The 269,896-nt window shown below is 41.6% G+C and overlaps 30 protein-coding genes, 2 non-coding genes and 1 pseudogene across 42 annotated transcripts; 20 read left to right on the top strand and 13 right to left on the bottom strand.

Annotated features, from left to right (window-relative positions):
* Window positions 1–15,713: 15,713 nt before the first annotated feature.
* Window positions 15,714–59,589, top strand: LOC108086694. Its single transcript, XM_017183692.1, has 6 exons — window positions 15,714–16,477; window positions 45,100–45,512; window positions 46,034–46,255; window positions 50,591–50,820; window positions 58,135–58,605; window positions 58,896–59,589. Exons 1-6 carry the CDS (start codon window positions 16,015–16,017, stop codon window positions 58,912–58,914), a joined length of 1,818 nt encoding a protein of 605 aa, XP_017039181.1. The 5' UTR covers window positions 15,714–16,014; the 3' UTR covers window positions 58,915–59,589.
* On the top strand, window positions 51,296–55,818 carry LOC108086691 (titin). 2 transcript variants are annotated; one of them, XM_017183686.2, is made up of 3 exons: window positions 51,296–52,561; window positions 52,629–55,653; window positions 55,720–55,818. In XM_017183686.2, exon 2 carries the CDS (start codon window positions 52,835–52,837, stop codon window positions 55,625–55,627), a length of 2,793 nt encoding a protein of 930 aa, XP_017039175.1. In that variant the 5' UTR covers window positions 51,296–52,561; window positions 52,629–52,834; the 3' UTR covers window positions 55,628–55,653; window positions 55,720–55,818. The 2 variants fall into 2 exon arrangements, with proteins under 2 accessions (XP_017039175.1, XP_017039176.1); XM_017183687.2 differs by lacking the exon at window positions 51,296–52,561 and having other exon boundaries at window positions 52,588–55,653.
* Window positions 55,895–56,561, top strand: LOC108086695 (formin-2). Its single transcript, XM_017183693.1, has one exon. The coding sequence runs from the start codon at window positions 55,909–55,911 to the stop codon at window positions 56,194–56,196; it is 288 nt and encodes a 95-aa protein (XP_017039182.1). The 5' UTR covers window positions 55,895–55,908; the 3' UTR covers window positions 56,197–56,561.
* On the bottom strand, window positions 58,895–63,099 carry LOC108086692. Its single transcript, XM_017183689.2, is given in 8 exon segments — window positions 58,895–60,253; window positions 60,323–60,545; window positions 60,547–60,807; window positions 60,866–61,473; window positions 61,523–61,859; window positions 61,922–62,169; window positions 62,289–62,944; window positions 63,011–63,099. Coding segments are annotated over 8 exon segments (2,613 nt in total). The 5' UTR covers window positions 63,034–63,099; the 3' UTR covers window positions 58,895–59,996.
* A 1,510-nt stretch (window positions 63,100–64,609) lies between these two features.
* LOC108086639 lies at window positions 64,610–65,681 on the top strand. Its single transcript, XM_017183616.2, has one exon. It carries the CDS (start codon window positions 64,695–64,697, stop codon window positions 65,529–65,531), a length of 837 nt encoding a protein of 278 aa, XP_017039105.1. The 5' UTR covers window positions 64,610–64,694; the 3' UTR covers window positions 65,532–65,681.
* A 328-nt stretch (window positions 65,682–66,009) lies between these two features.
* LOC108086776 lies at window positions 66,010–67,146 on the top strand. Its single transcript, XM_017183821.2, has one exon. The coding sequence runs from the start codon at window positions 66,129–66,131 to the stop codon at window positions 66,852–66,854; it is 726 nt and encodes a 241-aa protein (XP_017039310.1). The 5' UTR covers window positions 66,010–66,128; the 3' UTR covers window positions 66,855–67,146.
* Window positions 67,147–73,783: 6,637 nt separating this feature from the next.
* On the top strand, window positions 73,784–75,719 carry LOC108086773 (adenosine deaminase 2). The gene is made up of 2 exons (XM_017183819.2): window positions 73,784–74,902; window positions 74,990–75,719. The coding sequence occupies exons 1-2, from the start codon at window positions 73,916–73,918 to the stop codon at window positions 75,602–75,604; spliced, it is 1,602 nt and encodes a 533-aa protein (XP_017039308.1). The 5' UTR covers window positions 73,784–73,915; the 3' UTR covers window positions 75,605–75,719.
* A 14,991-nt stretch (window positions 75,720–90,710) lies between these two features.
* LOC108086636 lies at window positions 90,711–91,657 on the bottom strand. Its single transcript, XM_017183612.2, has 2 exons — window positions 91,361–91,657; window positions 90,711–91,296 (listed from the first exon to the last, which is right to left on the bottom strand). The coding sequence occupies exons 1-2, from the start codon at window positions 91,559–91,561 to the stop codon at window positions 90,832–90,834; spliced, it is 666 nt and encodes a 221-aa protein (XP_017039101.1). The 5' UTR covers window positions 91,562–91,657; the 3' UTR covers window positions 90,711–90,831.
* A 4,846-nt stretch (window positions 91,658–96,503) lies between these two features.
* Window positions 96,504–98,236, top strand: LOC108086635 (kelch-like protein 17). Its single transcript, XM_017183611.2, has 2 exons — window positions 96,504–97,420; window positions 97,666–98,236. Exons 1-2 carry the CDS (start codon window positions 96,801–96,803, stop codon window positions 97,904–97,906), a joined length of 861 nt encoding a protein of 286 aa, XP_017039100.2. The 5' UTR covers window positions 96,504–96,800; the 3' UTR covers window positions 97,907–98,236.
* Window positions 98,237–99,410: 1,174 nt separating this feature from the next.
* LOC108086662 lies at window positions 99,411–99,629 on the bottom strand. Its single transcript, XM_017183645.1, has one exon. The coding sequence runs from the start codon at window positions 99,627–99,629 to the stop codon at window positions 99,477–99,479; it is 153 nt and encodes a 50-aa protein (XP_017039134.1). The 3' UTR covers window positions 99,411–99,476.
* A 7,850-nt stretch (window positions 99,630–107,479) lies between these two features.
* LOC108086632 (lambda-crystallin) lies at window positions 107,480–108,549 on the bottom strand. The gene is made up of 2 exons (XM_017183607.1): window positions 108,138–108,549; window positions 107,480–108,077 (listed from the first exon to the last, which is right to left on the bottom strand). Exons 1-2 carry the CDS (start codon window positions 108,546–108,548, stop codon window positions 107,541–107,543), a joined length of 948 nt encoding a protein of 315 aa, XP_017039096.1. The 5' UTR covers window position 108,549; the 3' UTR covers window positions 107,480–107,540.
* Window positions 108,550–116,024: 7,475 nt separating this feature from the next.
* On the bottom strand, window positions 116,025–116,103 carry LOC122320205. Its single transcript, XR_006245552.1, has one exon. It is a non-coding gene; the product is annotated as a small nucleolar RNA Me28S-Cm3227 (small nucleolar RNA).
* A 166-nt stretch (window positions 116,104–116,269) lies between these two features.
* Window positions 116,270–116,350, bottom strand: LOC122320204. Its single transcript, XR_006245551.1, has one exon. It is a non-coding gene; the product is annotated as a small nucleolar RNA Me28S-Cm3227 (small nucleolar RNA).
* An 829-nt stretch (window positions 116,351–117,179) lies between these two features.
* LOC108086633 (rRNA N6-adenosine-methyltransferase ZCCHC4) lies at window positions 117,180–118,767 on the top strand. The gene is made up of 3 exons (XM_017183608.2): window positions 117,180–117,659; window positions 117,710–117,898; window positions 117,958–118,767. The coding sequence occupies exons 1-3, from the start codon at window positions 117,265–117,267 to the stop codon at window positions 118,682–118,684; spliced, it is 1,311 nt and encodes a 436-aa protein (XP_017039097.1). The 5' UTR covers window positions 117,180–117,264; the 3' UTR covers window positions 118,685–118,767.
* A 351-nt stretch (window positions 118,768–119,118) lies between these two features.
* On the bottom strand, window positions 119,119–119,855 carry LOC108086631 (protein transport protein Sec61 subunit beta). The gene is made up of 3 exons (XM_017183606.1): window positions 119,721–119,855; window positions 119,452–119,663; window positions 119,119–119,391 (listed from the first exon to the last, which is right to left on the bottom strand). The coding sequence occupies exons 1-3, from the start codon at window positions 119,721–119,723 to the stop codon at window positions 119,304–119,306; spliced, it is 303 nt and encodes a 100-aa protein (XP_017039095.1). The 5' UTR covers window positions 119,724–119,855; the 3' UTR covers window positions 119,119–119,303.
* Window positions 119,856–120,538: 683 nt separating this feature from the next.
* On the top strand, window positions 120,539–131,843 carry LOC108086728 (flocculation protein FLO11). 3 transcript variants are annotated; one of them, XM_017183753.2, is made up of 9 exons: window positions 120,539–120,806; window positions 120,878–121,198; window positions 121,258–121,605; window positions 121,667–121,813; window positions 121,895–122,155; window positions 122,271–127,196; window positions 127,297–127,368; window positions 127,465–131,162; window positions 131,228–131,843. In XM_017183753.2, the coding sequence occupies exons 1-9, from the start codon at window positions 120,758–120,760 to the stop codon at window positions 131,654–131,656; spliced, it is 10,251 nt and encodes a 3,416-aa protein (XP_017039242.1). In that variant the 5' UTR covers window positions 120,539–120,757; the 3' UTR covers window positions 131,657–131,843. The 3 variants fall into 3 exon arrangements, with proteins under 3 accessions (XP_017039242.1, XP_017039243.1, XP_017039244.1); XM_017183754.1 differs by lacking the exon at window positions 131,228–131,843 and having other exon boundaries at window positions 127,465–129,383; window positions 129,439–129,609; XM_017183755.2 differs by lacking the exons at window positions 121,895–122,155; window positions 122,271–127,196.
* Window positions 131,844–132,158: 315 nt separating this feature from the next.
* On the top strand, window positions 132,159–132,910 carry LOC108086644. Its single transcript, XM_017183622.1, has 2 exons — window positions 132,159–132,279; window positions 132,339–132,910. Exons 1-2 carry the CDS (start codon window positions 132,168–132,170, stop codon window positions 132,827–132,829), a joined length of 603 nt encoding a protein of 200 aa, XP_017039111.1. The 5' UTR covers window positions 132,159–132,167; the 3' UTR covers window positions 132,830–132,910.
* A 10-nt stretch (window positions 132,911–132,920) lies between these two features.
* Window positions 132,921–133,550, top strand: LOC108086645. Its single transcript, XM_017183623.1, has 2 exons — window positions 132,921–132,961; window positions 133,019–133,550. Exons 1-2 carry the CDS (start codon window positions 132,958–132,960, stop codon window positions 133,516–133,518), a joined length of 504 nt encoding a protein of 167 aa, XP_017039112.1. The 5' UTR covers window positions 132,921–132,957; the 3' UTR covers window positions 133,519–133,550.
* Window positions 133,551–133,609: 59 nt separating this feature from the next.
* Window positions 133,610–134,430, top strand: LOC108086744. The gene is made up of 2 exons (XM_017183784.2): window positions 133,610–133,776; window positions 133,847–134,430. Exons 1-2 carry the CDS (start codon window positions 133,743–133,745, stop codon window positions 134,314–134,316), a joined length of 504 nt encoding a protein of 167 aa, XP_017039273.1. The 5' UTR covers window positions 133,610–133,742; the 3' UTR covers window positions 134,317–134,430.
* Window positions 134,431–134,540: 110 nt separating this feature from the next.
* LOC108086743 (transformer-2 sex-determining protein) lies at window positions 134,541–136,811 on the top strand. Of its 3 annotated transcripts, none has more exons than XM_017183780.2 (7): window positions 134,541–134,686; window positions 134,753–134,802; window positions 134,862–134,933; window positions 135,374–135,521; window positions 135,585–135,713; window positions 135,999–136,368; window positions 136,432–136,811. In XM_017183780.2, the coding sequence occupies exons 1-7, from the start codon at window positions 134,684–134,686 to the stop codon at window positions 136,452–136,454; spliced, it is 795 nt and encodes a 264-aa protein (XP_017039269.1). In that variant the 5' UTR covers window positions 134,541–134,683; the 3' UTR covers window positions 136,455–136,811. The 3 variants fall into 3 exon arrangements, with proteins under 3 accessions (XP_017039269.1, XP_017039268.1, XP_017039270.1); XM_017183779.2 differs by having other exon boundaries at window positions 134,542–134,686; window positions 134,859–134,933; XM_017183781.2 differs by lacking the exons at window positions 134,541–134,686; window positions 134,753–134,802; window positions 134,862–134,933 and adding an exon at window positions 135,030–135,165.
* A 106-nt stretch (window positions 136,812–136,917) lies between these two features.
* Window positions 136,918–137,616, bottom strand: LOC108086745 (biogenesis of lysosome-related organelles complex 1 subunit 1). Its single transcript, XM_017183785.2, has 2 exons — window positions 137,491–137,616; window positions 136,918–137,435 (listed from the first exon to the last, which is right to left on the bottom strand). The coding sequence occupies exons 1-2, from the start codon at window positions 137,549–137,551 to the stop codon at window positions 137,059–137,061; spliced, it is 438 nt and encodes a 145-aa protein (XP_017039274.1). The 5' UTR covers window positions 137,552–137,616; the 3' UTR covers window positions 136,918–137,058.
* Window positions 137,617–137,680: 64 nt separating this feature from the next.
* LOC108086739 (DNA-directed RNA polymerase I subunit RPA1) lies at window positions 137,681–143,305 on the top strand. Its single transcript, XM_017183771.2, has 10 exons — window positions 137,681–138,118; window positions 138,174–138,537; window positions 138,602–139,967; window positions 140,029–140,522; window positions 140,580–140,865; window positions 140,931–141,858; window positions 141,916–142,120; window positions 142,183–142,300; window positions 142,357–142,456; window positions 142,514–143,305. The coding sequence occupies exons 1-10, from the start codon at window positions 137,776–137,778 to the stop codon at window positions 143,236–143,238; spliced, it is 4,929 nt and encodes a 1,642-aa protein (XP_017039260.1). The 5' UTR covers window positions 137,681–137,775; the 3' UTR covers window positions 143,239–143,305.
* Window positions 143,306–143,330: 25 nt separating this feature from the next.
* Window positions 143,331–147,165, bottom strand: LOC108086634 (cocaine esterase). Its single transcript, XM_017183609.2, is given in 4 exon segments — window positions 143,331–145,395; window positions 145,398–145,725; window positions 146,310–146,402; window positions 146,473–147,165. Coding segments are annotated over 4 exon segments (2,049 nt in total). The 5' UTR covers window positions 146,593–147,165; the 3' UTR covers window positions 143,331–143,887.
* Window positions 147,166–155,090: 7,925 nt separating this feature from the next.
* Window positions 155,091–220,885, bottom strand: LOC108086682 (exostosin-1). Its single transcript, XM_017183675.1, has 10 exons — window positions 219,351–220,885; window positions 189,381–189,533; window positions 179,379–179,453; window positions 179,067–179,193; window positions 177,214–177,333; window positions 158,160–158,263; window positions 157,930–158,080; window positions 157,394–157,720; window positions 157,019–157,335; window positions 155,091–156,787 (listed from the first exon to the last, which is right to left on the bottom strand). Exons 1-10 carry the CDS (start codon window positions 220,151–220,153, stop codon window positions 156,679–156,681), a joined length of 2,286 nt encoding a protein of 761 aa, XP_017039164.1. The 5' UTR covers window positions 220,154–220,885; the 3' UTR covers window positions 155,091–156,678.
* Window positions 165,831–170,935, top strand: LOC108086683 (lamin-C). Of its 2 annotated transcripts, none has more exons than XM_017183676.2 (4): window positions 165,831–166,401; window positions 168,799–169,393; window positions 169,458–170,263; window positions 170,330–170,935. In XM_017183676.2, the coding sequence occupies exons 1-4, from the start codon at window positions 166,001–166,003 to the stop codon at window positions 170,448–170,450; spliced, it is 1,923 nt and encodes a 640-aa protein (XP_017039165.1). In that variant the 5' UTR covers window positions 165,831–166,000; the 3' UTR covers window positions 170,451–170,935. The 2 variants fall into 2 exon arrangements, with proteins under 2 accessions (XP_017039165.1, XP_017039166.1); XM_017183677.2 differs by having other exon boundaries at window positions 165,832–166,401; window positions 169,458–170,180.
* LOC108086686 lies at window positions 188,081–188,822 on the top strand. Of its 2 annotated transcripts, XM_017183680.1 has the most exons (3): window positions 188,081–188,426; window positions 188,483–188,623; window positions 188,683–188,822. In XM_017183680.1, the coding sequence occupies exons 1-3, from the start codon at window positions 188,153–188,155 to the stop codon at window positions 188,706–188,708; spliced, it is 441 nt and encodes a 146-aa protein (XP_017039169.1). In that variant the 5' UTR covers window positions 188,081–188,152; the 3' UTR covers window positions 188,709–188,822. The 2 variants fall into 2 exon arrangements, with proteins under 2 accessions (XP_017039169.1, XP_017039168.1); XM_017183679.2 differs by having other exon boundaries at window positions 188,483–188,822.
* Window positions 197,670–200,111, top strand: LOC108086684. The gene is made up of 3 exons (XM_043208323.1): window positions 197,670–197,883; window positions 197,999–198,072; window positions 198,382–200,111. Exons 1-3 carry the CDS (start codon window positions 197,869–197,871, stop codon window positions 199,730–199,732), a joined length of 1,440 nt encoding a protein of 479 aa, XP_043064258.1. The 5' UTR covers window positions 197,670–197,868; the 3' UTR covers window positions 199,733–200,111.
* LOC108086687 lies at window positions 209,248–211,455 on the top strand (annotated as a pseudogene).
* Window positions 220,886–232,258: 11,373 nt separating the features above from the next.
* LOC108086725 lies at window positions 232,259–234,967 on the top strand. The gene is made up of 2 exons (XM_017183751.2): window positions 232,259–232,394; window positions 234,451–234,967. The coding sequence occupies exons 1-2, from the start codon at window positions 232,338–232,340 to the stop codon at window positions 234,823–234,825; spliced, it is 432 nt and encodes a 143-aa protein (XP_017039240.1). The 5' UTR covers window positions 232,259–232,337; the 3' UTR covers window positions 234,826–234,967.
* On the bottom strand, window positions 232,460–233,475 carry LOC108086726. The gene is made up of 4 exons (XM_017183752.2): window positions 233,374–233,475; window positions 233,223–233,285; window positions 232,991–233,164; window positions 232,460–232,651 (listed from the first exon to the last, which is right to left on the bottom strand). The coding sequence occupies exons 1-4, from the start codon at window positions 233,375–233,377 to the stop codon at window positions 232,551–232,553; spliced, it is 342 nt and encodes a 113-aa protein (XP_017039241.1). The 5' UTR covers window positions 233,378–233,475; the 3' UTR covers window positions 232,460–232,550.
* A 959-nt stretch (window positions 234,968–235,926) lies between the features above and the next one.
* Window positions 235,927–243,385, bottom strand: LOC108086724 (polycomb protein Asx). 4 transcript variants are annotated; one of them, XM_017183747.2, is made up of 11 exons: window positions 243,301–243,385; window positions 241,978–242,280; window positions 240,990–241,917; window positions 240,330–240,933; window positions 240,192–240,269; window positions 240,063–240,128; window positions 239,201–239,994; window positions 237,727–239,142; window positions 237,347–237,664; window positions 237,036–237,285; window positions 235,927–236,551 (listed from the first exon to the last, which is right to left on the bottom strand). In XM_017183747.2, the coding sequence occupies exons 2-11, from the start codon at window positions 242,199–242,201 to the stop codon at window positions 236,217–236,219; spliced, it is 5,013 nt and encodes a 1,670-aa protein (XP_017039236.1). In that variant the 5' UTR covers window positions 242,202–242,280; window positions 243,301–243,385; the 3' UTR covers window positions 235,927–236,216. The 4 variants fall into 4 exon arrangements, with proteins under 4 accessions (XP_017039236.1, XP_017039237.1, XP_017039238.1 ...); XM_017183749.1 differs by having other exon boundaries at window positions 236,474–236,551; window positions 237,005–237,285; XM_017183748.2 differs by lacking the exon at window positions 240,063–240,128.
* Window positions 243,386–243,872: 487 nt separating this feature from the next.
* On the top strand, window positions 243,873–248,706 carry LOC108086689 (cleavage and polyadenylation specificity factor subunit 1). The gene is made up of 4 exons (XM_017183684.1): window positions 243,873–244,853; window positions 244,924–245,487; window positions 245,546–246,031; window positions 246,092–248,706. The coding sequence occupies exons 1-4, from the start codon at window positions 244,020–244,022 to the stop codon at window positions 248,573–248,575; spliced, it is 4,368 nt and encodes a 1,455-aa protein (XP_017039173.1). The 5' UTR covers window positions 243,873–244,019; the 3' UTR covers window positions 248,576–248,706.
* Window positions 248,707–248,926: 220 nt separating this feature from the next.
* LOC108086690 lies at window positions 248,927–264,902 on the bottom strand. The gene is made up of 4 exons (XM_017183685.2): window positions 264,359–264,902; window positions 249,853–251,029; window positions 249,627–249,796; window positions 248,927–249,564 (listed from the first exon to the last, which is right to left on the bottom strand). The coding sequence occupies exons 1-4, from the start codon at window positions 264,572–264,574 to the stop codon at window positions 249,448–249,450; spliced, it is 1,680 nt and encodes a 559-aa protein (XP_017039174.1). The 5' UTR covers window positions 264,575–264,902; the 3' UTR covers window positions 248,927–249,447.
* Between the last annotated feature and the right edge of the window lie 4,994 nt (window positions 264,903–269,896).

The raw sequence follows: 269,896 nt of genomic DNA on the forward strand, positions 1-269,896 counted from the left end.
ACGGAAATTTGACGAGGATTCTGGATTTGAAACGAAGGAAAAGTGATGCTTAAATCTTTAAAAAGAGTTATAAAGAAATAGGAAACAACTTTATTTGTTGATTTTAATAAATTTGTAATGACATTTCCCCATCAATCTTGACACTCGAAACCAAAGGACTTCAACTATTGTTGGCCAAAAAAACCCCTTTAAAACCATTAATCACGGTGGCCACTCGACCGGAGAGCCACTCTCACCTTTCACCTGCCAAGGACTCTCACCTTATTAGTTCGAAAGTGAGCGGGAAAGACCAGTTAATTAATAGGATTAACTACCAAAAAAGCAAACACAATTGCTGCCGGCTGACGTTCACCAAGGCAAACAATAACACAAAGGACTTTGCCCGAAGGAGGTGGAAATCGGGGTGGTCCTTTGCTCTGCGGGTGGCAAACATCATTATGCACTTAACAAAAGGAAGTAATAAAAATCGATTTACTATATATCACCTTGTAAAAAAGCGAAACTGAAAAGCCAATAAAGTTCGAAATGGTTTTTTATGTAGGAATTTTAAGAACAATATTTGTTTCTGTGCGGACTCTTTATTAAGGTATTAAGTCAACTAATTAGTTGTATATTTAAATCAATATTATTCTAGATATTCTCAGCACATCCTTATATTTTTCAATGTGTATCCCCGTTCAAACAAACTTTCCCAAGAGTATATGTGAGGCCCAGATGTCGGCAGCTAACGCGCTTTAATGCAGGTGATTAATTGCTTTTGAGGTTCCGTCGGCTGCGTGTTGGAAAATTTTGAAAATTTCATTAACTCTTGTGTGGAAAGTTTTGCGAGCTTTGAGCTCCGGCCGAAGAGTTTTCCAAAGGTGCAGGGGTGAATCCCTGCCGCTGAGTGACTTTTGTAGGCGAGCATTTCTATTTGGCTTAGACGTTGGCTAATTAAGTTAAAGTCTCCCGTCTGACAGCTGCCCCGCCCACTTAGCCACCCCAGTCTACTCTACCGCCCACTCCGATTGAAGCTCCTGCTAATGATGCCGGCTGACGGGCTTTAAATTGTTTTTGATTTACTTATTTCCGCTCTGATAAATTACATTTGCCGACGACAAAGTTCACTCGACAGTTTGGCTAATGCGCAAACTTTTCGCGGCAACTGTTCTCCGTTGTGCGTTGTGTGTTGTGTGTTGTGCGTGTGTAGTAAAAAGCTTGTCGGGAATTTGAATAATTTATTCATATGTTACGTGGTTGTCGCTGCCGCTTCTTGTCGTCAACGGATTCGCGCCCAAACGCGCAGCTCTAATGCAAATTTAATTAGCCCCCGAGTCCATCAAATTGTCATTCGTCTGCCGCTGAACTTTCTTAATGCCAAATGTGCTTCGCTTTCCTTTCTTCTTTTTCTGCTTTTCCTCTGTGTATACTTTTTCCTTTGAGCGGAGCAAACAAATCTAAGCTCAAATTTATTTGCCCGAGCAAGAGGAGCTGATCAAATTGAGCACTTCTGTTGGTGGAGCAGCTGCAAAAAGGCAAACAATTTTTATAATTTATTTGCTCCGCTTGCAACTGTGCAGAAAATGTCATAAAATATTGTTGATTGTATGGCGAAGGGTTCTTGGGATTCTCTAGGATGATAACAATTTTTAGAGCGCGGAGAGAAATGGGAATTGCATCCTTTGGCCAGCGACTCACTCGCTGGACTTTGGCCAATAAAATCTGTTATCTAATCCCTGGAAATAGTTAGTACTTTACCACTTTTTTGTAAGCTTTTGCTTGGTTGGTAGTAAAAAACGAGGAGCTGCGTAAAATGCAAGCAGTCGGAAGTTGTTGCATTAAAAATTTATTCGCTTTACAAACTAGTGAATGATTAGTAATGAAATTTTCTTAGTAAAATGCTTTGCTTTAATGGGATAAATCTGAGAAATAAATAAATAAATCACACTTTTACTAATATAATCTCCCAATAAATTTATTTAATTTTGCAAACATCAAAGTATTACAGCGATTATATGCAACAATAAATCGAACATGTTTTGGCAATTGTGTAGTCTTCAAAAGTTTTTTATCAAAGGTTACCTGTGCTGCCAAGCAATAACATTGTAATATTCGAGGCATTAATAAATGTTCCCTCCACACGAGGAAATTCAAAGCTTTTTGCAGGCAAAGCGCATTTCGATTTTGGGTACCCCAAAGATTAGGGAGCGGGTCCTTGGCAACAGGACTCTTCGGGGACCTTCCTTTCAGTTCCTTTTGGCAGTTTGCCTCACGCACTCGAACAAACACACGTCCTCCGTTGAGAGGGAAAACTTGAGGCTGTCAGGACATAATTGGCGTAATTCAAGAGGCTGGCAAATGAAAAATGAGCCCAGTTTTCCTCGCTTTTTTTTTGTGTGCTTGAGTGTGCAAATAAATAAATAAATAACTCAGAGGGATGTGTCAAGTGTCAAGTGGGGGGCAGTTCGCAAGGACTCCGAGACCGAGACCATAAATAACAAATTTGATTTTGATGGGCCATTTGTTCGGTAGCTAATTCGAGCCGAGGTTTGCGGGCCCAAAATCAGAGCCAATTAAAAAGGCCGTAAGAAGTGCAAATTATGACAGGGCCGCAGATGCATTTGCCAAATGTTAGTTTTCGGCTTAATTAGCTGGCCAAGGACGTGGGCAGGCCAATGGGAAACCGCCAGCGCTTTGGCAATTTAAAACTGTCAACGACAGGACCTTCTCTACTCCCAATTCTGCCGCATTTTCCGCCCGTTTCTGGCGGCACATGTCCACAGCATGCTGTAATTTATTAGCAACAGTCAACCGCACAGGATCTCCACTTTCCACCACACCCCCTCCTCCATCGCCCCCTCTTCATCCCTCTACACACGCACCATGATAAATGGCATTTATATTGGGTTACACTCTCGGCCAAAACTGGAGAAACACTTCTGCATGCCATAATTATCAAGGACCTCGTCCCGCAGTCCTGTCGCCTCCTCCTGTTCGTCGGTTGCCTTTTCGGCTTTAATTGGCCTTTTTGTGTGACCGGTTAACGGGAGGGAAGGGGAAGGGAGGGTGTTGGGGGTTGGGGGTTGGGTATATCCCCACTAAGCTGACAAGTGTAATTATTCACTGTAATATGACATTATTTATGCTCTTTTAATGGTAAATTTCTTTGTTGCGCTCCACAAGTGATGTGGAAAAGGGTAACGAGTATTTAAGGTTATTAACTCATGCTTTAATTTTTCATTTAGTGAAAGGCTGTTTCCTTTTGGCATTAAAAATTCCTTCATTATTTTTATGTTGTTCTTAAAATATTTTTGTTATTTTCTGAGCTCGTTTCGAAAGTGAGTTCAGTTGTATTGACAACTTTGGCAATTCTTTTTTTAATTTCCACCCCGAAAAACGTGAAATTTGAAACTTTCTGGACCAGTTGTCACACACATTGGGTCAAGTTGTCAACGCCACAGTTGCCACGTTTCTCTTTCCGTTATTTTTCCTGGAACTTTACTGTTTTACTGTTTTAAGCCACCCCAACCAGTGGAGGGGAAGGAGCCACCCAGGCGGCAACTTGTCGCCACGTTATTAACTGTCAATCTGGGAATGGTCTTTTTTTAACAGCTGAATCCGCTTTTACCTAAAAAAAATGTGTGCACTGCAAGATGCCCAGAAGTTGGTCATTAAAATGGTTATAAATAAAAGAAATTAAAATTCCATTAATATCTTTCTTCTTTGAAGTTTTTATTCGCTGTTTCCTGTCATCAAATACTTTATTTTAAAAATAAACCAAAATTCTTCGAAAACGGGGAAATATTAATAATCAATCATTTAAATTGAGCGCATTTCCCAATTTGTTTTCTTTAAAATTATTTTGTCTATTAAAAGAATATAAGAAAGAAATACCCATTAGCTAAAATCTTATCTTGTTTTACTTTATAAATTGGTAGCAAGTTTAAGGCTCAGATTTACTTGTGCCCGGAATTTGACAAGATACTGGCACCTACTTCCTTATATGTAGGAAACTCCTGCTGAGAGTTGGAGAAATTTCTTCATCCCACTTTCTCTCTGCGAGCGACTTACTCTGTCACTTTCTCGGTTGCGCCTGACAAAACATGAAATTTAATATTTGTTGTCATGTTAAGGAAAAAACATGGAAAATTTGAACATGATAAATGTTTTTTGGAGGGGACGGAGATCTGAGCGAGGCCTGGGCAACGCACATGCTGGGGAAAACTTCCTGGGCCCTGGCCACCGATTTTCCCGCCACGTGGGTGTCATTTTGCCTGCTGAGACAAGACACGGGGATTTGTTGAACAGAACAACAACAAAATAACAACAAAATAATAAAAACACGCGGCAGCAACAAAGGCAGAAGATGAACAGAGTGTTTGTGCCATTAACCCAGTTGTTGAATTTTGTTATACTTGCAACATCAAAGCGACAGTGCCACAATGCCGATGCTGGCCAGATAGGAAAGCCCAGCAACCCAACAACCGAACAACCCAACAAGCTGGGGCATTTCCCCCTCGACATTGAAGTGCATGGCACAATTGCGGGCACAGTGGCATAAAAATATAAATAAAATCCTCGAGTGCAACAGAGAGAGTGGCGTACAAAAAGTATTTACAATATATCCGCTGCCTTCTGAAGTGGGTGTCGTGGGCGGCACTTTTCGGCGGGGGGCGTGGCAGCATAAGAACCTTGACATGCAATGCAGCAAAACGAGAATCCATATCAGTTTTTTGTTGTTTCTCGGCTGCTGCCACAAAACGATGTCGGTGAAGTGAAAGCCATTTGCTTTTCCGATCGACACTTCGATTGTTTGATTTATTAGGTGGGAAATATTCGTGTCAGCCTAGAATTGATTAAGCTGTTAACACGTCACTCAAATAAGAGGCAATTCAATCAAAGATAGTACACTATAAATGGTAGCAATATCTAAATGGATTTCACAAATGCCACACTATTTTTGTAACAGTGCCCTAAATCAAAATAAATAAATCAATTTAAATGTGTTGTAATAATCAAAAAGGGAATCCATTTAAGAATTACTATTAAATAACTTCTTTAGGACATTCTAATATTTTTCTTTAGATATATTGCTCATTTAGCACTTTCTTGGCAATGTCTTTTCTTTTTCTAGGCACTCATCCTCCGCCTTTGAACTCATTATATATGACTGACACTCGACATGACAGATACAATTCCCTAACTACTCACTTCCCCTATATATAACACTGTGCGACAAAATTTAACGAAATGTTTGTTTGAGTTACTTTTTTGATTGTTTTCGGTTAAGGGGCATAAGTTATGCACAAAAATATTTATGCCACCTTCTAAGTGATAGGATTTCTTTTTTATGATAAATTTTATGAAATTATTATTATGAAAATATTTAACACAAAATATTATTTTTTTTTTTACTTCCAATAAACTATTATTTTTTTTGAAAGTGAAATTTTTTTCTGATTTTTTTTGGCTTTTTCAGAGGTATCCTCGCGTAATAAGTTCCATACGAAGTCGCCCAGAGTATAGAGCTGGGAGAAAAAAATTTTAAAGCATTGTTATAAAAGCCTAACGGTATATTTGCTTAATATATTTTAATTAATAGATATTGAACTTGCATAAAACGCTTATAACGGTGAAAAAATATTTTCCCAATATGGTATTATAAGGCTGTGAAATATGCAAAAACACGCGTTTTTGGGACCTTTGAGTGTGCGTAGAAGCTGATTGGCTATTGATATTAACAAATCCAAAAACTTGTATTCTTATTTTGACTAGTAGAAGTGAAAAATAAGAAAAAATCAACTCAAACATTTTTTTGTCGCACAGTGTAATATATAGTATATGCCATTCAAACGCACCTTTGCCATTCGCCGCTGTGGAAATGTTCTTTAAAAAAAGCAAGATGTCTGATTTTCAGTGGCTCTTCCCCCCATTTTTTCGACCATAAAAAAAAACTAGCGTGTCTAATGAGCAATTCAGAAAGTTTTCATTTTCATTTTCTGCGCTCTTTGCTTTTTCCGCGCATTTTGCCTTTGGCTTTGCCGTGCCATCTTCACCACACAGAACCGCACTTAGACCTTCTTAAGTGACAACTTGAGAGTCAGCAGGCGGGGCGGAAAAATATTTCCACTGTACCCCCCGCCTTTGCCACTCCGCCCTTTTCCCCCACTCGCCCACCCATTTCCCGAGTCTTAGCTAATAGGCCTTGGTCTTGGTGCTGCATTTTCCTCCGCTGTCCGGGGCGAAAATAGTTTTCCCCGCTTCGCTTCGTTGTTGTCTCGAGTATTTGAGTGAGTGATTCACGTCAACTGAGGCATGATTCTATAGAACTAAATGAGTTGTCGCTCTTATTCTGCTTATTTTCAGTTTTTTCACTTTTTATTTTGTCTTTTTTCGAGGGGGTGAATGAGGCTACGAGGCTGCCTAAGAAGGTGAAACAGTGTTTGCTCGATTTGAAGGAAAAACAGCTAATTCTTTTTAGAAGATTTTCTGTAATGTTTGTCCTTAATAAAATTTGACAATCTTTCTTTTTTTTTGTTAATAAAACAACACTTAAAGTTTCATAACGAATATTTTTTAAAATATTTTAAAAGTGTTATTAAGTAAGATTTCGTCTGCCAGCAAAAATTCATTCCCCAAAAGTCAGAACAATTTTAATAATATTCTTTTCGCCTTGCTAAGCATCAAAATATTTGCGTATAATTTGTAGCTGCAGGTTTTATTAAATATTTGCCATACTTTCCATCCGACCCCCCTTTTTCCCTCCCAAAGAACCGTTTGAATTACAAGCAGCGACAACTGCAGGAAAAGCGTCTTGAAATATGCCATGGCAAAATCACGGCAATCGCGTAATTAGCAATTTTCCAAGCACACTTTGTTGCCGTTGTTGTTTCTGTTGCTGGTTCTGTGCAATTTCGAAGATATTTTTGTATATGCACTTTATATTTAGCTCGGTTCGGGTTCCCCGATTCCCCATTTCTGCGTTCCTTTCAGTTCGCCGTGGATTATACGAAATTTCTTGGAATTATGTGGGGCGACAAGTAAATTGAGCGCACAGGCGGCATCCCTTCCCTTCCTTTTCCCTTCCCTCTTCCTTTCCCTTTCTTTTCCTCCATCTCTGTCTTTTTTTGCTGTGCTGTCTCGCTCTTTCTTCTTTGGCCTTCTTTTCACCTGGCACACGTTACCGATGAACAGTGACATGAAATATATATAATAATGAAACGAATTGATATAAAATGTATGTCATAACTAACTCATAAATGAAATAACAATTAAAATAATGAAAAAGGGTATTTTTATCTAAAAAAGATTATACCATTAAAACAAATATTATTGTCTATATAAAACAAGAATAATAGAAATATCATATATTTAATAGGGCTAGATTGTAAAACTCAGGCAGGCTCCGGTTTTCACTTTTTTTTTTCGTTTTCGTTTTTGGGCGAAAACGTACGTTTTCGTTTTAGGTGCTCCGGTTTTCACAAACTTTTTGTCATCGTTTCGTTATCGGAATGGTTCAAACAGCTGACTTTTTTTGGTCAAAAGTAAACAACGCGAAAAAATGCCTTTTATATTTTCAATAGCCTGTTTTGAAGACAAAAGAAGGCAGAAATTGATTGATTTAAGAAAATCGAGACATCTTAGATGCAGCACATGTGTTTTTAATATGTCTGACGATCGGTAAATTAAGTTGTCTTACTTACATTTTTAAAAGTTCAAATAAGCCTCCATCAGAAATCAGCTGTTTCCCACAATAAAGGGCTGCCACCCTTTTTGCAGCTTTCATTCCACTATTCTCAACCACTTTTTTACTGCACTTTTGCCATTTAAGAAACTAAATTAATCATATTTATTTATAAAAAGCTTATTTAACTTTTCTTTACAAATATTTTTTTCTTTGTTTTCATTTTATAAGTATTTTTAAGTGGTTGTTTTGTTCCACTACAAGTACGGCAGCATTGACGATAACTTTTGGCAGTAGATTTATCGGCCCCTGAGCAAAACGAAATTTGTTGTTGCCGACGGCAAATATTTTATGTATGAAATCAAGGTGGGGTCAGAAAATAATTATTTAAAAAATAAATACGAATTAGATTGATCTACTGATGGTGGGAAATGAACATCAATAGACCAAGGAATCAACTATTTTTTTCCTTTTGCAATTAAGAACCGATTTGATGTAGAAAAAGGCATTTACTTTTCATTTCGACAAAAAAAAATTGACCGTTTTTGAAAACGAAAAATTCTTGTGAAAGTGAAAACCGGAGCACCAATTTTCGTTTTTGAAAACGAAAACGAGAGAATCTTGTGAAAGTGAAAACCGGAGCCTGCCTGACTATTTTACTTTGACCAAAAATTGTTTGTGCTTTAAATTAACTTAGATATCCTCTTTTAACTTGACACTTAAAACAATTGTTTGTTATTCAAGTAGTGCTACTTAATAGGTATTTTAACCACTATGCCAGTCCTTGGAATTCGCTTACTTTGCGTTGCCAGGCTTTCCTTCCTCCTTTGGCTTCCTTTTCGGCCTGTGTCAACGGCAATTTTTGCATTTTAATTGCCTGACAGGCTAATTGCTGCCGTAGTTGTGGTAGTTGCTGTTGTTTCTGCCGACTCGATTGTTGTTTCAGCACTTTGGCCGGTTCTCAAGCAGCCTAGGGCTAAGCTCACCAATATGCCGACCCGGTCCATTCATTTGCCCAAGGATTGCGGAGACGTGTGAGCTTTGCCGAACGGCGAAAAAACAATGCGGAGGAGGGCAAACACACACACACACACACACACACACGGCTCTAATAATAAATGTTGTTTTGCCAACCAATCGCCCCCTGTCAGTGGCAAATGCGATGGAATGCGTGCCACCAAAGGAACTGCAAAGCGCCCGAATATCCGAATATCCTTTCCATTGTCCCTGACTTTCGACGGAAGTCACGTGCGAGGCATCAGCGGCAGGCGGTGCCCCAGAAAGCTGCAGAATGATTTGGAACTATTTATTGAAAATTATCGTGTGAGTGCGTTCATTCCGCCGAATTACTTGTGCGGCAAAAATCTGAAAAATGTGTGCGCACTCGGGAATTGTTTGTGAAAATGTCACACGAATATAATAACTGCAAAGGAATCGGTTTTCTATTTCTTTTCTGTTTTTACAATCGAAAGGAATCGATTAGAGGAGTGGTTGAGACTTAAAATAGGATGTGAAGAGTTCTTTAATATTAAGTGAAAAAAGAGAGATGATTTTTGAAGAACTTATTTCTCTAAAGAAGGTTTAGTATAAACTGAATCAAAAAATCATTTGGTATGAAAACCCCGCGTTTATCCAAACAATTACCACAAAATCAAGTCAATGTAATTCATGACGGAAGAATGCAGAAATGCATAAAAAGTAAAGTTTGCGGATGGGTGGCAACACTGAGTTCTTCGGCCGTAATGAAGAGCCTGAAGAATCGTTTTAATAACGGTAAATTTAATATCCTTGCACTGGCTGAAAGGTGCAGTGCATTAAAAACGCTGCGCTAAAAGGCAGCGGATGCCGTCTCTGTTGCTCCGGCAGGAGGTGAATTTTAATGAAATGACGACTGATTTAAAGGGGCGGCCGACGCCGCAGGACGACGATGGGTGATGGGTGATGGGCGATGGGCGTGGCAACAGGTTTGGGTTACATTTTCATAGCATACTTTTTAGCTGCGCAAAAATGCGTTATGCATGAGCACTTGGCGAGTGCAGGAAAGCAGAAAGAAAGCCAGAAGCTGACACAGTTAGGCATAAAATTATGACAGGCAGCCGGTTAAAGAGGCGCTAGCGAAACGCAGTGGAAAGCGGAAAAGTGGGCGGAGGGAAAGCCAGTGGGGAAATTCGAGAGCGAGCAGTCAAGGGTGCGTGGCTGTGACTACATTTTAATGACTTTTCCTCGGCTCTTTAAGCTTACCCCACCCCACGCTTTTCAACCGTCGACCCTCTTTAGAATTTATGCAATTAATGTTGCGCAAATGTTTGGAAATGCAATTCTCCATTTGGCATGCACTTTGACACAGTAGTCCGCAGCAAAAACGCCAACGACTGGAACCGAATGACAGGCGACTGCAGGGAGGAGCACCCAAATTAGCTTTTCCCTTTTTTTCTTCTCCAGTTTTTCCTCTAGCTGTTCCTTCCCTTTTTTGGCGTTCGCACAAAGTAGTCAAATGCCATCGGGCATGAGCCAAGGAATTGCCAAAGTGACAGGGGCAGTAACAACAACTTGGCCAGGAGTGCGGGCCCGGATTGGATTAGACAGTGGCTACGTGACCCTGCGTTTTAATTAAGCCCAGCCGGAAAGTCGCCTCAAGTGGCAGTTGGCTAAGTGGGTGGTTCAAGCCATAAAAGTCGAAAGAGGGTCGCAAAAAAGCAGGCTTTGTTTGTGGAACAACCGACTGTTTCAGTGCTACAAAAACGATTCAGTTACAATGTAAAGAATTTAAAAAAACATGAATAAATTCAATAAAATTATGTAATGATACCCAAAACCGATTAAAAGAAAAACCTAACCAATTCCACCGCAGATAATCCCATAAATACAGAGCCTTGCTAAACATCAAACCAATTTCCACTTCATTAAGAATCAATTATAGGAATCCCGGCTATACAATCAATAGCCAAGGGGGATTTTTAGTTTCCTTTGTTCACCTCATTATGCCGCGTACAAAATTAATTGAATCAAAGCGATGACAAAGCCGACCGCTCGTTCAAATCGGCCCAAATGCAATCGCCGCATAATTACCGCCAAATATGAATTGCGTTTTCAGAGTCACAACTACAAGGGCAGTGGTAGTCCCCGAAACCTAATTGAAATTATATAATTCGTGGTCAGACAATTGTGCATAGGGTAAAATCAAAAAAAAAGCGAACAACAGCCCGTTGCTCTTTTACACAAATATGTATTTTTAATTGATTTTCAATGGATTTTTGCACTGGCGGCTAATGAAATCTAGCCACAGACAGACTGACCGAAAATAAATGTTATTCCATTTAATTTGCATTAAACTATATCAATTGGTTTCACTTTGCTGGAAGTTAGTGTTGCGTCATCAGCATACAAAAATCAAATTCCAATTTTTTGGCATCATAATAATTTAAGCGGATATGTTTGACCAGCAAAGCAAACCGAACGAATTTGTAAATTTATTTATTTATATCATAACTATGTGTATTTGCTTATGGCTGACCGACGCCGTAGAACATAAATTATGCGCTAAGCCTTTGGAAACTGACAAATTTTTGGCGTTGCACTGGATTACGTCGACTTAAGGGAGAATGATTTGTGGAATTAGAACGGGTGCCAAAGCATTTTTAATGAACCCGGCCATTTCCTCTTTGGACTTAATACTTCCCCCTCTTACCACATTATTTTCTCCCCCGAGAGGATGACCACATTTTTGATAAATTACCTACACGATAGAAATATTTTAACACACGGGACATATATCTCCATTTTTTCTCGGAATTTTAAGTATGTTTCAGTGTGATAAATATTAAATTTGCGCCAGAGAAATATCATTGGAAGGAAATTAAATGTGAGATGATATATGTAAAATGATGCCAAAACTATCTCATTTACCTTGGGAAAACAGAGTAGCTTGCAATTAGGTATTTGGAATTAAGCTTACAGATTGTCAACTGAATTTTAAGTGAAGAATCAATCCGGTAAATTGTGGCCCAAAATTAGATGCCAGAAACTGCAAATTCATTGTGGGCCAAACACAAAAGCAACATGCAAATTTGTTGCTCATTGTGATTTGTGTGACAGTGAAACATTTCGAGTATTCTGACTTTCTGATGATATTCTATGGTGCCTTCAATACACTTTTTGGCTTATTTTTAGTGGATTTATTTATTGCAAAAAAATAAGCAAAGAAAAAGAAATATATGTGGGATGTTGTGTGGCAAGCAGATGCATAGTTTTTATGCAAATATGCCGGCAAAGCATCCGCGGGTTTCCAGGAGGAAATGCATCCGACATGTGGCAGGTGCATCAACAGTCGCTGGGTGGCATTTCGGTGGCTTTGTGTTCGTGCGGCTTTCAATAAGAGCAACAGCGAACAGGTAAAGATGGGCAAATATTCGGGGAGGTGTGCTACTTGTGTGTGTGTGTGTGTGTGTGAGGGGGGGAATACGGATCCTGTTTGTCTGCACGTCTGCGTGTCTGTTTGGCAAATGCCAACTTTATTAGGAATTTTTGCCGTTTGCTGGCTCGCCTCATGAGCCATCGAATATTTTAGGGGGCCACCGTCTGCATTTTCCCCCAAATCTGTCCACCGTCTCTTTTCCCAATGTCTCTTCAGGTTCATGTATTTGGGATTTTACTTTGGCTGAATGGATTATAACCGTATTTCGCCGACAATCAAACACAAATGTCTTGTCTGCTCAGGTGGGAGTAAATGAGAGCGAGACTAGAATGAGAGCAAAAGTTAGAGAGAGAGAGCGGGGAAAGTGAGCGAGAGAGAACTCATGCGCTGTCCAAAGGATGAAATGGAGAAAATTTCCCATTGTTTTATTAACAACTTATTTGAATGAATGAATTCCAAAAATGTTGTAAATATTGCAAAATAAATAATGATTTGATTATGTGAAAATAAAGTTTCATATTCGAACCTTAATAATAATAAAACTGGCTGTAAATGTTTTTTTCTAAATTTCTAAATCACAATCATTAAAACGAACAACAATGATTAGTATGAAAACCACCAGCAGTTATCGACAAACAAATTGTATCTCTCTTCCTTTGGTTAATCAACATTACCCCAAACGGACATTAACACCTCATTTGAATAAATTCCGCTAAGACCTGTATATTTGTGTATGACGCACTTAACTAATGGCCCGACGTTTAAAGCCCCATAAAAAGGCCCAAAGGGCAGATAGGCAACCCGGCATTGACCACGTCTTAGACAAATGGCGGACTGTCCGCTTATAATTGACCACAGGCGGTTGGAAACACGGCAAATTGGGTGGGGAAACACATTATCGTTGTGGTCGTCGTTCAAGTAGAATGGACAATTATTATTAACTGCAATAAATTTCACGCACGCACAATTTAAATACACTTGGAAAAGAATAACCGCTAAGAATGTCGTTTTTAGATTATTTATTAAAAGCGAATAAAATAAAACAAAATATGTGTGTTTATAATCCTTATTTATTTATTTTCATTGATATCCTTTGAAGCTAAAACAGCAGTGGTGTGTTTAATGGCTTACTACTTACATTGATTATTTAACAACATTATTTTTCGAGTGCATTGAAGTACTCAAGCGTATCGGCAACACGATCTATAAAGGACACAGGACACGAACAGTCGGTCAGGACACGTACAACTCATTTAAGTGCAACATAATTGTGTGTGTCCAAGTTTCGGGAAGCTCCCACCTGAAGAATCCTACTTCTCGGAATGGCCGATGGATGCGGGGGCGGAAAGGAGGGGAAAGGGGGCGGGGTAATTGCCACCGGGGGCACATGTCAATGGCAATTACCGTCAGTGGGTTCAAGTGAAGTTCTGAAAGAATGATAGACCGCTGACCGCCGAGCAACCCCCACTCAATAAATCGATAGTTTCTGTTGCCGTTCTGTTGCCATTAGCGTGTTGTTTAATTGAATTGTAGCAATTAAAGAGCTTCAATTGGTTTTAATCGGAAATTGTTCTCATTGTTCGAGCACAATAGTAATAGTCGAGCTGTCGCACACACACTTTCGCAGATTGCGATAGATAGATGTGTGTGCGTGTGTGTGTGTGAATAGTCTGAACACACATACCCAGCGGGAAAAAAGATGTGGAAAATATGCTATTTTTCAGTGGTTTCTTCATACAAGCGGAAGGGCAAAAACCTCCTTCACTCCTTACATTTTTGCCGTCTCTCCTTTCAAAATACACGGGGGTGACACACAAAAGGAAGGGGTAAAGGAGGTTTGCAGGCCAAAAACCTGTGGATGCTCTGGCTGCTGAAAGCAGAACAAAAACCAGTGGACCCACGGCTGCTGAATGCAGGGCAAAATCCAGTGGACCTACGGCTGCTGAATACAGGCCAAAATCCACTGGGTTTTGGCCTTCCCGCTTTACAGAATTTCCACATGTAAAAAACAATACTTTTTAATTTGGTATATGCATTTATTAATCTATATACAGTCCAAGGACCTTTGTCATAAGTATTTTTGTATATTATATTTTTTGCCCCAGTGAACGATGAACGCAGATCATCTTGATATTGGCGAAGACTGTAATTGTCGTTTCTGAGTGACTCTGAAAATAAAAACCACAATATATTAATATATAACATATTAATACAAATCAAAAAATATATAAAAAGTATTGGGAAAAATAGAGAAATTTAGAAAAACAAGCATACTTACCATACAGTACGTTGGAGAAATTATTATATGAATTTAAAAAAAATGTAATTACATAGTAACAAGCAAGGCTATTGAAATTTATTAAAAATGTAGTGAGTACTTACAAATGCTCCTGGATTGGCTTCGGCATCGGAGTCCAAATGGCCGAGTTCTTGAAATGATGAAATCGGAAATGCCCGCTTGCGCACGTTCAGATTTGCCATTAATATTGATATATGGGCCAGAATATTTGATGTCGAATCTATTACAAATTTTATGAAAAGAAACATTTGTTTGTTCTTGTGAAATTGAAAATAAATGTAAATAAAAAACTTACTTACTTACTTGACAACCGCCTCTGGCGGCTAATATTTAGTTTTCGTAAAAATGCTTATGTTCACCATATCCGTAACGCTGAAATAAGGATATACAAACAAAAACATTTATGTTATAACTTACCTTTATTTTGTTTTTTAGAATAAACTTAACTTTTTTCACTTTTGACACATTTTGCACGACATTTTATACTGATGTGACCGTGCATATTCTGAAGAAAGACAATAATTAGTCACAACTTCGTTGTAACTTAAGGTCATATTCAGAAACCCACCCCATTTAGCGGTCCGAAATTTTCTACTCCTACCGCTACGCCTGCTAAAAGAAGCAGGTTTTCAAGTACTCTAAAAACCTCCTTCCCACTTTCCCGCTGGGTAAGCCCGCCTCATTAACGCTGACATTCAGAAATGGCAGAAAGGAAATGTGCAATAAATGCGACTAAGCCTCTGGCAATCATCGGATACAACAACAACAACAACAGCGGAGTGGAACGGAAAAGCACAACACAACCCACAATAATCACAGGGGGTTAATCGCAGTCGTGGGTTAAGCCAACAATGCGAGTTCATTTGGGGAATAGTCAAGTGCTTTGCGGGTAAGTTAATTACATATCTTAGTCTTGAAGATAATGTTCGAAGGACTGACATTCATAATGATAGCACATTTCATTATTATTAAATGTTATTCTAATGTTTTTGAAAAGTATATTTAAATTTTAAAAGAGATGAAACTTTCACTCTAAACCATGTTTAATCACGAGTTCAATAAGGTAAGACATTCCATTTAATAAAAAACCTACGTTTAAAAAACCAATATTTATCAGGAAGCTCAACAGGCTGTTCCTTTTTTTTTGCTCTACCCCAACAACAGTTGGATAAGAGAATTTCCCCAACACGGCACTTTCGCTCTCTCCCTTTCTTTTTCTCTCTCAATGGCAAAGGATGGTTCATTTACTCCCGCTTTGGCGCTCTCTTCCCCAGCAGTGCTCTCCCGCTGTCCCTTGTTTTCATTGCCTGCCGCAACATTCGCTCAGTCCGCGACGAACTCTCAACGCGGGCGGTTGTCGAACGTCCGTGCCATATCATCCCTATCGAGATTGTGGAGCTTGCTGCGCGCCAAAAGTCCAAAAAGTGAAGAAAACGCAGAGCATACAAAGTTGAAGAAACCAAAAATAAATATGTGAGTGCCGCGAGTGTGTGTGCATTTATTTTTAAGCGACGGCCCGAAGGCAAATGTGAAGTGTAAGAGCGAGAAATATAAATTATATCAAAACGAAAATAGCTCCGCACCGGCGAAGGAAAAAGCGAGAGAGGGCGAGCGAATTAGCACGCAACATTTGACGAAATGGGAGCGACACCGAAAACAGACTTTCTGGCCCACTGGCTGCTGTTGATCCTTTTCGGTCTGGGCTCCTCCATCGTTTTGGGAGCGAGTGCCGCCAGTTCTTATGGGGCCTCCTTCATCTCGAACCCCTCGATTTACGCCTACAGTGTGGAAAGTCAGCCGGAAAAGCTGCAGAGCAGAGACAACATCAAGTTTGCCGACGAGAATGGCAATCTGAATTCCAATTCCAATCTGAATCGTAATTACTACTACACCGATGATCCCAGTCCCAATTCGAATTTGAATGCTAATCCAACGGCCTCCCTGGCCACGCCCCCTGCCACCCAGCCCGCCCCCCAAACGGGCTGCACCTTGGATCGCCTGGCAGTCTACAAGGTTGTCTTGCACACCTATTGGACCCGCGAACTCTTCCCCAAACATTATCCCGACTGGCGACCCACCGCCCAGTGGACCAAGACGTTAGGTGAGTCCGACTATAATACCATTTATAGAATAGAATCGATTAAAAGCGAAAAAAGTGGTTTGTTTTTATTAAAAACACACACGTTGTATCTAAAAGTTTTTTATGTGAAACATATTTTTTTACCTTTAAAACAACTTTGAAACCACAACCTCCTGTGCTAATAACTATTGTTCGAACCAGTAAAGTTCATCAGTATTTCAACGTTTTAATAAAACCATGGAATATTTCCCCATAACTCTTATTTAATTGAAATTCCACCCGCTATGCTGTGCCAGGAGAATCTGCCAACTATTTTCCACAATTTTAGTTTTTATTCCGGCAAACAAGCAAATCAAACCAATTTGGCCCAGTTCCCAGGCCGAAATGGGGCAAACACACCCATCTGCATCTCGCTCCCTTTGCAAACATTGTGTCTCCCACTCGGGTTATTACTCAATCGTAGAGATGACGATAAGGATCTCATAATTTGTGCCAACACAGCAGCCAACAACAAATGCCCACAGACTAATTTGTCACAATGCCTTACCTCTCTCCCAATTTGTCAGACAGACATGCATACGATATATATATACGTATACTGCTACAAATATATATAGAGAAATAAATCGAAAAGCAATTTCGCAGCAAGTTGGCTAAACATTTTCGGTTCGTTTTGGTATTTTGGGTTAAATCACGAGGGGGTGTTTGCAAAATGCCTTTGGCCGCATTGGCATGTCGCTTGTCTTATCAATGTTTTTGCAGATTTAGCTGTCGATTTATAGCACACACCCGTACACACACATCGTAGGCAGGCAGGCAGGATATATTCAGACGACCCAGTGAGACAAGTAAATCTGACAGCTAAACAACCAAAGCCTGGCCCACATGCAGGGGCAAATAAAAAAGGATAAGAAGCAGGAAGCGGAAGGCAGAAAGGCGGCAGGAAGGCGGAAGGAGCCTAAGAAATGCGATTTGTACGTGCTTATGCCCGATGTGCTGGTCTCAGCGCAAAACGAGAAATTGGATAAAGTTGTTCAATATGAAGACGAGGGAAGACGGACTTGCCGCACAGCATACAGCTCATTCTTATCCGCCGGATTCGCAACCGGAATCCCACTTTTGATGTTTTGATTTTAAAGTTTATCGGGGAATTATGCTTTCCTCGTAGGGCTAATTAAAGCGCCATCAAGGATTATAAATATATATATTTCGGTGGAGTTTATAGCCAAGGACTATCCATTCTTTTGTTGTTTATAGTGTCGTCTGGTTTATTTATAGTTTTTCCTCTTGCGGCAGACAGTGTGCCACAGTGCGTATGCGTGATTTATGTGAGCTCTGCACTTGTGTTTATGCTTGCATAAAATATAGCAAATGGAGTAGTAGTCGTTCTTTATCGTACCTCCACTCCAGCTTTACTATCTAGTCGAAAAGTGTTTTTGCTGCTCAACACTTAAAATGCAGTAGAGTACGTTTATCTTGAGGAAAAGACGAGATTTTCTTACTCAAGAATGCTTGGAGTGGACTGCAAAATGATTTTAGCAAGGTAATCTAGATGGGATAAAAAGACAAGGTTATTATCTGTATAAAATAAGAGTTTTCATTTAAATCGTTTACAACTCTTACAGTTTCCTTTGTATTTTAGATTATTTCTTAAGTTTTAATAGGAAGTAGTGCTATCCATTCTTCTTTAATAGCTCACCTTTCAACCATTTGAAACGATTGCACAGAAATAAATACAATCCACATTAAAAATATAAAAATAAGGTTCCCGGTCCGCATATCTATGTCAGTGTTCCGGTGCTTCTGCTACTCCTGTCACTTGCTCCTTGGCTTGTTTCCCCTGATAGCCGTTTAGTCCTGGCCAGCGGCACATCCGAAGCTGGTCTTCCTCTGGTATTCCTCCTGTCGGAGACCTGGCTTTGGTCCTGGCTCAATCCGGAATGCCATTTGGCATTAAAATTCAAGCAGCAGAAGGGGCCAAATGGAAGCAGCAGCAGCAGCAGCAAAAAAAGTGAGGAAAAAGCTTAGCAATGCACTTCGACTTGGGGCGGTGGGAAATCGCTGGAAATGCGGGAAGTTAGGGGGCGTGGCAGGGGAGGGAGGGGGGCAACGGCTTCCTGCCTGTCATATCCTGTTTATATATAATTTTCAGTGCGCAACTCTAACATCCGTTACATTTCAACTGGTTGGAGGCGGCAGCAAAAGGAAAAAGGAATAGTGGCAGTAGCAATAGCAGCAAAAAAAGGATATATATTCAGGCTCCTTTTGTTTTTGCTGTCGAAGGAGGTTCGCAGCGCAAAATTTATTATGAATGTTCAAAAACAAGCAGCGACAGCAATTGCAACGGGGGAAGTGCATTGCTCGCTCGCCTTTTGTGCCAAGTCGCCCCCGATGTCCTGGCCTTATCCTTCCCAACCCCTGCCCACCCGCCTCCGCCTCCTCAATCTCCAATCCCCAACGATCCAGGCCCCCAATTCCCATTCTCATTGCATTTCCCATTCGAGTCGAGTTTGCTCCTCGGCGAGTTGTTAAATTTCATTTGCCGCTGCCCTGGCGACTGTTGTCGCTGTTTTTATCGCAAATTGAAACTGAAATAAAGTTTGCCTCCTGCTGAATATTTGTTTTAGTCCTGCCATTTTTTTTTTTGCCAGCCAGCCAGCGCTCTTTGTGCCTTGTCACAGTTTTTGTTTGGCCCGAAACGAAACACACTCGCCAAAAGAAGCATTCTCGCAACAGTTTTATGCCTTTTTTTGGTTGTAGTTTGGGCTTGGGTTTTGGTTTGGTTTGGTTTCGGTTCAGTTCGTCTCTGTTTTTGCCATTTTTATTGCTTGTCGAGGTTTTTGTCGAGTCAATTCTCGAGCGTTTTGCAAGCCAAAATGAAATGTTGCACTCTGGCAAGTTGCATTTGAAATAACTGCCACGAAAGCGGCCTCGAGGCACTGAAATAAATTAAAAAGCAGTATTGGATTTGGATCTAAAACACTGAACTGATTCTCTTAGCTAAACTTTTAGATACTTTGCTATCCTCTCAACCACAAATCCCATTAAAATCATTTCAAGCTTTATGTGAATTTATCTTTGAACTGATTTTCGAAGTGAATGTTTTGGATTTGTATCGTTGATAGCAAGACTCTTCTCTCAGTGTCTTTATCTAGGGCTTATCTTCCCGGGTTCACTTGTTTGGGTTGATGGCTTTTACGGGTTAGATTGCCAAAATTAATTGGCCTGCAAATAAACAGGAAAGTTGATTGAATTTTGGAGCAGGAGGCGGAAGCGAAGGTACTATAAGTCCTCCGCAACATTGATCCGTTGTCAATGCCACTTTACGACCCACCACCACCACCACCACCACCACCAGCACCACCAGCAGCACCACCATTACCTATAGATATTCCATCCCCAGAGGTTTTTGCAATTTGTGCTGCATAACTTGCGGCTCATTGTCCATCGGCCAAAGTCGAAAGTCCTTTTGGTCTCCATGCGGCTCACGGCCCGTTAATTGCCACGTCCATTGGGGCAATTATCCTGGCTGCTGCTTTCGCCGCTGCTTTCGCTGCTGCTTTCTCTGCTGCTTTCTCCGCTGCTTTCTCTGCTGCCCATTTGTTTTTGACTGCGACGGCAAGACGTGCGTGCTTTTGTTGTTGGTGTTAAATACTTTCGCCTGCGGCACTTTCACGCCTCGCATTTTATTGTTACCGAGCTCGCTGCCTAATTTTTGACTTCCTTTTTGCTCCTCTGACCAAATAAATTATCGAGGAACAAGCGGCACATAAATGTATGCCGCATACGTTGAACACGAGGCAAGTACGTTTGTCTGACGCATATTTTATGCATCCCCCACAGACAAACACACGGAAATTCCCAGACAAACATCGAAAGGCCCTTGTGTCGGCGCCTTTTTATTTTATTTTCAAACAAACTTTAAGTGTTTGTAATTTTTTCAACCTCATAGAGGGGAGCGAAAAGCAAAAGGCGCATGTTCAGCTGGAAAATATCGTACAATAAAAATGGCAACTACAGGCGGAGGAATATGTCCCTGGAGGATTCATTCGAGGGGCTTATATCTGTTTAGCTAATGGGGAAGTCATGTAAGGAGAAATGCTTCTTATTAAAATTGATAATGCTTTAAGGTTTGATAACAATCTTAGCTTTGGATTTTATATAATTAGAAAAAAAGTAACATCCAAAAATAAAGCTAATAAATAAAAAACCTTAATTATCTCTAAGTAACTGATACCCTAAAACCCATTAAGTAAACCTTTTGTTACCTCAGATTAAAGCTTAAAGCATTTTGGATTTGTTTATTAAAATCTTATCAGGATTTTTTCCTTTTATAAGTATGAACTCCGACATTAAGGATTCATAACACAAAACAGGGAAAACTCCTGGCTCAGCCGTACATCTTCAAGCTTTTACTGACAACGCAATTTCCTCGTGTCTGCTGCTGTTTCTTAGCTAGAGAACAAGTACATTAATAATAAATGTAAATACCATTTCTTATTTTACCTGCTTTTCCGAGGGGAGTGAATTTTTTTGCCAGGGGCTAAAAGCTAAAGACTTTCCGGCCACTTGCAGCTACTTAGTGCCGTCGAAAGCTTAAAGTGTTGTAATTAAAAGCAGGCAATGCACCCCAGATTCTTTTTTTTTGTACTGTGGAAAATGAGATTTCCCACTGGATGTAAAATGAGAAGCAGTGGCTTCCTTACATGGCTAAAATCACGGCAAACAAAATTTCCGCTGGCTCACTTCCCCGGCAGAAAAGGCGTTTTCCATTTTTCCCGCATTTACTTGCATGAATAAATTTCGTCTGCATGTCCTTTATGTTCGTCCTGCTTTCGCCGCGTTCTGTTCTGTTTTTCCTTTGTACACTTTGTGCCTTGTCAAATTCATATCATTATTCATTCATACATGATTAGACAACGCAACAGAACACGAGGAAAGACAAGAAAAGCGAGCCCAGGTTTTGTATTACACAGAGAGCGAAAGTTTTCCGGCGGCGGGGAGTGTTGCCAAGGAAAAGAAAATGGTAAATGGTAAAATGGTAAAGTCCTCGGGGCGGGGAAAAGCCCCGCAGAACCCACAGAGTCAGACAGGCGTGGCATTGGCGAATGGAAATTAATGAATGAAATTTGATATAATGTCAGTTTCTCCCTTCGCTTCTCGAGTTTCCAGCGCTTTTTTCGGATATTTACTTTAACAACGCTTTACACAATATTAAATCATAAAGAGCAAATTGCACTTAAACCAATTTTAATTGTTTATTCACCAGGCATTAAAATTGCATTATTTCCATATATATATAGATTAATTGATCAACGTATGCTTGTGGGTTAAAAGCACAAAAAAATCAGACAAATAAGGGCATATTTTACCTGAGCTAATTACCCACAAATTGCACAACTTTTTTCTTGCTTTTATAGCCTCCATTAAGTTGAAATTGGATCACAAATGTTGTAAGGAAATCCGAAAAATATTAAATGAATTTAAATTAGCCACAGAAACACACAAATAATTTGAATTAGCAAAATCCTAATTGGACAACATTTGTGCTACATCGATGGGATGTGTAATATAATATTTATTTATTTAATTGATTTGAACTAGTTAGACTCCAGCCATTTGAATTGCCTTTTTTCAACTAAATATACGGCGTAAAAATCATGTTAAGAGATTAAATTATTAAATTGTAAAAGCGGTGGAAAAAACGCAAATAGGTTTTGTTGGTTTTATCAAAGGTGAAAATTAAATGTCAAATAATAAAAACGTTTATAAATAAATAACGTTTATACTCTTACAAAAAAAAGGTTATATTTGTTAGTCATTGTATACGGTTAATCCAAAGAAAATTGTAAATTTTTTATTACCATACGTTCATTGTGCTTTTAATTAAAACAGTTCTTAATAAGCTAAAAAGATTAGTGTTTAAGTATATTTAAGCCATCGATATCAATACTTTTTCTGTACAAATCGGAAGGTAATAAAAAAAGGCAATTGAAAATTGCGAAATTCCGGTTAAACGCATTCGCTGACCATTTTACTCATTTACATATAGTTTGCTCTGGCAAACACAATATTTATGCCGTTTATTTGTATTATTGTGGCTGGCATTTTTTGCATTTGTCAGCTTAAATGACTGCAATTTGATTTATGTTTGCGCTTGCCACTGTGGACAAAATCAATACCAAATAAATTTAAAAAATGCGTAAATAAAACCGAACCGAGCGGGAAAGTAGGCAACAGGAATTGGGGCAGCAAATCGAGATCCTAATTAACTGCGGCCCATAAATCAGAGGAGGCCCGAAAGGAATCCGTTCATTAATAATGCATTTGCATGGAAATGTGAAAGCGATATGATCACAGGACCCTTCAACACAAATTTATGGTCTGCGCAAAAACAGTGAGTTTTGAAAAAGCTTACACACCTTGTGGTTAATTTTTCGGGTCACATCGAGAGTTATGTCTGTGGGCCAGCCAACTGCTAATGGCAGCCTAATTATGCCACCAAGAGTGGGTGGAGCGAGGGCTAAAGGGACTTCCTCTGTTGTAAAAGGGTTTCCCGTCTGGCTCGTAAATTTTCCCCATTTTACCTGCAGCTTTAAGACGCACACACACACAAATACACACCTTTTTGGTCGACATAAATCTTTGCCAGGTGGCTGAACCCTCCGCAGTTTTTCCAAACAGAGTTGTCTCTTTCCAGACAAGCGGCAGACAACATGCGTGCTCCCTCGCTCGTCCCCCACGAAATTTTCCCTTTTCCCATTTTCCTTTTCCCCCACACCGGAAAAAAGCAACGAAATCGGAAACGCGTCGCACAAAACTTTGTTTGTCTGTATTTATGTCTGCGTAATGTGCTCGAAATCGTGGCTGCGCCTTTTCATAGGTGGGCGGCATTTTTGTTTGCGGTGGGCTCGTGAGTGCTTCACTTTTCTTGTTATTTCGTCTGGGCTTTTCTTTCGGGGTTTCCCCCGCCGACTCAAAAGTCTGGCGTCGCCGTGAAGAATGCCTACAAATTACGGGCACAGTCTGTGATTTATATCACTGGAAAGTAGGTATTTCAATTCTGAATCTGAACCTGGAAATCATTTAAAACGGAATGCGATGAAAAACGAGAATGCTAGGCGTAAAATTGAATTTAAATTAAGGCCTTGCTTGTTTGATCATGGAGTAATAATTATTACGCAATAAAATAACTAAAATACCAGCTAATGTTATCGAGACTTTAAATAAATTCTGTACGAATAAATTATCCTAATAAGAAATTGGATAATGCTTGGAATATTAAGTTTATTAAGCACAAATTTATATAAACAGCTAACCTGTTTTTCCTTATTTCTTTGTTTAACACATTTCCTTAACGCCGAATGTTTTCCCCTTTCTGGGAAACGTGTGACATTTATCTATTTTGTTCAGCAGGACAACATGTGTGTATTGTTATCCTTTTGATGGGATCTTTTCCCCCACGGCGAGTGGCAACAAACCCAAGGCCTTAATTAAGGACACCGACAAAACGAACCGAACCCGGAAAACGGGAAAAGAAAAGGAAACAAATATTAAGATAGGGGAAAATTATGATTGAGACAAATTGTCGGCTACGTGACAAGTCCGCATAAATTTTCTCGCTTTCCGTTTGAGCGACTGTCAATAGGACATAAAACTCATTTAATTAAGCAATTTTATCAAAAGCAGACGAAGGCGAAGCCATCAAAACCGTCGGAGAAGGAAATTTCGTGGATAGTGGAAGCAATTTATAGGGATTGCACCCTGGGGAGTGGCCATATTTTTGTTTTGCGGCAAGTTAATGGCAGCAAAATAAAGTTTGAGGCAAGTGAGCTCGGGGCGAAAGATCAAAGCTGTGGCGCTGCTTGCACAAGTTTTTATTTTTATGGATGATCCAATTTTTATGGTCAATCAGGCGAATAATGAGATAAACTCAATGAGATTTTCTTAAGGCGTAAGCTATGACCGATAACCGATAGCCCATGGCTAAATTAACCGCCGATGCATTCGAAATGAGCCAGCAAGGAGGAAAATAAAGGCAAGCCAGCAAGAAAGCAGGAAAATTCCACCCGGGAGGGTGTCAGTCCGCGGAAAATGGTAAACAACATTCAAGAGGGTCAACTTTCCTCGGGGGGGCAGAAATCTGGTGGCAATCTTACGCGACAAACACCTTCAAGTGTTAATAAATGCGGCGGCACATCAACAAACAACCCGAAAACCGAACTTCAAAGCCCCGAAACCAAATTAAATGAAATACAATTTTTTGCTGGAAAATTAAATATGAACCGTGAGCTTCTTGAAATAAAAATAAGCTTCTGAGAAAGATTACAGCCTCGTCTACTGTTCCACCTTAACCTAATTAGAGTTTCGATGAGGGTGGGATTTTCCTTTCAGGAGTTTGAGTGGCAGATTTGGGGTGGCTCAAATAGGGGGATTGTTTTTTAATAGAGGTATTATGGTTGAATAAGGAAACAATCTTGAGGGTAACAACTTCAGTGATACAATTCTATACCTAAGATTTTTCCCTTTACGTTTACCACTAACTCGATAAAAAGTAATGGAAATAAAAACAAGAAAGGAAGCTAGCTTCTGCGAGCCGAAGCTTATATACCTTTGCAGTTATCAAATTTGTCGAACGAAATATATAAAGGCTAAACAACATCGAAGCTATGAGAATTTTTCTGTTAAAAATCCGGAAAATGGCCTAAAACCAGCACTTGAAAGCCCCTAACTTTTCTAAATGATATCCGATTTCGGATTGGTATACCTCAAAATGCTTGTGACAAAGCCCTCTAAGAAACTGCATCATTAGTTAGGTTTCGATTTTTCGTTCGATCACCTGCAAGAGTATAAAAACTTTAACCTGAACAAAAGAAAAGTCTTTTTTTCTTTGTTAATTTCCATTAACACAATTTTTTCTCCAAAAAGTTATACCTTCTTTTCTTTCTTCCCAGAAACATTTTCATTAATTAGTCCAAAACAAAAACACTTGAGAATTCCATTTCCCAGAAGCTGAGAATGTGTATACAACCTGGGAACACCTGATTTTTGTCTACTAACATTTTTTGGCCATCTAGGGGATCAAATGCTCACTTTTGCATATTTAAAAAACGCGAGACAAAAGTTTGGGGCCAATAAAACAAAGAAAAATACACGGAAAGCAACTTTGCAGAGGCAGAAAATTTGCTAAAGCGTTAAAAAATGTACTTTTGCCCCCTCGACTCACTTTGGCGGCCAAGAAGTGTAGAATAAGTAACAAATGAAAAACAAAAAAACAAGAAGAAAAAAAAAAAAAAACTTGGCTAAGCGTAAATAAACCAAATATAAACTTTGGCTGCTGTTGGCTGGATGGTATTGCCAGGCAGACAAACTTGCTTTCAACTTGGCTTTCCCTTGCTTTTCCGAGTTTGCTTAGTAGCCGAAGACAACAACACGAGGAAAATCCTACCATCCCACGGGGGGCACTTTCTCTAGTCTCTATTCTCAGTTTTCCACAGCGATTGTTGTTGTCGTTTCGGTGTGAATAATGTTGCTGTTATTTATGCCTCAATGCGCCACGCCTTAGAAAAAATAAACCCAGAAGAAATTGCAATTTCCACGCCCAAGTTTCGGGCACTTTCACTTGGCGATGTTCCCTTTTTCCCCCATCCCCTTCTCGAAAGGACCCCGAGCAACCCCAAAATGTTGCTGCTTTTTATTAAAAGTTTCTTCCACTTCCCCCAAACCTAAGAACAATGGGCACATTTTTTAAAGTGTTTTTTATTGTCGCGTTAACCGACCGCAACGACTTATTGGTAGAATGGGTAGAGAGTTTCCCCAACTTTTGCGTAAGTGTAAATTATTGTTAAGGTCAGAAAGTTGCGCGAAAAGTTCTACCCAGTTGGGTTAGTTGCCGTTGCCGGTAGACTGTAACTTCGGCTTAATACCTTTAACTAAGTCCTCGAGCTGCATAATTTTTGAGAACATTTAACTTAATTAACAGCCCGACCCAGACGGTCCGAAAGTGTTAATAAAAACGCCGCACTAACTTTCAATTTGCGTCGAGGAATACTCGTATACACACACTTTGTATTTGTCTATGTAAGCCTCAACCGACTTAACCGGAGGTTAACCCCAGTGAATGTGTAATAAACTTTGCTTATTGTTGTTGTTCTTTAAATAAAAATTTATGTGGCACTTCTGCGCTGCAGAAAAGCGAGCGGAAAAAGAACACTTTCACTTAAGCTGCCGCATCGTCCTGCAAAGGATATGTCCTTTGGCCCCAACTCTCTTGACATTTGAAATATGCTCGAGCTGTTTATGAAACTCGGAATGGGAAAGGACCGTTTCGGTTTGCTTCTGGACAGCAATTAAGTGAGCAGTCTGACCCCGAGAAAAAAAAATGGAAAGGAAGCTGAAATAATATTTCTGTTAAAGAGAACTTGGGGCATTGCGAGAAAAACCAATTAAATTGCAAAAAATATGTCAGAATAAAAACTCAAGTTACTGTTCACATTGTATGCTGACTTAAGCTTTCTTTCGTGGTATTAAATTAATTCTTTACTTATACCATAAATGTATTTCAAGAGAAGAATATTTTAAGACGTTCGTAAGTCCTTTTTCATTCAATTGCATTCTTGGAGCGTCTGAGTTTTATGGTTGAATTGACTTTGAGGGGTCGTCGACCCACTTGATTTGTTGCCGACAATTGAATGCCTTGAAAATCCTTGCATACACAAAATACGAATGAAAAGTCAACTAATACCGGAGGGTAAAATTTCCTTTGGGAACGGCACACAGTCATCAAATTTTAATGCCACTCATAATTTTTTCCGGCAACCGATGCGCAAGGTTTTTCGCTGCCACTAACCGAGCCAGCAGAATAAATGTCAAATCAGCAAATATGAAAGTACAGTTATGCCAAAGGGAATTGAGGATTGAAAAGTGTTTTCCGGTGGGCCTTTAAAGCAGAAAAACTCATCAGAGATGTGATGATTTTAGGGAAAGAGGCTTTAAGATATTAAGATAGGTGCATAAAGCATCTAATAATTTTAATTTAAATATTAATATATGTTGAATAGATTCCAATGAATTTATTGTATTATGTTTTTTTACTTTGAAAACTTTAAGCTCGATTTATCGAATCAGTGACACATTCACAGGTTGCAGGATGGCATCTCTGATATGAGAACCACTTACATCACACACAATCCTCGAGCATCATATGCCATTTCGCTTCTGCAACCTTTTTCGCCGGGTTCTTTTATTTGTGGCCAACTTTTGAGTGCGGAAGTTCCTCGAGGGTTAGACACACAAAACAACAATACGAAAAAAAAGGGCCTAAAAGGGTTGCTCTTATTGTTATCGATGGCATGCGAGTGGGTGGAAGCTGGATCCATTGAATTATGTGCACGACATGAAAACAAACAAACAAACAAATAAAATAAGGAGCTGACTTGATTGTTGCACTGCATACTCCGCCTTTCTCCGCAATTGAAGGGGATCATAAATATTTATGGGACCCTCTTTCGTGGAACTGTGATAGGTATATAAATATCAGCAGCACCTTCTTTGTAGCGCAGTGTAGTTGAGCGTGAAACGCAGAATTTATTATGTTATCGCTTCACCGATTTACTTTATCGATTTCACAATCAGATGGAATGGGAATGGAGGTCCCAGGACCTTTACGCAACTTTGATGCTCCCCAGATAATTTGCAGTCCCCGTTTTCGTTTTCGGGTTTGTTTGTACTGGCAATTTGCGAGCCGCCTCCAGGCCATGTGGCAAATATTGTTATTTGTTTTAAAAATTTAAAGCCAACGCGCTGTTGACTTTGATTCAAGCTTAGGGCACCTTACTTATCTGACTTGTGCATTTTTAATGAGCCTGCTTAATGGATAATGCCTTACTTTGATGTAGGTCTTGCAAAGAGTTATGCGGAGCGATATTGATAAGCGTCGCTGTGCGGACTTCCGAAAGTTATAATCAGCTTATTTTACATTTATTGTACAGATAAAGAAATTTTTACTGGAAAATAAAAAGAGTAAAAGTTATTAGTTTCAAGGAAAAGGTTTAAGATCATGGTGGGATGCAGATTTCTAGAATTTTTAAAGTAAAACTCACAAGCCCCTTGAATTTAATCTTATTTTGACTAACCTTATATATTGAATGTGATGTGTATATTTTATTATTATATTTTTCCCCTCTGTAACTCATTCTATAATTCATTTTTGTTTGTTCCCATTCCAGGTAAGAACCCTCAGCAGAGTCCTTTGGCTGACCAGCCTTCGAGATGGGGGCTTCGATCCCCTTTATTTATAACGCCATTAGGGTTGCATTCGATTACGGGGGCGTGTTGACAACCCTGGTCCCGTCACTGAATTGATAATAATTGGATTAGCGCATCTTTTGCGAGGGGAAGCGCGGAGGTAAGTGAACCGTGGACGGAGAACCCGGAGCTCCAGCGGTTGGTTAATAGTGCCCAAAAGGCTTACGCCACGTTGGCCACGCATCGAAGCATCACTGTGATATATGGGTTGCCGTGTTCGAGGAGCTGTGTGTGTGTGTGTGTGTGTGTGTGTGTTTATGTGGGTGTGCGCCTGCAAAATATTTTGCAAAATTTTCAGCGCTTGCCATATTTTTCAATATTTCCGCCGAGAGTTGGGGGCTGTTGGTTGGGGTGATGTGTGGATGCGTTGCGCTCCAGCAATTTTACATTTTATATGGCCGGGCATAGCGACCTAAATCGACTTAGCTCCCCCTTTTATATACGTATATATATGTATATCGCCCTCTCTGTCTGGCATTCGCACTTTGTGGCAGCAAGTTTATGCTTCCTAAAGTATTCATCACTTAATTTCCACGTGCCGCTGCCATTTTCAAAATTTATGACTTCGCTCCGCAGCTATCTATGCTTTCCTATATTTTCCCGACCACGATTTTCCATGTTGACAAGTTTCACAGTGGGAGATTTGGCCAGAGGGAAAACCCCTTTTTCGGGTTACATTTTGCCGTTTGCCATCTGTCAGCGTCCCCAAATAGAATTATGTCAGCTAATTGAATTTGACGTCGACTTGACATGGATTTATGCACTAATGCAGTTGCCCCGGAACCAACCCAAAATAATCAAATTTTCGACGGAATATAGTTTCTATTTTTTGGGAGTTTCCGCTGGGGTAAGCTTTTGCTGGAAAATCATACTTAAGTTGGTTTCCTAAAAACAACATTGATTGGGGACTAACTGAGTTATACATATTTGATTTTTGGGTATATATAGCTAACAACCAGTTTAAAATAAGCAAAAAGAAAACCAAGGCCTGGTATAATAAATCAACTTATTGATATCAAACTTTTGAACACAAGTTATCAATCTGCATTCTTCAATCTTTTCAAGCCATATTCAATCACAGCTTCAGCTTTTGTGAGCGCAATTGATGGTGAATACTTTTCAAGCTCAATTTAAAATTAATCAATTGTTTTTCTCGCTTTTGATTGAAAACCCGATCACAGCTGTGCGGTCTGGTGGATTTTTAAAATGTCGTTTATCTTGCGGCTGTCTGCGCTGTTCCATAATGATCTTTCATTCACTTTTTGATTGATTTTGTGGTCAGAGTACCACAATTCCTGTCTATAATGCGATGTCTCTCCTCCAGGGGCAGTGGGTATATACTGTCTGGTGTCACTTTGTGCAAGTTTTGGCAACCGCACGCATATTTGTGGCCAAAATAATGAAGATTTTATGGTTTACGGTTTGTCGAATTCAATACCCGGCGGGCGGGGTTGTTCAGTAAATCCGCAGAAATAAAAACCAAACTGGTTGCAATTGAATTCCTACCCCCGAATCGAATGCAGTACAAATTGTACACAATTATATTTCGGCTGCTATCTGAAACGAGCATGAAAATCTATCGGAACGTAACGAATTGTATCGAACGTGCCTAACTGTTAATGCGGTTATAATACGCCATCGGATTATCATTGATTATGTGTGTGGGCGGGTGGGTGTGTGTGTTTGGGTTTTGTCTTTGAGGCGGCGGCAATAGGGGGGTGTGTGCGAGTGTGCGTGTGTGTGTGTGAACACGCCCTCTGGGAGCAGAAATAACTGTTTGTGCGCGTCGAGCCAGACAGAAACAAAACGCATATAATCGGACATAAACTACGTTTATGCGGGGAATTACGTGAATTGATAAGCTGTAATCATCAAACTGCAAAAACTAACTTAGCATTTAGTAATGTGAAATGGTCACACTGGAAAAGCAATATAATTTTTTTTTTATTGATAATAATATTTTTTTAGCTTTTATAACAAAAATTTGTGAAAGCATCTTCGTATAAACATATTGAAAATTAACTCTTATTATTAGAAAATAATGAAATGTTGCTTTTAACCTTTAGTCCGAATTCGGCTTCGCATAAACACAACAGGAATTTAATTCACAATCCCCCGCTTAACTTCTCCCTATCTGTCTCGTTGCTGCCGTAAAACTTTGTCGAGTGTATAGACATAATTTCAATTTTCATTTGGTATTAATGTCTCTCCTATAACTGCTTATATCTGTGTTATAGCTGTGTTTGCGCACAAATTGCCGCAGCGTTGTCTGGGAAATGGATCAGAAGGTGGGTGGTGGGTGGAATGGTGATGGCGAAGGAGTTTAAGAACTCGGACGGGACCCTCGTTATATATGGCTGGAAAATGCGGTATTGGCAAAATCCCAGGAGCGCGCTTTAGTTGATAGCACTGGCAAAATAGAAGCGGGAAAAACTAGTGACCACTCAGTTTAGGGTCGAATGGGTAAAAACGGGGAAATAAACGAGGATTGGAGTGGTGGTAAAAATCCCATTTAGTTTCTACAAGCATCGAAAATGTTTAATAAACGAAGTATGCCAGAGAGCAAATTTGAAGGGTCTCAAAATGATGAAATTTCATTCTATCGCAAAAATCTGTAGAGCACTAGGAAAGCAATATCCGTTCATAAAACTATAAAGAATTTGTAGTTGAATTGGAAGTTATTTAGTTTTCAATTTGCATGTTCTTTGATATATTTTTGCTGATTCACGAAACCAATAGTAAAAACGTTGTTGATGAATGTAAATTGTATTATGAAACTTTTCTGCAAAAAGTGGAAGCCAATTAATTAATTCGTCTGCCAAATAAAACCAAAACTTTGCCGTAAACGAAAACGTAATTGGCCGCAACTCAAATAATTTGGAAGCAATTCGCTTTTAATTAAAAATAAATATTAAAATGTCGCCAAAAACCCCAACTGCCTTCTTCAACAGTGGGATTAGAGTCTTAGACCTGTGAAGTAACCGCACAATTTAAAATTCAAATCAAAGGCCCATGAACAAAAAAAAAATATTTGTATATATAGAATAGGCGGACAAAATCTCAACAGCAGGCCGTTAAGTAAACCAATCAAAGTGGAAGACGGCCAGGCCGCAAAAAGAATTTAATAATAACGCAGGAGGGTTCCGTGGATGAGTAGGCCATAAAATGCCAGAAAATGCAAAACACAAACAGATTGAACTGGCCAGCCACATCCGGCTGGCTCGGCGGGGTTTCCCTCTGGTTTTCCCCCTAGCTTTTCCCTCCCCCTAGCTTTTCCTTTTTCCCCTCCACCCCCGGGAACAAAACCCCGGCTAGTTGTGCTCTTCGTTGCGTGCTTAATTAAATGATCATCATTTGCGCGCAATCAACGCACAAATAAATTTTCAGCCGCCATCTCTGGGTTTTCGCAGTTTCCCCGCTTGCCAGTTTTCCAGTTTCCCAGCTACCCAGTTTTCCGGCTTCCTGGTCCTGACCCAAGGCGTTGGTTAGTTGTGTTTGTTTGGCGGGTTTCCGCTTGAAATTATACCCGGAATACTGGGTGTACAGCCTTTGCCTGGCTGTTGTCTTAATTAATTCCTAATTTTCCTCTTCGGCTTTGACTCCTTTCTGCGTATTTAATTGAAAATTTCTTCAAAGAAATTCATGACCGTTTCCATTGTTGGCTGGCTGGCTGGCTGGCTTGGTGTGTGTTCGTTTATGGGGGAAAAGCTGGCTGCCAGCTGTTGGCCATTTGACAGACGACGACGCGTTTTATTCATTTGCATATTGCTTTGGCACTTTCTTGCCTTTTGTTATGGCTTTGTTTATGGGACCGCCTTACGTTCCCGTTTTTATTGGCGCCCTGCCAATTGCCGGCCATAAATTTGATTACTTTTCGGGCCAAGATTACGACGGCTTTCGCAGGCCCTTCGGCTCTCAATTAGCTGGGCCAAAACGCTAATTAAATTTCCACTGCACCCGCGCAACCGCAACAATTCCATATGCTGCATACATATAACGCATTCGTTATGGAATCTGATTTAAATTCGCCGCGATGCATAATTGATTTTCCGACTGCCAACCGGTTAACCAATCGATCAGCTATAAGTATATAATGTTAATCAGCTCTCGAGCGATTCTCTTACAGATTGCTTGGCAATGTCATTATAATTCAATTGAAAAAATACTTAACCGGCCGCTGCATAATTGAATTTCCAGTGGGCAGAAAGCACATTGCACATTGCATTCGCACATATGAGTATTCGTGTCACTTGCGAATCGACGGGGCTTATTAAGTGCGCTAGTAGCCGCTCATGCAATTAACCCAATTCGCCAAATGAGTTTTACATGTTCGACTGTGGCCAGTGTGTGCCGCACTTCCCACCAGTTTGCAGTTGGCCAACGGCCGTTGCCACTTCTGTGCGAATTTCCCCAGCCGTTGATAATTTGATGGACATGCGTTTAATTCGAGAGCGGAAATTAAATTGCATGGGGCTTAAGGTGAATAATTTACTAATAAATATAGTTATGGTTTTCTTGTTATGCAAACTTATTTATGGTTTAGTAAACAATCATAAAACTATATACTATTAAGTGCAAAACAAACATTTTGTTTGCTAAATTTAATCTTAGTTGAAAAGAACAGTCCACTTCAACTTTCAAAGTTTGTTTAGCTATCAGCAGCATTGAGGTCGCCATAAAAGCAAATTGACACCCACAAAGTCCTTTGTTCGAAAGTTGAAAACCTACTTTTTTCGAGGCACAAATGTGGGGCCATAAAAATTAAACAAAAACAGGCCAAAATCAGACTGAAACCAAACTTGGCGAGGACAGAACCCCAAAAACATTTCCCCAGCTAATTTGCAGTGTGTCTTTTGTTTTTATCCCTATTTTTGGTAAGGCCTAACACGCTTTATTTAACACTCGCGGCTTGGAGCGCCAAGCGAAATACCAAAAATATATATACATAAGCTAGAATCGGCAAAAAACACTGAGTTGGGGAAACGCAGAGCGGCAAGCAAAACAAGTCATAAAGATAAAGGAAATTTATGGAGGCGGCAAGAGCTTTGAGGGAAAACAACAACTTTGGGGAGAAGTTTCGGGGAGTTGGGTGGTTTGGGGGTTTGGGGGGGGGAACAGGACAAAAGGATCCAGAAGCTGGGATGTAGGAAAATTAGGTTAACGATTTTTCACTCTGGCCTGCAGAAACGCAGCAAAAACAAAGAATATGTTTTTCATAGCCAAACGGAATGGAGACTATCTGTTGTTTTTGCGAGTGAGTTTGGCACAATTTACAGTTGGCCCGTTACAGTTTAAAGTTATGGCCCCGCCCTTTTGTCCAAAATGTCGCCTTTATCGCTAAACGATGCCTAAGTGAGGCTTCAATTCGCTACAACACCCACTCACCCACACACAACCCAACCACCCACCATCCCACCATCCACATCCAACAGCCCGTTTTTCAGGACACATTAGCCGGAAACGACATCGATATCCCAGCCTTGGCATGTTCCCTTTTTTTTTTGGGTTAATGGCCTCCCTTTTTGCGCTTTCCATTTCACTTTAAAGGCTCCCTAAGTCCACAGTTTGCGGTTACTTAAGAAGTCCTTTCGCCTTCGGCAGCCACAGCAGAATTAACAATCCTCGCAATAAATTCCTGGGACACAAGCAAGACGGCCAGAAATCGATGGAAAGATTTTTTTTTTGGGGAAAAGCATAATATTAATTAAAATTAATTGCCGCAACATATTTGCTTTTGGTTTGCTTTCGGCCTTTTAAAACTTGTACAGCTTGTTTGGGGGAATTTCTGGCGTTGTTGTTTGCCTTTTGGCTTGGATTCTGTTCCTGCTTGTTGCAAAAATATTTCAACAAGCTGCGCACACAAAATAAAACCCAAAATCGCACACACAACAATGGCGGAGAGGTGAGTTCCTGGGCGGATGGACGGGTAATGTGACCTACTTGGAGGTGTGTGGCATATGCTGTGGGCCAGCTCTTTGTGTTCAAGCCAAGATGTGGCTGAAGGCTTAGATAAGCTTCCTGCCAGCCTGCCAGCCAGTCAGCCAGTCAGTCTTTTGCTTTCAGCCCGATGAAGTGGGGCTTCTCTCCGGCCCGCTCTGTTTGCTGAATTGTGTTCCTGCCTGGGAGCCAGAAGTGAATGAGCTAGAGAGATTGGCTAAGTAATATTTATAGAAAAGGAGGCAATTCTGTGAATTGTAAGCCTCAGATTGGCTCAGAATTATATATTGAGTCGGGGGCAATTTGAGAAACAGATTAGAAAGCGGTCTGCTGAACACGATGATTTTTATTTTGCAGTTTAAGCATGATAATGATTACACTCTGATTAAAAACAATCCCTGCGTACGATCCTTTTAGAAGAACAATTCTAATAAAATAAATTGTTTGGTTTTAGTTCCATAAAAGTTATTTGCTAAATCCTATGAACTTTACCAGTAATATGTTTAGCAACTCAATTTAAGCATTATCGTTTGTATAGTGTATTAAACTAACGACCAACTCGGGGGAAATAACTTTAGTAGCGAACTTCCCCCCTTTTCCATTTCCCCTCGCCCGCTTGTGGTTTTTGCCTACCATATTGTTGATGTTATTCCTCTTTCATTTTTTCGTTATTGGAAATTGAATTCTGCTGCTGTTCACCATATATTTTTTGGTGGTCTATGCAGCTTGTGGCTTTCTCAGCCAGCGCTCTGTTTTTATTTGTTGTTGCCGCCGTTGCTTTTTTGTTGTTTTGTATTTATATTTATTTCTTGTTTTGCCGCTTTTGGCCCACTATTGGCGCAACTTTTGTGCGGCTCGAACCTCAACTCTGCTCTGCTCTGTGAGGATATCTGGTCAAGCATTTGCCTTATAAAATAGTTTATAAAGTATGGCAAGTATTTCCATTTGCCAGTTTAACACAGTTGTAAATGTTTCACCCCAAAAAAAAGTGGAAAAATGTTTGAAGGTTGGGGAGCAGAAAAGGTAACTGCTTGTGTCGACCTCTTTCGTCCTTTGGCATGTCTAGCATTCTGTTTGCATTGCCAATGGCTGTTCGGTCTAGTAAACAACAACAAAGTCAGAAATTGCAGCTGCCTGCTTTGTTGTTGCTGTTGTTATTGTTGTTTTTGTTGTCTGCCAGTGCATAAATATGCTAAAAATGTAAATATTGCAAGGAAAATATTGCCCAAGTAAGTCACGATTCGAATATGTGTATTTGCCAGGCTACAAGTCCGTATTCCCGCTTGCGATGCCACCTCTTTTTTCATTTCACCGGCGTACGGAGCGTATGCGTAATATTTCACTCGCACCGATGCATTGATAAATATGCAAATCGAGAGCAATTTCTTCGCCATTTAATCGAAGCTTTAATTAAAAGACAATCAAGCCATTGAGAAATATGAAATATCCACAAGCCATCGAAGAGAATTGTGAAAAAGCGAAATTTCCATAGGTAACCTTGGCAAAATTCTGTTGTTTAATATTTATTTATGGGAAAAATGTATTATTCAACTTAAAAATGTAAGACAAATACAAAAGGCATACTCGGTGCTTAAGGGAATTTTTCGTAGGTTAACTTGGCTTCGGTGTTATGCTTTTCGTAATATTTTACTTTTTTGTTTTTTGTGCGTGTCTCGAGGGCGCAACGTGTAAACAAAAGTTTAGACTTTAGTGCGATAAGCGCTCCTGTGTGTTTGTGTATGTGTGTGTGTATGGGTGTGTGTTCCGTTGGGTGTATGTGTGCAGACGCTGACAGTTTACATGGCAGCAAAGTTTCAAGAGTTTAGCCAACAAAACTGCCAAAGGAATTACATAAACATTGCGGGAGGAGAAAGGTGAAATTGGGGGAAAGGCAGAGAGCAAAAGACATGCCAAGCGGGCGCCTGATTACGAGTGGAAAGCAAAAACAACACGGCGGAGAAAAAAATGTTGATACGCCCCCACTTCAGGTTGAATGTCTGTCTTCAACTTTAGTAACTTTGATTAAAAATTCCACTAATAAACAAACAAACCAAGAGTATTCTTTTCCCGCTGCTGTCTTAGTCCTTGAGAGCGCCATCTAGCGTTGACATGGCGCAAATACACAGGGGCAAAGGATCTCTGAAATATACTCCAAATTGGCTAAAAAACTAGACCATAGTTTTACCCTAGTTTTACTGTAAAGTTGACTTCCTTTTAAAACAACATTTTTATTTCTAATGAGTTCGTGAATTCTTAAAGTTTAATAACCTAAAGCTTATGTAAATCTAAACATATTTCTTTACTTTACTTATAGTTTTTAATAAATTAAATTACCTTTTTTAGGTTTCCTATAGTTTCAAGGTACAAAGGAATCAATTTTTAATCATCATAGATTGTGCAACCTAGCTACTACCCCAACAGCAATCCGATTCCCTTTGTATCTCTATTTATATCCCTAACAAAAACGATTTTTAGAAAACACACAATTTCCATTCCCATCCGTTTCACCTCAAGATGACAGGGGGATCGAGGGGAATGGGGGAGGGACCTTTGGGAAACTTTGTGAGCTCAATAAACATTGCGTTTACCGAAAAAAACTTTGTTACTTTCTATATATATATATTTTTTAGTTGCTGTTTGCACTGCACTCCTGTGTGGGTGCGTGCGCCTGTATGGGTGCCGCCATTTTGTTGTGTAAACTTGTTGGCGCGTCCAAAAGTTTTCAGCCCACCCGCCCACTCACCCACACCCACAGGCTCACACACACACACACACATACGTAAGCCCCTGCCTTTGCAGCCATTTTGTAAATTTCATGTGCATTATATTTGCAAATTTGCGTTGTTTATTTATGCGCGGCAATGCGCAGAGCACAGCGAACACACAACATACAACCCATACAACACATGCAACATACACACACACACACCCATACAGTACACATACAGCAAACAAGGTAACGCACACACTCAACAGCGATATTTGCTCGTTTGTGGTTGTGCATAATGCACGAGTATTTTGTTGAACTTTGCTCTTTAATTGCAATTGCATTTTAAGCTGGCACAATACTCGAATTGTTTCATACGGCCGAGAGTTGGTGTGGTGTGGTGTGTATGTAATTTGGGCCAAAATAAATTTATTAATTAAATAAAGTTGCTAATTAAAGTTGGCCTCAGCACGTATACGCCATGATATCCCGACTGCGATCCCACTTTCCTAATTGCATATTTAATGGGCGCAGCTTAGCGTTTGACTTATTGATTGGCTTTCGCTTGTTCGTTGTTCATCGTTGTTGCTTGTTTTTGGATTTGTCCAAGGGTTCAACTGCTAATTAATTTTCACTTTGTCGCTATGCGAGTTGTGGAAAAGTGTAAAAGGTAAATTGCATTCGAGGTCGGATCAAAAGGGATCAAGTCCGTTTGCATTGGATTGCAAGCCAGCATTTCTGCGGTTGAAATGTGCATTGATAAGAGTCCTTCGGGGCTTATTAATCAACTATTTTATTCACACACATAAAGTAGAGTGCTTTTGAGGGTGAAAACCATATGCTTTTTGTTCTAGTTTTATCAATTTCCTTAAAACATCAATCAGTAAAGATAAATTCTTGGCAACCAATGCCAATGGAAATATTTAAAGGTAAAATACATTTAAATTTAATGAGAAGCATGACAAGGTAATAATTGAATCAATCAAGTGTTAATCCAATAATTATTTTAATAAAATCATATTGCCTGTCAATTAATAAGTTTGAAGGAAGCGGAAAATTTATTATTAATTGATCAACTTAATTTGCATTTTTTCTTCTTTGTTGTTTGTTCTTTAATTGTATTTCCCTTAAATAAATTTCAGGCTTATTTTATTAAGCCAAATTAAATTGGCAGCAATAGCTTCCGAATTTGACTTCTGAAAATTTATTTGGTTGTTTTTCTTGGCAATTTGATGATTGCTGCTTGGTATTTGTTTTACAATTTTGTTCAATTATTTTAATGCAACAAATGTGTTGACGACAACAGAAACTCCCAGTTAAACGTGTGCGTCTTCAAGTGCCTGTGCATGTGCGTTCAATTTCAGTTTGTTTTTATGACTTTGGCTTATATTTCTTAGCCGCTTTACGAGCCCAAGCGGCGGGAATTGTGTCAGTGAAAAGCGGTGAGTGGGTGGGAAAATGGGTGAGAGAGGAGTGGGTGGGTGGTTGGACTCGAGTGACTTGTGAAATGTCGCTGACTTGCCGCAAGAAATCAATCAAAAACTGTGGCAAGTATAAAAGAAAAGGAAGCGAAAAAATAACAAAAGGCTCGGCACACGCGATGCTCATCAATTTGTGTGTCGTTCGAAGAGTGTCCTTGTATGCTCCTGTATTTGTGGGTATATCTGTGTGTGTATGTGTGTGAAGGATGAGCTTCTGTCAATGTATATGTGCTAGCGTGGGTAATGTCTGGCTTTTGTGTTTGCTTAGTGCAGTGCAAACAAAGGACAATGCATTCAGTCCACAATCATTGGGTTCCTTCTCCTCCTTCTCCCTTCCGATTTTTCTACCATTTTCCTCGGTCTGCTTCTTTCCCCTTTTTTCCATTGCAATGTAACATGACTGACACACTTTTCATGCTACAATAAGCCATTATAATGAATGTAGCCAGAAAGTAAGCCAAAAACCCAACACACATTCCGTTTCAGTCGGCCGGAGGAGCAGAAAGCAGGCAACAGGAAAAAAACATTTCGAAAATTGTTAAGAGGGGAGAATGGAGTGGGAGGGCTATACCCTCAGGTGTTGAATTCAGGGAATTGTACGGTCTATGTGCCATCTAACAAGTTGTCTAAATAGGCATTAGGAATATCAGCCGAATCAATACTTGCCTTGTTCATTTGGGAATGATTTTCAGTTATTACAAGTGCACAGATTTGTACGCTACATTTTTAAGTTCGAAACTTTTGTATTTCATAAACAAATTAATACTATTCAGCCCACTAATCCCAAGAACCGAACAAAAATACCTTGCAAATAGAGCAATGTCGTCGGAATTAAGCTGGGAAAACGGCAAATAATTGGCGCTGCAATTTGCCACAGTGAGGCATGTGTCATGAAGACCATGTGGCTCCGGACAAATGACAGATGGAGCGCACTGATAAATAGGAGACCTCAGTAGGAGGACAGCTGACAGGACAACTAAGTAAGCTAAGCAACCCTCATTTGTCACATGATTTTATAAACTGTTTTTGCTCTCCTCGGCTTTTGTGATACGGGGCTCTTTACGCAGGAAAACAGGCAGGCAGGCAAACAGGCATCTTGTTAGCTTGTTATGTTTTTGGTCAATTTCGTTTGTAATCCCCTTTTGAGCCTCGCACAAACATTTCCCGGCTCATTGTTAGAGGGCGTCAATAGAGGAGGAAAAGGAGAAGAAGGAGTCTTGGGGAAATGGGGCCAAGTGACAAGTCTAATGCCGGCCTGCTTGTTTGCCGACATAATTGGCCGGCTGATGGCTGAGGCTGTTGGCTGTTGCCTGATGGCTGATGGCTTCTGGCCCCGGCAGATCTTGGCCTAATCCCGACATGTAGCTGCACGCATTAATTAACACAGATAAAGCGGAGAGGCAGCCGCAAGCTGCAACTAAAAATCCTTCAACCCTGCAGCCATTAAACTTAAAAGAGCAACCCAGAAGGCCACCTAGCTGACAATGAAACTGAACACTGAGAGAAAAGATAAAAAAGTTCCAAAATCTAAGATGTGAGTGGAAGAAATAGTAAGAAATGCTTACTCACAAAATTGAATGGTTTTCTATCTATGTTTACCAAAGAATCTATTCACTTTAAAAGCCTTCTCAATAGCATCATTAAATAAAAACCTTTGGCCGTGCTTGTATTTTCCCTTATTTTCTTACAAATTCTTATCATTAAATCTTTCCCTCAGTATTTAAATAACACATAATGTTTCCTCCACCCAGAACTTGTCAGATTTTCCATTCTCTGCGTGTCTGTGGTTTGCAAAGGAACAAGAGTGGGTGGTGCGGCTGAAAGGCAGACCCTGGAAATCTCCCACGTAGTCAGTGTTGATGCCAGTGCCTTAACGAAATCTAGGTTACCACATCACAGGCAACATCAAGTTGACATTTTATCGGGAGTCGTGACTGCAAGTTCCACTGGCAAATATGACAGAAATTACTATTAACAGAGGCAGAGTCGCAGTTGCAGTAGAATTCGCATTCGCATTCGCTCATTCCGCTTCCTTGGGTTTATTGAGCGCATGAGAAGTTCAGCATTCTGCAGCCAGCATATGCGGCGTATGCGTAATGTCACTGTGGGCGGCGTGTCCTCATCCCAGGATGTGTCTTAAGGCAGCTGCAGCGCCTGACATGTGACAATGTCAGAGATTTGGGGCTGTCGCCCCAGCTTTTGTGGTGCCTTAAATTTCGGATGCTGCACGCCACATGAGCCGTCTAAAATTAGGTAAAATGCAAATATTTATTTAGCGTAAAATGATATTCGCATGTGGATGAGGCACACACACACACACACACAGACACATTACGTATACGCCAGGTGGGCGCTTATATTATATTTCCCTGTGGCTCACTTTTTCTGTTTTGTTCTTGTGTAATGTATTTATAGCGTGTCTGTCGACGTTTCGGGTTTGCTATTTGCCTGGACTGACAAGCCAATTAAATTTGACATACATAATTAAGTGTGTGCTGCGTGAGTAGAAAGGCAAATAACAGATAACCGCTGGGAGTGGGAAAAATGAATTTTTAATTAGCGTCAAACTCGATAGATGCATACGGGATTTTTGGAGTGGGAACCCGGCTATAACATATTGCTAATTTAAGAGCAAACGAGCGGTTGGAGTTGATATCAATCAGGCGCCAGGCCTGGTTTCCCATTAAAGTTATTCATCAATCCTTACGGAAATATTAGAGTAAATTATTTGTGTTTCATTCGAGATTGATTGCATCACTCTGGACAGATATTCCTACTCGTATACGCATACGTGCAATGTTTGAACAGAGCGTTGTTAATTTTCCCCCAGGAAAATTAAGCATTGATGGGTTTCTGACTTCCTCGGGGCTCAACATTTAAGCATCGGATATAACCGTAGCCACACTCACACATACTATATAGCATTCCATCAAACAGCACACGTGCTGACACACCCATTTCACTGGCTTTTCCCCCCATTTTCCTGCCCCTTTTCCCCTTTCTCCGCACTTGTCGTGTTCAGCTGCTGCATTAATCCTTCTTCTCTTGGCTTATTTATGTGTACGTTCCTTCTCTTATTTGGGTTTTTTGAGCTATTTTCCTCTGTTTTTCGATGCGAGAGAGACAATGCCTCGGCTGGCGGCGACTTAATGCCTCGACTATTAAATTCAAATTTATTGCCTATAATTAAATTTTTTCGTGGCGGAAATCGCAGGAAATTGAGCATCCAGCCAAACGAAAACAAGCGACGAAAAACAAAAAAATCCGTCGACTCGTAATTCATTTTTCGCACAGAAAAACCTGACAAAAGTCAACGTGTGTGAGTGTATATATTATATGTGTGTGTGTGTTTGTGTTTGTGTGTGCGGGAGATAGTGTGTGGGAAAAAGTGTGTCAGCTGTGCGTCATAAATTGAATGAAATGTGTGTCATATTGGTTGGATTTATACATTTATTAATACCACTCCCCCGGAGCATATTTTTCTGCCAATTAAAAAGCCATACGCTGGCTGAGGGAAAAGTTCGCCATGAGTCACAGCAGTTGTTTTTCATTTTTGGCCAGCTGCCAGATTGCACTTTTTAGATAATGTGTATCAATGTTGTTATGGTCGGGCAAGGTTGGCGATTTTCAATTATGATATGACCAGACACACACACACCTACACACACACACATACTACATAGATAGAAGAAACCCGTACTTGAAAAGAGCCCATGGGGCGTATGCGCAATGTCTTTTCATTCGAATGCTAACTGAAATTTATGGGGCATACGTGGCATGCATTTATATTACGTGAGTCGTGAGTCCTGCTTGGCAGTAATTTCCGCCAGCTTGGTGGCTGTTTTTGGCTTTTAATGTGCATAATTAAGCATTAATTACGCCCCCGCCATTCATCGCAGTGCCAGTAGCCCCGAAATGGCCTTTTTTACATCGCCCATTTATCTGACCGCTCCGCCCCGCCGAATTCCGTTCGGAGATGGACGATATGCGGTCGTTTAAGCGGCAACCAGACCGCCAAAGTCGACTGAAACCAACCGTCGACCGCGCGTCACCATATCGGGAAACCATTTGCACAATTTAAGCATTTAATTGCAAATTTATTATGCTTATTCTGTGGCCATTCTGTAATTGATTGAGCGCTGCGTTCGGTTTATATACGTACTATATGGAATGTGCTTGCGTTTTGTGGATTTGTCTGCGAAAGCGAAAGCAGCTGAAGGTGAACAGCTGTGCTCTGCTGACCTTTATTTTAACGAATTTCTCGGCATTTCGCAGGTTGCAGGGGAAAGTCAAAAAGATAAATTTAGTTTGCTGACATCTGAAGAACTTTGCAACTGTCTTAGTCAAATTATCAAAAGTTGTGAAACGAGGTTAAAAGGTTAAATGTGCATTTTCTATTACAATGAAGCAATGTATTGCAACAATAAGAGCAGTTAAGTTATCTGATCTATGTTGTTTTTTTTTTTTAGTAAACAAAATGCAACCTAAATAAGTTTTAGCAGAAAAATTCCCATTGCTTTCGAATGTGTTATTGATAAGAATGCAATGTGTGCAAATTGTACATGCTGAAGGACAACATGAAAACTCGTCTGGCATATTTGACACAGTTTCGCAGAGTCAATTTATTAGCCCGATTCCTCAGCTCCCTGCCATGCAGGTAAATCTGCTGAAATCCCCGTAAACTTTTCAGAAATTCCCCTGCAACCCCGCAACCCCACCACCCCCCTCCCTCGCACCCTTTTCGGCAACTTTGGGCCAATCCATTGGACAGCAGTGACCCGAGAGTCGGCAACAGAACTTGTCAATTACCCAGAGTGCCTGGCAGGTGGGGCAAAGTATGCCACCGAATAAATAATATTTCATTTGACATAGTTCCCAGGGAGAAAGAAAAAATGGAATGAAAACCCAGTGCTGAAAGCCAGCGGCAAAGTTGAAAAGGCAAAAATATGCTTTGTAGTTTAGTCTTTCATTAGCCGCCGTTGCCATTGCCATCGCCATCGCCATCATCGTCACGGCTTTTGTCAAAGAAGTTCGCCGTCTTACACTCGCCGGAAAACTTGTAAATTAAAAATGCGCCCACAGAGAGAGCGGGCAAAAACTAATAAATAAGCCGGCAGCAGCAAAGCGGAAAGGGAGCGAAATGAAAAGCGCAAAGGAAATATCTCCGAATGAAATGGCAGAAACAGAAAGAAGACAAAGGCGAAAAAGTGGCACAAGTGGCATGTTGCAATGTTAATTGAAGACAAATAAGACTCGGCTGAGGGCCTCTGGTGTTTGGGTAACTCGAAGAGGCCGACATCCCGAGACCTCCAAAGAGGAGCGTGCAAACTAAAAGCCGCAGCCACAACATCAAAGGCCGCTGCATCTGAGGAGAGCCTCGATGGTGGATTCGGTGGGGTTTCAGTCGGCGGTTTCTTTTTTTTTCGGTCATGTGACAGTCTGCCAGGACCCCAATGACTTTGAGGCCCAGACTGAACTGGAACGCTGCAGTTTTAAATTACTTGCGGTCTGGGATAAAAAAAAAGAAAAAGAGAAACACAAATGGTGCGAAAAAGTATCTAGGTGAAAGCCGAAGGTTAAACTTTATCCAGATAAAGTTCAGGCATCGTAGATTAGCAGAACAGAAACCCTGTTACAAATAGCTCAAAAATAAAATTAAATAAATTAAATTTAAGAATATTTTTCAAAAGAAACTTTTTTCTACAGTAACCGTAAGCCCTTCAAATTTATTTTTTGTTTCTGCAGCCACATAAACTTTCTTTTAAAATATTTTAATTTTCACCCCAGACGCATTTCACGTTGCCCTCTTAACACAACTCCCCCTTTCATTATTGCCACTCCATTCCATACGTTCAAGTGTTTTCCCAATTTCCCACACCCATTTCCCTGGCAACCATTTAACGTGCACAGCTCTTTGGCTGAAAAAGTGTCGCTTTAACTCGACGCCCGCCATTGCGTATACGTAATCTGCCACTTAAGCTGACACCATTTCAGACCGTTGAAAATCCCCCAAAATATCTTCAAACGTAGGGGGATAATGGATGGGGGAGGGGGAGGGTGTATGGCGCAAAGCGACAACGAGCTGCTAAATTGCAAATATTTGCAAATTTTCAGCATTTCTTTCTGTTTGGTTTTGAGAGCTCATTAAATTCGAATGGCCCCCGACTGATGAGCTGGTTTCTCGGTTTCCCCTCTCTCATTCTCGCCCGCAGGTCGCACCCACAACGCCAACTATGCACTGTACCACATCGGACAGCCGGCGACGGCGGCTGTCAAACAGTTTGCGGAATCCGGGCGAACGGATCTCCTGGACAGCAGCGCCGGCGAGCAGCAGCAGCAGCAGATGCAGCTACAGATGCTGACGGGAATATCCCCGCCAGGTGCAACCAGCAGCAGCAGCACCACTACTTTTAACACCACATCTACCAGCGGTGGTGGCACCACCAGCAGTACCACCAACAACAATGAACGCAGCGTGTTCGACGAGTTCAGCATGCCGGCGATTCCATTGGGCGCCGGACGCAGCGAGGCGAAAGTGTTTGTCGACAGCAATCACAGTCTGGTCTCGCTAATGACACGCATTGTTCCCTCGCCGGATTGGTTCATCGGCGTGGACTCGTTCGAGGTGAGAGCATAAGCCCCGAAAGCGCTAAAATCATAGTTTTGAATGGCATCGGTGCCGCAGATTCAATAGGCACTGGCATCAGCTCAAAAGGCCCACAGATGATGATACTGCCAAAAAGTGGTAGAACAACAAGAGAAAGGATAGAAAGAGTTTCAAACGATAAATCAAAATGTTTATAGATCTTTAAGTGGATTAATGTCCATTGCAACTGAACACCAATTTTTAAATTTGTATGGTTGAATATTTCTGTTAATATAGAGGTTTTTTTTTGGCTTAAATGCAGCGTTGCATGTTATTGTTAATAATTATATGTTGACAGTAAATTCTCTTTATTATTATTATTTTTTTCACACTTTTGTATTCAATTGTTAACGATTGATTTATTTGCTTTGCGATAAAATAAAAAGGCATAACCTGAGTTAATGCATTTGTTAAACTATTTAAAGTGTTCACTTAATTTTAGTTAAATTTACACTTCTTAAAATCACAGCATCCTTAACACGCTCCTTTATAACCTGCAGCTCTGCGTGGGTGGCTCCTGGATCGATACGGTGACCGTTGAGCTGGATCCTTTGGATGCGGGCACGGATAATGGGTTCACCTTCACGGCGCCCAATTGGCCAACGGCTCCTCAGGGCGTCATCTACCGGATCACCTCGCGTTATCCTGCCCATCCTGCGGGCAGCTTTTACTACCCGAAGAGCAAGCGATTGCCGCCCATCGCCACGTTTCAGTTTATCAAGGTGAGTGAACGGGAAACGATCCTTTGTACCCTCCAAAAAAAAAAGGTTAAACAAGTTAATTAACAGCAAATTAGCAGTCAAAATGCCTTTTCCCACCACCCACTTCACTTCGCTTCTCTCGGGGAAACCCTAATGACTTTTTCCAAAAACAAAAAAATACAGTGCGAAAAAATCAAAGTGCTAATGAGCCATTAGCATTACAATGCACTATGTTGAATTTGACCCGTTTTTGTGGCCAAAATTAAAATTTTTGAAATTAACAAGATTTTTGAATGCAGGTTTCTTGTATAATGAATGTTATTACTATAGGAACGTATTTTAGAAAAGTGGGCGTGTCAACGCCCCTTCCTCCGCCCACAGAAATGGAAAAAAAACGAATATCTAAAGCAATTTTTAAGTTAGAGACCCCAATTTTGAAACACATTATAAATGTCCTATTTCAAATGCGTCCTGCAAATTTGGTCCAAATCGGATAATAAATATGGAAGTTATTCAAGACAAAAAAAATGTTTTTTTTTGTATTATTCTATGTATTCTTCCTAATATATGCTCCCTAATAATTCAAATTACGCAGAAAACCGCAAAAAACGCATAATGAGCTTATATTTTTTGAATTCAGAATTGAAAGATCTACAACATGTATATGGACACTCACTGATACAATTTGAACCTTTTTTTTAAAACCTTTTGGAAAGTTCAACTGTTTTTTCAAAAGTGACAAGGAGACAACACTTGCTAAATATACAAATTGTTAGAAAAATACGAACAAAACACGCAACATATTAGTATCAACACATAGTACTAACCTGAAGAAATAATATTCATTTTGAATTTTATTATTTAATGACTTTTTGTGAGAGATATGCCAATTTGAAATTGCACCACAAATTTAACATTTAAAACAGCACGTGGTTTGCGCTTGCAACAGCTGACTTTAGCAGCTGTTATTTTAACACTAAACTGTCAAATTAACATTTGAGGTATACAATATAGCAATTTGATCATTTCTCAACCTAGTAAAATTAAAAAAACGGAAATTTGCATACTCGCGAAAAATGAGTTTTGGCCACAAAAACGGGTCAAATTCAACATAGTGCAATGGCGTCAACAGCATCTACCACACTCTCACACACACGCACACATAAACAAACCAGCCACTTTTCTCGCCATGCAAACATGTGTAATGGCTGTGCGTGTCTCTCTGTGTGTGTGTGTGTGTGGTAGTGAGAGGGTGTGCGTGCAAAGGGCGAATTCCCTTGGCTGCGTGTTAATGCGCTTTATAAATCAGTTGAGTTCGCAGCTCGGATCGAGGAGAAAAAAGAGCGCACGGAATACGAAATGGGCAGCGAAAAAAATTACCGGAAATAATGCTAATTACCTTATAATTATTTGGGCCAGAATTCCATGGGCATGCGAAAATGTGTTAAGAGGAAATGTAAACAAATTAAAACAGTTTGACAGTCACGGGAATAAAAATTCATATTTAAAGAATTTTGTAGCATACATTTGGGGGCATTCAGCATGTAAAACTAACGCAAAATGTTATTGAATTATAATTTATGGAATTTAAAAAGACATTTATTGACATTTATTTTATTATCTTCAAATTAATGCCATTAATATTTCTTTTAAAATCGGTTGTTAGTTTAGTATTTATTGTGTTCGATGTTAATGGTAATTGTTTGCTTTTTAATTGCGTTTATAAATGCATTTCATAATTGACTTTAATTGGACTTTTGATCAAATAGGAAGTCATTGAATTAGAAATTACCAGTATGTAAATTATCTTTGGATGAATAATGTTATTAGCTGAATTTGATTAGACTAATTTATGGGATATGCGCTGTATATCGATTATATTCTGAATAAATTAGTGTAAATATTAAGCTAGGGAGCTGAAATTCATTTGGTTTAGGTTTTAATTTAAATATTTCAGTTTCGAAATGGTAAATGAATATTTGTTTGCAACACAAATATCAATAATCTATCGTATTAAAATATTTACCACTTCTAAGAGAAACGATTTCCAATTGAACTTATTCTATTATAACTAGAACCGTAAAGGAAATCATTTCACCTTCCGCACCGAAACATGTCCTGCATTATCCTTATGGCGGCACAGCCGTTTTTGCCATTGTTTTCAAGCGCTGCAATAAACATTATTCTGCACTCCTTAATAAATGCCAATCCATTAGGCCTGCCAGACACAAAGGACCCAGGCAGGACCTTCTCCGCCGCCACTGAGCAGTGCAACAAAGAACCCTCGACGGCAGTAAAAACGCCCCAATTGTGGGGAGGGAAAGGGAGGGGAAGAGGGAAAGAGAGGGGAAGGATATACACAGGGAAAGGGAGGTTGGAATTCGAGCATTGTAATTATATTGCTGGACATCCAAGAGATCCAGAAAGTGGCGCACTTACGGCTCCAATGCCTTGGGTCGCTCATCAAAATTGCTTTTATGTGTGGCCGAAGGAAGCGCACATAAAATTTATGCCCCGGGCACTGCCATTCCATTTTCCCCAACTCCCCCTCCCCCCGCCATTTTCCTACCCCCTCTCGCCTTCAGCCAGATGTTTCGACTACGTTTGCATAGTTTATTTCATAGGGGCAGTTTATACATATACATCGTATAGAACGGGGAATTGCTACGTGGACATGGGCGAGTGGGCGTGGCTGCCCACAGTACGTGCGGTCATTATTCTTTATTTGTTGGTGGAGCTCTGTGCGTTGTGGCTGCAGCTCGTATGATTGTAACGCCTTTTTGACACTACTAATTTTAGTTTTATTTTCTAGGCTTTTCGGAGTGGGCGTGTGATAGCATCCACTTCCCTTGGAGGCGTTTTCGGTAGGGTACTTTAGCTAGAAGGGTATACTTAGCTTTGGTGTGAATTAATAACAACCTTAAAGTAATTTTTAGTATTTAGATTTGTTTGTCCAATCAACGAATCGCCCTGCAAATAATATAAAATTCAATTAGCTTCAATTGATTGGTAATAAAAGATTAAATATTCATTCTTGACTGGCCAACGCCAAGTGTTTGGCACTTATAAAACTTTCTGCCAACAGCTTCCCCAGGGCAATCAAAGTTCGCAATTGTTAAACTAAAAGTCTGCCATTTCGGGTCTGCCGCCTTTTGTTTATGGCCAACAGAATCTAACAGAATGGAAAGTTATTTACTTATATGCGTTATTTTATGGCCAGCACATGTCTCAGGTCCTAGTGTAATTATGTGTTGATTTGCTTCCCCGAAAACACAGCAGGGGGTAGTTTGGCATTAAATTCTTAAATTCTGGGGGGCCGAGCACTGAATCGCCGGCATATTTTTGTGTCATTTAGTGAATGGCGAATGGCGAATGGCGAAAGGCACGTAATCTCGGCAGCCAGGAATGCTGAGGGTTTCACTCGCCCGTCTGGGTAATCCACAAGGAATTTCACAGTTTTTCCAGCCCCAACCGCGTGCCAGCTTTTCGTGTGCGCTGGATTATTGTGTATTTTAATGCCACAAAAGCAACACGCGTCTCCTCAGCACTGTTTTTGTTTTGCCTGGATTTGTTGTTTGTGTTCTATTTTTTTTTTTTTTTTTTTGCTGCTGCCTTAGATTTTTTCCGCCTGTAGTTGTTGGCGCCGCTGTCGACGCGTTTGCTGAATGTAGGTAGCAAAAGGTAGACCACGATAAGCCAGCCAAAACGTGGAGGGGACAACAATAACAATGCGTATTGTGTATAGAAAATGACAGCGGCCCAAACAAATAAATTAAAATGCGCGACAGCGCACCAAACAAAGTTTTTGATACCCTCGAAGTGTCTGTGGAATGTGGGGTATAATAAATAGGATGACCAGTTTGAAGAACATTGGACAGACTCCTAAACCTATTCAAGAAATTTCTGGAAATTTCTTCTATCTTTTAACTTAATTTCAAGTCATCATTAAGTTCTTCTGCAGAATAAACTTTCTTTAGAGAACATATTACTTAAGTTTATCCTAAGATTTTCCAAGGAGGTTTGTGCTGTCTAAACCCCATAGAAATCCACATTTGGTACCCTCTAATTCCATTGAAGCTCGTGGCCATTCCATACGGCTGCTGCACCCCGGTGGCTGTGTCAATATTTGCCACAAATTGAAATTAGCAGCGCGTTAAGAGCACCTGTACCCGTGGTCCTTGGGTGGCGTGTCCCTTGGCTCGGCATTCCGCATCCACATCCACATCCACATCCCGTGCACCGAGTTGCTGATGCCGGGCACATAATCCCCGTAAATTAATATGCTGCACATGTGTCTGCAAACGGGGACTAACACTCCATCCTCACGCTCCCCCCTCTGCTCCTCTGTATTTCCAGCTGAAGGAGTACGAGCTGAGCGAGGTGTTCAACATCGCCGAGGACGATCGCAAGTACGAGACGGTCCAGACCCAGACCCACCTGGACGCGGAGCACAATCACGTCGAGATGAACAACGAGCTCTCCGCCAGCATCGAGCGGGAGCGCCAGACGGAGCAGCAGCAGCTGCAGCAGTTCGACGACGAGCGACAGCGCATCCGTTCCCAGCTGCTGGCCAAGATGAATCCCAAGTAAGTCCCAAAGAAATTTACATAACACGCATTTTAACGACAAAATTGTGTTGAAAAGTAGTTCAGCAGAGGAAATAGTTTAATAGCACAATGAGCATAAAAAATAGTACATATTAAATCCATTAAATGAGATTTAATTGCAAATAGCTTTAGGTAGAATTAGAGCAGACACAAAATTCCACAATCAAAATAAACTTACTATTTGTATAGTTTACAATTTAAAAAATATTTAATAATTTTATAAATGATATAATAATATCCATAGATAAGATATTAATTACTCATTGCTATAATTATAATAATTGTCCGAATGACTATTATTTCTAATAATCATAGGGAATTACCTGACTGATAAATCACTGCTGCATTTAATAATTTCATAAAGTTATCTCTTTAAATACCAATTGGCATAACCAATTTTTTAACAATAATTTGAATCTTACTTATTGAATGAACAAATTATCAGTTCAAGGTTTGAAAACTCTAGGTCGCCTTATAAGCCCTTAAGGAGGTTTCAAAAATGACTGTAAACAAAAAGTAAAGTATGTTATCAAATAATTATCAATTGACAAAAACAAATGATAAATCAATAGATACGGGTGGCTCCCCTCTCCAGTAACCTTTGGTATAACTGTAAAAAATATATTAAAGGGGTAGCAACCATTTTAGGTGAAGACATAGCCAAGGTTTCAGCCAAGAGTAAGCTTTAAGAGCCACATTTCGTATACGTAATCTGTTTTGGAGTGCAGAAAGCGCTTCAATTGGCCCTATTTAACATATGCGTAAAGTGCTTTCCCCTAACTCAAGACCAACTACTTTCAACACCCTTTGCCCGTGTGTGTGTGTGTGTGTGTTCACATGCATTCACATACTATCCGTATACCATATTTAAAGCGACGTGCCGAGCCCCAAGCTGTTGGGAAAACAAGCGAGTGGGTGGAAGGAAAACAGCTTTCTGGCACACTTCAAGGCACATTACACCACTTTCGAGGCGTTGGGTGGTTGGAGATGAAGAACTAGAGAAGTTTTAGAATGGGAGGACCAAAGAAGCAAAGAACCAAAGAACCAAAGAACTAAAGAGCCAAAAGGAGAGTGGCCCGAGTGGCACGTACCTGGGTAATGCTGCATCTTTAAAAAGCCGCCCTGGCGTATCTGGGATCCCCGAAAAACTCCTCCGGATGGGGCAAACTACAACTAATCCCTGCTAACAGTTCCCAGACTCATCCACATCCCCCACATCCACATCCACATCCTTCCTGCCTTTCCCCGTTGACTATTTTCCCGTGCCACTTTTGGCCGAAAGCCGGTGGAGTGGATTTTGGCACCATTGGCACTGGTAACCTGCATATTTAATGACAATCCCCGACAACCGGGGACGTGTTCGAGTGCCAAGAGAGCCGGCGAGTGGGCGTGGCCCCGCCCACTTGGCACTCTGACAACCTGGGAGACAAAGGCCGGGGACCCCGGATATATATACACCAGAGATATATACGAGATACTGGGTAGGTCTGCCAAATGTGCGGAGCAGCTTCGAAGTAATTACTATCTTATCGAACGGCGCGTCGCGGGTGGCCTATAAAAAGTAGAGGAATGGCCGGCAATCGGCAATCGGGCAAAGAGCTAAGTGCCAGCAACATGTCCGGAATTCCGCCAGCCACCTTCACGGTAATCGCCGGTTCAGCGGCCAACAATCAGCGACGCAAGAACCAGAATCAGCAGGCGAAGAATTCGAATTCGAGCAGTAAGCAATAGGGAAATATCCGTGTTCCAAACATTCGATCAAACACGAGTCCATTAACCATTTGCAGAGGGCCAAACACAGACGACGGGGTCGAAGACAAATGCTTGCCGCATTGCTTAGATACAGTAACTATCTTATCTGTCCAAGGATTTAGCGCATGAAAATACATTTCCCATGACATAAACACCGAGTATAAATGGGCCGAGCGAAGCGTTTTGGGTTTCAGTTAATGGGCACAGGCAAAACGAGACGGGAAAATAAACGATCGACAAAATGAAAACGACCATTGTTGAGGAGCGAAGTGTTAACGAAACGATAGAAACGATTGCCACGAGTAGTGGCTCCATCCAGGAGACCATCGAGATAGTGGATATCGAAGGATCCGGAGAACCAAAGCACCGACATCATCATCACCACAGGCACCATCATCACCATCAGGAAAGACAGGAGAATGTCGAAGTTGTGGAGGAAGTGATTCTCGTGGAGAACCAAGAACCGAAGCCTAGGAAGCACCACCACCACCACCACCGCCAGCAGAAGTCTTCACCACCACCGCCGCTGCCGCAGACTTTACCACCTTTTCTCACACCCACCGAGGAAGTGGGTTTCAATGTGGTTTGGGAACCTCAGGCAGTCTGGAACCAGACATCTTCAAATCCCTCCATAGATTTGGATCTCTCAGCGGAGAAGGATGTCGTGGATACAGAGGAGATTCTGGGCACAACCTCCGCTTCGGATGAATTCACCACTGTGGTTTGGCAAACGGAGACAAAGGAAACCATCAGGGAGAGCAAAAAGCACACTCGAGTTGTGGAGGAGGAAATAGTGATTGAGCAACTGGATCCTCCGCCTTATGCTCCTCCTCAACTCCAAGTGCAAACAGGATTCTTTCCAGCGGCTCAGCAGCCACCACTTTCTCCCATCGCAGAAGTGGTGCAAACAGATATTTTTGTGGAACCAGTGGCGAGTTCTCTTCCCCCCACTGGTTACATTCCCAGAGTGAATATTAACCCACCGGAAACTATTGTGAAAAGTGTAGAAGTTGAGGTTGTTCCTGCTCAAATCCAACAGGAACCGGAATTTATTCCACAGCCAGGATTTGTGGCGAGAATTGTGGAGAACATTGAAGTTGCTGCAGCTTCTTCTCAGGCTCCAGCTCCAAAAAGTTACTATCCTCGATCAGGTTTGGTGGAAACGATCACTGAGAATATTGAAGTTGTAAATGAAGCTCCTCCTTCTGGAGATGTGGTTGTGGAAACAGTAGAAAATATAGAAGCTGAATCCCCTTTTCTCCTTCCTGCAAATGGTTTTGATTCTGAGGAGACAATTGTGGCGAAGGTTGATGTCACGACAGATGATTCTCCATTTCTGCTACCAACAAATGGTTTCGATTCAGGTCCAGTTTCTGTGGAATCAGTTGTTGAGAACATTGAAGTCATACCACCTCAACCTGTATTACAAGTTCCTGTACAAAGCAGTGTTCCTAGTGGGTTTGTGGAATCTGTTGTGGAAAATATAGAAGTCATTAAAGAAGAGAATCCTCCCTTTCTTCTTCCCGTTCAAAATGATTTTCCTCCCCAAACAGGCAATGTGGAAACGATTGTAGAAAACATAGAAATAACTACAGAAGTATATCCTACATTAAGACCCCAAGTACAAAATCAAAATCTTCCTCGATCTGGATTTGTAGAATCTATTGTGGAAAGTATACAAGTCACTAAAGAAGTGGAACCTATACAACCTGCAGTTCCGATTAGTATAACTCCCCAAACAGGATTGGTTGAATCGATTGTGGAAAATATTGAAGTCACAGAAGAAGTAGATTCCCCAGTAGAGACACCTCTTCAAATAGATTTCCCACCTCAATCTGGTTTTGTGGAGTCAGTAGTGGAAAATATAGAAGTCACGGAAGAAGTTGAACCTCCACCAAGGCCACCACTTCCTATTTCCTTTCCACCTCGATCAGGTTTTGTAGAATCATTTGTGGAGGATATAGAAGTTACAGAGGTCAATCCTTCCTATCAACAAGTTTATCAGGAAACTGACATTATTCCTCAGACTGGCTTTGTTGAAAGTGTTGTTGAGGATATTGAAGTCACAGAACCAGAACAATCCATTTTAAGAAATGGTTATGCACCACAGGGTGGAGTTGTGGAAACAATTGTAGAGGAAATAGAAGTCGTGCCAAATCCTCCACTTCAATCAATAGTGACAACTGATTACATGCCACGTGCAAGTTTGGTGCAAGAACTGGTGGTAGAATCCCTGGAAGTGACACCATCATCATCGCCGCCACCGGAAAGGTTTCCCTTTATTTCCCGGGAAAGTCTAATTGAACCTGATGACTATGTGGTGGTTGAGGAACTCACTCCTTACAGCACCGCTCAACAAAGTCCAGCGGTGGAGGTGGAAAGTTTAAGTGAAGCCGAGGCTTATGTGGAGATTATCGAAGTAACACCAGTTAATTCGCCACCCGGCAGTCCAACTAGTCAACGGCCAATTGAAGGGGGTTTCCTGCCCAGGCCGAGTTTAGCGGAAACGGCTGTGATTGTGGAATCCCTGGAGGTGACCCCCACCCCCTCACCGCCTCCCAGTCCACCACTGAAACTGAAAATACCTCCGTTGAATCAAGGGAAATCCGAAGTGATTGTTGAGTCTGTGGATGTTACGCCAGTTGCCTTGCCACCCGCCAAACCCAATCAAAAGCCACTCAACAACTTCATCCTAACAGATCTGGTGATAGATGATCCTCCCTACATAGAAGTGGTGCAAAGGGAGGTAATTGTAGAGTCTGCCAACAATGGAAATGTTACCGAGGTGATAGAAGTTACCGAAGAAGTAATTCAACCGGCCACACCCATTGGAACCGTTTTAGTGGGTGAGGTTTCCGCGATACAAAACGACAAGTCCGGCAAGAGGTATTCCGTGAGTGCAGCTTTGGCTGAGGGACTGCAGCAGGAGCAGGGAATCCAGGAATCAAATCAGCCACCGCCGATGCAAAAACGAGATTTACCCACCGAACCACCGAAACGAAAGTGTTGCCCTTGCAAGTGCACCATATCCTAGTTCAGAAGTCAGGGGCTTTCCCCGAGGCAAGTGAATCAGAAATAGCATTCAGTATCCAAATCTTATCAGTAACCAAGTGTTTCTCTTATCAGCCTGGGAACTTAAGCTCCGCCTATCGCATATCTAATCAGCGGAAACAGAAGCCCCCGAAAAAATCACAGTAATCGATAGTTAATTACCGGCGGACACTCGAGGCAAAAGAAGCCAACCCAGATAAGAACCCAAATGATTCGGCGGAGGTGCTGGTCAGTCGGTCAGTCAGTTGCTAGCCATCGGTCGAGATGCCACCACCAGGACGTGGATACGGAGGACCGCCTCCTGGAATCGCCTACGGACCGCCGCCGCCTCGAGTGAATGTCGGCATAAATATCGGCGGACCACCGCCTCCGCCAATGGGCGTGGGCATTGGGTTTGCACCACCGCCGGTGGTGATTGCACCACCGCCACCGCCAGCTGTCGTCATCGGAGCACCACGTCCACCGCCCACCGTTGTGGTTGGTGCACCACCGCCAGTGGCCACTGTATATGCCCAACCACAGGGAGAAGTTTTCTGCTGCACGATTCTCTGATTCTCTGATGGCAAACTCGCAAATGGAAATGGGAAATAGGATATGGAAATCGAAAACTGTGTTTCACATAGAATATTCATCTACTTTTATACGCCTCTAATTAGCTAAATAAAATAGTTTATTCATAGAAAAATCAGCTCTATGTGCAATTAAAATTTAAATTTTTAAAATCAGCTCTCTTTGCAATTAAATTATAAATTTAATCAACTCAACTTTGGAGTTTTTGAAAATTTTGTTGAAATTCGTAATCAAATCAAAATTCATGATTTTCATTTTCCGAACAGCGGGCGTATGAAAGTAATAAAGGAAATTGCAAAAACCATAATTGTATGCTTCAACTGACTGAATAAAAATAATTAAGTGTTCCCCCGATGATAAACAATTAAATTGAGGCCTGGCAAATTCCAAACAATTGTCAGTTCAATTATATAGAATGTGAGCGAAGTGAATTACTTTGTTAATACGATTTTACTGGCGCATTTCAATTTGAAAACCAATTCGCTTTGGCCTGATGAACAGAATTTTCCCCGTCACGTGTCCGATAACTGAGTCGATGCGAGTTTTCCGAGCTCCGGAAATGCAAATTGCTCCTGCAACAACATTTACTTAATACGTTTTGATGTGCTCATCTAAAGGTAATTGCCATGAACATGATCGAAGTAAATTGTCGCTAATAACTTCCATGTTCTAAGGAAAGAAAACTCTGTGGAAAACTCCTGGCGAAAAAAGGAGGAAGGGAAAGGGAAAAGTAGAAACGGGGGAGGCAGAAAAAATGTTGTATGTAATTTCAATTTGAGAATTTTCCTCATTATTTTCGTTGGGCCCATGGCGCTGGGAGCCTTCTCCTTTCGTCCTTTCAATATTTTTGCCAATTTATTTGCGCTGCTCTCGCTTCTTCCCACACTCCTCTCCTCGCTCGTCAGAATTTTTTCCGTGCCTGTTCGTTCCGTCTGCCTTTTGATTTTTTATTATTATTTGCGCGATTTTGCACGCGGCATACGCGCGCGGCATGTGTATGCAAATAAACGAAAAACTGCAGGAAACAAAACACGGAAGTTGCCCAGGAAGGAAGGCAGGAAGGAAGGAAGCCAGCCAGCGCCACAGCCACATTTACAGCCAAACGTCGTGGATCCTCGACAGTTTGGGAGGCGTTTTGAGTTTTCGGGGCTTGTGGTTCGTTCGCGCGTGGGTCCGTCGAAAGTCCCGGGTTTCTGTATTCCGGGGATACAGGGATACGGGGTTTCAGGGTTTCAGGGTTTCGGGTTTCGACTGCCGCCTGGCTGTTTTTTTTCTTTCCTCATTTCGGAGCTCTGTGTCTGTCAGCCAGCAACACGGCAACACGAAGGCTGGCAAAAGGCAAATTTAAATTGAAATTTTCCACAGTTGATGTGCTGAAATAACAAACGTGAGCAGGCAACGTGCACACCTTTTGCCAAAAAAGCGAGGATGGAGTGGTTGGAGGAGGCACACGGGTCGTATGTGTAATGTGGCAGTCTTTTAGCGACGGCAAGTTAAGCTACTAAGGCAAATCAGTGGGGCTGGGCACGTCGGCTTGGGGCTTAGATTATGAAGTCTATGCCCTGAATATATAGCCAATTTCGGAGATTAACAAAAGCAAACTTAAATAGGTGTTGAAAGCTTTTACTAATTATTAGAAAGTAAATTAAAAATTCGAGTTCAAATCAATGAGAAACTTATTGATATAAATAATTTGTTTGCAACTACTAAGTAAAGATATGAAATACTTTAAATTCCATATTGAATAAGAAATAGTTGCTAGCTTTTATACAATGATAAAAGCGGAAAAATGTTTTAATTAAAACCCGAAAATGCTATTAATGAAGTGTTATTTTTGATATGCCTTCATTACTCACCAACTATTAAGTGAAATGCCATTGAGCCAGTCGATTGAAATTGCAATGTTTTCTGCACTTTCAGCTACAGCAACAACATGAGCCTGCAGCCCGGCCAGAACGGAGCTGGCCAGGTGGTCAGCGTGGTGCCGAAGAACGACAAGCATGCGATCCTGCAGAGCATCGCCAGCAGCTATCGGCGTGCCACAGATGCCAGCAATTTAAACGCCTCCAGTCCGACGGCCTCGCTATCGCCGCTGCCCGCGGGTGGCAAGGTCGGTGGCGCTGGGGGTGGTGCTGGTGGGGGAGGTGGAGGTGGCGTTGGTGGTGGTGCCACCCGCAGGCGGAGCTCGCAACAGCGACGCCGCGACTGCCGCGTGAGCCACTGGTCCGAGTGGACGGCCTGCAGCAAGAGCTGCGGCATCGGCGAGATGCATCGCAACCGCAAGGTCATCAAGCACGGCAAAAGGGGCGGACGACCCTGCCCCGCGCTCCAGCAATCGAAGTGGTGCGGCTCCGAGCGCAACTGTCACGGGTCGCAGACCTATTTTAATTGGTGAGTGCTTGCGATATTCCACTAAAAGAACAAAGAAAATGGCAAAGAAATGCTTTAATCTTGTAAAAATTTAAAAATTATGTTGTAGAAAAAGATTTTTAAATACATTTTTCCATTTATAAAACCAAACATATCTTTTAGTTTTTTCCTTTTAATATTTTAAATCATTCAAGTGCCAAGTTAAATATACGAAAAAATGTACAATCGTTTTGCAATTACGGCAGCATTTTTTTTCTGGCAAAAAAATGTATACAAATAAAATACATATTTATTTCACATTACAATTGCAGGTCCGATTCCGACACATGAACGAGCCATTTGGAGGAGGCACAGGCGATATAAATATAATTTTAATTTAAGGCGTAAGAATTGCTTTTTCTGTGTGAACAAGAAAGACCAGCAAGGCCATGAGGAGTGTGGATCATCCCGCAATGAGATTTTAATTTAAACTTAGATTATCATACGAAATTGGTTTTAAAGCAGCCGGCAAATGCAGAGACATCAATGGATTGTGGAATAAATTGGAGGCGACGATGGGGAAGACTACTGACAATATTTAAAACACAAAAAGGATTTAGACAGAGGACAAAAAGGATTGCAGCCATCCGTCTGGCGGATGTCTTTCTAAAAGTTTTTATGTTTATGCGTTCACTTTGGTTTAGATTTGACCTTTTGTTGCTTTAGCTCTAAATAATATGTAAAAAAATCATCATAAAATATTAAAACTGAAACAAAAAAAAACATTGAACAGTAGACGTACAAAGTTTAGAAAGCAAATCAAAGTAAACAAGAAGCGTGAACATTTGCATACCCAAACAAGGAAAATGGAAACAAAACCAAATGAAAAACCAAACACAACACACTCGAACCTATAAGCGTGGAGCCAGAGTGTGTTGTTCAGCAACTAAGCTAATATTAGATGTAAACTAAGCTAACTAATAACTTTAAATGGATTGCAATAAAAGTCAACCCCCAAAAGAAAAACCCGAAATTAAATTACATTGAAAGGGCACAGTTTTAGAGCCTCCGCGTCTAAAACTTTGAAATGCAGTTTGACAGTCGTGTTTATATTCAATCGCATGAGTTTAAAAGTGAAATTCAATTTACATTCGTAAAAGAGTTTTATGAGGTTTAATCTTAAATTCTGAGAAACAATTCAATTGTACTTACCCTTCATAGAAAATTCCCTTCCGAACCAAAAATGTAATATAAAAGCATTTATTCAGAATTTGGTACACGAGTTCAACCAAAAAACATAACCAGTAATGTAGTCAATAACTCTTGTGTATGTATCAAATGACTAACAAAAAGAGCGTAACCCATTTTGTAAAATAAATCTTGATTTCGAAGATGGACAACCAATAAATATTGCAATTCCAACTATCAGATTCTCAATGGGCTCGCCGGTTGCGCAATTTTATAAAAGCGGGCAGCAGTAGCACCAATAAACCGGAGGACATCAGGCAAACTCCGGCAAAACCGAAGGCGGGTGTATAGTTTCTTGTTGAGCCCACTAGTTCTCCGGCAATCGAGGTGCCCAGAAAGACACCCATTCCCATGGCCAAGGAAGAAATTCCAAAGGCATTGGTTAGCTTCGAAAGACCCAGATATTTCACATAAATAAGTCCTCGCATGGTGGAGTAAACCGCTGAAAAAGATAAAAGATTATATTTTTATAAATAAATATCTCTGAAAGGTAAGTAAGTGTGTAACCCACCTGATGCGACGGCAAAGGAAGCTCCATAGAACATTTGAAACCATATCAAATCCTGACCAAAAAAGGCACTTACAAATACAGCGCCTCCGCCGAAAATAAGACCGTAGCCATAAAGTCCACTTGGCCAAGTGCGTCGTTTAAAGGCCAGAAACCCCAGGAGATTCCTGAACAATAGGTTTGTAATTCCGATGACGGGACCAATCATCCTGGCATACTTTTTTGGGAATCTCGGCCCTTGCCCCCGAGTAAATGAAGGGGATGTTGAAGCCCATCGGATAGAGAAAGGCGGAGGTGACCAGGATCTGGAATTCGAAATTCTTCAGCAGATGATAGTCGAAAAGCTTGACCAAGGTGGTCACGAATCGGCTTTGCCTCCATTTCGGCACCGGCTTTTTAGGTGGGGCCTTCCATCTCTGATTTTTAGAGCGAGTTGCATCCTCATCGTCCGCATGAATCCTTTCTATGCCGTAGTTAACCTGCTGGGTCTGCAAAAGAAATTCTAAATATTTCGAAGAGATATATTTATATAGGCATACCCCTTACATTTTTATCGGTACCCATCAGGTGGAACTCCTTGCCCTCGAGTCGCTCCTTGCTGCGTGGTCTGTCGTACTCCGCAGGACCTGTGTAGAAAAGATCCTCCCGTTCCATGGGAGCCGGTCGGATGAGCAGATTTTGCTCCTCCTCGTGTTTCGTCTCCGTCTTCTTCTTGCCACAGCGACTCCTGCAGCAGGAGCAAAGATTGCCGCATCTACTTTTCTTCTGACTCGGTTCGTAGGTGCTAATGGCACTTTGATTGGTGTTCGTCTGGTTGGAGAGCCGGATATAGTCGTGGACATAGAAGTTCCCGTAGTACTCATCCGAGCTGGACTCCACAGCTTCCGCGTGGTGGTACAAGCCCACTTGGGTGGGAGCCACCTCCACGAAGCCCAAGGCGAGGAGAGCAATTAGAAGGACAAATCCCGCCTGCGTTCGGAGCATGTTCCTCCAGCCGATGATGGGCACCAGCCAGCTGTTGAGGAACGTGAAGAGAACGATCCCGGCTCCACCGCCGCTGCAGGAGAACCCATTGGCCATCGGGCGATAGCGCTCGAAGTAGTAGCCCACGATCAGCTGGGAACTCGCCCAGATCATGCTCAGTGTGACGCCACCTGCGCGAACTGGGATTGTTATTCATCCATTATCTACTCAACCACCTACCGATGACGCTGTAGAAGCAGATCAGCATGATCAAGCTCACGCTGAAACTGGCAATCACTATGGCCACGGCGGAGGCCAGAACACCAGCGATGGCCACTGCCCGAAAACCAAAGCGATTTATCAGCCCGGCGGCAAACATGCCACTGAGGAAATAGCAACCGATCTGCACACTGGCCACAAACAGCACGGAAGTCATCGGTTCACCGAGATCCTCGGCTATGAACGGCAGCAAATTGCCAATGGTGAAGATCAGGCCATCGATGATCAGTTGGGCGAGAAAGGAGAAGACCATGATCAGCCAACCGTAACCGCCGTCCGGTGGAATAACCATATAAATCTGCAGGCCATTTAACTTATCAAGTGGCTCTCCATCTCTGCGAATGCTAACCACTCACTTACAAAAACCATACCGGAACCCAGTCGTCTTCCACGAGCCAAATCGATGGACTCCATGGAGGTGGTCGTTTCAGCCCACAGATCGCTGTCCTTCCGCCTCTCCGCATCGAAATCGCTGAAGGATCCAGGGCTATCCGACTCGGCTGTCATGTTGAATGCCACACTGTTCATAGATCTGTTGTCCTGCTGAAGGACCTCCTTGTTGATGGCGTACGAGTCGTCCGAATCGTATCGTGGCACCAAGGGGGCTCCTGTATCATATCAATGGAATGTGTTAGAAACAAGAAATAAATAAAAATAAATAACAACGTCTTAGACTTGTTTGGTATTTAGAACTCCTTTGATTCTCCGAATTAGCTACCCTACTTACTCTTTTTATAGAACTTTTGCGTCTTGGTGATGAGTGGCTCCTCCTTGTCGTAGAGTTCCGACGTTTCAGTGTAGCTTTGAATCAACTTCGATTCCCGAACACTCAAGTATGACTGGATTTCGTTCAGGGAGGAGAACTTCAACGCCGGGACCGTTGAAATTGTGGACTTGTGGAAGCTGGACGGAACATCAGAGGAACTTATGGAGGATTCTTCTTCAGGAGCTGAAATTGATTTTTTGCCAAGCGTGAGTCGTTTGGCCAAAGTGGGTTCCACAAAAGGCACTTCAGATATTGGCTCGATTGGAGTAGAAGTTCCTTGATCCATCTTCGCTTGCTCCGGAGTCTCAGTTTCCTTTGGTGCACCCACAAGAATGAGGGGAAAAGGCGGGTCTTTGGAGTTTTCGTGGCCGGAGGACAGGTCTCCCGTTGAGCAATAGGACCGACTGTAGGAGGGCGTCGAGTAAGTCGAATCCGGGAATCCAGGGCCGACTGTCACATCGGCCACCTGTGGTGGCCACGTCCTTTCCTCATTCTCGCAGACAGAAGAAGCTTGGACCAGGGGCTCCGACACAGATCGAGACCTCAATCTAGTTTGACTTCTACTCTGCGCGGAGTTGGGTTGCTCCTCATCCGAAGTCGGTGGTCGGATGGGCAAACTGGAAAGAAAAAGGGATACTGTTCGGGATGAGCTCCTTGGGGGACAAACACACTCAAACACTCACCTACTCCTACGATTCGTACCCATTTTTTTCGACAGTGACGCAGTGTGCTGCTGACATCGTTCACAAATCTCCCTGCGTCTCGAACCCAATCCACATCCACATCCAATCCGAATCCACATCCACATCCACAGTGGCTGACTGACTACGTGCCTGGCTGCGATATGAGAAACTGCGGCGAATCGAGGGATTCGGGGACTGTGGCCAGACATTAGCTGCTCCTGGCTACCAAATGCTGCCATGACTGCCAGGCATCCGAGTTTCCAAAGCTTCCTAGAGCGTGACAGCCCGAGTTGGTGACCCCTTCGAAAAAGGATTCCCTGCTGCAACTGTTACATTTTGCCATCTCCATCTCTCGTCTGAGGAATCCCCTCTGCTCCAATCCCCCTTCGAATCCACTCGCTTCGCTTGCCTGTTTATTTTGGGGCCAAAACAAAATTGCATCAGTGCAATTTCATTGATTGCAAGTAAATGAAATCATTCCTCAGTCTGCGTCTGCGTTTGCGTTTGCCGAATCGGGGAGAGATACTATACTCCCCCGAATCGGGGGAACTAGAGTGCATTTCGGCTTTAAGGGCAGTAACTTCATTGGCAGTCACTCAAAGCCAACAAAAGATGAGCTATTGGGGTCGACTGGCTTCTCCCCAGTTGATTAAATGGAAAGTGATGGCCAGCTGCTCGGGCGAAGCTTTAAGAACTAAGCCATCCCCTTTCCCAAAATGAATAACAAACAAATGCACTAATTAATTAGCGAATAGCGGATGGTGAGCCACTTGGTTCAACTTTCCGCCATCCACTTGAGTTTTCCCCCGCAGCGGATTTTCCCGTGGGTCAGCTGCGATTGCAGCGGCTATTTTCCACGGCCAGCGAAAATGTTTTCCTTTTTCTTTTACCACCCCGCCCAAAAGGTTTTTCCGTACGTGCTCGTTTTTTATAGGCCGTGTTGTTTTCCCATTCCTTTTTTTTTTGGGCTCTCGCTCACTGAGAGTGAGCGCCTTGAAATCGAAACGGCCAAAAGATTGCGCTGCCAAATTGTTAACAGCAATTGACCCAATTTTATGGGGGGCCCTCATGCATGGCCACTCTCGGTCGGCAGTCGGTAGTCGGCAGTGACTCCAATGAAAATATCGGCGCAAAAGCGAAAACTGCCCGGCGAACAACGCGGCGTATACTTATTCTAGTGGATTTCTGTTGTTTTTTAGCGGGGAGGCGGCTTACTGTTTTTTTTTTTTTTTTACCCAGGCTTTGTCGTCCGAATGGCTGCGCTCTGTTTGCTTTTAACTTGCAAACAAGCTGGGTTGAAAATTCGCAAAGTGAAGGTTGCGATCTCGATTCGCGATTTTTTTCCTTTATTGTTTGCCGTCAAATCAAGGCAATATTCGGCGGCATCGAATGCATTCGCAATTAACTCCATAACAAACAGGAAAAACCCATTTGGGCCGTGAACCGTTAAGAGTTCAATTTGCGACACCACTGAAAACTTTTAACCAATTTCCCGGAGTGGAGTAAAGCAACCACTGAAGTGCAAATGGGAAATGTATCCCATCAAGGCGGCCTTGGCTTGGATTTCCATCCATCTTGTGATTGCCTGCCAACCCAGAGCTCAGTTTAGAGTTCATCGTTCGCCGGGAACGACCCAAATTTCGCTTCTCCCAAACTATCCCATCCAAACTTTCTCCGTCCGGCAATGTTTTTGGCAAAAAACGCGACTGGCCTGCGGCCACAGATCCTAAACGAAGTCAAGGGCCTGGCGAAAGCCGGCGATTTGGGCTCCCTTTTCTTTGCGAGCCGTCGTCACCGGACCACTTGCAATGAGAAAAAGGAGGCGGCCAAGAAGTGCGAAAAGTACCGACCGACAAATGCCTTGAAAGCGGAATGTCTTCCGGTTAAGGAGCAGGTGCCGCCATTCTACCGCCAGGTGAATCCCTGCAAGACGGACCCGGAGTTGGCCGTCCAGCATCCCAAGTACCTGGGTGTTTATGGACGGTGCGACATCCCGTACAAGCCGGAGCCCCACTGCCAGGATCCCTGCGATCTGGCCGTGCGCCTGGACGACACCCACTACACACCGGGCAAGTATTTGGACCGCGAGTACGAGAAGTACTGGGTGGAGTGCTTCTTCCGCAAGCAGAAGCGCTGCTGCAAGAAGGTTCCCCCGGAGCGCACCTACCGCGTGATCAGCAACAAGTGCGGTGCCGCAGCCAAGATGAAGCCCTGCAAGACGATCAATCCGATGCCCTGCAAGCAGGAGGCCAAGCAAGGTCCCTGCCCCAAGTTCTCCCTGTGCGACTGCAAGCCCGCCAACGTAAAGACCAACTGCAAGTTGGCCCCTCGCAACTCGCGGTGTCGCCGCAGGCCCTGCCAGTATCCCGCCTTCTCCGAGTGCGACCACGAGGATCTGGGCAAGGGCAGGCCCATCGAGTGCCGCTGCCTGGAGGTGCCGCCCATGTGCCTGGTCTACCGATACGCCCTCCTCGACCGGCGACTGCCCTGCGAGCCCACCAAGCCGCGTGACGAGTGCTAGATGATGGAGGATTGGTTTGGATTCGGATTGGGACTGGGAGGCGACAGCCCTCGTTTTCGAACAACAGTTTCTGGCTGAAATAAATATCATTTCAATTGACAGTTTATACAGTTTTTGGTGAAATATAAAAAATAGTATCAGTTATAAAAACTATGTGTTGCATAAATAGGATTCAGCAAGGGCTATTTACAAATGGGAAACAACTAATATAGGATCTAAGGGGCAGTATTTTAGAATGGAATTAACTTGCTAGAGAGAACTTATTGGATTTAAGGAACTAATTTCCTACATATTTAATTGATTTGGTGGAGTTACCTTATCAAAAAAATGCTATATACGTATTTAACAAAGAGTTTAGTTACGTTGTTTGAAATCGAGTAACCTCTCTTCGAATCATAGAAGGCCTTAGTTGATTTCCATAACAAAGTAGGCCTTTGAAAGAAAGTCCATCAGTTGTCGGCACTTCCACTCGCTTGGAGGCTCATTCAGTACCCAGAGTTCGACTGGGAAACACGTGTAACACCTCTGCCTTGTCAAGTCCGGGCTACCATTTCGGCTTCCGTTTCCTTTCCAAAATTCGCAGTAAATTCGATTAGGATGGGAGTGTTGCTCCAGCAACTGCAGCAGTCATCGTCGCTGCTGCTGCAGCACAAAATGGGTGCGATGACGGCGCAGCGGGCTTACAACACGGCAAAGAAGCTGGCGCAGCGGCGGCGGCGTCTCGAGATCAAGAAGATGGCAATGACGCCGTGCTACATGGCGCTCCGTCGCTCCGAGAATCGCTGCAACCAGCCGCGCCTCAAGCTGCCCCTGGCCGAGTGCATCGACGATCCCTGCGGCGAAATGGAGCTGCCGACGGACCTCGATCACTACACACCGAGCGACAAGGCGACGCGCGAGTATCAGCGGACCTGGTGCGAGTGCTACCCCATCCCGAAGGCGGCTGTCCAGGCCAAGAAGTGCTACCCCAACCGGCCGAGGCGCAAGTTCGGCTGCATTCACGCCACCGAGGTGATCTGCCGCGACGAGGACATGAATCCCGTCAACTTTCGCCTGAAGCCCGAGAAGCTGATCGAGGTGCCGCGCATCGGGGAGTGGCCCTGCTGCAAGATCTCCGCCCCCGGGTGTCCGCCTGGCAGGAGGCCACCCTCCTGCGACGTCGGACGGATCCCCTCCTGCTGCAAGAAGCGCCGGACGCAGTACCCCAGCTTCTCGGAGTGCATCCAGGTGGGCCTGCTCGACCCCATCCCGTGGTGCGAGTGCGAGAAGAAGGTCAACCTGTGCGACGTGTGGGCCTACTGGCGTCGCAAGAACAAATCGTAATCCTCTAGTGCAGCATGAACCAATAGTTGCAGCATGAACCACTAGAGCAACACTTCCAGGCATGAATGCAGTTCGTTCGTTGGACTCGGATTGAGATTTATCCACAAATCTACAGGCGGAACAAGTAGCTTGCACACACTCACACTTTGTTTTTGGTTTCAAATATATAATGACGATCCTACATCACTACAAGCGCAACACACCTCTCTTTTAACTTAATGAAGTATTTATACACCATTCAACTATTTACTAAGTACTTGTGTTCAAATAAAGCTTGATAATTAGTCGGTAATATATTAACTGGAAACTAATTGTGAAATAAATAGCAAACCAAAACCATTAAATGCATACTATAAATAAATTATAAAATACCCTTTAAGATTAATAAATTTAAAATTAGTTTGAATGTGTGATATGCTATGATTTTCCTGAATCCACGAATTTAAGCCGGATAAAATATAGCATTGCTAGTGATTTTTAGGAATGCTTGATGGTTAATTCTTGGCTGGCAGCAAGGACCTTTTTCCCCATATTTTCCTATTTTCCCACTCCACCCACCAAGCCCTTTAGAGCTGAAGAGCCCTCCTGTGCAATTCGTAAAAGGGATTTGCATGCCGCTGAGATGTTTATCGCAAATTGTTGCCGTCGTCTGCGTCGTGGAGGATGTTGGATGTGGATGTTGTGACGTTGTCGTCTGGCGGCGCAAAATGTCAACAGCACAAAGCTCTGACGTTTACATTGAAAGTCACTTTGGCGCCAGGCAGCCAAACAGACAAGCAGGGGAATCCTGGGGGCCAAAGGAGCCCAACTGGAGCGATGGCTAATAAAAAGCGCCAACAAAGTCCAATGCATTTTTATTTAAATGCAAATGTTTAGTCTGCCAGCGAGTGTTTAATTGTGGAGCCCCTTTCATTGACAAAAAGCGATCCTGAAAGGACCAAAAGTCCAAGGACTTCAAGCTTCCAGAAACAAAGCTGAGAACTTGCCAAACATTCCTGTCCCGGCTGCTGTTTTGGCCAAAAGTATGCCCTTGAGCGACATTTCGCACAAATGAAATGTATGGCTGAAAAGTTGTCTATTTCTGTGCCCAAACAAATAATTTTATTATAAAAGTTCTTCCTGCCCTTTTTTCGTGTGTGGTCTTGTGGCTTTTCGTGAGTAATAGACACCATGTTTGTTTGCTTTATTTGTGTGAGGGAATTTACTCTTGTGTTGGGGAAAGTAAAGTGAGATATATGTCACCGAGAGTTGAGCTCAAAATGTGGGTGAAAGTTTACGAAATGGAATGCAAAGTATCCTATGAGAAGGTTAAATATTATACAAAATGAATAGTATTTTATATTATTTAATTTCAAGACTCGAACCCAAAATTAAAGTAACCCTTGAAAAACGCTTATTCCACTTCGATTTTTATTTATTTCCCCTTAGCAACCTTTTTCAAATTGGCTATTTTTCCTTGTTATTCCAGGATATAGACGATTATCCGCAGCTCCTGCCTTTTTTTCTGCCCAGTCGAATAGGCTTTATGTGTCCCTAGTCAGGGAGATTATGATAAGGCTTTACGACTTTGCCTGTCCAGTTGCTGGCTGGATTAAAAGCTTTTTGTGGTTAGAGCACGGGATACCGGAGTACCAGAATGCCAGGAAAAATGGGGGAAAAGTGAGGGGGAGGGGGTTAGTTCGGACCCCAAGGCAGGGCAAACAAACAAATTTAGTTATGACCAACAAAGTTGCAAGCCCCTTTGCTTTACAGCTCGGCCAATTAGCTGGACGACGACGAAGCTGACCTTAATTACACGTGCACTCTTAGTGCAACCAGTGTGCAATACTCACCCTCCTCCCCTCTCCGCCTTCCCCCTCCCCCCTTTCCACCCATTTGCTGCAGTTTAGCCCATAAGCTGGGCATACGTATATATAAAGTGCATACACACGTGTAGTTGCACCCACATAACCATAAATGTAAAACGCCACGGGTTCGCCATTCCATTCCGTTTTTGTTTCCCTCTTTTTTTTGAGTTTCCCTCAGATGGCTACACTTTACACACTTTGTTGGCTCCGTGTCCGGCTCTAAATGTTGCTGCCGGATTGTTAATATTATTTTATAATTTCGTTTTATTACTCCAGCGTTGTAAACATGTTGTCGCGAACTCGGAGCTCTGGTTACCCGCCGCCATTTGGCAGTCAAAGTGCGCCATTAAACGTTAAGCTGGCAATGAGGGCGATGCGCTAAATGTCGAGCGGGGATTTTGACGGTCAGAGATGAAGTCATTTAACCCGATCCCTCGAACACCTTGAAAACTACGAAAATAAAGCTTTAAATTCTGTATAAATTACCTTGTAAATTCATCGAGCGCAGAAATCCTTTTTCCTTGGGCGAAAATCGAAAGAGAAAACAAATCAAACGTAAAAGTGGTTTGCATATTGCAGCTTATGGATGTGCACTTACATGGCACTCTATGATTTCTGTTACCTTTGCTTCCACAGACTCCTGATCAATCTATATAGTACTCCCTGGCTTCGTTGTTTTCCCCAATGGCTTTGTGTAGCTTTAGTTTCTGGGTTTGCTTATGTGCAAAACAGAAACACTGCAAGCAATAAGCTTTCCATGTTCTTTGTTTTGTCTACATCTGCAGGACTTTTTCTGTTCCTGCTGGCACAAAAAATGTTTTTCTGTTTTCCAATAACGTGATTTCATGTGCAGATTGTTTGGTTTTTAAGGTTTCACAAGCTATTCCACATAGGTTTTACTGCACCTTAAAATTTATAAACAAGATGCTTACATTAAAAAGAGAAACACAGAAAATATCCATCCAGATCTCAAAATAGCTGCTGCCTGTCAGTAAATTCGTAATTTTATTTTCCCTGTACTTCAATCATTTCGCAGACATGAATAAATTGTCTTTCGTAAATATAAAATTACATATAACAAATGTAAAAAATCTTACCATCAAGGCAATCCTTACGCCAACATGGACGTACGCTATCGAGGTATGGGGCACCGCATCCAAGCACCAGCTAAACAGACTGAGGGTAGTGCAGGCACGTGCTGCTCGACGGGCATCGGGACTCCCCTGGTATGTGACAAACCAGGCCATCCAAAACGATCTACGCCTTGTTCCTGTGGGCGACCTCCTAAACCAACGCAGCCGGCGTTACTCGGATAGGCTAACGAGCCACCCAAATCCACTGGCAGGCAGGCTGGCCGACCCGCAAACTCTTAGGCGTTTAAAGAGATTTCACCCCAGCGATTTGTCTTCCCGTGTTGTACACTAATTTTTGTAAAGATATGTAAATAATTGTAAATTATTGTAAATAGTTGTAAATATTTGTATATACCATAGCCCAGGTCCATATCCCATATGTACCACACCTACCCCATCTTCTAAACGCCCGGTTATGCTCAGATGGTCCTGAACGATTCCGGCGACAATAATAAATATCGAAAAAAAAAAAAAAAAAAAAAAAAAAGAAAATAAATAAAAACTGTTGCCTACTTTGTGGCGTCTTTCATCAATCGCCTCGCCCATTGACATTTATTGAAGGCGCAATTCTATTGACATAATTCAAATAGGCAACAACGTGCCGCGCAATTCAAACGCGACAAAATGTAAATTGCCCCTCAGCGAGTGGGTGAGTGGGTGAATGGCTGAGTGGTTGAGTGGGGGGATTACGTGCCGGAGGAGAAGACAAATCAATTTTGAGGGACACAAGTCCTGTTCAGGAGGAACAGGAGTTCGCAGTAGTCGAAATGATAATGAAGGCACAAATTTCTGGCTCCATTGTGCGAGTGACAATGGGGCCGAGATAAAAATGACAGCCGCAAGCTGGCAGCTAAGTCCTGATGATGGGATCTCCGGGGGGCCATTGTCTCAGGAGTGGACTCCTGGACTCCAGCACTCCACGTCCACTGGTGGCAACTCGGCAACTCGATTCCCGGAACGGGTAATGCACACATTGTGGCAAAGAGTTTAAGCATCTGTTGTCTGGTCGGCGTCTAACTGTCACGACTGCGGCTTATCGCCAGCGTTTTGACAATTTTCCGACTGCCCACTCTTTCTACCCTATCTCTCTCTCTCTCATTTTTCCATTTTCCCATCTCGCCATTTCGCCGTGGCGGCTGCCAGTTTAATTATGACATTTAATTTCGAGTTCATTGTTGGCAAATCTCTGGCTGCGCACAAAAGCATGCAACAGTTTTTATGCAACTACTGAACAAGCGGAAGTACATTTGTCCCCGGTTGCACAAACCGGAAGTTGTTGCACACATGTACAACTCACATACAATCAGTATGTATTCGGAAAATATTTGTGCAGCAAAAACTTTTTATCACAAATTGAGAATACTTTTAAAGCACAAATTCCTTTAATTTTTGTATTTGCAGTAGCATTCATGTCTAACCAAATAAATATGAGTTTTTATAGAAAATTGAATTGAAATGATTTTTTTTAAGCACTGAAGAGCTGTAGTTTTTTTAGCACTTAATATACTGCAATCTCCTATTAAAGCAACATCAATTCATCTTTTTTCATGTGAACAATTCTAAAAATTCAAAGCATAAACTTTATAACTAGCAATACATTAAATTGTTCGGTTGGTCCTAGAACCATTAGTTCGAAGTTGGGTTCGGATAATGAAGCCATTTTCGGTCAGGGCGCCGCTTTAAAATGCCATTTATGAAACATGTGCCGGCATTTATGCATATTAAATTAGTCAGCTTAGGCAAATAAACAGGCCAGCGGAGCACCGAACCCTTTTTTATGGTCCCGAGAACTGCGTCATATTCCCACACATTTTGCTTAATATTCAGAGGTTCAGATGGCCCAAAAAAAAAAAAAAAAATAGAAAGCACACTCCAGTGGCAATGGCGGAGGGATCCAGATAATAGTTGTTTGGGGCAACTTAAAAACGCATGTTGGAACTTTTCAAGTGTGAATTGCTCTTCATTTTTGCAGCAGACAACCCAACGGAAAAACTGGGCAAGCTGAAAGGAACTGAACTGAAAAGGCGTTCGTTGCCTACTTTTCCCAGCCACTGTATGTGTGTGTGTGCGTGGTGTTGGTGTGGGTGTGAGACGCAGTTGTAACAAAAAGAAACATAAAATAAAATGGCAACGGCAGAAATGTTTTATAAAAATTTATATGAGCATAATTTGTAACTGCAGAAAAAAAAACGAAAAAGAAAAAGAAAAACGCACACGCAGAAGGAAAAGATGGAAAAAGAGATGTTACGACGACGCCTCCTACGGGGCGTATGAGTGTTTTTCGAGGGCGGTGGGTGTTGGGCAGTGGGCGGTGGGCGTGGTCCTGTCAGACAATGGCAGCTGAAAATGGGCTGCAGATGTAGAAAATGAACATATTTTCGGCTGTGGCTGAGTAGAGCAGCTCGATTTGAATTGCCAAAACGCTGCGGGTGAATGGGAAATAGAAGGAATGAATCCCTGCAAAATGAGCGCCCAACACTTCAGAAATTCTTTGCTAATATCTGGTACATAATGGACAGTGCTATAATGGGATTCCTTCTCGGCAGTTAATTATAATGTGATATTTGGCAGAATTTTGTACTTTACTTTCCACTAAAGAATATCTAAATGGTATTTTCCCAACGAAAAAAACAGAAAAGTGCAGCATAAATATTGCATACATATTTTACATTTTTTAATTAACCGAATAATTTCTGGTTTCTCTTGTCAAGCAGATACAAATTTCAAAAAACTTAGACCAACAAGCGTGTACGTTTTGAATTTTAATGAACGCCAATACAATAAACTCGAAATCATTCTGGTAGTTTGCCAAAGTCAAAATACAAATTATTTTCTGTTTATTCTGTGAACCGAAAGTGATCAACAGTAATTAAAGAGAAATTTGCAACCAATACTGTGAGTATTGGTTATCAGTTTTCACTCCTCACTTTTCCCAGCGCTTGTCAGCTGCTTTTTCAGATTTTCCCAACTTTGGCATGTGGCACACAATTAAGATGCAAATTGTTTTTGCACAAAATCAAATTTCCTTCTCCGGCAAACAACAACAGGCATATCAGTTTGCCACTTGCCGAACTCTTTTCGTTTTCGCCAACTCTTTGTAGTTGTTGTTGCTAAGCGACAGATACAACAAAAACAGCAACAACAACAACAACATGAGCTATAACAGCAACAACAACAACAATTGGGGAAAATGCTTAAATGTCGTTCAAGTTTGCGAGTTAAGTGCACTACGTATGCAATCGACACATGTGTGCAACAAAACTCGTTAACACTTGAAAAGTTTCATGGGCCCGAGGGCAAGTCGGGAAATTCTGGGCTCACTGCACTTCCCCCACACACATACACACACACATAGGGATACTAAAAGGACGTGTCCCACAGTTACATGTGAGTATATATATGTGTGTGTGTGTGTGAGAGAGAGCAAAGTAATGCTGCTGAAAAAACACTTAAGCAGAATGTTGTATATATTCTGTAACCAAGTGAGGCGCAGAGTTCAGTTTTCCTCCATTTAGTTTGTTAGATAAATCTTTGCCTCACTGTTAATGTATATGTGTGTGTGTAAGGGTTCGGTTGTGTGTGTGTGTGAGTGTGTATGTTGGCCTTTGGGCATCTTGTAATCGTTGGGGTTCAGACCCGATTGACAAGGGGATGATGCAAACAGCGTCTGGAATGCAAATCGTAAGCTCCTTCAAAGGAACTCCTCGTAAATTGCCTGAAAGGATCAGTAAGTATTCGGTTGTCAAGACACATTTCTTTTGTCTCTCAAATAAAGTGGTTTAATTAAATAAGTAGCTTAAGAGAACTCTATTACCACTCCAACTTCAGAATTCACTTGACCATGTAAACTTCTCTTTTGTTTTATTTACTTTTATAACTCAATCATTTAAATGTCAGTTGGGCAATGGAAAGTCAAAAATGGTTAAAAATATTACATGATGAATGATTATGGAGGATACTTTGCAAACTCAGCTATATGTTCAATATACACTATTGATGGTATTGATATTCCTGTCTTTCCAAATTCCAAAAATGTACAAAAATTTCAGTTCTTGACTAAATATACAAAATTGCGCAGCAGATGGCGGTCCTTTTGGGTCGAAGATGGCGCCTTGCTGCCACGCCCATGGCCGCCCACTTTCTGCACCACCACCCAGATGTGATGACCCTGCTTGAGTTCCTGGGACCCTCCATGAATTTGCGCAGAAGCACTCCCGAGGATTATCGAATCCTGCGCGAGATCGTCAACTCCTTCGAGCGGTATTCCGGCGTGGGCAACGACATTCAGCTGACCTTGGCCGAGCGAGCGGCCAACGAGCTGATCATGCACGAGAAGAAGCAGGAGTACGAGAAGGGCATCCTGGATCCCACGAAGTTCGCGCCGGGTCACCACATCTTCCAGGTTCTCGACACCGTGAAGGAGTCGCCCCTGTTCCAACTCCTGACCAAAATGCCCAAGGGAGCAGCGCTCAAGGTGCACGACACCTCCATGTGCAGCTCCAAAGCGGTGATCGAGATGACCTACCGCGAGAATCTGTGGGCGTGCACCACCCACGAGGGCTGCCATGTGGTGGAGTTCCGATTCGCCAAGGAGCGACCCAAGGACATCCAACACGAGGGAGGCGAGTGGCAGCCTATGGAGAAGCTTCGCGAGCTGAGGGGCGAGGATAACCTCAGGAAGTATCTAAGGGTGCGACTCAGCATGTATCCTTTGGCTAGCTTTGCTACAAGTGCGCATGCGTGGCGCCACATGATGGGCATCTTCGATCTGGTCGACGGTCTGCTACGGTACGCTCCCCTTTGGGGCGACTACTTCTACAACGGATTGAAGGAGTTCTACGCGGATGGAGTGCAGTACCTGGAGGTGCGATCGGTGGTACCGGAGCTCTACTGTCTGGACGGCAGTCGGCTGCCCAAACGGGAAACGGTGCAAATATACAAGGACACCCTGAGGCGATTCAAGCAGGAGAACCCAGGATTCATTGACTCCAAGCTGATTTACGCTCCAATTCGTCATGTGCAACCGGAGGCGGTGGGTCAATATGTCAAGGAGTGCACTGAACTTAATGTGAGTTTTAATAGTTAAACCATTGGTAATGCAATCATGCATTAAGATGAACACTTTAATGGTATCATATGATATACATTCTTTCAGAAAGAATTCCCCGGCTTTGTGATTGGCTTCGATCTGGTTGGCCAGGAGGATAAGGGCCATCCGCTGAGCAAGTTCGCCGAGGAGCTGCTCAAGCTGCCGGACAACATCAACTTCTACTTCCACGCGGGCCAGACCAACTGGTACGGATCCCACGTGGACCAGAACCTGCTCGATGCCATTGTGCTGGGAACCAAGAGGATCAGCCACGGATACACGATCACCAAGCATCCGGTCCTCATGCGACTGGCCAAGTACCTCAACATCGCATTGGAAGTGTGTCCCGTCTCCAACCAGGTGCTCCAACTGGGCTCCGACTACCGGAGTCATCCGGCAGCAACACTCATTGCTGAGAATGTGCCCATGGTGATCTGCTCCGGGAATCCGGCTTTCTGGCGAGCAGCTCCTCTCTCCCACGATATTTACATGGCCTTCCTGGGCATCGCACCCATGAACGCCGATCTGAAGTTCCTCAAGCGAACCGCCAAGAACTCCATTCGATACAGCGCCCTGAAGGACGAGGGCAAGGCGAAGGCTATGGAAAAGTGGAAGGTGGCCTGGGATAAGTGGATAGAAAACATTGTCGAACCAAAGGAAAATGAGGAGGAACAGAAATAATTTTAGATACAACACAAAAATGCATTTAATTTTCTTCATTACTATTATAGTAGTTCAGTGGAGAAACGCGTAAACAATAATTGTTTAGTGTTGTAAATAAAATATTTCCATCCCATTTTCGTAATTTTAAGCCAGAAATTTTAGCCCCTATTCATGTCAGATTTTTTCCTTTTTTAATGGTTTTCAGCATAGTAACTATATACTTACAATTTTAGTCCGTTTCCAAACGTTTGTAATCGCATCATTGATACAACTGCATTCAAAATTATTCATTTTCCAATGGTCGAAATTTAGACCCTTGTTCTTGTCAAATTTTTTTAAGTTTCCAATGGCTTGCTAAAATGTTTTCTATCTTGTTCTTAATTACTTTATAGTATTTTAGTGGAGCAACTCGCCAACAATAAATGTTAAGTGTTGTTAATAAAAAATTTCCACCTTGTCAGAGGACTGCTACTCAGCCATCCTCGAACTTTTCCCTTCTTTCCACTACTTTGATGAAAACCGTACCTGAAAATGCGCAACATTGTTTGAGGGGCCAGAAACTTTTCCACTCACGCACATCGGAAAGCCCCAAAGTCAATGACCAATGGCGAAAAGGGGGGAATCTTCGGATAAACCTTGAGCTGCACTTTCAGTCGCACCGCAAATTGTTTGAGTTTCCGCTTCTTGATTATTTCAGGCAAACCAATAAGTTTCTGGCCAACTTTTTATTGCATACTTCGCTGCGGGATGTCGGTAGAGAAAGGGGGCGTGGGTGAAGGAGCGGGGGGGCGTGGCAAGGAGTCATGCAAATGTCACAGGACTAACACTTCCGGTTCGTATATGAGTTTGTGCTGCTGGCACTAATTTCATTGACTTCCATTTTCCGCACACACATGGAAGGCAAAGTTGCCGAAGGGTGAGGAAAAGTCCTGGAAAAGTCTTCGATACGATCAAGAAAATAAACTTTCCGCCCTGCCTGCCATTGCTTATAATTAAAAACTTTATTATTTGTTTAACTTTGCCCGCAGCTGTTGCACATTTGACAGACAGAGACGGCAAGTTCGGTAGAAGAAAATGGTGGAAACTTGTTTCCCAGCCACACGGGAATTACCAGCAATTATCGAGAAAGTTTCGCTTCATTTATCGCCCGAAAGTCAGTCACACTTTTCCCCCAAATTTATATTTTTCCAATGCCCAAGGCAGACATACTACCAATACGGTTTGACAGCCCCGCCTTTCCTTTTCGAACTTTTTTAACGATGCGAAAATACATTTATGCCGGGCGCTCCTAACGCCGTCTAATTTGCAAATTCATGAATATAAAGTGGTCTCAAAATGCCAAACAAATTAATCAAATATGCAAATTTCCCTTTTTGCCAAACACACAAAGGCAGTCGGCAGTTATTATTCGCATTAAAAATATGCGTCAAAAAAGATACTTGCAGCGAGCTGGGAAACTGTGCATCTGTCACAGCTTTAAGATTTTCTCCGAACACAAAGATGAATGCAGGTGAATAACGTTCAAAGCAAAAAATAAATGATCAAAAAACAGAAAAATTCCCACTAAATCAAACTTATATTGGCTGTTAACCAAAAAATGTAATTTAAACTAGTCTGTATTGAAGGCAATAACATTTATTATAATTGGAGCGATAAAGCGTTTCCAATTATTGTGTCTATATACATTTACACTTTTTTGTCTATATTTTTTATGTAAGTTAATTTACCTTGTAAAATATTTGTGTTTATTGCTTCATATACATTCGTACACAAAGGATTCTATATGCAATTTATTTACAATTAATCGAAATGCACTATTGGCTAACCATTCTTGCTTTAAAATGGCTAATTGGTTTACAAATATTTTCCAATAAAAAAATAATATGAAAGAGAACGTAGACACAAGTACTTGTTACACAGAGAGAATTAATATTGAAAAATGTCGCATTGCCGACTCAAATTCTCGTTGGGGCCCATCCACGGCACAAGAGCACCGATTGCGACATAGAGATAAATCCTGAATTGCCATAAATCCACAATTTCCACCCGCTATCCTCCATCCCTTCTGGCCAATTTCCCGGGAACTCTCTCCCTTTTTCCCCGCTGCATTTTGATGTCTTGCTTTGGCAGCTGAAGTCCAAAATCATAATCACGATGAAGACTGGAATGAGGATGCGGATGAGGATGGGGATGAGGTTGGCATGATGGCACGATGACCATGGAGGCATACAGCGCAGTTAGTTTGCATACAAATGGCATTTGGAAATGTGCAAAAGGATTGCGCAAAAATCAACGCGACATGCCAAGCAGGACAAATAATGTGCATAAATTTATCCACAGATGGGTAGACCGGCAGCCGAAGATTGGAAGGATTCAGGAAGAGGGGGACGGGGGGAGGGGGGAAGGGCAAAAGCAATAATAAAAAAGCAAACAAGTGCTGGTCAATATGTTGCACTGGACACGAGGATGGGTCTCCTGATGATGGTTAGATTACTGCATGCGAAACTGGAGCTCTTTCGATGGAGATTCAGGAATGGGAAAAGCAGAGTCAGAGAGAGAGAGAGACGTCCACATAATAACGCTTATGTGCAGGACATTAGCATTGCCAAAGGACACGGCATCGTATCCGATGATGAGGTGGCTGCTGTGTGGACCGACTGATTGGCATCGTCGCTTACACTTTTCTTGTTTGTGCAAAACACACCTCCCTGCCTTCCCATTTCCACTCATCTCAGATGATCAAAGTATCAAATATGCAGACAGACTGGAATCTGTCGTATCGTTGATGCGTCGAGGAGAGAGAATCAGGAGGGGGTTTTGTGCCATCAAAAGCATCCCGAATGTCCGAACATTTCTGACCTCACACGCTGTCTATATGCGAGTATTATGCTAATGCATTGATCATTTGGGAATGTGGCAAAGGTGTTGGATTCCTTTGAGAAATCTAATTAGGATACAAAACGAAAAAACTTTCGAACATAAACGCTTTCCTCATTATGAAGCCATTGGAATATAAACTCAAAAAGTTGTATTCATTTCATCAAATCAACTAAACAAAATAAAAAGTTTTCATCTGAAGTATTTTTTTATGGTTTCCTTGTACGAATAAATAAGTAATTAAATATGAGATGGCTGCTATACAATTGTATGATTTAGATATGTTTTTCTTTCTAATTCTTTGCTCAAATAAAAGAGGCTTTAGCAAAGAAGCTTTAATTTAACGTTTTATTGACAACACAGATGTAGGAGTATAATCGCTTTTAGTCCGGATATCAATTAAACAATTAAAACAAATCGTTTTTACTCACTTGACGCCACAGTTTCCATGGCTTCCGTCGTGCGTGTATTTATGTGTGTGTGTGCGTGAATAGTTTATTGTTTAAAGGGATCAACACAACCATACCCAGCGGGAAAAAACCTGTGGAAAATATGCTTCTTTCCTCTGCTTTCTTCATACAAGAAATGTGTGGAAAACCTCCTCTACCCCTTCCTTTTCTGCCTTCTCTCCTTGCCAAATACACGGGGGTGACACACAAAAGGCAGGGGTAGAGGAGGTTTTCCAGTGGATCTACAGCTGCTCAAAGCAGGACAAAATCCACTGGATCTACAGCTGCCGAAAGCAGGGCAAAATCCACTGGATCTACAGCTGCCGAAAGCAGGGCAAAATCCACTGGTTTTTGTCCTGAAAAAACCAGTGGAAATCCACTGGTTTTTGTACTGAAAAAACCAGTGGAAATCCTGCTGCCTAACGCAGGACAAAATCCACTGGTTTTTGGCCTTCCCGCTTTTCAGAATTTCCACATGCAAAACAGCAATAAAAAAGAATACTTTTTAAATTGGTATATGCATTTATTAATCTATTTACAGTCCAAGGGCTTTATGACAAAAGTATTGTTGTATGTTTTATTTTTTGCCTTAGTGAACGGTGAACGCAGATCATCTTGATATGTCGTTTCTGAGTGACTCTGAAAATAAAAACCATAATACATTAATATATTACATATTAATACAAATAATAAATATATAAAAAGTAATGGAAAAAATAGAGAAATTTAGAAAAATAAGTAATAAACATAGTAACAAGAAAGGAAGCTAGCTTCGGCAAGCCGAAGCTTATATACCCTTGCAGTCATCAAATATGTCGAACAAAACTCATAAAGGCTAGACAACATCGAAGCTAAGACGATTTTTCTATTCATTTTCCATATTTTTGACTATAGATCATATGGGAGCTATACGATATAGTTGTCCGATTTTGATCAAATTTAATTCGTAATTCAAGAGTCGTAAGAAAACTCTATATTCCAAAAATCATACTTGTCTGATGAAAAACAACGATGTTATAATTTTACACTGCCGCTCAACTGAATAGGTTCATGATCTCAGAGGAAGTAATTTGTCTATAATTCCTAAACCAGTGAACCGATTTCCATAATTTTTTTTCTTTAACTCTTGAATCATTTTATAATAAAATGCTGAAGAAGGTTTTTCAAAAACATATTATTTATTCCTTATATAATTTTTCTTCTGAAAGGTTAACAAAATTCATGATTTTTTTTGGGTCATCTGAATAGGTTCAACCTAAAACAAATAACATTATTTAGGTAACTAAGGATAATATTCATATTTTTTGAACTTAGCTGATACTTATGAACATTTTTAAAGTACATTTTACTAATTTTAATCAAAAGTGAACCCTCCGTTGTCCGATATAACATCAAATACACGATCGGGAAGCGAGCTATACAAATTGTGCGGTATTTGCAGTGAAATTGTTGTCCAGGCTGTTTTTATTGCCTTAGCTAAAGTTGTTTTGCAATAAAATTACCTGCCTCCTTCATATATCTTGCGCGATAGCAACCCCCATACGTTTTTGATTATATTAAGGTCAGGTGAATATGGGGGCCATTCAAGTAAGTCCACATTTTGAGCCTTAATCCACTCTTTTACCACCCTAGCTGTATGATGGGAGCGTTATCCTGCTGGTAAGACCATTTGATAAAGTGAAAAGTATTTAAAAAATCAGGAAACGCAGCCTTTATGATAGATTTGTAGGTTTCCGCGCTCGTTTTGCAAGTAACAAATTAAAGGTCGCAAGTGCCAAAGACTGATACCGACCCCCACACCAAAATCAATTTAATTTAGAAGCGTAAATCAATAGCTACAACTATTATTATCACGATCTTCGAAAGGAAGAGCATTTCCTTAGCCGTCGACATAGCTGTGAGGGTGGGGTAATGGTGTGGGGGTCGGTATCAGTCTTTGGCACTTGCGACCTTTAATTTGTTACTTGCAAAACGAGCGCGGAAACCTACAAATCTATCATAAAGGCTGAGTTTCCTGATTATTTAAGTACTTTTCACTTTATCAAATGGTCTTACCAGTACGATAACGCTCCCATCATACAGCTAGGGTGGTAAAAGAGTGGATTAAGGCTCAAAATGTGGACTTACTTGAATGGCCCCCATATTCACCTGACCTTAATATAATCGAAATCGTATGAGGGTTGCTATCGCGCAAGATATATGAAGGAGGCAGGTAATTTTCTTGCAAAACAACTTTAGTTAAGGCAATTAAAATAGCCTGGACAACCATTTCACTGCAAATACTGCACAATTTGTAAAGCTCGCTTCCCGGTCGTGTATATGATGTTATATCGGACAACGGAGGGTTCACTTTTTATTAAAATTAGTAAAATGTACTTTAAAAATGTTCATAAGTATCAGCTAAGGTCAAAAAATATGAAAATTATCCTTAGTTACTTAAATAATTTTAATTGTTTTAGGTTGAACCTATTCAGATGACCGAAAAAAAATCATGAATTTTGTTAACCTTTTAGAAGAATAAATTAAATAAGGAATAAATAATATGTTTTTGAAAAACCTTCTTCAGCATTTTATTATAAAATGATTCAAGAGTCAAAGAAAAAAAAATTATGGAAATCGGTACACTGGTTTAGGAATTATAGACAAATTACTTCCTCTGAGATCATGAACCTATTCAGTTGAGCGGCAGTGTATTTCCATTATTTCTATATAGATTTTTCGATCTTTCCTATGGCAGCTATAAGATATAGATGACCGATTTTTATGAAACTTTTTCTCAATATAAACGTTGTTAAATAACTTTATATTCAAAAAATCATGCTCGTGGGATAAAAAACAACGATGTTATCAATTTATTTTCATTAAATCTATATATAATTTTCGATTTCTCCTATGGCAGCTATATGATAGAGTTATCCGATTTTGTTCAAATTTAATCCGAAATTCAATAACAGTTAGAAAACGCCATCTTGAAGAATTCAAGTCGATCTGATTAAAAACAACGGAGTAAGAATTTTTTATTTCATTCTCTCGTATGGGAGCTATCCGATATAGTCGGCCGATCCGGCCCGTTCCGACTTATATACTGCGTGCAATAACTACACACATTTTGGGAAAGTTTCAGCGAGATAGCTTTAAAACTGAGAGACTAGTTTAGGCAGAAACGGACAGACGGACAGACGGACAGACGGACAGACGGACAGACGGACAGACGGACAGACGTACAGACGTATTCCGATTCTACTCGTGATGCTGATCAAGAATATATATACTTTATGGGGTCTGAGGTGTCTCCTTCACTGCGTTGCAAACTTCTGGCCAAAATTATAATACCCTTTGCTCTGCAAGGGTATAAAAAGCATGGGGACACAGGACTGTACTTACAAATGCTTCTGGATTGGCTTCGGCATCGGAGTCCAAATGGCCGAGTTCTTCAAATAATGAAATCGGAAATCCCCGCTTGCGCACGTTCAGATTTGCCATTAATATTGACATATGGGCCAGAATCTTTGATGTCGAATCTATTACAAATTTTATGAAAATAAACATTTGTTTGTTCTTGTGAAATTGAAAAATAAATTTAAATAAAAAACTTACTTACTTACTTGACAACCGCCTCTGGCGGCTAATATTTAGTTTTCGTAAAAATGCTTATGTTCACCATATCCGTAACGCTGAAATAAGGATATACAAACAAAAATATTTATGTTATAACTTATCTTTATCTTGTTTTTTAGAATAAACTTAACTTTTTTTCACTTTTGACACATTTTGCACGACATTTTATACTGATGTGACCGTGCATATTCTGAAGAAAGACAATAATTAGTCACAACTTCGTTGTAACTTATGGTCATATTCAGAAACCCACCCCATTTAGCGGTCCGAAATTATTTACCCCTTCCCAACGCCTGCCAAATGAAGTAGGTTTTCATCTATCCCTACCCCTACGCCTGCCAAAAGCAGTAGGTTTTCCACTGGTTTTTTCAGGACAAAAAAACCTACTTCCCACTTTCCCGCTGGGTAAGCGCAAATACACGGACACACAGACAATGCAGGAGCAGCATAATTGCATTATATTTCACAATTTCCCTGCAATTTGCCTTTTGGCTGCCATTGTCTGCTCCTGCTGAATGGTGAATGGTGGCATCTGTGCTGACCGGGCTAATGAACACTCCTGCAGGTTAAAGTGCCCGACGATAAAGGGACCCGTTCCGATTCCTATTCCGATTCCTATTCCGATTCCTACTGCGATTCCGGCCACCCAGCAATGTGAGCAAATTTGCAAATCATCAAATATAATTTCTAAACAAATTACACACGAGCAGCCGCAACCCGAAAGTTGGCAATGCAATATCCCACACAAATTGCACACACCCACACTTTCACACACATTTTGAGTGTGTTTGCACATCTCCTGAACATTTACAAATTATGCTATAAATGTATCCTTGCACACAACACATGCAAACACAGGGACGAAGATGATTTGCCGCTGGCATCAATTGCACAGAAGGCTTTTCGGAAAGGGAATTTGTGTGTTTACCACTGCAGTTGCAGTTGCAGTTGCTGTTGCTGTTGCAGTTGCATCGTCACTAACTGGTATTTGTGCTCCCAACTCCGCCTCCGCCTCCGAATCCGAATCAGATTCCCATCCCGATTCGGATACGGATCCTGTTCCAGGCTCCGGCTAAATCATATGCAAATGCATGCGTATGACATTTGGGCTCGAAATTTTATTGTCCGCTCCGGTTGCTAAATTATTTAGAGCCTGATTCCTGCTGCCATGACGATTCAATTCGGGATGGGATGCAGTCAGAGAAAATCCCAAGGGTAATCAAAGTCAAACAATAGTCAAGAACCGTAAGCTCAAATCATGCTTTTTGTTTTGTAAATACTTTTAAAGTAGGTTTGTTTTATTTATTTGTTTGTATTAATAATAGTTATAATTTAATTCGTTTAAGAAAACTTCTTATTTTATATTTTTATTTTATAACTACTTAAAAAATTTTAAGTTCTTGATTCGTATGTGATTTATGAATGATTTTTGGCAACTAGTTGGTTTAAATATGTTTTCTATTTAGGCCTTAGTTATTTCCCTCAGTGCAAGTACGAAAACGGGTCATGCATTTTGAGCTCTGCCCACCACGACAGGCAACCGCATAATTTATGCAAAATGCGTGTGCGACTTTGTGTGTGTGTGTGTGTGTGTGTGTGCGTGGGCGTTACTTTGTGTGTTTTCGTGTGAGTGTCACAGGTTTTAGTTGCTTTTTGGCATTGAAATCGAGCCGGGCTTTTTGGGCCTGTCTTTCAATTTGACATAAAACCTTTGCCGGATCCTTTTTGGCTCACGCATGACACTTTATGCAAAGTGCGTATTCCTTCCTCTCCACAGAGCCTTTGCCATCCTTTTTGGTGTCCTTTTAAGACGTATTTCACGCCCTTTTGCCGCCACACATCAAAATAAGCATAAGAAAATTCATTTTTCCATATACTCGTACGTGTATAAGAATGTCTCGTGCAAATGAGCCACGCAAATTTTCGTTTCCTTTTTTGCAGCTCTTTTATGTGCGGCCAAGCGTGTGGAAAAAGGAAAAACAGAGGAGGCACACAAAAGTTCATTAAATTCGAATCCTTTTCTTATTCCTGGCGTGGCAACAAAGGGAAGTAAAATTGCATAAAAATGTATTTTTAAGATTGTTTAAGGCATTAAGTGTCCATATAAACTCGACCAATTTGCATAAAATATTTTTGAGAGGTGCTATAAAATATACTGTGTTTGCTTAAGTTTCTTTAACCTTTTTCAGAATTATATAAACAAATATGAAAAATAACTTAACTACTTAACATTTCTGCTTAAATTATAGAAAATTCCATACTCTTTCAAATAAACCTACAATGGATATCCCACATTTAAAGTAATATATCCGGTTTTAAAGTGCCTCCATTAAGGGCAGGATCGTCGGTGAACTGACGCGGAAAACCGGAACGTAAATTGCAAGGAACCCGCAACTCAGCTCGTTGAGCAGATAAGCAAACAGATTTATGACTGCATTTAGGGGTAAGCATTCGCAGTTAGCATTTTCCCCTCGACTTTTGACTCTGGAGGCCTTTAAAAATGCAGAAGACAACACTCAATTCGTACGCCGTCATTCGTAATTAAAACGAACCACTCACGTACTTTTGGCAACCAGACAAACAGAGCTAGCGACTGTCAAAAGTCGCCTACGACTGTCCGTCCTTTAGTCCGTCCGTCCGTTCATCTGTCCGTCCGTCCTTCAGTCCGTCTATCCGTCCGAATCCTCAAATTGACAGCCAGCCGAAGGGGAAGAGATGGGCAGGCCGGACATGGACACACAATAATTTAGTACGTAATAGACACGACCCTGCCGAACAGAAGTCCGTAGTCTGGAATACGTAGTCCGTAGTCCGTTGCTGGGAGTCGGACCATCAGACAGATGCTAGACAGCTCCGGTTGCAGCCCTGGACTTGTTCATTAACACAAAACATAAGCCGCCAGACAGACATGTGAATGATGAAGCACGAGCGAGTCGGCCAAATGGAGTGGGTAACGGCCAGATGGACGGGAATATTCGTAGAGTGCGTCCAGATATCATAAATAGTGGCACTAGGGATGGTATCAAAGCGTGAGGTTCCGCAGGGAACATTTAAAAAAATTTCTTCTGATTTAATTCCCAGCAGAATAATTCAATTTGTTGGATAAATGAACAGGGAGTATGAAACAGTGTAGAGATGTAAAAAAAACAAGTTACGTGTTAATAAGAAAAAAATTGTACACTCTGTTTAATGATGTACAGTAACAACAAAAGCACAGTTGAAATATTTTAAAATATTCTTCATGATATTCACGTTCAAATTAGATTAAATTAGCAATCCTTTTTTTCTGAATACGAAAAGTTGCAATGCAAAATAATCATACGGGATAGTCTCATCATAAAAGCTAAATAAAATAATAAAATCATTCATTCAAATATGTTATTTTGAAAGTTAATTCGTGGCACATCACTAGGTGCCCACATATCATGCACTTGAACAAAAAACGGGCTTCCGTGTGGCAGGCCTTTGGCCAGACCATAGTTCAAGTGCCATTAAAATCGAGTCTTGGCACTTGGGCATCTGCCAATGTGGAGGAGGATTGGGGGCAGGGAATAGATGGAAATGGCCATGGAAATGGGGTGAAGTGGAAGTTTGTGCAACAAATTAGTAGCAAAGTTGGCTCCGACTCGTTTCACTCCTACTCCATTGTCGACTCGCACTGGGCAAATATCCGGCTGCGGAAATTGCAATGAGACACGTGATCATGGAGACTCCACTACATCCGCCTGCCAGACAAATAAATCTTCATTTTGACTTGAACTTTTGCGGCGGTCCGTTGTCGGCCAAAACGAGAAGTTGCTAGCAAATTAACAGCTGTTGCGTAGCTCTGGCTCCAAGTCCTGAATCTCCGGGCTCCGAGCTCCTGAGTTCCTGCGGCTTCTCAGGTGATTTACGGCCAAGTTGAGACTCGGCCAACGGCGTCTGCATATTAATATGTGACTTGCCATTTTACTTTCTACGCCATGGAACTTGCAATCAAATCCGACTCCTGCACTTTCCCCCAGAAGCATTCCTTTCTGCCCAGACTTTCTTCTTGGCTGGCAGCACGTTTTTATTGTTGTGCCGGCCAATTTGTGACGAGTGAGTGCATATAATAAAGCAAATTATATTTCAGATTCAAATGTTATGCAGTCGAGCGGAAGACGTCTCAAGAGCCGGGCCCCAAACGATAGCGCGGCTGGAAGCACGGAGTACGTATACGCCATGTTGTCTCGTTGGCCAACGTGACCATGGCCTTTGCGACTGCTCGTTGCGAAAAGTATGTTACAATTATTTTCATCAAAAAACATCAAGCGGATTCCTCGACGCACACCACACAAAATTGTGGATTGCAGAATGGTTTCATCAAAATATTAAAGTTGATTCAATTAACAAGGAAAGGGTTTTAATCAATAAAATATATAATATATTTTTAGACACAAATAATCAATGAGTATTTATTATTTTATTTTTCTTTCAGAGAAGAATTGTTGTGTTTGTTTATTCTTAAAAGAACATGCAATTAATTAATTAAGTAAGCAAAACAAATGAATGTTATTAAGCGTATGCTTTTTTGTAGATTCCATTTAATTTTATTAAAATCAAGGAAAACGTTGTTATGATCAATTATTTATTTTAATCACACAACCCAAGAATATTCTTGCGTAATAATTTAATATAATCCTATTAGTTTAATTGGCCACCTGGACATCATTTGTGCGATGTTTTGTGCCATTTCCTCGCAGTTGTTGGTTTTTATGCTATGTACTACAACATGAAAGCCAAAGAGCAGAACAAAACAGGAGTGCACTTGAAATTGTTGATGGGCGAAGTGACTCGACTTGTGTGTAAGTGTGTGTGTGTGCGTCAGAATATCCTTTTTTTTCCTTTCTACTCCCAGTTGCATCCGCATGCTTAAAGTTTTGTTTCAGGTTTTTAATTTTGTGTTTTTTTTGGTGTGTCAACTTTTCCCTTTGTTTTGCATTTTAGTTGCCCCTCGGCTCCGTCACCCCTCCGCCCCGATCCTGCCGCCCGGAATCGGGAAAAGCATTTGGAAATTGCGGAGAAATGGAAACTTCTGACCCGGTCTGCAATGCTGACCGATGTCGACATCGTTGTTGGCCAGCCGCATGGCATAAAGAGCGACAGTCCGCAGGACATTTTATATTTAATTTACAGTGTGACCGCACTTGGTCTCTGTCCGTCTATCCGTCTCTTTTCCGTCTGAATGCCCCCTCTCTTTCCCTCCCCATTTGGCCTTGTATAATGCCATCCGTTCGCTGTACGAGTGCATTTAATAAAGTGCAATGCGGCTTGGGAAATGCGGGGGAAAAGCTTCATTGCGTTGATTTCCGCTCTTCGGACTTTCCCACATCACCGTATTTGTTTGTTTTCACCACACGGTCAGAAATTAATTTCTAATACCCATTATGGCGGTCCAGTTGGCCGAAAATCTACTAAATACGCTATCCATTAAGCAAAAATACATTTTTAAACGGGAATTGCATTAAATAAAGTTTCAAATAGGCTTTCGGCCTTCCAAAGTGGGGATTAGCGAGTGGGCGGCGAAGGGGAAACCAGGGAATGGGGGCGTGGCACAATCACAGAGGCCAAGAATTGCCGCAACAACAACCGAAATAAGCCCAACAAATTCCAAAAGAGAATTAAACGGAAAACTTGACAAGTGCCTTTAATACACTGAGTAAATATTTGAAAATTTAAACTCAATTAAAGAGTTTATTAATAAATCCTAGATCATGGAATAATTATGTTGACAATTTATAACAGACGAATATATTTAAATAATTTTATTGGGTATTCATTTTCTCGGCTAAAAGTTTTTAAGTAAAACAAATTCCGTTTTCAATTATTTCGGCCCTGTATCCACTCGACAATTTTCACTTTTTCGAGTTCCTGAACTTGTAGGGATTTTGAAGGGGAGAGGCAGATCGGTGGTTGGGGGTCCACTCCAAATTGATGCCCGGGATTGGATGAGCTGAAGCCGGCCATGTCCATGGGCCATTCAGTGTGCAGTGGTCCACACTTTTATTGCTTTAATTGCGCACCGAAGCGCAACAAGAATCGACGCACATCGCTCTCACATCTAGGACACATGTTGCTAATGAAGTTTTCTAACAACATTTCAACTCATGTCAGATCATAATCTGTTAATCTGCGAGGCCCGGACATCGAGTCCTCTGCCACTTCAGGATTGCTGAAAGGGCATAAAAATAAACTAGGACATGTCGAAACTGGCGACAACTGTACCAAACACATCAATCCGCCACCCTGAACTCTTCGGTCCTTTCACTCCTCATTTTGCCCATCAAAAGGGAAGAGAAAGTTAATGAAAATGGATTTTTAGTTTGTCATTGAGGGGTGGGAGTCATTTAGGACAACATTTACTCGTTGGCCAATGTCTCTTTTTAAAGACAAAAGGATTTGGGGATTGAAAAAGAGATGAGTGTGTGAAAAAAACAAGAAATATTTAAATTATACTCTTTATAAATATTGTTTCAAAGCTTCAGATTTTATAAAGTGACAAGAGCTTATATGGTCCCTGCTAAAACCTTCAACATTCAACAAAAACTAATTTATTAACGACCAATAGCAATTTTCTGGTACTCCTTCTATCTAGGAATTTACTAATTTGATCGATTGCCTAAGCCTCCACCGAAACGTAGCGCATTAATGATATCCTTTGGCAAACACAAACACAAATACAGCCAGGCAAATACTTGCACACACGCACACACATTTGCAATTTGAGCAACATGTCAAAGCAAACAAACATACAACAACAGCGCCACTGTCAATAGGAAAACTACTAAAGTGGGTGGGAAATTTAAGGGGGTGCTGCTGTCGCATTTGTATTTGTTATGCTTACGCCTCGATTGTCCTGAAAAATCAACAAACCCATCGATGGCTACTGACGTCTAAGCGCCAAATGGGTGTGTATTTTAATTAAACCTGTTTTTCGAAGGCATTTATCAGATGCAGACAGGATGTGTACCTGAACGCACCCATCGTCCCACTATCAGGTGCTAAAAACAAAACTAGACAATGGGAAGAAAAAAAGGGGAAAAGCAGCACAGAGAAAAATAAGAAAATCGTTGTACTATTATTTTAGAAAAACAGAGATTAACTTTTAGTATTTAAGTTCTGTTCATTTAAATGTCGTGATTAACGTGTTCTTTTATTTTCTCCTTAATAACAAAACATCGGATCTACCTAGAATTATTCTGTGTGGATCCAATAGCCATCCAAGCTAGAAGCTAACATGTTTTACTGTTAATGGACTTTCGATATTTGCAGGAAGTTATGGCAGCTTGATTTATGTCCATGCCTTTTTCCTTCGTCTGCCGACCAGCAGGTAAAGTCGTTTAATTATTGAACAAGAGAGGGCAACCGAATGCTTGTCTGGCAATCAAATTTGAAATAGTCGGGCATAAAAAATGTAAGCAGATTTTCATTGGCATTCTGCCATTGCTATTACTTACTAACATCAAATAAAACTCGAGTTTACAGCACGGCACATAAAGTTCTCAATTTGAGGGAGAATCGAGCAAACACTGAAATCAAAGTAAGCACCTAAGCAGCTTATGCAAAAGACAATCGAAACATCCCTCCCCGACTTAAATATCTCTTCGTATTTTATTCTTATTTTACAACGCCAATAGGCAAAAAGTGTTAAACAAAATTTGCGTCTGGCGTTTATTGAGTGGAACGAACGCCTCAGTTCGAGCTGAATGGAAAATGTAAAAATGTAACCAGGCAGTCGGAGAGTAAAAGCAAAAGTTTAAATTACTTTCTAGTAAAACTTTGATCCGAGACAAAAGAAATGGGCTAAAAAAAGAATGCAGGAGAGATTAATGCTTAAAGCGAAAAGGGTAAAATGCTGAATTGTTAAATAACTAATGCATGGCCAATGAACTTGCCGAACAAAAGTTTGCGCTACTTATCTCTATATTCCGTTTTGTCTGCTTTGGGTTATAGAATGGTTGCGTTTTTTAAATAACATATTTGATTTCCGATTCAGCAAAATCATGGTAATAGAAGAACATACAAATTAAAAATTTCAAATATGTTTAAAATACTAAATAAATTGAATATAAATAAAATTAAAAAGAATAATTTTAAAGATCAGCAATAAAAACATTGATTTTGAATAAACCTCCCAATGCAGGCTCCAAAACATCGCATTTTATGTATTCCATAATTGTACATTCCGTCGGTTTTTATTCAAACTCCAGTCAATATTAAAAACTAAACATATATGCATTCATTTCGTATGCACTTTTCGAGTGCAATTGTAATTGTAAGTTAATTGTAAGTGGGGGCCCGATCAATGGACGCTGCTTCCAGGATGACCTTCATGATCTTGTCCTTGGCAAACTCGGAGGCGTCGGTGTTAAGCTGTCGAAGTCGGTCGGCTACAAAGTCCCCGAAGACCTGGGACGAATCCTTCTGGTTGCGAAGAGCATTGGCCACCGCCTTGTTGACCATATCCTCGTCGACGATGCTGATGGTGGACACTTCGCCCTCGCCTTCGATTTCCTCCTCGAGTCTCTGCTCCCCGCCGGTCAAGGAGCAGGTGGAGAACATCACCTGCTCCGGTTCGTACAAGGCCAAATTTTCGATGATTTGCTCGTAGTCCACCGACTGGTCCGAGGCATTAGACTTCTCCTTCTTCACCGCGGGAGTTTTGGGCTGGGCCTTCACTTTGGCTTTGTAGGCGGCGGTGTGGGAACTGCTTGCCGAAGACCTGTGCACATCTTCCGCGGGTTTCTGGGAGCAGAAGACGCAATTCCAGGTTATCGGGGGTTTAACCCCAACTTCTCGAAGTACTCACCAGATGGGGTTTCAGATCCAGGTGTTTCATGTGCTTCTTGGTGGCTGCATGAGCACGCAGATCACTGATTTTGGTGTTTACACAGCACTTGCAGAAGCGGCAGTGCGCTCGGTAGGAGTCGTCCGGGTCCCGGCGGAGCCACGCCCGGAACTCCTCCATTTGCAGCCACACGTCGCGCAGTTTCTGCTTGTAAATCTTCATATTTCACCAAGTAAAACGATAATAAACGCAATGAAAACTAATTACACAGCGCAGGGCAGCAACAATGTGAATGCAATAGTGATGACAATAACAATGCTGAAAGGGACGCCTGACGCCAGTGTTGCCAGTTTGCTGGCAGAAAAAAAGCTGTTTCTAGCGGTAGAGAAAAAAAGCTACTTATCAGAGGGCGAGAAAAGCTTTAAAAAAGCTAAAACGTCACAGAGCGCAAGTGTGCTTTTGGTGCTTGGTGCTTGTCTGATATCTATGTGTTCAAATATTAATATACATTTGTTAATCAATTATCAAGGTTCGAAATTACTTATATGAAAAAATCAACTAAGGTATAAATAATTATTTTTCAACTAAACTAATTATATTAAATTAGTATTTTATGTTTTTAATGATACACAATCCATAACTATTATCCCCAATTTTATATTTTTTAGCTTGATAAAATAGAGATCTGGCCAGAAAACAGATGATCTGGCAACACTGTTATCTCAAAATATCACCAGAATAGTAAAACGATGAATATCGCACAATATAAGGAGTACAGCATGACGATCGATCTTAACTTATCGATAATACAAACGAATTGAAGAGCCGCCAACAACTTTTACTTTTTAAATACATAAAAAAAATTTTTTTAACCTTCCAGGTGTTTTTAAAATAATAAAAATAATAATCATTTTGATATGTGGGACATTTTCGTTTTTAAATTTCACTGTACAGAAATCGTTTGTGTGTGTTTTTTATAAGCCAGTTAATCGTAGCCGCTTTTCAAATTATTTTTGCAAATCACCAAATGGGCAAACTTTGCTTATCTGCCTATATCAAACCCTGCCGAAACATGTCCTTTGTAGTGGGTCCTCCAGGCATTGGCAAGGAACTGTCGAGCTGGCAGACAAACCGAACTCAACCGCAGACAACCAACTCAAATGGAGTTGCTCCTTTTAAAGTTCATTCGTTTGTAAATAATTTTTAGCCGGCGGCAAAATCGATACTTCACTTAAGATTTTTGCATATAGTACGACCATCGAAGGGCTCTGAAAATATTGTCAAGCTGCGCCAAACTTTCAACGGCAGCCGTCGAGCAAAGTTATATGAGCAGCGTATGCCGATAATGCATAAGAGAAAGGTCGGAGGACCAAAGGAGAAATGGCATAAGAGAAATGGCAAGCAGAAGCTGACAAAGTGAGAAGGAGAAATAAAAGCATAAGCCAAATGGGGAAGTTTTGCTATTAAAGTTTTTCATCAGCGCCTATTTGCCAAGCTCTCGAAACTTGGCCCTAAACCCGTTTGTCGGCGGGCGAAGGCCAAATATTTGTCAGGCAATTAAATGTTTACTGTTTTTATTATATGTTTTTGTTTGTCCTCCCCTCCTGTGCATTTTAATCGTGACAAAGGAGACGATAGAATGGGCTGAAGTCGGCTTTCCGGCTAAAATTAATCACACGCCTCGTTGCCGCAGTGCAAACAATAAGCCAAAGGCTAAAAGGAAACTGCTTTACCCCAGTACAGGTCTATGTGCACCTCCGGGACTCTAAAAATCTACAGACGGAAATTGTATATTTTTAACCTTAAGGATATTTTACTATTAAAGATAAAAAAAAAAAAAATTTAGTTTAAAAAAGTTGTTTACCAATTATTTAAAGCAAATTATACAATTTTTTCATAACCCGAAATTTTTAAAATTTCGATAAATAAATAAAATATACACAAAATTCTAACTTGTGCCACATTAATAGCTAGAGTTAATTTTAAATCCGTTTTTCGTCTACCTTACCACAATTGTTGAAACCAATTAATATACCATATCCATCGGCAGCCATTCGATGGTAATGCGATTTGCTGGCCAGCATTTGAAGCGACTCGTTGAGGCGGATCAACATATTATTGCCACTCAGTCCAGCAGGCTGAAGTTGAACTCCGTCCCGTCTCAACTTCACTGTATATGCAAATTAATTAACAACACTCGTTGGAGCCATAGTAAATTAATAATTTAGCCAGACATTACGCATACGACGCATCGGCTGAGTGGCAGTAAAAAGCTGTCCAAAAACGCGGTGGAGTTGGGACAAGAGTCATTTTAATTACCACATAACAAGGCAGCGGGCCACAAATGGCAACTGGGAAATGGGAAATGCGAAATGCCAGAGAAGTGGAGTGGGTGCGCGGAAAACGGAGAAGGGAAAGCATGTCACGCTAAATGGGAAATGTTGCGAATACGACCTGAGGGCACAAGTGCCTCAGTGTGTGGAGTGTGCGTTTTATGACATTGCCAATTTACAAAATTTCATAAATATAAATTGGGTTTAAATGTTAAAATAAAACAATTAATATGGACGTCGGTAAACGGGAAAGTGTGCGCTCCATTCTCCGCCGAAAACGTTCATGGGTAATTTTCACGAATTTAGCAAACATTGGAGGAGCCCTGAATAATTCAGTCGGAATTATGATTGCATTTCCCCGAGAGCGAGTGAACACGAATCGGAAATTAGTCAAACAGAAGCCATACATATTAACATCGAACTTTTGGGCAAATCAAAGCCGGGAAAATAGCTCAATTCAATCCAGACACACAACAAATTTATTTAGCCATCAACAATTTTTTGTGGCCAGTTGAAAAGCGCTGGAAATTGTTTATGGCTGTTACTGTTCTTCAACATTTCATCAGTTAGCGATAAAATGGCATGACAAATGAACGGAATTCGTTGGCAATTTTCCTTTTCACTGCCACCATAAATTCGCACTAATAAAACTGCGGAAAAGTGTGCTACAAAAAAGCAATTGAAAGGGCATCAAAAGCGAGTGCAATAAATACGACTTTAACAATATGCTGTAATTCTTTTGAAGCCCGCAATCAAAGCTGAGTTCGTGGAGCTCAGATGAAATCTTTGACTTAAAGTCGAAGCTATTAAACGGTGAAGCATAGCTAACAAATCGATATTTAATGACAAAGCTTAGTCACACCCACCCACCCAAAAACACGCCCTCAGACTAACACTCGCACACTCAAACAAAGCATGCACATACATCATTGTCAATGTCAAAGTGTCAAAGCAAACTTGCAGTGCACAAAGCTAGCGGCGCATAGTTATTACACTGAAAGGAACAAGAATCGTGTTAACTCCATTAAATTGATTTTTTTGGACTTGGATAATATATACTTATTAACCTTTAACTTTGTAAGCTATATTTTTTAGTCTCTAAATTACAAGAATTAAATTTACGAATACAAAAAGGTTTTTTTTAGGACCATATCTACCCCATTTCTCCTGTGTACTTCTCAGTTTTCAATCCTTAGATGGTAGAATCGTCGGGCCGACCCAAGTCAAGTGCAATAAACCCTCGAACCGAATGGTGAGTTTTGCATTTTGGCCACGCCCACATTATGCCTTGCCCCCCGTTGAGCCCGCAGTTATGATGTTACAGTAAGCAGCAAGTAAACTGCAATTTGCGAACAAAAACTTTGCTTGCGACAAACTTTACCCCCATATGTCCCTCTCTTTCGCTTCCCCTGCTTCTCTCTCTTTCAGTCGCAATGTTTTTATCTCTTTCACTCCGCTTAGCAAACGGGCAACAATTTGAACTGACAAAGTCCGGCGATAAAAAAAATGTTTAAGTACTTTAGTTGCGCTCCGAATGCATCGCACAAAAGTTTATTAAACAAACAGGTAACGATAAAACTGAATGGCAGAGGGACCAAGGAAAAACAAGGATGATTCACTCCTTCTGCTTTTCTTTTTAACAGATGTTTCAATGAATAACAAATTTATAGTTTCCTATGTTGTTGGGGTCACCAAGACTCGTAAATAATACAGAAAGAAAAATGAAAATTGGTATGACAACAAAAATAGTGGATCGAAGGGTATTGGTCTTAAGAGTTAAAGCATTTAAATTCAATAAACTTTTAAGTGTAAATATTTTTTGAAGACTAAACCTGATATTTATTTTTAGACGGAATTGAAAATAAACGTTTTGACAGTCCCTGATACAATAAAGTTAAGTACGATTTATTTAGAAGACTCCCTTTCAATGATTATAACAACGCAAAGTCCAAACAATCGGGTGTCAAATTGACGAGTAGCTTGTCTCGTAATAAGCCCCTTACCTTTAACAATGTACAGTCATCGCCATTCTCCTGTCGCCCTGTCGTCCTTCACCCCCCAGTCTGCCACGCCCCCACCGACTCTCCCCGTCCTTCAATTGTATGTACGCCGCTCGCATAATCAATTATGCGTCTGCAGTGCGTCCAAAGTTCTCTCTAAACTTGGCAATTTATTTGCACCGGAAACTCAACATAAATCAAACTAATTTCTCCTGGGATTTTTCAGCACAAGTTCCAACGTGTCCCATTCGCTGTCTCTGTCCCGCTCGCACCGTTGTTTTCGGTCACGTGTTTAGCTGCGTGGGAGGGAGCAGGACAAAAGAGGTGGAGGCATGGCAAATTGAATTTGTCGCGCTGTGTTGCATAATTTGAGGCGCATTGTGCGTCTAATTGGCCAACGAAAGCAAAGGAAAAGTGAAAGCCACGAAGACGTGAGGGAAAATCGAGCGGTGTCCTTATTAGACAGGTTTTGTTCTATATTATCAATGGCATTGCTTCGGGTAAACACTAATTTTATGAGACGTGCCTATTCAACTGGGCCGCATTGTATTCAAGCCGCTTGTTGACTTCGGTTTTCGGAGACATCACTCATCTGAGTTATTTTGGTGTCACTGCCAGAAGAAATGATTTAACGGATTTAGGCAAGGTTTCAATTTATCCTGGCTGTATTTTTTGGGGGTTTTATTTATAGCATTTACACTGGAAAATTTATCATTGTGGTCTGTAAAAGCATTTAAATAATATAAAAGATATTTTCTACAATTTGTATTATAGCTAATTGAAATTTATTTATTTATTTCTAGTTACTTTGAAATATACTTCAAATGTAGGTAAGCCCCCATAACAACTTAACCAACTATCAAAATTCAAGGTTCCCAAAATGGAAATGAAAAACACAGATAATGCAGCGCACAAAGATGAATTACCCATGGAACCTCAATTAGCAGAGGTCAGTTTAAGGGATTATCGGAACAGCAATCAGTTGAAATCGCTGGGTAAGGACTTTTCGTTGCCCAGGAAAAAAGGAATGTCGTGGACACGCTCAAGGACTTCTGGGCGAAAAAAGAGCATTATGATTTCATAGTGCGGATTGGAAAACACGATTTTCCCTGCTATCGTCTGGTATTGATGGTCGAGCTAGGAATCGTCAGAAAGAGAAAGGACAAATTGGAGCTACGATTACCAGAGGATAAGATCTCACCGGAGACCTTTGATCGAATTTATCGCTGGATGAATGACGAACAACCGTTGGTGAAGCGCACAGGAATCGTGAGTCTCCTGAAAGCTGCTAATTATCTGCAGATCCGCGAGTTAACCAACCAGATCTGGGACTGCCTGAGTCACGAAAGGGATTTCGGTGAGCACCATGCCCTTCAGGTGGCTCTGGATGCATACTGCTGGAAGGATAAGAATCTGCATATCCTGATGCTGCAGAGGATCCATTACTTCTTCCTCAGCTTTGTGGCCTCCGTGGAGTACCTCGCCTTGCCACTCAGCAGTTTGAGCCACGTGTTGTCCTCGAATGAAATAAGGGTTAATAGTGAGGCGGAAGTTTTCTATGCCGCCATCCGCTGGCTCAATCACGAGTGGCCCAGTCGCAGGATCCACGTAGAGGAGGTGATGCAAATGATTCGACTGACCAACCTGCCCAACGAACTGCTCGTCAAGATGGAGGCGCCGGTGGGCGATGTAAGTGTCGACCGCATCACACGGATGACCAAAGTGCACGAGCGCATTAAGAAGGCCGGGTGAGTGCACTCGAAAAAACAACTATTTGGTCAAAGATCTATGTAAAATATTATCCAACTTTGTTTGGTATTTCCAAAAACCCTATCTTAAATTTAATATTTATTCTTAACTTGTAGCTTGTAGCTTGGCTGTAACTTGGCTTGCTCTTAATTCTTTTTCCTACAATTCAATTTTCCAAGTGATTCCATTGATTTCTACTGCTAATTACTCTGGCTGTCAATTAACTGTCGGACCTTCTCATTAGCTTTGACCAAATTGTGATGCTGTACAACGACGGGTCGCAAGTGTACGGTCAGATTTATGAGGTCTTCCAAGTGCGAGAGCTGCAGTCGCGGGGATTCATTTGCCACAACTTGGCACCTTACCACCAACCGGATCCCAACTCAAATGGCAATGCTTTCAGCTACGCGGATTTCCTTAACTATTTGGGTGTCCTGCAGTCGCAGCCCTTGGACGCCTTGCAGGTCCTCGGAAGGCTTCCCTGATGGCGCAAATGGCATCGAACCAAACCGCCTTCGTGCTCCGTCCTTCATGACTCCCCCTTCCCCTCTGCCCGACGACCTTGATGATGATGATGATGATGATGTGGCTGTGCAGCATGACAGCGATCGTGCTGCGTGGCAGTTACACCAAATTTGCATTACCTGGGCAGGTGTGTTCGCGAGGTGTTATTGCTACTCCCACTTCTCCCACGAAATTGATTCCAGTCGCGTTTTCACAAGAGAGCGGTTCGAAAAGTTTAAATACCTTGCTAACTTTTGTATAGATTTGTATATGTTGGAGTATGTATTAAATGAAATAAGTTTAAACAATGAATAAAACACATTTCTTTTTTTTAGAAGCAATTTTTAATGCCTAACTAACATTCCATTTAAAACCAAAAAGAATTTATTTATTTAAATGGAAAACTAAGCAATAACCTTTAATAAATTAAATAATTATTTGATAATTCTGAATATACTATACATTTGATAATTCTGAATATACTATGCATCTGTGAGCCCAGGAAAACCCTCTTTGCAGCCACGTCCCTGTTTTCCATCTTATTACACTTCCCCTGTGATTTTCGAAACAATTTCCTCATCAGCGGTAACTGTGAACCACATTTCCAGCATCGTCGTCGTTCTGGCCACATCACCTTGTTTCGGTTTGGAATGCTCGAGGCGCTACTTGGGAGCTTTTCACACACACACACACACAATACCCCCTCTGCTCCCTGGAATTTTCCGCCCACTCTGGCACACACCTGGCGTCGCCGGGAAATTGAAAATGTTTGTTGCTGCGGCAAGAGTCTGCAAAGTTGGCAAATCGAGATTGCAGTTTGCTGTGACGATGATGTTTACGAGGGAAACATTGCCGGCTGCCTTTCGGCTAATAACTGCAAGCCGCAGCTCCCTTAAATAATCGTTTGCATAATTAACAATCTCGCGGGGAAACAAATGCCTTGCATTTTAATAAAAAATTGTGATAAATGGAATGAATAGAAAACACAATTTTCTAATGTGAATAACAGTTTGTGTGGTCTAGAAAAAAAAAACGTGTGTGCATGTGGGTGGAACGTGTTATTAAAATCATAAATCTGCATTAAGCGCGTCTGTGTGGGCAAACAAAACGGCTTTATCAGCTAGACAACGCATTTTTCATACTTTTTTGCCACACATAAATTTATTTTAGGCGCTCGTTCGTCTCTTTTTTAATAAACTCTCCCTGAATTTCCCCCGCCAAAGCTTCGCACAGGGCTTATGTCGTCCTTTAATTCATTTTCCATACACACACACAGACTAAAAAAACAGCGGAAAATGATTAAAAACCACTTTAATATATCTTCTTTGTCACACTGGCACGCCATGGGGAAAATAGAATGTGGTTGGGGGCTTACGAAAAGCCCTTGTTGACTGACATTTAGGGCTTTAAATTTCTCTAGAACTCGCAGAAAAAAAGGGTTAAGAAGCGTCTGCAATATTTCAGCTTAAATTAAAATAAAGTTGGTTAAAGTTTTTTCACAATAAATGGTTTCATTTATTTAGTTTCTTTTATATTATTATTATTCTTTATTTAACCCTTGCTCGGATTAAATGGCGAAGGTCTTATATCAAAAGGATTCTTTCCTGGTGGCGGTGGGGGCAGCCAAACCCTGGCCTCTCCGAGAAAAGCTCCCAATAAAGCCGTAGATATGATTAAGAACAAAGAAAACTGAAGGCTCTTCATGTTCGAGATTCACTGAGCTAATCACTAAAGAACAATCCGTTTTTATACCCGACTCAGTGGATGGAAAGGTGATTCCCAATTAAAGATGACTTCACAGCCTTATCAGTTTGTTTAAAGGGGATTTATTCAGGAGGGGATCTTTTTGGTCGGACTTTTGATTTGAATCATAAATTCGTTGTTTGGAAACTATGAATAAATTATGAGATTAATAATTTATAATTTCCATTTTATACTGAGTTAGTAAGATAAGCACTTTCAACATTTATGTGCAAACGATTTCTATGCAAATATAACTATAATAATAATTCAAGCTGGCCAATTACGCAAACCTAAAGTGCCCCATTAATGTGTCGGTGGAATAAGGTAGTGAAATATATACCCCAAAACCCGTTCATTTTGAGAGCCAACTTGTATTGCAGCTATCGATTTTGTAGCTGTTCACTTTGGGCAAAAAAATAAAAGAAGAAAATAGAAGAGTGAAGGATGAAACAGACAAGAAAAAGTTCAAAATTACAACGCATAGTTGCGGTCAATTGTTAGTGCAAAATACCCCAAACAATTAGAAACCACAATTGCTGTTCTGGCCAAGGGAGAACTTTTCATTTTTGCTGTCAGGAATGCAGGCTGCAGTTTTCCCCCCGCAATCCCCCCTCATCGCCCTTTCAGCCCGGGGAAATCGCTCCAGCTGCAAATGCATTCTGAGGTTAATGCTCGCTGGCAAACGAAGGGCGAACATCGAGGCCCCCACACTTAACCCACTTCACTTCAGTTCAGTTCGGTTCGGTTTATAAACTTGCCCGGGCATTTCGCTCCTGACAGTACATTTGGCAAATTTTCTTTCTCCTCGGAGCTCAACTTTCCTGCAGCTGCAGCTGCAGTTTTCCATCCCCCTCCTCCCCCCTTCGACTCCTTTTTCCGCTCCTCTGTCAAGTGAGGCGGACATAATGCGATTTTAATACAGATTTCGCCCGACTCCCCGACGGAGTGTCGGTTGCGCAGACTGAGGTCTGTCATGTTGCATGACACTCCCCATGGGAGGCGGAATATCTGGACTCTGTGTGTTCGTTATTTATAAGCCCTTAACTGTTTATTTGCTGGCCAAAACGCTGCTGGCCGACGTGTGCCACATTTCATGCCAATCGCTTGATAACTGCGTGTCCGGTCGAGCACTTAAGCCGCTTACCGCTTACCACTTACCGCTTTTGCTCATTTCGCAAACGTTCCCCCGACTTTTGTACAATGGAATAATTATTTGGTAGATTTGCAAATTAAATGAGTCGAGCAGTGGGAAGTATCTTGCCAATTTTAGAGCTACTGCCGCAGCAGACATCTGTGCCAGTTAATTAGCTTCCATTGGGTATTAATAAATAGATGTGACAGTATCGTTTATGGGTGGTCCGAATACGATAATTTTGCCTATTTACCCATTTGTGGGTTGGGTCCTTATGTTGACTTTGGCATCGATATTAATAATTTACAAGCAAAAGTAACATTAAGATGTGCTTACTTACGATAAATTCGTTTTGTAGTTGCTTATTGAATTCTGTTTATTTTTCGGTAAATGTTGAGATATAGAGATACAAATTAAACAAATCTTAAGCAAGTGAAAGTAATTCCTATATTTAGAATACTGTACATCCCTTCTGCAATTAAACCCAAAGCAAATTAGCCCACTTTTAGCTGCTGTTTCGAAACTTGTATTGCACTTTACCTTCAACTCCTTCGTTTATGTTTTTTGGTGTGTCGACGGATAAGCACTTCAGGAACCCCCAAACATCAACCGTTTTTGGGTGGGCTCTGCAGCGGGATGTTCATGCTTTTACAATCCTATTAAAGTATCAGACAATCTAATCAACGGCAGGCGGCAGCTCAAAAACCGCGCGTCCTGCACACGCGCTAAACGTTGCCAAAAAGCGACGACCGCAGACAGGACGAAAGCTCAGCTTGCTGGGTTCTGTACAGTGGGTGGTGTAAGGTGGGTGGTGTACAGTGGGTGGTGTACAGTGGGTGGTGTACAGCGGGTGGCTGGTTGAACCTCCCAGGAAAGTGGGCTGCGGCAGATCCGCAATTGCTGACGCCATGGCTGCTTGTTGAAAGCACCTCCCCAAACCCAAACCCAAAGCACTTGGTCCGCAACTAAACACGCAGATAGACAAGCAGATAGCAACAACAGCAATCACAAGAATGCCAACAATGGCACCAAACAACAATCGCATTACAAGGCGAAATGTCCAGTAAAACAGGCGGAGGCAGAGTCGACTATTTGATGGCTTTTGGGGCTGGCTGCCAACGGAAGATGTAGGGAAGATGGATCCCACTTCCTCGAGAAGAGCAGACGGCGTGAGAAACTGGTTGTTAAGTTTTAAGAAAGAACAAGGAAACTAATGCAGGAATGTACAATTCAAAAGTGTGAGAAATAATCAAGTAAAGTAAACATAAATGCTAATAATTTAATAAGTAACCTTTACAATATAATTGAATATTGCTATGTTATTTTAAATATGTTTTAGTTTATCATGTTATGATTACAACAACAAATTCATGTAACAAACCCAATAATTTATTTTATATCCTCAACCTTAAATTGTCTTTTAAGTATATTTAAATCCCAGGTAAAATCTGCAGATTAAATCCCCGAAAATGGGGGGTTTTCCGTGGACTCACGCATGCACCTCCATTCGTGATTCGTGATTGTTGCTGTCTGAGTCGCATTGTCGGATCGGTCTGCGTCAGTTTAATTTGAATACACTTAAGTGTGTTGCGGTGTGCCTGGGAGCCGTTGCGAGAATTTCCAATTGAAAATCACTTCAAGTTTAATTTGATTGCCGCTCGGCAGCTGAGAGAAGTGGTTTCTCCATCTCCATCTCCATCTCCGATTCCCGACACCCCAACTGCTGTCCGAGTCGCATTTCCATTCTGTTCGCCGCTATAGCTGTCTCTCGATTTTAATCACATTTCGACCCGGCATTAATATTGATGAAAACTTGTTATGTTCTGCATAATTTCCGAGGCATCAGTGAAAACAGCAACATGTTTCAGTTGAGTCCCTTGGCCAAATAAAGGGAAAACTCGCACTCCTTAAGTTACGGTCGGTGAAGTTTCATTACTTGATTATTTCTGCGTGGGTGGCAAAAGAAAAGGAGCTGAAAAAATGCACGGAAAACGAAATTAAATCTCCAGGAGGCAAAGTCAACGAAAAACGGGCAAATGGAATGCGCCACGCAGACGAAACGAAACGAAACGCAAAGAGTCGAGGGCTGAGAATGTAATGCAATCAAGAAGCCAGAAAGGCGAAGCCCCCGAAAATCAGTTCGCCAAGAATGCGGAATACCCTTTACCTCTGCCAGCAGCTCCCAAACTAAATTGAATTTTTGCAGACTTTGGTTCTGGTAATAACAAAGGCTTAACAGTTTATTAACTTAATGCCAATAACCCCCTTCTCCTTCCATTTATCTTCGTTGGCAGATGACCCCTGATAAAGTGTGGAGGGTACCTACGTGCCCGGTCATAATCATCCTTCCGCCACAACGATGATGAACCCATTATGCCGCCCACAGCACACAATCCAGGTGAGGGTAAAAAAAAAAACAAGCAACAAAAATTGGATTTTCATTATTTACAGCATATTACACACACCTATACACACACACACACCAACACTCACTAGCCGGGGTCCTCGAGGTCCTGCTGGAGTCCTGCTGTTTGGGTATCGTGTATCGATAGGCATATGTGTCCATATATGCATCAAGTAGGCGGGCTGACTTTTATACGCCTGCAACGTGGCGTATACGTAACGACAAATAAAAAAAAAAGAAAAGGGAGCAGCCAGGATAAGAGTGAGATGGACAGATAGACAGGCTGACAGGATGGACCCTTTGGGCTAGGAAATTAATTAAATTAAGTCAACGAAAAGTGAAACGGCAGACGCACATAGTCGCTGGATCCCCACACACTTGTGCATTTCCTGTTATCCCGTTATCCTGCGAGCAGGAAGCAGGAAGCCCTTGCCCGCAGGACACAGTCTTTGACATTCATCGCTCTCTCTTTCTCGCTGTCTCTTTCTCGCTCTCGCCCCCTCGTCACTTTCAGTTGCGATGATGCCGCCTCTGCGTCCGCGATAAGCTCGCTTCGTTATAATCCTAATTAAATATTTAGGTTTACTCTATGGCTGTATTTACTCAACTCCCCCTCCTGTTTTGCTCCCCTTTTGTGTTCGCTGTTTTCTGCTCTCCTTGCTCGTCCTTATCTGATAAGCCCTTCGCTGGCCGGGCAAGGGTTAATTGCATTAGAGTTATGACAATTGCCAGCAAATTTGAGCTCGCGAAAAAAAAGCTGCAAAAGCAAATACGAAATGTGATTGCGAAAACAAACTCAAATACAGAACGAGGCTAATTAGATAAGTCTTCCCTCACGAGTTGCAAAAATGAGAGGCGCATTTGGGGTACAGTTGTGCTTGCAGTTTTCATTGAAATCGTATAAATTTACTTGGTAAGTTTGTTACCTTCACCATTTCATACACATTAAAGCACTTGAACTATGTACGTTTCCATACTCCAGCTTTTGTATACCAGACAGGATCAAATACTTAAGCGATATGGGAGAAACCCCTAAAAATCTATCTTTTTTTTAAACATTCCACTTTCAACTCCTTTGGAATCTCCTCCCACAGTTTTCTTGACCGTCTGACGTTCGCCGGCGCAGTTGAGACAGGGCGCAATTTGTTTTAATCAACAAAGTCAAAAAAAGGGGCACGTAGATCTCCATTCTGTGAGAAATTAAATAAACTTTGTGTTGGCCAAACAATTTGCCCATCGTCCGCCTCCGAAGCGTCTGCGGTTTTCACCGCCGTTCCAGACACAAAAAATGCGAAGGGCAGCAAATACGCTGACTGGCTTCCAGGACGAAGGACCTTTCGCCAACGGCTCGAACGTGACTCTTCGGCGAGGATAGAGGCATGCAGCATGCAATCCTTTAAAGCGGTTTAATAATGCACCAAGTTGTGGGCCCGAGACATTAATTTTATTGAGCACACAAATTTGTCATAATGAAGTCGGAGTCTTAGCCTCTTCGATTAGCCAATTGCCCAGTGAAGCCGAGTAATAATAGCAATAAGTTCGACAGATAAATGAAAATTCCAGGCGAAGAACATAAATTATTTCAGAGGCTCTGATTTATTGGCTGACCACAGCAAATGCCACAAACAAGCTAAAAAAGATTAAGGAAAGGAAAACGTTTGGCAGGCTTCTTTCCACTTTTTAGACAACAAATTGCGGCCACTTGGCGATTCCCTATTCTTTCATACTGATTTTAAACTATTTTTTGTGTTTTTTACTGCGGTTAGAGCATTCCTATTTCGCTCAACTTTGATCTGTTGCTGTACTCGTATTTATTGTGTGTCCATTGTGTGTTATCAATAAAGCAAATTGAATTTGCTGCGGTGCAAAAAAGCCACTGAGGTCGATCAAGATAAATGTCAGCGGGAAAAGAGAGACGCCGCAAATTGCGAGCCAAGAAAATGGGAAATTGCCTCGAAGACGTTTTAAGCTCGAGGCGATTGTTTGCTGTTGTTTGCCATTGTTTGCAATGGTTTGTTCTGTGATTTCTTTTTCAGGGGGGATTTACAATTGGAGGTCTTCAGTTAAATGCATCTCCCCGGATTGTTTTGTCTTTTGCTCCCCAACAATGATAAATGAAAGAGGTTAGCCGATGATTTAGGGATCTCTTCCACTTGTTCTCACCCGCATCAAAAGCTTTGACATCTTCATTCCCCTCGCAACCTGCTTATTTATTTATCATCCTCACATACTTTGAATGTAATGAATCAAATCGAAGAGAATCGAAACGAATCGAATCGAATGGAAGCGAATGGGATCGCCTGAGTTTTGGTTCAAATCAACTTTGTGCGCTGCGAGGCGTAAATGTTTTATGGAATGATTTATTATTCCGGGGCTCTATCTGCTCTGTCTGCTGGCTGCGGGGGCGTGGCCCCGCCCCTAGGCCATAAAACATGGCCCTTATTTGTTGCCGGCCCTATTTGCCCCCGAAGGTCCGAAGGAACACGTCAAATCGATTGTTAACAACTGGGCTAACAAGAACAAATGTCGCTGGGATTGAAAAATTGTTATTTCTTTGTCTGCGTTTTGTTTTTCCTCGGCTTTTCACTGAGGTGAGGAAAAGCGAAGGCACCGTGGATATAATTAATGATTTTGCGGCGACAAAGAAATCGGAGTTTTTCTTTGTTGCCCGGAATTTAATTAGTGGTCGAGCGAAATCCCTTTGAACTTGCTGGCGGTGGTGGCCCAACTTGATTGGAACAAATTCAAATGCTCTCCTTAGTGGTTCTTCCTGCCAATCCTCCTCCGTCTCAAGTTCTCTTCAAATTAATTACTTTGATTGCGCTGACGTTAATTACATGCATCTACCATTTACCTCTTACACCCATTTTTCTTTGGCTTGTGGAAAGCACACGAATGAAATTGGGCATAAAACAATGCACTTCCGCTTCTCCCCGACACATGGCTGCCTTCCGTTTCCGCTTTAGCGCCATTTTGCCAGTTTCCCCTATCCGCTGGGTTCAATAAACACCAGATCCTAACGTCTGGCTGAGACCAAAAAAGAAATGAAGGAGTAGAAAGGCAGAGCCAAAGAGGACATTGAAATTGTTGCCTGCTTTATGTTGTCATTCCATTAATTATCGTTCGTTATTTTAACTTTTAGCAGCACCCCCACATCGCCATTGTGCACTGTCTGCACTTTGCGGATACAAAAATACAAAAATGCGAAAATACCTCTGCCCCATAACGCTGGCCAACTCTTTTTGTCCCTTTGTCATTTTTTGCGAATGTAATTTTTTTTGTCAACGCCTTTTGTTTGCACATTAAATGGCATTGGCTCCCCAGCGCCATGTGCAATTGTCCTGCTCCTCCCGCCTTTTATCCTTCTCCGCGCCACAAAATTCCAATGGCCGATGGCCTGGGTAATGAATTACTAGCCACATGCTTTTTGTCCACCGCCCGCTGTCTCGCAACAATGACATTGCAGTTTTTAGTCGCCACCGCCGGCGGCATCAACAATTTCAGGGCCGCAGACGATTCAGGGATCCTCCTCCACGGGAGCATACCCCTAAAAATCGAGCACCCACAACCCGCTTTTTCTGCCGCCTGCAGGCCGGCTGAAATTATGCGACTTTAATTGTTATATGGCCATGGCCACTCTTTCAAGCTCTTGGCATTGAAAAATGTTCGAGCGTCTGACGGTCAAGCATTTTAATTAAGATGGCTTCGGGTTATTAAATGCGGTCTGTTAAAGAGCGTTGAGGAAATGGAAATTAACTTGAGTTTTCAACTGTTGAATTACTTGTATTAAAAATGTGAGTCTCTTTACTTTGCATAAATGAAGATTAGGCTTGGATAGGTTGTGAATTATTCAACATAAATAATGTCTAATCGACTGCCTTAACACTTACTCCTATTTTCACTTAGACCAGCCTAATCCCAAATCTTAAAGCAATTGCCGAAGTGCTGCCAACCACTCGCTGCGAAAAACAAATCCGATGCTCAAATACAGATTTTTCACTTAAACAGCTTCTAGTCCGGGGAAAATTCAGCAGCCAGCAGCTGAAATGAAAAATGAGTTAGGGCCGCCAGCATTCATCAGGCCAAGTGCCGAAACGGAGAAAATCGTAATGGGAAAACTAAGAAAAGCGTCGAGTCGAGGGCGGAAATGTGACACGTTGTACTTGAATGCTTCGCCTGGAAAAGCGTTTCCGGTTGCCGCAGAAATTAATTTCATTAATGCACGAAACTGGAGAAGCCAAGGGGAAGAAGCCGGGAAAATGAGACAGAGACCCATTTAGTTGATTCTCAGTTCTCGGTTTATTCAGGGAACATCGGAAACCCCGCCATTAATTTCCTATTCAAACTGCTTCTTTAGCTTGGCCAACTGGGTGAGGAATTCATCGCGGGTGGCGCGTCTCTCGTCGAGACTTTCCAGCGGAACCAGCTGCTCACACTGCCTGGCAATCTCCGCCAGAGTTTCCCGATCCTCACGAGTGTTTGGGGTTTCTCCATAGGTGGCACTTACGGCGGAGATCTCCCCTCCGAATCGCTGGAAGTAATCCGCCACTCCACCGGGAGCATTTAGATGGGCTGTCTCCAGGGATCCGAGAAGAGCATATCGCAATCCCAATCCCTGACTCAGTACTCGATCCACATCCGCCACGCTGAGGATGCCGGAAGCCACCAATCGCCACACTTCGTTCAGAATGGCATACTGTATCCGGTTGGTGGCGAATCCCTGGATTTCCCTCTTCAGAGTCACTGGTCGCTGGCCCAAGCTCAGCATCAGTTTGTGGGTTTGCTCCACAGCTTGAGGGGATGTCCAGGGAGCTGGAACAATCTCCACAAGGGGGATGAAGTATGGGGGATTGAGAGGATGAGCCACCAGCATCTGTTTTGGAAAGTTTAAACTTTATATACACATATTCTAAAGGGAATATTAATTCTTTACCTGTTGCTTCTTTTTCAATCCCTCGCTGTAAAGCGAAGGCATAAAAGTGCTCGTGGAACTGGCCACCACTGTCTGCTCCTCGAGGAGCTCATCCAACTGGGAGTACAGGGACTTCTTCAGCTGCAGGACCTCGGGAACACACTCCTGAATGTGCAGAGCCTCTCGGGTGAGTTCCTCCAATCGAGTGGTGACCTCAATGAGAGCGAACTGCTCCGAGGCACGCAACTTCCCCCTCAGCGAACCCTTCTCCTCCAGACTGTGCAGATCCTTGTCCAATTCCTGCAAAGCAGTGGATAGCTGGCTTTCCAGGATGTCGTACAACTGGACTCGATAGCCAGCCGCTGCGAAGAGCATCGCCCAAGCTCTTCCTATCAGTCCACTGCCCACGATCCCGATCTTCTGGCTGCTCATTTCGAACTATCAACTGCGAGTGGGATGAAAGCCCCACTTTCCGATTTGGATTCCCATTGTGGAGCTGCATATTTATCGCCAGCGGTTCAAGTTCAGCCAGCAATCACATCAGTCATGCGACACTATGGTCCACTTTTGATAATGAATTGTTTGTTTATGAGCTTACACTGAGGGAAAGGGTTAGAGGGAGGCAAAACAAGTAAGAAATAAATATTATATCAGACTTATGGAACACTTAATTATTATAAAATAAACAAATTGCATACTCGTTTGTTATTAGGAAAATTCCTAAAGAGGAAATGCATTAAATATAAATATGACATTTCGAAATACTCTTTACTTAAATGACTTTAAACAAGTTGCTGGCTTGTATCTTTGAAATATATTTTTAGAAAATCAAATAATCCAACACAAAAAACCACTCACCTTGCCATTTTACCCATAAATTTCCCAAAACACCTACCTATACCCCTTTCCTTGGCCATTTTGTAGCAAAAGCAATTTTCTTTGAAGTCTGGACAAATTTATTAATTAACTTCGGTTTACATTTCAAGTTCCAGTTCAAGGTGAGCCCACCTTCCACCTCGCTTTTTATGGCATCATTAAATTTAATTGCTTATCAACTTGGAGGGCAGCGTAAAATTCTCGGCAGCCTATTAATTGATAATCCCATATTTCGTGATTTATTAAAGCTTAAGTTTTCACTTTCGGCTTGGCAGGCGATAAGGTGGTTCTGCTTTACATGCTAGGGGATATATATTCCGGGGCAGGAGCGTGACAACCCGCCCAGCTGACAAAAGCCTGCATGTAATACTTTTATGCATATTTCGCGCATATTTTTCTGACATTGTAAGTGGCTGAGGCTGCCAGCAATAAATTATTGAATAAGCACTGCCAACAACAACACTAACAGCAGGAGAAACAACAACAACAACAAAAGCAGGAAAAGACAGCGGTGGAGAATGGAGTTCTGGGACGGAGTCTCGTTTTCATATGTAAACCACATTAATCATACGCCCCGTTTGCGTTTTCATTTACGCCACTGACATATGAAAAAAATGTGAACGAATGAATAACAACAGCAATAACAGAGGAAGAGCAGAAGAATCGGATGCGGACTCGGATTCGGATTCGGATTCGGATGAGCAGTGGGGAAAACCGAATCCCCAAACGAAACTGTTAGGCAGCCGGGTTAAATCAGCCATGAAATGCCATCTACACTATTGCAGGCATGGAAGCCATAAAAATAATTCAACAAAGGGCCAGCCAGAAATATTTATACACAGAGTGCGTTCGCATTGAGAGATTCGCATTTCACTTCATTGCATTTAAATGCTTGTTAATAAAAATGGAAAATGGAAATCAATGCCAGATGCAAAGGGATGGCTGTTGAAAGCGTTTACGTTTACGTTTACGCTCACAATTGCTGGTTTCCCCTTCATCCTGGCCAAGGACTCAATGGAGAGGAAGGAAAAACGCAAAAAATTAATCCGAATTTCGATACGCCAATTACACGCCATATTTTATTTATTTGCCATTTATCCATATTTATTTTAAATTTGAAAAGCAAGAAAGGTTTTACTTTATTTATATATGTGTTGTTATTGATTTCATATACCCATGTATACCTAAAGGTGTTTTCGGTTTCCTTGAAATGAATTTATTGAAATATTTTCCCTTTGCAGGTGGTCTTGAATCGAAACTAATCTAATTAGAAATCCCTGGGTCACCTTAAAGCCAAAGGATCCCTTTCTCGGTTACATCTACCACCGCCAATCAAATGCGGTCAGCTGTCACAGGAGCAGAAATCAAAATCACCAACAAAAAAGTAAAAACAGCTGCAACATCAGCAGCCGTAAAAAAAAGACAACCTCAAAATCAATTAATTTTATTGGCCATCTTCCTGTGCCCTGAAAATCCGTCCGTGTGCGGAAAACTGAAATGTCATTGTGGTGAAAAACTATTTCCCAAACAGAGTGCAATTCCCCGTTTATTTCGACCTTTTTCGTGCTGTCACTTTCGGTGAGGGTATTATGGTTTAGCATTTACATCGGTCTGGTAATAAATTAAATCGGTTTAAAGTGATTGTTTTAGAAACTCCTATATCCGCAGGGCAAACGACAGCTAAGCGATTACTACAAAAACTTTTAGAAGGATGAGGTCCTTAAAGTTGAACACTTTCTAAGTGACAAGATACGAGTATACGAAAATAGTTTCAAATGATACTTCAAGATGTTTATGATTTTATAGTGTAATTGCATTTATTAAATTGTATATACAATTTATATGTTCTCTCCTTGTTAGTTAGAATTTAATTAAAGGGTATTTCAACTTCGTTTACTGTAGGCTAGCACCCTTTGCCTATTTTTTATATTGCTTGTCGTTGGGCTGAATCTAAATCTGAGTCTATCTCGTCTCTGACATTGACAAAAGTGCAAAGGATTAAAAGTTGTACACGGGGCCGAACAAAAGCCATTGAGAGGTAACCGCATAGATACACACGTTCCCCTGCCTTTGTGTGGATATTTTTTATTTTTTGTGTTTTGTGTTTTTCAGCCGCACTGAGGAATTGAAGTCACGTAGTTTGTGTGCAAATTTTTTGCTGCTCCACTCGCAGGGGGGAAATCGTTCGTGTCCGTGTTCCATGTCCGTGTTCGGAGAGGTCCCTTTTTTGATTCGGTTATGTTGCTAAATTTAATTCTTGCTTAGCCGCCGCACTCTCTGATTAAATTTTGCCCCCGACACTTACGTGATTTCAATGCGTAATTTATGCCAATAGAGCGTAGTCTGCTCCATATGGACTGGCCGAGCCCGAAACCCAAAACCCGAAACCCGGAGTCTGGCAAACTTTTAATTAGTTTAGTGTCACCCGAAAACGCTGCTCCCTTTGAATTCGCAGGGTATTTGCTTTTGAAGAGGTGCCAAGTAGCAAACACACTCGGGGATTCAGAGATTTTGAGATCCAGAGATTGCGAGATCCAGCAGATAACCGCGCTCACGTGTTAATGTCTGTTTGCTCGCCTCAAAATGCCTGAATGCCATGTGTGTCGTGCGCTTCCTCCGGCTTAGATTCTAATCGGGCTCCGTTGCCTTGGCCACACTTGTCACCCGGCCACGGAGATTCGTCCTTTGGTCCTGCCCTGGCTAACACCCCTCCAACCCCCCTCGAAACCACCGAGTGCCCACACCCCCAATTTTGCCATCCAATTAACTTGATGTCGTCGCAGTTCCGAGGTTCCGAGGTGAAAAGTTGCAGCCGAATCAAATGTGCCAAAGCAGGGAAAAGTCGCGTGACTGTCAACAAAGCGAAATCTCTGCCAGTGTAGCTCCGGATAAAAAAGCGGCCAAAGTTCGCCTTTGAATGCTCTTAGCAGGACTCTCTCAAATCCTGCGAGGGGAATCATCAAAGGATTTGCCTTTTAAGAGGGTTAAATTGCACGGGCAACCCAGATTACCGAATGCATTTTTAATTTAATCAGGAAGTTGTGTACATATGTGATGAAAGCACAAGCCCATATTTTATTGAAGAAATTTTAATTACAGCTAGAGTTTCTGAATGTTTTATATAAGTATTCGAAATTTGTAAGCTATCCATTACTCCAATTATCCTACAAATAGGGCATACGACTATTAATACTCTGCGGAAATAAATGCTTCCAGCTCATTTCTTTTCCGTTTGTTTGTCTTCTGGCTCTTTGGCGTTCTCTCCTTCGTTTGCTGGCTTTCAGCCCAATTTAATAGTTTTTCGATTTGTTGAAAACCGAATGCCAAAGCGCAGAAAATAAATTGTCACAGAAATGCCGGCCAACTTGAGCAGCTGGCCCTTGGCCCCCGCCTTCTTGCCTCCCAGTTAACCGCAAAAACCATGGCCCGAGGAGCTGGAGACAGAGAGCAGGACCAAGACAGGCAGAAAGGCAAAGTTTCCTGCTGGAGCATCTCGATGTGGAGCGACGACAGACTCCTTGGCCTTATCTTTATCAGTTTCGGCAGTGAAAAAGCGCAGCGATGTCCTTGTCGTCACATATCGAGTGCAAAAAGTTCGACGACTTGGCAGAGTCCGACCACGACACCCAGTACTTCCTGCCAGCCTTCAGCAAACCAAGAGAAACACTTAGAAAAATATAGTCATTAATGTAACTAAATTTAATAAAAAAAAAATAATAAAAAACAAAAAATAATTGAATCATTTTTCCTATCATAAAAGCGCAGAGCAATTCATTTTCTTTATAAGTAATTTTTAATGAACATGTTAAGTTGCCAATATTTTTTTTAGTGTACGCAGAACTACCCATCGGAATCCTCTTTCCTTTGCTCAAGTGAAGTTGTAAATAACTTGAGTATGATGGAGAATGTGAAAATTTTCAATTGAATTCATTGCGTTTTGATTGCACACCCCTCAAACACCCGAGATAATTATCAACTTAATAAAAAACCAACTAACTGTCATTTAAAATGCCCCATAAAATCGCATAAAAGCGCATAAAGTGCCTGGCACACATCGTAGTCGCTGAAGTCGTAACTTGTTGTAAATATGCTCGTGTGCTGAACATGCACTCAATGAATGAAATGTGTGCACAATGTTGAAAATAGTTGTGACACCGCCCCCTTTCCCCCTTCCCCTTAAAATGGGGGTGTTTCTTCTTGCTTCTCTTGTTGTTGTTGTTGTTCATACGGCTGGCAGGGCATGCATGTGTGTGTAGCGACATCCGCTTATGTGGACAGCACTACAGCATGATAAATTGATGTTTGCCGCTTTTAAAAATGCAAAGAAAATGTGAAGGCACAGGCGAGAGGATATATATTATGGGGTAGGAGAAAGTATGAAATGACTTCTACAAATGGTCAATACAATATCAAGATCTGTTCCTATAAAAAATACTTGAAAAATATTTTGGGCTCAATTTAAATTTTAAATGTTTAACAGCAGTTAGCTTTTTGTTAACAGCACAACAGAGTTGCCATTTCGAAAAATATGTAACTTCAATTGTTTACCCTAGGTGGCGCCACTCCACGCATAAAAGCTAAAAGATGGCGCTTTCCTTACATTTAGTTGGCGGGAAAATATTTTCATACGCTTTTTTGTACAGCAAACAATATGATCTGCAAAGGAACAGACCACCTCCAACCAATAAGAAATTCATTTGAATTAGTTTTACTTTTCATTTTATTTAATGAATTAATAGATTTTGAAAAGTTTCGGGAAAAGACCTGCAAAAGAGATAAATAAAAAATTAGATAACAGCCAAAACAGGTAAATATTTAATAATTGCAGTGATTTATCAGTTGGGGAAATGACTTTCAAACAGCATGGTGTTTCTCAGTTTAAAAACCACGGACGGTATTTTCATCAATCTAAATGAACAAGGAAAATTAAGAGATTTTCTTTACCTTTTTTTTTAATATGATCCCGTACAAGTATCTATTGTATAGCGGCATTTAAAAAATCTGTAATAAAAAACATACGTAGTTGTTAGTAATGAAAATCGAAATATGAAAACTTCATTTTTTATATAATTTACCAGTTGGGGAAATGACTTTCAAACAGCATGGTTTTCTCAGTCTAAAAACCACGGACGGTATTTTCATCATTTTAAAATAAAAATCAAACTTTTATTTAAATTACCTTTAGTTTTCTAGTGAATAAGTTCTTTGGTGAAAATAAATATTCTCCGCCACAAACAGTTTTTTTGTGTCATTTTTCTGCAAACAAAAACAATATTACATATTAGTATTGATACTCAGCGGTATTCAAGATTCATGTTTCAAATGATTTATCAGTTGGGGAAAGAAGACATAAAATGTCAGCATGATTTTTCTTTGTTATAATTCCACGGACGGAAATTTTCATCATTAAAACAGAATAATAATAAAAAAAATACAAAATATTTTATAATCACCTTTACTGTATGTAGTCGCTTTTCTAGAATTCCCGAATATATTGATCTGCAATAAAAGGGAAAGTGTGTATTAGCTGTGAACTTCAAAGTAACATTTTTCAGTTTTATCGCAAAAGAAAATGCTTTCAGACAGGGAAAGTGAACAGCATGGTTGTTTTAGGGTTCTACTCAGAAGAGGGAATCCTGAGATAGGATAATATCATCAGAGCATTTGCTTTCCAACTAACTAATAAACAAATAAAGTTAATTATATGTGATTACCTTATGTTTCCGTAATCATTCAAAAGTTCTTGATTAAGAGTGTTTGCCATAATGAAATCTAAAAACAAAAAAATTCTATAATTAGATGTCACATGATTTTAAAGATCATTTTCAATTTTCTTTTGAAAGCGTTTAAATCAGACAGGGAGAGTGGACAGCATGATTGTTTTAGGGTTCTACTCAGAAGAGGGAATCCTGAGATAGGATAATATCATCAGGGCAAACGCTTTTCAAATGAATATTGATTGTTAAACAAAATATGTGCAATGTATGCATACCTTTTACTTCCAGTCCCCCATCAATTTTTACATCCCCAAAAAGGAATGTCAACCCCATTTGATCTGTAATAAAAAAAATGTACATGTTTAATAATAAATCAAATAAAACCACTTAACCGAAATTTCAATAAATTAATCAGCTTCAAAAAGTTTGTAACATGTTTAATTCTAATGAACTATACTAGAAGTAACATCACATAAATCATTTAATGTCTTAGTAATGATTAATAAACCTACCTTAAATAAACGACAAACACGGAATGTCTGCTTTAGACGGCCATAATCTGCAAAAAAAAACAAAAAATCATTAGTCTTGAAAATGAAACAATATTATAGGCACTCTGCATTAGTTGTAAGGATCAGTAATATTTCTCCGCATTTTTTACTCAGTAGAACGAAAGTTAATAGATATAAGGTATTCATCATACAAACTATTGCAGCAATATAATAAATTTTACTTGAATATTACCTTGGCGATTTAAGAATGAAGGTTGTCATCCCTTTTCAGTCTTATAAAATCTGCAAAATAAAAAAACACATTTTTAACACTCTGAATACACCATATATATTTTTTAATATCATCAAGTTCAGTTGCAAAAATTGCAGCCATTTAGATTTAATCAAAGAATTCGTACGGTAATTACTTTCATCAATAAAAAAACAAAGCTAAGCTGAAATCATAAACGAACGCTTACCTTGTGTATTCGATGCCGAAATTATTTTTATTTAATTTCCTTTTGAAAGATATCTAAAATAAGAACGAAAACTTCATTATTTGGATGTAATAAAAAATGATATAAAAGTAACTTTGGTATGAAAATCAGTTACTATTAAATAGCAGCCTTGGGGTTTAATATCACGGAAATCAAACGGTAATTTCTTGTCATCAATTAAATAATTTCTTTTATAACTTTGTATTAGACTTACCACTTTGTGCAACCATTTCTTTTTGGAAGAAGATTCAGCAGATGCTAAAATTAAAGAAAACTTAGGTTAGGTATATATCGCCATATTCTCTTAATTTAAATATTTATTTTTAGAGTTTCAGAATCCTTTTGGTTAATTTTAAGTTGAGAATCAACAGCACTTTGTTCAGATTAAACTTATCATCAGGAAATTAAATTAAAAATATATTTTAGTCTTCATTATCTTACCTTTAGAACATTTTTCCAGATTGATCCATAAAATGGCGGCTTCTCTAAGACGGAAAGCTAAAAATAAAACAATTTGAGATTAATATAACCTTTCTTTTCAATTTTTTTTTTAAAACTTGAAACAAATAATGAGATCTCAGAATCCTTTTGGTTTAATTTTAAGTTGTGAATCAACAGCACTTTGTTCAGATTGAACTTATCATCAGAAAACGTAAAACTATTAATAAGTGAGAACGAGAAAGGAATAAATACCTGTAGAGGCCAATGCCGGGTGAATCTTTCTGCACTTCTTATTCAGACCACGTGTTTTGCACATCTAGAAAAAAAACGAAATTAAGGTTAGTTTTTAGCCTTAAACAATCTAGTCCAATGCAGTAGGACATGTAGTGTATCAGTTGGCCGTTCTTATTCTTTCTACAAGAAAGAATGACGAATCTTGCGACCCGGCATTCGACTCTTCAGAAAAAGAACATTCATCAAAAAAACAAGAAGTCCAAGAAAAATATTGGTTTCTTACTTTTAATCCGCTAATTGCGCTCGCATCCGAAATGTTTATTAGCTTATTTTTGTTTTAAAATATAAAGCCTTGAATTGGCTTTGCTTTAACGTTATCATTTTACTTTTCGTTGACCACGCGAATCCACCGAAAATTTTTTTATTAAAAGAATTTTCCAGATTTGCACGTCGCTTTTATAGATTTTAACATTTTAAGTGTGACCAGGGAAGGTAAGAATTTAAATGTGTAATATATCGATAATATATCCGCGTCGATGTATATTGGCGTTGCCAAATCGTCAAAACTGGCTTGACAAAATAAATAAACTATTTAATTTAATTAAATAAAAGCAGAATCACAAAATTATAACAGCTTCTTAAGGTACATAAAATATTTGTACACATTTTTTTATGCAACGCAGAAAACTGTAAATTGTCAATATAAATAAGATTTGATCATTTTATTGTTAAACAGTTTTATATTTCAAGTAAAAACACTGATATTTTCATATATAAGGCGTTTCTTCATACTTTTACAAACTATTTTTCATCATATTAGTATCTTCACTGTACATGCTCTTCTTCTTTTGTGGTTTGTGTACATTCTACACCAAATAAACGTTTCTTCAAAATGTTTGATAATAAAAGTGACAAACTTATGCTCGAAATAGAGGAGAATGACGATGATCCTGGGATGAAGCATCCCCGATGCGAGCATGGTCCCACGGTTTTGTTCTACCGGGAATCGCAGCTTCCTGGCCAAGGATATTACGCCTGTTCTGCTCATCGAGACTCGAAACTCTGCAATTTTCACCTGCCGGCGGATCAGTGGCCTGGTGCAAGATCTGGGAATACAGGTTCTATTAAGGAATACCCCGTATCAACCGGAAAATCACTAAATAAATCCATTCCTGATCCCACGTTAACCCTAACTGCACTTGATCAGGATAAAGTAAACGCCCAATATTTCTTTGACGAAGCAGCTCTTAACTTCCTGACCAATCAGTGTAAAAATATAGGAGCCAGGTTTGTTAATTTATAACCTTTCTGGAGTCTTATTAATCTTTTTACATCAGCAAGGTAATTTGCATGGGCGCACCACGACTACATTTCCACCTGCGCGACAAACTGCAAAGTTTTCTGTTAGATTTGGATGAGAGATTTGCAAAGTATCTAGCACCTGAAGAGTTTTGTCTCTACAACATGTGCAATAATCACTTCTTTTACAACAGAAAGCCATTCGAAAAGTTCCTGGAAGGTACCAGGTAATGTTTACAACCTTTGAAAGGTCTACCACGATTAATCATTCTTTTCTTCTTTCCAGTTTGGATCAACTGCTAATAGTAACAGATCCTCCATTTGGCTGTCGAACTGAGCTGATTTCCAACACCCTGCGCAGCCTGAGAAAACTTCACAATAAAATCAACAAGTTGCCGTCCACTCCACTTTCTATATTTTGGATATATCCCTATTATTCAGCTAATCATATCAGGCAGGAAATGCCGGAGATGGAAATGTGCGACTACAGAATAAACTACACCAATCACCTGAGGTATACCAATGTGGGCAAGCAAAGCCGCTTTTGCGGCTCCCCCGTGCGGTTGTTCACTAATGTGCCACTTAAATTACTTCAACTACCCGCGGAAGAAGGCTATAAGAACTGTCAAAAGTGCGATCATCACACTGCCAAAGATAACATTCACTGCAATCGCTGTGGAAAATGTCCATCTGTGAATGGTCAAACATATAGGCACTGCGATTTCTGCGATGTCTGCGTCAAACCCAACTATGTTCACTGTACAAACTGCAGAAGATGCACTCAGAGAGAAGGTCACAGCTGCTTATTCTATCAATCCAAACAACACTGCTGGCTGTGTGCTAAAAAGGGGCATATCGAAACCAGGTGCCCTAACTTTAAAAAAAAGTTTAAGCTCACCAAAGGCTGTCTCTTGTGCGGAAAACAAAATCACAGGGAAAGGAGGTGTAATCACCGCGCAAAGTATTTCAAGGAATATACATTTATGGGCGAAACCTCTGTACAATGTCTTTAAGATACTCTTTTTGTCATATCCCAACCTACGTTATAGTTTATGGGCTGCATAAAAACTAATAAAATGGTTATTTGGTTATAATACTTAAGAGATTCAATTGAATATATAAACTTTGCTTTCAGCAATACTTGAACATTTTCTAAAAATCACTAAATTTCATTTTACAAAAAATCTGAAGGAAAGCTGATAATCGCGTAAGGTTCTTCAGGTCACTTCACTCTATGGCCAATATTCTTCGGCCCCACCCTAAAAGATCCACCAACACATTTGTTTAATACAAAATTTATTTGTTCTTAACACTTTTTGAATGTCTTACAAATTTTGAATTGCAACGGCTGCGCGGAAGTTCTGATGCACATAACCACGATAAATTGTGGAATGAATCCCCAGCCCACCGGAACGGGTTGGATGCGAAATAAGATACAATTTTGAAATATGCATTACGTTTAAACACGTCTTTAACTTAAGCTTATTTATAATTAATTTCATGTGGAAAACACACCAATGCCTCAACAAGCGGAATGGATCTCATGTTATCGCGCCGCGAAAGAAATGATGACGTCGACATTGTTCACGTTCGTTGAGGTGAAAGTATTTATTGGCTACGAATCGAACGGGCTTAAGAGCGATTGTATTTTCCCCAGATGTGCAGCATGAAGACGGAAGCGATGAAGAGCAGCGACATGACCAGCACGGGCACGGGTCCACTAGAGAATCGAGTGTCATAATTGAGGTGTCTTTAAAAATAGCCAGCTATGTACACTTACACCTTGATTCCGGGCGAGTCATCTGTGTAGAAACGCCACATGCCACCGGTACCGGCTCCGCCGGGTGCACGACTCCTGGCCGCCGTAGTGCTGCTGGTGGTCTTTCGCTGCTTCAGGGTGCTGCCGCCTCCGGATCCGGCGCTACGTGGCGCCGACAGTTTGCTGGGCGAGCGGGATCCGCTGCCAACGGACGTCGAACTTGCTGGAGCGGGCTGTTAATAGTGCTTTAAATTAGACGGCGTACTTAATTACTCCTTAGTTTAACTCACCATTTTGGGCTGTCTGTTTTTTCTGGACCGACTGACCTGGAAAATGTGAGCGCTATGTGGAATATGAACGTGAATCTGACGTGCTCGGCTTCGTGTCGCTTCGTATTTTTTCGTTCCACGTCACTTTGGTGGTGGCACCGCATTCGATAGGACTTGTGACAACTATCGCGGTTTTAGACAGCTGGAGGTGGGAGCCGAAAACTCATTGCGACTATCGGTTCATTTCAGTTTTTAAGTGAACTACTTAAGGACAACTTCATCTTTTATCATCCTCTCCGGTTATAAGACAACTGGAATTATTGAATGCAAACATATAAGTAACGGATATATTTTGTCAATACTTTTACTTAACACTTTATTTTATTTGATCAATTAATAAAACACCGAAGCACAAGTTTTTGTTTAAGGTTTTTTATTCAACTTTGCCGACTAAAATAAGACAATGCAGAATCAATCAATCAATGCAGAAGCATTGATCTATTTTAATAAGGATAGTCTATGATTAATAACGATTACATATATGTATCTAAATTGTATAGCCAACAAGAATAGCTGACCACAATTGGTTAACAAAAAATGTCGAAGCGGTCGCTCGTAAAGTATATTTTTAAAAGCTTTCGCCGGGCAAACGAAATAAACCAGAAAATAAAATAACTAAAGAACAAAAATAAAAGCAGTAAGTTAGTAATCCGAAAACCAAAAATTAAAATGCATTATGCAGCTGCTTTCAAAACTTTTAACAATTATTGAATCTAGCGACGGGCACACAGAAGCGCGGGCTCGTTCTTCTGTTTTTGGTATTTTCACACAGTCCAACTACAATCACGCTAAATACAGCGGCATCATTTTTGCTTGAATTCGAAGGGATTTTTGCGCTGAAAAAAGAGACTTATGTACTAGGTTTGGTTCTTCTAATGGGTATATATCCGGTCTGCTGAATAGCCCGACAAGTTTTTCAAAGTTCGCGGAAGGTTCGTTAACGAAACGAGGCGAAACTGAAAATTTGCAAATCGGGCGACGCACATGAAAAGTGTAATATGGAGGACATAGAATATCTGGACGAGTATAAAGACTTGGTGCTGCCAGGTGCGTTTATCCTTTAAATGCCATAATCATGTATCTAATGTGTGGTTTCTGTGTGATTTTTGTAATTTTAGGAATCAAATCGGGCGCTACGCCTTCTTCCTCTGCCGGCGTTTCCCGGCAGCGCCGCATTTCATCAGATTCTAGCAACTCATCTTCGATCGATGCGGACATATTCCAAAAGCTTTTCCACGGCAAGTATCTAGACGAGGAACTGCTCAACGAGGGTTCCGTTTCCAAGTCGCAAGTCCGGGGCCGCCGCCGCTCCCCATCATCCTCCTCCAGCGACGATTCCAACGATGCCCTGGAAGCCCTTTTCAGCAGAAAAAGTGGGAAATCGAAGCCCAATAGGCGTCGCGAACGCTACGAGTCCTTTGATTCGGTGGACGATCTGGGTACGTGTCCCTTAATTTCCTTTACTACTCTACTCTAACGAGGCAATTCCCAACCACAGGCGAAGCCCTAATGCGTCCTTCGCATCGGTCGACAGTTTCTAAGCCCAGTACCTCACAGGCAGGTGCTAGAAAATCATCCCACGGAGCAGCTCAACGCAGAAGGAGCAGCAACAGCAGCGGCAGCACCTATGGAAACAGCAAACCACTGTCAGCTTCTCAAAACAAATCTGCTGCAAATCCTAGTTTAAGTGCTAGATCCAAGAATTCCGACCCTGTGGTTACCAAGTCGTCGGGTTCTGTGAACGGCAGTGGTTTGGCATCCTCGAAAAACAAGTCGGTAACCATTATAAAGGCACAGAAAACCGATCTTACGCCTTCACAGCACGAACCCAAAACAGATCCCTTGAGTAAGCTTTGCTTTGAGTTGTTTAGTCATATTGGTTTCTAATCCTTTGGTAATGCACACAGCTTTGGGGGAGTACTATGGAGATTCGGACAGCGATTCTTCGTACGAATTTGAATCGGACTTTTATGGAGATCGCGACTCAGAGGACGAGGACGCCGAGCCGGTGATCGACATCTCAACAGACACGAGCAGGACCACTTCGGTGGCGGGTAAGTCAGCGCTAAAAACTAGTTGATACTGCCAACCCTCTGATAATATTCATAATATGTAAACACACATAAACCGTGTAGACACCGTGACACCTGTTGTTTCCGACGACGAGGGCCAGGAGCCGCAGAGTGAGCAGAATGAGCACACGGAGCGTCCTGAAAATGATCGGGAGTCGGTTTTGAGAGGTGCTTATGAGCGCCTGCAGTCATACTTGAGTAATCTCAGTTGCGCCGAGGCGCCGCCTATCTATAAGAAACAGTCTAGTGCTAGGAAATCCCGCTCCAACGAAAAGAAATCCTCTACCTCCGAACAGGTTAAGCATGCTAATGAGCAATCAACGGGTAAGTGTGCACCTACGTCCAATGGGGCGTTCATTTATTGATCATGTGCGCCCCGCGAACCCCCAACTCTTCCATACTCTTACATTTGTAACTATTTCTGCTTTTTGTTTCACAGCCAGTGACAAAGAGGAGGCGGAGGATAAGAAAACGGAGCGGGAGCAGGAACAGGAGGCCCCAGGGGCCAGTAGTAGTGCCAAATCCTCAGCTAGCAAGACCAGCACCAATAAGAAGCTGTATGACGTGGATGACAGTGTTACGCTAGAAACGGTGGAGCGCATGAGTCTTAACCTAGCCGAGCAGATCATGGAGATTGATGTGGAGCGCTCGTACGAGTTTGAAAAGCGATCCGGCTCCAAGACGCGCAGCAGATCGAGATCTAAAGTTTCCTCCAATTTGAGCAAGAGCCATGTGCGCAAGCTCACCTATTCTAGCGAACGACTGGATAACCCGGAATCCTCAGGGACTCAGCTGCGGCGTTCAAAGAGCGATTCTTTCCCCAAGCGGGGACGTGGTCGAAGCCAAAAGAAGCGTATAAATCGAGCTGCGACCACGGAGGAAAAAACTCCTAATGCGCAAGAAGGGGTAGGCGAGATTGTCAAGAGAAAACGCGGAAGGCCTCGCAAAAATGCTCCGAAACAGGAGATGGCACAAGCCAGAGTTACTGAAAATGCAGACGAAAGCTTGGAGCAAAATAAAGCCGAACTGATGAAAGCGAGCGAAGCGGATGCGACAATGGAGACTGGAAATTCAGAAGAGCAGGAGTCACTAAAACTAGATTCAGAACAAGATAAAACCAAAGAGTTCGCAGGATCTGAAAACGTATCCCAGAATGATACTAACATGACTTCATGTCATCACGAAAAGCACCTCAAAGGTGCTCCGGACAGGGATGTACAGTTGGATAAAGAGCCTTTTGAGAATCTCGAGGAAGAATCACCTCCTACGCTGGACACATTAACCAAAACCTCTGATGCCGTAGAGGTTTGCAATGATATAACTGAAAATATAGAAAACATCCAAGATTTGGACGAAAAAGATTCCATTCCAGAAAAACTGGAACTTCAAAAAGGCTCTGCTGTTGAGGATTTGTTAGAATCCAACGATCATACAATAAAGAATTTGGACCAAACTCAAAATGAAATTGAAGCTACGGAAGACATTGAACTGCCGTCAGTGCTCACAAATGTGGACGCAACAGGAAATATTCTCGAGCAAAGCGACTCTCAGCTGGCGGAGGACATAAAGTTGGCTGAAGAGATCTTGGCTGCTGAAGTGGGTAAAGGAATTGAAGTAAGTGAGGTATCAGTGGCATCAGTGGAAGGCGGGCAAAATCCGGTTACTGAAATCGTGAAGGAGTTGGAGCAAGAAACTATTTCAGAGGTTGTGGAAGTAGCTAAGGATAGTGTTCAGTCTGAAGAAATTTCTTTAGCTGAAGAAAAAAGCTTACCTGGTGAGCCGACTTCATCCGACGATCAGCCTCCAGCTGAGAACCAGGACCTAGTTGAACAGCCGACTCCAGTTGAAGAAAAGCCTCAAGCTGAAAACCAGAATCTTGTCGGAAAACCAACTCCAGTAAAGAAACAGACTAAAGTTGAAGAAGAGCCTTTAGTTGAAAAACAGACTCTAGTTAAAAATCCTGTTTCAGTTGAAGAACTGACTCTTCCTGATAAGGATCCTCCTGCAAAAGACCCGTCTCCCGCTAGAGCGCGTTCTCATGTGCAAGAACTGGACTCAGTTTCGAAAGATCAACCAGCTACCAAAGAGCAAAATCTGTCTTCGCCTGCTATTACGCCTAAGAAACTAAAAGAGCTTGAAGCTCATGAAAGTTCAGTATCCAGACGGGCTCTCAGGTCAGATAAGCCATCTCCTGTTAAGGAAAGTCGTCCAAAGCGTCCTCGGAGAACTCAACTGGCGCTTCTTATTTGTGATTCATCTAGACGAAACAGTCCGAGATTAGGAAGGTCTCCGGCAGAAAGTCATTCATCCCAAGAGCGCTCACCGATGGAAAATAAAGGTGCCATCAAGTTTGCCAAAGAACAGTTGACCACAGAAAAAGAAAAGGAGGTTGAGGAAAAAGCATTACCAATTGAGACAGATTGTAAAGAAGGAAGAGATACCAAAGCAACTAAAATTGAGCCTGAAATAGAAAAGGTTACTGACAGCCCATTAAAGTCGGAAAAAAGCCAAATGATTCTTGGAACAGAAAGTGATAAAGATAATCTTGATTCAATTGAAGAACTTCCTCCTACTTCAAAGCCGGCTGAAGAATACTCAACATCTAGCGAGTCTGAACAAAAAGACGAAAAACTATCCTTAGAAACGGAACCTGCTAAGGAAAAAACATCCAATTCCAGAAAATCCCGCAGAACCCTTTTGGGAAAGGTGAAATCAGAATGCGAAACATCCGAAAAGAAACCATTAAGAACAGGTAGCAAGGAAACTGATCTGCAGTCAGAAACTACGCAAAGCAATTCCCTCGCCGATAAGGAGGAGCGAACCTCTGGCAGACTGAGTCGCAGAGATAAGGCGATGGCTGATGCTGCCAAACCTCAAAAAGATAAATTACCTTCTGCCAAATCAAAATCTTCCAGCAAAACAGTTATTTCGAAGGAAAAGAATGAAACCAAGGAAAAGGACGAAATCAAGGAAACAGAGTCCGATGACAAAGCAAGCCTGGGTAAATCAAAAACTGACAAGAAAACCGAGCAAGAAAAATCGGACAGTGACAAGCAAGCAAATGTCGGTTCAAATCAAAAGGAACCAAAGAAGAAAGGATCATCAAGAGCTAGATCAAAGAAAACTATCCAAGAGCTGACGACAAAATCAGAAGCTGTTGCGTTGATTACTGACCCGGAAGCCATTACAAACAAATCTGTTCAGGAATCGGCAGAGGTTTCGGTGGAAGTAATTAAGAATAGGAATATTACCGACGATCAGAAACCCAACGAGGAGATAACTGAAACTAATAAAGAGGAAAGTATAATGCCAAAAATTGAAGCGGTTCAGAATACATCTTCTGCAGAACAGGATTCTAAGGTAATTGGAAAAGACACGTCACAGTATTTCGCTGACGTTTTTCAGGACATATCACAGAAAAGCGGCAAGACCGATGATGAAAAACCCAACGAGAACACGACTGAAACTACTTACGAGGAGAGTTTAGGACTAAATACGGAGTCAGTTCAGATTCCATCCTCGTCAGAAAAGGTCTTGGAACCTATTCCAACAGTTTCGGCACAGGCTTCAGACAAGTCCAATGTTTTGAAAAATAAGTCCAAACTCAGAAGTAAGAAAGGTAATACAAAATTCAAAGAGAAAATTTCCGACTCTGATGAAAAAGAGGAGAAGGTCCCAGTTCAAGAAAGATCTTCTGCAGAGAAGGATCCCGTAGAAAATTCTCAAACTGAAACGGCGGACCTTGAACACAAACAGGACTCCGAATCAACACCCAAAGGAACGACACAGGATTCAGACAAGTCCAATGCTTTTAAGGAAAAGCCCAAACCCAGAAGTAAGAAAGGTAATAAGAAATCCAAAGAGAAAATTTCAGAGCCTGATGAAAAAGAGGAGAAGGACTCAGTTCAAAAAACAAATTCAACAGAGAACGATTCCGTTGAAAAATCTGAAGCTGAAACAGAGGAACTAAAAGTCAAACCAGAATCCCCTGTATTAGAAAGAGCGCGGATTAGAAAACGAAGGCAAGCTGTAGTCATTGAGGATATTGAGCCTCACAAAGACGAGAATCGTGTCGATTCCAGTGACCCGCAGACTCCTGCTTCAATTATAAACGAACCTTCCTTGCCCATTTTAGAGGCTTTGGAAAACGTTTCGGAAACAAGCGAATCAAAAGTTACACCATTAAAAGGAAAATCAAAAACTAAAAAAGGAAAATTGAGCGTAGCAGCTCCTGATCACGAGGAGACTACTGGAAGTTTGGAATTGACTCATGAGCTCAAAGAGCAGTCGGTGTCAGCACACACTTCCATAGAAAACAAGGAGACGATCTCCTCCCCAGCGGATTCCCAAATAGCTTTACCAACCACTCCCACTTCAAGTATTGATCAAACCAAAAATACCGGCAGTACACTTAAAGGATCTTCGAAGTCCAAACTTAACGTTCCAAAGCTGGCACACAAATCTGACAAAGCTACTCAGAGAACTCCTAAGCTAGGTTCTGAATCTTTAACCTCTGCAAACCAAAGACTTTTGAGTACTCCCTCAGTCTCCTGTCGCAATCTTCGCGTTTTGGTAAAAAGAACTCCAAATAGCTTTAAAGGCACAAGAAGATCATCTGTTTTTAAGAAAACTCCCACCAAAACAAAGCGTTTGAAGGCTCTTATGGATGGCATCCAGAAATCTCCATCTCCAAAGCGACGTGCTAGTGAGCAGTCGATTTCTACAGTTGCAACGGAATCAGAGTCTATACATGATCAAGATTTGTTGCCCGGTTCTGAATCTGAGCCTAACCAAAACTTAAACAATGAAGTTCCTAATGAAACACCCGAAAAAGTAGATGGTGGCACTCGGGACGAGCCAAAGGAGAAAGAAGAATCTGATCAAGAACAGGAAACTAATGATAAAGAAACTTCTGATGAGGTTGATACGCTTATTAAAAAGGGATCAACTGAGAACATCTTGAAGGAAGGTGCCAATGCTCTCGTACACGAATCAAGTTCATTAACTGAAGCGAACTCTGAGCTCCATGCCATTAAAGATGAGTCCCCAAAGGAAGAAAACTCAGAAGAAGAAATCTCAAAAGAGCACAGCCAAAAGGAGGAAACTCAAGAAGAACAAAGCCCACATGATCAAAAACCAGAAAGTGAGTCAGCTCCCGCTACCGACCCTGGAGGGGAGGAGCCCACTGTTAAGTCGGTTGCAGCTGAATCTGAAACCGATGTTACCGACGACGAAGAACCCGCTAAAAGCCCAATCCCAGACTCAACGGAAACAACAAGTGTTACGGTAGAACCACAACCCAGTACGTCGAGCATGCTGAAGCGCAGCTTGCGCAAGCGCGATGCGGATTCCTCACAGCCAGATGGTTAATAGCTTGTCCAATCTTTCCATTTTACGTCTTTTTAATTAAGATCAACAACTAACATATATGTTTTATTTTTCTTTTATTCTTTCAAATCCTTTAGAAGCTGCTAAGCGAAAACAACGGCAAATGGTGGAAAAATCGGTTACTGACAGACAGGAACTGGGCAAGCCAAGTGAGTGTTGATATTGATATTGCTGATATTGATTTCCTTTTTAAATTTGGATTAAAACGAGGATAATTACTAAAACAATAAATACATCAATTTCAGATCGTCGTCGCCATCTTGTGGAGGACGAAGAGCGGCCGACCAATAAACGGACCAAAATTGCCTCACATGAAAAAACCAATGTGAAGGGCAAATACATCTCTATTATAGGTAATGAGACCATCATGTCATCTACGACAGCGCCTATTAAAGAAGGTGAAAGAACGTCTGGAGGGAAAGAGATTAATAAGAACGTAGAACTAGGACCCCCTGTCAGGAAGCTGCTAAAGACTGATAGTTCGTCTCCGGGGGGTAAGAAGCCTATGGTCCAGACCCTGCTGAGTTCCACCCTCAGTCTGCAGAAACCTTCGTCGGGCGAAGATGGATCCGCTCTGACACCCGCGAAATCCCAGAAAAGAGCTGACGCCAAAGACAAGGCTGATGATCAGCCTGTTCTTAACAGCTCAATTTTGCTAACCAAGAAGTCCTTGTCAGCTAACAAGAAAACGGAATCTTCCAAGGAAGATGGATCAACGGCTGCTCCAAGAAAGGTAAACATTTCCGTTTCCTTGTTGCCTTCCAAAGGAACAACAGCAGAGGCATCAAAAGCTACTGTTTCCACCCCCGTAACATCACCCATTTTGCCTCGAAAGGCACAACCGGAGGCACAGAAAATGGCCAGAAAATCGGAACCCCATAAAAAAGCAGAGTCCAAGAATAAAGAGGCGCCGAGTGAAGCTCCCAAGTCAGAGGTGGCTGCAGGTACCTCAAAAAAATCGGTTCCTTCAGCTTTGACTGGAAGAAAACCAATACCACTTCCTCAATTGGAGCTCTCGAAGAAAATCGAAAGCAGGAGGTCAGATGGAATTTTACCACAATCCAGTTCTCGCAAAACAGCGCCTCAATTGGACCGTTCTAAGAAAATGCTGGCCAGAAAATCTGAGGGGGCTGCCTTAGGTGCAAATGTTAGGAAACAACCGATTCCTCATCCAGAAGCCCTGAAGAAAACGGAAACGAAGAAACCAGAAGCTCCAGCTAAAGCTGTTGAGCCCGCAGAAAATGACAAGACAGTCGAAGCTGAGGAAGCCCAAACGGTGGTTAGGGGTCGTGGGGTAACAAAGAAAACCAAATCGGAGCAGCGCATGTTCAGATCCAAGACAGGACTACCTACCTCAGAGGCTGAAACAACTTCTGACTCAAGGGATTCTTCTCGCGATGACAGTGCCCGCTCTTCCGATAAACCTGTGCCAGTTGCACCACGCCAAGTGATCCACAGTAAATCGGTGCACATGACACGAGCAGCCAGTAGCAACAGATCACTGGCTCCTACACCAGTCCCCACGCCTGGAAGACAACGGAACGTGCCGAAGGAACTTTTAACATCTGCTACGGACCAAAAAAGACCAATACAGCCGGCGCGTACCTTGGAACAATCGACAAGGGGTGGTGCTCCTGGCGGACGAAGCCGCCAGCCCGCTGTAAAAAGAAAAACAGTCGATCCTCTAGAAGAGGATGCAGAAGTCGTGAACCCCAAGCGACCCAAGGAGCTACTGAAGGAGGATCTGCAACAGAAAGAAGATCCTATTCGGGGGTCTGCGGCTGTGGCATTCCCAGTCAAAATAACAGTTGCAGACTTGTCCTCCTCGGCGGATTCTCTGGCAGCTTCCCCTATGGGTAAAGCAGATCAACCGAAATCGAAGATACGCAAAGTTCGCGTAAGAATCAATCGACAAGTCTTCACGAAATTTTTGAGGGAGCAGCAGGAGAAAATTGAGGAGATAAATACCGTCTCACAAAAACTTCCATCACCGCCACCACCACAAGATGCGACGTCGGAAACAGATTCTGCGGCGGAATCAAGGTCGGAAACAAAACTACAGTCTCAGACAGAGCCGGCAATTGTTCTTAAGCCAGTGCCTGCATCCCAGCTTTTATCTCAGCCTGTTCCTAATCCAGCTCCAACTCCAGCTTCAGAATTGCCAGTAAGAAAAAGCTCAAATCAGCTAGAACCCAAACCAGTTCATGTTCCATCGGCAGCTCCTGATCCCACACCAGCTGCGAAACCACAACCGGAATTACCGCCTGCAAAGACAACCGTGAAGACAGCTATATATCCACTGACTGGCCCACAACTTCCCGACGTCGCAAAGTCGCAGGAGAACGCCATAAAGCTGGCTGAGCAGAAGAGAGTGCAGATGTTTCACGCCAAGTCAATGCCCTTACCTGTCCCAATTCCAGAGGTGAAGTCGGAACCAGAAGATTCCCCTCCGGAGGTTATGGATGAGGGACCGCTTCTTGTGCCGTTGCCTGAGGTTGCAGCAGCACCCGTACCACCGCAACCGCAGTCGGTGATAGAAGACACGGGTGCCGCCACTTTCCAAATCAACACTACTGCTGCTTCTTTTTCCTCTGGCCCGAGTGTCTCCCATTCGATTCCCTCGGCCAGTGCGCCTAGCAGCAATCCAAATGCCATTGGCCAAACAAAGATGTTCTCATTCCTCTACCCAAATCGCTATAAGCGATCCTACGACGACGTGGGTCTGGACTTTTGTTGTCCGAACCTGGACGGACCGATGCGGGCCATCGATTTCACACGCTTGCACTCAAAGGCTGAGGTACCCGTGCTGGAGCTGCCACAGTTTCTCGTTATTACCACCAAGTTTATCTCCAAGGCGGATAAGGATATTCCAAGCAAAGTGCGAGCCAAATTGGAGTTGTTGGGCAAGAGTAAGGAACGGGATTCCAGTGAGCCGATTGTTTCAACAACAGCTGTAGCTTCTGGAGAAGATGCTGCCGCTTCTGCTTACGCTTCGGTTCCTGCGGCACCAACACCTACTATAATTGCCCAGGGAGGACCTCCTGCTCCCCTTACTGGCTTGCCTCCAACTGCTGTCCCTCCAACGCCAGCTTCTACCATTCTCACACCCGGGTTTTCAGCCAACTCCACTCCAGCAGTAGATTCTTCTAACTTGGATTCACTGACGAATATGCTGCCGCGTGGGACAACGCTGACCAAGAAAGTTCTGAATCCAGGGGCTCCTGTTCCTCCCACAGCCAGCGCCTCGATGCTGGCCTCTCTGCCGCCGGCCTTCATCCAAATGCCACCGATCTGTCCCACGGACAAGCAGCGCATGGAGCTTCAATCGAGGGTGCAGGTGCTTGATTTGGTGCTCCAGGCGCTGAGCCGTCGGGTAGCCACCTTGACTTTGGCCGAGAGACAACGCACTATCGAGGAGATGGTGAAGACCAGCTCGCTTATGGCCATCGACGTTGATGTGGGTACGAAGCTGTTGGAGAACTACATGAATTACTTGAATAAGGCCACCAGCACGACGACGACGATACCCCCGATCTCTCATAACCCGGTGGTCATGCCGTCGACTTCTGTTGCCGCTTCAGCAGCTAATGCCATAACACCAACCGCACCTAGCAGCTCATCGCTTTCCAAAAGCATAGTAAGCACCACAACTATCACATCCAGCGCATCACCGAGGACCAAGAAGACTGCACAGAGTGTCCAACAGCGCAGCTCCCTTCCCGCCAGCATTCCACTATTCGATCCGGAACAGAACATTATTGGTTTTCAGTGTCCCACCGTCAGAGCGCCTGTCGCACCACCGGCCGCGGTCCGAAAGACTTCTCCAGCTGTCCCCAGCACTCCTGTGAGAGCCTCGACATCTTCAGCAGCCGCAGCGGCAACGAAAGGTCAGCATCGATCCACATCGGCAGGCAATAAGAGTGCTGGAGCTAACCCAAACCAGGTAGTTATTTTTAAAACCCCTAACCGGCAAATTTAACTTTAATAACCATTGCTTTACCCGGGCAGTTTGTCAACATGAAGTCAGCTATGTCAATAAACATGGCGGCACCAAGAGTTAACAAGAAGAAACAAGAGCAATCCGGTACTACCCTGACGTTAAATCCTCTGGTACCTGGTGACAAATATGTGCTTTGTAAAAAGAAGACCACGCCGATAAGGACAGCCACTCAGCCCAAGACCACAGCATCACCCGCCATGAAGATACCGCCTACGCCTGCACCTCCAAGTGGGACTGCGGATACAGCACCGGATGAAACAATCGTAACTCCCCCAGTCGGAATGAGCCTCACTAGCACCTCCAATCCGAACGTGTTTTTAATCAACCAAGTCTCGCAGCCGGAGGAAAGCATATTGCCCGACCTAAATCATCCTGTGGCTCCCTTGGAAGCAGAGATCAAGGGCGAATTGGATGACTCTTCGGAGGCTATTATTTAGCGCCGTAGGAGACTAAAACCCAGATGGAAAGTATTCTAAGTTACTTTAACACAATTAATTAAGAAGAGTTGATTATTTCGTTGAACGCAAGAACAGAATTATTTATGTAATTCTATTATAAAGAATTTGTTAAACCTTTCGCACCATCCGGAATTTTTTTTTGGAAAATAAATGGATAAAAATTGTAATCACTGTGCGTTTTTTAAATATAAATAGTTTTACATTGATGTACAAAATTTACATACCTAACGAATATTATATCTCAATAAGTGTTCTGAAAAAAACACTGAACATTTTTTTTACCAATGGTGTTTGAGAACCTAGTAATAATTGTATATTTTTTTTTTATAAACCCGCGTTTTAAATTCAATAAAGAAAAGATTTATTGTACTGAAAATCATTAATAGTATATTTAAAATTTAAAAAAAAATAACCTTTGCTTAAATGCCGACAAAAAGCTTTGATAGAAAGCTTTGCGTAGTTTTTCTAGCCAAATGGTGAACCTTGTGAAATGAAGACAAGTATTTGTGTATATAAGCTTAGCAGGGAAAGAACGATTTTATTTATCTCAATCGTGTCCAACATGACAACATCAACAGAGGAAGCTATGAACACACCTAACAGTAAGTTTCTTTGAACTTTCGTATAAATAACTATGTTTAACGATGTCTTACATCTGCAGGTGCATATCCTGACTTGGAAAAACGTTTGGAGACGTACATGCGAAGAATTTTCTATCTCAAAGAAATTGCAACCAGCAATGAATATAATTCGTCGGAAGTGGAATATTTCGGTGTACTTAGTTTAACCGATGTTCGATCCCCTCGGCGAAAGCTGTGGTACATGTATTATGCGAAATCGGATCAGTTGGATATAACTGTTGATCGAATCCACCGCAAATATGGCCAAAAGAACATGTATGAATTGTTTAGAAAGCCAGTATTTTCAGGGGCAGGAATGCGATCTCGGGTTAAGAACCACTTCGGAGGTCTAAAATGGTATGTCAAGGGAAATATTTTGGAAGCCCCTGCCGATAGCACCTTCAACGATGAGAAGGTGGTCAACACTATCGCAGATTTGTACCAGGCCGAGAGGCGCAAATACTACGATTGCCTAATAGCTGCGAACAATATGTTTATAAGATATTCTTCCTACGCAAAATTAAATGTATAAAAGAAGCAATCCTTCTTTTTATTATAAGAAACCCTTCTAAAAAGCTTTAAATACGAGACTGCGAATAAATGCTAACCAGTATTCTGTTCACGTTTGCTTGGGTCGGAAGTCGTAATCATTGAAAGTAAATGGGTAAAGCCTATGAATCACCTTAAAACAGCTAAGGTATTAACTTTGTTTTTTGTTAAGCCGGAAACCAACCCAAACTAGAGGATAAGTTGGAGAAATACTGGAGAAGGCTATTTTATCTGCAGCCATTAGCAGAAAGCACTTCCTTGGATCTATCTGAGTTGGAGTACTTTGGAGTCTTTAGCGTTAAAGATCCCCAGGCCACAGATCGGAAATTATGGTACATTTATTGCTGCTTTCAACCGGAAATTGCAGAGGTTGTGGAAAAGGTGCGGCAGAAATATGGCAAAAAGAACGTGCACGAAGTATATCGGAAACCCACATTCAGTGGAGTTGGGTTCCGTAGGACCGTAAGAGATTATTTTTCGCACTTAAAATGGATTACTAAAGGACATCTCCTAGAAGCCCCTGCAAATAGCTACTATAACGACGTGAGAATTGTCAAAACAGTTGCTGAATTGCATGACAAAGAGCAGAGAAGGCTTTTTGACTGTATAATGGAACAACATAATTGGTTTAAGAAGTACAATGATCAAAAGCCACCCTCTCCACGACATTAATAATGTAAATAAATAAATGTAATGAATTTTTATCGATAGCAAACAGAGTTGCTTTTAAAAGCTCCTTGGACTTTGTTGTGAAATTGGAAATCGTAAACAAAACGAAAGCTGTTTATTACAGTCCAGTTGAAATATTGGTTTATTCCCTATTTAAAAAGGAGTGTTAGGGGAATTAAGTCATATTCGGGTCTGACAAGCAAGTGTTGCCTTGTTAAAAATCTACGATGACAACCAACGCTGTTCAAAACAAAAAATCAGGTAAAAATCAGGCTAAACGGTCAAAATATTACAGTGGTTGAATATTGATGACTAATACCTCTTTCTGCAGAAACTGATTACGACCTCGAGGAGGAAATCGACAACCACTTGAGGCGAATTTTTTATATCAAACCAAAAGGTGATTCCCCAAAATGCAATCCCTACATAGTGGAGTTCTTTGGCGTGCTCAGTTTAACTGATCTGCGAGCTCCAGAACGTAAGCTTTGGGTTATATATTACTGCAAACAGCCGGATCTGGACAAAACCGTCGACGAGATCCACCAAAAATACGGAAAGAAGAATATGTTCGATCTATATCGCACACCAGTTTTCAGCGGAGCTGCACTTCGCGCAAGTGTAAAGAAACACTTTGCTGGTCTTAAGTGGTTCACCAAAGAAAATCTTTTGGAAGCTCCCCCCAAGAGCTTCTTTAATGACGAGAGAGTAGTCAAAACCATAACAGATCTGCATCACCTGGAACAGCAGAGACTGTATAACTATGTGATGGTAAAGAATATGTGGTTTCAGAGATATCATTAACTCCTAGTTTTTACCTAACTCTGTGATTAAGGTTTTACTTGCCTAAAACAAAAGAAGCCTTTAGGATTCCTGCTTTTTGTAAGAAAAATAAAGTTTTGATAAGAAATATCAAAATCATCAATGTTTGTAAATAAAAATCCTTAATCGTTCGAAAACGTTAAAAAAATACGCTGTCCGATAACATTTGAATTAGAGTAAAGCGGCCGAACAAGGGTTAAAGCACCTATCGATAACACACTCCCTCGCCTATCGCTACCCCTGCCGAAGCGTGCGTCTTTCCAAACGCAGTTGCAATAAATAAAGGCTAACATTTAATTAATAAACACTGTCTGGGGGTGCAATATAGCAGGGAACCAAACCCTTAAAGATGGTAAGATCGAAACTTTTACTTGTTAAAGTGCATACCCACTTACAATATTCTTGTACACCTAAAAAGTCCTCCCGTTCCTCCGAAGAGCGAAACTATTTACATCGCAAATTCGACAGGTAAGCAAAAATAACTTAAAATACATAGAGCGCTGTGTTGAGAGTCTCGATTGCAGTAGTAGCTACAAGCACAAGCGGTCTGCTTCCTCCTCGTCAGCAAGGACAACTTCCTCTGGACACAAGGACCGCCGGTAAATGTGTACACACATATGTGAGCCCCTCCTAAACGATACCTATTTTGACAGCAAGCATCGAGTAGGCTTTGCTAGCAGTTTAGAAAACTATTCAAGTGTCATTGACGGGATTTTATTTCGATTTGATTTTCATCCGAGAAAGTCGGTGCTTTGGCCAAAAGACTCAAAAAAAAAAAAAAAAAATCAATTTTCAACTTTTCTTTCTTTTGGAAAAGAGTAACCTTGTCATGTAAGAACCCACTCAAAGCACTAACTTCTTTGAAACGTTTAATAGCTTAAGAATAGGTCCAACATAGGTCAAATTGAATTGAATTGAATACAGCCATAGAATTGTCAAGCCACACGTCTTACACGATTTTTCAACTGTCAGTTAGCAAGACTTTCAAGAGCGAGCAGCAAGATAATCTAATTTCATTCCATTCCCACACAAAATCAAGGTCGGACTTCGATTACTATGGAGGACGTCGTCACCAACGATCCGGCTCTCGTCGGCGCTCCCGTTCTGGCTCCGACTCGCCTGCTCAGGGAGCCCGTCAATATTCCGGACGCACATCCCGTGATCGCCAAAGGATGCATAAGGCACGCGTAAGTTAGCTCCCAAAAATTGCCGCTACCTTCTGTATTATCCTGAAATTTCTTCCATTCCAGGAACACCCCCAAGCAAGCCGCTGCATTGGAGTCTTCGGTCTGAGCACTAACACCTCGCAGCACAAGGTTCGCGAGCTCTTCAATAAGTATGGTCCCATTGAACGCATCCAGATGGTCATTGATGCACATGTAAGAGGCGTTCAAAAACATTTATACTAACTCCCGCCTGAAGTAATTTTAGTCGACAATTCGGCTGAAGCCTTGCAGTTTTGTCTTTATTTCCGGCTAAATAATAGAAGATGGCGATTGTGAGCTTATGTGAATTCCAAACTATAAGCTAAAGGCTTGCTGTCACATTCCTATAGATTTATCTTTAATAATGTCAATATTACAAATTTACTCAACTGCTCAAAAATGCTTTGCACATTTAGTTGCCTTCATTTAGATAAATCACCACATTTGTATTTTCAACAGACTCATCGTTCCCGAGGCTTCTGCTTCATTTACTTTGAGAATCTCGAGGACGCCCGTGTGGCAAAGGACGCCTGCTCCGGCATGGAGGTAGATGATCGTCGCATTCGCGTTGACTACTCGATTACACAGCGCGCCCACACCCCCACTCCGGGAGTCTATATGGGTCGCCCATCGCGCTCTGCACGCTATGGGCGCTCCCGTTCGCCGAGGGCAGGACGACGCCGCGATCGTTCTGTTTCACCGTACGATAACTATCGTCAGCGCAATAGCCACCGCAACGATCGCTATGATCGCAGCTACCGCAGGAGTCAGAGCCGCCATCGCTACATTCAAGGCAAAAGCTATAGCCGTTCTCGGTCTCCACAAACTCGTAAGACAAAACGTGGATCTATTCTTTTAAATATGCATTAATCCGAATAATTTCCACAACCAGGTCGCATCTCATCGCGCTATTAGTGACTTCCGAAATGGGCCACTTCCTTAACACGTGCTCCTATCTTGGCCCGACCGGATAGTCCTAACGGCCTGCGGAGGAGCATACGACTGAAATATTGTGTTTTTGGTGAAACCATCCCATCTATGGCATTTGGTTGGCAAGCAGCTCACAACTAGACTAATTTCCAAATTCATTATTCACCCAAAACCGCTCTTAATCATAAATATTCGTTAACCATTACTGATGCTGTACAAAAACCTAATTTGTAAATATCAGATCAATTACCACCATTACATACAGAGGTCCGCATAGATTGTGATATGTATTTTAAAGGAACTACGGCAAACTGATAATATAAATAAAAAAACTAATATTAATTATTATTGTAATTGTACAGTCAGTTCAAAATAAAATTGAAATTGTACAGAACTCTGGAGACCTGACACTTTAGTATGATTGGTCTTTTTTGGAACGCAAAATTCATAGATTTGTTAAATCCATATTTATTCAAGAGTGATCTTAATGCCTGAGAGTTACTTAAAATTAAAAGCCAGAACTGACATTATAGTTATGGAAAGCTTTTTTCTAGGATACGGGTACAATTGCCAAAAATCTAAAAATATCTCACGGTGCGTTGCCATTTGCCGTGGAGGAAGTTGAGGCCTCCACTGCACTTCCTGCTAAGCTAGCGGATTGGGTTGCTCTCGAAGCTTTGTAGGCCAACTCTAGGCTCTGGTTTATTACATGCATATCACCTTCAATGCTACGTGCCCAGTTCTCCACGTCACCCAGCTCTTTAAGGGCACTGCTGAAATTGTCGATGAGCTGTAACCACTGATGCGTTTGCTTGGCGAAGTTGGTGGCCCCCATATGCAGTTGCTTGGCCTCTGCGTCTAATCTCTTCTGGTTCAAGTAGGCTTGTGCCACGCCCACATTTAGGGTGTCCACCAGGGATTGGGTGAGCTCATTAGAGGCTTCTATGGCCTCCTTGCGGCGTACCTCTGGAATGACCCTTGATAGTTACGATTTTCATGAGAAATCAAGTGGTTTGCTTACCCTGCTCTTGCTTCCGCTTGACCTGCTCCTTGTGGTGCTCCTTTACCATGGAGGTAAGCATATTTTGGCTTTGTTGAAACCCTAAGAAAAAACAACTTTTTGTCAACACAGAGATCAGCTGTTTTGTTAGAGGTGAACCTCCTACAGTCGATTGGCATTTCCGATAGCCTAGTTGAAGGTTGAAATCGATGCTCGCTCACCTCCAATAGCCCCACACGTGCGCGCTTGTTGCGCTCCTATTTTTCTTGAGTTTTTGAATAAAAAGTGTGCTTTAAATCAGCCAAAATGGGTTCCAAGAGGCCGCAGGATGTACACATGTTCCCCTCGGACTTGGAGTTTGCCGTATTTACCGATCAGGAGATCCGTAAATTAAGTGTAGTGAAGGTGATTACGGGCATAACGTTCGATGCCCTGGGACACGCTATGCCCGGTGGTCTTTACGACGTCAGAATGGGCTCATACGGCCGGTGCATGGACCCGTGCGGGACATGTCTCAAGATGCAGGACTGTCCGGGACACATGGGCCACATTGAGCTGGGCACGCCCGTCTACAATCCGTTCTTTATTAAAATAGTGCAGCGACTACTCGGAATATTCTGTTTGCACTGCTATAAGTTGCAAATGAAGGGTAACCATTTCAATGCTCTTTCTATTACGAGTAGCTAATTTTTCCCCTTTTACAGACCACGAATGCGAGATCATCATGCTTCAGTTGCGTCTTATCGATGCTGGCTACATCATTGAGGCCCAGGATCTGGAGCTCTTTAAGTCTGAGATTGTGTGCCAGAATTCCGACGATCTCGTGTCCCTGAAAAACGGCGACCTGGTGCATCCAAACATTGCCGCAATGTACAAGCTGCTGGAAAAGGACGAGAAAAACGCCAGCAACTCAACTAAGACGAGCTGCTCCCTTCGGACGGCCATCACGCATTCGGCACTGCAGAGAGCGGGCAAAAAATGCAGGCACTGCAATAAATCCATGCGTTCTGTACGCTACATGCATCGCAGATTGGTATTTTATGTCACCAAAGCCGATATCAAGGAGCGGTAAGATAAAAAATTCTTTATATTTAAAAAATCCAAATTAAATGCGATTATTTTTTCCTTAAAGTGTTGGTGGTGCCTCCGAAACCAGTGGTCAGAACAAGGTTATCTTTGCAGACGAATGCCGTCGATATCTTCGCGAGATTTACGCCAATTACCCGCAGTTGTTGAAGCTATTGGTGCCTGTTTTGGCACTGAGCAACTCAGATGCGTTGGAGGGCAATCGGTCGCCCGTGGACCTCTTCTTTATGGACACCATACCGGTGACGCCGCCACGCGCTCGTCCCATGAACATGGTCGGCGACATGCTGAAAGGCAATCCACAAACAGACATCTATATCCACATCATCGAGAACAACCATGTGCTGAATGTGGTTCTCAGGTACATGAAGGGCACCCAGGAAAAGCTATCGGATGAAGCAAGAGCTGCCTATCAGAACCTGAAGGGTTCGTCTGCCCACGAGAAGTTGTACAACGCTTGGCTGGCTCTCCAAACTTCAGTGGATGTGCTTCTTGACGTGAACATGTCTCGAGAAATGAAATCGGCTGAGGGTCTGAAGCAAATTATTGAAAAGAAAGATGGCCTTATCCGCAAGCATATGATGGGCAAGCGTGTGAACTACGCCGCTCGTACTGTCATTACCCCGGATCCTAATATAAACGTGGATGAGATCGGTATTCCTGATATTTTCGCGAGGAAATTATCGTATCCGGTGCCTGTTACCGAGTGGAATGTTACCGAGCTGCGCAAGATGGTAATGAACGGTCCAGATGTGCACCCCGGCGCCAACTACATCCAGGACAAAAATGGCTTCACCACCTACATCCCAGCCGATAATGCAGCCAAACGGGCAAGTTTGGCCAAGCTGCTACTGTCAAATCCGAAAGATGGCGTAAAGATTGTCCATCGGCACGTGCTAAATGGTGATGTTCTGCTGCTCAACCGTCAGCCCTCGCTGCATAAGCCATCCATCATGGCCCACAAGGCCCGCATCCTCCATGGCGAGAAGACCTTCCGGCTGCATTACTCAAATTGTAAGGCGTACAACGCTGATTTCGATGGTGACGAAATGAACGCTCACTATCCGCAGAGTGAAGTGGCCAGAGCAGAGGCATACAACCTAGTGAACGTAGCCAGCAACTATCTGGTGCCCAAGGACGGCACTCCGTTGGGTGGACTTATTCAGGATCACGTCATTTCGGGTGTAAAGCTTTCGATTCGAGGAAGGTTCTTCAACCGCGAGGACTACCAGCAACTGGTCTTCCAGGGCCTCTCGGACCACAAGAAGAATGTTAAGCTTCTGCCACCGGCCATAATAAAACCAGCTAAGCTTTGGTCCGGAAAGCAGGTGTTGTCTACGATCATTATCAACCTAATTCCCGAGGGCTATGAAAGAATTAATCTGGATTCGTTTGCCAAGATTGGTGGCAAGGTATGTATAGCTTTTAAGATTGCTATTGTCCCTTTACTTATGAAGTTCCAATCTCTTGCAGAACTGGAACGTGACCCGTCCACGGCCTCCAATTTGCGGAACGAACCCCCAGGAAAACGAGCTAAGCGAAAGCCAAGTCCAAATCAGAAAAGGAGAACTGCTCGTTGGTGTACTCGACAAACAGCAATATGGAGCCACCACTTTCGGTTTGATTCACTGCATGTATGAGTTGTATGGCGGCGAAGTTTCCACTCGCCTGCTAACTGCGTTTACAAAAGTATTTACCTTCTTCCTGCAACTGGAGGGATTTACTTTGGGTGTAAAGGATATTCTAGTGTCCAGCGAGGCGGATCGCAAGAGGAGAAAGATCATTCGCGAGTGTCGCAATGTGGGAAACAGCGCAGTGTCTTCTGCTCTAGAGTTAGAAGAGGAGCCGGAGCACGACGAGTTGGTTGAAAAAATGGAGGAGGCCTATGTCAAGGATCCTAAGTTCCGAGTGCTCTTGGATCGCAAATACAAATCAATCTTGGATGGCTACACAAATGACATAAATAAGTATGAAGTGAACTCATAACCAATATTAGATCGAAAATTAATTTTGTTTATATCTAGAACCTGTCTGCCCGGTGGACTGATTACAAAGTTCCCCTCGAACAATCTGCAACTGATGGTTCTATCAGGAGCCAAGGGATCTATGGTGAACACTATGCAGATCTCCTGTCTGTTGGGACAAATTGAGTTGGAGGGAAAGCGACCGCCCCTGATGATATCCGGCAAATCGCTTCCCAGTTTTACTTCGTTTGAGACATCGCCCAAGTCGGGAGGTTTTATTGATGGACGCTTCATGACGGGCATTCAGCCCCAGGACTTTTTCTTCCATTGCATGGCAGGTCGAGAAGTGAGTTGGAATTACTTTGAAAAGAGATTTGTTCAAGTATTTAATATTTTCTTTTTAATTCTTAGGGTCTTATTGATACTGCTGTAAAGACATCTCGCTCTGGTTACCTGCAGCGTTGCCTGATTAAGCATTTAGAGGGTTTGAGTGTGCATTATGATCTCACTGTCCGCGACAGTGATAATAGTGTGGTGCAGTTCCTCTACGGCGAGGACGGACTGGATATTCTGAAGTCTAAGTTCTTTAACGACAAGTTCTGTGCAGATTTCCTTACACAAAATGCTACAACCATCTTGCGTCCCAGTCAACTGCAATTGATGAAGGACGAGGAGGGTCTGGCCAAGGTGCAGCGCCACGAAAAGCACATCCGCAGTTGGAACAAGAAGAAACCCGCCAAACTGCGCTCAGCTTTCACTCACTTTTCCGAGGAACTGCGCGAGGATGTGGAAGTGAGGCGACCCAATGAGATCAACGCTAAGACTGGTCGCCGCCGTTTCGACGAGGGTTTGCTCAAGTTGTGGAAGAAGGCGGATGCCGAGGATAAGGCTCTGTATCGTAAAAAGTACGCCCGCTGTCCGGATCCCTCGGTGGCCGTCTACAAGCAGGATATTTACTACGGCAGTGTGTCGGAGAGGACGCGGAAACTAATCGATGATTATGCCAAGAGGAAACCAGAACTTAAGGAGACCATAGCCGACATCATGAGGGTTAAGACCATTAAGGCATTGGCATCGCCTGGCGAACCTGTGGGCTTGATTGCCGCTCAATCGATAGGAGAACCTTCCACTCAGATGACACTGAACACTTTCCATTTTGCGGGTCGTGGTGAAATGAACGTAACACTGGGTATTCCTCGACTGCGAGAGATTCTCATGCTGGCCTCTTCGAACATCAAGACCCCTTCAATGGATATTCCCATAAAAGCTGGTCAGCAGCATCAGGCGGAAAAGCTGCGGGTCAATCTGAATTCTGTGACTCTGGCAAATCTTTTGGAGTGTAAGTGGCAAAATCTATACACCTTGAATATATTTTAATGATCAATCTTTTGTGTAGCTGTTCACATCAGCACCAGTTTGGTACTGGAGCCAGAGCGAGCCTACGAGTATGAGATGCGCTTCCAATTTCTGCCTAGGGCGGTCTACAAAGACGATTATGGTGTGCGACCCAAGCAAATCATCAAATACATGCACCAAACCTTCATCAAGCAGCTTATTCGGGCTATTCTTAAGGTGTCGAACGCCGTAAAGACAACGAAAATGTGAGTAAATAAACGTGTATGCAGGGATAAATTTATAAAACTAATTCGATTTCAATTTTTAGTGTCGTAATAGATGACAAAAAGGAAACTGAGAAAGATGATGATAATGATTTGGACAACGCCGATGATGCCGCTCGTCCAAAAGCAGGAGATAACGATGATGATTCATCTGATAACGACGTGAGTTGAGGTAAATCCAATCTATGAACATAATTAATGGCATTTATTGTCCAAAGGGTGATGACGATGCGACCGGCGTGAAACTCAAGCAACGCAAAACCGACGAAAAGGACTACGACGATCCCGATGACGCTGAAGAGCTTCACGATGCTAATGGTAAATATAGATAATTGCACATATTTAAAGTGTTTAATACTACCCACTCATTTTTAGACGACGACGAAGAGGCCGATGATCAGGACGAGGAGGAAAAGGGCCAGGATGGAAATGAAAACGATGGCGATGACAAGTCGGTGGAAAGGCTGCTCAGCAACGATATGGTCAAGGGTTACACCTACGACAAGGAGAATCACCTGTGGTGCCAGGTCAATCTCAGTCTAAGTGTGCGATACCAGAAGCCCGATCTGACCTCCATCATCCGTGAGTTGGCGGGCAAGAGTGTGGTGCACCAGGTGCAGCACATCAAGCGTGCCATTATCTACAAGGGCAGCAACGATGAGCAGCTGCTGAAGACCGATGGCATCAACATTGGCGAGATGTTCCAGCACAACAAGATTCTCGACCTGAATCGCCTGTACTCCAACGATATCCATGCCATCGCCAGGACTTACGGCATCGAGGCTGCCTCCCAGGTGATTGTGAAGGAAGTGAGCAACGTGTTCAAGGTCTACGGCATCACGGTGGATCGCCGGCACTTGTCGCTAATCGCTGATTACATGACCTTCGACGGCACCTTCCAGCCGCTGTCCAGGAAGGGCATGGAGCACTCCTCTTCGCCTCTGCAGCAGATGTCCTTCGAGTCCAGTTTGCAGTTCCTGAGAAGCGCCGCCGGATTCGGCAGGCCGGATGAGCTCAACTCCCCGTCGAGTCGCTTGATGGTGGGCCTTCCAGTCAGAAATGGCACTGGTGCCTTTGAGTTGCTGACGAAAATATGTTAATCATTTGTTGTAAAAATAATAGAATTTTGAAACTTTTTTAATAAACATACCATAATGTTTGAAAAGAGTGGTTATAATATTTTCACATCGTGTTTTTGTGTAAAATATTCGTTTATTTAATTACGGTGTAAACAGGTAAGGTAAAAATACGTAAACTACAATTAACATTTTTGGTTTGCTTTCAGAACTTATCACAAGTCAACTGGTATTGCCAGTTCCTAACAGCCACACTCGGCTCGAATTTGCCGGCGACAGGGTCCAGGAGTTCCTCAACAGTTCCCGGTGGAGCTCCAGCTCCCGATCCCGCTCCCGTTCCTGCTCTTGGTCCACCTCCGCCTCCGCTTCTGGTTGCTCCTGCGGATCCCGTTCCGAATCCAGTTCCTGCTCCTCCATTAGCGTGGGCAATCTTGAAATCGTACGGCTGTAGTTGCCGGGGACGTCTTGCCCGCTGGTTATTGAGAATCTGCTCTCGTCGCTCGCCCTCAAGATGACCTCCTCCACCTCCAGATTCCGCTTCTCCGCTTCCATCCGCCGTCCGTTTCGTTGCACGACCACCTTTGCGCCAGGACTCGACATTGGCAATGCCCGAGGTCGTTGGCCCCTCGTCCTTCCGGTCCCCAAAGATGGTCGTCCAACGAAACCACTTATGTCATAAGCTGTAGCAATCCGACGCCGACGAGGCACTGCGTCGTCTCAAGGGATTCGGGTCTCTTCGAAGAAGGTAGACACACAGGCAGAGGCAGGCGAGGAGTAGGCACACCAGACCCAACATGGCGTAGAATCCCTGGCGATAGCGGGCTGCATCGGCACTCGCTTCCAAAAACCGCACTCGTTGTCCAAGAGCTCCTCCCTCGCTCAAGTCACCCACTCTCTCCAATGGGAGCAGCACCTGCCAAAAGCCGTAAACCTTCTGCAGGTGATTGGAGTACCCGGAATCCTGTTGATTACTCGCCATGTAGGAGTTGGCTGCAGTTGCTCTATAGGTGTCATGACGATTGCTGCGCGATAAACTTCGGTCGGGAACTCCTGTTTCTCCGCGGAGCAGCTTGTCCACCTCCGCTTCGTCCACCGATCCTGCCTGGGTACTCCTCGCCTGCTCTCCCAAGCTGTAGACAAACGGGTTCTCCTTATTGTAAGGCAGCCATCCATCGTAGATCCTTCCCGGCGTGGGATTGCCATTTTTGATGAAGTTCGCGAAGGCTCCTCTTATTTTCCGGCAGAGTTGCTCCTCCTCGCCACTGAATCTGCGACGAGCTATCTGCTGAAAGAGACTGGGACCCAGGAGCAGGGGAAGATCGGAGCTGTGGGAGGCTCCTCCAAAGAGATTCCTCTTGCCACGCATGTCCATCGAGTGCGAGTGGTCGAATACGTAGGCATAATTGGTGGTTCGGTTGAGCAGCTCCAGCAGTCGAAAAAAGGGTAATTCGTAAAGGGATTCGGAGAGGAGGCGCTGCATTCCACCCAGCAAGTGGATGACCCCCTCACCTTTTCCGTTGAAGTACCTCCACCTAATGGTTGCCATTTGGGATGAGCTCTCCTCGCCCGCCGATTCCAGAGCTCTCAGCACATTCGGCAGCAGAGTGTGGTTGATGTACTTCTGCAGAGCCACCTGTCCCTCCCTGGCCACATCCAACCAGTAGTCCTGCAGGAAGGCTCCCTCGTTGGAGGTGATGCCCAGCAGCAAGGGAGGCAGCGTTTCGTTTTGCAATCGCTGCTCGAACGTTAACCCTTCGGGTAGAAAAACTCCCAGCTGGGAGCTTCCATTGCCATGGTTATAGACACTTTCGTAGGCACGCAGCAAATCTTCGCGACTTTTTCTCCTCAAGCATCCCATCAATTGACGACGTTGCGCCTCTTCAAATTGACAGCCCAATTTTTGGATCATCACCTGACCAGTTTCCACAATCCTCTGCTGATGATTGCGACCCAAAGTTCGCATTATGGGACCGGGTGACATTAGCACCAGTTGCTTGACCAAGCGGGATTCCTCTAGAGCGGCAACCAATGCCAAGGGAGCTCCTCCACTTCCATGTCCCAGTAGAGTGATTTGATCTGGATTGCCACCGAAAGCATCTGCATTCCTCTGGATCCACCGCAAAGCCATCCTGACATCACTTAGTCCATAATTCCCAGGGACATGACGGTGGCTCTCCCCAGACTCAACCATCCGTAGATATTGTTCCGATACTGGACACTGACCACCACAATTCCCTCGCCGGCGAGATCCAAGCCGTTGATCCGATTTCTGGGCCAATCGTAGGCGAACTCCTCACCCGTGACGATGACAACGACGGGCAGTTTGCCATATCGCATTCCCGATTCCGGGGTCCAAATGTTCAGGTAGAGGCAGTCCTCATCCGTGCTCACTGACCTGGGAATACTTCCATCCGAGGTCTCGTCGTAAATGGTGTTCGAGAGCTGCGGGCAAATGGGCTGCATGGCGGTGGCCTGGAGGGTTCGGTTGAAACTGGAACTCGGTTTGGCGGGCTGCCATTGAAAATTACATACAAAGTGGGTTAAAATCGATGGTACAATTAAATTGATCAATCAAATTCATATTCTAAATTCACAAATAGTTCATACAACCTTCATGGTAAATTAGTTTTCAAAGTAAATATTTTTTAAGTTCAACGATTTTGACTGAAGTTGTTTAGATCGTATTGCTTTTAGACGGTCAATCAAAAATAATAAAACAACCACTCTTATTAAACTGCAGTTATAATCAACATCAATACAATTGAACACAACATTCCACAAACGTGAAAAATGTAAATTTAAATGAAAATTGCATTCTGTTGGTAGCAGCAGGGAATTAAAAGTCATTTAGTGAATAAAATGCAACCTTTTTAGTAGGTTTATACATTTCCATTCAAACAAACAAAATGCACTTTTCACTATCAAAATCAATAAAAGTCTTTTATTGGAACTAATTGATTTTTATGTTGAAACTCAATTGCTGAAAGTTATATTACCGGTCATTGAATCTGGGTACTTAAAATTTGTATTTCAAACTTCAACAATGCAAACAACACGTAAATTACTAAAAATATTTCATATTTGTTCAAACTTACCGCAAATCGGAGTTCATTGAGAGGTGGCTGTGCATAGGGAATGCCCAAAAAAGCGTAGACAGCGCCACGTGTTCCATCCGGAAAGACTTTGAGCTGCAAGCAATCGATCGGTTTAAGTTCTCAGATCCCATTTTCAGATCTATGTATAACACTCCGGTCTCACCCCAATAATATCTCCCTGCTCCAACTTAATGTGCGTCTGTTGGCCCCAACAAAAGTGCGACAGGTGAAGCAGAATCGGGAGCAGCCGGAAAAACTGCTGAATCCTTAATGCATTCCACATGATTGCCAGTTGCGACACTCACTTTTTAGCTCTCACTTTTAGCACATAACTTTTGCATAGTTCACAGCGCATTTAAGCGCATTTATTAATTATCGCACTCCTGTTTTATACAATTTTTCCCGAAAACGAAATATGTGTGAATTTTTCCACCGAAAATTCCGTTTTTTAGCCTGCAACTTTTCGTTCGTTCGACGTTGAAATGAAAACTGAGCCACAAAATAAAAAAAAACGCACACATCACGAATAAAGTTGGCTGCCCTGGGTCGGTGAGCTAACGAAAATTTCTGCTAGAATTATTTCAATTGTTTTCTGGTGTCATTACGACCGTTGTTGCTTTTGTTGCTGCGGTGCGCAGCGAATCATTCATGCATCCATAGATCAAAACACCAGCGACACCACCACCACTACTTCGAACTAAACCATCCAGCAGCAACAATGGGGGAGGTTCTTCCCAAAGCCATGGTAACGGGCCTCAACTATTTGTGGACGTGGATCTGGACCCTAAAGCCCAAGGGCCAGGTCTCCCAATTGCCAGCGAATGAGTCCCAACGAGGGTGGAACTAGTGGTTACTCTTACCGCAGGTTGTAAAGTGTTACAATTTTCTTATTTCTAAAAATTTTACAAGCTCTTACAATTTTAAGACATTCCACAATTATTAATTTACTGAAGAGATCACGCTAATTACTCATTAAAAATTTGATCAATTTAGCTAATAACCAGAGGGGACTAGGTTGTGCTTCGTTATTTCGTAGAATCAGACTGAACTGAACTTTCATGTGTAAGTTTAATTAAACAGTCTTGAGACAGTGTATAATATAGACTCCAATTGGGCAGCGTGCTCTTAAATTCTTTTGCAAGTCTTCCCAGATGATCACTATATGTGGTGAAGCAAAAGTGTCTTTAGATTCCGTAGTATACATAATATATACTGATTAATAATCATTTACTAATTATAATACCTGAGTACTGTTTATCTATTTGTAAATATTATTTTGTGCCTAATAAACTCTTTAAACCTCCCTCGTTCTTGTTTTTCATTGAATTCCGCACTGCTGTTAATGTCAAACATAAATTTTTCTCTGCTTCACAACTCACTCCCCCCCTTTTTTAGCCCGCTCCCTCTGGCAAATGAAGTTGTCGCTGGGTTTTTGGGGTTTGCAGCAGATAATGTACCATAATGTGGCCGTAATTCCCTCTCTGGCCCAATATGGTGTTGCTGGTGGTGGTTGGATGGATGGATCCGATTCCGAGTCCGATTCCGATGTTGTTAGTTTGCCAGAGAGTCAGAGTCGGTGCCTCTGTTCGTCGGGGCGGAGTTCCGGTCTGCGGAGTTCAGCCAGCGATCGCTGGATGCCGACTGCCGGAATGCCCGCAATTAAGTGGATGTGGATGCGGTCGGAGAGATGCGACTGCTCCAGCATCATGTCCCCACATTTATGTATTTTAATTAGTTTAAAACGTAATTTGTTTGTTGACCTGCGCGGATTACGAACACAAAATCGCCTTCACAAGCCGCCAATCTGCCGCGAAACACTGACCAAAATTTAGGAGAACAATATATAACTGGAGATTGAAAAACTTAATGTACTTTAAGTGGTTATAAGGTGCACTTAAAAAAGATAATTAAGTTATATCATGTTTATTTAATAAATGCATAGATGCCATAGATAAAAATTAATTTAAATTAATGTTCTATGTGTGATTTTTGGTTCGGCTGCTATCTTTGCTAAAGCATAATTTTCACTTAATTAATAACCAAAAGTGCACATTTAAATGGTCGCTCTACTGGAGACCCCTCATGACCCCTTCCCTACACAATTTATTCCCGATCACCCATTTCACTTTAGGCCTGGCCAATAGCGAGTTAATCAATTTATGCCTGCGAACGTCGGCGGTTCGCAGTTGGGTTTTCTGCGGGTCGCTGTTCAATTATAATAAATGGCATTGACGGCCTAGTTTGGTCAACGGTCACATCTGTGTGTTCGTGTGTGTGTGTGTGTGTTTGGGCCAACTGGGTGGTAAACAAATTAGCCTGGCCGAGGGCTGTGAAAATCACAACAAAGGTGCATGGCTATAGGCATGTCAGGTGAAATTTTGTTAATTGTTCACCTACAAAAGTTTTTAATATGAGAGGGAAAATAAGAGTTTTACGGAAAGTTTAGAAGAGTAATTCAATTTATATTCTGGTAATAACGAAGTAAAATATTCCCACAGGCAGGACTGAAAATTATTTTGTTTAAGCAAATATGATTTAAATGCTAAAGGCGAAATACGAGGCATTGCTATAAATCAATTCAGATTAGCAGATTTTTGTTGGGGGCCAATAAATTCCAACTTCCATTTCGCCCCCTGGAATTTTCTTGGATTTCGCACCTGAATACTTCTCTGTTTCTGGCCAGCATTTCCCTTCTGTCGGTCCAAGCTGTCGACTGACCTTAGGCTACATCTCGTTGTGACATTTAAGTGCTGCTAATACTTTTCGCCTCAGTCCAATAAATTCGTCATAAAAACGCTTGACACACAACTTGCCGTCAACACTTGTAACCGAGGGACCTTAAATGGAAACGCAAATTGTACTGAAATTTGTACAAATATTTGTGGAGTGCATATTGGGATATTTTGGCAGCTGCACTCGAAGCAGAATCAGAACAATAGCAACAACAAGGACACTTCATGCCGAGACCCTCAAGTCGCCGAAAGTTTTTCCTTTGTTGCATCGTCATAATGAAAATATTTATGATTTTTGGAGCCGAGTTGATTGTTTACATATTGCCAAAGCATATTGAAAACTTCTTTATTAAATTTTACTTCAATAAAAGCCAATTGTTTCCTGTTGCCATCGCTGTAATTTTATTTATTTTTTGTTGTTGTCGAGAATGCCTTCTATATGCATTTGTATATACGAAATGCCTGGCAAAGTTTTTAGTTTTCTGCCAGAGCGAGCTGCGTGTATTTCCACCGCCCCCTCCCCAGAATTTTCCTGTCTGGAACATCTGAGGGATGTGGGCTGCTGCCTGATTGCTATGGCTTCTGTTTCAGATTCCTGCTGATGCGATGCTAGAGGTTGCCTGCCTCACCAATTCAAATTCTGCTTCATATTTTCATATTTCTGCTAAACAATGGCATCAGATGTCGTCGTTTTTGCTTTGGGCATATCTCTGCAAATATTTGTATCTCGTTCGTACAAAATCGTTTAGTTAACGAGTCGTAAACACTTGTGATAGAATTCGACCAGACTTTTATGCAATGCATTTATGCATAAATTTGTTTCATGGCTAAATCCCATTAGATGAACCAAAGTTCAGCACGAATTAAATAAATGTATCAAAATTGGTGGGCAGGTATTTTTATGGTAATATTACTGCAAACTAAAATGAAGTTATAAAAAAATGTTACATGTTAAAGCTTTTATTACGCATACGCAATGCTGACAGAGGAATTTTGATAAACGAGGCGTATGAGCAATATATTTTTATTGTTATTTGTAAAAAAATTATTTTTATGCTTTGCATTAGCCCAAAATCATAAGCATTTTTAGCAAGCTATTAACTAATTAAAAATACAATCCCTTGAAAAAACGGGGAAATATCTAAAATGCATTGAATTTCTGCGGTTGCTGCAGCAACAACACTCAACTTGTTCGTGGTAATTACGTAATTAGCTGAAAGTACAAAAAGCAAAGGGTGAGCGGGCCATTTGCGTAAAGTATTTAACAAAACAATGCATAAAAGTTGCCTCTGTTGGCAGTTGCTTTAAGCCTAATTTAACGGTTCCGCAGACAAACAACGCGAATCGCGAACAGCGGCAGCCATTTTGTTTATGCCCCTAACCGCACACACAAGTTGGCAGTACTAGTAGTGGTAGTACTTAACGGTGAAAGGGGTGCGGGTGCGAAAGAGACCGGAACATGGCCCACTTTCTAATTAATGCAAAATATTGCAGCTGCAAAAAGAAACTTGCATATGTGCTGCCTACTTTTAGGTTGTCCCATGAAAGGTTGCCGCCACGTTTTTTGGTTGGCATTCAGGGGGCGGCAAATGGGTAGTTTGGGGGAGAAGGGGAGGCGTGGCACTCTGGCGGTTTCTTTGTTGCCTACAAAAAGCATCACTCACACACTCGAGCAAGAAGTGTTGTAGTTGCAGCAACTGCGACATCAGCAACATGCAACAACAACCTTGGCAATGTCAACAGCAGCCATCGCGGCGGAAGCAAGTGACCGCCGCCCGGGGCTCGACCGTGTGCTGCTAAATTAAATCCTGGAAAAACTACATGCCCCCCATATGGCGTAAAAACAGCTGCGAAATGGTCCACTAAATACAGCTCAACTTAAAGGAAACGCACCGCAATGACCTACATAACCCGTAAACAAGTTTGGTGGAGTAAACTAAACATTTAACTGGTATGTTAACCCTCTAAGCCCCAAGAGTGCCTTGAGGCACTCATTTCACATGCGTTTTTGTGGAAAGTGGCATTAGAGGGTTAATAATTTTGGCTTAATATGTCTGCTGGAAAGGTAATTTTAAAGTCAATTGTTAAATATTAAAAAAGTGGTTTTTAATATAAAAGCCATACTGATAGTATCTTTGAAGCCAAATATGTCATTTAAATGAACACTAAAAGCACTGCATACCATAATCGACTTAATTATAAAAGACCCTGCAATATCGATGTCATAATTGCCATTTGGTAAGTGCTTCGTCACCGCGCTGCAGAAAGGCATTCAAGCCGCAAAATTTCATTGCAGACTTTTGACGAGGCTGTGCAGTTTATTAATTTTCCAAAGCAATTAAGCGCTGCGAGAGGCATGTATACGTATATTTAGTTTTTCCTTTTAGTTTGGCAAACCAGAAACATGGCGACGCATTTTACGGCAACGAAATTTACAGCTTCCTCTAAAGATCCCCGCTAATTCCTTGGGCAAACTTTGTCACCAATGTGTTTCTAGGGTTTTCCTTTTACACCTTTCTTAATTGAAAATGCATTAGCTGCTTAAATTAAAAGAGAGAGAGAGAAACGAAGATGGTTTTCGAGTTTCAGTTTAATTTTTATTCAAAAATCACATTTGTTGTTTTTTATATATATATAGATACATATATATAATATTTCTGCTGCGATGTTTTGCCAATAATTTATGGTATAGGCTTACTAGGTTTTCGCGTTCATGGGTTCCCTGCAAGCCTTTGGAAGATAAATTTATCCCCTATCGTCTAGAAGACACTTCTTAGTCACTTCTGGAAGATAGAAAGACGATAGAACACATTTTACAAAAACAAAATACACTTCTATCGCCTAGAAGTTACTTCTTATACACTTCTGGAAGATAGAAAGACGATAGAAATTTTTGGAAAAAAAGAAGAGTTTTTTATCGCCTAGAAGTCACTTATAAGTCATTTCTGGAAGATAGAAAGACGATAGAACACATTTTACAAAAACAAAATACACATCTATCCCGAAGAAGACACTTCTGAGTCACTTCTGGAAGATAGAAAGACGATAGAAATTTTTGGAAAAAAAAGAAGAGTTTTTTATCGCCTAGAAGTCACTTATAAGTCATTTCTGGAAGATAGAAAGACGATAGAACACATTTTACAAAAACAAAATACACATCTATCCCGAAGAAGACACTTCTGAGTCACTTCTGGAAGATAGAAAGACGATAGCACACATTTTACAACAACAAATATACAAAAAAAACTATCTCCCAATTCACTTCTGGAAGTTGATAGGAAGATAGTAAAGCAAAGGTCCCAAAAATTTACCGATATTCTGGTTTTACTGAACATTTTTTTGTATTTTCCTTTGACCCGCGTACTGATTTTGCTGCAAAGCGTCATTCAGTTTCTAGATTGCTGACATGCCAGTTCAAGTCTGAAAATTGTTAAGTGTTTAAAGATATTATTGCGTCTAACAACGCGTACAATGCCGGCAAAAATGCAGCACATGTTAAGATCAACTATTTTTTATATAAAGGTAATGCACATCAGTTTCTAAATATGCTTTTCATTTTAATAATATTATTTGTTTGTTTGTTTTCTTTTAGAGTTTACATTTGTTAAATTTCTGGATGATTCAGAGCTGAAAAATCAAAAAATCTTCCATCAACAGTTCATCGGGTGTACAAGCGTCGAAAATATACAAAATTATATTTAAAAAAATATATTAACATACATATAAGTTATCATATTTAAAAAAAAATTAAATTTTTAATAAATATAGTAAAAATATTTTCTATTATTTTTTTCCAATTGGGAATATTCTTCTGGGTAACTTTTGGAAGTGTCGCGGAAGTCACTTCTAGAAGTGTCGCGGAAGACACTTCTGGAAGTGTCGCAGAAGTCTCTTCTGGGGGGTGACGCAGAAGTCACTTCTGGAAGTGTCGCGGAAGTCTCTTCTGGGGGGTGACGCAGAAGTCTCTTCTGGGGGGTGACGCAGAAGTGTCACAGTTCTTCCCGACGGACGTCACTTCCGCGATCCGAAAGCGATAGTCGCGGAAGATAGTTTTATCTTCCAGAAGTCACTCAGAAGTGTCTTCCGCGATAGAAAAGGCTTGCAGGGTTTATTTATGTAATTTACATTTATTCATGTGTGTGTGTCGGTATGTGGTGTTGGTATTGGTGTGGGTGTGGTTGTATGCCTTAAGCTTTAACAATCATTACTAGGCAATAGTTTTAAGCACATTCACTATATATATCGGTTTAAATTTACTTGCAGTTCAACATGAATTTCTTTTGCCTTCTGTACAAATTTAATGCGTTATTTACCTTGGACAAACAAGTGGGGAGAGGTTAAATAAATATTTTCATGAAAGGTTTGCATTTACATTACTTTTCGCAACATGCCAATCATCTCGTATTTGCCAATGAAAGTGTACTGAAACAAAATGAAATATAATTTCATTTGACAAGTGACAGCGAGGAGTTTGAGGCGATTTCAATCGAAATAATGAACATTTCGCTATGATTTGATGGGCCATGTGAGTGGATCTATCTCAGAGTATCAATCTTAAGCTCAGATATGTTTACAAAATGATATTATATTTCGTTACGCATGCCTCGTTACAATGTAGTAGAAATAATAAATGACAGTATTTTGTATCTTTGCTTTTTTCCAAACCCTATTCTTCACACTTTATTGTCGTTTTTGTCAAGCCGTTCTATGCAAATTATCTTTGGGATTGCGGGTTTGAAATATGTAGGCAGAAGATTTTTTAAGTGAAAATTCCTTTTAATTTTTTTTAATACATAACCAGAGGGTTTAAAATGACCAAATGCACCTCTTAAAAAATCCATTAACTTTACACCCTTTCAGTGTTTTTCACATTTAGTCTGCCATTTGTGCAAAGCGTAAATCTGCATATGATGGAATGTATTTTATTTTATTGAATAACCCATCGGAATAACAAGTGAATGAAGTATTCTCTGTGCATTTTTTGCACATGGCTTGTCCAGTTAAATGTGGCAAAATAATTGATTATGCACAATTATCCCTATAACGCAAATGAAATAAATCGAAAAATGTGAGGGAAATGGCGGGAAAAGGAAAAGGAAGAAGAGGGGAAAGGGGGTTAAAAGTCTATATGTATTAATGAGAGCACATGCAATTTTCAATCGTATCACAACATCCATATTCGTATTTCAATGCTTTTCTCATTTCATTAAGATTGGTTGGGTTTTTCAGGTTTTCCTTTTTTTATATTTTTGTATTTGCGCTGCTGCATGTTAATGTTAATGCAATAAATTTGATTACCGTTTCGCAGGCTGCAATAATTATTTTATTGTTATTAATTAATGGCTTTTGCAATCGTTTTTGTTTGTGTTTGGCCTTTTTTCTCCGTTTTTCCTTTGGTTTTTGTTGTTTGTTTTGTTTTTCGTTTCTGTTTTTTGTGTGGGCGGGGCGGGATCAAGGAGCCTTTTCAATATTTTTGGTCGAGTTGTTTTGTATTGTTATGTTTGCTTGTTGTTTTTGTCTTGGTTAAGATTTCCCACTATGTTTACCTTTTGTTTTCCGTTTAAATCTGTATAAAAAGTGCAATTGTCTGTTTTTGTGTTTTTGTTTACCTCTGTTGTGTCAAATACAAATTCACAAATACAATTATATACGAGTTATAATACAAATATCCTTTACACACAGATACAAAAAATAAAACACACTGTACAAAATTTGTTCTGATTCGGTTTCGACTTTTCAGTTTCCTATTTGTATACGTATGTGGTAGATGTCGCTGTGTATGTGAAAAGTGCTGAGTGTGTGTATTTGTGTGTGATGTGTGTGTGTGTGTGGTGTGCATATCCTTCGCCTTGGGCCACACACATTCCGAATATGCATATCCATATAGCTGGCATTTTTGATTATTATTATTCGTAGTCAACGGCAAAAATGTTTGTTTGAAATGTTTGATTTATGTGCATGCTGATAGGGAACATTTCATTGCATTTGTCGTCTCTGTCTGTCCGTCGGTCCGTCAGTCCGTCTCTGTCTGCTCGATGGTGCAGTCATGTTTTGACATGCACAGCATCCATTCACATTCGTATATATTCATGCTGCCGATAAGCATATTCGACTGATAAATGCTAAACAATTTCGCCGTTTGGCAGTCAAGAGTTTCGAGAGTTTGGGCAACATTCTGCGTTGGCATCAATCGATTTCCCGCCACAGAATGTTGTTGGGTTCGTAGGAACCAGTTGGCTGGCAAAAGAAAAATTAAAAAAGGATCAAGGAGTCCAATTACCATTTAACCCAAAAATACATACATAACTGAATTTAAAAGCATAAAATCGTCGGTTGCTTTACAAATAAGCACTAGTTCCTGAAAAAGGATAAAGGAATAACCAAACGGAATAAATTAGACAGAATTGGCTTGCAGCAATATTGAAATGTTCTTTGTAATCCCCAACTCATTTGATATGTTGAATCTAGTCATTGCTTTTAGCTCTTATTGTTCTTCGCACTTGAAAACGGATATTGCCAGGTCAAAATCAAAGGGTAACCAAAGTCAAATAATAAATAAAACAAAGGGGTCAAATTCATCTGCAATCGTGTATATTTGTTGTAAAAAATAGTTATAGAAATATACTTTAGCTATAGTATATGTGTAGAATTTCCTTGTGGTCGCTTAAACTAAAATCGCTCCCTTTTGGAGCATCTCGTTTTGATATGCGCGTGTGATTAAAAAGTTGATTGCATATTGATAATTGATTTACGTACTTCAGTAAATGGCCACGTTAAGAACTAAAAGCTGAGTTGTCCAAATAAAAAATTGCACATAACAAGTTGGAAATGGAAAGCTACTTAAACCTTAAACTTAGCATTAGTTAATTGCTTCTCCCCTGCGGATTTTGTGCACATACATATTGCTGAATGGCCTGGAAAGAGTTCGATTAGCTCTCCTTTGCTGTTTGCTGCTCCTTAATGGCCACGGATAATCAGAATATACAGTCGGTATACAGTAGTTAGCTATACGGAATTCGAAGAGCCTCAAGTTGGAATTCGAAACTGAAAAGGAGACGACTTTGCCATGTCCACACATGTTCACATTGATAAATCACTAACTATACACGGAGAGTTACAACAAGGACATACAAACATTTACACATACAAAACTCAACTCACACAGTACAAAAAATCGGCTACTTATGTTCCTAGACATATATCCATTTACATATATGCATGTTTTATAGAAAAATTGCTAAGCGCAGCTAATTTGAAATTAGCAAAAAAGATGGCAAAATCGTTCGCTTCGCTTGCAGTTAACTAGGCTAATTCACATAATCGTATTTAGAGTCTATATATATATACACATTGCATATATAATTGCAAAGGATGCCGGATGCTTACATCGATGTACACATACATACATTTACAAACGCCCGCTGGCTCCTAACTAAGTTCCTTCCTTTCGCTACTAATAATAATTAACATAGTTCTTGCATCGCTTGCCCAGCGTCAAAAAACAGCATTTCATCTAAACTTATGTGTTTGTGTGTGTGGCTGTGTGTTGGTATTGGTTTTGCTGTGGGTGTGGGTGTGTGGTGTATTGGTATTCAGTACTCTTAACGCTTGTAGCTATTGCCAGGTTGCACATATCGCTAGCTGCCGACCAACTCGATCTGGCGATATTTCTTGCGCAAATTGGAAACTGGATCACGATACAGCATGGGATCCATGCGCAAATTGGAACGTATCAGCGGCATATAGCTGAAAAGATAAAACAAATATATATATTAAACTTAATGGTATACTAATATTCATATAAGTAAGATTCAAAAATGTACACATTACTTTAAAATGGTTAGGAAACAACCATTAACAACATAGTTAAATCTATGATTGTTGTTGATTGTTGTTGTTGATGTTGTTGATTGTTGGTTTATTATAAACAGAATTTATTTAAAAAAAATGATATCTTTCTCTATAAGTAAAACTCACCCAAAGACCGCCGCGAAGGTATTCAGGCAGCTCTGGCGCTGGATGAAGTGATCGGGATCGTTCCAGGGCGAGCGACCCGTCTCCCGATCCTTGTAGCCCTTGCGCTGCGTCACCTTGATTGGCGGCTTCCTGGTCACGTGCGAGACCAGCAGGTTCATTAGGATGTCCTCGCAGTTGGAGGACTGCTGTACAGTCTTAAGTAGCAGCAACGACAGCCAGTTGGTGTACAAGTAGTTGTAGTAGCGGTGGTAGAAGGCCGCCCCAGTTAGCACGATCGAATAGTAGTTCGTCCACTTGGACGTATAGCCCCAGGCATTCTGCAAGGATAATACCTATTAAATCCTGTTCATTATATCTTCTCCCTGGTGAACCCACCTTGGAATCATCCCAGAAGTGAGCTCTGGCCGGATAGCCAACGATGCGCTCGGGAAAGTCCCGCCACACCGTGTAGGCAAAGTCCAGTTCATCCGTGTTCAAGATGGCATCCTCGTCCAGGGACAGAACTGCATCCGTTTGGATCTCCTCGTAGGGCAGGAATCGTTGTGATATGCTCGGTCGTCCCTCAGTCGTCTGGCTTGTGGGTCCAGCTCCCAGGTTCCTAGTGCTGCCGCCCAGGGAGATGACGTGCAGGGGTATGTGGTTGGTGGGTGGCCAGCGTTTCTTCAGCGGAAGCGGTCGATCGGCAGCCCAAAGGACAAGGATCTAAAGGAAAAAAGAGGGAAGCAGGTAGGGTTTAACAAATGTTTATAAATTTGCCACACGGTTATAAATTCGAACAACATAGTTTTATCTTTCAAATTGAGTACACATTTATTTTGGTTTGTCCTTGAGCTTTTCCCCTTTGCTTTCTCTTCCCTGAACGTAAAATCTTACATTTTCAACCTCAAACACTTATTCAATTTGCGACTTACCCTCTCGACGAACTGGCTCTTGGTGATGGTCCTGACCAGCTTGTAGAGCGCCGCATTGGGACCCAGGGCGGCGCCAATCTGCACGTAGATGACCGCCGTGTAGTTGTGTCGCGGCTCGGCGCCCATCGAGTTGAGCAGGAACGGCATGTACCTGCGGGTGGTCGGAATCAAAATCGATTGAGCTAGGCTACAAGGTTGCACAACAGGATGTGTGCGGTGGCGCTACCAACCTTGAACTGTCGGCGAAGTTGGGCAACGTGAGCAGGGCTCCCGGGGAGCTGTTCCACACCAAGCTGCTCCGCACCGGATAATCCGGCAACCGTTCGCGAATGATCTGCAAAATTCGAGGGGGAGAAAGTATGTAGTAGTAAGTGCTGGCGGGGTTAACGCTTGTTTAATGGCTTCTCGATACGCTCAAGTGCTGATTGCCAATTGATTGCCTAATGAGCGGGGCAGCGAGGACTCAGCTCAGCTGAATTGCGAAGTGCATTTCAAGGAGCGGTCCAAATTGCGATTTGAATAGTCCTCCCAGTGGTCTGTTTGCCCCTCTGGGTCCTGTTTCCCTCCCTTTCCTAGACTCTCTCTCTCTATCAGTTCGGTTTGTCCTCCGCTGAATGTGATAATTCAATGGGCCCGAGTTGTTGCCTAATTTTCCGCTTGGCGCAGATTGCAACCACTCTTCCCCGAACACTTTGCCCTATTCAAATAAACGACGGCGGTCAAAGAAACAGCAGCACTAAAAGTGAAGCCATGGGATTGCAGCAATCTAGTTCTTTATAAGAGTTTCTGCTCTGATTGGCTTTGGTATAACCATAAAAAAAGAGATGGTTGGTAAATAAATATATTTATTTATGCATTAATTACAGAGCAGCGAATTTTGCACAAAAACTATATTTACAAGACTAATTTTAGGATCTACATTTATTTATTCTTGAAAAACAAACATATTATATTTCTCAAATAAATTGTTTAATCATTTGCAATCACATCCTAGTTGTGTTTTTTTTATGGAATTAAAAGAGAACCAACATATTTCAGAATCAGACCATATTTTAAATTTCACAATCAAAAATCATAATAAATTAATATTAAAATAAATAGAGAAATCAAAGTCATTAAGCTGCAGCGCTTAACTATTAATCCGGGCTTAGCTGTGGATATATCATGCATATACTCGTATGCATGCCGAATGGCGTTACCGCAGTTTCCGCTGCGCAGCGGAAGTCGCACAGCAACCTCAATGGGCGGAAATGCCCCTCTGTCTCTTTCTATCCCCCCACAGAGAGAGTGAGAGTGGGACAAGGACAGCTAGATGGAAGTGGAGTGGGGCAGCTAGCGTGCCATTAACGCGGCGTTAATTTGTCGCTCAAAGTGTGAGCCGCCTTAAAGTATGCCATGCCAAATTAGTTAGACATCCCAGCCGCAGTTAACTCGCCGCCAAGTCCTCCTCCTCCTCCTCCATTTACCACTCCCCCCTCCCCACCGTTTTCCATTTCCCCATTTTCCATTTGGCACTGTTTTGGCTCACGAGTTTGTGTTTGAGTCTGGGCTGAATGCAATTATAATTGCAAAGCCTGACCCCAACTAAAAGCTTAGTTGGAGGGCGGTGTTCGAGTTGAGTTATGCAAGTGCAGGTGCAGCCACGTGCACCTGACGCAAAACAGAAGACGGAGCGTTGTGCAAGTGCCACCCACCCAACCACCCATCCATCCAACCCCCTGCTACCCACAAACTACCATCTACCACCCACCCATCCTCTTCAGCTCAGTTCATTCGTGTTATTTCTGTCTGGCACGCTCCGCTTTTGTGCGTGTGGTTAGTGAAATTTGAATGCGGGGACGGGGACGATCATCTCCCGGCGGAACCGCTCCACAATTCAGGCTAAAAGACATAATGAGACGTTTGGGGAGCGGTACCTACAATTAGACGCAATTACGGTTGATAGATCGACAGTTGGTAATCCACTGAGCTTAGAGTTGGCTTACCCTGGATTTTCAAAGGCAAAGGATACGTATTCGTTGATTGAAATTGACATTTACGAAATCGAAAACAATCAATAAAGTTACTTTTAAAATTCTTGAATTTTAAATTATTTAAATATACAAAAGTTGAGCACAAATATACAAGTTATTATCTTATTCTATTTTTTGTTAATGTAAAATATTAACTTTATTGGGTCAGGGTCCATCATCACTCATGAGCGTAAACCCGCACTAAACGTTCTTCCATCCCTCTGCGCTTTGGAAACTATCAATATTCATAAGCTTAATCCGATGCCAGGGCATCCTGACTTCGTTGGGGATTTGGGAATTTATTCCTCGCTCGCCATCTTTTTGTTTACATCCATCATCGGGGTGCTTCGTACCGCTCGTTAAGCGCCAAACTGCAGGTGCAGGAGCAAACTAACCAAACTAGGATTTCGCAGGACCTGCCGATCCCTGGCTGGCTCCTTGTCTGACTGGCAACGTGTCTCGAGTGCCTGCTTTATATTTTGTAATTATAATTCCTTCTTCGGGGCTTCCCCCTTTTTGCATAATCAACGCTCAACTACTAACGCGCAGAAAGCGTGTTTGTTTAACCCTCTCCTTTCCCTTGCTTTCTCCTCCTTTCCCTGCCTTTCGCTGTGTGCGTGAGTATCTCTGTGTGTGTGTGTGTGTGCGTGGGGTTTTTGTTATCCTGCGACATAATTAAGTCAATCCCGTGCTGTTGACGCTGCCAGCATAATTGAGAGCGAGAGGCAGCTAACAGGGGCCGTCAGACGGAGATGGCCTATGCCTATGCCAGCGATTCAATTATGCACATTGCCATTGCATTGCATATATGTTTAGGCCTGGCCCAGACGAGCGGCTCGCTTCCCCTTCGCCAACATTTTAATTGGCCGACAAAGTGCATTTAATTGGCTTAGATCCATGCGGCGCAGCCAGAATTTTTAGGTGGCTCCCCACTGCGTAAAACTACAGTCGAACTTTGGATGCAATAAATTTAGTTGATGGTACAAAAATATATGGAGAAAATATTACTTATTTTAGGAAAAACAAACACGCATCTTAAAAAGTATTTCCAATTTGTTTTTGAACGGAAACCTTGTTATCAATAATGCATGATTACTGATTAGCATGTAAAAGCTAGCAAAAGATAATCCATATTTCATTTCATACATCATATTTGGTTTTCCATGTCAGGGAGTGCGATGTTCAGCTGCTGTTTTTCTTTATTCCATAACTCGAGGCTGCACCATTTGGATGTCAGCCAGGAGACTTATCGCAATCGAAGAATCGAACCAAGAGCAGCAGCAAAAATCGCTATTGGCACTGCTTAAGGAACATAAGTGAGGCGGTCGGAAAGGGAAGGCAGCCAGAACTTCATTTCCGATTCGCATCAGCATCAAATGGTATATAGATGTGTGCGTTGGCGATGATTAAGTTGCCGGCAAAGCTAACTGCAGATAGCTGGAGGCCTAAGGACCTAATAGAGTGGATAATGTAGGCAAATAAAACAGGTGCATGCATATCTGGCCCCCAAACATTTGCCTTAAAGTCGGAATTTAAAGTGTTTGCCAGCTGCCAAAGACAAACAGAATTATTCTCTCCTGGCTTGTCTGGAATTCCATTAACAGTTTGCCCAAAAGTCGACTCGATGCATCCCATACCCACATGAAATATATGCAATATTCAGTATGCGTGTCTGACGAAATTTGCTTAAATTAATTGCAAGAATTTCCTTTGGCCTATAGAAGTTGAAATTCCGTTTTACTCCTTTTACATGTTTATTTTGTTGATCAGTTTTTATTTATGGTGGCTTGCCTTTGAGGAAATTTTAATTGAAGCCCTTTGCAAAAGGATTTCTTACGAACGAAATTGGATTCAAGATTAATAAAAAACAATGTTGGTGTAAAAGAAAAGTAGTTTTCCTTTGAAAAATTTTTAGGGCGACTGTTGCCAAAATGGATTAAAGCACAAAATAACATTTCTGATCATTTAGTGGATCTCATTTATGTATCTCTTAGGTGTCTTACGTTTTCCTTCCTAATCAGCTTTAGAAAACACACATCTGCAGCTTACATGAAAGCGAATATGTTTACAAATTGAATTCTGTTGGTGATGCCATCGCAGAAGTTTTCGCTTCCTGTTCTTCAGCGTAATAAGAAAACGTCGGTTTCTTTTTTCGCATACTATTTTTCTTAGCATACTTCGGGGGGCCAGCAACTTCCTGCATCAGTCAGTGTATGTGTGTGTGAGAGGCTAAAGTGGGCGTGGCAAGCGGGTTAAAAGTTCCAAGCTGTGCAAAGGCAGCTGCATACATAAAATGTACTTCTTCGTTGGCCAGGCCAAAAGTTGCACTCAGTGACACCCGAAACACTCAACATAAAAAAAAGAGGAATGAAAAAATACAGAACAGGACGAACTCCGTCGAAGACAAACACTAAATTAACTTATGCAAGTAGCTAAAGGAGACTTGAACACATAGATAAAATGGAAAGGAAGTGGAAAATAGTATGCAAGTGCGTTCCAGAAACTTTTCTTTATAACTTCCTTTGCTTAATAATTAACGAACGTCAAGCAGGCAAAAAATATGTTAACTGCCATATAAATCAAACAATAAACGAAAGGAGAGGACCGACAACATGACGTATGCATAACCAGTTCACTCCAATCTTAATTTTCTTTATAACTGCGAATCTTCCACTCAATTAAAAACACAAAACGTTTTGAAATAAAATCAAACACAATACCGTATACTTCCCCAGGTACCAAAAATATTTGAAATTTCCAGCACGTTCAGCGAAACGCAAACAATTTTACCCTCTGCGGTTTTTGGCTTATGACAATTAAACAAAACACACCAGCAAATCACTAACCAATTTCGAACTGAATTCATTTTATATTACTCGTTCGGTTTTTTTTTGTACCATATTTTATAGATATGTGCGCCGCACAGACGTGTTTTCGCACAAAAATTTATCGATTCTAAACTTGTTGACCAATGTTAATTAAGTGACATTCCGGAGGCGAAAGGGGAATAGCGATTTGGGGGTTATTCGACGATGTGTAAATTGTCGGATGGTCAGTTCTTTGGATTTGTTTTAGGATTGCCGAAAATACATTTTCACTCATTTTTTGGTGAAAATGGACCCGCTGAATTCCCGAATATCCATTGTAAATGAAACAAAAATGGATTAGGAACTTGAATTTTGGCATTCTCCTTTTTAGTTGTTCTAAAAGTTTTGTTGCCAACTTAATTTTAAAACCATAATAACTTTGAAAGGTCTTCAAATTACGCTCAAGCCTTAAGCTTGCAATGAATTTTTTCAGCACCTCTTCAGCTTAATCGCCAGCATTTTGGCTCTCGGCGTTCATTCATCTTATAACGTCATTTGCCATGACTTCAAACTTTAAGCTGACGATGATGTCATTATTGTTGGCAAACTTCGGAGCTGTCGCTACAACGCAAATAAACAACAACAACAACAACAACAGCGGACAGCTGAAGTTGTGAAGCTGCTTTGACAAGTTCGTAAAACAAGCAAAGCGAAAAAAATTCAAAAATACAGCAACGACAAACATGTTTTGACGGCGTCCAAAAAACGAGAAGCTAACTTCAATTTTGTTTGATTTCAGTTTATCCAGTATCTGTATGTTTTATTCAACGATAGGCACAGCAGGGCAATATAGACAGGCAAATGTAACAAATAGCAAATAAATACAAAATAAATATTTATTCGGAAAGTTTGCTCAAATTAAGAGCCCTGCGGCGCACTTGTTGGTTTATTTGTCATTTTTTATTCGAGGTTAATCGATATTTATTGTGTTCGGAAGCAGAGCAAGAATATTTTGTGCCCCGAAGATATGATAACAGAATTGCAAGTGCTTTTGGCTAAATACAAGAATCCTCACAACAAGTTCATAAGATGTTACGATAAAATGAAGCGTTCTTTAAGAACTAGGCTTCCTAAGAAACATTTATAAAAGATATAAATGAACTCCACAGTTTCCCTTTATTAATATATAAATTATAGTAAAGCCCTCTTGTAATTTTCCTTAGAAAATTGTATTAATGCAAGCCATTTCTTTTCATTTACCAAATTTCTCAAGGGACACTGGAATAATTCTTATCAATTTGTAATCTTAATCCCGAGCAATTCATCAAGCGACAAATCGCCGCTAGCTAAAAAACTCAGCCAGAATACATACTTCCGAAAACAAAAACAGAATAAGAATAAATAAAGTCCAAGTGGGGAAAACAAAAGCATCATTTAACATCTGGTTAGGCTTTAATGCTCGTTTCTGAGCTCACAATTGGGCACATTAATTAATTCTAATTAGCCAACGAGCAGAGCTTACAAACGGATCATAAGTATAATTATAATTTCGGAAAGGGGAACCGGACAGCAAAAGAAAAAAAAATAACTTAAATGCTCGTTCATGATTAAAAATAATTTGGTGACGTCACAGAGAAGCAGCTACGTTTTGGAGGTCGTTCTATTTGCTCGATTTTTTTCTCCGTCTTCAGTTTGTTACTTTGTTTTCGCTTTGCTACCACTCGGTTGATGACGTCACGGGTTTCGTGAACATTGCATGATAAGTTCACATATTTTCTCACCGCCTGCGAGCGAACTTAAAGCGCTATATAGTTCTCTCGTTCTCAGGGGCAAAATATAAAAATGTTTGCCGGCTATTTGCATTCGCCAACAAAAACCTAGAGAAAAGAAAAATCTCTCTCAGCTGGTTATTTATTATTATGACTGTGGGCTTTTCTCTCCAAAGCGCTCCAGAGAAGTCAATGTCAATAAATATTTTACTTATGACAAGTTGACATTGCGCCAACCCGCCTTCCACCAACCACCACCCACAAGCCAATGCTCCCAGCAGTATTTCATAATTTTGGACAAGCGGCTGGGTCATAATTGACTCGCTGCTGATCGATAAACTCGAGTGACACATTGTGCATACGAGCTGTGGGCCAAATGGAACGGAATTGATGATGTGGGCGTCCGCTGCGGTCGATTTTCATGTGTCCCAATCACTATTAAGGGCCATTAATTCATGCGGCCAGCCAAAGTCTAACAAATCATAATGAAATTGTGGGGACAGCAGCCTAAAAAAAAAACGAGTTATTGTCGGCGGAAAATTGATAAACACCACGGCCTTCATATTTAGCAAAGATAAAACATTTACTGCCTTATTATGCTTCGATTTTTTATGTTTCAACTCTTTTGTTGTATGAATGAACTCTTTTTCCTATTTCTAATACCATTTCTAGTTCTAAAGCACTTGCCGTTCATTAACCTTGGACAACCCAAAGAAGATCTCATTAAAGATTTGGAATGCATCGCTGGGATTCCACAAAAAAGATACAGTAAAACTCCTAAAACTTAAACCAAACATTTGTGCTAAAAAAAAGAATCGCAAACCGCAAACACGATTTATGATTTTAGTAATGCATAAATCCTGATGGCCTTGAAATAAATTTCACTTAGTAGAAAAAAAGGTGTCCTCTAAATATAATGTTATAAAACCAACATAGCATTTAATATTGTTAAAAAAAACTTAAAAAACGACTTGACTAACTAAAGAAGGTTCGTTTTGAAGAATTACTCCTGTAAAAAAAGAGTTTTCGAAACCCGCGAACGGTATTTGTTGGGTGCGTTTGTGGCGATTTCTATTTAGAGCTCCAGAAACACAAACAGCTGTACATAGGAAAGCCCAGCGACGCTTACGAATACGAATTGGGGAAACGAATGTGGAGGCAAGCGAAACAACAATAATAATAAAGCCAAAAGGTGAGAGCGGAAAAAATAGAGAGAGCAGCGCCACATTCGTGTTGTATTTTATTTTTTTTATAACCGCCGCCGCCGACAACGACGACGACTAATTTTGTCGATGATAGCCGTTCGGTTCGAGGCAAAGTTTCAGTCAATTTCTAGCAGTCAAGCCAAGCGGACGTACAAGCAAGAAACTAACCACAAGCGTCTGGAAAATATCTATATTAGCAAAGACTTGAAGAGGATTACGTACTTAAAGCACCGCTCGCACCTCGCAAAACAAAAAACACAGTAGACAACACTGCAAAAATGTCAGCACGTCGCGTCACAGTAAACACACGCGTTTCGCGGGCCTCCACCTCCACGCCGGTGGGTGGGGCCTCCACCTCCTCGAGGCTGGGCGCCACCTCGCCCACCTCCCCCACGCGCACCACCCGCATGCAGGAGAAGGAGGAGCTGCAGCACCTGAACGATCGCCTCGCCTGCTACATCGATCGCATGCGCAACCTGGAGAACGAGAACAGCCGGCTCACCCAGGAACTGAGTCTCGCCCAGGACACCGTCAATCGGGAGACCTCCAATCTGAAGGCCGTCTACGAGAAGGAGCTGGCCGCCGCCAGGAAACTCCTGGATGAGACGGCCAAGGAGAAGGCCAAGCTGGAGATCGATATAAAGCGGCTGTGGGAGGAGAACGACGACCTGAGGCCAAGGTAAAGCTTTGGGATGGGGGTTCGGATTGGTAACAGCGTATTATCAGCCAGTGATGTCATAGCCACGAGCGAACCATTCAAGCAAGACACAGGGAGAAACGGGGAGCACATTGCTAGCGGTCTCAAGAAAGTACAGTCAAACAAACTTTAGTAATTCAGTAATTCAGGAAAAAGTACAGTTGAAATTTTCTATTAGTTTCAAACTAAACTTTTTGTTTGTTTTTAAAAGCATCACAGATTATTTTTAGACATTTTTTTTTATCAAATTCTTTTTTATATTTTGACTTAGAAACTGTTTTGCCAAAACATATATTTTTCTAAATATATTTAATTTATTATTAGAGCGAAGAAACTTATTGTTTATTAGGCTCTCCAATTCAATAACAACTTTTTAAGACTTTTGTCTCAGAAAACTTTTTAAAATGTTTTCAAAAGCCTCAAGTTCATTCGAACTGAAGTTTGTGTTATTTATTTTCTTTATATGTAGCAGGAGACAGAGATAGCTAGACATGAAAGAAATTGAGAGAGAGCGAGGCCGATGATGTCATGCCAAAAGCACATTGCGAACGCCACGCACATGGGAGCTCTCTCTCCCCATCTCTTTCGCTCTTGTTTATTTTTTGCATTTACACTTCCAGAATTCTCCACGCAATTCTATGCAATTGTTGAGTTTCTCAGCTAGTAAGTAACTAAGAATGAAAACAAAAACATAAATAGCACCCCGAATATGAATGAAGGTTACAAGACTATGATGTCATGGCACGCAGCTTACAGATCCATATGTAATACCAGTTTTTTGGTGTGATGTCAACAAATGTTGGGAGCTTAGTTTTTCCATTTTCGAGATTTCCGTTTCGCGTCGTTTGCGTTATCAGGCAATATTTATTTTTGGTGTTTATTGCGCGTCGTGGCCCAAAGCTTTTTTAATTCATAATAGCCACGGATTGTTGTTTCTGTTTGCGTCGTGTTAACGAAGTTAAGAGAAGGGGCCTAAATGTTGGGTAAACTTGAATTTTTTAGCATTTAAAGGTGCGTCGAAAGAGTTGAGAAATTGAAAGAAGTAACAAAGGAAATTTTATATGATTTAATGCGATAAGATAAACAGCAGGCATCTGCCGCATTTACAACAATAGCAGAGGGCTAAGATAAAATATACAAAATACATTCATGGCTTTTGAAACGAAAACAATTTAAACTTCAAATTATTGTCTTCTATTTAATCAAACATTCCCAAAACAAAGTTTGGTTTTAAATTCCTTTTTTGTTGACAAAACCGTACATACAAATAAATTAGGTCATCGGAAGAAATTGAGAAAAAGAAAATGGAACTTTAGCACGCACACAAAAAACCCCCAACGCAGAAAAAAACTGGGAAAAATGGGGGAAAACTAGAGCACAAAAAAAAAAAAACAACCTTGAATCTATTTTGTTTTCGGTTTTTGTTACCCCATTTTTACACAACTTTTCTTGATTAGCTACGAAAACTGTTTACATTTACTGGGCGGAACAACAAAAGCGTAAAGAAAAACCGCCAAACACAATTAGAGCTTCAGACTTTATATAAGGTGAAAACATTCGCCTTAAAAGGCGGGAAACTATGCCCACAAATTAAATTACTTTTTTTTATTAAATTCAAAGTCAAATCATGCAAAGCCAATTATTCCATTGTTGTATTCACGTCATTTGTTTCTACTTAATATAGAGAATTATTTAAAAACGTGCCGACCACGCGAGGCGCCAATTGAGAACACAAATCGTTTTGAGAAAATATTCAGGGATTATTTGTAGAATTTTCATAGCCATTTTTTTTAGAACGAGTTTGTTTTTAGCTAAATCGAATTCTAAATAGCAAACAAAAAATGCTTTGAACTTGTAGGCCATCATAAATTAGAAAAGGGGGAGGGGAACTGGTCAGAAATAGCCGGGCTACTTTATGCTAATGGCATGTGACGACTTCTCTCAAGGCAAACATAAACCTCGAAATGTTTAAATATTCGACTCTCCCATAGAAGATCGCCGAACGAGTTTCCAAGCGGCAATACATATTCAAATAAATGAAATGAATAATACATTTGCCAGATAAAGAGAGCGGCAATTTGGCTTTAGGGAAAAAATGTGAGACGAAAATGTGACTCAGTTGAAATTATATAGATAAGTGACGTCATTCAGTGGAGCACATGTAGATAAAAAGCTATGCACCGGGTAACAATTGAATACTCATACGGGGAGCTTAGTGATTGTTTACATTTTATGAGTAATGATTTGAAAGTTATATACCCTTCAATTAGAATAGGAGTCACTTAAAGGAAAATTGTTAGCTTTATTTCCTATTTAAGTTAAAGAATGCTTTGTAATATTCTGTATATTAATATTAATATTCTTATTTCCCAATTTCAGACTCGACAAGAAGACCAAGGAGGCAACGGTGGCCGAGAACAATGCCCGCCTGTACGAGACCCGCTACAACGAGGTGAATGGCAAGTACAACCAGGCTCTGGCCGATCGCAAGAAGTTCGAGGATCAGTCCAAGGAACTGGCCTTGGAGAACGACCGTCTGCGTCGCCAGCTGGATGATCTCCGCAAGCAACTGGAGGCGGAGACCCTGGCCCGCGTGGACCTGGAGAACCAGAACCAGAGCCTGCGCGAGGAGCTGGCCTTCAAGGACCAGGTGCACACCCAGGAGCTCACGGAGACCAGGTCGCGTCGCCAGATCGAGATCAGCGAGATCGATGGACGTCTTTCGCGGCAGTACGAGGCCAAGTTGCAGCAGTCGCTGCAGGAACTGCGTGATCAGTACGAGGCTCAAATGCGCGCCAATCGCGAGGAGATCGAGCTGCTGTACGACAACGAGATCCAGAACCTCAAGGCGGCGGCCAACAGGGCTGCCCAGGGATCCGCTCATGCCACCGAGGAAGTGCGTCTCATGCGCGTCAAGATCGATGGCCTGAATGCCAAGCTGCAGGATCTGGAGAACACCAATGCAGGATTGAATGTGAGTACTAAGAAGAACCTATCATTATTTGTATTATTTATTTTTTTTCTTCTTTTTTTGATAGGCTCGCATTCGTGAGCTGGAGAACCTTTTGGACACGGAGCGTCAGCGCCACAACCAGTACATCGCCTCCTTGGAGGCCGAACTGCAGCGAATGCGCGACGAGATGGCCCACCAGCTGCAGGAGTACCAGGATCTGATGGACATCAAGGTGTCGCTGGATTTGGAAATCGCTGCCTATGACAAGCTGCTTTGCGGCGAAGAGCGTCGCCTGAACATCGAGTCGCCTGGACGTCCCTCCGGCGATTCCGGAGTCTCTAGCAATGGCACCCATTTGAGTGCCAGTGCCTCCTCGCGATCGGGAAGGATCACGCCCAGCGGACGCCGCTCGGCCACGCCGGGAATCTCCGGATCGAGTGCCGTGAAGCGTCGCCGCACGGTGATCGATGAGAGCGAGGATCGCACCCTGTCGGAGTACTCGGTGAATGCCGCCGCCAAGGGAGATCTGGAGATCATCGAGGCGGACGTGGAGGGTCGGTTCATCAAGCTGCACAATAAGGGAACCGAGGAGATCAACCTCACAGGATGGCAACTCACTCGCATTGCCGGCGACGAGGAGCTGGCCTTCAAATTCTCGCGCGGTTCGAAGGTTTTGGGTGGTGCCAGTGTCACCATTTGGTCAGTGGATGCGGGAACCGCTCACGATCCCCCAAACAATCTGGTGATGAAGAAGAAGTGGCCGGTGGCCAACTCGATGCGCTCGGTGCTGGCCAATGCCGACAAAGAGGTGAGAGTCTTGTCCATATACAACACGTGCGGCACTTGCGACATCTGCCGCCACTGCAGACACCTCGAGTTTGTGCTCGACCAGTACGATATGCTATATATTACTCTTCTGGGGATTATAATTTAATTTTTGTTATTTTTTTTAAACAGGATGTTGCCAGCTACGACCGTGTCCGTGCTAACGTTTCCAGCCACACCTCGCGGCACCGCAGCAGCGGAACGCCGAGCACGGGCTTTACCCTCGGTTCCGGAGCTGGCTCCACTGGCGTGAGGAGCCTCTTCTCGCTGCTCTTCTAGGCGGGATGGCCACCCCCCCACCCCGCATTCGAATCGGATTGATTTGAGGAACAGAATGGACAGAACACTTCCTGCCCTCTTCAAGACGTCCAGCTAAAAAACCCACTCAACTCACCGCAGAGACTCACAGACTACGAGCTGCACATTCACACACCACACACAAATCTGATATGCAGATATATAGTGCATATATAGTGGCTGTCCACATATCAAGCAAACATGTGAATTATGTACAACAAAAACAACAAGCTAATAACAAGCTAACTTGGTTCAACTCTTAATGTTAAATGTTTAAGTGCCCTTAGTTCGTGTCTTCGACTCTACGTGCGTATCGTATGCTTAAGTAAGATTTTTCACTCCACACTCTATCTCTATATCTCTTTTGGTAATTTATAAAGAGAACATGCATTTCTGGTAAAAAAAAATAAAAACAAAAATATATAGATGTTGAAAGAAGAAGTGGCGAGAAAATCAATTAATGAGCGAGCACAGCTGGGGTTTTCCTCGTTTTCCTTTCGTGCGGAAGCCAAATCAGCTTAGAGCAGAGCGGAGGATTTGCGCGTGGAAAACTTCTTGAGTTGCTGTCGCGGCATTTTGCACTACTATCTCGGCGGCGGCAGCGGGTCCAAGACCAGGCCATAATGGACAGGTAAGTGGGGGAAATTAACTACAACAAGCCAAGGGGACAGGTGCAGCTGGGAGCTGGGAGCAAAACTATGGGCTAAAACCGAATGAGGTCAACGAAAAAGTTTCGCAACTTTACAACTTGAAAATAAATTAGGTTGGATCACCCAAGGAAAGGTCGGGCAAACTGAAGCTCAAGTTTTTAATGGAGCAAATATATACAGCTGAAGGCGGTGGCGCAAATACTATAAACAAATTCTGGAATTGGCATTGAAACTCTTAAATAGGAAAATAAAAATTATCTGACAATAGTTTTTCGATATTATGAATGGCTGTAATTAAATTTATATCCCCTCCTTTTTTATGAACTGCAACATTTAAAGTGCTAGCAAATCAATTAGATTTTGCACTTCTATATAAATTCTATTAAATTGCTCTTCTTAAATTCCGTTGAAGGACTTTCATTTCCCAATTATCCCACTGTTGCATCTGCATCCTCTGGCTTACTCCAGAGGAATTAACATCAGCAGGAGGAAGATCCTTTTCACTGGGCGTCGCCAAGCCAAATAGGGTTATCTATTGCTCAGTCATTTCTCGCAGTGCATGAGCAGCCACTAAGGCAACTTAGCGGCGCTTGACTGGGTGCACGATTCAATGGAATGAACGCGATAGAGAAAGGCGGTGGGGAAGGGAGATGGGAGAAAGGGGGCGGGGAGAAAGGCGGCTGAGAAGGCCGAGAAACGTAGGCGGGCAGACAGTTGACTTCAAAGTAGTTTGCCTGAGAAAAGTTTCGTCCTCCTTGGCGCACGTTTGCATGCGCATAATAGGATTAGTCAAAGTAATAAGTTGTTTTTCCTCCTCTACTTTTAGATGCTGATGCTACCTAGATTCCTGCTACTCACTCGCAGGAGCAGGATTGTTGCTGTTTTTCCCTTCCTTTCCTTTCCTTTTTTTTCTGCTCGGCCAGGTGAGTGGGCGTGGCCGAGTGCTTTGAAATGCAAATCTCGACGAGACAAAGAAGAAAAAGAAAACTTTCTTTTCGACAGCTGCCTGCCAGTATGCAACATATTTTGTTGCATAAAACCAAAAGCCGCAAAAGCCCAAAGAAATAAATAAAATACTTAAGACAAAATGCCGTATGAGATAAATAATCTATGAATGCATGTTACACATTGAAGATTAACATTTTCAAATTGCCTGTGATCCGACTTATTTTATAATTCTAAAACTATAAGCAAATTTCACCAACAGGAAATTTAATCCAAGCAATTGGGAATTTGAATTAGAAGTCCATTTTCTTTTGCTCGGTGCACACTCATATGCAGAACCCTTGGAGCCAAGTCATGCTTTTGGCTTATTGTGGTTTATTCTGTTGTTCTGTGAATTCTCGTGACCATTTTCGAACTTTTGCCAGCTTCCGCCTTTCACCTCTCCCTGTGCAACTTAAGTGCATGGCCCACGCTTATCGGTCACATCCATTCGCCCCCAAATCGCACACACCCTCCGAATCCCCGAATCCTCGAATCCTCGAATCCTCGAAAACACACAAAGAGAGACTTTTGGGGCTTAGGCCAAGATTTTGGGGCCAACAGTGTGGGCCGACAGTAAGTTCGGTAAGTGGACTTTGAGTGACCTTTTTGCGGGGATCCTGTGGCCATTCGGTTTTTCGCCTGGTATCCTGGCCCCACACAGATTGGGATATTGGGCCACTGGCTGACTGGATGGATGGTTAGTCGAAAGTTCAACACACAATAAAATTATGCAAATCTTGGGATCAGCCGCATACGATTTCCACTCATCCGCACACACACACAGGCACGCAAACACACACACACATACATTTAGTGCGGCCTACGCACTTAGTTTCCTTTTGAAAGGATGTAGCAAAAGTTTGGTTGCGGTTTTACTTTGGGTTCAATTTTTGATTTATTAATTGAAATAATTGGTGACGTTGGCAAGGGCTGCCATTGAGTGGCAAATTGCCACAGGAATTGATTTGAGCTCAAAAATAGAAATGCCTTGGTGGAATATTCTATGATTCGTGGTCAGAGATTTTGGGATTTCGCTTGGGTTTTTGTGATTGCTAATGGTAAGAGGATGTAATGTTTACATTTTCGATTTTAAATACATAAGTAATAAAGATGAGATTTTCATATCGCAAACCTTACTTAAAGGTTTTTACTAGTATTGGAATCTCTTCTGTTAATTTACAAATCCAATTACCCTAGTACCCAGTATTTCCTAATTGATTTAACCAAGTCTAACCGCTTTATTATGAAATTCAGCTCTTATGACTTATTTTAAGTCAAGAATTATGCCATCTACCCCCTTATAAAGGGTATTGTAATGCGAAAACACAGCAACAGCAGGAGAGTGACAGGATGTGTGGGTGTGCGTGGCTGGAGCGTCTAACAACCCAAATAACTGCTTAATTTGTTTTTCCTCCGACCCGTCCTTTGAAGGACCTTCCCAAAATTCACCTTTGCTGTTTGCTTGCCCAGCAGCAGCAACAACAACAACAACAACAATAGCAACAACAACAAAAGGAACATCAGGCGATGAGGGTAAACAATGGCTAACCTGAACCCAAACTCAAACTGGAACCCAAAAACCCGAAAAACCCCCTTAAAACCGTCAGCTGGCTGTTAGTTTGTTGACTTTAATGGACCAGTTTTATAGAAGCGGAGAGTTTGGGGCAAAGGAAAAAAGGAGGATACCCCGGAAAAACTGACACCGCCTGGTCACATGCGGTTCAACGCCCCCGAACGAGAGGAGATTTTCCAACAAGGCCAGTTGAGGCGGCAGAAATTATTTGCCACTTTTTCGTAGCTTTCGGTTCAAGGGGTTAAGAGCGTTCCGTTCTTGTTTATGCCTAAATCAATTTGCTGCATGAACGGGTCTTAAGTGTAAGCGAAGGGAAAAGGATACATCCCCCCTCCCCAAAGGACCCATCCCCTCACCCCCACACCCACCCCTTCCCCCTGCGAACCATTCATATTCATACGTGTCCCGGACTAAAGGATTATTAGGAACTTTCCACTCGAAAAGTGAGACGTGAGTGGCCTTCTTTTCCGGGGGTTGAGGTCTCTGTGGTTTGTGAGGGGGGAAAATGTTGGAAATTAATAAAAACAAATTATAAAGGCATTTCTACGGAGCTCTGGCGAACAGGAATTCGAGCTGTTTATGAATATTCTGGAATTGTTTCTGCCTTTGGCATCCACACACACACACACACACACACACCAAGTATTTGGCCCATCTGAGGAACTCTTTCGCATATTAAAGCCGCAAAATGGGGAGAAGAACGTAGACAGGTTGACCCTTCTGCGGAGCTGCATTCCTGGCCATATGCAAAATGTGGGTCAAATAAGCCAGAAAGGATTGCGCGCAGAGCCATTACGTGATGCACGTGCCACACCTCAGCAGGTGGGCGTGGCCCAGTGTGTCTCTGTCTCTGTCTGTCCCTCTCTCACCTCCCCCCCTCCCTTTGCTCTGTCGAAAATGCCACAATTCATCTTTTTAATCGCGACCATAAATCAAATGCGCGCCACAAAAATGCAGGCCAAAAGGTAAATTCTTGCACAAAAAAATCGTGTTGCATACTTCGTGGCGCGCTTTAAGTTTGATGGGAAAAGTTTATGGGGAATAGATGTCTAGGCAATAATTGCTCTCTGGGGGGTAGGAAAAACGCGATTTACTTTCGTATACCTAAAATTGCGGTGGTACTGAGGTTCCCTTAAAAAAAATAAAAGTTACTAGTTACTTATTCCCGTTTCTAAACGTTTCAACTATTTAAATTCTCTAGCAATAAGCGTTTCAATCATATTCATTTGCAAAACACTTCTGTTAATTGGGAAATTCATTATAAATCTCAACCCCGCAGCCGTGTCCCATCTCATTGACCCCTGTGTCCTGCAGGTCGATCAAAACCCAATTAACTTGGGTTGTTAAACGAACCAGCATCAACGCCACACGCCAGCCAATAATAATAATTACAGAGCTGGTCAAATTAGTTGCCCGAAAATGAGGGGCGAACTTGGGGGCGGGGGGGGGGAAGGGACTCCTTTCACTTGCCGTCACATAAATCAAACTAAACTCCCTGTGCATGTCCTTTGTTGACCATGTTCGGGTCGATTGTGGACCAAGTCGTTAATTGCCTTAGCAAACTGCCATCGCCTTCGCCTTTACCCTTCAGAGAGGCGGTCGTCGCAAGGTACAGGAAAAATATTTGTGTTTAATTTGGTTACACACATTTTGGTTTGCTGGAACTGCAAATTGATTATTACTAGCCAAAACGCAGGCAAATGAACAAGGTGGATGATCAGAGGGGGGATCCGAGGGGGTGGAAGACCCCAAAGGAAGTGGAATGGGGAAGAGTCGTGGCAATGGAGCCGCAATCTGCACAACTCTCTCTGCCCCGCACTTCCCCCTTGCCGCTCCATTGGTCTGCGGTTTTTGTCAACGAGCGGAGCGACAGGCACGACGACATTGCAATGTTGTCGGTCGTCATGGGTTAACATGGCTAGGTTGGCACAAGGGGTGTGTATACACAGGGAGAAAGCAGAAGAAAAAACATTATCAAAAAAAACATGAAAGGTGGATATTTTAAAGTTTTCAGAAAGTGTTTATAATTTTCCATGCTTGACTAGAAAATATTTTGACATTTTAATAGAACAAAGCAACAAAAGCTTATTTTCAAGAATCTTCAACATTTAATTTAAATTAAGTATTAAATAAATCCCAAAAACCTATGTTTTGTTAGTAGTTTTAGCCCTTAAGAATTTTCAAATATTGTTTACCTATTTCGTGTTTCAAAAGTTGTTCTTTTTGTTTCCCAGTGAGTGAACATGCGAAAGATTCGCCACAAACGCGAATCTCGATGTGAGCTGGGAGTCTCCGGTTTCAGTTGGCAGATTCAGCTTTCAAGACCCCTCCCCCTTTCTCCTTTCCCCCTCTCATTTCCCCGCTTCGCCCCCTGATGATTACACAAAATTGAATGCCCGTGCATCCTCTCCGCGGATGTGAGTCCACATCTCCGTGCGATTCTCCGTCCCTGGCTGTGTGTCAATTTGAGTGTTGAAAAGTGGTCTCCAGTGGCGGCGGTTTAGTTTGCTTTTCGCGTCTCCCAATCTCGCTCTTTCCCCCACTTTCTCCACTGGTCTTTCACCCTGCAGAAAGTCGCGAATTTCTGCTTGCCATTTGTGTGCGGATAACTTTGTTGTTCGCCGTTTGTTGTTTTCCCTTTGCATGTGTGGAAATGTGGGAAGTGCGTGTGTTTTATTTATACACTCCCACATCGCCACCCCACTCATTTTGCAGCCCCGAAAAACCCAAGCCTTCGGTGGGCGTTTCGCCTAAATGCTTCCCAAATTCAAATTCAATAGCTGACGAGGAACTTTTGCTACTTAAGGGGAGAAACTATCTGGCAGATACATTAGAGAGGCCTGGAATGAAGTTTTCTTTTGCAAATCAAAGACCAAATACAGTTTGTTTAAAAAGTTCTTCGAAAGTTTTACGAGTCTGTTTCATGTGATAAATTTCCCAAAATTGATACAGCACAATTTAATGAATGAGTTTTGCTAATATTTGGTTATAAAAGTTTTAAGGATTAGTGCTACCTATTAATACATTTTATCCTTAACAAACATGTTTAAAACGCTGTGTTAACCTAAGTTACTAGTTCTATTGTTTCCCTCTCGAGTAGAACAAGTAATATAGTTTGCAAAGAAATATTCGCACATCGTAAATACTTTTCGTAGGAGTAAAGTTCGGTACGCCTAATTACAGCACGCACTGTGTGCCGAACTCCAGAACACGAGAACAAGTTGTTGCATACTTCCATCGAGCAAGTTGCCTGGGAATCCCCCCGTAGAAGTGCCTAAGTAGAGCAAAGAACATTCTCGTTACTTGTTCCTTGTCGATTGAGCGAACCAGCAAAAGCCGCAACAACTTGCGAAGTAAGTTCAAGTCGCAAGTCGCTATTTCGAAGCCCTTGTGCCCCGGCAAAGTTGCAGTTGCCACCCGAGTTATCAGCCGCAAATAGGCGGCGTGTATGCTACATATGCAAATGTTTCCCGGGAGAAAGGAACCAGGACTTAGGACTTAGGACTCACCTCGAATGTTGTGAAGACGATTTTCTCGATGGAGCCGAAGTAGCGTTCCCACAGGACCTGAGTTTGCTGGCGAAGGGCGAAGATGCGTTCCGCCGATATGGAGCGCACGATATCGGGTACCTATATATATATATATATATATGGAATGGAAGAGAAGATGGAGGGGGGGATAAGCGATGGTTATACCCGGCGTATACGTAACCTTAAGCTTAATAGATTCAGTTCATCCCGGCACCTGAGCCACAATGCATTAATTTACAATGCACAGCTTAATTGGTTAAAGGATTTCAGCCACCCACGGGTGCCATCCATCATAATTGCAGGGCAGGAGGATCGCTTGCCTGCTTGGTTGGTTGGCTGGCTGGTTGGTTGGCTGTGGCAGAAGTGGCCCACTAAATTCAAACAGTTTAAAGAGTTTGCCCGGCCCGTCGAGTCGAGTCGAGTTTCGAGTCCGTGCTCAAGTTTCCTGCTCAAGTTAACTTAATTAATTGCATTTCCTGCCAATAAACTACAAAGGCAAACATGCCAATGGACGCGGACAGGAAGTGCAGGAGGGGAAACGGAGAAGTAGCAGGAAAGGAGGAAAGGAAGAGGAGCTGGGGAAATACCAAGGGCAGGGCAATTGGCAAACATTGCGCCAAGACTTTGTCGCGAATGAAGTGCGACAGTAGCAGAAAGTTCCACAGAGAACAAATGCAAAAGAAAACTAGAAGGATTTTTAAATCTTATAAAAGTTTGTCATAAGTAAAATGGAAATCTGGTCCTCTAATACGATTTGAAATCAATTTATATCAAATGGCAACAATTTATACTTTTATGATTTCCAGTAAGTAGTTGAAGTACCACTGGTAAAAATCACCAAAAAATTTCACTGTGTACAGGCGTAAGCCCGTGAAGAAAGGACACTGGCAGGCGGGCAAACAAATGGAGCAGGACACGCAGGAGTGTCCGAAAGCCTTCTCTTCGGTGGAACACGAAAAGGTGCGGACACCTGAATGGAGAGCTCCGAGCCACTCACCTCGCTCTGATTGGGAAATCTTCGCCGCAAACAAAAGAAAAGCAGCGGGTTAAACCCAAGAATGTGGACAATCCTAATGGAGTAGCCAAAGTCTGATAAGCCTTGAGTGCGATTCCTGGTGGCCGTGCTTTTCGATTGCTTTTACGGGGAATTAGCACGGGCTTCTTTTCTAGTTTTTCTAAGTGCAACATTGCAAACTAAGCGGATGGTTTAGCCTGACCAAGGAAAATTGTATTTACAATTTGATATTTATATACAGAATCAGATATTTGAATGTAATAGAAACGAAATGAAACGGACCAGAAATAAATAGATCTTTCTTCAAATGGAATCAAGCTATAAAGATGGTAAAAACATTTCCCTTTTCCTAACAAACTTTTAAATTAATGTTCCTGTTCGAATCTGTTGCAGGCCAAGGACATGCAAGGACCTCTAAGCAGCGACTAGCAGGTGCACAAATCTTGAAACCCTTGACAGAATATTCATCAATGGCAAACGACCAGACACTCACAGAAGCCAATAAAAAGTGCAACAAATATTTGCGACGCCGTAAAGTGACAGCTCTCTTGGTTGTGTTTATAAGTGTTACACCAGCCAACCAACCAACAAACCAACCAGCCAACGAACCAAACCAAACCATCCTGCGCACAAAAACAATGAAAACTTTACTTTTTTTTTTTACTTTTTTAGACAAGGACCCAAATGAAATCGCTCTGGCTAAACGACTCCAAAAAGTGGCACACGAAATGGCAGAGAACGCTGGGCTTTCAATATTTCATACGGAGGCCATATCCCAACTATATAGATATCAATAAATATGTAGGACCCAGCTCACCTGCAGCAGGAGGCGCTCATCGGCCCAAATGGCGGCCTGCTTCCAATCGATTTTCGATTCAAATGGCAACACCCAGGCATTGGACAATAGTACGGGAATGCAACCAGCCTGCAAGGCTTCGAGGAATCTGCAAAAAAATGTAAAAAAAAAAAAAAAAAAAAAAGAAAGGGTCGAACACCCAAAAAAGAAAAGTAAAAAACGCCGATGAAAAAGTGCCATTGTGAAATGTAAAATGAAAATTGTTTTTTATGTTTCCACCCATTTTTTTATTACTCTTGCCCGTTTTTTCTGTGGGTTTTTGTTTGTGCTTACCTAAAGGAACCCAAACGACGTCCGCGCGGCACCAAGCAGAAAGTGGAATTTTGCAGTAAGGTCTCGTAGTCGTACCTGCAACGAAGGTGCAAAAGGGATAGGAAATGAGTGAGTGAGTGAGAAAGAAAGAGAGAGAGAGAGCGGGCAGGACATGTAAATTAGTAAGGGCCATGGCATTGCATAATGGGATTCTGGAGCAATTAATCGAACAAAGGCGCCGAGCGACGAAAATGCGACCCCAAGGAGATGCAGACAGCCGTTAAGAACTTATCGGCATTACAATGTGATAATGGGTGGATGGTGATAGTGTATAAGGAAATAAAGTATAGCTGAAGCATTCACTTCAATTGTAGCAAACTTAAAAGTAATTCAAATTGATTTTCCAATTAGAGTCCAGCTTCGGGTTTTCTAAGAATCCAATTCCTTTGATTTAAATTAGTGTAATTATCTTTTGGGCTAGGGGATGAGTTTCACCCAGATTTTCTTAAAATTACAAGGAAGTCTCTTTTGTTGCTTGGAAATTGAATATGTTTCACTCAACCCGTTCTTCTTTGCTCTTTGATATTTGGCGAAATACCAGTAATTCCAGCTTAATGCTCAACAGGGCGTATGCTTAGCATTTGCTCACATTACTCATACGCCGCGTTATCCGACTACGCAAAGCGATGAAAAGTGAAGGTCGGGGGAGAAAAGGAGGAACACTACCGAGCTGAGACCGCAGTACGCGTTTCGTGCGGCCACTTTAATCTTTAATTCCAAAATCAAAGCCACGGAATGCATCAAACGGGTGTAATACGTATACGCCATGTACGCCAAACATTGATTCAGGTGTGGGTGAGCGTTTGTGTGTGGGTGAGTGTGTGTGGGTGTGGATGTGTATTGTCCGCAGGGGCTGGTGGTTTTTAGAAGGGCGGGAATTAGGAGGTGCTTTTGAGGTTGGGCAGCGGCATTGGTGCGCTGGCAGTTTACAAGTTAAGTTGCGCGTAAAATTACATGTAGTTGGTCATGTTCTGCCCTCCAGGCATTACACACAGACACACACACACACACACAATCACCCACAGCCGTCCCTATCATCCTGCCAGCCCCCTTTATCGCATTCCCTCCTGCAAATTCCGTTCTCTCTCCATGAAACTCCCCTAAATGGTCAGCAATTTGAGCTCGGCACATTCGCGTTTTAAAAGCAAAATCAGCAAAAAAATTTATTAGGAAACTGCATGCGCAGCTTTTTGGACATTGACAACGCACCGAAAGCTAAAGAGAGAAGGAGAAGGAGGAAGAGTAAGAGAAAGAGATAGCGTTAGATGGTCTAGAAAAGGAAAGGGAGATGTGGCCTGCAAAAGTCCTAGACTTCGGTATGAATAATCTTGAGCAAACAACATAAATTGCATGTTGGCTTGCTTCTGACATTTTGGCGAGAGTTGAAAAATTACACTGCCAAATGCATAGGCATGACTTGAAAATGGCAAAACGGAAGGGAAAAGGAGCCAAAAAGGATGATTAAGTTCATAAAATTATGCAATGCGCATTTAGTGATGATACAAATTAAATATATTTACCTACTTGTAAGAGAAAATGTATATTAAAAACCAAATGATTAAATAAGTCCAAATAAACTTTTATTATAAAATTTCCCCTTGAGCTCCCATTAAATCGTATTCCAAAAATAGCAAAGGAAATATACAAAGCCATTTCGAGCAGAAAATAATCTTGCATTGCGATTGTTCAGTTTATGTTCTTAAAGCTATTTGTGTTGAATGGGTCATTTGCCTGAATTTGCCTGCTCTGAGGGAATAAAAAGGGACCGCCAGCCTTTTTTATTGCACTTAATTTATGTAAGCAACTTCTTTTTTGCACTTCCGCGTTGAGAGGGTCGGTGCTTTTTTTGGGCCAACTAATTAGACAACATTATGCATACAAACTCGGCTATACATTCGGATACATATGTCGGAACATTTGCAGCTCCTTATGCAGGTCACTGCACTGGCTTATGTGTAGTATCCTTCCCCTGATCCCCGAACCCCTTTTCCCCATTTCATGTTCGCTTGTTAGCTACTTGTTTAAGCAATTAAGAGCCGCCAACATGCAACGTTGTTGTTGTTGTTGTTGCTGTTGCTGTTTAGACAGCAGCTTAGTTTGCCCTGTGAACTCGTCCTCCCGCCCAACTTTAATTAAATGATTTTTAGCTTTCAGCCAAGTTGGGCGAACAGTTCTGTTCGGTTCAGTTAAGTTCGGTTGGGTTGTTGGGGTGTTTAGGACTCCCCAGTTCCGGGCACCCCGGCAACTTCATGCGAGCCAAACTTTTACTATTTACACGCGTTTGTTGTCAAAACTTCCTGCCACCGCTTCTGTTTCGAAAACAGAGATGTTCCTGCCACTGGCCGTCTGCCTAGTTAAGCTGCAAATGCGAAAAGCTCGGCCACTTCATTAGGCATTAGACAGATGTTTCGGAATTAACTGGCAAAATGCAGCAGCAATTAATATGGCTTTTGATTTTTCCTCATTTGCATTTTTGAAGTGCTCCTAACTGAGGTTTTTCTGACTGGATTTCCTTGATATTGGCCGAGGGAAAACTCTTAGCAAAAGTTTATCTCTTTGCTTACCACTTGAGTGCTTTATTTTAAGAATTATCCCTTTTTTAACTTTCTCTTAAGGAGTTCACAACTTGCGTGTTTTATTACTTAGGCAACAAGTTGTGAATTTTCTTTTCCTGCCTTCTTTTCTAAGCCTTGAAAACTTTTTATGTTGTATATCTCTGTATATTCAAGGCTAACTGTGCGGCAGTAATTACCCACATTAAATTTTAAATTAATAGCTAGTTTAAATAAAAACTTTTGCAGCATTTCAATGCATAGGGTATTATAATTTCAGTTTGAATTTTGCAACGCAGTGAATGAGAAATCTCAGATCCGTAAAATATATATGGTGGCGTATACGCAACCCATAACTTTGTCAATTTTAATCCGATTTCAAAGTGGCATACCTCTAAACGTTTGTAATCACATCCTTGATATAACTTCATTCAAAATTTTTCATTTTCCGATGGTCAAAATTTTGACCCCTGTTCATGTCAGATTTTTTCAAGTTTCTGATGGCTTGCCAAAAAGGTGAACCGAAACGACACTTTGTGCGCCCATTTTCATTTATGATGACTAAAAGAGTATATAATTTACATTACCGAAGATAGCTTGGTTCTTCTTTTATTTATATTTAAATCCTATGTGGTTAAGCAGCCTAAAAATAAAATTTAATGATGGAGTGTAATGAACTTAATCAAAGTTTTTTCCTTTTTTAATGAATTCTTTAATTTTATGTCTGGCGACATCAAGGATTTTTTCAAATTTAATACAGGTTTTATGTATAATTTGTTTTCTCTTGTTAAAAAGTTTTTCAATCGTAATTGCTTTGCTTCTCCAATGAAGAAAATCTTTGCAAATTTATGAACCTTTCTAGGAAAGCAACAAGTCACTTTTATATTGTTTGTTTCGAAGCCTCGGAAAACTTTTCTCAATAAGAATTTCAGCACATGCCCGGCAATTACTTAGTCAGAGGTAAATCGTTTGAATTCCCCACCTGTTGCCAGCTCTTTTAGACGAGAGGAGATTTCGGGGAGGATGGAGGATGGATTTTAGCATGGGGCATGGAGCAAAGCCACAAAGTAAGTCACTTCAGTTCATGTCAATTGCTTGAGCCCAGGCCAGCAGAAAATTAACATAAGCAACTGGCAGTGGGTGGCAGTGGGTGGAAACCCACTAGGCTCGCAGCGGGCATATAATTTAAGTGGTTTCCAGCTGTCAAAGGTTGCCCTCCTGCCGCCGGTGGTTCCATTTTCCTGGGCTTTGTGGATTTTTTTTTCCCGGAGCTGTTTGTTGTTCGGGGAATTCTGGTTCTAGGGCTGATTGAGTGACTGACTGACAAACTGACTGCCGGGGGGAACGGAATGAGGTTGTGATTTCCCATTTAGTCTCATCATTTGGGCTTTGCCTTTGACAGGTAGAGCATCCACCTTTGGTTTTCCCTACTTCGGGAATGTAATCCACCTTTTGTAGTTTTCCGCATATCGCTGCACGAGTTCTTTTCAATTTTTCCCCCTGTCGAGTATCGTTCTTTTGTGCTTCAAATTCTGCCCTGTCATTTGTGCTTTTTCCCCGGAACTCTTGTAATTTGGACTCGGTGGCGTATACGCAACGATTAGTTAATTGCTGAAAGTAAACTATACGAAACATTTTGCCCATGGCTTGAATTGCCTGTCAGCTGCAGCGAAATGCAAAATTAATTAAAAAGATCCTAAGAACAGCAAAAATGAGCTCTCAAAAAAATATTAAAACTATAAATGAGCAAAAAGTGGTGGGCAAAATGTCAGGCCAGAACTCAAGTTGGCGAAAAGTTTCCCGAAGGATGGAGAGGGATTGCCATGAATTTCAATGTAAATTAAATTTTTCAAAAACAGCATTTGGAATAAAGACAATTTGGAAAGCATTTCGAATGCGCTGCAAGTCCCCAAACACAAAGACAGAAAGCAAAGAACAAAGTGCAGCCCAGAAAAAAAATCAAACAGAAAGACCAGATAGAAAAAGGCAGCCACCCACACGCAGGAAAAAAAAAATGAACAAGAGGGCGAAAAACGCAGCTGTAAAAGTTGCCATTGTTTGGCCAGAAAGCAGTAGAAGCCATGGCAAAAAGATGATAAGGAGAAGCGGAGGAAGAGCAAACAAAAAATGCGTGCAGAGAAAAAATTTAAAAAAAATTGTTTGCGTTTACAATTTTAAAACAATATTAAACATAAAGTTTATTGGAAATTGAAAAGATTTTTTTAGAGATTTATACAGCTTTATCTCAAGTCAATAGGCAAACATTTGTGCATCTTATTGACAAGGTTAATATTTAGTTTCGTACATTTTTTTATTGGAGAATTTTTGTATAATATTTTGGATTTAAGAAAAGGAAAATAATTTTTTTTTTTAGATATTTATTTTTTCTCTCTGCAGAGCAGCGGCATCATGAGCATAAAAATAAGTGGAAACGGCAGCGAAACATTAAACATGGCGCATTAGTTACAAGTGCAAAGCTCGCGTCAAGCGCTGTCGAGAGACCGCCAACGTCCCTGTTGTCCCTACCGCCTTTTCCCCTCCCCTTTTCCCTTCTGCCCCCGCTCCCTTGGCCATTCTTCTGGCCATTTCCCCAGCTTTCTTTGTGACCATCGCGGCAGTCGCTTGTCGCCAGCTTGTGATAATGGCTCATAATGAAAGCTGCAGAAGCATAACCGCATGAAGACGCCGTGCAATTGCGAATGCAGCTCACACAAAATGCGTGTGCGAGTTGTGCAAAGGAAAAGGTTTTCCCTCTGCTTTCTGTATTCCGAGGGTGTCGGCCAAAAAAACATAAAAAACAAATGCATTTACGATTATTACAGAAACTCGAAAGCATTGTTATAGTCGCACTAGAAAAGGGCGGTAGCATAAATGTTATAGTTTAAGAAGTGAGCATTGGATTGCTTTTCGTGTTCAGTTTGTAAGGGAAATCTTTTTCAATTCCTAAGCTCAGAAAACGTATAACATTGCCCACGAAATCTTAAAGAAATGAATTTAAAATTCATTGAATATTTTCGTGTATCAACGGTACGTCGTCTTTGAAATTAAAAGTACCTCAGAGCCAAAATCTGGTTATTATTTTCTGGGCTCGTGGCAGGTCCTTATGCCCAGGACATTACAGCAATGGCCGGCAATTACTTGGCACGTTTTTTGGGGCAACTCACACACACACACACACACACATACACAGTGGCAAGTGGCAGCAACGCACACAGCGATATAATAGCAAAGGGGAAATAGAAGAAAGTACTCAAAGAAATTGCCATTGCAGGACTGAGCAGCCTTCCCTGGTTACTTGCTCTTCCTCAGGAGCCGCCGCCTTCTGTTTCTTCTGCTGTTCCTGCTCCTTTTGCTCCTGCGCCTGCAAGTGTGTCGCCTTTTAAAGTGATTTATGTGGAAATCTGAGATTAACGTGGAAAGTGGCAATTCGGAGGGAAAGGGAAGAGAAAAGAAGGGAAGGGAAGGGAATTTTCTTCGAACAGGTGCAACGGCATCTGCACCTTGCACCGAACCGAACTTTTCGCTCGCCCTCCTTTCGTCCTGCATGTTGTTGATAATGATGATGCTGGCATGAAAATTTATTACTTGGGAAATTACATTATGAAAAATGCATAAAGCCGGATCCAAGGGGAATATGAGAGGGGGCCAAATAGCAGGAATTGGGGTTCTTTAATGAGTTCTGATACTTCGTTTACGTATGTTTAAATTAGTTTGCATGTTCGATGAGTTCAGAGCGAATGTTTTTAATGCTTCATATTTATGGAAACGCAAGTTTACCTTGAGAACTTAACAAGTGCTCGTCAAAAATAAATTCAAACCACGCAATATATTAAAATCTATTTTACATACATTTCCTAGTGCACACTTTTCACATTTTTATCCTCGCTCATCGCGCATTTGTAAATAAAAATATTTTGGCGATGCCAAAACCGCAATCGAGTTCCCCCAGAGACCTTGAACTGCGGAAAAGCTTCCTGGCAAAACTGCACACTCACACACAAAACTACGCACATTAACACACCCGCAAATAAGTTTCGAAAATTGCGTATTGAAAAATGAACAGTCAGAAAAAAAAGTTATAAATTGTTGAGCTCAAATTAAAGGCCCACAAAAAGTTCAAAGTTGCCGCGGGAAAACCTTGAGGCACTGGGGTGGCTGTAGTTACGTGTGGCTGCAACAGTTGGCGTGGCCTGCCAGCAACGTGGCGTATACGTAATTTCGTCGCGTCTGCTGTTAGCGGCAAAAAAAATACGAAACTCAGACACACACAAAGTAACACACACAGCGAAAAAGAAAATGAGGAACAAGTTTTGCTCCCAAGGACATTTACATGGCGTCTCATTATTTGCCACAGTTGCTACTTTTGGCTGACTTCAAAAATAAGCAAAAGTCTAACAAACAAGCAAAACCGCATAGTTGTACACTAAGAACAATTTCATTAAGTGAAGGGAGAATTGATGAAATTCTAATTATGAAAAATATGCTATAAAAAACTAAGAAACTACTAAACAAAATAAACAAATAAATAAATAACGAAACTCCTCACTTCTATTTTTCTCTGTAACCCAGAAAGTCCGCTAAGTAGTGGCGACCGCAAAGCCGAAAAAGAAGCCAAAACTGGATAAAATCGTTGACCTCGTATCAGAAACAGCAAAGTAAAAAAAAAAATAAAGTAGAACTGGCGACGTTTGGCTTGTTTTTACCCATCATCATCAGCATTATCATCATCATCGGCGGCGGCTCATCAGCCTACGTCCTCGATTTCCCGCAGCGGTGTTGCATATGGTGCATGACATCGTCATCGGCGGCAGAAGCCATTGACGCCTTAGGCTCATTACAACAGCAACAAAGGAGCAGCCAAAAAATTTAAAAAAAGTCCGCAAAACGACAGCGGCGGCAACAAAAAAATTTCATTAAAAGCAGCTCAAGGTTTTTGAATGCAGTTGGAAAAGTTTTTTTTTTTCCAAAAGCAGGCTGTGGCAAAGGGAGCGTTGAAGTAATAACAAAACTTTTTAATGGATTTTGCGTAAGGGAATACGGCTGTTTACTTATATATTATATATTTATGTGCACATGATTGGGGAGTTGGATAAATTAAACATGACTTTGTGGCCTAAGTTTTGTAGTAAAAGATATTTAAGGAAAGCGAGCTTCTGGAATTATAAACAGTTTATTACTTTAATGTATATTTAATTTCATCAATACTCGTCTATATAAATATTCCTAGAAATTGACCCTCAAATTCATACTTTCCCTAATGACTTCAATTTGATACTTGGCTGACCATTTTATCCCCAACTCTCGCTTTCCATTGCCTTCATAGAAAACGAGAAAACTTTACTAAGTCATTGTCAAATTGAATGGATTTCGGTTTTTGGCTACAGATTTGCTTGGGATTTGCCACCCGCGATACCCCTCTACCCTCATCACTATGTATATTAACAGGGGCAGCAACAACAATGCGCATTTTGCATATTAATGCCGAGGAAAACTCATCAAAAATACAGGAGCTCCACTCACTCAAAGAACTTTGGCGCCCACCCGCATTCATGAGCTTTTAGAGATTGTGTGCAAAAAATCGTTGATGCTATTCAGGGGTATTATGCAATTTTCTCAAAATACATACATATATATATATATTCAGTTAGAGCGAGCACATGTAGAAGAAGGATGGGAGGGAGAGGAAGGAAGATGGCGAAAGATATATCTGACAGGTGCATTAACGAAGTTTCCAGACAGCGAAGACCCCTTGATAAAAAATGATGTGAGTGGAAAAGCAATTTGCTTGATTATGTAGAACAGTGCAGGGAGTTGAGGGGCAAAGATGGGCGGGGGGCCAAAGTCGCAAAAAGTGGGGGGCATAAATCGCTGACGCTTGACGCCAAAGCAGATTTGTCGCATAAGTCATGTCAAATTACTAGCGGAAAAAAGGAGACAGACAGCAGACGGAAAAAAGGGGAAGGCTTGCCACCGAAAGTGGCACATAAAATCTGAAAAATTACTCTCAATTAAAAGTAAGAGGCAAAAGGGCTGCGTTGAGTTTTAGTTTTACATATTCATTTGAAGCCTTGTTAAAAAATATGATTTTAAAATCCAAGTATTCCTTGAGATGGTAGCCAAAACAGTTAAATTTTCCTTACCATTTGGCATTTGTTTTTAAATTTAAAATGTACAAATTATATAATGATTAAATTTATATATGTACTTTTTATACTCCTGTTGAGTCTGTTATCCGCGTACAGTTCAACCTTTAATAACACAATTTGTATTGATTGCACGGATGAAAACAAGGAAAGATGCCATATTACCAAAACCGGCTTTGAATGCTTCAATCAAACGAATCAAGCTAAATATTGGGATTATTATGAGGATCACTTTGGCCTCAATCGGAATCCTCCGAGTAATAAGGATTTAAACGTTTGCATTCCGAAGCGATTGGAAATTCACTGCATAGAGAGTATGAATGGAATTTTATTTTTTGCGATCCCCCAATTAGCTTCCAATGAATTTTAGATAACAATTTCAAGTATGTGATCGTTTGGTCGCCCGAACTTGGTTGCCAACTGGTGCAAAGGGACTATGACGAAAAGGAGATATGTTTTACTGCCAGACAAACGTGTCCGTGTGAATATGAAGAATCAGGAGGAACTAATGGTTTACCAGTTTTTATTACCAAGTACCTAGTGCTACTCATCACAGTCCTCCAATTTTAGATATATATTTTTCATTTTCTCAATGACGGTTCTTCAACTTGAAATCAAAATTTATACACCAAAAATTTCAGTTTCTACATAAATATTTCCATATTGAAACAGAATACAAAAGAAGATAAAGTATAAATTTATGTGATTGACTTTGTCCCATTTCGACATTTATTTCCACTTCAACAATAGACATCAGAGTGATGAGTTCATCCCCGACAGCCTTTTCTATAACTTCATTTGCACCATTAATTTGGAGCCGAGTTTGGGGCGGCGAAACTTTTTAAATCATCTGACCATGATTGAAAAGTCACCGTCCTGTGTGCTCATCCTTGAATTTTTCGACTCCGTCGCTAAACGAAATCCATTGGCATTGCAAATGCCTTTGGCCCAAGTGTCGTGCCATTTAAATGAGCTTGTCAAGTCGGATTTCAGCACATTAATCACCACGCACATCCGAAAGATACATACCGAAGTATCTAGCAGGGTAAAGTGGGCGGGGCCGAGTCTCCGGTTAATGGCCAAAAAGGATGGGGCGTGGCAGCTATTAGCACCATGGCGGAGGCTAAACAAATTACTTGCGGACCCAATGACAGCTAGAAACAATTTCTGGCCACTTCGCCGGCGACAATCATCGTCATCGGGGGCTTCATTGAACGGGGAATTGGGGGTTTCAGGGGGAGTTGTTTACCATCTCTGTCTCTGCTTACCTGTCGTACTCGCGGTTGTCCTCGTCGCAGCGATTATCTTGCAGCTCCCGCCAACTCTTCCCGTGGCGACAGGTGGTGACCAGGACCATGTCGCGTCCGTTGTGCAAGTGGAAGAGCGAGTTGCGTGTCTCCGAGCCAATGCCGTGCACGTAGCTGCAAAAATCAAGGAAAATGGTGTTTATATTGGAAAAGGACTTTAAGGAATTGAAAGCTAACTTTTGTGGGGGAAAATTTCAGGTAAATACGAGTATTTTACTAAAAACATGGTTATAGCATTTTGAAGATAAAGTAATAATAATAAAGTAACAATATATAACAAGTTTTTAACCACCCATAATTACTTTAGCTGACTGTTGTGTCATCCTGATATTGCCCAGGTCATCCTAAGACACCTTAATTATATTTCATTTTTCTTTTAGTTTTGTTTTGTAATAGATAGCTGAAAAAATCTTTATTACATAAAAGACAACCATACTTTATGTCCGACTATAACAGCCGCTTTCCCATCGCTTCACCTAAGCTTCGATTTTATTGAATCGCTTGGGTTTGTTGCCTTACATCGCAATCGCAATCGGGAAATGCTTACACAAACACAAAATCGAATGTGGCAGTGGCAGTTGGATTAAACTGCTCCGATTGTTCTTCAGTTGGCATAAACAGCGGCGTCAAAATCAATTGCAATAAAGCAACCGCAAGCAAGAAGAGGACGATGGGATGATTCCGCTTAGATACGGCCAGAAATCTGAGCTGACCGTCAGTCGGGCAGCAATTGAAACAAAAGATGAACATTGCGACAGCGACACTAACAATGAAACCCCCACACTCACCCTCACACACACACAATACACGCACAATCACAAACAGGGCAGCACCCACACAAACACACTCGGCCACGGACAGTAAACGTTTTCGAGTGTATGGCTAAGCAAAATGGCAGCAGGAGCTCTGCACTTAAAAAAAAACTAAGACAAACACTCAATACTCATAAAGTAATAATAAAATTGTAGTAAAATTTCTTGCAGATATCTAAAAAAAAAAAATTAAATTAATTTGTGACAATTAAATTAATAACAAATATTATTAACTTTGAAATTTAGAATTTTTTTTTAAGTGATTCAAAGAAGCTTTCGCATCAGCAGTCGAGCAGAAAAGGAGAAGCTTCTGGTGAAAAAAGGAATAGAATCCAGTGAGCAGGATAAGGCTGTTTCGGTTGTGTGTATGTGCAATTTCCTTCTGCTTGGCTTGCAGTTGAGCAAATTTCATACACAATGAGCCACGGCGGCTGCCCCACTTCACCTCTTTGCACCACCGAACTATATAGTCGGCCAAAAAACTAAACCAAGCCAAACCAAACCAAACCCGGCAACACAGCAGATTGGGCAGCGCTGATTTCCGTTGTCCGACAACTGGGAGTATCCTTACTCCTTGCAGAAGGCAAGGAACGTCTGCCTTTGCTTCTGGATTCCAAGGACGAAAGGAGGACAAGGGAAAAGCGGCAGCTAAGCCATAAGTTATTTGATTTAATCAGCGTGTCGTGGCCGCCGGCGAATTCTGAGGTTACGGCTCCAGAATCGAAATGAAACAAAATGTGTGCGTATCAATGGGCAGGGAAAATCACAAAACACCATCGCAAAAGCCCCGGAAAAAATGGGTCACTTCTGTCGGAGTAGATTTATTTGCTTAAATTTCGTTTTCCTTTATATAAATGTAAGTGTCCAGCCCAACCAAATGTATTTATTATGGCAAAATTGAAATAAATCAACTTTATAAGAGCGGTAATTTAATTACCAAGATGTTTAAAATATTGCTATAGAAATATTAAATTGATTCTGTCAGGTATTTATCTATGCTTTACTGATTTAACATTACAAAGTGAATTCCAGAACCCCACTTCAAATAATTCCACAAAGAATGGATTATTCACAGCAATAAGCCAAAATCTTTCAATCCATCAATTCATTTGATAATCAAATTGAAAACCAATTTGCCGCCGTGGGACACGCTAATGATACGAATAAATTGATACAACAATTTGTTTGTCAATTTATTTCCATAACAAGTTTGATTGAATATGACAGCCGTGGCAGCCGAAACAGCCCATCATCAATGGCGATGCAAGTGTATTGAAGGCACGAAAAATGTGGCAAGGGAAGGGCATTTTATGGGGCATCAGGGATTCTGCAAATACTCGCTTTTTGTCGTGCGTCGTGTAAATTAATTTAGGACTGGTTGGCAGATGTACAAAGCGCAGAGACAGAGAGAGAGATGGCGACCACATTAATATAAATTAAGTACAGCTGCGAAAAAAATAATAGCACCACCTACTCGAGCAATGTTTGGATAGTCACCCTACCTATATTTTTAGCTTTATCAGAACGTGCAATACCTTTTTGGAATCGAATCGCAACCAAGAAACAATAAATGAAAAACAAATGTTGATGTTTGTTTTAGTTTTTCAATAATTCAAGAAGTTTTATCAAAACTCATAAAACTTAACGAAAAAAATAATAGCACCACTTTTTAAAAATGGTTTTAAAATTACAGGAACTACCAAAAATCATGAGATATTAGTATTGAACTATTAAATCTATGTTATATTCTTCATTTAATACTTTGTGATGTATCCTTTATTGGAAATAACAGCTGCGCAGCATCTTTGCATGGAGTCAACTATGTCCTGGCATCGATTTATGGGAATTGAGTCCAGGACTCCTTAATTACTTCCCAAAGGGATCCAATGAATGTTGCTTTTGATGCAGCGACTGCCTTCTTGACGTCCGACCACAGATTCTCTAGTGGGTTAAGGTCTGGAGACTGCGGAGGCCACTCCATAACGTTCACAGAGTTGTCCCCATACTATTTATTTGCCTTTTTGCTGGTATGTTTTGGGTCATTATCTTTTTGGAAGACCCACACGAGCGGCATTTCATATTCTGCCAAAGGTAGCTTACTCGTTTCCATGATATCTACGTATACATGCCGATCCATGATGGTTTTGATCCAATGTATCGGGCCTACTCCGTAATACGAAAAACAGGCCCATACCAGCACACAACACCCTCCATGCTTTATGGTCTTTATGGCCTTTGTGATGTACTGGGGTTTGTTTTCTGAGTTCCTTGGACGTCTGACATACGATCTGGATCCTTTTCCACCAAACATAACCACCTCGCTCTCATCTGACCATAAAATACCCCTACTCTGTTTGGGTGACCAATTTGCATGATCCTTGGCTAATTTTATTCGCTTAGATACATTTCTGGCATTTAATAGTGGTACCTTTTGTGGGCTGCAGGCTTTAAGATTATGTTGCCTATGATATGCAAGCACAGTTTACTAAGTCGCATTTATTTTAGGCTCCACTTAAAGCTCAGTAGCAGATTTGAAAGGATCCTTCTTGCTCTGACAAATCAATCGATTGACATGAAGGGGGGTCATAGATCGCTTTCGTCCTTATGTTTCAAGGATTTTCAGGTTTTTCGTTATAGTTTAGAGCATTCTTAATCATTTTATGTGAACATCCGACCAATCGACCAACTTCCCTGTACGATTTTCCATCCTTTATAAGCTTTTGGATGATATCACGTTTTTCCTCAGTGTAGTGCTTTCCACGCCCCATTTCAATGATATTGTCAAACTTTTTATGATCAAAATATTGAAATTATAGACTAATCTTATTGCCACTTTCTTTGTATTAAGGCTATTCAGCAAAATATGGGGTATTTGCTAATAAATGTGGTAGTGGTGCTATTATTTTTTTCGCCATTTTTTGGGCTTTTTTAATAAAATATTTAAAAATAAATATATAGGCAGAATTTTAAATCATGGTAACACATTTTTTGGTTAGAAAGAATACTAAAGATTACAAAAAAATTTTATGTTGAAATAAACAAGCACTGAAAACAATTTTATTTTACCCAGAAAAAAATGTATTGGAGTGGTGCTATTATTTTTTTCGCCACTGTACATGGCCCGGCAGAAACGGCTAAAAAAATGCTTTCAGCGCCCATTACGAACCGGCTATGGTCTGTTCTAATCTAATTTATGCCCTAAATGGCTCACTGGCCTGGGGTATCTGAGTTTCTGGAGGTGAAAAAGGTCTGGACCAACTAAGAATTTAAAGGAAAGATAACTTTGAAGCACCAATGTTACATTTCAGTCCATAAGACATAAAAAAGCAAAGAAATGTTTCAGAAAATAATCTTATGCTTTTTACAAATTTAAGGTACGCAAAACTGATAGAGAAATTCCTAGAATTTAATCGTTAATAAATACGTTTTGTAGTTTGCTTTCCATATGGCTTTAAGCACCCCAGTATTCACGACAATTACTCCACGAACCAGCAAAAAATACGTGTATAAGTATACAACACTTACCATATTGACTTATGGTTCAACTTTAATCTGCAGCCCTTTATTCGCAGCAATTGATAAAACGGTTTTCACCGGGGAAAAAACACCCCATTCATAGCGAAGAATGCCCTGAAATGGGTCAATTAAATATTGATTGGGACCGGTTGCAGGCCACAGCCAAAAAAAAAAAAAAAAAAAAAAAAGGAGTAAAAACGGAAGGGAAGCCGGACTGGCGGGCAATGGCGGACCCAAAAGCCATTCGGCGGGCTGTCATCGCCAGTGCGGCTCCAATGACAATAAAGTGCAATAACCAGACACAGGGACCATTGAACCAGCCCGGGCAGCCCAGTGGAGTCCCGCTCCTGACCACTAATCCAAACATAATCTAAAATAATTGAGTATGCCCGGCACAGGACGCGAAGCTTTTTTCCGGGGCCTCCATCCCCCCGTCCGAACACTCTGAATAATTTATGCGCGCATTAAATAAGCTTAAAATGTGTGTGCGGGCTATGCTTTTTCTTTTAGTGTTCCAAATGGAGTGGGTCTATCTGGTATCTGCTATCTGGTTACTGGTAGCTGGTATCTGTGTGTGGCCCGCGGCCATTGTCTGCCACACTTCGGCTTACATGGGTTAATGCCTGGAACGGGAGAGGGAACGGGACCCTTGTGCGTTGCCAAGAGGCTATGGCTTATGACATAAGTTTATGTTTTCTCCCCGCTGCGGAGACCGAAACTCGGCGAGTTGTCGCCTTCGCGGCGAAATCGCCAGGGGTTATGCAGCATTTACTCCAACCGAAGCTTATCTATGCAACTTCAAAGCTTTTGTGATGGCCCAGTCACATTCACATGAGTTTACAATCCATGGACGTTGAGCTGCAGCAAACGTGGCGTATGCGCAATATCTCCAGCTTCTTCATCCTCATCCTCATCCTCTTCATCTTCTTCTTTTTCGCCATCTTTTGTGTTACGAGCATAAAATGGTGTCGCAAAACTGCAACCGGAGCAGAGCATCGACAAAAAATAAAACCCAGAAAAAAACCGGAACAACAGAAGGGCCCCTGGCTTTAAATCAGTGCAGGGCACCAACAACAACAACAAAAACAGCAAAAACAACAAGGACACAGGGATACTGCTGAGACTCCAGTAAAAAAAAATCAGGGAAAGGACGAAGGGTTGAAGGGAATTCAACTGGCGGACGTCAGGTAAATGCATTTTTACCCTCGCAAAATAAACGTAAATATAATATTAAGTGCAGCAGCAGCAACAACAACAACGCCATCAATATCAACAAATTGGTTTATGCAAGGAAAACAGCAGCAGAAAATGAACGGGGTACGAAAATATATATATTTTTAAAAGCAAATGGGGTTTAAGAATTAAATTCATTTTTAAAGAAAAGCAAAAAATCAAATGCCTTCATAACGTAATGCTACAATAAAGAACGACTATTTTTGTGACTTTTTCTGCACGATTCTATGCAATAAACTGCATCATCAACGACAACTTTTCGAAGTCATCTGTAAATCAGTTGACTTCCATTGTCCACTGCTGGATTTCTCATGTCAGCGACTATCGATCCGTATCAATCGGGGTTCGGTTATCTGGCCTACTTCCATTGCTTGTCAAAGTTGTTCCAGGAGGCAATGCTTTTGTTATCCTTCGAGCCTGGGTTATCTGGCCGAAAAGAGTGTCTGCCCTGAGACCCGAAATGCGAATGTTATCAACGTTTTAGATACAAGCCGAAAGGGACTAGATGGAAAAATCTGTGGTATCGGGCGAAATTCGAGCTCATACAATTTGCAGTTAGCTCTCGCCTTATGCTTGGCCAACTGATACAGGATACCAATCCCGCACTCTCTTCACCAACTCACGTTCCCTCCAGGCATTTGTCTGCACTAAGAGAAATAGTTTACCAAATCTTCAAGATTTTCTGTTGTTTTAATTTCGGATTTTTTATATAAAGAAAATGTATTATAAGCTCAGCTAGCATGATATAATCAAATTATATTTTATTATTATATTTTCAACCTTTCTATCACAATAAACAACTAAGTAATAATAATAGTTTGATTTTAAGTAGAGTAAATACGTTTTTTTCTGTCGGTGTGCGTGTGTGCTGGTTCATTGTTGCTGCGGCTTGTTTGGTTTTATTGTGTTTATATTTGGCTTAGGGCATCAATTTGCTTTTATGCAAGGACGACTACGACGGCAAGGAGTTCAGGACTCAGGCTGTAAGCCAGCATTATCGGCAAAGTCAGGCTAGGCAGCAATAACACAAATATGTCTATACTCGTATGCTTGTGCATGTGTAGCATGTACCATATACTCGTACAAAGGGGCATATTGCATTAGCTGCTACTGCCACAATGTTGCATCGATTACATAATCCATTTACACAAATGGCATTTTAAATACATTATTGACTGAAGCGTGGAGCGCGTATTGAACAAGGCTTCAGTTCGTTCAACGTTGCGTATGCGTAATGTGCAAGAGCAACGAAAGAGCAGTGCAAACTCAATAGATGTGTTCGTGTGAGTGGATGGTTATATATAGATACGCATTAAATTCTCTCTATTTAACAGATGTTTAATTAGTGCACAAATGCAATTACTGCAACTTGATAAGCTCGTAAAGGGCAAGGCGAAAGCGACTTAAAATGGCTTAAGACATTGGCTTACATTTATTATAACTGGCACAGATAACACATCGTTTAATTAAACATTGTTGAAGTCCATTGATACGGCAAAGGCTTAGATGATTAAGTTATTTCCAGGCCTTTCCATATGCTACGGTGTTGATTCAAATTTAATTCTACAGCTTTTCTCAAGTTAATAACGATTCAAATTTCATAAGCTGCAGCTGCAAGAACTGAACAGTCAAATTATTTGCTTTAACCAGACACACATTAGATATTTAGTCATATTTACGCAGCACGAGCAAATAGATGGGAGAAGTCAAAGCAAATATAAATCTCAAATTAATTCGAACTGATGTCAATAGTTAGCATTGACTTCACAGCTGACAAACAGGGATTTAAATTACAAACGAATTACTCTCAACTACAGAAATTTCTCAAATGACCACTCGACGAAAACAAAAAGATATTTCATTAAATATTTTTGCAGTTGACACACGACTCTTGATAATGAGGCATTTGACTTTGAAGTGGCGCCACCTGCCGCAGAGATATTTGCGTTCGAGTGCAGCACTCCGATCAAACATAAAAAGTACCCAAACAAACATCAACAGCATTACCATATGGCCATCATTAAAATGATGATGATGAGCAGAAAAGTGCACACACGCCACAAAGCCATTTACCGAACTGAATCGTTTGGCACGTTTCGGCCCACAGATGGCGTATTGATGATGATTGTATGCACATCGCATGGACGACGATGATGAGGATGCAATGCCTGACGCCGATAAATTGAAGTGTAGGCAACAAAGCAGGGGCTGAAATCGCTCATTAATAAATATTAAGTCATAATTAAACAGTTGCACTGGTGCCTGGTGCAAATCGAAGCTTTTGATGAGATTTAAGAAATATTTAAAATACGAGTATATTCACAGCCTTCACGCCACCCGGTAGGCAGCTGCAAAATGCAGGCGAAATCAAGCAGCAAGAAAATGCACACGGAAACTAAAGCCGCATAGAAATGGATAGTAGAAGCGATGAAAAAATAGCAAAGCAAGAAAAAAATACAAAAATAAAGGAAGGAAAATCAAGCAGCCAGACAAAACCACAGGCACTAAAGATACCGAAAAGTAATGGAACTAATTGCTCGTCGAAAGGCGGCCAGGCTATCAGTCAAAAACCCATTGTTCCCCAATGAAAGTGAAAATGCCAATGCCAAGCTCAAAGCCAACTAGCTGCAATAATTGGAGCAACTGCAACTTGCAACCTGCAGCCAGTAGCTAGTAGCTAGTAGCTGGTAGCTGGTAGCAACTTGCAACAACCAATTGGCAACTGCAAGTATATAAAAGCAAGTGCTTGACGCGCAGGCGCCGACAGTTGAAATTCGCCAACAGCCGCGAATCGAGCTCTTAATTCGAAAATCTGCACTCGCCAATCGCTATTGCTGGAATATTCAAATCGAGCGCTGTGGGAATTTTCGCGTCTATTATTGGCCAACATGAGGAAGCATTGCGTAAGTAAGCCAGAAATGGATTACCAAGGAAGTGTAACACATCACATCAGCTAATTGGCACTGTCAATCGATTTCGCATCCGGTCTCATTTGGATTACCCCAACTTTTGTCGTAGATCAATGGAATTTGGCTGCTCTTGCTGTTAAAGCTGATTTTGGTCAGGTGCGAGCAGTCGGGAGAGGATCAAAGGTGAGTCTAATAGGATTCTTGAATAAATAAAATAGTGATTTTAATATTATAGCAAACAAAAATTGATTAATAAAAATCCAAGGATTCTAAAGTAAGATATATGATAAAAGAAAGTGTCGAACTATTAAATAACTTTCCTAAAAACACGAATGTAGCCAATAAAAGAGTTCGAGTGACTAGGTAACAAATCTTTTTACTACTATCCAGTATTTATAGTCTTTCAATGAACCACGTATACTTCTTTCTCAGTTTATGATCGCCTTTAAGAGCTCATAAAACCCCAAACTTTTACTTTCACTTTCCGCGCAGAATCCAGCGTCGTTTTATGTGGCAAGATATGAACAACTCGGTGATGGGCGGCGTATTGGGACGGATGTTCAAGGGAGCCCGGGCGATGAAGTCGATGCTGACGGATCTCATGCCGAACACGGCGGGATATAGCCATAAATCCACCATGGAATTCCTGCCCACGGAGACGACGCGTGTGAAGTACATCATCCGCAATCCGCACAACAACAAACCGATGAAAATCATCAAGATGCGACCGTCGTCGAAGAAGGTTGTCAAGCTGAGGAGACCCGTGCCGAAGACCACGATCACGGAGTCCACGGTGATGATCTCCCACGCAGTTCACAACGACAACCGCATGAGGCAGTTGGAAAAGGAGCAGGAGCTGATTGCCGAGGGCAAGGCACCGATAACCAGTGATGAGGCCATCATGGATAAGTACTTCAAGAAGCGAACCCGAGGCGGCTCCCCCAACGAAGTGGTCTCCGGCAAGATCATGGAGTACCAGAGTTGGAAGCCCGTCTACAAGCCGGGTGAAACGCCCTCCTCTTTTGTTACCCTAAAACCCCAACCTTTGACCCGTTTGCACACGGATATATCCAGTGGAGATCACGAAATGCTGCCCAAGCCCGAGAAACTGGTGAGCTACGAGTACGAGAGGGACGAGGAGGAGGAGGCGGAGAACGAGGTGGCCAAGCAAACGGGTCACCACTACGAGGTCACCGAGCACACAGGCGAATCCGGTGGTGAAGAGGATACCGTGGAGTCGGTGGGTTCGATGGAGGGAGGTTTTGTGCCCAGTCAGGGGATGATTTTCAGGTCGCCGCCACCGCAGCAACTTCCACCGAGGCCCAGACACCGACCCACCTCCACGACGACCACCACCACCACCAGCACCACCGAGGCGCCCAATTATCCGGCGTCGTTTTTGAAGAAATACCGCGAAAGGGAGGCAGCCATGAGCACCACCACCAGGCGGCCTCGAAAGCACCACCACCCGAAGGAGTTCTATGTGATCCGCGAGGGCGAGGACTCCACCGAGGGCAGCACCACTCCGCCCTCCTTCTCGATGAGCAGCTTGCGGGCCCGTCTCCAGGATCAGCAGCGCCACCAGAAGCAGCAGCAAAAGCAGCAACTGGAGGATGAGGAACTGGAGGCGGCGCTCGTGGATGCGATGCACGGCGACAAGTGGCCATCGGAGGTGGCGCACAGTGGCTTCCAGCTGGCCAGTCCCATTGGTCCGAGTGCCGTGGCCTTCGAGCAGCCGTTGGCCAAGGCGCCAAGGGGTCAATACAAACGCCAGACCCGCGACAACATTCGCCAACGCGGATCCGTCAAGTTTGGCGATAAGCCCTACTACGATGAAGTCTGAGGAGCGAGGGAACCAAAGAGCCGAAGGCTACACGGTCAGAAAATACTAACTAAATTGCGTAGTTTTGTATACCAAATTCTGTGACATGTGAAAATTCGCTAAAGAGCAATGACATTTCGGACTCTTGATTAATTTATAACAAGACAAAGATTTTATTCAGTTCAAAAATGTACAAGTCAAAATTATAACAATATTTATAACTAGCATAGAAAGACAACAAAGTGTTACAAGTAAATCTAAACAATAAACTAGGAAAACTGTATTTAAAAATACATTTACAATTTAAAGCAAGTGTGCAATAAAGAAATTTAAAAGTAACATTAACACATTTTTATTTTATGGTAACCAAATAAGAAGGATTTAATTTCAATGTTTTTCCCCTGTGTCGGCTTAACTGTTAACCACATTTGAACTTTTTTTAATTGGCTTATCTAAGATTTAAGACTAGCGTTTCTCGCCGGGGAAAAGCAAGCCGAAACCGAAACATTTGAACAGCAATTTCCCATTGAGTTGCATTTCATTCGCGGCACGGAGTCAATGCACCCGAGGCACGCAATAATATGCAGCATGCCGCAACGGACTTAAAACTCTGGAAATATTTTGACTTTTAATTAATGCCAGTTAGCTATTTTCGCTCGGATGTTTATGTGTGTGTTATCGCATTCCGCTTAGCAGCTAGCATTTGACAACTAATTTAAAAAGTTTACATGGCCGACAGCCTTGGGCGCTGAAATCGAGAGCATTGCGGCGAAGTGGGTTAAACCTGCTATAAATTCCAGAACAAAAGCCATAAGACACACTGTGCAAAAGGGATGGGTATAGCGGATAGGGGATAGGATAGGGGGAGCAAAAGAGATAGCCAGATGGAGGGGAGAACAAAGAAAAGCGCATTTCCACTTTGAGTGCGGTTTTTAATCAACTAAAGCACCGCCAACAACAAACTGCAACTGAATTAAAAAACTCAGAATGCCCACTAAAACCCAAGGAAAGGGAAAATGGAAAAGGGGAAATGGGGAAGAGGGAAAGGGGATGGAAAGCAAAGAGAGAACGCGATAAACTTTAAATGAAACGACATGTCGGCTTAACTGGCAAGGGAAAATGCAGGGAAACGCCGGAAAACTGGGGAGCCTACAGATTGGAATTGCCGATAGCCAACAATGCAATAAAAGTAAGATAAGAGAATTCTAAACTGTGGGATGGGCCAGGGAAAAATAATGATTTCAGTTGAGTTTACATCGATATATTTTGCCGAAGATTCAGATTTCAATATATTATTTTATTATTAATAAATAACTAAGCAAACATACCTAAACAAGCTAAATTAATGTTCTTTGGTAACTATAATTTTGTTTTAACATCACATACAAACTTAAAGGAATTGTAGCCAGAATTTTCTTTGGCATGCTAAAAATTAATCTTTCAGAAGCCATTAACTTTGTTTTCATCCAAAAAACCCCAAGCTAAACTAAGTTTTCTATTTTATTTAGCACTTTTTCTTCGCAAGAAACTTTGGCAAACTTTCGTTTATCAAGAAATTAGATGCTTTATATACTCTCAATACTTGTGCAAGATTTTCGTAGAAAATAAAATTTCTCTCTGTTAAAAAATATGACTGCAAATCTACGGAAAAGTCAAATTTGCCAGCGAAGAGTGGAATCAAGATGTACTTTAGCTGGAGAGCAGGTGAGTGGCTGGCAATAACAAATTGTGTGTTGTGTTGTCGGCCACGCCCTTCGGCGAAGTCTCTCACCTACGCCCACGAAAACAGCAAACAAAAGTTGGCAAGTTGAATTTGCCTTTTTTCAAGGACATTATTGGGACATGGCTGTGCTGACTTCTTTTTGTGCATATTTGGGTGGGTTCGAAGCCCAGGGCCCATGTCGACCTATACACCTGTCCGACTGGCAGGAAACGTGTCCCCACCGCCCTCCTGCCACGCCTCCTAATCCCGCCCCGAAGGCTGTCCCACTGTCGAGTGCACCAAATACAAATTAGAATTTAAATGAACAATGCAACCAGAGCGGAAGTTTCTGCGAGTGTGAGTGGATTTCAATAGAGGTGAGTGGGTATTAGTAAAAACACTGAGACAAAATCAATGACATATGTTTATAAAAATTGTAAGTGTTGAAAATGGAAATGTTATATAATACTTTGGATAAAAAAATATTTAATTGTATTTTCGTTTAAAACATATAATTTTAATCATTGAATGTACTTACGGAATATTTATATAGTACCAACAAATTTATTTTATTTTATAAACCGAAAATCAAGGGTTTTCAGACTCTGTTTAATTTAGTTAATTTTTTTTCATTGCATTGAGTACAGTATATGTGTGGGTGACATTATGGGTGGCATTGCACGTAGAACGCGTGGGCTAGCAACATCACCAACAACAACAACAACAACAACAGCAGCAAAAAGAACTCCTGGCAATGGCCATAATGTCATACAGTTTGGCGCGTACTTTTTGTCACTTTCCCACTGCCTCTCTTCACCCAACTTCGCCTCTTCTTCTTCAACGTGCTCTTTTTGGGGGTATTTCGTGAAAACTGAAAATAAGAGGAAGAAAAAGTTTCGAGATTTTTGCACTGAAGGCGATGTCAAACTGGGTCGCTTCAACTCAATGTCAAACGGATTAATGGAATTTCCCCACGAACAATTTTCGGAAAAATGCAGCCAATGTTCGAAGTCGGGAGAAGAAATTGAAAATTATCATTCTTTAATATCAATATTGAGTTTAAAAAATTCTCAATGAGAGAAGTCAAAGTGGTTGATAAATTTCTATACAAAAATTTAGAAATAGAGAAATAATTGATAAAGTTTTATATAAGCTTTACAAATTTAAAATGGTATTTAAACCGTTTTCAGATTTATGATAATAATAGCTTTTACATTATTTTATAAATAGGTATAATTTAAAAATAATGGTTTTTTTGATAAGTTTTTTGTTATTTATTTCTTGTGGACTGCACGATAATAAAACAATGGGCATGCCAATCAGGATGCAAATCGATTGCGGAAGGCGACTTCGAACGACAATCCTTTTCGGCCATTCTTTTCGAAACGAAATTGTGCGGGGATTCTTCTACAGAGCAGCCGACCAAGTCAATTAAATATTGAAAGAACGTTTAAATTGCGGCCCGGTTAACTGGCGAAACGGTTAAACATGAGCTGCGTGCACTCGCCACTCATTCATTAATTTGCCCGGCACCTTCTGGCGACCTACTGCTGTCAAAGTTGAATTTATTAAAGCGAAATTCTTTTAATTAAAAACGTGACAGGTGAAAAATGGCGGTGGGCGGCGGGCGCTAGGCGGTGGGCAGTGGACAGTGGGCGGTGCACATCAAACTGAATCGTGTTCAAATTATATTAATTATGAAGTCGGACAATTCGACTGAAGCCAATTTGGCTGTGTCGTCACAGCGAACATTGAACTCGCAATCAGCGAAGCCAGCGTATGTGGCACGAGCTGATTCATTTGGCGGAGAAAACATTTTGTTTGCTTTCCGAGAAACCCCCACATACACAGGCAGAAATCAAGGGCGTGGTTGGGTGCAGCTGGCAGCTAGCAGCTAGCAGCGATAGCTCCCTGGCATCGTTTAGCGTCAGGTTGCGAAGTGCGAAATGTTCCCAGCTCGCTAAAAAATTAAATATTCAAATATAGCCGTTGCCACTGCTCAGAGGGAAATCTAAAACTGGGGGAAAAGGCGAAAAGGAGCTGGGCCGTTGCAAAGGAATGCGGGTGGAAAAAGACCCGTTTAGCTTTCGGATCCAGAGCTCTCGAACTGAAGAGGGACACGAGCAGTTGCACACATCCATATGCATATCCTGCAGCCGACAAAAGTGGTCCAAAAATTTTTTATACATATTGCTTTACAATTATTCTCAGAGGAGAATGTTCTTTTATCAGTTCGACGTTTTAAATCTCAAAAGTCATAAAAAGAACAACATTTTTGGATGAATGAGTGGACCAGTTCTGATATCGGAGTGAACGTTGGGGTATTCTACAAAAATTGTTCTACATAATCGCTTAACTCTTGCTCATAAGCTCTTGTTTTTTTTTAACTATAAAGCAGTTGTGGCATTAGTCTTTACCAAATCAGTCGAAAAAAATCATTAACGTAGACACATCGCGGTTTTTCACTTTCTCAATCTTTTAATATTTAATATTTTATTGTGTAGTTTAAAATATATAATTTATAGTTTATTTTTATTAAAAAAAAATGCTGCTAATTTTTATAAAATCGTTTCATCTGTTTATAGCGGAAATGATAACAAATTGTCTTTTGCTAGTTTCAAATTTAATTGAGTCACTTGAAGATGCCGGGTCTTCTAAAACAGGACAGACTATTGGTAAGCTAAAATATTTTAACGATTTGATTGCCTGAGTGAGTACCTCATAGTATTTCTTCAACAGTGATATCACTATCTCTGATATGTTTGGCTCTTACGATCGTTGTGTACATCTTGGTCGACTATCTGCAGAACTTTTTAGGCAAATGTTTCGTTTCCTACATGGCTTCGCTGTTCATGGGCTTTCTATTCCTACTGCTTGACTCATGGGGTTTATCGCAGAGTTTTTGCCTTACAGCAGGTTAGTTGACTGGGTTTTTTGGTGACCAATATTGTATCTCGCTCTCTTAATATCTTTTCCAGGTTTCATAGGTTACTTCTTTGTGATGGCAGCCTTTCTTTGGCTTTCTGTCATCAGTCTGTACCTCTGGATGTTCTTTGGCGGCAACTACCAATTGATAAACTTTCGCATTCTGCCCTTCACAATTTACATTTGGGCTGTTGCAGTTGCCTTGACCGGAATCACTTATTTCGCTGATCAGTTCATTGAAAACAAGAATGTAAAGCCAAGTGTGGGCGCGGAAGGTCATTGTTGGATCTACAGTAAGTTTTCATATTCATTCGAGATTAGGGGTTTTAATAAGTCTAAAACTAATTACAGCTCGAGGTTGGTCTGCCGTGATCTACTTCTTTGGCCCAATCCAACTCATTACAATGTTTAACACAACAATGTATATCATTACGCTTATTCGCATAAAGAGAGTCTGCGAAAAGGTACCAAATGCAAACATAAACATAAACCATGTGTTCCTACGCCTCTTCTTCATTATGGGTGTGTCGTGGAGCTTGGAGATAATATCCTACGCGGTGCAGGATAACCCATTTTGGGCAAACATTTTCGAGTTCGTCGACTATTTGAATTGGTCACAAGGTATCATCCTGTTTGTGCTCTTTGTTTTGAAACGCAACACGCTACAACGTTTATGGAAAAGGTAAGTTATCTGTTATCCTTAAAAATCCTTAATAACCAGTTCTCTATTTGAATAGTGTTTCTTGCGCGAAAACTGAGGACGATAGAATATCTGATGAGTATTTGGTCATAGGAGATAATAACCTCAAATATATTAAAGCGTATCCTGAAATTGGTGAAGAGTTTTTGACCAAAACCAATAATATTTAACTATTTCATAGTTTTCTAAACCAACAATCCTACTATTTATTTTGAATCAACTAACATTTTAAATGTATTCTGAGTACGTAAGATTTATAATGCCCGTATCTTATTAAAACAGCCAAACCAACTGCATTTTTAGTCCAGTTTAATGGGTTCATTCTTGGTAAAGTAAAGCGTTAACGCCAACTTTGTCGGCTGGCAATCATGTGGAACTACAGCCTCCGCTCCAGATTGTCCTCCAGATCCAGATACAGCTGCAGTTCAGCAGTTGCACGGTTCTGCAGCTCGAGTTTATGGCTGAAACTAGCGCAGTTAAAAGCCCAGCGGGCGAGTGAAGATGTGTGTGCATGTGTGTGTATGTGTGTTTGTGTGTGGGTGTTGCCAAGTTTATGCGCAGCTGTGTGAGTGTCTGTGTGTGTTGGCCGTTGAAGTGTAATCAACAGCACGGCGGCAATTACGGCAGACACTTGTGTGGGTGCGAGTAGTCCTGGCTGCAAAAAACCCCCTTCTTGCCATCTTTGCCATCGTTTTCATGTAGGCACAAAAGTTGGCGGTGGTTAATGCAGCACAATTTGCCAAACTGCACTGAGCCGATTTAGCGCAAACTGCTGTAATGCCGAGGAGGAAAATGTGGAAGAACCATCAACACATCAGTGCATTCGCCCTTGCTTTTGGGAATTCCATTCAACGAGTAAAATTAAAGGCTCGATTAACGGATGCGGTTTATAATTCTAATGCACATTACATTTCGCATCGCGAATTGAATTCCTAGCTCCCAAAAAATTACTGCCTGCTTCGCTCTGCTGGAAATTAATCCATGAGGTGGAAATATTGGAACTGGAGTCCATGAATTCATGGCAAACTTTTAACACAGCAATTGATTGGGAAGTTTGAGAGTCTATCAGCTCATTAGGCATCGTTGAAGCTCAACTATTAACAAAATCATTAAATATTTTGTTGAAAATTAGTTTCCTTTCTTCTATTTTAAGCCTCTGCCAATGCTATTAAATACACAAATATTTTCCCAGAATTTTAACCATTTGATTCACCTTTTCTCCTTGTTCGCCGGCATTGATTTTAATAGCTTCGAAATACGAAAAAAGGAGTTCATCCAGGAACAGCGATTGGCTGGATGCTCATATCGATAACCAAACACAAACAGAAAGTTCCTGGGCGATGGAGGGAGGGCCATTCAATTTTTATTAAATAACTTCATGCATGGCAAGTGCTTTGCTGCGAAAGGATTCGGTTCTGTAGTCGATGTGGAGATGGGAATGGGAATGGGAGTGGGGATGTGGATCAGGATGAGGATGTGGATAGGGATGTGGCTGTGGGTGAGGTTGAGGATGTCCTCCTGTCGCTGCTGGATGGCTCTGTCAATAGCAGTCGTAGCTTCTGGAAGGCTGGAGTGCTTCGGCGGAGGGGGCGTGGCAGGAGGATTTTTATTGATACGCCTCGATGCCAGGATCCAAATCGCATATTATCGCGTCGTATGTGTGTGTGTGTGTGTGTCAGTGTGAGTGTGCAAGTGTGGCTGTTGGGCGTATCCTTCCATGTCCTGCGCCTGCATTGATCATTAATCTTTGCAAGCTGCCAACGTGTTCGCCTTTTTCGGACCTCAATTGCCTGGCGAGTGTGAGTGTGTGCATTAAATGGCGGATGAAGTCCATTAGAAAACTATTGAAGCACATTTTGTCGATTGCAGCCAGCAGCCAGCAGTCGGCAGTCGGCAGTCGAGCAGAGCCAAACTCCATATCCTGGCCATGTGGCAGGATGTGGCAGCTGCCGCAATTGAATGCTCTCCTCGCTTTTTAACCCCCTTGACCCCTCAACCCCTCCGGCGAAAACCGAAAAAGAGATTTAAAGCGAAAGCAGCAAGAGCCAGGCTTTCAATTAACCGAAGAAAGAACTGCAATTTGTTGGCCTAATCGAAGTTTCTTTGTATCGAACCAATATAATGCAGCCAATCAAAGAATATGGGCTCCATTATATTTCACATTTGAGCATTTGAACTCGTTCCACTTTTTATTAGAGGAAGAGAGTTTATAACCCTTTAAACTTTATATTGCGATATATGTGGAAAATAAGTTAAGTTAATATAAGTTCATCTGTTTTAAATTCAAGTTGCTTTTTACTACATTCAATTTTGTTTGAAATTTTGTTTTTTTCTGACTTCTTAAACAAAATATTTCCTATTTAATTAGCCGCCAATTCTCAAACTGAACTTCCAAAAGTGGGAAACAAACAAAAGTGGGAAATAAATAAGGTACGCGAGGGTCGAGATGCTCAACCGCAAATAAAGTTCTTTGAGTATTAAGCAAAATAAATAAAATGCAATTTAATATGAAAGAAATAAAAAGGGAAAACATACATCAACGAATCGCGCTTCAGCTCTTTTTGCGCTGGCTTATTTTCCATTTTTGCCCTTTTATGGCATTTGCTGCCTTCTTTTGTTGGTATTTTGCTTAATTATCCACATGAAAAGTCCTTCACAAATTCCACGGGCCAGCGCAAAAAGATGGCGAAGAGGAAAAGCGTGAAATGAAATTACATTAACAGTGGAATAAAAGTGGAAATATGTTAGAAATGCGAGCGGTCCAGAAGTGAGCGTCAAGTGGCAAAATGAAGCTAACTTTGAAGAGATTTTAGCCCGGAGGTGGTTTGCTTGGAGTTTTCGGTGGAAGAAAGGAGAAAAGCGCGAATTCTAGTGGCAGATTCGGTATTTAAAAGTACCCATTGCGAAAGTTTAATGGTCTTCGAAGTGGGTGAAGAAAGTCGGGCATTTCAAGTATATCAAAACAAACTTTTTGGGTAGGTTATATACTCAACTTTATTTTAAAGCAATATCATAAAAAATATATACATGAAATGCTTGTAATATAATTATTTGGAGTTATTCATTAACTGAGAGTGAAAGAAAGTTTTACTTTATTCACTCAAAAGTAGTTTTTTACATCTTTTTTATACATCTGTACAAATTAAATTTGCACACAATTAATTTCGGTCGTTAGCAGCAGACACTGAACGAATGGCCTGATATGAATGGCACGAATCTTCATTGACCAACTGTCTGGCATTCAAGAAAAAAGTTCAAACCGAAACGCTGCCCACAAAGATCCGGCAAAAAGGTTCAAATAGCCCAAATAAATTTGTTGTACTTATTTAGAAATACTCCTTCGGCTTTTCCCTATTGACAAGAGTATTTATTTTTATTTTGGTTAGCTCTTTTTGGGGTTTCTCTTTTATGCAGTTCATTTGCCAACCGAAAGCGAAGAGGGGCTAAAAAAAAATAAACGGCAACGTAAGAAAAAATTTAATTAAATCAAATATATATACATACATATATATTTGTGTACGCGTGGGAAGCTGGCTTTTTAATTTGATTATATGTTTGTGCTGCTGTTTTTATGTATTTTCCCTTCGGCATATGGTTTTTGTTGTTTCAGAAGGCAAAAGACAAATGTTGGGGGACCAAGAGTAAAAACTCCTAAAAGTGGCACGAGTGTAAATTCAATTAAAAAACGCTTTTCAAATATTCATTACGCCAGTGGGCGGTGGGTGGTGGGCGGAAGTTAATTAGTGCCGGGAAGTATGCTTTGCTTTTTTCCTTGATTTTGTTTTTCAGCCGCAAAAGGGCCGCTCGTACGCCTGCTTGCATAATAATAATAATCATGTCACAAGGAACAGGACATGCATGCTACCCTACACAGAGAAAAAAACGAAGTTGTTGGATAGCGCATATACCTATATGAATTTAAAACAAGAAAGGAAGGACAATTGTTCATATGGCAGCTATATGATATAGTCGTCCGATTTTGATAAAATTTAATCCGAAATTTAATAGCAGTTAGAAAACTCCATCTGGGAGAGATCAAGTCGATCTGATCAAAAACAACGACGTGTGAATTTTTTATTTAATTCTCTCGTATGGGAGCTATCCGATATAGTCGGACTGAGAGACTAGTTTGCGCAGAAACGGACAGACGAAGAGACAGAGAGACTGATAGACGCATTTAGATTGAGATTGTCATGCTGATCAAGAATACATAAACTTTATGGGGTCTGAGGTGTCTTCTTCACTGCGTAGGAAAATATGGCTAATTATGTATATATTATTATTGCTTGATCCCTTGCTGCGGGGGATGCACCGTTGTGATTTTTCCAGCTTACGCGGGACAATAAAAAACAAGATAAGATAAGATACAAAAAAAAAATAAATCACGAAATAAGCTTTAGATGGCGAGCTACAAAAGCCGGGTCTCAGCTGCCGACAGAATCCAGTTACAACCACGATGTCGGGAACCACAAAGCTGCCAGTCTATCTGCTCCTAGTCACCATTTTCGTGGGCGGGAGTGTGTGCTACAATGTGCCCAAGGCCACCGTCAAGGCCATTTTTCCGAGAGGATTCGAGGTCTCCATTCCCCACCAGCCCGGAATCTCGCTATTTGCCTTTCACGGCAAACTCAACGAGCGGATGGGTGATCTGTCCGATCAGACGTGGGCCGCCGATATAAGGAGTTCCCGAAATGGACGCTGGACTTATCGCAACACGAACCAGAAACTCAAGCGGGGAGATGTTCTATACTACTGGACTACGGCGAGGTACAATGGCGTCGATTACCACAATTATAACCAGGTTGGAAGTTTCTGGTGATTCCCAGATATTCGACATGGACGGTGCCAACGGTGTCATCAGCCGATCATCGCCAACTGTCACAACACAATCAATATAATTGTGAACTAAATATTAAAGTTATTACTCCTTTATAGCTTTGTCAGTGGCAGAACAAAAAGCCATCTATAGACAACTTCAGCTTGATCTTTTGGAAAATACTTTTTATTAGCCTTTTAAGATTTTATTATAAACATTTTATAAACATAATGTGAGAAAAAGGAATCAGAGCATAATAAAACCAACTAACTGGTATCCGCATTGTTTTTTTCAAAGAATTATTAAAGAAAATTGTAATCATGTTTTCTATTTCAAAATAAAATGATTTCTTTATACATAAGCTAAAAAGAATCAACACAAATAAAGGAACGGGAGATGCATTTAAACCTGATTTCAACACAGACTCTCAAACCCCTTTCACCACCTTTGCTCTGCAAGGGTATAAAAATATATCCAAATAATTATATTCATCTCCGTTTACAGTTAATATTCACATTAGTGGCTTTAACTAGCAAATCAATTTGTATTACCATTTTACTGCAAATGTTTTTTCGCTGTGCATCGACCCCATTCAACCCTCAAAAAAGTGCTTTATTTGAAAAAGTTCTAGCTCCAAAAAAGCGCTCAAAAAGCGTGGAAATTTGATTGTTGTTGCCGGCTGCGGCTGCTGTGGCATGATGAAGTGTCATGAAATTTAATCAATTTATTTGAAACGTGAGCGGATTCTCCGTCACTTTGCCTGTGTTCTCGTTGTGTCGTTCCTGGGCAATAAATAACATCAGCGTCGTCTGTCGGTCGCTCAACTAAAAATTGTAACAGAGCAAAAGTGCCAAAGTAAATAACAAACAATGAAAATGCAATAACAACAACAGGGCCCAAAAGGAAACAAAGGCGCAGGGAAGAAGGGAAATGGAGGGAAAGTGGGGAGAAATATCGCAAATAAAGTTTCATTGTTTAGCAAGCGGGAATAACCGCACGCCACACACAGATACTCAAACCACACATAGATACTTACAAACACATATATATAAGTCCGCTCACCCACACACACACATACCACCAAGCACATGACGCTCCGCTTCTTTGGGCCAAAACATTTTGAAGTGAAAAAGAGGAGAATAAAAGGGAAATAAAGTCTACATTTTTGAAACGAAGTTCGGATGAGCTTGCATGGTGGACATTACTAAGCTGGATTTTTTGGGGATTCGCCTGGCACAACATTGTAAAATTGCTCATAGTTAGTAAGCCCTTCCCCACACATCTACGGTTTGGTTTTATGTGCTTACAACTTTTTAAATGAAATATCTTTAACAAGATTGTAGTGTTTTGTTAATTAGTAATAATGAGAATAGTAAATAATAGAGTAAAAGAAAAGATTTTATTAGATCAGTCTAAGTATACATACATATATTAGAATAGATATTATTTTACATCATATATCCCCCTTTTCACAGCTCAGGTGTTTTTTAAACGTTTAGCAGTAAGATCCAAGAACCAAATGATATAAGTACGGAAAAGCCAACACCTCTCGTTCCGTTTTTGCTGGCTTTCTGCAACATCCTTTGCGAACTCCTCCGCCAAGCACGTACGCAGAACGAAGAGCCTTTTGCCGCCCCGAAAACACACCCATTTGTCAGGACCCCATCCAGGGTTTATACAGAGCCAGCCAGCCAGCCAGCACCGATGGCTCCTCTTCGGAGAACGCTTTGTGCCATTATTGTTGGCATAACTCCGCAAGTGAAGGCCAAAAAGGATGGAGGAGCGGCGAACGGCGGATGGCATAGAGAACGTTTATAAATTTATTGTTTTCTACGACGCGTGTACTCAAGTGTTGCTGCGTGTTTTTGGCAACAAATTTGTTCAACAACCATGGCCGTGAAGTGGGGGAAATTAGGGCCGGGAAAAGCCCATTCAACTCGTTGCGGTGACGCATTTTATCATAATTACATTAACACGCCCCCGCCCACTCTCCTATTTTCACCGCCCATAAATTTAAAACAGATCCCCCAAAAGTAGGCAAAGCCGTTGAATCTTTAAAGCCAACTTCAAGCCGAAACTTTGGCGAGCTGCAAAATAATGGAAAAAGCAAACATAAATAAATGCACTGCAGCAGGGGCAATAACAAGTCAGCAATGCGTGTTTTCATCTTGTTGTTTTTGTTGTTGTTGTTGGTTGAAAAGTGCACACATGACATATTATTTCAACAATGCCAGTGTATGTGTGTGTGTGTGTGTACACCAGAGACACTGCAGCTTTTACTATTCAACTGGAGCTGTTGTGTGGGGACTTGGTAAAATTATGAGAGTGTTGGTCTGGGGATAACTAAAAACTGTATGCGAAATTGAAGAATATTTGCTTTTTTATCTGAATAAACGGTTTCGTATATTATTATAGCAATAATTTTAGGAAAATATGACGTTATGGATAAGCGTTTAGTTTTGTTTATAAAACATAACATTCTATCTCTCAAAACAAATAACTCTTGATCTTAAAAACAGTAAACAAATATAATTTAAAGTGATCCGTAAAAATTCTGTGAAATTTCTGAGTAATTTGTAGTAGATATCAGAATGGTTCATCATGTTTGTTCCTTGATATTTTCCATTTTGGCTTGCAAAATCCATTTCGCGCCATATGCGCATTTAGCTCGGCCCGAACCGCAAAACCAAGAGGCCGAGAGCCAAGTCAAGCCAAGTGAAAGGGCCAACACACACACACTCACACAGGGAGAGAGACGCACACATAGGCATAATTAAAAACATTTTTGCAGCCACCGAGGAAAAAGGAGCTGGGGATATGGCCAACCAGGGGCCGTCGCATATTTAGGCCAAACTCGCTGCAATCCTGGCCCAAACATCTGGTTGCCGCATCCCAACATCCCAACATCCACCCACATTCCACTTCATCATGACTCATTACAAAATGAAATTAAAATTAAATGTTTTTTATTTCATTAACGCTGTCCCGTCCGCATGTGAAATAATAATCGCAAAATGAAATGCGAAATATGTGGAAAAGCAGTGGGTTGAGCAGTGGGGTGAAATGTTTGGTGGTTTTAGCGGTTTCCCGGATCTCTTCCTGCCACTGTTGCACTGTGTCTCCTTTCGGGCGCCACTCAATTGAGTGCAATTGAAATATAATTTGTGCAGAGTACCAAGAATGTGGCTCTTTTTTTGTGTATTTCGAATGCATTTCCAAAGTTGAGAACTAAAAGATTCTTGTGGTGAACAGCTTTTGCGGGGAATGTTTGGAAATGTTAATTAAGTTCAAGTTGTCTATGATGACCCAAAAAAAAAAACATAATGAGGTTAAGTTGCATTTCAGAACTAATGTTAATTAAGCAAATAAATCAACACTACATTAAAATCGCACTAACTTTTCGGGAAATTGTTTCGCAATGTATATTTAGTTTGAATAGTAAAAGCAAGGTAAGGATTTCATATATTTATATTCGTATTAAATTTATTTAAAGTCTCTTTAAGATTCGTAGAAAAATAGCTAAATTTTCACCGCAAAATCAATCAGAAAATAGGAAGAGAGAAACACTTCCGATGAGATTAAATTTAACGCCATTTTATGAGGTCAATTCCCTTGAACGCTCATCCATCGTTTTCGGTTAAATAAATTTGAGGGATTTTCGTTTTCGCCTTTTTCGCCATCTATTTATCGCCAAATCATTTTGTGAAGTTAATTTGACGCAGCTCGCTTGCCAGCCGAAAACATTGAACATAAAAATTATTTATGGTCATCAAGTAGCTTTACTGTTTTATTGACTTTTATTTGCCACACAAACACGCACACTTGGCTGACCTTAGAGCCGAGTAAGGCTAAATCTGCATAAGTCAGTCGAAGGGAAGAAACGCGAAGAGAAGGCGAAAAATGCCAACTAATGTCACTTAGTGGATGTCGCCGGGTTCCGCTGAACGCTGAAATTCGAGACAATTTAGGAACAGTTTTTAAATTGCTCGCGGCTGTCGCAAATCTGAAATGAGATAGACGCGGAATGCCAGCGAGATAACCCCCGCCGCTTCGGGTTCATTGATAATGAGTTTCTCGAGGAGGCAAACGGAGGGTTGTTGCACTGGTGGTTTCTGGTGGGTCAGACGAGATTGTGGCGGTTCCAAAGGCGTATAGTGTTTCACACGCTCCTCGGGCTACCGCCATCCCTCTTTTGGCCGGTTCGGCACGTGCCGCCAATAAAGCTGAAAATCGCATAAACTGTTTGAGCCGCTTACACGTCATAAGTAGAGAGTACTTGGCCGAGGTCTGCGGACCTCCCCCACTTTCACCCACTTTCCTTCCCCCCCGCAAAAGGTTACTCGGCAACCCAACCCATCTTCCCCCAAACACTCGTCTGGTTATTGGCATCTTTAAGAGCCAGAACCCAGATATTCTGGCCCATAATCAATCCAACTCGTAGGTATAGATTTAGTGCATTTGGTTCGAAGGGCTGTGGGGAATATTGAAACCAGATGCCCATGGAATGTATTTTATAGCTCTTTGGTTTATGAGCTTGTTTCAGGTGCTACCTATAAAACATTTTTTATAGTAAGTGGTTATTTACCAACAACTGCTTTTGCCACAAAAGACTCCCCAAGAAGTTATACAGGTATTTAAAACTTTAAATATGTAAAACCACTGCACGTTGTGCTACTAATTTAATTCTGGGAAACAAAAAGTTTTTGTATGTGTGAAAAAATTAAAATGCAATAATGTAAAACAATAATTAAATTACCTCGAATGGCGTAAATGAAGGGATAAATAACGAATTAAAATGCCTCTTTTATATGAGGAGATTGAATTATCGGAGAACATTAATTGAAATGCCACTGAATCGAAAACTCTGAAGTTACAATTTTAATTTGAGCAGCGTAAAGCAGAAGGGCTTCCCTTTGCTCAAAATTTTCCTCTTGTATTTCGGTTTTATCGGGTTACGAGTTTCCAACGTTCAGGTGCACCTTGCAATTTACTTGGCTTTGATTAGATTTCGCAGTTACCGAAAATTTCCCCAAGGCCAGAGCCAAGATCGAATTGTGATTTTGTGGGAAATTAATTAAGTTTAAAGCTCGCACCGAGCTGAAAGCTAATTTTAACCCACAGCAAAAGCGAAGCGAATCGAATCGCAATGAAATAAAACCGAATGCGAACCGCAACGAATTGATTTGAGCGATTTGTTCAGTGGGCGGGAGGAGGAGGAGGAGGAGGAGGTGGAGACTCCGGCAAAGTGGCAGCAAAAAATGTTTGCTGTAAAATGCAATTGCAATTTGGCATGGCCAACTACGCACGCTGAGCTGTGCAACAACATCCAACAGCCAGCCGACATCTAAATCCACATCCAGGGCCAAATCCCCAACCAAATGAAACCCAAAGCTAACTAAACCAGCAAAAACCAGAAGCTAACATCCCAGAGCAATGGATGGACATGTGCAGCGAATTCCAAATGTCAGAAGTCCCGGATATATGTGTATACGGATATATAGTCGTTGGCCCGTCGCAGTCAATCGAAAAAGCTTTCGAAAACAACAAAAAGAACCCGTCGGCAGCTGGTTCGGAAAAAGTAATAATAAATAATTGCCCGATGAGGAGAGTGAGTAGCAATCGTCCTCGTTTCTCTGCTAATTGGAGGAAACCAAATTATGAGCACAACTTGCCGGGCCCTTCAAGGTGAATTGCTTGCCGGCGCAGGGTGAAGTTTTCCCTCTAATTGCGGAAAGTCACTCATAAAAAGCCCCATCAAGTTTCTGTTAAGCGGCAAGCAATTGTCACAAAAAGGCAGCCAAGTTTTCAGATAGCGGATGCGAATGTACCCCTTAATACGAGTATGTGCGATATGTCGTCTTCCCCTATAAGTCGAGCATATGAAATTCGCACACCATCAGCGGCGTTATGAAGGGTTAATAAAACGGAGCCAAGAACGTGCAAACCGAAGGCGTTGGCACCTGGCAAACGGTTTCACTTGCTTATTTTTATGAGCTCTGCGGAAAAACTTTGCTTTTCACGAAAGCGCGCTAGTTGATTTCGCCCTCCAGGGATTCCCCAAGAAATTGACGCTAAATTCTTTAGTCAATTTGGGCTGCCATAGAAATTGTGCTCATTAAATGCTAAAAGGAGTTCACTGGGGTTTCTTAAATGTTGTGAACTAGTTTTTTGAAGTGATTGTGGTGTAAATATTTAATTAAATACGAATTAAATTAGTTGCCAAAAAGATTTAGTCTAGATCTACTTTAGCCTTGTTAACTTTCACAAGAGTTAGTAGACATAATCAATAGAGGGGACCCAAAAGTCTTAATAAGTTTTGCAAATCATCTTTGGTGGCTTTCACATAATTAAAAAGTTTTCTGCCAATTTCGAGATGACCAAACTTCATTCGCATTTGCATTAGATGTCAAGAGACTTGCAGCCTTCATCGATTAGTCAGCTTAATCAGCGGCAATGATTGATAATAGTCAAGTTATTTCTCTTGCCTCGTTGATGATCTCATTGGAACCTGTTTGGGCATTGATTATATCCCCAAATCTCAGACTATTTCTCGCCAGCAAAAGCCAGAAACCAAAGCCCCAAAGAAAGAATGTCAAACGCAGACTCCCAACCACAGATTAACTCTGACCCCAGAAAACACACTTTCCCTCTCTGCCACTCCCTTTTTCCGCTTATTTTCCCCACGCCCCTGTCGCTTATGTTTTTTCCCCACATTTCCCGCAATTCACACACGGAGTACGGGAGAGTGCGAGCTGCAATTAAACGGGAAAAGAAAACTTTTCCAACAGTTTCCCAGGCCGCAAAGGATGTCCAGGCAACTGGGTATGTAAATGTGGGTGGTGTGAGTGGGTGGTTCGGAGGTGGCGGCCTTGCGATGTGTGGCTAGTTTGGTAGGGTTTCTTTCCGTCTGCTCGGTTCGACAATATTGGTACACAATAAACAAATACTGAAGTATTCGCTTTATAATAACAACATTTTGTAGAGTTTTAATTGAAAGTAAACAAACATATTAATATTTTTAATATTGTTACAAGCGTAATTCGATATAATCCTGTCTGTTTAATAATTTTTTTCCTCAGTGTGGTTGTTGGTGTTTGGACGCATAATTGTAAAGTGGCCCAGTACGTGTCGTTCCTTTCGCTTTTAATTGTATGTGTAAAGTGAAGTGGGTGTGGGGACATCCCCCGCCCCCCTTTTCCAGCAACCCTCTAGAGAGTGCGTAGTTGTGTATGTGTTGTTAACAACTTTAACATCACTTTGGCGTACCCTCAAACGTATTCATCCGACTTTGCCATGTGAGTTGTTTGCTGATTTTGCTGGTTCTGCTGATATTCTCCTATTCGAAAGTTTTATTTAGATACTGAATATCTGGCGGATCTACAGAATAGTATAGGTAACATGTTTAAAAAATCAAAAAATATCTATAGCATTTCATAGATTTCCTTAACGTTTAAACTGTACTCTAATAAAACGCTCAATATTTTTTACAGTGAATCCAACTTACAATAACATTCACCAGTGTGTCATTTTAAAGTGCCTCACATGTTCTTTCTTCACATACTTGTTCAACATTAATTGTGAGAGTGTTAATTGTTGTTGACCAGCACTTTACTTAATGAAAACTTGTCCTCGAGGAATTTCCATAGAAATATTTGAAGTTTCCCCATACTATCGAAGCTTGTGAGGGCGAAAATCAATTTAAAATTAGGGCACAATGAGCTCATGTCGCCACGTGGATATCAGGTGATAAAGTGGGGTCCGCAAACCATAGACAACAATCGCCCACTAACACCCACTCACACAGGGCAAAGGTCAGTTGAACTGGGGCTTCCTACACTGGAAATATTTATGGTCGTTTAACCTTTTTTGTAAAGTAAATATAGAAACATATTTTTGGCTAACTGTTTTATTTAACCATATTCTTAATTGTTTGTAATCTTATGTTTTAAGATTTTTAAAATATTAATTAAGTGAAGAAAATCTAATTTTTTAGATATATCCTATACCTAAAACCAAGTTAACAACCATGTTATCATCAAAATTGATATTTGCGTCCATTTCCTGAAACCTTCTACTGAATCGAGTTACATGTCAAAGGAAGCGTCATTCCACTCCTTGTTGTTGCCTTTGCCGCTCCTTTTGTTGTTGTGGGCGGCAAAAGCGAGTAAACAACAATAAAGCAGTGACAAACAAAAGAGTAGCAACTGCAAAAAAGCGAACCCAGGACACTGAAGGGACAAGCCCCAAAAACAGGAGCAACTACCAACTTGGAATATGGAAGGACATGACGAATGACGCGTTGCTAGACAATTTTTCAATTTGAATGGCCGCCCAACAAACAGAGAAAAAAAGAATTGGGGGCCTGAAACTCGAACAGTGAAACGTTTCGGATTTCGATTGGGTTTTCGCTTTTGCTCCTCTGGCTTCTGCCTGTTTTTTTGAGGAGGCCGGGGGATTGGCATCGATAGATGCAACCTGCAATTTGCCGCCTGACTAAGCCAGACGACGGGTTCAAATGGGGGCTATTCCAATCGGTGTGGAATTTAAGGCTGTAGTGTATTGTTCTACCCGTGACTGCGCTCGGAATTTAGCAAAATGTTGCAGGAATTTTATGCTAGATGGTCTTTAACTTCTTTGAGATTGCAATAGTTCACTAAAGTAAGTTACTGGCAATAATAATGTCAATGTCAACTTTCAAGTTTTTCTTGTTTAAATACCTTAAAAGTATGAACGTTAATAAAACCGCTATAAAATAAAATCTTATCGCAAATGACCTTTTAAACTTAATACACTCCGATGCCTTAAACCGCTTCAGTAAATTCAGTTTTGTTTTTACGATAAAATGCAAAAGAGCTTTTTTTCTTTAGCCAGACAACATTGTGTGGTAGAAAATCTATTTTACAGCGCTATAGATTTTGTTTTATTTTTTTGCATTGAATTAAACTATCGCAAACTGTTTTTATAAAAAGGTATTAAAAAGGCTCTCATAGGTTTAAACTTTTCGTTGCGATAGAACAGCTTGACCAAAATAAATTGCTTTTAAAATAATTTTTTGTGTTATAATCAAATTAAGTCAGTGCCAAACATTTTCCTTCGTAGAATGCTTTTTGTTTTGTTATTTATTTCCTCAGTTAAACACAGATACATCTTTGGATTTTTCAAAAAATATAGGAGATACTCATAATAGGTATAATATATTTCTAAAAATAGTTTTTCTCATTGACTAATCTACTTCCATTTTTATAAAAACACAATCATTCACTTTGGAATGGTTTATATTAACAAAAGAAAACTGTTCCTCTATCTTTTTCAGAGAGAACCAGATGCAGGTTAAGGTTTTCCAAGAAAAACAGATTTTTCCTCTCTGGTTTTAAACGAGTTTGTGTCCAAAATGAATTTATCGTTTGTCCGCTTCTTGGAAATTAAACGATTCATGGACTCTTATAGACCCTATATATATCAAAAATTAATAAATAAATAAAATTTATTGACTCACCGCTTGCCCTTGAAGGCCAGCAGATACTTCTTGTTGGCGGGAAAGTTGTTGGACTGCACGGAACCCGTGGCTCCGGCCCTCAGCGGGAACTGCTTGTGGAAGAGCGGGATGCTGACGTCGAAACCGTGTCGCAGTTGCAGTACGCCCATGCTGGCCTTGGCCAAAATGGCCTCCCCAGCATCGAATCCCAGAGAGTTTTCCGCATAATCCGGCCAAGTGCCCGAATACAGGTTAAAGATGATGTGATTCCTGCCATTGTTCCAATGGGACAATCTGGCCAATCTCGAGGGCACATTTCGCACATAATCCTCGGACAGCAAATCCCGATCCAGGGTATCGATGCCCAGCACAAAGAGACATGCGGCCGTGGGATCACTGGTATAGTACCTCGATTCCTGGATGGCAGTGAGTATCTTTTGATAGTTGGCCGACGTGGGCGGGGCGGCGCCCAGGGAGTTAAGGGGTTCCGGTGGATAGATATAGACCAAAAAACGATCGTAGCACCGCGTAAAGTCGAAGCAGGTCTCCATGCGGCAGTCGGGTTTGCGAGGAGCCTGGTACTTTGGGTTCTCCGCTGGGATCTTCGATTTATTACTCTGCAGCAGCTGGAGTTCCTGCAGTTCGGGGGAGCCCATAAAACTGGGTAACTGCTCGTGCGGTTGAACTCCACCATCCTTGGCCGATTCGTGCTGGGCTCTACGGGGTCTCAATAGCGAGTCTTTCAGGCGATATCCCCCAAAATAGGCGTAGGCCAAAAAAGCGCAGGACACAAAGACCAGTATGTAACGCTTTTTGGCCTGCATTTTGTGGGTTTAGTAAACACAAAGCCTTTAAATCCTCTATTATTTTGGTTTTTATTATTACTTTATTATATGTTAATTTATTTATTTATTATTGTTTTGGAACTTTTTTCGTTTGTTTTCCCGGGAGGCTGTGTGTGTGTGAGTGGGAGAGCGTGCGTGTGTGTGTGTGCAAGAGGCGGGGGTTCCGACGACAACAACAACAACAACAACGGCAACACAAATTTACACTAGTTGTCGCTCATTTTCGATTTTGGTTTATTTATTCAAACTGATAGCAGGGCCAAAAGCTTTGTTGTTATTTTACGCACACCGCGGCGGTAAGAGAACACATGCATTCACATTTTGTTCATAATCTTTTTATGATTTCTCATTTCCTGGCGCGTTTAATGATTTGCGGGGTTGGCGGCGGGGGGCGGGCAGTTGGGTTCGATCCTCGCTTTCTGCGAGGAAATGCATCGCGCACACACATCTAGATCAGTTTTTCACTTCATTTTCATTTAGTTTCAGCATTTGTTTTGCTCTCTTAAACAACGGAAACATTAAGCAAACACACACAAAACATTTTTAGCAGCTAAAATTTAGACGGCGAGTCGCGAGTTGACCAACACTGATCGAGCGGCATTTTGCAGCACCAAAAGAGAGCCAGAGAGAGAGGGAGCGGGCGGCAGGGTTCCCAGCTCTGGCAAAGAGCGTTATTGTTTGAATTATAAACAATAATTAATGTTAAGTGCAGCTTTTTAGTCACTTTTGGAATTAAAATGCTATTTAATCTCTAGTTCACTTATCTTTCACATGTTTTTTTCATATAGGCTCCTGTAGTTCCACTTGTCTCTAACTTTCCCGTGTTCAGCCACTTTTGATAACAACTAAATTGCACAAAAATGCTCTAAAAAAGCGCGTCTTAACGTTTTGATGGCTCCGCGTGTACTGGCCAAGTTATCACACGGACTTTTTCCACAAGGACTCCGCTGGAAAACAGAAACTCATTGGAAAACCGGCACATGCGCGGATTGGCGCGATTCAGCTTGTATTTCACTAACAGGTGGCAACGCTATTGAAACAGCTGTTGAATTCAAATGTATTAAAATTTTTTTCTATGATAAATCTCTTAATGAGTGGGAGTTTTGAAAGGGGGTGATTACCGTGAGTTGGAAATTGAATCCCCCGGGCGTAATATGTTTACGAAATGTAATTACCACTACAATAACTGCTGCCAAACAACTTGCCGCGGTGGTGCATCATAATAATTATTGTTTGGTTTGAAATTAATTACATTTTCGGCAACACATACATCACGTTTCCGCTTTGGATATTTGCCAAATGTCACCCAAAGGTATTTCATTCAAGCCTTTATTAATTATTTGCCAAACAAATTGCTTGTGCAATTATGATTTGGAATGGAGGCAATAAATGTCAAACAAATGTTAACAGATACATAATATTAAAAACTAAAGCAGTTGAAAAACTAAAATATATAGTATTTATGCATTTTAAAAAGACAGTTATAACAATTTATGTTTGTTACTTCTTATTAAGCATAATTTCTGTTTTTGCTCTATTAATGCCTATATATTTTTTTTCTGTGCACAAAAAAACAACTAGGAGAAATAAGTGCGTGCCATATTTAAAAAACCAAAATAAATAAACTGTTTTTGTGGAGTGGACATTTTCGCATCCGCATCCTTCGTCCGGTTTTGTGCTTTTTGGCAACGCGCGCAATTTCCCGTTACAAACGCGTTTAGGCTGGAATTTCAATTATGCACAGGAATGCCACGCCCCCTCGACCATCGCCCCCTTCCACTCTTCTTCTTCTTCCTGTGCACTTCCTGCGCTGCGACCGCAATTATGATACGCCCGCTTAGATAGAAAAGTCGCCCAAAAACCGAATTGCCAAGAAGTTGCAAGTTCTGCAATTGAAAACCCCTTAAGGTCCTTTCCCTGCCTTTGACTTTGTAAACAGCTTCATCAAAAAAAAGAACGCATTCATTGTTACCAATGTTTTAAAAAATCTTCCATCCAAATTCTCTCATTATCCCACTCACCAATTTAAATATTTCTGGTCTTTGCATTACTGAAGTAAAGTTTGCTATTTCCTGTGTTTTAGAATTGATTTTATAACCAGCTATAGATTAAAGCAACCTCTGAGTAACATATGCAGATTAAATTCCGGGAAAATTTCTCTTTAGTTAAAAGTTTTCCACACATTTGCCCCTCCATAGAAAACATGCATATATCTCAGTCGCAACCTGGCGACCTTGCCATCCTGACCATGCAAATTGCACGTCTTCCGCCGTGAATGCACACGACCCACTTGATGGCCATGCATCTCGTTTCCGTTTCCGGCGTGCCTCTAATTAAGTGTCAGTCGACCGTGTCCTGCCCTCCTTCCTTCCCTTTTCCCCTTTCCCCCTTACTTACTCGTCCTCCCATTTAATATTCACTCTTTTGTGAGATTATTGAGTTTGCTCACACGCCAATTTTCTTCTTTTCCTTTGCTTTTTTTTGCCAAATCACGAACAACGCCCCCATTCAAAGTTAATCAATCATGCACATGCTGCATAATTTGACTTCCTAAAGGAGATTCTTAGGTGTCTGCCAGCTGGGGACCCCGTTCCATTTATGTACCATATCTGTCTCCTCTTCGCTCCACAAATAAAAACTTTGATGGATATTCTGCTCGGTTGTTGTTCTTATCCCATCGAGCTAATGAAACAATTTTCGATTTAGCCTGGCCAACGGGGTCCACAGTTTCGCCTTTAATGTTATGCACTCATAAACATTTTCAGTTTCATATTGCTTACACATTAAAAATTCTATTTTCAGTTTAAAATATCTAGTTTCTTTGCATATACAACATACCCCACGGAATCATTTCCATATTAATAGCTTTAGTTTTGCATTCCCAGGTTTTCATGATTTACACAAGAAAAAGTATTTATCTAAAATTTAATTTATATTATATCTTATATATATTTTTCTCTGTGCACAATCTTTGAGCTGGCGGGATATCAAGTGCACGACCTCACGACAATCAACTCGCTGCGTTAAAGTTTAAGTTCTGCCATTGCCGCTGCTCCTGGTTTATCATCATCGTCTTCATCAAAATAGTAACCGGGAAAAATAACAACTGAAACAGCGGCAACAACATAAATTCATTAGCCACAAGTCAAAGTGTTGGGCGAAGGAGGAAAATATAGTGTACACTTCCGCCACTTTAAGTACTTGACGAAATTTATGACGTCACTTTAAGTTCCCACCTCGAGTTTATGGATGCTGAAAGCGCTGAACAACGCCAGCCGCAGTTTTCGCAAAACTTTATTACAGATTTTGTAACGAGCGTGTCGGAAAAAGCCACACGTTAAGCTTATGGTGGCTAAAATAAATTAAGTTGAGTGATGTAAAAGCTGGCTAAATCAAATGCTTATGTACAAGATTCATCAGTGCAATTTATATAATTTTAATTAAATTACATGGCATACTTCCAGGAGTTTTGTTTATTGGATGAAATTGTTTTCATTTGTAAATCTTTAAAGTAGAATAAAATCTGTGGACATATGTTCATATTTCAGCATAAATCTTTAATATGTTCCTTGGAAACCGAAATAAGTAAGTCTATGTATTAAATATAAATAGAAAACCAATATGTTGCAGCCGTACTTTTTTCATCCATTTTTTGCTCTGAGCTGACCAAATAATATCCAGGAAAGGACAGCTTGCCCCGGGGATATCCTTCGAATCGTCAACCACAAAACACACAATCGAAGGGAGCGGCGCAATCCTCTTTGGCATCATAAAGTGGCCACATTATGTGCTGGTTTTGTCTTTTTACGACTCGGATGTGAACGATTATGGATGCAGAGGTGTTAACCCATTCTGCTTGGCAAGCGGAGCATCGCCATCGCCATCTCGCCATCGCACCCGAAATGCAATATCCTTATATGCACAAACACAAGGCGACGCAGGGAGAGAGAGAGAGAGCAGATGCCATATCCTGTCAGATTTGCATGGCGGAGGTGAACATGACAGGCCCAACGTCGATGCCTGCAGGACGTGCCAAGGATAACGCCAACCCACACGCTCATCCACTCACCCAAATACACACGCATCCAGTTCGTAACTTAGCTTGACATTGCGGCTGAACAGGAAGAAATATCCTATAACTTTATAAGATATACCATTAATAAAGAAACAAACTGTAGCACTTCCATAAAACTAAATTAGCTTGAATTTAAGAAACTTACAAATACCTCTAAAAATCTTGTTCTTTCAAAGAGAAGGAAAAACATTTTTTTCAGTGCATATAAATCGCTGAGCGACGCTGAGCTTTAAGCAGAAATGATTATTAAGCTGGTGTCCTTAACTAGGGGAATGTGGGGAGGGCTTGACGGACAGTGTCTTGGTCAGTTTACAAATCCAATCAACGTTGCGTATACTTGATATGCAAACAGGAGCAAAGGAAACTTTCGCCGCTTCCACAGCTGCTTTCCCTCGTTTTATTTCCACTTGTGCTGCTGCTACTGCTGCTTCAGCCAAATTAGTTTAGCAAACATCAAACAGGCCAAAGCAGAAGCTGCAGCCAATCAAAGCAACAAGCTCGAAATAAAGAGGAAAACTGTTTGACTTTGGCTTTCAATATAACGCATACGCCACGTGGCGAACCCGAAATAAGCAGTGTGTCGTGTCGGAATAATTCAATTTGCTCACCCAACGAGCAAAAAAAGTAAAGCAAAAAAGGGCAAAACAACAAAATGAAAAAATAAGCATTTTCCGCTGATGTTTGTCTCTGATTTTGATATATAAATGTACACATGTGTAGGCGAAGGGTAAGTCACAACTTCAGTTTCAGTGCGCAAACATTTTATGCATAATCCTCGAGCAGAAGGATCCGCTCCTGCTCTTTTCCTGCCAAGTGAACCGGAAAATGTGTTATTTTATGCGTAACGCAATTTTGAGAGGCAATTTCACAAACTTTTACTGCACTTCCAGTAGGAGTTTTATTTTCCTGAGTGCGCACTGATTTCAAGGTCGTCATTTTGTACAGGAATCTATACGGATTTATGGCCCGAATTTCATAAATATCCTTCCTTAAATATTTGGCGGATTTAATCCTGTGCTTTTCCCCGCAACCGTCCTTTCCATCTGGGTGGCTTGTATATCAGCCGCAAAATGATCAAAAGAACGATTAGCCTGCCACACAAAATGCCCCCAGCGGAATTCATCTGGAGCCTTGAACAAGCAAAGGAAATGCAAGCGGTATAAATTTAATTTCAGCAGAAATAATTGCTTTAATTTGTTGCTTTCTGTACATTTTAATTGAATTGGGAGCGAAAACAGATATTTTAAATGATAACACATAAAGGCATTAAAGAAACATTTCCGTCGCTTATGTAAATTGACTTTGTTAACACAAATAAATACCTGTCGTGTTTATTGAATTAATGCAAATGTTTAGATTCGTTTTGCAAAGATATCACAACTGAAAAGTTGGCTAAAGCAAATAAATCGAATTAAATTTCACAAATTATACTTCCGCAAAGTTTGCTCTTAAACATAATCTTCTTTTCGAATTATTTTTCCCTTTCAGAAAGCATTTAATTTCATAATTTCCCTGCCTGCTTTAGTCAATTTAATTCTGTGAATTGAATTACGTGGCTAAACACACAGAAAATGTAATCATACATTCTGTGAAATATTCCTGGGAAATCCTACCAAATGCAAACGGAAGCCCGATTCCCCGGGCCACTTTTCGATTCCCTTGGCCAGATAAACATTTGTTCTGGCCAAGTGAGACTCTGTTGCTGCAACATATTGCATTTTAATGGGGATTTCGTTTTCATTGTCAACACTTTTGTGAATTATGAGGTGGGGAACCGAACACCGAAGAGTGGGGAAAAGTAACTACGTAAGGCGGTGGCTAGAGGACACCGAGTCGTAAATTCAGGCTCGAGATTAGAACTGCAAGTGAAGTTGAACGAGATGAGCTCCTGGCTGCTCATCCATGCCACTGCCAGCCAGGACATTTGACACTTTTCTGGCTTAATGAGGCAGGAAGCTCCGTCTTGGCTGTGGATCCTTGGATACCGGGTCCTTGGCTCCCTATTTCTCTATTGTCTTCTGGCCGCACATTTGCGGACGACGTGTGTCAACGCATTGTGCGGTGTAAATTGCTTGCTGCCATCAAGCATTCAACCTCCCGCATCCCCATTCCATCACTCCCCCACTCTTCTCCTCCGCTCCTCCTGCTCCACCTCTCATCTGGCTAACCAATGCAGCACTTGTCGTTTCCCTGCCTCCCCCTTCTTCTCCACCGCTTCTTCAGGCTGTCTTCACTCCTTCGTCACCCCGGCGAGCCATTCAAGCCGCCGCCCTGCGTTGACAAGTTGTGTGCATAAATTGCAACTGCCTGGGCTTGTATACAAAACATGTGAAGGATGCGATGCTGCTGCTGCTACTTCAGTACACTGAAAAAAATGTGTAAGAATATTTCTTATATAGTATTGTATTGTAATGTATTATATTACAATGAATGTGTTTGCTTATGTTTATAAACTTAGTTAAATATTCATTGCTAAAGATTAGTGAAGAAGATCTTAAAAATCTTCATTAAACTTCTGAAATATTTTTCAAGATTATATTCTTTTACTATTACAAGGATACATTTTGTGTTGAAATCAATATTAAAAAAATCCAAAAATTTTTGTAAATTGTTCTATTGCAGGTTATTAAGTTTTTAGTAAGGTCTTGGGGAAATTTGATAAACAAACTGTTTCCCCAGTGCTTTCCTGATGTCGCTGCTCCTGACTATGCATGAGTACTAGTGTATCCTTGATGTTTTAGGATTTTATTTGCTGGCTTAATAAAGGCATCAGGCATCAGGCTGCAAGTACCAAGTACCAGGCCCAAAACCGGCCTGAAGTTTCAATGCACTCGCTCACCTCTCCACCTCCTCTTCTGATATACACTAGTATGTGTGTGTGTGTGCGTGTGTGTGCCAGTGTTTGTGGTGCACCCTCACTTCCGGTTTGGCAATGTTGCATGATGCAGTTTAAATTGCTGCCTCAATTACACATGTCTCGGTATCTGGGCATACCCAGATATATATACACACACACATGCATACATACACGCATATAGTATCTGTGTGTGTCTGCAGGGTCAATGCTGCCTGACAGTCGGCACAGCTCTTCAACTTTAATGCGATTTTAAAGATGCCCACAGCGTCGAGAGCTGTCTAGAAACGAGAAGCAGACTGCAGATGAGGTCGTGACACGAATGGCTGGTTGGATTAATTTTTATTTAATTTTAGCAGCATTTAAAATGCTTTAAATTTAAAGATAATTGTAGGTAACTCTAATCTCAAGCTATGATAGGAATATTTATAACGGTTAGTTTTGCTTCTCTTTGTTACCTAAGAAATATATGTCTCACAAAAGTCTAATAAATTTAAATACCAATATCAAATCTTTTAAGAGAAACAATGGATTCGTTCAAATATAAAATCGAAACAAAAACAGATGCACTCTAACTTAAATGTATCTATGCCAAAACAAAAGCCATTATTTACGAAAATTTAAATGTATCTCAAACTAACAAATTTGCAAAATCTTTTTCCAGGAACCCCTGGTTTTCTCTCGAAAACAAATGCAAATTCGCCGGAGTGGAATGCATTTTTAGATGCGCTGGCCATTTGTTTTGTGTCCTGACTTAATTAACGCTGACTTACTCATGTTGCCAGGACTCGTACACCACGATCCCTGCTCCTTTTGCTCCTTTTGACCCCCCACAGCTTCTCTGTAAGCCGCTTGCTGGCATTGTTGCTGTCTTTTGTTGATAATTACTTTTGATAACTTGGCTCTCTCACTTAGTGAGTCTGTCTCTGGCTGTCCCCTCTTCTCTGTTTTCCCTTTTTCCACTAGTTTTCCCCCCCGCGTTTCCAGTATTTTCCCCTTTATTACGCGGTTTTTCGGGTTATTTTATAGTTGTTGCTGGCGGTTTTTGCAGCCGGCTTGCATATGGCGCCATTACAGAGCTTATTAAACAAGCTTTCGCATAAGCTTTAGTTTTAGTCCCCATCCGAAGGGCTCCCCTCTTCGCGCCATTGCCAACTACCAACTGCCGGCTGACTGGGCTAAGTGCTCCATAAGCCTTGAGGTAGGTCAAGTAAAAAATTTCAACCAGGCTCGAAAAGAGCAGCACACACATATCTCTGTGAATAATGCAATTATCATGGAGTAAAGCTGCGATGCAAGACCATGAAATATTCACGAAGAGATGCTCGAAGGGTTAAAGCTGCTGGTGATATGGCATTTAAAGTTGGTGGTACTACTTTTTGCTGTTAGTATAAGCTTAAAGAATACATCTTTTCAAAATAAATAAGATTGAAATTTGAACCAAAACAAGAGGAGAGTTCATAAAGTAAAGAATTAAACTAATCAAACAGCAATTCAGGCAACTGTTTTAAGTTCAATTTATTAAGAGAAAGCAGCATTAAATTTCACTATTATTGCTTTTCAATTGAGCTTTTTAAAGGGGAAATTCGACTGGGGAAACTTCATAAGAAAATGTCTTTCCCATTTTATGCATATTTGTTGGCTTAGGAAGTGTTTGGCCCAATAATATTTGCCACTCTATTTACATATTGTAAGGCACCCAATTTTCTCCCCCATTTCCCGCCCCTCCCCATCTATTTTCTCCCCTTTCTCCCCATTGGCATGCAAATGTGTGTGTCTGTGCATAATTTGCCCTGTTGTTGTCGTTGTTTTTGGATGTTTCTGTTTCGCACATTTGCTTTTATTGCATTCCTTTTTTCGCACGCACGAGGCCTCAAGTTTTGAGCTCGCACTCCTCTTCTAAATGTCAGCTGTCAAATATATACTATATGCCCGCACACATTTTTAATACATATATGTTTATATAGGTATATGGTAAACTGGAAAAACTTTAGGTTTAACTAATAGGTAACAATATTAAAACAAATGATTATTTATATTATAATGAATTTTTATTTTCAAATAAGTTTTTTTGGCATTTTGAAACTTGAGTCGATATTTGAATTCATAGTTTATAGTTCATATCCAAATAATTTCTTCGAGTGTATATACTTACTATGGAAATTTAGATACGTAAGTCGGCTACTTCTGCCACAGTGTCCTTGAAACCGACTGGTGTGTGTGTGGGTGTGTTGTTTCTGTTGCCAAGTGTATGTGGACAGCTGTTAAAGTGACAACATCGCGTTGAAAATTTATGCGATTGCTTATAAATCGGATTTATTTTGATATGCAGGCCAGTGATTCATTGATGATACCGGCAATTTCTAGAAGCTCGAGTTCAGAGCACTCGTATAATCAGCATTAACGGTGTGCTAAATTTTATTGGCCTGGCTAACTGACTCAAGCAGAGAGAATTGAGCAATAAAAAGTAATTCAATTCATGATGGTTTTTTTATAACTCTTTGCTGATTAATATCTCATTTTCGTGATTAAACATACAAATGTATATTTAACTGTTCCCCAGATTTTAAAAGAAAACAATTACGCATTACCTTCAAATAGGGAAATAATAAAAAATTGCATCCGAAAGACCTCTGACCTAATGAAAATAAAAAGCCCTACTTAGCCTAATTTCCCACACAAGCCACTTAATCACAATGGAAACAAGTTGATGGATATCAAACCAATTATTCAAATCATTAACATAATTCCGATTATCCCACAAGACCAAAAAAAATGCAAATCAAAAGGTCGTTGAATCGCCCACAAAAGCGTATAGTAACTGGAGTCGCCCAGATAGTCGTCATTTGTATGGCTTGCCCATAATCACAAATAAATAATTAACAAATTTTGATTGAAAATGTCAAATTGCCATAGCCCTGAGCTAAATCCGTGCCGCTGAAGACGCACAAGCCGAAGAAAAAAAAATGAATATAAAATACAAAGTAAATTTGCATAAAAGCGGCGATAAAAGAGAGCGCCAAAACAATTTGTCAATGTAACGCCCAAGAGACTGCCACTCCCCCTCTCTCTTGGCACTCTTTTTGCTCGTAAATGAGGGCTAAGAGAGGGGACAGGAGAAAGGGGGAGGGAGAAGAGGAGAAGGTGGTGATGGCGTGCTAATTTGCGAAGGCAAAGTCAAAATAGAGCCATAAATATGGCAAATGTTTGAAGTTGTTTCCTTTCCTTCCGGACCATAGATCTCTCTATCTCTTTCTCCTGGCCCTCTACCCCTCTCTTTCTTTTATTGGCCATCATTAAGAAAACAATGCATAATAACACATTTATCAGCAGGCCAACCTGATGACTTGGAGCGGTCTCTCACCTTGAGCTTTTTTACATCGATACCGAAAAAACCACGATTCAGAAAACTCGTCTACCATCTCGATATCATCGAATTCGAAATTCGTGCAGTAACAATAAAAGTAAAACTAACAAAAAAAAAAGAAGTGGTTTACTAAACTGTTATTACATTTGCGATTCATAGAAAGAGTATTGTGAAAGGCAGTAGGGGAAGCGAATCGAAAGTGGAACGAACGGATGTCCAACAAATCAAGCATTCGCACTGTGGGCCCCATAAAATGAAGTTTGGACCTGTCCAAATGGGGCATCAGAACTTACGGTGATGCTTACGTGACGAAATTCCAAAAGTCCCCCAAGAATTCACTTTTTCCACAGTTCTATTTCGGTGACTGAGTGCATCAACCCTGTTGTGAATGCTTAATTGCAATCAAGTGCAGCTTAAATTTGCATTAAAATATAGTTAACTTAACAAGGTGCCATTAAGGTTTCTAATTTTTACAAGGCTATATACCCCAATTGTTGAAGATGATGATAAAGTACAATTTCGGCTTCATAATTTTCAGTTTTTATTTAATTAATTAGGTTCAACCGTATACGAAATACCCAAGCAAATAATGACTTTAAAAATCTTTTTTAAGATAAATTACTTAACCAACAACACCTTGATGTTTTAATTATTTTAAATAAGTTGTGTTTACTTTTAATATAATTAATATAACGATTAAATAATGGCTATTTACGCAACTTATAAAATATGTTATGACAATTATGTGCAAGTTCAGCTTCATAAGTCTCTGTTTAATGTAGTCAAGACAAAGACTTAAATAAAAAGTGAGGAAGCTTAAGAAACGAACGCTAATAAAATACCATAATTACGATTATTAATTTGCAAACCCCACATAAACTCATAACTACAAACCACCTTCTTCACACATATATGAGCCTACTTAACTTCGGGTTTGAAGACTTCCATGTTTCCCAAGACCAACGTTTTTCCATGTATTAGCGATTACATCCAATGTTGACCCAAGCAAATAAATGGTAATTCAATTAAGCCGTATCTAAATCAAACACGGAGCTTGCCCAATTTTTCCACTGTAGATCTGCAGATAGGTGAACCCGAATTGCAGTTCGAACCCGATTCCGAATCTTCCAGCTGTTTGCTGAGTGGTTATGGCGCTGCTGATCCGAAAATCCACCAATCCAAAAGGGTGGCCCAGACACAACGTAATGCTCCACTTACTTCCTCGACTTCGGGCACATACACACACAGCCCAGAGGTGCTTTCAATTTGCACAAAACTCCACGTAAATTACATAAGTTGACCATAAAACCCGGGGGAAACGGAGCACTTACAGGAGAAGAAGCGGCAGAATGCGTGAGGTAAGTGCACCTTTTTCGGATCGTCTTTTTGGAAGACCACAAACCAAAAAAAAAAAGAAGAAAAAAAACTGGTTGACCAACTGACCTTGAAGCACTTTGGAGATGGGGCCCGCTTACGCAATGCAATACACCCCGATTCCAGTTCGATCTTCTTCTCTACACGAAAGTCAACAAATTGCAGCTTCCCCAGCGACGATTGCAAAATTACATTTGAAGTTTTCGGTGTTGATGTTGAGTTTTTCCCCCAACAACACCGCATGGCAGATCTTTGGCTTGTCAAAAATGTAAACACAAAAGTCTCGGGAGGGGAAAAATTAAAAAAAAAAAAACCGAAAAATAAAAAAAAAGATGTATAAAAAACGAGGCGACGCCGCTGCCGACGCTGCTGCTTTTGGCCAGGTCTCAAGTGCGATATAAAAGCCCGGCCACAAGCCGCTCAACGATCCACAGTCCAAAGTCGCTTGCAGCGAAAGACATCGAGTGCAGAGAGTTTAACCACCCCAGAAAATATGTTCAAATTCGTGTTGATCGCCAGCTTGCTGGTCGCCATCGCCTTCGCAGCTCCCGTGAGTGTTGAAAAAAAATTGAAAAAAAAACCCAATATAAAAAGACATAGACTTGGCCAAGAAAGTTTGCGGGTCTACAAGTTTCCATTTAGTGACAAAGAAATGAGTTTATAACGCGTTGTTGCTGCCGTGTCCGTTGATCTTGCTGCATTATTTTTAGGATCGCACGCACTTTGGTCGCTTGGTGCTGCGGTCCATTTCGCACTTCTCGAAGCTGCCGCACTTGACATTGCCGCAATAACTGCCACTGGATCCGGCTAAAAACGAATTAAAAAATTTTTATAAAAAAAAGAAGAGGATATCAAAAAAAGTTCCTTAAACAGCCAAATCGTAGAAATAATTTTAAAAGGATAACGTTTTTTCTAGCTGAACTTGAAATCTTATAAAAGGAAAATACTTTAAATTTTCATGATTTAATTACCGAAATACTTTTTGGACCTTTAAAACATAAAACTTTTTCTTAAAAAAAATCCTTTCGGGTCTTCGTAAAGCAAACTAACTATATTATAAATTTTTTTTTTTTGTTTTAAATATTTGTCTTAGCAGTCTTGAAAAACTTTAATTTAAAATTTGTGGATTTCTTTTTTATAACTTACTGTTTTTGCTGCCAAAGGGCGATTTATCGGCTCCGGAATTTCCCAGCAAATTGGGCTGCACGCAGCTGCGGCCGTTGCATAAATTCGGGCAGCACTTGCCACCAATGGCGCTGCACTCGCTGTCATGCAGACACTTGGGGGTACAGTTTTGAACCTTTGTGGATGAAGGACAATCTGCCAGATAAAGGGAGTTCGTGAAAAAGCTCGGAAAAAGCTGTGAATTCACACTTACCACCCGCAGCAAAGGCAGCAACCACAAAGGCCGCAATTAACAGGGAAAGAAAGCCAAGCTTAACTGCCAATGAGTAAATAAATGTAAAAGCCAATTCTTAATGGTTCCGCATTTCGTGCGAATATTTGTAGCTTTATATATTTGGACGTACCCATGATGATAGTTGAACGTCCGCTTCGTTACTATAGTCAACTTCGACTGGCGTTGATCGGGCTTTATATGCCGCGATCGCCGGTTTCGAGTCGAACAAGTTTTCTGCTTATTTGCGTTTGTATTTTTCATTTTTCGCATTATTTTTTCGTATTTTACCTCCTCAACTTGCCTTGACGCGGCGTACTAAAACAAAGGTACAAAAACACACGGACAAAAGCAACACTTATCATTTTGACTTTGAATTTACATACAAACAGGATCGAAATAAACGATCTCTGAAGACCCTACCTTAAAAACAATATATTACGTTTGAGTATAATATTTAAAAGAAATTTTATACTTAGATGAAAATATCTATGTAGTTAAAGGCTAGAAACGAATTTGAAAATTGAAAAATAATTCTTTATACTTAACACATCTCAACAGAGTATGTGCAAGCCGTATAAGCCCAAAGACATATCAGAGCTACATCGACATATTTCAATTACTATTTCCGTTCATGCACTCGCAAAGACTCGGGGGAAATGTGTCAAAACGTCGTAATGAATTTATCAATTCTTCTTCTTTGACTTAAATGACGGTTGAGTCATGCCCGCAAAGTCGATGTTTACACGAATCTTCGAAATCGAGATAAAACTCAGTGAAACAATAAGTTTTCGTGGGTTAAGCGGAGTTTTTAGTACATGCAAGTGGTATAAACATCATGTAATCATTTCAGTCGGACAACTACATATATAACTTAATAGTTTTGCGGTTCAATGGGCCATTCAAAGTATTACACCGTCTCGCTAATTTCTTATAAACTGCAGGTATTGGGGACTCCCAAGTCTTTCTGGCTGAGGAAAAATACTTAAAGCTTTAGCTTGAAAACTGGTTGAATTTATATTTAAATTACCCATGAATAATTAAGCTAAAAGGGGTGTGTATTTTGTTTTGACCGAGAAGGTTTAATCAGTCGTTCTCAGCAGTTTTAGGCTCAAGCTAATTTTTTCTCACGAAGGCTAAATTTATGTTTTGGGGAGTTCGTAGAAAAGTTCATGTTTTTTAATACGTTTATTTTATTTACATTTTTCAGCGCGAAGAAACCGAACAAGAAAGGATAGACAGGGAGGAGCTCGAGAAGTACCAGAACGAAAACGCTTCATACCAGTTCAATGCCAAGGTCGACGATCAGATCAACGATGGACAAATTACGAGGACTGAGGAGCGCGAAGGAGGCACCGTGCGCGGTTCCTACAGCTACTTTGATGGATTTGTGAAGCGCCGTGTCGAGTACATCGCCGACAAGGATGGCTACAGGGTGCTCAAGGACGAGATGGAGGATGTTGGTGACGGCCCACGATTCAATCCCGAAGGCCAAGCCGACGTTGAAGGCTCTCTGATCGGCAAATACTCCATCAAGTTGGACAAGGATGACGATGAGAAGCACTACAAGGACATTCGTGCCTAAGAGATATTTGAGTGGAGGATTTCTAACATTTAGAAATGGACTGAATACTTCGTAAAGCCCTAAAGTAGAGTAGAGCACCGTCAGAACTGCTTTTGTATTTTTCTCCCAAAATAAAGTATTGACAAAATTAAAAAAAAAAAAACCTTGAAATATTAATGTCTCCAAAACCGAAAAGTGTTTCCGAACGACACCATACACTATACCATCTTTCTTTCTTATTTTCAAATTTATTTGTAATAATGTTTATTTATTGGTTAATTTTGCGGTGAGTGCATCTAGGAGCAAAATGTTCTGTTCTTCGTTTAGGTTTTGTTTTTGAATTTGGTTTTATTTTGCCATTGTGTCTTGCTGATGTTGCTGTTGATTTACTGGCTATAATTCATAGTTTCCTCATATTGTGTTCGTATTTCCGTTTATAGCTTTTCCTCCCTTCGTTTATAATTTGCATTGTATTTTTGTATTTATCAACAGTTTTAGCTTAATATATAGGGTCTTGTTTTGAAATTAATTACGTGTATTACATTTATGTTTATGCGCTACATGCTAAAGAAATGTGGGCGTGGAGAGTCTTAGAACGCTTGGGTGAGTGTGTATGTGGGGGTGTTTTCGGGTGGATAATACTAACTTAGAAAATTACAAATTAAAGCCTAAGCGCTGGGCCCAAGCGTTTTCAAAATACATTATGAATATTTCATAAATTACACAGTAAACTAAAGTATACTCGTACTTATCATTGATCAAGTTCGTATATTCAAAAATCGAACCAACCGAATCACGCACATACAGCGAATAAATTATAAAAATATAGTCATCAGACGTGAGTGAGTTGATGCTAACCTAACTTCGTGTTTTTCATATTGTTCAATATAAATTACACTTTAAACATAAATATTTACAATTCAATTAGTTTCTTTAGTTTTTCATGCTTTACTAATGCCTTTTCCTCATTCATTTTCGCTTTGCTGTACTTCAAAATCTATTTTCAAATCGAATTCTATTGTTTTGTTTTAGAGTGCTTGTGATATCCTTATACAATCACAAAAAACAACGAGTATCTTAAGGGATATGCAACAAGCACAGAATACACAACACTAGCTTGCATTTTAGGCTCAACTTCTTTTCCCTATCTTTATACAAAAAGTGTTACGAATTGCCAGTTTGCTTAGTTTACATGAATTGCAAATGAATTATAATATACAAATATGTATGGTTGCCACTGCTGCGTCTGTGCGTAAGCCTCTGCACTTGCGTTCTTTTGTCTGGTTTGTTGTACAATTGGTTTTCGCCTTCGCTCTTTGATTGCTATAGTTCCCAAATTAAACATTCGGTATCTCTCTACTGGGGTCGACTAAACATACGGGTCTCTAAATAACTACAATACGTTATCCACCTCATCTGATCACGCAGGCGACGCAGAGCTTGGCCGCACCGATGCAGTCGTCGTGGCAGAAGGCTCCGCACTGCTGGCAAATCACCATGGCGTTCAGTGAACAGGCGCAATTGTTTGGCGTGGGTGTAGCTTCATTTCCCGGCGGAGTGTTCTCCCCGCTCTGATGCATTTGCAGCAGTGGATGCTGATGTTGCGGCGCGGATTGCTGCTGGTTGATGGGCGAAGGAGCTGCCGTGGGTGCTGTGTTGGTGGTCACGATGTAGTTGTTTCCAGCCTCCATTAGCGCCACGGCCGGTGAGTTGGAGTTGCTGCCATCTATGTATGCGATGTTGGGTCCTAATTGGAAATAAATATATTAGTTTAAATGCCAATAAACAATCTTATACTCTATGGCTGAATACTTACTAATAATTAACTATAAAATATAATAAATAAATTGTCTTAGCAGGGACCGAACAACGTTGCAGTATATTTCAATAATGTTCAATTATTTCTAGCTATTTAGTTATTTAATAAAAATGAAAAGAACTCAATAAAAAAAACAATAAAATAAATTTTGCAAACGGACAAAAACTAAAACAATATTAGTATCGGTCCCTCACTTATACGACTTCTGGAAAGAATTTATATATACATGCAACATGGCTAGAAGAAATACATAACAAAATGGTAATTCGAACACGTCGGTTAATCTAGCAAATCTATGCAACAAACTAATGATTGCGTGCCAATTATGGTAACATGACCAATAGGTTGATGATTTTGAGGGTGGTGATTTGAAAGACGTACCTCGCTAACCACTAATAATACACCAATTTACCTGCAGCGATATTGCGCCGCACAATATTCGCGGCGGCGCCCACATTGCCCAGCGGCTGTGGCTGCTGATGCTGTTGCTGCTGCTGTTGTTGCTGCAGTTCGTGGTGGTGATGATGCAACGCATCTGTGGCGGAAATTGTTGGCGCCATTACGTTGCCGCTGCCTGCAGTTGTATCCACCGATGCTGGACGCCCGCGTCCTCCCATGGGAATGCCGTTGAGGCTGTGCAGCGGATTCTGCACCGTAACAAACTAAATGCACGATAAATCAGTATAAGAAAAAAGTTTGTTTAAATGGTATGGTATCACTTACCTGATTTTGATGCAGAGGTGGGGCACTGGATGCCCTGGGCGCTTGGTTATCAGCTGCTCCCACATTGGCCCGGTGGACAAGCACATACTGCCCGCCGTTTTGGTGAATCAATTGCTCCGGTCCCGCCTGCTGCGGACTTTGCACAGGCACTGGCGATGTCGTCGATTGATGATGCTGCTGCAGCAACTGCAGTTGTTGAGGGGTCGCCGTAGCTCCACCAGGACCGGGACTAAACACATGACGGATGAGCGTGGTGGGTGAGGGCTTCCTTTGCACATATTTCTTCCGCGGAAAGCCACTCATTCGGGGACCAATGACCTGGAATAGCCAAGAATACATTTAGTAAGGCAGCAAATAAACTAGGGTAAATCAATTCCTACCTTATACACTCCCGGACGTCCGACACCCATCACATTCGGCGGCAATCCAGCCGGCAGAGCTCCGGAACCAACTGCCCCACTGACCAGGAGCTCTTCTTGCTTTAAAATATTTTGCGTTGGAGCTGAGGACACTGCCGCTGCCACACTCCCGCTGGCCGTTGTCATGTTGGACATGGGTGTGGCCGCCACCGTTGAGACATTCAGGGTCACGGAGTTCGCAGGTGTGGCCGCCGTGGTCGCCGTCGGTTGCTGATGCTGGTTGAGTATCGCGGCCGGAGGGCGCAACTGGGCCTTAAGGTTCTCGCGATTCGGACTGTTTTGTATAACCGCCTGGCAGATTTGATAGCTTCGCTCCAGGTTGACGGCGCCCGGTGGCAACCTGTTGCTGGTTGCCTTGCGACCCTTGCCAGTTGGCATTTTCGGCTGCAGTCTTTGCTGGGCAATGGTGGATGGCACCCCCGAAGACGGCAGGGTTTTCATCGTCAGCACATTGGGAATCGTAGGCAGCTGCTGCATATTGCTGTTGTGATTGGCTAGCTGCTGCTGCGGCTGTTGCTGCTGGCCTGTTTGCTGCTGCTGTTGTTGTTGCGGGGCAGGTACTGGCGTCGATTGCTGCTGTTGCGCGGCTGTCACAGCAACAACATTGGCGTAGGCGGACGGAATAGTTACGGTGTTTGCTGTTGTTGCTGCTGTGGTAGGCGATGCATTGGCAGGTCGCGTCATCGAGATGATATTCAATGGCTTGGGTATGAATTTGGCCTGTGTTGTTGGCACAACGTTCTGCTGTTGCTGCTGCTGTATCAGATTGTTGTTAGCCGCCTGGGCCAGCATTTGTCGCTGATGAAGTTGCGCCTGTTGCAGGGCAAACTGCTGAATTTGTTGTTGTTTCTGTTGTACCACAGCCTGCTGCTGTTGCTGCTCCAATTGTTGTTGTTGCTGCTGTTGTTGGGCAAGCAAGTTGGGTGATAAGAATTGTTGGGTTCCGTTGCGAAGAGCCACTGGTAAAGTCTTAGCCAAAGCATTGCTACTCGTAGCCTGCTGTTGCTGTTGTTGTTGCTGCTGCTGTTGTTGCTGTTGCTGCTGAGCTGCAGCGGCCTGTAGCGTGAATTGTTGCAGAAGCTGCTGTTGCTGTTGCTGGCGCTGCTGTTGAAGCAAAAAGTTTCCAATTATCTGCCCATTGGAATCTACCAGAATCTGTCGTTGTTGCGGTGCAGCTGGCTGTGAGTTTTGCTGGGCCTGCTGCTGTTGTGCTGGTTGCTGCGGAAGCTGATTGATGGTGAGACTGTTGCTGCTGCTGCAAAGGCTTAGATTGTTGCTGCTGTCGTTACTGTTGCTGCTGTTGGTGATTACGGTGCTGGACACCTCCATTTCGGCCGCAGACATTGGCACAGCGTCACAGAGCATTTCCTGGGCGATCTGTAAAATATTATTACTTCATTGTTTTTCCGTAATGTTTTTTCTATTCTGAACTTACGTCATTTCCATATTCGCTGTGAGCTTGCGGCATGAACGAGTGCTGAGCCAGTTGAACCACATCCTGAATATGCAATTGCTGATGTTGCTGCTGCTGTTGTTGTTGCTGCTGCTGATGTTGCTGCAACTTGTCCACTATTTCGCGCACTGCTGCACTATCCTCATCCATCATCTGCTGTTCTTGCTGCTCCTCGGTTATACACTCCACAACCTCGTCGTCTTCCTCCTCTTCCTCGTCCTCCTCATCGTCGTCGAGCACTTCATGGCACACATCGTTGTCCATAATATCGTCAATGACGTCGGCATCCTGCACCACATCCATCAGATCAATAGCTTCATGGCATAAATTTCGTTGCTGGTCCCCAACTGATTGGGAGCTGCTCAACTTGATGTCACCAAAGTTCCAATCATGCTGAACATGCTCCATCGCATTGGAGTTCAACTCCTCGGGCAACTCCTGCTGCTGCTGCTGTTGTTGTTGTTGCTGTAATTTGGCCACTGTTGAAAGCATGGCTTGAACATTGGTCAAAGTGGTTTCTGCTGTTGGCGCCAGCGTTAATGGAGCTGTGGCTGCCCCAGCCGAAGACGATGTCGTGGGTGCGGTTGTCGTCGAGCCGGAATTACTGCTGGAGCACGAAGACGACATAGAGGCGGTGGAGGAGGATGAGGAGGTGCAGCTGGTGGATGTTATCGAACTGGCTGGCGTCGATCCAGATACAGAGCTTGTGATGGGCATCGGTGAGTCCTCCAGCTTAACATTTTGCTCTTCCAGTTTGCTGGCTGCGGTTGTCGTCACTGCAAAGTAAGATAGGAAGAATATATTATATTGGTTATTGAAATACTTATGAAATAGGTAAGTTTACTGTTGGACGATGACGATGAAGTGAAGTAATTGTGATTGATGGCTGATTGATGGTCTTGAAAATAGGCTGATTAAAAGGAATTATGGAATTAGTGACTGATACTGGGAGTTTTTGAAAAAAAGAGCATACCGTGATCGATGGTATCCGCAAATACAAAATCATGGCTATTGGCTGCCTCGTTCGAATTGTCCAAAGGCGCTTTGGTTTCTAAAAGTTAATTTACCAATAAAAACAAAGAGTTCGTTTCATAAGGAATAGAACACTTACCAGCTGCTAACTCAACACTTTGCAAGTAGCTCACAAAGTGGTTGACCACCTCCGGATTGGTTGCTAAAGTTTCCGGCTTTGGTGTGGGTGGGGTTACAGCAGCAATCGCTGGCATCACACTTGCAGCAGCTGGCGGCTTAACTTTATCTACAGCCTCCAGCTTAATGGCAACAATCACCTCCTCACTGCACTCAGATGGCTCAATTTTATCACAGGTACTGTTGATAAGTGGCTGATGTTGGTTCTGCTGCTCCTCCTTGGTTTTCGTTTCCGCTGCGACATGATCCACCACATCTGCATCTGGGACAGCGAAAACATTCACTGAAGCATTAGGAACAATTTCGGTCATCTTCGGTTGTTTGCTATCCTTCGATGTACTTGGCAGCTCGTCGGGATCGTCGTCCAGGGTAATAGTGGCTATCGTTGTGGGCGTCTGCTTGCGTTGCGAAGGACTGCTCGATGGACGTTTGAGGATGCGGCGTTGCTGTTCGTTGAGCACATTATTCTGGCTGCCGGTGGAGCCAGAAGGCGTGCTGGTCTTAGCTGCTACTGCTGTTGCTACTGTAGTTTTTGTGGTTGCTGCTGTCGTTTCGCACTTTGTGCTCTGCAAATTAAAGATATTTATTTTCTGATTAAGTCAAATATTTTTCAGTGTCTTACCAAATCAAATTTTAGTTCAGTCTCATTATCACATGTTGCTTGTTGTTGCAGTGGTTTTTTTTGCGATGTCGCTGGTGGTTCAGGCTCACTCTTCATGCTTGCCAAAGGCTTCTGCTCCTTGGCATTGCCTTCTGGATTCTCCTTGCTCCTGGAGTTCTTCTCGCCCCAAAAGGGCTCAAAGTGCTTCAGCTTCCAGGGATCCAGCTTGTTCTTCTCTCGCTCTGCCTCCGTTCTAAGCTTTAGCTGATTCTCCGGTGTGAACTCACCTTCGCTTAACCGCTCCCGCCACTCTAGGCAGGCTCGGGCGAAGAACTCGTTGTTCAGGCAGGAGGCACTGAGCCGAATACCCTCCGAGGAGCCGCCTCCACTACCGCTACCACTGGGTAGCTCCAGCTCGCTGGCCTCGCGATCTACGCTGGGCAGCAGCTGTATGAGATTGTATTGATAGAGCGGAGGCAGCAACGAGAACGTTTGCTTGTTCAGCAGCGCCCTAAGGTTGGTGGAGGCCAGTATGGAATCGGGGGTCTCCAGGTCGATCTTGCCGTCTTTTGTTTGCTCGATTTGCGCCGCTGTCGTTAGCTTTTTATTGCTCCTGCGTCGGGGCTTAACACTAAAGCCGGGTATGGAGGCCAGGACTTCCCGCATGGTCGATGCTTGGGAGGAGCTGGCCTTGCTACCAGGTGAGATGGCGGATGGATAGCTGGCGGAGGCTTGGGCTTGAGCTGAAGCTGCCGCCGCTGCAGCTGCTGCCGCTGCCGCCGCCGCCGCTGCTGCTGCCGCTTTGACCTGTTGCTGCTGCTGGATGCGTCGACTGCAGATGAGGCGCGTGGGCGGAGCTGGAGCAGGATTAACGGCTACCTCTTCACTGGGCGCCATCGGCTTTTTCTCAGGTGGTATGGGTTTCACGATGATGCGTGGCAGGTGGCGTCTAAAAGGACAGATCGTTAGAAATCTTCTTAGTTTTGGTGCAAGCGATTGCAAAGCTCACCTTAAACTGTGCGTGTGCTTTGTAGAGGGGGACACCTCCAGCGCCAGTGGATCCTTCTCGTCATCGTCCACCAGATTCACATGCTCCATTATTATCTGATGCGGTGGAGCGGCTAACAAGGACTGCTGCTGCACCATCGGCTGGTGATGCTGATCCGCTTGTGGAATGAGAAGTTGTTGGTGCTGCGACGCCGTCGTCGTCGTATCCGGCGTTATGGTTTTCATTATAAATCGCTCTGCCTAATCTATTTACAGCGAACTTTTGATCCATGCATCCATGTCAGGCAAGTTTCTTCCGCACATACTAGAGATACACAGATAGGGTGGGAAATTTAATAAAATTGCATTGTTTTGTTTGCAAGGGCAGTTGAATGAGTTTTATGGGCAGCCTGCTTGAGAAAATGCTACTTTCGTTTTGATTCCGAGGACTTGACCAAAGTTAGCTACACCTTAGTTAATGATTATACATGCAAAACCAAAACTCAATAAGGAATTGTCTATTTAAGTGCATTGATAACTCTATCTCGAATTTAGTTGCCCTATTAGATCGGCCATCGAGTTAATTTGGCTACTGCACGATTACTCCAGGGCGCTGCACTAACCTGGCCAGCAGTATTGTCCATTTTAAGGCAAAACTGTCTGTATAATTTTAACGTTGCGCCCTTTGTATATGTACTGCCATCTGTGTAATGTATGTGCGTATGTATTTCGTTAGATGTGTGTCTGTGTTTGATTTTTTATATGTAATCAAATTGCGGCTATACAGGGATTTTTCTCTTGCTTTTACTTTTCGTTTTAATTATCGTTTTAGTTTTTCATAAGATTTTCTGGGCTCGCCAAAAGAAACCAAAGAAACAACAATGTAATGGCAACAACAACGACCTGCGAAGTTGTTGGTTGGTTATATTTTTTTCTCACGCACGCACACAAACACACACACACACAGTGACACAGAGAAGTAGAAAAATCGCTTTTGTTACTATTCAAAAGCCTTTCCGCGGGTATTTAACCTATTTAGTGTACGGGTTTTTAGCTCTACTGAAGCACTGTCTTTTGCATAATGCAGATTTCCGTCTCGTTAATGGCTCACTAAATTAAATATTGAATGGGGGAAATGTGAATGCCAAACACACAAACAAAGCAGCTACAAAATGATTCTTTTCTAGCTAACTATGCCGGTCCCTGTCTGGCGCACGCGTTTCGACTATCGGGTCCAGCTCCTGTCCCTCTCGCACACACTACGCAGAAAAGCTGCGTTTAATTGAATGAAATTATTTTAGTTAGTACAAACGCCTAATACTAATCACACCCACTAGCCCCGCACCTTGCGTCCCGCACTCCACTCCAATGTTAAATTGTTTTTCGTGGCCAGTTCTAAACGCGGAACGCTCGAATTTTTAGTTAGGGTTGTCGAAAATGTATCAAAATATCAGTATATCGATGTTTTTCGAAATGATATAAGCAATGCCGAAATCTGCAAATATCGATATATAATTTGCCTCCTAAAAAGCAAACAAAACGAATATATTTCAAAATAAGGAAAATTCATAAAAAGTTTTGAAAAATTTTAAGTATGTTTAGTTTTGTGGGGGTTAAGGTTTTAAGAAATGTTGTTTTAAAACGAATATCAATTATTTTGTTTCGGATAATCCGGTAACGAGTAAACATTATACACCACTAATAATTTTTTCCAAGGCGCTTCTGGAGATTCGCCATCAAAAGCTTATTTATCAATATTTTTCATTGAAAATTTATTTTTAATATACCATACTAAATTTTAAAAAAAAGCGTAAATATATCCTTTATTTTTGTCATTAAGCCGTGGCCAAGAAAAATCAGTCAAAATGCTTATCCGATAACTAATAAGAAGCTATAAGGACTGCACTGCCGGAGGCCGATACCTTTTTTCCCGCAATCGATAGTTCCGCAGCTGCTGTGTTGGGCCGGCAAATTGTTTTACTTGCTAAATTGTTTAATAATGATTTTCAAGTGCGCCTGAATCCAAACCCTTTTAATTCAACGCCAACCGGATTTATAGCCACAATGTTTTCGATGTGCAAGCAGACGCACGCCGCTACGGCGCTGGAGTTTTCGATAGCGTGCCGCTTCTTCAACAACTTGGAGGAGAACCTGGTGGTGGCAGGCGCCAATGTGTTGAAAGTGTACCGCATAGCGCCCAACGTGGAGGCGGGCCAACGACAAAAGCTGAATCCCAGCGAGATGCGATTGGCGCCCAAGATGAGGCTGGAATGCTTGGCCACCTACACCCTGTACGGCAACGTGATGTCGTTGCAGTGTGTCTCTTTGGCGGGAGCCATGAGGGATGCGCTGCTGATCAGTTTCAAGGACGCAAAGCTCTCTGTTCTGCAGCACGACCCAGATACGTTTGCCCTGAAAACCTTGTCACTTCACTACTTCGAGGAGGACGACATACGTGGCGGTTGGACAGGACGCTATTTCGTGCCCACCGTTCGCGTTGATCCCGATTCAAGGTGCGCAGTTATGTTGGTCTACGGCAAACGGCTAGTGGTCCTGCCCTTCCGAAAGGATAACAGCCTGGACGAGATTGAACTGGCGGATGTGAAGCCTATCAAGAAGGCACCGACGGCCATGGTCAGTAGAACGCCCATTATGGCCTCGTATCTTATAGCATTGCGAGATCTCGACGAAAAGATCGACAATGTTTTGGACATTCAGTTCCTGCATGGATACTACGAACCTACGCTGCTCATTCTCTATGAACCGGTGCGCACCTGCCCGGGAAGGATCAAGGTGCGATCCGATACTTGCGTTCTGGTGGCCATTTCATTGAACATCCAACAGCGAGTGCATCCGATTATTTGGACGGTAAACAGTCTGCCGTTTGACTGCTTGCAGGTGGGTGTGAAAGCCTAAGGCACTCGATTTTCCTACATAAACACAATCTTATGTCCTTATATCTTTTCAGGTTTATCCCATCCAGAAACCCGTTGGCGGCTGTTTGGTAATGACCGTTAATGCAGTTATCTATCTTAACCAGAGTGTTCCCCCATACGGCGTTAGTTTAAACAGTTCGGCGGACAACAGTACCGCGTTTCCGTTGAAGCCACAGGATGGAGTACGAATCAGTTTAGACTGTGCAAACTTTGCTTTTATTGATGTAGACAAACTAGTTATCTCACTACGCACTGGAGACCTTTACGTGCTCACACTGTGTGTTGACTCTATGAGGACTGTTAGGAATTTCCACTTCCACAAAGCAGCCGCAAGTGTGCTAACCAGTTGCATTTGTGTTCTGCACTCTGAATACATTTTCCTGGGATCGCGGCTTGGTAACTCATTGCTGCTGCACTTCACAGAAGAAGATCAGAGCACGGTCATTACGCTGGATGATGTGGATCAACAGGCGGAGCAGCATCAGCGAAACTTGACGGAGGAGGAACAGAATCTGGAGGAGATTTTTGATGTAGATCAAATGGAAATGGCCCCCACACAAGCAAAATCCAGGCGCATTGAAGACGAAGAACTAGAGGTAGTACAAAATTGAAGCTTCAACTACTCATTAACTTTAATCACAATTTTTTTTTAAGGTGTATGGCATGGGTGCTAAGGCTTCAGTTCTTCAGCTTCGCAAGTTTATTTTTGAGGTGTGCGACAGTCTCATCAACGTGGCTCCCATCAACTACATGTGCGCCGGAGAAAGAGTCGAATTCGAAGAAGATGGAGTCACATTGCGACCGCATGCAGAATCTCTGCAGGACTTGAAAATCGAACTGGTTGCAGCCACGGGACATAGCAAAAACGGAGCTCTTTCCGTGTTCGTCAACTGCATAAATCCGCAGATCATTACAAGCTTTGAGTTAGACGGCTGCCTCGATGTGTGGACCGTTTTTGATGATGCTACCAAAAAGTCTTCTCGGCACGATCAGCATGATTTCATGTTGCTTTCACAAAAAAACTCTACTTTGGTTTTGCAAACAGGGCAGGAAATTAATGAAATCGAGAACACGGGCTTTACAGTCAATCAACCGACCATATATGTTGGTAATCTTGGCCAGCAAAGGTTCATTGTTCAGGTGAGTTTCCATCGATTAAACTATTTTGTATATGGTAATGTATTTAAATTATAAATACAGGTTACCACTCGTCACGTCAGATTACTGCAGGGAACTCGTCTTATCCAAAATGTGCCCATTGATGTTGGTTCCCCAGTGGTGCAGGTATCCATAGCTGATCCTTATGTTTGCCTGCGAGTATTGAACGGTCAGGTGATCACTTTGGCACTGCGAGAGACGCGTGGTACTCCCCGCTTGGCCATCAACAAGCACACCATAAGCAGTTCACCCGCCGTGGTTGCCATCTCCGCCTACAAAGATCTGTCAGGATTATTCACCGTCAAAGGAGACGATGTCAATCTGACGGGAAGCTCAAACAGTGGATTTGGGCACACTTTCGGCGGTTACATGAAAGCTGAGCCCAACATGAAGGTGGAGGACGAAGAAGACCTGCTGTACGGCGATGCCGGAAGTGCATTCAAGATGAACAGCATGGCCGAATTGGCAAAGCAATCCAAACAGAAAAACTCCGACTGGTGGCGACGTCTTCTCGTGCAAGCAAAGCCAAGCTATTGGCTGGTGGTGGCCCGTCAGAGTGGCACCTTGGAGATCTACTCCATGCCGGACATGAAGTTGGTGTATCTCGTAAACGACGTGGGCAACGGAGCTATGGTTCTTACGGACGCCATGGAATTTGTGCCCATCTCGCTGACCACTCAGGAGAACTCTAAGGCGGGCATTGTCCAGGCTTGCATGCCGCAGCATGCGAATTCTCCACTGCCACTTGAGTTGAGCGTCATTGGATTGGGACTAAACGGAGAGCGTCCTTTGTTACTAGTGAGAACCCGAGTAGAGCTGCTGATATACCAGGTATTCCGGTATCCCAAGGGGCATTTGAAGATCCGCTTCCGCAAGCTAGAGCAACTTAATCTGCTGGACCAACAGCCGTCTCACATTGAGTTGGACGAGAACGATGAGCAGGAGGAGATTCAATCCTATCAAATGCAACCGAAGTATGTCCAGAAACTCCGGCCATTTGCAAATGTAGGAGGACTTTCGGGCATTATGGTGTGTGGAGTTAATCCGTGCTTCGTTTTCCTAACCTCACGAGGAGAACTGCGCATCCATCGACTCCTGGGAAATGGCGATGTGCGCAGCTTTGCCGCCTTTAACAATGTGAATATACCCAACGGCTTCTTGTACTTCGACACCACCTTTGAGCTTAAGATATCAGTGCTGCCCAGCTACCTAAGTTACGATTCTGCGTGGCCGGTGAGAAAGGTTCCGCTGAGATGCACACCAAGACAGCTGGTTTACCATCGCGAGAATCGGGTGTACTGTCTGATCACCCAAACGGAGGAGCCGATGACCAAGTACTATCGGTTCAACGGGGAGGATAAGGAGTTATCCGAGGAAACCCGCGGAGAGAGGTTTATCTATCCGATCGGCTCGCAGTTCGAAATGGTTTTAATATCACCCGAAACCTGGGAAATCGTTCCGGATGCATCCATAAGCTTTGAGCCCTGGGAACATGTTACCGCCTTCAAGATCGTAAAGTTGTCGTACGAGGGCACAAGGTCAGGTCTGAAGGAGTACCTTTGCATTGGAACAAACTTCAACTACAGCGAGGACATCACCAGCAGAGGAAACATTCATATCTACGACATTATCGAAGTGGTTCCCGAGCCCGGAAAACCCATGACCAAGTTTAAGTTAAAGGAAATTTTCAAGAAGGAGCAGAAGGGACCCGTGTCTGCCATTTCAGATGTGCTCGGATTCCTGGTTACCGGACTGGGCCAAAAGATCTACATTTGGCAGCTGCGAGATGGGGATCTCATTGGTGTTGCTTTCATAGATACCAATATCTATGTCCACCAGATTATCACTGTGAAATCTTTGATATTTATCGCCGATGTTTACAAGTCCATAAGCTTGCTGCGCTTCCAGGAGGAGTACCGAACTTTGTCGCTGGCATCGCGAGATTTTAATCCCCTCGAGGTTTATGGCATTGAATTCATGGTGGACAACTCGAACCTGGGTTTCCTGGTGACCGATGCGGAACGCAATATAATTGTCTACATGTATCAGCCAGAGGCCAGGGAATCGCTTGGTGGCCAGAAACTGCTCCGCAAGGCGGATTATCATCTGGGACAGGTGGTGAACACAATGTTCCGCGTGCAGTGTCATCAAAAGGGACTGCACCAGCGGCAACCGTTCCTGTACGAAAACAAACACTTCGTTGTTTATGGAACGCTAGATGGTGCTCTCGGCTATTGCCTGCCACTTCCCGAAAAAGTGTACAGAAGATTCCTCATGTTGCAAAACGTCCTCCTCTCCTATCAGGATCACCTGTGTGGCCTGAATCCCAAGGAGTTCCGTACTCTCAAGTCTGCCAAGAAGCAGGGCATCAATCCCTCGCGCTGTATCATCGACGGAGATTTAATTTGGTCATACCGCTTGATGGCCAATTCGGAGCGGAACGAAGTTGCCAAGAAGATCGGCACACGGACGGAGGAGATCCTGGCCGATCTGCTGGAGATCGAAAGACTGGCCAGCGTTTTCTAGACATCCACTCTCGTCAAAGATGTAAAGTTTTAGTTGGTAGCTCTATTTGTAGTTTATGTTACGAGTATCTCAGTTGTAATTCTAGTTTTGTAATACAATCAAAGCCACAACAAAGTATTTTGTTAAGCAAACCTTGAATTTTTATTGTATTGGCGGGACTTGTGAGCTAATTTAAAAGATGCTTAAAATGTATATAAGCAAAGCCGCAACCTCTTGTTTTTTTCAATTCCAAGGGATAAGCTTCCAACCTCTGCTTAATGAATGATACAAAATTGTGAAGCCAACCCAATAAATAGATCAAAGTTCAAGAAAATTATAGCCTGGCCAAAAAGTAAAAAACAATTGAACACATTAAATTGGACGCTTTTTGGTGCGTCTTGCCTGCCTCACAGTTGGAGCTGATGGCATTCTTTATGTATCGTATAATATATATAATGTATCTGTATACTAGATTATTCATTGTATAAACTAACAACATCATCAGTATCAGTATCAGTTAGTTAACTCAATGTGCAACAGCCAACGACAGCCGTACACTCGTCGTACGAAGAAAATACACATTTCCAATCGAAGATCATCCGAAAAAATCAAAGAAAACTTATATAGATGGTATAATTAAAGAAATTGCAAACTGTCTGCTTAGTTGGTACGTGGTAGTTGGTAGGTGGTGCGTATGTGGTTCAATGTGGGTGAGTTTTGGGTGTCTGTGGAAGGCGCTTCGTGTCTCCTTGTTTCGTTGAGCAACTAATTTAGTTAAGATTAGCGAAAACAATCTTCAAGGCGGCTAGGCTATATGCAAACAAAGTATGCGGATTACGAGCTGATAAATTTATGTGTACGTAGTGGTGACTCCAAACTCCCAGCCCGCTTGGCTAGCCCTCGATCTGGGATCGCAGGCGGGGGCGTGGCAAATCCCCGAACACAGCCTCGCCATGGACGCTTTTGGTCAGCGCCTGGATGCTGGCCGCAATGTCGATGTTGTCCATTCCCTGTTCATAAGAGATCAGCCATTAGTTATGTATAAAATGTGGTTTTAAAATAACAATCTTACCTCCTCGCAGCCATGCGCAAAATTGTTATTGTTGGCCACGACAGCTCTCTCGGCCAACGTGGTGTTGGCTATCTCGATGGGCAAACTCCTGGCAAAGTTCATCAATTGCGCCTGGTTGGGACGTCCTGCTCGCACTGGTATGGAAATGGAGCTGTCCGGGTCGAGAGCATCTGCAAAAACTGATGCTTAGAAATTGTTTCCATCATGATTGAGCTTCGGAACTTACCCTCCGCTTCGTCGGCAGCATCGTCGTCCAGGATGCTTCCCAGTCCGTTCTGCTGGCTCAGCTGCTGGAACGGATTGTGGTTGTGCTCCTGCTGGTAGATCAAGCTGCGTGGGTAACTGGGAATGGGAACGGACTGAATCGTCGGCAGCGGCGCCGGTGCATCCACATCCTCAAGATCGAACAGACAGTCATCCGCATCGTCGGCGGCACTGGACTGGCCCACTCCGTTGGTGGTCAACATCTGGCTGGGTGTACCAGCACCACCGGCTGCCGATTGCTGCCGGAAGGTGGGACTGTTGCCCACGCTCATGGGCGTGGCTTCTGGGGTGGCGGGCGGTGTGTCAAAGTGCGACATCTTCCTGGCCACCGAGACACTCTGCGGCGGCTGCTGTTGATGTTGCTGCTGCTGCTGCTGTGCCGCTTGCAACTGTTGCTGCGGCTGCTGGTTGAGCGTGAGGAAGCTGGGCGGATGGTTCAGCGTGGTGGTGGGCGTGGTCGGGCCACCGTTCAACTCCCGCCGACTGCTGATGGTGTTCCTGCGCCGGGCAGTGGCACTCTGCGGCTGATTGGCCGCCACATCCAGGGCGGGGGGCATGGCACGATCCAGGAACTCCGAGGCCTGCTCGGGCAGCGCACGTATCACTCGGCAGAGCAGCGCACAATCCTGATCCGACTTCTCCCGGAAGCTGTTCAGCAACTGGAACTGGTTGCGCGTGTACCGCTCGATTCGCTCGTTTGTGTCCGCAATCTCCTCCTGCAACCGCGCCTGCTGATGCGCCTGGACCATCCTCAGCCTCTGGGCCTTGGCATCCGTGGGATTCGCAGTCAGCGAACCAATGCTCAGACTCGAGGCGGAGTTGGCTATGCCACCGGTGGGTCCGGCTGAGTCACTGTTGCCCGCTTGATCCATGATCAGCAGCTCGAAGGTCTCCGAATAGAACTTATTCGACTTCCGCTGGGCCAGCTCCTCGCTGCTGGTCAGCAGTGTGCTGTTGATGAGGTAGAACGTGGGGGTGGCTCCCGCCCCCGAGGTCAACCGCTTGGCGCAGAGCACCTCCTTGCAGTTGATGCACAGGCTGAGCTGCCAACTCTGGCCGGCGGCGTCCAGGGTGAGGCCATAGAGCAGCTCCGGCTGGTTGATCGCCGCCACGGTTAAGTCTGGAATGGGTCCGTAGGCCTGAAAGTAAGAAAACAAATTAAAGGTAAGTTATATGAAATAATGTAGATAATAGGTTTACTTCTATATTGCTTATTCAACAGAATTGTATATAAAAATCCATCTTATTTATTAAATAGTATAACTTGTTTATAGAACTAAAGTTCCGAGCTTTCCCTCAGTGCAACCCTCACTTTCATATGGCTGGATTACCTTTGGTAAACAACTTGATAAGACCCTCCACGCAGGCTGGTCAATGTCTGATAAAGGGGCTTACCAATTTACCCCATCATTATCTGCGATTCTGATCCCCCCTGGAAATCCTTTCTTCGATATTTACCCAGTCGACAGCCCCGCCGCACAGTAGTTCAAGTGCAAATTTGTCAATTATGTTCACTTCGAGTGCTGCACCCGATTGTCTGCAAACTTATCGGAAAACAAGAGCCCGCTGATGAACATGAAAACAACAAACAATTAGCGCAATGGCAAAGTGATGTCGAGGCACCAAATAAGCAGAAGACTACTTGAATTATTCAGTCTGCCATGGTGACAAAAAGACGATGTGATGGGTAAACAAGTTTCCGATATCAAACAATCAATTAAAAAACAGTCTGCTTTAAAGTTTGAACTACAACAGAGAAGCAATCAAATGCTGACCCCGAAATAAAAGACAAACAAAAACCTCCCAAAAAGTTACCACACACAGCCTTCTACTATAAACTATAAAAAAAACACCACCCGCAATCCCCCCTTTAATTTATCTATATAAATTCCCCCATATCTGCGGCATTTATGCAAAATAATTCCGGCATGTTTGGGATCGTAGCACGTGTTTGCCGGCTGACACTGGAGAGAAAAACACTTTTTATAGACGTGCTCGGCTAAATTTGACACTCGCGTCCAACACAATCAAGCAATGTTCATATTGCCTGGACAATAAAGTAACCACAGGGGGGGCGGAGGGGTTGAGGGGGCGGGACACTGGACACAAGTGCAGCAACAACAACTCGCACACGTATATACACAGAATTAAATTGAATTAACGTACGAAATGCAAACGTCAACAGAAATCCAATGACAATGTTGCCCGTCAGCTAAGCGCTTCAACAGCTCCTGGATTTCAAAGGCATCGTCTTCCACATAACCATCATCATTATTGTCAGGTGGGCAGAGGAAAACAAGATTATCTCGCACCTTATCTGACATTATTTCAAAGAATCACAGATTCTGCGGTCCATCAAAAATATCTTTAGTAGAAAAATATGCATTCTCAAAAACAAAGTACAAACTTAAATAGATATTTTTATAACAAAACATTAAATTGTCTGTATCGTTCATTTACTTAGCTAAACTCAATTTCCGGCATTTGAAATTTGCAGCTGCATTTGCTTGTCTTCTTTCGAAAATAGTTTTCGTTTCCATTGCGGTCACACCCACTCAAAAAATAATGTTTTCAATGCAAATTGCAAGCTTGTTTACACCCGGTGCGGTAATATCTAATCAGCTTCAGTCAGTCGGCGTCAATAATTATATGAATGAAACAAAACAGAAAGGCAGTAAATGTGACAGAGCAATTGCATTGTTGTCAAGTGTTTTGGCATTCTGCTGTTGTTATTATTGCGGCCAAACGCATAAACATATTTATGGGCTCGGGCCTATTTGCTCAGTTCAAAATTGCAGTTTTATGGCTGTTTTCGTAACCACAAGACTCGACTTGTTGTTCTTGCTGTTAATTTGTTTCGCTGATGCCCTCTAGACGTGTTTTTGTTTTAAGGGGTATGAGTTTGTTAATGAAATGTGTTCGATTGAAAGGCAGATAAGATAAGCCTTAACAGACCAAAGATTACATTTGCAACAATGATTTTTAATTTTAGATTTACGATTTTATCTTCTGAGGGTGGCTAATTTAGATTAGAAGGATTTTCCATACTGATTAAAGTAATGGTATAAAGGAGATAAAGTAAATGGTAGCTGGGTAAACATGTTTTGATTTATATTAATAACTACTATAATGGTAACTATTAAAACCGGTAAACAAATTTAACCTCTTAGACTGTTTTTTTTTTTGGTATATGGTTTGGTAATCTCAAGATTATAGGGTAATTTAGTAATCGATCATGGCTGATTACCATTCATCATTCATTCTTGATTTTTTAGCGTTATTTACAGTCTTTATGGCACAGCTGGCTAAGCTTAAAGTGGGTGTTTTTGTTTACTCGGCTGTGCGGCCCCGACAGCCTGACATTATCAGTCGGGTAGTAAAATCGAGCGTCGAGGGGCTGCTTAACACCCAGCACAGCCATCCTGGATACTTGCATTGCATTACCCTTCTTTTTTTACCCCTTTTCGTTGAGCGTTTTGTAAGAACTGGCGCATCTCTCGCAATTTGCCATTCGCAATCCGACAAATGTCAATGACTCCTCTCAGTGACTTTCAGACTGCAATGACAACAATTGAAGGCAATAGCCGTCGTCTCGTCACTTCATTGGGTTGCTTAATTAACGTAACTGCTGCCTGTTCGAATTATCGGTTCTTGCTTAATTGAAATTAAATGTCTGTGCTGCTGTCCTGCTAATTATGCTGTGGCGCCACCTAGCGTCCGGAACCAGTGGCTGTTGGCTGCTAGCAGTTAGCTAATTAAATAACCGTTTACGTTCGACTTTGACGTATGACCGTTTGTTTTATGGCCAGCCCGACATTTGATTAATTGCAATCGCGTCTTGCGGCCCAAAAACAAAGTAAAATAAAACCACGTAAATAATAATAAATAAAACATGGCGTGTTCTTGCTGGACGAACTGCCGAAAGAGATGGCAATTGGCCAGCAGAACGAGACACAAAATCGCCTGAGGAAACGCGCCAAGAAGCACGTAACTCCGCTGCACGCTCTCCGCATATCGGAAATCAATATATGTAAATCGTTTTAATTGAGGAGCGACATTTAAATAATGTATGCAATCTAGACGGAATCAATTGCATGTGTGCCAACTGTCGAAATCGTTGTCCAACTGTCAACGAGAATCAGTGGATCTCTCAATATGCATAGTTGATATCTCTAAAGGTGGAATATTACTAGACGAGCGTTCTTCAACACCTTTGGCATTTGAAAAAAAAAACAATAAATACTTTTGAATTGCGATATAGTTCTTCAGATTGTGACTATCTATATCGTATTACGAAGTTTGCCTAACTATGCTATATTATGTTATGCTCGAAAAATAAAAAAAAAGTTGTATAGTCATTATCATATAGTCATTATTCTTTATTAGAATGTTCAGATTTTCATGGTAAGCAATTATTATAATAAAATCCATTTGATAGTTTTTTGCTCTTTAAAGCAACTCAAACTTATCGCTGTACCTGCGACGTTTGAAAACACTTCTATTGGTACACCATCTCATAATATGACCATAAAGATGGCCATAACTTGAGAGTTATGTTCCTGCAATCTCAGACGGGAAATACAAGTGCAGTATTATGGACCACTCAAGTGCCTTTGCCATTCAGTAATGCTGTATAGCTAATAACGACGGCTGTTAAAGCCTTTTGCTATCATCGAACTGTTGCGCACTTGAACCGCCGCCTGTGCCTGTGTTTCTATTTTATTTCATTTTTCTGTCTGGGCCAGTTTAAACAATTGAAATTCATATCAGAGTGTCTGGCAATGCAGATCCCCCGCTGGCTTATGCAACCAGAACGATTCCCATAAAACAAACAACTTTAGAGCAGAATGTATGTAATAATTTTCGCGTTTTGCACATTGCTGCATAATTAATTTGTTGTTGTGCGAGGCAAGTGAGTAGTGTAATTGATTGCCCGGCATTAATTACGCTTGTGGCCTGACACTCGATGTGTCTAATGGGTCTACTTAGGGTCCCTCAACCGCCTTCTGAGCCCCCCATTCCCCTACCATTTTCTATTTGTTTATTTTTTTTGCATAGCAATTCGCCTTGCCTGAGTGAGGGAAAAACAAATAAACACATTTAGCTGTGACCAAAGGTAAAAAATCTGCTGATGACACACAAAATAAAATATTTTTGGTCTAATGGTAGTGATAAGGTGATAAGAAGATAACGAAATAAAAAAAAAAAACATTTTTCTCTAGCTCTATTATTGTGGTTGCCTATTTTCATTGGGTTTTTTATAACCATGCATAGGGTGTTTTAATTTTTATGGTAACCCCTTTATAAATGTCCAAAAAATGGAAAAGAAAAGCGCATAACTTTTCTAATTTTAATCCGATTTGGAAGTGGCATACCTTTAAATGTTTGTTCATATTTCAATTCCCTAACCAACTGCTTCATTAGTTAATTTGTTTATTTTTTGCCCGATTTTTTTCAATTATAATAATGCAAACCTTTTTTATATAATTAAACTTGATATGAGGCACTTAAAAGTGCTCTTTCACCCACATTTCTGGCTCAGAGGGGCAAGACTGCAGAGGGGGCATTAACCTGTTGCCAGTGTTAACACCTCCGATAATTACCAATCAATCAGACTATCAATCATCCGTTGCTGCCGCACCTTTCGCCCAAAAAAAAAGAAGGAAAATAACAATCATTCGCCCGATTGACGCATTTTCCTTTGTTTTGTTTTCCATTTCTATTTCTATTTTCATTGGATTTTACTTTTTTTTTTATAGGTTTGAGATAAGTTGCCTTGTTTCGTTTCATCGGCAGAAACCGAAACTGAGCCAAAAAGAAAATAAGTTGTAAACAAATCAACTGGCAAAAGAAACTACGAAATAATCTTTTATAGATTTGGATCCCCCATCCTCGAAAAAGGGGGAATGGAACGGAGGGGTTCGCTCTGGGGTGCGACTTGGTTCGCCTGGCTGCTCACGAATAATACAATAATACCCTCTTCCTCTTCGTTTTATTTTTATTTTATTTTTTTTTATTTTTTAGTTTTGCCTCTTTTTTTCTGTGTTGTCGAAAAAAAGCAAACACATTTCGCTCAGATACGTCGCCGTCGTCGTTGGCCATTATCATAAACAACTTTAGACAGCTGGGGACACACGCGCGTGCGGGGCGTTTTCGCTCTTCGGATTACGAATTGCCAATTTGTATTGCCGCTCCACTCTGCTTTGCTCCGGCTGGCTCTTTTCGAAAAATTTCCACTACCAATCGGCGGGCTTAAGTTTGGTGGCCTGTCCATCTAGGGCTCTTTTGTTTTGCTCTGGCTTTCTTGGGGCTCTTCGGGTCTGTCTTCATGAGTCACTTAGGCTCTAAGCCCTTTTTAATCCCCTCATAAAAATGTCTTTGGGTCACTGGATGGTCTAAACTTGTTTTTCTTACACATAGAAATGGGCCTAATATTTAAAGTTGCTTCTTGTTACTTGATTGCGATTAATGGCTTTTACAATTTAAAGGGTCTCGTGTAAGATTTTGGATTGATATTAATTGCTTAGTGGCTAAATTTGAATAGGCGAACATAGGTTTTATCTCCTCCTTTGACGGTTACTAATTATTTAACTTTTTGGGTTGATTTATAGCGAAAATTCGTTTGAATAATTATAGTACATATTGGATTTTAAAGTTAATAATTATGTATAATTTGTAAGAAGAAATATGAATTTCAGAAAACTATGTTATTATTGATTATCTTCTTAACCTTCTCTACAGATTCTGTTTGCATTAAAAAATCAATTGCTGCATGTTAACTTTCTAAACCTATTCAAGTTTATTGTTTTTTGCCTTTCAACATCCTTCTCTTTCCCCACTTCCCCAATAAAATGTTGCCTTATCTACGAAAAACAAAAAAGAGAGAAATAATAAAAAAAAGCGTATCATTCAATGTCGTTTGAAAACAAAATCTGATAAGGGCCCAGACCCAAAACATCACATATAGTCTCGACAGCCAATGTACTAGCCCACCCCCTGCCTCCTCCTCCTCCCCGCCCCCTCAAAGATATATAATGCAATCGGGACTAGGAGAGACAGAGAGAAAAAGCTCTGGGAAACGTGCACACGTGTGCTCCCCGCAGACAGATTAAGTGTTTTTTTTAATAGCTATGTGAGAGAGGTGCGCAAATGAATCGAAGCTCTATTGAATACACTTAAAACATAGTGAATTCTTTAAATATTCCAAAATAATTAAGAGCACTATATTACTTTAAAGTTCTTCAAGGCTATATAAGTATTAATTTCTTAGATGATTACTAAACGAGGTTTACCCTTTTTCTTTCATTTATTACCTCCCAAATACGTATTCATTTAATTTGGTAATTTCTTTTATATTTTAAGTACCAAGCACATATATTTCTTTTCAGTGGATAACAGTAAATTAAGCGCAACAATGTTTGCCTGCCGGCAGTGCAAAACAGACTTTCGAAGGAGTGAGCCCCAAAGGGGCAAAGATAGGGAATTGTAGGGGCTGCGAGGTGTGCCAGCGCTATCTAAAAACTTTGACAAACAAATTCTCGTTGCCGTGGGTTTTGTTTGCTCAACGCGCAGCCGGCTACAACTCAAATTTAATAAACAAACAGCAAAGATGGCGGAATTCTCGGGCCTGCCCAACGTCTGCTGTTAATTGTTAGTTTACTCGCTTTATACACACACTCACTCACACGGCTCGTATAAATAATAATATAAATATATGCCCATATACATTCCTACTTGAATAATGAGATCATCTGTAGCGTTCCCAAAAACGCGACCTGCGACTATTTTCGGAGCTACCGAATCATAGGGCTTCTGATAAGAACTGATTATTTGTGCAAACGGACTATTTATAGCTCAACATAGGGTAAAAATTACAAGACTTCAGAATGCTGATAAGAAAGAACCGATCACTTGAGAAAAAGGAAAGACTTTTTAAAGCTCGAAATAAATTTCGATTTTACAAACGAACCTTCAAGATTCCCCATTTTCCTCTTGGTGTAAAGAGTTTTCATTCACTCTGCATTGTAATTTTCATGCCACTCAAACATATCCCGAATGAAGAACCCTTGTTTTGTTTATTTGTGCACTTTTCACTTTTCATTCCTATTTGCGTATCAAATTTAGACGTTTTCCGTCCTCTTGTTTCGTGTTTATCCAAAGCAAACAAATCTGTGGTCGCACATTTGACACAGTTTTCATTATTTATTTATTCCTCGCCAGGCACTAGTGTTTTTTTTCCATTTTTTTTTTTTATTTGGCTGCATTGTGTTGTGCCACGAGCAAATATTTATGCGAAGCCATCATAATTGGGGGGAAGCGGAGAAATTAACCCCTCACCCGAAAAATCACGCACGGTAAACGTGAGCGACCGAAAATCAGAGAATCAACCCCCACCCAAAAATCTCACCCCTTTCGGCATTCTTCATCCCTCCTGCACACGCAAAATAATTTATTCGCATTTAGATATTTTGAAAATGGACCGCTAGCCAAAGTAGAGGTGTTTTGGCTTTATTTTTAGCAGGCGCGCGGTTTCTCAATTGAAGAATTTATAGTTTTGTTTACACGAGAGTGCCGATTGGTGCGCATTTGGGTGGTACTTACAAGGCCCATGTGGAAAAGGTTACCCCGAGTTAACGTGTAAGAGGCTCATTAAATTGGTTGCCCCAAAGATTGCTTGGGTCAATGGAGGAGGAGCTCAAGTGTGGGCTTTATTACACAACTTTCGGTTCGGTTCGCCTGCTGCTGCTTTCAAGGTTATATTTGTTAAAGATTAACATTGGTTTTCAATTAACCGACACACGCGCTGCGAGCAGCTGGGCTTTATTTTCGGGGGGTAAAAGGGGAAGGGATGGTCGACTCTGATTGACCAGCTTCCCTCTTCTGGGACTCCGTAAATCTGACCTTGCGATATAATAATTGCCATCTCCTGTTGGGGGATGACATGTGGCTTTTTAAAGAGCCAGTAATTCAAAGCAATCTCTGAGTTTAAGAGGTATTTAAAAAGTATATTATACTCTTTAATTACTCCGAAGCGTAGAGAATTTTGTGTAGGAACCTATTTCACTTCTGGCTCTATGAATGATTTTCTTTTTTTATTTCCTTAGCTTTTAAAGTGCCATCTCATGAGGTGAGTGAATATAACCTAGAGTTTTGATAAGGGTTTCCCATATAAACAAACAAAAAAGTCTGCATTATTATTCATTTGAAAGAACGATTTCATCACTCCTGTTTATTTGCCTTGTTGCCCTAGACAGCAATTAAGCTTCGCTCGCCTGATTTGCGATAAAATAATGATTTCTCCCTTCCTACTTGGACCCACTTATCATTCCACTTACTATTATTGTTACACAAACCCATACGAACCGCCTCGATTCACAGACTTTACATTTGATAATGGCTATTTTTAGAGCCAACAAACGTTGTCACTGCAGCCGCGCCTTGTTCTCTCCCTCCATAAAATATAACTTATAACTGATTGATAACTCGTGCCGGGGATTTGCTGTTGTTGATATTTGTTTTGTTGAATCGGTGGATTGGAAAAGGGTTTTCGGTTTCATAACGCGATTAACTGGGCTAAAAATAAACATGGGCATTAGCATATGAATGCAGCTGTCGCTTGTTGTTTTAGCTTTATTTGTCAAAACTTGTTTTGTGCCCCATTGAAAGATCGTCGCCGTGTGATTCTCCAATTAACCGATTTCCACAGGTGAGACAGAATTTTTGCAAAAGGGCCCGAGGAAAGCGAGTTTAACTCATTAAAGGTTCTAATCATAAATAAACAATTCCAAAAGGCAAAATTGGAGGCAGACGTCTACTGACGACAGCGCGACTGCCAGCGATCGGTTTTATATATAAATACTATATATATTTGTAAGCGAGAATATCAGTATGTGAGTCGCGGCGTTTTTACCGTTTGATAACCTAGAAAAGAAGACTAGGTGTTAGTGTGGACAAGAGTGTGTGTGTGTGTGTGTGAGCTGGACAAACGAAAGTTGATAAGAGGCGTGCGTGCAATCATAACTCATTTTTTATTTTTTATTGCAAGACTTAGGAGCAATGACAAACAAACTGTTTTGTATCTTTTAAAATCCCTATTTAGTAATAGAAACTCAGTTTTATGCTGACATCTAAAAGCAAAAATTAATTTAATAGATGACAACATTTACAGTTTTCAAACACAACCATAATCAATCATTAGCATACGTGATATTTAGAGATATTTGAATCAAAATAGTCTGTTGTCAGTCAATTTGAACAAAACATGTGAAACTTGGAGTTGACAAAATTCAAGCATAGCCTTGCTAATAGCTCATCCACATCATTTGCCATATGTCGTCCAGCGTTTCAACAAATTTTATGCATAAGTTCATAATTTAAACATTTTGGGGCCTACGCAGTTGAGAGCTTTATGGGGAAGGCTGGCTAGTGGTGCTCGGCCTGTCAACTGGCCCATCAAGTGGACCCGAAAAAACCATTCGCCAGCCATCTCTGTGTGCCTTAGTGACCCCCTACCCGGCTTTGAATATATTGGGCTCATGGGTCTCTTTTGTGTGCCTACACATAGCAAAAAATATCGTATCATATTGATGATCGGAATGGTAAATGGAATATGGGTAGAAGGATAGAAATTGAAATTTACTTCATATTATATGATATAACAAATTATTTTAAGGAAATAATATATTGTTTACCTAATCCTCTAGAGATATTATATCAAAAGAAGTAACTACAAAGAGGTTTAAACTAAAAGCTAGTTCTGTGGCACTGATATCTTACAGTTTTTTTTCCGTGTTTGGGATCTCGGGGAGTAACTCCCCCTCTGGTTTGCGCCCAATGGGCCTTCTGGAGAGCCCCTTCTTCCTCATCCCGGACTCCATCGAGTTTACGGCGGTCCAGTACCCGGCCGGCCGCGTTTGGAAATCTCGAAAACTTGTTTATCCAACACAGAGACACACATACAGACGTACAAAACACAGAGATGGGGAAAAAAATTATAAACAAGTTTTTTTGTTTTGTATTTCGGCTCGGCTGTTGTTGTTCTTCCTCTGCCTCCGTCTTTGCCCTCGTACCGCCCACCCACCACCCCCTCCGCGGCGCCCACTCCTCGACCGCTCTTTGTGTTTTTTACTTCTTGCTTGTATTTTGTCGCTGGTTTCGTAATTTATTCTAAAAGCGTTCCGTTTTGGCTCTATATAGAGAGTATATATACACACAGGCTTGCATACGTATTTGTACATGTGCGATATACATATGTACGCTGCGATGTGTATTTGAATAAAAGTTATACCCTGAATAAAGCCAAATTGTGTGAGATAGTTTTTGGGTGCGAATTTTTAAGGTTATCTCAGCACTATTATTCATCAATCCAAAGTATTCAACATTATAACTCTATTAATTCTGAGACTTTTTATGTTATTAGTTTTGAAATCAAATCAGGGTATTGGTTCTTCGATGCTTTCCTCAATTTTGTTTATCTTGTTTTCTTCTGGCTTTTTGTTTTGTTTTGAGCTTTGAATTATTCAAAATAACACTTTTGGTCTATTTGTCGGTATTGTTGTTGCTGTACGCCTCAGCGCTTTTGAAATGGATGCAATACAAAGCAACAAAACCAACAATAGTGCCAGTATCGGGCGATCTCGAAAACCACAACAAAAAATACTAACAAGACGTAGCTTTATTGAACAATTCAATTTTGCATTACAACAAATACGGCACTCGAGTTACAAGTTTGCGGTGATGTGCAATCACTGCGATAACCAATTGTTGAAAATGTACTAAAACTGAAAAACTTAATTACAATGGATGAAGAACCCTCATGAACCTTCGTCCACCCACTGCCCGTCAAACCTCGGCTTAACGTCCCAGTGGCTGTCAAAATGTGACAAGTATCGTGATCAAAAAAGGGGGATAAAACAGAGACAGTGAAAAAGAAAAGGGGATAGAGAGATTTAACCTTGAAAAGTGTGGACAAGACAATCGGCGATGACGCAGAGATTCTGTTTCTTGAATTTGGACAAGGTAGAACCAAAAAAACTAAGATGGAAAAATACAGTACTATTTAATAATAACCATTACACGCAGAAAAAGTCAGGTGATGGGTTCCCAAAGGAAACTTCTTATAGCTGGACGTCAACCAAGATATTATTTGCTTGCAAATGTCAACTACTTAAGAACCAGTTTACCCTCTCAATAAATACACTTATGACTAGAATTTATGCACATAATTTTTTATAAGTTTAATGAAAAGCAAATATTAACCATTACTTTATGAAGTTTATCAAGTCAAACAAAAAAGAGTGGGAAATGGTAAGGGGATTTTATAAACTTGTTTGTTTGTAAATGATAAGATCAAATAAACAATTAATTTATTTATATTTCAAATATGCAGATATAGGTCTGTGTTTATGAAAAATTTCGAAAAGTAAATAATAATCCAGAAGGTATGGAAACTTTTTTAAGAAATCCTCATAAAAGCTACAAAAGAATTGATAAGTAATGACTAATGAAATGTTTATGGGGGCCTTAAAAGAATATCTTTTGATGAAATCAGGGTAAAATTGCGCTTTAGCGGCTTTTGCTAAAAATGGTCTAGGAATTTTTTTTTTTTTTTAATGGATACCTTGGGGCCTTAACATTAATAAAAAAGTGGCGGAAAGCTTAAATTTTAATTATTTATGTGTTAAAATTGCAATTATTACTGCCGCGAGGCAACCCGTTTTAGAACATTGCCATGTTTTTCTAGCGAAAAACTTTACCGTTGAGAATGTGTTGTGGATGAAGAGTGCTGCAATTGTGTGAAAATTTAAAAACAAAAGAAATTTAACAATTTTACCATGTCAGGCACTGCCAATTTTACTACTGAACGCTGTAAAGGTTGCGAAATGACTCAGAGTGATTTTATAGTACTGAGTGAATACCCAGAAAAGCTATGGCCAGTTGCTTTTTTGCTATTTTTACAAATAAATACTTAGAAATCAAGCTTTCCGCCACTTTTTTATTAATGTTTAGGCCCCAAGGTATCCATTAAAAAAAAAAAAAAATTCCTAGACCATTTTTAGCAAAAGCCGCTAAAGCGCAATTTTACCTAAATTAAAACCCAAATATCCTTTTTGAGGGAACAAAAAAATATTTAAATATTTCTTGTAATTTTAAAAAGCTGATAACCACCTTCGTAATATTTTTCATAAGCCCACAACTTTGTGATGCCAAAAGTGTAAAGTTATGACCCATGAACGGACTTCACTTAACCCTCAAAAGCCCGGGAGTTCCCACCCCTTGGCGACCTTTTTGGGAACCCAAAAGGCTGAAAATTTCTGAACGAAATTATGCAAATTACTTACAACTCTGAGGGCGTGACAAATGGAAAGCAAAAGCGCATAAATCATAAAAACGCGAATAAAGACGGAATAAAGTAACACGAGCGAAACAGAAGCTGACGCAGGAAACTAAAAATACCGGCGATCAGGTTGGCAATGAGAAAACCCGAAAAAAGAACAGGGTGTTCCTGTATAAAAAGGAGGAGCTGATGATGAACAGGTGCGGGGAAAGGAGGGGGTGGAAGACGAAGGAGCGGAGCAGAGATGCGAGTTGCACTTGGTTCGGCAGGCCGAAAATAAACCTGAAAAATGTGAGGATTGCTCACGATTTTCCTTTTGTTTCCCATGAGCGAATGGATGACCCTATTTCTTCTTGCCCTTCCATATTCCCTACATCCCTCCACAGTCCATCCCCCTACCAATCCCTTGCTTTTCATTTCCATTCCCATTCCAGATTCCAGGCCTATGTTTGTTTTGTGTGTGTGATAGAATAGGCGGCACAGGCAGAAACGGCGAAAAGCAAAAGGAAAAGCCATAGGCCGGCACACAAAGCATAAAGAACGATAATAAACACACACACACTCACATTTGTAAATACATCGCGGCACAACACAACGCAAATACAGTGAATTTCGCTTAACAATTACCTTGATTAAAGCAAACTATTTTGCTGGTTTTTAAGTTCAAGCACGTGTAACTTTTTATTTTACAGAGGTTTTTGTGATTAAACAAGGTAAACGTTTTGATGGTAAACTATTCCTAAGGAATTTCCTAATTTGGTTAACAATACAAAGTAATAATTCTTGTACTGTGTACTTTGTTTACCTTAGCTAACACATTCTTGGGTATATACATTATTATAAACTGCTAAGCTTGTTTAAAAATGAAATAGGAAAAATTCGTATTGCTTAAAATTTTCATCCTTCTTTCCTTATGTTTCCTTTAACCGTGTTGTCACTGTATTCCCGCAAGGAGAGCGAAAGAGCGCGCACTAGTTGCCGAGCATAGGCCTTTTGCCATTGTTGTTGCTTTTTATGCTGCGCGGTTTGTTGTTTTTGCCTACCCCCCAATCAATACATCTTACATCCCGCTCTTGCACACCGGGCGATAATCGGATGACGAACTATATAGAAGACATATATTTTCACTTACGTGCTTCAAGAAGTCCATGAACAGGGAGTAAAAGATAAAGTCCCGGGGATACTTCTGCTGGAACACCTGCGACAGAAGGATCGGGATGGGGACTTCGCCAACTGGCGTACCGCTTGCACCGGGAGTAACGCCCACCCCACCCCCTCCGCTGCTGTGGCTGCGCTGCCACTTCGATGTCGAAGCAACTAAATTCGAGCATTTGCACGAGATCAACATGATTATAGCCGGTCGCTGATAACGGTTTCTGATGCTTCTCTTTTCGTTTATTATTCTCTTTCTCACTTCACAAGGAAAACACTCTGACCGTTCTTCTTCTTTCCTCTTCCTTATTTATATTTCCACGGGTGTTAAACAACACAGCGTCCTTCACTCACGCGTGGTTTTCCGTTTTATTAAACGCTTATTTTTTTTTTTGTCAAAAAACCGCTCAAGTTACAAGTCGAGGAGCATTTGCGGTCTTTTTTACGAGGTTTATTAAGCGCAACCGAAAACAATCGAACAGCCGAACGCACCCACAACCGTCCCCCAGTTTTTCTTTTGCTTTGAATTCTTCTTCTTCGATTGGTTAACTTATCGTCTTCGACCGCTGTTGACTAACAGAAATGCCTTTTCTGGTATTTTTCTTTGGACAAACTTCGGGCACACTGACGCCCTGCTATGTTAACAATTCTGTCAAACAAAGCGCCAATACGGACGAAACAGTAAGCATTTTGTGTAAAATTAATGTAATGTAAATAAAAAGTAAATAAAGCTAAGACCAAAACCAATTACATATAAGTTTTATTCGTTTTTTAATATTTTGCGTGCTACTTTTAATGTTTTATTACATTAACGATTTGCTGTTGGTCTTAAGTAAACAATATATGGATTAATTCCGATTTTGTTTTTATAAAAATACCAATTTAAGTGGTTCTAATTTGAATTTACAGACAAAAAATCAGTCTTCTCATCATTTTCAATGATTTATTTAGTCGTAATAATATTTTATCAATATTTAAGATCTTTATAACTTAATAAATTCAAAATGTAAAAAACAATTTTTTTTGCATTTTGGATTTCTATGAGGATTTAATGTTAATGAAAAATGTGCCGCTCCTGCAAACAGAAAAGAAAAGAAGGATTTAAATTTCCTTGAGCAAATATCTCCTCAGTTGCAGTGGGGAGCTACTTGCAACACTATTCATCTACCCGTGCTCCAATTGGATCCATTTGCACCTGCAGCGTTGATTAAATTCCGGCTTTTTGCCACCTCCAAAGGGGTCATCAAAAATGCATGCCGCCCGCGAAGATGCTGCTAAAGAAGTAAGAACCTAAGAACCCGCTACCTTGTCCAATTCTGAGGCGAGAAATCATAAAGTTGGCCACGTGCCACCGGCTGTCGGCCAGGTCAACTTGAACCCACTCCCAAAACTGGGAAACATCGTAGTTTTGGGTTTTCGTTGGGCATAAATTATGCGCGAGTCGAGCGTTCGTTCGCCTGTCAAATTTGGCACCTGGCCGCGGTCGAAGGTCTTACAACATCGTAGCTCCCTCCCCCCTTGCACCTTCCCCTCCCCCTTCTCCTCTCCTCCATCCCCATCGAAATGAAAGTGTTGTTGCTGCTCTATATATCCATCTATCCAATACAGGGGGCTAAAACCCATGTAAACCGTTTTGCGGCCTGTTGGGTTCGCCATGTAATTGAAATTGCGCGGCGTACGCGGCATTAAGTCATAAAAGCAACAACTACAGGCCACTACTTTGCTACCCAGCTGAGCCAGGAGGCAGAAAAAAAGAAAAAAAAAGAAAAAAAAAAGAAGAAAAAAACTAGTTTGTCACACTCTGAGGCCAGGCACGTACTCGCCAAGAGGTCAAAACGCACTCTGCTGGACATGATAAACCCGCGAGCGAATTGTGAAACTTGTCCGTTTCTGTTTCAGTTTTTGTTGCTGTTCCAAGCAGACCTCCATCATCATCATCATGATTGTTATATTATCATTTTGGAGTTGGAGCCCTGGCACTTGGAGTGCGGGTCATAAAAGCCGCGTACTTAGAACAAGTTAACACACAAACCGAACCAAACCGAACCGAAAAACGGGGGAAAATTCCTGTTCAGGCAACAGAAATTTAATTAAGGTCTCTGTATCTCTGCGGGTTCTGGGTAAACGTTTTATTCAGGCGCTACCAAAGGGCCACAAAACAGCATCTGATTGTGTAATGCCATCTATATAGAGAACGTTGACTTTGTCCCGTTTTTTGCCATATATTTTTTTTGTAAGAGGTGAAAGACTTACGAAAATATTATGTCACCTTTATGGTTTGGGGTTCCAACTTGGGAGAGAGTTTCGAAGGGGTGACTTCTAAATATTTTGAGGGAAATCTATTCCATGGAAATAAGGTGCATTATGAAGATACATAGGTTGTTTATTTTTTATAATTATTTATCAAATACAATTTTCAGTTAAAATTTAAGCAGTATTAATTCAACATTGATATAATGGTGATAGCAAGAAATTATTTGTTTTTATAATAAAAATGTTATATCTAATATATTTCCATTCCTTGCATTGGTAAATTCTAAGGACTTCTGGTGACTTCTGCCCGCCTACTAAAGCTTTCAAACAGGAGCCTCGGAATTCATCCTTCGCCACATCCTTTCCCAGCGGCTCCTTTTCGCTCCCTCTTGAGTTCCCCCGATTTGCTCCCTCTCGAAATTTGATCTTTTTGCCGTGATAAGAAATCGGGGGATAAGAAGGCGCAAAGCATAAACACGCTCGAGGAAATGCCTGGGCAATTGCCGAGCGCAGAGAGGTCCTTTGTCCTGGAGGACCTTTTCTTTTGTGTCTTATCAAGGCGAGCAAACTTGGGACGCTCGCCGGATCCTGCTGCTGCTTCCATTGGTCCCAGTCTCTCTACCGATCCCAATTCCGATCCTGGATGCCAGCTCCCGGGTCTTGGTAACACAATACTTTTCTTTTCGATTGCAGCTCCTTTATAAATTAATTCGCGAGAATTAAAGGCGGAGGTGCCATGCGGCGAGGTGATCCTGATCCAGATCCTGATCCTGGCCGCAGCTCCCGGCGTGTCCTGGCTCCCATTATTATGTCAGCAACTTTATAAATTGCGCATAGAAAACAAACCGCCCGCAAATGCGATTCACTCGCTTCCTTTGTCCTCCGCAATCGCTGTTTATACTTGGTGCTTGCTGCCCTGAATGGCAATCAATCCATCAATCAATCAATCAATGAGCCTGCCGAAGATCGCGTATCGATATCCATTAGCATAACGCCGATTTCAGCACGTTCAGCCTCCTTTATAAGGAAATAATTTGGGGTATAATTAAAATGGGAGAAGAGAGATAACTGTGCATAAAGGATATTGATTTTAAGAGATTCTAATATGAATCTTATATATGCTTCTTATATTATTATATTCTAAATTTTTAAAGAAAATTAAATATATACTAGTATTTTCTAAGCTTATAAAATGTTTCGTAATTATTTCCTTAAAGCTTATCATACCTTAAAATATTTTACAGAAATCCTTACCTGTAAATCTATCTCACAGATACACTCCTGCCACCCATGCCACGCCCCAAACGACTCCCTACGCGTGTGTGTATCCGAAGAGCGGTACATAAACACCTACAGTCGCACTCACACTCAGAACGAACCACTTTCGGCCAATGGGAGCCGCTCGCATATGTGTATCCGAGGGATTATGTATCTGTATCTGCAACTGTTTTCGGTTTCCGGCTCGTTTTCTGTGCCCCAGCTCGTGCCGCCGAAAAAAGAAAACAAATATTAAACAACAAAAGGAAACAAGTGCGCTGCGGAAAACAAGAAAAATTATCTAGTAATTGCATAATTAAGTGTGCAGGACGGAGGGCAACTGTTTAGTTTTAATTTGTGTAAATTGCCGAGTTGATACGGATCGCGCGTGTTGTATCTACTCCCCCTTTTTTTTTTTTTGTTTCCTATAAGCGAGGGATTATTAATTGAATTAGCGCCTCGCCCGAGAAGCAGAGGATACTACTGCGCGGTCTGTATCTCTGCGATCTGGTCAGCTAATTAGCGGCTGCCCCAGCTCACAATTTTCAGACAGGAAGTTGACAGCCAATTGACAAGTTCCAAATGAAGATGTAACCCTCCATTAGGCGATGGACTCGATGGTTAATAACCGAACCCAAATCAAAATTTGCATATGACAAGTTCTAGGGGGGAGCATTTTATTTTCAATATTAAAAGAGAAAACAGCTAAGAATTTCCTGTGGCACATCCATCAAGAAATTCGCACGGTATTATTGACAAACGGATATGGGATATGGCGCTTTCGGAGTCACTTTCCCAGGCCTTCTTCAACCACCTCCCACGCATCCTTGAAGTGCCCTCAGTGCCAGCACATCCTTATCCGCAGTGTCATTATTATTACGCTCCTTGCCACCAGGATACACATCACTCCCCCAATCGGTAAATCACGCTAATAAGCCGGTAATGAAGATAATGTAAGTGAAGCACACACATATTGCATGTTTGGCACACATTCCGTGTCCTTAAACTCCTCGAACACCCCCCTTTTTTTTTCTCTGGCCGGAAGAGGAAGCATTTCCAGAGGGGTTGTGCAAAAAGAAGAAACAATGAAGAGAAGAAAACAATTTTTCACTTTTGTTTTTGTTTAATAGGGCATGCGAAAATATTTCACCGACATCACTTAGCCCTCGTTTTTATTTTCAAGGACCTGGCGAGTTCACTTCGCTGATTTTTCTCCTTTCACATTTGTCTCCATTTGAGCCACTCGGTTTTGGGTGTTTTGCGGCATCTTCATCAGTCAGTTAGCCAGTCGGCAGGCCAAAGTTGGAGCTCCTTTCCTCCATCTGCTTGACTGATGGGAGCTTCTTCATTTGTCAATGTAACGCAGCGCGGCCCCAAAAATGCTTTTCCCGCATGCCAGCCAGACTTGGAGTTGGCCAACACTTTGGAAGGCAGCTGGGGGTTCCATGGACTTGCACGGGTATATAAATATATGGGAGTGTGGATGTGCTTGTCGTTGGATATCCCAGCTGTCTGGCCAGTCACTCAGTTGGTTTGTCGGTCTGTCAGTCATTCAGTCGACTCTACATCGTTGCATAGTGGGACTAAATTTTAAGTTAAGCATCCTTAAATAGATAACTTTGAATGTAGTTATTTTAAGAATCAAATTATAAACTCTTAGAGGTATAAAGCTTAAAGATCGGACTTAAATTGTCGAAGTTATGGGTTCTGGAATAACTGTTTTGATTCACCTTTCTGCAACACTTCGGAATCCTGAAAAAATCTTATCCGAAAGGGGATCTGAAATCGACCTTCCCCTAAAATTTCAAAAAATTGAAGAGTTATGGAATCTAAAGGTGCAGACTTGGGTCACCTTTCTACAATTTATGAGAGCATTTAGGACCACTGTTCGTTCCTCTGCCAAGACAGCGTGTAAAAACCCGTCAAATGCCAGACATACCGAAAATAAAGCGATGCGGATCGATGCGATCGGAGTTGTTGGCTCGATATGTTGGAGGTTTTGATTTGC

This window comes from Drosophila ficusphila, unplaced genomic scaffold, assembly GCF_018152265.1.
Source record: "Drosophila ficusphila isolate 14025-0441.05 unplaced genomic scaffold, ASM1815226v1 contig_414, whole genome shotgun sequence".
Taxonomy (NCBI): domain Eukaryota; kingdom Metazoa; phylum Arthropoda; class Insecta; order Diptera; family Drosophilidae; genus Drosophila; species Drosophila ficusphila.

Bases quoted from the DNA above. Each gene is read 5' to 3' on its own strand.
- LOC108086683 (XM_017183676.2), top strand. From the start codon at position 166,001: ATGTCAGCACGTCGCGTCACAGTAAACACACGCGTTTCGCGGGCCTCC. The intron at 169,394-169,457 runs GTGAGTACTAAG...TTTTTTTGATAG, and splicing joins ACACCAATGCAGGATTGAAT to GCTCGCATTCGTGAGCTGGA. The intron at 170,264-170,329 runs GTACGATATGCT...TTTTTTAAACAG, and splicing joins CTCGAGTTTGTGCTCGACCA to GATGTTGCCAGCTACGACCG.
- LOC108086776 (XM_017183821.2), top strand. From the start codon at position 66,129: ATGGGAGTGTTGCTCCAGCAACTGCAGCAGTCATCGTCGCTGCTGCTG.
- LOC108086745 (XM_017183785.2), bottom strand. From the start codon at position 137,551: ATGCTTACCTCCATGGTAAAGGAGCACCACAAGGAGCAGGTCAAGCGG. The intron at 137,436-137,490 runs GTAAGCAAACCA...GGGTCATTCCAG, and splicing joins CAAGCGGAAGCAAGAGCAGG to AGGTACGCCGCAAGGAGGCC.
- LOC108086639 (XM_017183616.2), top strand. From the start codon at position 64,695: ATGTTTTTGGCAAAAAACGCGACTGGCCTGCGGCCACAGATCCTAAAC.
- LOC108086633 (XM_017183608.2), top strand. From the start codon at position 117,265: ATGTTTGATAATAAAAGTGACAAACTTATGCTCGAAATAGAGGAGAAT. The intron at 117,660-117,709 runs GTTTGTTAATTT...TTTTTACATCAG, and splicing joins TGTAAAAATATAGGAGCCAG to CAAGGTAATTTGCATGGGCG. The intron at 117,899-117,957 runs GTAATGTTTACA...TCTTCTTTCCAG, and splicing joins AAGTTCCTGGAAGGTACCAG to TTTGGATCAACTGCTAATAG.
- LOC108086636 (XM_017183612.2), bottom strand. From the start codon at position 91,561: ATGAAGATTTACAAGCAGAAACTGCGCGACGTGTGGCTGCAAATGGAG. The intron at 91,297-91,360 runs GTGAGTACTTCG...TTCTGCTCCCAG, and splicing joins TGGATCTGAAACCCCATCTG to AAACCCGCGGAAGATGTGCA.
- LOC108086739 (XM_017183771.2), top strand. From the start codon at position 137,776: ATGGGTTCCAAGAGGCCGCAGGATGTACACATGTTCCCCTCGGACTTG. The intron at 140,866-140,930 runs GTGAGTTGGAAT...TTTAATTCTTAG, and splicing joins ATTGCATGGCAGGTCGAGAA to GGTCTTATTGATACTGCTGT. The intron at 142,301-142,356 runs GTGAGTTGAGGT...TATTGTCCAAAG, and splicing joins ATGATTCATCTGATAACGAC to GGTGATGACGATGCGACCGG.
- LOC108086773 (XM_017183819.2), top strand. From the start codon at position 73,916: ATGGCGGTCCTTTTGGGTCGAAGATGGCGCCTTGCTGCCACGCCCATG. The intron at 74,903-74,989 runs GTGAGTTTTAAT...ACATTCTTTCAG, and splicing joins AGGAGTGCACTGAACTTAAT to AAAGAATTCCCCGGCTTTGT.
- LOC108086662 (XM_017183645.1), bottom strand. From the start codon at position 99,629: ATGAAGAGCCTTCAGTTTTCTTTGTTCTTAATCATATCTACGGCTTTA.
- LOC108086689 (XM_017183684.1), top strand. From the start codon at position 244,020: ATGTTTTCGATGTGCAAGCAGACGCACGCCGCTACGGCGCTGGAGTTT. The intron at 244,854-244,923 runs GTGGGTGTGAAA...ATATCTTTTCAG, and splicing joins TGCCGTTTGACTGCTTGCAG to GTTTATCCCATCCAGAAACC. The intron at 245,488-245,545 runs GTAGTACAAAAT...TTTTTTTTTAAG, and splicing joins TTGAAGACGAAGAACTAGAG to GTGTATGGCATGGGTGCTAA.
- LOC108086743 (XM_017183779.2), top strand. The intron at 134,803-134,858 runs GTAAGCAAAAAT...TCTCGATTGCAG, and splicing joins TTACATCGCAAATTCGACAG to TAGTAGCTACAAGCACAAGC. The intron at 136,369-136,431 runs GTAAGACAAAAC...TTCCACAACCAG, and splicing joins TTCTCGGTCTCCACAAACTC to GTCGCATCTCATCGCGCTAT.
- LOC108086631 (XM_017183606.1), bottom strand. The intron at 119,392-119,451 runs GTAAGTGTACAT...TCGATTCTCTAG, and splicing joins GACTCGCCCGGAATCAAGGT to TGGACCCGTGCCCGTGCTGG.
- LOC108086725 (XM_017183751.2), top strand. From the start codon at position 232,338: ATGTTCAAATTCGTGTTGATCGCCAGCTTGCTGGTCGCCATCGCCTTC. The intron at 232,395-234,450 runs GTGAGTGTTGAA...TACATTTTTCAG, and splicing joins CCATCGCCTTCGCAGCTCCC to CGCGAAGAAACCGAACAAGA.
- LOC108086726 (XM_017183752.2), bottom strand. The intron at 233,165-233,222 runs GTAAGTGTGAAT...TTTATCTGGCAG, and splicing joins TGCTGCCTTTGCTGCGGGTG to ATTGTCCTTCATCCACAAAG. The intron at 232,652-232,990 runs GTAAGTTATAAA...ATTCGTTTTTAG, and splicing joins GCCCTTTGGCAGCAAAAACA to CCGGATCCAGTGGCAGTTAT.
- LOC108086691 (XM_017183686.2), top strand. From the start codon at position 52,835: ATGAAAACGACCATTGTTGAGGAGCGAAGTGTTAACGAAACGATAGAA.
- LOC108086728 (XM_017183753.2), top strand. From the start codon at position 120,758: ATGGAGGACATAGAATATCTGGACGAGTATAAAGACTTGGTGCTGCCA. The intron at 120,807-120,877 runs GTGCGTTTATCC...TTGTAATTTTAG, and splicing joins TAAAGACTTGGTGCTGCCAG to GAATCAAATCGGGCGCTACG. The intron at 122,156-122,270 runs GTAAGTGTGCAC...TTTGTTTCACAG, and splicing joins TGCTAATGAGCAATCAACGG to CCAGTGACAAAGAGGAGGCG.
- LOC108086694 (XM_017183692.1), top strand. From the start codon at position 16,015: ATGGGAGCGACACCGAAAACAGACTTTCTGGCCCACTGGCTGCTGTTG. The intron at 46,256-50,590 runs GTGAGTGAACGG...CTGTATTTCCAG, and splicing joins CCACGTTTCAGTTTATCAAG to CTGAAGGAGTACGAGCTGAG. The intron at 50,821-58,134 runs GTAAGTCCCAAA...CTGCACTTTCAG, and splicing joins CTGGCCAAGATGAATCCCAA to CTACAGCAACAACATGAGCC.
- LOC108086635 (XM_017183611.2), top strand. From the start codon at position 96,801: ATGGTCGAGCTAGGAATCGTCAGAAAGAGAAAGGACAAATTGGAGCTA. The intron at 97,421-97,665 runs GTGAGTGCACTC...CCTTCTCATTAG, and splicing joins GAGCGCATTAAGAAGGCCGG to CTTTGACCAAATTGTGATGC.
- LOC108086682 (XM_017183675.1), bottom strand. From the start codon at position 220,153: ATGCAGGCCAAAAAGCGTTACATACTGGTCTTTGTGTCCTGCGCTTTT. The intron at 157,721-157,929 runs GTAAGTCGCAAA...TTTTTCCTTTAG, and splicing joins AGAGCCAGTTCGTCGAGAGG to ATCCTTGTCCTTTGGGCTGC. The intron at 157,336-157,393 runs GTGGGTTCACCA...TTATCCTTGCAG, and splicing joins ACTTCTGGGATGATTCCAAG to AATGCCTGGGGCTATACGTC.
- LOC108086695 (XM_017183693.1), top strand. From the start codon at position 55,909: ATGCCACCACCAGGACGTGGATACGGAGGACCGCCTCCTGGAATCGCC.
- LOC108086684 (XM_043208323.1), top strand. The intron at 198,073-198,381 runs GTGAGTCTAATA...CTTTCCGCGCAG, and splicing joins CAGTCGGGAGAGGATCAAAG to AATCCAGCGTCGTTTTATGT.
- LOC108086724 (XM_017183747.2), bottom strand. From the start codon at position 242,201: ATGAAAACCATAACGCCGGATACGACGACGACGGCGTCGCAGCACCAA. The intron at 240,934-240,989 runs GTAAGACACTGA...TTTAATTTGCAG, and splicing joins CTGAACTAAAATTTGATTTG to AGCACAAAGTGCGAAACGAC. The intron at 239,143-239,200 runs GTAAGTTCAGAA...AATATTTTACAG, and splicing joins ACAGCGAATATGGAAATGAC to ATCGCCCAGGAAATGCTCTG.
- LOC108086744 (XM_017183784.2), top strand. From the start codon at position 133,743: ATGACAACCAACGCTGTTCAAAACAAAAAATCAG. The intron at 133,777-133,846 runs GTAAAAATCAGG...CTCTTTCTGCAG, and splicing joins TGTTCAAAACAAAAAATCAG to AAACTGATTACGACCTCGAG.
- LOC108086644 (XM_017183622.1), top strand. From the start codon at position 132,168: ATGAAGACAAGTATTTGTGTATATAAGCTTAGCAGGGAAAGAACGATT. The intron at 132,280-132,338 runs GTAAGTTTCTTT...TTACATCTGCAG, and splicing joins AGCTATGAACACACCTAACA to GTGCATATCCTGACTTGGAA.
- LOC108086690 (XM_017183685.2), bottom strand. From the start codon at position 264,574: ATGTTGATCTCGTGCAAATGCTCGAATTTAGTTGCTTCGACATCGAAG. The intron at 249,797-249,852 runs GTAAGTTCCGAA...CAGTTTTTGCAG, and splicing joins TGCTGCCGACGAAGCGGAGG to ATGCTCTCGACCCGGACAGC. The intron at 249,565-249,626 runs GTAAGATTGTTA...TCTTATGAACAG, and splicing joins TTGCGCATGGCTGCGAGGAG to GGAATGGACAACATCGACAT.
- LOC108086632 (XM_017183607.1), bottom strand. From the start codon at position 108,548: ATGAGCAGCCAGAAGATCGGGATCGTGGGCAGTGGACTGATAGGAAGA. The intron at 108,078-108,137 runs GTAAAGAATTAA...TTTCCAAAACAG, and splicing joins GATTGAAAAAGAAGCAACAG to ATGCTGGTGGCTCATCCTCT.
- LOC108086686 (XM_017183679.2), top strand. From the start codon at position 188,153: ATGATTAAATTTATATATGTACTTTTTATACTCCTGTTGAGTCTGTTA. The intron at 188,427-188,482 runs GTATGAATGGAA...AATGAATTTTAG, and splicing joins GGAAATTCACTGCATAGAGA to ATAACAATTTCAAGTATGTG.